We start from the raw sequence: 208,222 nt of genomic DNA, 5'->3' as shown, positions 1-208,222 counted from the left end.
AAGTGAAATGTCTAAAGATATTGACGCTTATTCTGTATTATTTGTAATCCACTGACCCATGATCAGGAATACAGTGCACATTTACGTAATTTGAATATGTCTTAGTCGTATGACTTTTACCTTACAGTTTAAGTTGAAGTGTTTACTGAATTGATAGTCCCAAGTATTAATTATTCAATATTCTTTTCCTGGTGATGCTTTTAACTTTCAGGAATACATGAAGATTTTGAAATTCCTGAAGAAATAGGAGAAATTCCCAGTTTTGGTGCACAGGGTGGGTATATTATTTGACCTGGCTACCACTTTAAAGCTGACTATTGTGCAGATAGAAATAAGATGTGTTTGATTTTAGTTGCATAGGATTTGAAGCCTTTTGTCATTGCTAGTGACTGATTTTTTGTTGTTTTTTTCCTCAAATAAACCAGTCTCTGGAGACAATAAGCAAGGAATGCCCGACTGACTTAAGCAAACGAGAGAAGCGTGGGCGGAGCAAGACTGTGCGGGGTCATAAGTCTTATAGGGTACAGGAAGGCAAAAAAATTAATTGTAATGATAATAACAGTTATATAAAATGTAAATTAAAGGACACAGACAAAATGTGTATTTAGACTTTAGAATGAAACGACCTTTGAAACCAATCCCCCCTTTACCAACGTTTGTAAAAATGTAATTATCGTCTCCCTTTCCTGTATTTCATATCCTAACGATGTTCGGTAACGTTTTTCTCAAAATAGCTCTCCATTGAAATAAAAATCGGTATATTTTTCTACCCCATAAGCAAATATACAAGATGTAATAGTGTAGTTTGATCGTTCGGGTGAATGTAGTCCTGAGAAGGACTGTTGTTGGTAGTGGTGACTGACGTTTCGACAACCTGAGTGTAAGTCATCATCAGAGTCAAGATGATGACTCTGCCCTTGACTCTTATGATGACTTCCGCTCAGGTTGTCGAAACGTCAGTGACCACTACCGACAACAGTCCTTCTCAGGACTACACTCACCCGGACGATCAAACTACATTATTACATGTTACCACCGGGTTCAAACCGTTTACTGTAATATACAAGATGATCGCAAACATATTGATGTGATAAGTATGTAACAAACAGTCGTAGGTATGCTTATGTGTGAGTTTAACACATTTGATTACAATCTGAGAACTGTAAAAATAGAGCTAACCAAGCTGGCGATGAAGTATTCCTTGTTGACGATAAGATCATGCTGTATCGACTGATTGTAAACACCAAAAATTCAAACTTTTACAATTTAGAAGGCCCCGATAGTCCTTTTTCATGAAAGAGTACATCAACAACAACTAACAGTAAAAAGTGAAGTATCCTTGTGATCCGAGGATGTTTGCGACTTTACATGACGGCGGAGTAACCCACAACCTTATCCAGTGACAGATCTGGGGGGGGGGGGTCCGGCAAAGATCCAGAACACCCCCCTACCCCCTACAAAAAAGAAGGCTTGTGCGTTTTCATTTTATTATTACTGCTTGCCTGAAACCAAAATTTTTGCAATGGCAATGACGCATGTCATTACTTGACCAGCAGTTTTTAAAATTAAAGTAACTTGAGATATTACTCGGCTTAATCTGAGATTAAAAAAAAAATCGGAGCCCCTCTCCCCCCTTGAAAATGTTTGAGGTCCCTTTAACCCCATAAGAAGCAAGTAATCTTGTACCCAGATCCTAGCAAGGAACTAAAATGCGGAACCTTTTGGACGTGGAAGGTCTGGGTACGAGACTAAGAAGTGACAGCGTCTCCATACACACAAAATGATCACTTTTTGTAATATAGTTTGGTCAGAACTGGGTAATATTTTATAATAGTTTAGTTAAAATAATAGTAATAGTTTATATATATTATATATCGCTGAGTTGTATCAACATGGTATCGTCTACTCGTAGGTATGACCAGACTAAATACAAAACTTCTATTTTTTCACTCCTCTCTTATTAACAATAGTTCTTTTCAAGGATTCTTTTTTTAACTTATGTATCCCGACAGATTTTTGAATGAACTGTTTTAATGTCTTGATCAGGTGTTGAGTGGTTTCAGAACTATTTGGGCCGCAACTGAATCAGCAAATTTTACCCTTGTCGAGTTTTTCCTGGGAATGTAGATGAGAATAAAAGACAAAAGCCGAAAAGTGAATGAAAGTTATAGAAAAAGAAGTCTCCCGACTACGATATTTGCAGGAGCAGACGACCTTCAAGGAAATTTTAAAGGGCTCGGGGAAAATTATACCTCAGCCATCTCCTTGACAATTGTTGTTTTTAAGGGTTCTTTGTTAATGTCTTCATAACTCAGATGTGTCTTTAAATATTAATAACTCTCTGTTTTACTGGTTACTGTACATTTTTTGTCATGTAAATCTCCTGGCGAGTGGGTCTGTGCCGCCGTTTGTAACCATGATGACGATGACCTTTCGGCCGACTTTTCTTAGTTCTCTTTCTCCTTTCTTCCTCTTTTTGCCAGATGTCTTCGAGGTAGCTACCAAGAGAAAAGAAATATGACGAGGTTCGATTGTCACAGTTCAATGATTCTCCTTCCTCATCCAGCCAATGAACAGCTTTTTTCGGGGTTTTTTCGTACAATGATGAATTACTGACAGCTGAAGTGAGTGACGTCACGGATTGGCGCATTTCACGGCCAATCTGAAGAATCGCTTCCTTAAGGTCACTGAGCGATACACTTTCGCACATTAAGTCTGACAGGTTCTCCCTGGAACCAGTCTTGACAAGATGATCTGCTTCTCCACCATTCCTATCATCGTCACCTCCAATATCATCCATAGAGTCTAGAGAGGCAAGTTTGGCTTCTTCGCTCTGAGACTCTTCTGGTCGGCTCTGCAAGGGAGCCTCGTCTTCAGACTGTTTTCTGTCTCCACGAATAAAGCTTATGATTCCGTTAATTGTTTCCTCTATTAGTTCCAAAGTGTCATCTTTTACTCTGTGATATTTGTCCTTCATATAATCTGCCACGAATGCCCCCAGCTCGGCGTCGGCAAACGTTTCTCCATCATCCATGTTCTTGACCTCGTAGTAAGACTCATTTAGGATCGCAAGAAACATATTTAAGAGAACCATCGCCATGGAAAACAGATATCCGAAGATAAACAACGGAGCAATGAATCTGCTTGTAGATCGTAATTCATCCAAACGCATTTCGCCTCCAAAAAGCAATAGCAACATGGCTCGTAAACAGCTGTAAAATGATCTGTACGCATCGACGTCGGATGAAAATACCAAAAATCCAACTTGAGTGTAAGCTAACAGAATTGTAACGAATACAATCATAAAGGAAAGCACATTGTTGGCTGCCTTCTGCATTGTTCCTAAAACTTGACAAACGTGGCTGTTAAACTTAATCAGCCTTAAGAACTTGATTGTCATTATGAAGATGACGAAAGAAAGTACATACGTTTCCATATCTGACATAAACTCAATCTTGTCAGGGCTTGACGTCTGGAAGGGATTTTCTTGAAGTTTTTTCACGTACTTGCTCGTTTGAGATTCTTTGATGAAGAAGAATACCAATGAGCAGATTGTGCTGGCGATCTGCAAAAGTTCCAACCAGTTCCATACTTGTTTAAAATAAGAGCATTTCTCACGACGCAGTTTTCCAATCTCCGCAAACAAAAAGACGATCAGAATTATCATTAACAGAAGTTGGCAAACTTGAAAGAGCGACCTGGAGTCAGGATTAGACGAGGCATACAGTGATAGAGTCTTAATTGATACCCTGGCACTGGATCCACCTGTCGGGAATCTTTCAAACAGAAGTTTTATAGTAGAAAAGAGTGAGCTGGACGGTTCAAAAATGGTAAATTCAGTGAAAACAGCCATGGTTAGGTCATCAATCCAGTTGTCTTCCTCTAAAACTCTGATAACTTTCAGTGCTGTACGAGAATTATACCCAAGATCCGCAACGTACCCTCCACCGACAAATGTAGCCATTTGGCCCCCAAAGGGTCTTACTTGAAGATCATCAGATTTGAGATACCGCCAAGGCTTAGGACACTGATTTTCGAGTTCGTACTCTGTGTAAAAGGCTGTGGCATTTTTTACAGGGATCCATCCTGGTCTGTTGAATTGGGATACGCTTTCCGTCTCGCTTGTGTAGAAAGGAACGCATCTAACAAACTGACGTGCCAGGGATGGTTCTTTCTTTGCTATGGTGCAATTCTTTTCTGTTGAGAAATACAAAATAATGGAGATTAATGAAATGTAAGTAGATGCAGCAATCAGCCTCAGCTGCATGCAGTGCATAGCAAATAGGATAAAGTCTGCACTCTAGCCAATTGTCTACGCCAGTCGGAGCTTATTCCGGTTTCTATAGCATGAAGTGACTAGAAGCACTGTTACTCCCGCTGGCTGATACGCAAGTTCATCTGGGAATAGTTTGATAACTAAGAAAAAAAAATGAGAAAACTAACCATTGTCCTGCTTACCTGTTTTAATCCTTAACTGTCGCATTCTCGGCATACCGACTAAGTAAGCTGCTCGATTACTGAGGAATCCTTCCTTGTACTCAAAGCTGCGGCTATTATACCAATCGACTTCATACAAGTTTGGCACGAGAAATTTCTTTGACCATTCCCAGAAAGTTGGGGTGTCTTTGACCTAAAAATCACATGCACAAATGTAATTTTAAATGGGAGAATAGAGCAATATTGAAAGACACCTAATCAATGGCTTCACGAAACGGAGATTACCAAAGCGTATTGCATGAGATATTTGCTGGAAAACCCCATATTTTATCTCAATCTTCTTCACAATATCCTGCCAGAAATTGTTGTTGATAATGATTTTAAAAAATCTTACCTTTATGGCAAATGTTTGAAAAAGGTTGTCCATCGACTGAGTAACCATGAATCGTTCAACACCCCTGTTGCCGTAGCACACCACCATCATAAGAAGTATAAATATTCCAAAAAGAGTAAATTCTACAACCTTGCGACCAATTTGAACGAGACTGCCTCTAAACTTTCGAGCCCTCTCAAGTTCTGACTTATTGGGAGTGATGACCTCTCCAGCCGCGTTCCTTTGAACTTCTGCACCCATTATTTTCTCCTGTTCTGGAGGTTTCTTCACCAAAACAGACAGTATGGATGCAACCAATAGAACTTTGAGTGGCTGCATGACTATGGCATCTTGAAAGAAAGACACCATTACTGACACAAGCCATTCATTGGATGTCTCTGCACCCCACATGAGACTGTAGAATACAATAAACGCAGCTGAAGTCAGGGTTGCCATGGTGCAGATAAACCAGGCAACGTAGACAAACCAATGAGGTAAGCATCCTCTGCGTTTTGCACCATCATCTTCGTCATTGCCTGTTTCCTTCGCTTTTAACTGTCTGAAGATGGTTACAACCAGTACGTTAACAGGGATAGCAACTATACTACTTTGGATGCCGATCTTAATCTGTGTAAGACTCACTTTGAGGGGACCGATCTGCACCGCGTCTCCAGGTGGTGTACCGAAATTGTAAAACATGGCATTGGTAACCATGGCAGCAAATAGAATAGAAATACAGCATGCCAGACGCTGAGCCCGAGTGAATGGATTATGTGGTGGTCGAGTGAAAATTGACAACCAGAGATGCTTGTCTCCAAGGCTTGTGGCTGTTCTCGAGTAGAATAAGTTTTTGAAACCTGAAATCTCGTTCTTCCCAGAGACTTTTAACTCAAGATTCAACTTCCCGTCTTCTTTTTCCACCGCAATCCATCTACAAACAAGAAAAAAGGTATATCGAAATATCCATCTGCATGCTGAATCAACGCCTAATATGTGGATTAAAATTCGTTTTCAGCTATATGAGTAGAAGGTCCTATTAGACAGGTCTGAAGAGTTCGTGCTAGTGCAGTTATTATGCACAACACCATTCTCCTCTCATTTAATTTTCCTCTCATTTTAATTTTCCTCTTGAATAGAAGCATGCACCGAGTTAATAAAGTTGTAACCCGTACAGTTTTAACGTACTAATGATTAACACATGCACCCCGAAAAGAGTAACAAATACTCGGTATTGAACGGACCGAGGTTGAAAGGATCTGAGGAGTGATTTACCTGTTCGCCACGAAATGTGCTTTTTCTCCTGTCGACATGTTCACAATGAGCACTTGCGTCAAGAACCAAGACGGATTATCTCCGCTGTTGTCGTGCCAGATACGGATCTTCTCTAGTGAACCAAGTGCCTCTGGTAGACTTAGGGTGAAATTGTTGATGCTGCCTCTAGAGAAGAAGATCTTCTCCGACTGAGAATCAGTCAGGGTGATATCCTCTGTATTTCCATCGCTGCCATGAATAGCCAAACCCACATTTGCGGTAGTTCCATTAGCTCTCCACATACCAGTCTGTATGGATATAAGGTATTTGTTGTCTCCTTGATTCTCGTTGATGCAAACGTTTGCTATCACCTGAAAAGAATAATGAGATCGAATTATAACTCATTAGTTAGGTCGTAATTCTTAACGATATTTTTTTTCTACCTTTAATTAGGCACAAGTTCTTGTATAGAAGGGAAGACTATTTCTCAGGATGAAAACGCCTCATAAGACGTTAACTTGCACAAATAAAGAGCTATAAAGCCATATTTGTTCTTCGCCGCTCATATTAAATTTCTCTGCTACCATTTCGTTAAAATATGCTAAAATTGTGGCAAAATTTACCCTGAGGAACATGTAACTAACATATATGGAACATGTAACTAAAAATATATACCTCGATGGCAATTTTACCGATGAAGATCAAAACACCAGTTGGTTTTCTTACCCTTAACTCATCGCGCTTGTCTTCTCTCCTGGCCAATATAAGACCGATTACATAGAGTCCAAGAAGGGCACAAACTGTGGATAGCACAACAAAGTTGCCTGTCTCAGCCAAGCTGCCAAATGCTGCAAAAACTTTGTCGAAGTCTATGGGGTTTGGTGCAACAAAGAAATCGCCACCAAATGCAGAGAGATGAGTACATAGGCAGTGTAGCTGTTTCGAGTTTGACTTCGGTCCAACCTGTATGGAATAAGATATCCAAACAGAGACACAATGCGTCAGCGAGGAAACAGAACGAAAGTTAAGTAACAGATGACGACTGTGTATGTCATTCATTTTGCCTTTGGGGAAAATCGATATCAGGAATTGGCTACTCGACATTTCACCAAATGTAATCACCATAGTAATCCATAGCACGACTCCATTTGATAAATTTTAAAGATTTGAAATGATTAATAAAAGAACTGCAAATAAAATGATAAATGCATGCAGTCTTGAAGGTGATGCTGACCATCGGTTATCATTACAACAAAACGTACTACATGAGCGCACATGACTGTTATTAACCTAACACCTCCACAGAATGAGTGGGAAAAAGTTATTATACAGTTTTTTCAGACCAACAGCAGTTGTCAGCTTACAAACGCACCTTGCATCCTTCTCCCGTCCATTTCTCTTTCGTTTCTGACCAGTACAGGCAACCGCTTACAGAGATACTCAACGAGTAATTTACATCCGTAGAAGAGTCGTACTTTGGGACTATAATCATAGGTGTCGGGGGAGGTGTGGTAGGAGGGTCTTTGACATCTACGCATGACCTTTTCATGCGTCCATGGATGAGACCACATGATCTTCTTTTTCGCTTAGAAGTGATGTTTGATTGAGCTTCACCATCTCTTTTTATATATCGAATGCCAAGAAAGTGAGGGCCAGTATGACCAGATATTAAACTCGAAAATGTGAAAGTGTAAGGATCCGAGGAACAATTTAGCATGTCCGAAGATTTACCACTGTAGTTAGTACAGGAAGACCAATTTGGGATAGTAGTGTTAAAAACATTACGACGAGGTGTTGGTTTCGTTCTGTAGTTGACGAAGACATCCACCCGTCTCCCTTTCTCAGGCTTTATTTGTATCGTTACTTGCACTTCGTGAGATGAAACCAAAAACCTGTGGTAGCGAAGATTTGACGTTCCATTACTTGGTTTAAAAAACAAGCTTTCGGCTGAGCTGTTGTCTTTATCGGAAGGACCTTCCTGGCTCGCTATTGGAATAAATAGCTCAACTGGTTCCTGAAGCCCTGAGATGTTTAACGCATCACCTCCTTTAGACTTGAGTTTGAAGTCAATAACTGAAGACTTAACCGTTTTTGCGCTCATATCCCATGTGAAGGGGTTATCCTTAAATGCCAACATCTAGTTCAGAGAAAAAACATGTAAAAGTTGCACATTACAAAACTTGCGACACGTGCACGTGTTTCATATCCATGCATCACAAGGTCCAATGCTTCCTGTTGGTTAATCTACAGACCTGATTTGAGTTTGTATCCAGGAAGAAATGATCCAACTTAGTTTAATCTAAGATCGAAAGGAAAAGCCAAGTTTTCGTTGATGAGACTTTTTCTAATTCCTTTTTTTCGGAGAGAACACCCCTAGGCCAATTTTATTTGAGGTTGCAATACGACAGCGCTTCTTTTACGTCTATTATTTTCTGGATCCGAGCAAGGAAATGACCAGCACTAAAAAGAGGTACATGATTTGTTTAAAGTTAATTTTTCCGACAGCCATCTTTGATCTTTCCTTCAGTCAAACTAGATACTGGGACAAACAAGATTGTTCTTTTGTTGATCATCTATGTATCCTGAGATGACTTGTAAGCAGACGTGCGTTACAAATGCAGTGCCGAAAGGTGCATAATAATTCATACCTGTGAATCAACGGCGTCAGGCCCATTGTTACCAAAAAGAGAGTCTGCTGAGGGTAAAGCCACACCGTTGGAGCCCTCGCCAAGCTTCTTGCCTCCCATATCGGAGCTTCTTTGACGATCTAGCACAACTCCCATGGACTTGGTCTTGAACACAGTGGGCTTTTCCCCCACAGCTTTTGTGGAAAGCAGGCTATCTCCCACTTGTGACACCAGATTTAAAGCATTTTGGGCCCTTTGCTTGCTCTGTATCACGAAAAACAAAAAACGTTTTGGTACATTCTGCTATACTACAGTAGGATCAGTGCGTAGTCCTTAAGGCAAAGTACGTGGTCAGAGGAAGATGAAAGATTTACCTTTTCCTTCATTTCATCCGAGTCAACCTGGCCTTTGTCAGAATCTATGTCTTCTTCATCTTCTCCTTCAGCATCATCACTCTCGGCCCCAGCCTCACCAGAGGCTACTCCAAGTACGTTTCCAATTCCACTAAAGAGACTGGTGCCTAAACTCTGTACCAATTCCGTGTCCATCGAACCATTTGACATTTGAGATGAAAGGAAGTCCACGGTGCTACCAAGCAAGTTCAAAGCCTTTTCCTATAAGTAAAATGATATTTCATGTTTCAAAAATTGTCCAGGGCATTAAATGCAAGAAGAAAATGCATGACAGGAATAATTCGCTAAAGGTTGATTCGAAGAAATGTTGGGAAAGTCTTACATGCCAATTAATCTAGCAGCCTACGTCTGGCACCTATCCAAAGCAGGCTGGGGCAGTAGAATGATCTACCTTTTGTACATAGACAGCCTGAATGAGTATAAATATCTCAGAGCAGCTGCATAACAAATTTGTTAGCAAATACATTGCAGTTTTTACCTGAGAATCCCCTGATATTCCATCGTCATTATCTGTGGCCATAGCGAGAACTCCTACCACCATCGTCGCCTGCTCTACACTACCGACTTTGATATTTTCCATTTTGTCGATCAATGAGCTTTTGTACTATAGAACAAGGACTAAAGTAAGTAAAAATGGTACGTATGTAACATTGTTTTGATTGTTTGATTGTTTTGCTGCTATAGAATCATGCAATGGATTACTAGTAAGAAGCATCCTACTCATGTTAGTTTTCCACAATTCAATAAACTTACCGATTGAGCACCATCTGAATCACCAGCTGCAGAAAGCAGGGCAAAAGCCATCTGCATAGCTCTATCAATATCTCCGCTTGCAAATAGGTTATCCAGTTGACCTTGGGACTCCATCATATTTGAATATTTAGGAGGTGTAACCTGAAGGAGAAAGATAAGCAACACCAACAGTTTTTTTTTGAGAAGATTTTCACCAAAATAGTCGGTAATTTGTGAAATGGTGTTTCATCATATATCAGCATAGAAGAACGCAACTATTCGATGCCTCATAGTCTGAATAAGAGAGTGGTTAAATTGCCTCATAAACTAATTTTTAGAGTCCTGGATTTTTCTGTTTCCTTTGAGATGGGGTTCACAGAACCTATTTTGGAGATGTTCGTCGACTGATTTAGTTGAACATGAAGATTGTTTCTGTTTGGTCTTAGAGAAGCTATGACAACCTTTTACGTTGGTAAGTTACCAAAGCGTTTTAATCTGTCATTGACAATCCGTTTGATATTAATACGGGTCAAAAACGAAGGAAAAAATGTAGCAGAATCAATATCAAGTTACTTTTTCCGATCGTGAGGAAAAAGACAGATCCAAGTTTCTAGATGACACCTTTATGATAATGATGCTATAAAATCGTTATTGTGAAATGCAACGAAGGATAATTTACCTGAACAGCTAAATACACAACGGAATAGTCACCGAGTGAATCTAAAATTTCCAACCGTAGGTCAAGGGAATAATTTGTCAGTTTGTCTCCCATTGGTAGCTCCGTTGTCACGTTTGGTTGCCATCCTGTGTGAAAAGCTACAACGCCAAACTGAGTTTTGTAAGCAAATTGATAAGTGAGAGGCAAGTCAGAATCTGTCCAGTTGGCACATTCCACATGAAACTTTGTTGTGATTGCTTCTCCACTCGTAGGATCCACGAAACATCCAGTGTTGTCGCTTTGAGAATATGGTGGGACATTTGTATGAAAAACGTAACTATTTTCTGCGTAATTACCATCGTCCAACCAGGCAACCATGAGTAGTTTGTAAGTTTGGTTGGACAGCAGGGCACTTTTTTGGTAAAGTGCGTCTCCTTTTTCTATAATCAGACTTGGACCTGTCAAGGATGTCAGAGATATGTTTGCCAAGTTTCCCATCGCTCTCCACGATTCATTGGAGCTCTTGTTAGATTTGACGAAAAGAGACCATTGATGGTGTCTGAGAAAGGGACAAGACATCCCCGAGCAATGAGCTTCTAATGCAAATCTCTTCCTAGTGCTGACTTTCTCTTCACAGTTTGCAACACATCTAAGTGAAGATGACAGAAATGTTAGCTGACTCACTTGAGCTGCTGGCATGGAAAGGTTTTTAGGATATCTGTTATTATGAGCTAATCAGATGTGCAGCTCCATATTTAATAAAGGACGGAGCAAAGTTCTTTGAAAAGTGACCTATGTTTAGTTTGAATAAACTTCCATGAACTACCGTACGCTTTTTATATTTCTGGAGAATTTGGCTTTCACTTTTCTAGCTCGCTATTTCTAATCTGCGTTAAACTCCTTAATTTTATTTGCTGCTCCGCTATCTGAATTTACTACTGTTTGAGGGGAATGTTCAGATTTAGTGTTTAATTTTCATGGTCTCATAAAAGGCGCATGCAACACAGACAAGGTAGAGGACATAATCAGATATGCTTGGAATGAGGCCACTCTCACCTGATTGCAAATGATAAGTTTGTGTCCACGAAGATTGTGTGAGATATTAAAACAGATCTCTTTCCTTGCGTTACAAGTACTTGAAAAACATACGCTCGCTTAGCCACCATGAAGTCTGGATTTATTAACACACTTTGTGTGTTTGTAGAATGCGAAATTCCAGGATCATAAGCAAAGCATCCTTTAGCACTCGTGTAGTTGAAAAAACGAGACCCATAACCAGCCACAAAGGTTGCGTTAGACGTAGTTTCGTTGCGCTCTCTACAACTCCATAGATACTCCAAGTTAGGTGCCTCAATACCAAATGAGGTACCCAGTACACCAGTAGTTACTACACTTAGCTCAATAGGACCACCGCCCTTAAAGGCCGTGTTTGGGCCGGAAACAAATGCTCTCAATTGAGGCAGAATTCTTATAAAACCAAACGTGTAAGAGATGGCTCCAATTATTGCTTTCGGTTTTGCAGACACACGAACATAGGTAAATCCCACGGGCAGGTCAGGAGTCACTGTTATGTTAGCTGCATTGTCAACGAGGATGACGAAAGGAGAAAATTGTCCGGTATTTTCATCCACTGTGGAAAGTTCCCATTCGAAGTTTAACTGTGTATACATTGCCATGGTCGAATTTGACTCAGATGACGACAAAATTGCATGAATTCTGTATGAATGGCCTGGAAGTATTTCTTTTGCTCCCTCTAAGGTTGTGCTCAGGTTCAGGGAAATATTTGCAAGAAATTTTGTTTGGTCGGCTGTTATACAAATAGAAAACAAGCTAAACATTAGTATGCGATATGTAAGGAAAACGTCTTTGGACAAAAAGAAAACTGCTAGTCTTGGTTGTGGAGTGGGGTTTGGGTGGTCCAAGTGAAAAGTGGGAACTAAAGTGTACATATGTCTAACAAGTAAGTGACGCCCACACGAACGAACGATTTTTTTTTTATAGTAGCACAAGTACGTTGTGGTTCCACATCCTCTTAATCCAGTTCAAATTTGCATCTGGTGTGCTGTCTTTTGTGTAGGGAGGGAGAAGAGAGAACCTTGGCAAAAACAGTCAGAGTGTGAGAATCGATAACAATAAACTCAACCCACTTGAGACACTAGGGGCTCGTTTCTCGAAGTCCCTGTTATTACTAATCCCGACAGGCTAATTTTTGTCGATTACGCGGTTCCATTCACGATTGGGATATCGATAGCATTAATATTCAAATATCAATGATATCAGGAAATGACTCGACCTTGAATTTTTAAGAATTTGCTACGCTCTATTGAGACAAATCTGGAAGAAGGCAACTCTTTCAATCAGCAACCTAGTACTTTTGCTGGTCAAGTGAGAGAGATTTATATATAATCCTACCTGTGTATTGGAGTTCCACGTAATCGATCTCTTCTTTTAGTTGTGCTATAATATGCGATTGGCCGGCTCGAAGGCATTCGATTTTTACCTCCGCTGTCATCACTGTGCCTTCTCCCTTCCTGGGAGACTCTCGTGGGCTAAAATGAAGAAATCAAGAAGATATGTGACAGTGTTCCCCGAAAAAGGAGGTTAAATGCTGAGTCATTTGGAAGTAAGGAAAAGGGAATTTGACGGGAAAGAACACTAGCTGTCTAGGAATGAAGTAAATGAAAAAAAAAATTCAAAACTGCAGACGCTCAAGCAGGTAACGAAGGCCATTTTTTTCATTGTTCCTAAGTTGTCACAGATGCACAACATTTGCCTTCCATCTCCACTCAGGACGCTGTTGATAAGGGTGATCATAACAGTATGGAGACGCTTGTTATGAATGGTAATGGCTTATTGCTTAGGTCATTGACGAGTTCTCTTAGCCCTTGCACTCTCAAAGGTGACCGGAAAAGTACATTTTCCACGATATCAATGCAACATGATCATGAAGAAGAAATTTTTTGGAACCTTTTTTGGTCACCCTTGGGAGTGCATGGACCAAGAGAGCTCGTTGATGACCCAAGTAAAACATCACATGGAGGATATTTTTGGATTTTAAAAAAATTACAGAAACCAAAATTAGAAACAATGTTTGGCTGATAGAGTGGAGAGACGATTTTTAGATCCCAGCTATATAATATTCGGAAGAGTATCGTACTCGAACTTCGGGAGAGCGGAACCGGCAAACAACTAGGCAGAATCGCAGTGCTGATACAAAGGTTAAAGTTTCTTATTCAAATTCATTTCTTACTCAACGTACCTGAAGTGTAGAGCTTGGACACTTAAAAACCCCGGGGTATGGCTTAGTAGATCCCTCACCTAGTGTGTAGAAAAAGAGAAACAAAACTTGTCGCTACTTTGAAGCCAAAAGACTTTTAGAATATTTATACTACATCTTTGTAGTGAGAACAATTTGGTTCTATGTGCGGACAAGACGACCTTACGGTCGATACATTAATGTCAAAATGCGTCCGGCGCGATTAGTTTTTTTTCCTTTTCCGGTTGCTGGTTGCTGTCCCTTCCTTATTCCTGTACGATAACCGGAAAATAACTGGTTTCTCTTTGAAATATTTCGACTGAATCGCTCAGCCTCCATTAGACTGTTTGGAGTGAGTGCTTACACAATATTAAACCATGTAACAAATCGCTCAGTCCTACAGTGATAACAACTACCTCAAGCAATCAATGAGAATTAATGTTAATGATACGTAATTGGCGCAATGAAAAGGAAAAACAAGTGGCCCAGCCATTGCTGGTTCAGTCCTCCAATTTATAAGCTTTATGTTTTTGCCTCTTTACCTGATCTTCCACATCTCCAAACATTTGAGCCAAATCATTGCCGTCAATTATTCTTGAAGCCAGGGAATCCACTGTATATGGCGTCTTACTCAACATCAACAAGGCCACAAGATAATAATCTGAGATATGAAAATGGAAGCACATTTAAGATAAACTGAAGCATTACTCGTGCACCAAAGAATTTGCAAAACTGATACTGATATGCAAAATGCGATGTGCAATGTGTAAAAAATGATTTGCTGCTTACAATGGATGATATCAGATGCTTACAAGTACATTTAATTTGATTACTTGTGGCAATTGTTTGGGAAATATTAATCTTACTGAACAGTAAGAGGAAAACTGACCTGATTTGCAGCCATACAGCTCCAGTCGAAGGCCGACATTATCTTTGAAACCCATCGGCATCAGCGTGACTCCATTTGCTTTTACTGGAAGGATCATGCGATTTAACCTTATGTTGTTACTGTCGTTGTTTCCAACAAAAAACTGACAATAAAGGGACATAAAGGTCATCAGTATATACCACTTGAGTTAATAGTGCTTTTCGCGCGCGCTAATTGGCTAGTTTGGAAGTAAATAGCGAGTAGTATTCACATTTGAGCAGCCAATGAGATAAAGTCACGCGTCAAGAGTTTAATTTCCAACCATTTTTTGGAATATTGCAAGAAATAAAGTAATTTTTTTGGTATCTGTGTGGTATATACTAATTAACAATTATTGCATTGCCTAAGTATATCTCAACTGGCAATGATATTTTTAATTTTCTGTATCGTATCCTTGCAATCACTGACTGGCATTTTGACAACAGGAGTGGAATTTATGATCAAAATCAAATGAAGAGTTGTTTGTCAGTCGAGTATTACGCTTCTAGTTCGTGCAAACGAATCAGCCATTTTTGCTGTGATGCTGCCGGCTGCAAGGCACAGGACCTGAAACTGGTAATGCTCAGGTTGTCGAAACTTCCATCTTTGTCATCTTAAACAGAATTTTTCAGAACTTCTCTCATACTGACGGTCAGACAACATAATCAGCTCTTATTCCTTGGTTTCAACCATTTTGATTTATTGAGGCAACTATCTTGTTTTTTTCCAGCTTCACTGGTTCGCAACCTTCGTAATTCACCCTAAATAGTTTTCTCTTGTCTGAACAGGGTTGCTTAAATAATTAATCTGGTAGGGGTAAATTTACCCCAGAGGTATTTTGAGACTAAAGCAATATCATGAAAAAGAATCTGGCAGTCCAGTGGTAGTACTATACCTAGCTAAACAGAGATAACAGTCACAACGAATAAAAATATTTGAAGCACACGCAGTTGAAGACAACAAACACCTGAAAACCGCAATTTTTATAACAATGAGAAAATTAAAAACATTCATGGAGGCAGTGTGTGGAAAACAATAAGCCCTCCGGTGAGAGTTTTACCATAGAACTGATACTGTGAATAGTTGAAGCAGAAAACGAACTTAGGAGAATTTTTTATGAAAGCAGAAGAAGAGTTAATACGCTAACCAATTTATCAAAATATAGTAAATCTTTTCAAACCACAACACCAGGTTCTCGAGTCCTACTGCGAGTTTCGAACAAACATTCGTGACATTTAGCGAAATTTATTTCTTTTCTTAGATTTAGAAGCGTTGTTGTTTAAAATCACGGAATTTCATCATAAACGATTGTTTATCTTAACGCCCTATATCGATGGAAATATTCCATTTTCTCTGTTTAATAGAAGTGTGGAACAAACGTACTGACATAAGTTGTTTTGTTGCGGTGGTTTTACAAAGTTGCCGATTACGGTGACAGAATATAAATTTCAAGGTATCTGTAGCAAATAAAAGAAAGCACGTTTGCCAAGTAGAACTGTTTTGGACAATTCAATAAAATCAACAGCCTGGACTTGTCCAGAACTATTTTGAAGTTTTAAGCTTATGCATACTATTAGTGAAACGAAAAAAAATACTTGTCAAAAGAATGGTCACCGATTGAAACAATTTTTTTTTCATAAAATTACTAAATTGGATCAGTTGGATTACTCGGATCAGTTGCTGCAATTTTAGTCTCTAAGTTGGCAAATAATGTGACATACAAAATTAGGAACTGGATACGGTAGTTTTCTTTTTAAATCATAGAACGTACGATCCTAGACTTCGTTCAGAAATCTGTTTCTTATGTTTTGACCTTTTAATGTTTCAAAGTTATTAACTTCATCTCTAATTTTGTGTCAGACTATCCAAGCTTCTAAAAATGGATAGTCTTTAAAGTTTTCCAAACGTCGCTCAACAAAATTTGAATTTTTAAATCGTATCCCTTTTGCAAATAAGACACGATTTAATTTTGAGGAAAAGTGTATCTGCTTCCTCTTACCTGTGTTTCTCCATTGGTATCCTTAAAATTTACATAATCTGAGCCTTGGCTATACAGCAAAATATAGGCAGTAACCCATTCCTTAACTTCTGGATTGCCGTAACCTTGTGTTGCAATCGCTGTAACAACCACAGTATGCCCAAGGTCTACTTTCAACCAACTTTCACCGGCGTTTTCTGGTGCAGAACGATATCCTGTTGTATTGAGCCTCGCTCTGTGAGCACCGAAAGTCGTGAAATCGTTATCAAAAGCTGATGGAGCCGTAAATTGATTATCTTTGATTCTGCCATCGGAGATTCCCAACGGGTGAAGACATCCATCTGCCGATCATAACCAAACACTTGTTATCATACTTTGAAACTCGCCCAAAATGTTTCTCTTTAGATTTCAATACAGAAAATAATCAATTATAACCTGAAACATCGTAGGCTTTCGTTGTTTTCTCCGAACAATGGCTGAGAAGGAAAAGATTTAAAAGACACAAGGTAAATATTTCTAACGCAGGCATCTTTTTTCGTTCGTATGTTAATGACTCGAGGAGTTAAACATGAATAATATAAGTATGAAACATCCACAGACCAGCTGGGACCCAAAATGGAATTGTTGATTTTTCTTGTTTTGACAAGTTTTGAATTGTTTTGTTTGCGATGGTCAATCTAATTTTGACGTCAACACGCAGGATTAATCATGGCGAGCATTCAGAATGATTTTGTTGAATTATTTTTATTGTTTTTTTGGTGTTTGATATTTTCCAGAATGTTCTCAATATTTTTGTCACATATTTTAGCGAGGTCTCGCGCACATTGAGTACCACAATGAGATGAATAAAAAATGGTTTTACTAATTTTAGATTTACTGCTTTGACTACGTTCCACCAAAGTGTAAACGAATCAGTGCCTATTCAAACGACGAAAGAAAAGAAAAACGGCATTTTTAAGTGTAGCGATAAGCTACCTTCACCGATTTTCTTTAGTATCTTTCCATATACAACATGAAAGCGGCATAACTGAGATAGCAGTGTCTCATATTTTTTTGTCTCCTCTTTGTGTTTTAACAACGGAAGACCTGCTGGTATGTCTGTTTAAAAGACAAGCCCTTGTGTAGACATTACATCGAACATCTCTAAGCCAGATAAAGAAAAGAGATCCCTTTTCACCGATTTTCATCAGTATCTTGCCATAAACAAGATTAATATGAAAGCAGCCATATGTGATAGCAATGTCAAAAATTTTCCTCTTCTTTGTGTTTAACAACTGAGGACATTTTGCTATGTCTAGGTAAAACACCTCAAGGAAGGACAAAAAACGTGATCCATTCCAAAAGAAACAAGGTCCGCCACGTGCATATGTGACATGTGACATTTGAACATGGACCTAAACTGGTGAGGTGTAAATGTGGTTGTGGTGATTCTAAGTTGCAAAAACAAATTTAGATCTGATGGTGCAGATTCCTTTAATGTAACCCTTCTGCTGGACAAGTTATTTTTACCTGTGGTGTGATATGGCTTGAAGCAAAGATTTGAAGACAGATGAGCATTGACTGTCTACCAAGCAAATTTGTACAACGATTTCGAGTCCCGCTTTATTAATAAAACATGGCCGGGACAGATTTTAGCGACCACCTTTGTAGGTGTTTATTTGAAAGCAGAAAATGTACTCAGATTCATCTCATGTAGGTGAGGAAGGAAAACGTGTATTACAGGAATCTACAACGGTATTTTGAGAATAAAACTTTCTCTGCAGAACATTACCCTCTTAAAGAAGGCTAAATCATGTGCATGATATAAGCTTTAGATGAAAGACAATGGCGAAACTTCAAAAGAATGGTGATCATGTTCAACCATCACGAGCTCCACAAAAGATCGTTTTAGTTACATCTGTAAAGTATACATCTTTTAATTAACTTAAAATAAAAGTTTTAAGAAAGAAAGTTGTTGAGATGAAACGAGGCACATGATTGACTTCACATCTACGCTGTGCAAACTCATTATTTTTTTTTTCCAATCAGGCCGTTTACCAATCCGGGCCCTCACAGGGAAGCCATTCCTCCATACATAACGGTCCATCATTGCCGCTTTCAAGTCAAGAATGAATTCCTCTTTCTTTGACTTTGCCGCTTATTTCTGATGCGATAACAGTAAAACTCTATGTGGAAACAGTTTGTCACAAAGGATAAAAAACAGGATCGCTTCCTGACTATTTTGAGTTTATTTACTTTCCGATGCTCGTTAAGAGGTAGCTTCTTTTAACAAAGAAGACTTAAAAATTCCTGTTCCACTGATTTTATCGTAATTTAATCTCGCAATAAATAGTCCTCATAATGGATGGGTGACCCACCTTTCCTCTGGTAGCTGTCAAGACTTTCTCACATAGAACAGGCGGATTCGCTACCCAGCTCACTTTTCCCCTCTATTTCACAATAAATGATTATTATGCAACCGAAACGGTAACCCTCATTCTTTTTTAGAGTAAGAGTCACCTTTCAAGCAAGAAATCAGTGATCCTCCGTTGAGTCGCAAAAAAGAAATCAGGCTTCGGCGGAAGTCAATCCCATGTCTCTCAGTTAAACTCGAGCCTCGCTGTTACACCCATACCTCTTAGTTATAGATATGCCTCACAGTTAAACCCATGCCTCTTAGTTAAATATATGCCTCTCGGCTAAACCTATGCCTCTTAGTTAAACCCCTGCCTCTCAGTTACTAGTGTGGCACAACCACCAACCGAGCAAGAGGCCACGCGTTGGGAGCAACTGCTCAAATTTTAGAATAAAACAAACAAAAAAAGGAGACAATGCGGCCATGAATGTAGTTCTTACGATGAACTTTATTCCTTCTTTCTTAAACAAGAATGTCTGACATGATGTATCTTTTAATTATTCACCTATATGAAGAACCAACTAAAAGGCTCTAAACTTGGTGAGGTACATAAAAAGAGGGGAACGCTGGCATTTGGTATCGATGTCACATGTACGAGGCCGTGAGTACCAAGTCTATTTCTAAATAACGGGTTGATGTTTAATCTTCCTCGATTGCCTTCTCGCCTGACATCTTAAAAACGTAGTCCGCGTGTCTCGTGCTCCTCCTCCTTATTTTGTTTCTTGTCTTGGTGTTTCTTGTCGTGTTTCTTCTTTCCCTTGGATGGTTTGTCCTTGCACGGATAAGTGCCGCCACATGAGGACGGCTGCACGATGACCTGCTCCGGATAAGGTGACGGATAAGGCGCAGGGTAAGGTGCCGGATAAGGTGCAGGGAAAGGTGCCGGCATAGGGCACGGCGCCGGGTGCTGGTACTGGTGTAACTGCTCCACCTTGGCAAGGTGGTCCACTCATCAACGCCGTTAAGCAGCTACCATCTGCCCGCGCACAACCGAGGGGTCGCCTTTTGTGTCGTCCAGGCTTGGAATTCAGCACAGGCTTTATTCCTCGAATTGCAACAGCATGTAATCTCTTTTCGGCAACAATAGAATTGAGAACTTCATTTCTTTTCTTTCTTTAGAGGAAGAAGAAACACAAAAAAAAAAAACATTTATTGTAATACAGCCCCTTTTTTTCCGCCGACTTAACCTCTAAAAAGACAATCTGTAGTGAAGACAAACAGAACTAGTAACTCCTACTGAAAACCAGCGCGAATGAAAATGATATTTCCTTGTTGCTTAATTGACTGCCTATCCTTGTCTTAAAAAGTAAAGCACAGACCCTTAAACACTCACAATACGTTATCTTGAAGTGTGGCTTGGATCAAAGATATAATTGCCTCGCCCATGACTAACGGTGAGAGGTACAAATGTGCTCCTCTATGAATTAAGAGTGCTATGAAATTACACCGCAGAAACGATAAGCGAAATACTCCCTACTCCGTCAACAAGGGATTTGGTGGAGGTGGGGCCCTGCAGCATGGGAGTAGGGGTAGCACCTCCCGCTGGTGGCGGTCGTGTGCTCCTGGCGCAGTGAGGAGGGCCGGTGTTTCCTCTGCACTTCCACTCTCCTCTCCTCCTTCCTCTGGTTTAGCTTCTAAAAATGAAAATGATACAACACTTTGTACTTTCTGTTTATCATCTTTCGCTTTCCCCCTTTCTTGGCTCTGTTTTGTATTCCTTGTTACTAAATAGGCTATAATTATACAAACGGCTACTAAGGGAATGGATAATGACTAGTCCTTGATATATTACTGTAAATATATGAAAATTATATATGTCACGTGCGGATAAAGCAATTGGAGATCGATATCAGTATCTCTGGCATTGTCCACTTACCCTCCCCCTAATCCAATAACAGTCTATTGATAACCCATTAGGGTTCCTTTTTGGGTTAGGGGAGGGGGTAGGTGGGAATGGCCCAGATACTGATATTGATCCAAGAAATGATCTTCGCAGTAATGAACCTATACTTAAGCAGTAGTGAAAATAAGGCCTGAACAAATTCAGGCCTGTACGGGATTTGAAAACCCATTATCTTTATTATTCTCTATTCGCGCTTTCTGGATACTAAGATTGTTTATACGCCCCCTCGGTGTTGAAGCGCCTCGTGGCTATTTACCATTTCATTTACCCAACAAGAGCGAATGGAATAATTGTTTTTCATGAAATCACATTAAATCCTGAACGTTTTAGCTATTTTGGATCTTTTGACCCTCCGACAACATTGGTGTGACTCACTTCCATCTTATGTGACTCGGAACTATAATCTGATAACCGGGGCTGAGTGAACCCATCCGGACGCTAGAAATGCGATATTTCTGAGTTACAAATTATACTTACTGTCATTTGTTTAACTTTGATTGTCATCGGTGGTCTACTTACCTCATGTGCAATTTTCCTTGGAGACGCGCTAGATTCCTGGGCAGGAATATGTAATTCCCATTAGAGTTAGGAGTTTATGTATCATTACAATTGTGAAATAACAAGAAAGAAAAAAAAACGTCCCACCTTCTTCAGCGATTTAAGTGTCCTCAAAGTCTTCTTCCTTCACTTCCCGCTCATGCCTTGGAAATATAAGAAGAGACATCAGTCTTTAATCGGTCTTAAGGACAGAGTTGAAGGGAGAGGGCTTCATGTAACTGAACACTTTTATTTTCTGTTCTATCCTTGAGACAGTTCATTTTGTGTGGAGATGGGCGGAAAAGCTGGGCAAGTGGGTAAGGGTAAGCTAACCTTGAAAATTCCGACCGATTTTCTTTCCCTCACATCGTAAATTTGTTCATCCTAGTCCCAATGACTGGCAACCCAGAGAAGTTTTATATTCAGTTAGCTTTCTAAGTTTTAAACATGGCTTGAGTTGGAAGATCATGACCAAAAAAAAATTTGTAATGAAGCTTTGTTACCAGCCACATCACTGTGTTTTTCTACGCGTGGACATAACGGAAAAAAACGAGGTCTGGAAAGTGTTTTCATTTGAATGGGCTTTGAACTATATTCATGCAGACTGGTAGGCAACCGGTTATAAGTATAACAAAGAGAAATAAATCAAAAATGGCCCTATAATTTGTTTTGAGCTCATGCTCAGTTGGTTTGGGCCCATAGTTCGAAATTAAACCGTTATTAATTCTCAAGCGTCCTGTTGAAATGGTGTGTAGGTTGTGTTTTCCGGTGAAATATTTCCGTGAAATCATAAACCGGCGTCTTCTTTAAAGGCTCGTTTTAAGCATCATTTAGCGTTTTCATGCTTGGATCGCAATTCAGATACAGGCAAAAAACACAAAGAAATCAACAGGTATAAAGATCGAGGACATTTTCTCTTGCTTGCATTAGGGTAGTGATCGTCTTCAAAATACCTCTTCTAAAAAATGGTGAATGAAATTCTTGAAAATTAGAGGAGAACGAAAGCTGTCGCAATAATCAAAGTTGAATAGTACACCCATAAGCTTTTATTTGAACATTTCGAGTCAACGCAATTTTTGTTCCAGAGAAATAACGCTTTGCAATTTTGCACATTTACAGAGACGTGGAAACAGATGAAAAATTTCTCAATTTTTTTACTTCATGTTACAATCTACTTTTCTCGGGCTGAGCATAACTACTTTCTTGTGCAGTTTTTTAGTCAAAGCGGTTATACTGTTCAGAAAACCATTTTGAAGATGAACAAAAGAAAAGTAAAAAATAAATCATTTTCTTTTTTCCCTCAAGGTAAGTTAAACCCTTCCCTTCCCCTCTAAACAGTCTAACATTTTCTCTTTTTGCTCTTGAAGAATTATTTCATGGCTAAACTTTCATGAATTTAAGCCAGCTTCTACAGGCCATCAAGATTTATAAGATGATTTAACAAAGGGAAGGATGCTTCTGAACAACAAACTACGTCGAAAATGATTTAATGGAGAAATCACTAAAAATCTTTTTAGAAGGACGCCCCTTGAACGTTTGAAGAATTGCTTTCATGGCTAAAATGTTCACTGATTTAAGCAGCTTCCCTACCGGCCATCGAAGATTTTAATAAGATGGCTTTAACAAAGAGGATTGCTTCTGAACAACAAACTCGTCAAAAGATTACTGAGAAATAACTAAAAATCTTTGTAGAAGGACGCAACAACGGAGATACTTCTGCAATGTGAAAGTTAAATAAGCTAAATCTTTTTAAACTTGGACAGCGATAACTCAGAAGCTGAAGCTCTTAATTTTCAATCGGGTCACAATCCTTACAACTGATTTTAGCCATGATTTTTGAACGTGGTGACCTGAAACGTCGATGTCAACCGGCACACCTCCAAAAGCAATAAATCTAGGGAGAATCTGCTGATCATCTTTTAGTAAAGTAGTTGCTTCATAATTTACGACAGAGTTGTCATTCTCGACGCTCTAGGAACTAGCCGAAGCATGAAAACTTTGCCTTCTCTGGTCGGAGAAAATGAATGACAAAGAAGGCGAAAAATTTTTTAAGGTTCTAATTGGCGAAGAGATTGGAAAATATTTGGCAGAAGAAACGTGTAAACGCTATTCCCAGAAAAAGCATGAGTTTTGCTTTTGAGGAAGTCTTTTGCTCAGGTGAGTCTCCTTGCTTTAAAAGATATATCTATTTCCATCGTCTACCCAGGCCCACGTTGTTAATCTTGAAACACAGTCGATTGAGTGTGCAACCCCCTTTCTTTTCCTACAAACCAATGCGTCAGGCCCATGCTGATTTTGGCTGTAATCATGCAAAAAACTTCAAACAACCTTTATTGATTAATAATTATGATAACTGGTCATTTTTTTGGCCGAGTTTTGTTTTACAAAACATGACCAGAAGAGAAAATATTCGTATGTAGGGTGCGGCAGAAACAAAAACTCTTCTTATTCTTGACTTCGGATTTAACTCGTTAAAAAATTCAACCGAGATCGTCGAGATTCCAAAACCATTCTAACCTACTTCCCTCGTTTACCGACGGCCTTGCATAGCCTAGTAATAAAGGAAAGCAGCCAAAAGAAGGAACGGAAAAATCGAAAACACGTTTTAAGCTCCATAATTGTCCTGTCGTTCTGTGGCCACTACTTGGAAGTCGGTCGCGACTAGCATTTACCTTAGCGCAAAATATATAACACATAAATTAATCATGTCTCGTTACTGGTAGCAGGTCACAATAGAGAACGGCAGTAAATAAATAAGTGACCATGGTCCACAGGTGTATATAAACAAAGCAGGACCGGTGCTTTCCAAGGGCCTTTGTTCGTACTCAAATTGCAAGGGCACGATTTCTCCTTATCAAATTGCAAATTTGTGGATGAAGACGAAAATGATGTTTTATTGAAAGGATAAGCTACTTAAAACTCAATATATTCTGTGGTTAGAAACCTATTTACGGGAGAGCAAAGGAGCTCTGGAAGCAACCGGGGTGTTATTCCGTTTGGCAAGATTTGTAATTTGATCTGTTCATAAGCCTGTCTTTATGGAACCAGTAAACTTAAGCTTATTTCTTAAAAGCAGTAGTCCACACTTTCTATCGGTATACACTTGTGCATATGTTGGCCCTTTTGCCCATGAAAATGAATAACACTCTTAGGATGTTGGGGGGGGAGGAGAACGCTACAAAAGCTTTGAAAGCTCCCGTCTGGGCTCGCGATCTTTAACCAATTCTTATCCATGTTCTTCCCTACCGGAAAGTCATTAACGCTTTGTAAAACTGATAAGAATTGCGGTTAATACGCCATCTCAAACGAGAAGTGTTGCATATGAACTCGTGGAAACACTGACGATTCGTGTGCATGTGTTTGGGTGGGAGATAATCTCGAACCCAGAATCCTACCGTGTAACTGTAACTTTCAACCGCTTGAATGTGGAAGGTCTTGAGTGCCGAGGCTACTGTTTGGGTTGGGGGGAAGGGGTGGTGGACGGGGAAGGCGCATATAAAACTTGACACAGAACTTACGGTAGATGTCTGGGAAAAATGTTAACGACGGGTTGAATATTTCCAATTCTAAAAAAACAATGGTTATGACCATCCAATGGTTCTGAGTGGATTTGTTGCTCCATCTTTCTCGGTATTTCTATCAGTTTTGTTAACGTTATGGGAAGCTAGTTCAGTGTCTTATTTGATGACGTGGAATCAATGGTGGTCATTCTAAGAGGGAACGGCAGGAAGCTCTACATGCTCTCAGTAACCTGTGTCCAAACAACAATGGCCTTCGAATATGTAATAATATCCAGACGGTCGCTAAGCCCAACATACTTCGCCGCAATTCTTCTAGAAACTCTTCTGTTTCCGTAGTGCAAAGGCCTCAATTGGGTAGAACTCTTTGGATTCCACAATCGTAAGCTTCTACAATCGTAAGCATTCTGTCCTGGAGATTGGTGTGAGAGCAAAGCCCATTATTAACAGCGGCAAGTCACATTTCTCCGCCCGCGGGAAGATTTGAGACGAGCCAACGGGGCATTTGCCGGAGATCTGGCCACCAGGACCCTCTCAGACCTCTTGCCAGCGTCGCGTTTTTTTGACAATGCTTCCTACTTTTTCTGGGAAAGGAAACGCTTGTGCCGAAGGGCTCATGACGAGGGTTTTCTCGTAGGCGTCTAGCAGATACATTAAGGTTTTATTTTCAATGCTATGGCTTTTAAGGAATTAAGGTGCATGTCATGTGATCTAGAGATACAACTTTCAGTTCAGCAAGTTGTTGTGACTTTGACCATGTGGTATAATGCTGAGAACTTGAAAAACGACGCCATACTTTCTTTATTTCCAGTTCTCGTCCTTGCAGTGTGAGGAAGGGGCATTCTCCTTTCCTGTCACTATGTATTTTGAAAATTCAGAGTTCTCGACTTTATCTTAAACAGTCACTTAGAAGTTTGACAGCATAAGACCCTCCAGTCTAACCAAGTTCATGGGGGCTACTGTACCCCAAAAGTTTTCTGTTAGAGGGCTACAGTCCCTCTGCCTCCGCCGCCTAATACAATAAGCCCTTTACATTCTTAACATTTCAGTACGCACTTATTTCTCCCAACTGTTCTCTCTATAATTCCTAAGTTTCTGAAAAGGAGAAATTTGTTCAAAAATCCAGAGCGTCTGTGAAGTACCATATGACGTGAAATTTTTTTGGGGGGGGGGGGGCGTAATTTATCTAGCCTATTATATGTACAAACCAATTTCGATAGACGGAAAATTCCAAAAAAAACTTAAACTCGGTTTTTTCGGGTTCTAAAGCGCTCCTAGTTTGTCGTATATAAGGGTGTCCCGTGGACTGGTAAACGAATTAGCGGGGTGATGACGTAGGAAAAACAGATGAAAACTCTCAGTTGACACTTTTCAAATCTCTCACACCTCTTGTCATTTTGTATCAGCCAGCTTAAACATATTTCTTGAAATAATGTGCGATGGCGATGTATACCTTTCCCCCTCAGCATGCTCTACAGAGAGTAGCGATACATCGTACTCAAGTAGTAAAGAGAGAAATGGCAGTTATGCGAGTAGGACTCGGCGCTACGAAGGAGAACGGCGTGCACCAACACGAAGATGGCGACCGAAGACTGACCAAGGACGGTTCTCGACTGCCCGGTGTGTTCAGGTCAAGATTTAGGAAAAAAACGAAAAACCTCTTGTTACTGATTTTTAGTTTGTTTGCGTTTATGTTTTGTTTTTGTGTGGCCCCGAAATCTATAGTTAAAAATACTTTGGTGTGTTTCGTTTCTGTTGCCATAACATTTTATTCCGTCGCATTATTGCGGCGAAGGTTTCCCTTGGTCAGTACTTAGAGTTTCGTTTGCCGTAAGGTAATTCCCTAAAGAAACCAAAAGCTATCTTTTGACGAAAGGAATCAGCTGTATCACGAGGCGCGATGGTATTCGCTGAGAAGTTCATTGGGCAGCTTTCACAGCAACGGTTATCTCCTTTCCTTAAGAGATTGCAAAGGAAGAGGCTATTTTCGTCGAGGTTAGTCAACGGAAAAAATAACGAGGTGAGTTTTTTCACCATCTGATTCAATTTTATCGCATAGAGGGGTTTTAAGGGAGAAAAACGTCTTTAATTGAAGGGTGCAAGCGTTAGGGCCACACGATCCATTTCGCTCAATGGCAAAATAACTGAATCAGTATTGTAAATTGAATATTTAGTATGCATTCGGACTTTCACACAGCACCTAGATTCGCTACCATCTAGTTTCAATAAAAATGTGTTTCTTTATTTATCTCGTTGCAATGGCTATTATCACGATTACATTGCTGCTGTGGCTCACTATTAGTTTCTTGAGGCGTCAGGGGGAAACATGATTGACTCGTGGGAAGGGGATTTTTCGGAAACTGGGTAGGTAGGAGAATACATGGCCCCATTCGAGCTCTTGCTTTTATGCCAGTATCTGCAATGAGGTTTCGGCACTGTTCACCTTGGACAGTGATGGAATGGAACAGCTCAGTGTAAAGGGCTTGCATTTTTAGTTTCTGTTATTAAGATACGATGGAAACTAAAATTAGTTAGGATTTTCATTACCGATAATAAAAGCACAAAATGTAGGCATATGGAAAAACAAGAGAGTATGAGTACATCTCAAAGGTGAAATAAACAACAATAAGGATCTCACCATTCTTCGCTTGCGAAATGTCAGCCGAAAGAACGTTGAACAATCGTGGTGACAGGCGTGTGGGGAAACAGGCCCCAATCAGGCATTCTTTTTTTTTTAGCTGAATTCAATGGTTATGTTCCCCTGATTTGACCTAGTGGTATGTGTTTGTAACAGCCCTCTTAGAAGCCGGTACGCGAGCAATAACGCGGACGAACATTGATGAGTTAAAATTATTCCTGCGATTGTCGACGATCGAAACGCGGTCCATGTTGGCCATACAGCTACATCCTTTGGAAAGTAGTCGTATAGAAATGCCCGGTTGTATGTGTGTTATTCTTGTAGCTAACATGTACTTTGGGCGCTCCGGCCAAGCAATACGTTCGTGCCTTTTCTTCTAGGATTTTTTCTCTTCTCCAACTTGTTGCCGACGTGTCCGTCAAACAGTTTTCTGTCCACAGCGTATGTTACATAATCGTGTTCGGCCGCGCGCTCGATGGGATAATTTTTGGCCGCCAAATCGTTCTTTCAATGCACAAAAATGGTTCAAGGTAGAACTCGATAGTTGCGTTAAGGTCAAAAAAACATTTCATTTTTTTTTTTAACTTTAAATACAGGCTATCAAAACCAAAAAACTAAAAAAAAAAATTCGTGGCAAGTAGGCACTTAAAGTTGTCATTTCCTTTACCTCTGTGATTACCTTAATGCGTGATTCAGGCATGCTACTGTGAGAGATATTAGATGCTTGTCACTCTTAGGGGCCAAAGGTTCAGGTGTAAATTAACCAACTATATCCCTCTCTCGACATAGACTGGGACAACCAAATACCAAAATCAGCAACACTCGAGGACTGTGGATTTTTGCAAACGTGTGCGTTCACCAAGCCTTGGAAAATTTTATTACTGAAGAAAGGGAGACCTGGAAACTTTAAACAAGTTCCCTTTTTTACATAAATATTTACAAATGATTAAACATAATTAGTTTCTCTGGTTCAAGGAGTGTTTTCCTTGAGACAAACGCCGCCCTCGCATAAGCATCATATCAGAACTGGAACGCCGCGAACATACTTCTAGAGGACCTTTCATCTATTACTGTAGCTTGAAAAGCAGAAACTTGTCAAAAACGATTTCTGCATGTTCCTTGCAATTGCTTTCATAATGCAACAGAAGGACAATATTCATTGCTTAAGGCAAATATAGGCAGTCATAGTACGGAGTTTTAAACTGCTCTGCCCATTTTGTAACTAGTTTTGTTCGTAAAATTGCCACAGTCTCTTCGCGTTTAAGAGGAAACCAAATTCTCTAGTAAGTTTCCTTTTGATAGGATATGAACGTGATAATGCCGTTCCAGTAAATAACCTTGCATAAATCCCCATCAGTTTTGTTCAAATTGGTTAGAAAGGTCTGCGTCGAAGTCGAGTTGTAGCCTTAGGCAGTATACCATGCCGACAAAATATACGCTGGAGCAACACGTCCAAAACGTGAAAAAACTATTGACGAACTTTATTCCTTGATACATAGTACCTTGATTAAAATATGACTCTGGCCATACTATAAAACCACTGACATTAAAGAAAATCATAAAAACCGTCCACTAAAAATTCGTGAGCGAAAACAATCTCATCTGAATCAGGATGTTTAAACCGAGGTGGAACCTTTCCTTGGTAATTTTGATTGCATATCAAGAATTGAAGTCTTAAGATCAGACGTTGGACGAAAAGCAGCCTTACTAGCTACTTCGCGATAAAGGGAATTAACTGTTCCTCAAAGAACGAAGAATGCCAGAGGGGATAACAAGTGTAAAAGAAGTAAGCGAAGGCTTATTACAGGGTATCCAAACAGTGACTATTTGAATGTTGTTTTACGAAAGGGGGGCAAATCACTCAATTGACACATCATGCTTGGTCGCTCGTGGTAATTTTTCTCAGTTTGCATCCAATATCCGCAAAAAGGTAATCAGCACCAAAGAAATGAGGACATCGATGGAAAACCGCAAGTTCACAGCCAAGACGAAGCATCTTTGAAGCAGAAAACGTCTCTTTCCCCGTAGTTTAACAGAATTTTCGAGAAAACCGTAGAAAGACTTTGAAGGAGGGTGGAGGGAAGTTGATGTCACCGTGTAAGATCAAGTGGAAAGCTAGCAGACACCGCAATCATTTCTCTAAATGAGCAGATAAAACTCGTCAAAAACTGACGGCCTTTTGAATAGTGGTCATAACTGTCATGATGAACAATCGGATCAGAGACAGAGGTCGATTCTGATCATTGTAACTCAAAGGTCTGTTGACCTCTCTGAGTATTTTTGGCTCACAAACTAGCGAGAAGCACGAACACGTTGTCAACTTTTAAAAAAGATCAATTACCTTCTCAAAAACAAAAGAAAATATTTCTAAGGATCAGTTTGCTAAGGCTTTCACCAAGTGATACTAATCCGATCTCCTTCCAGGTTGTACGCTCTATCAAAATAGTAAACATTCCACGCTGCTGGAGAAAATGTTTCGCCGTTCGATTCCACGCAGAGTCTCTTTCATTTGTCACATCGGCAACAACACCGGTGCACGTAGTTAAGATTCCCACGCGTTTTATGCCCACTGAAACTAGACAAAGCAGCCATTGAATGTCTTTCCTTTCTTTTATGTTTTGAAAGTCTGAATTACGGAACGTAAGCACTCGTCTGGGCTTACGAGGATTTGATAGAAAGCCATCAAAAAAGATACTCAAACGATAAATTTCCTCGAATATGCGTCATTAATTCAAAGAGAGTAAAATGAAACATTAGAGACAATATTACAGGCGATTTCTTCGATGCAAACTTATTTCGAGTGACTATTTATGTTTCTTCCGCGTGAGGGGCAAATCTATATACAAATCTAGTTTAAACAAGCTGAGAAGGAATGATCCGCTAAGCAAAATGCTGAAAGAAGGTTTCTGTCTTTATATGTATTCATTCCTCGAGACATATACCAGCTCATTAGTCATAAGGAATTCTGATCGCTCTCTCTCCTAATTGCAACTCTGTATTTAATTCGCTTGATACGAGTTGACCACGCACTTTTCTGTACACGAGAGAACAAAAAATACGATTAATTTTGGAATTATTTCTGTAACAGTGTTTTCAATGAGAAGGTGATGATAGCATCCTAATTTTTGAAGTCTTGAATGAAGCTACGTTTTTTTTAAGATAGGCCAGAAAGTTCTGCTAGCCAGCAGGCTTTGCCCAGGCATGCTAACCATTTTAATGAACAGCATTGTTCAACAGGAGAGGTTTGTATGACTTGAGGTCCAAAGCCGTTCCAATGCAACAGTTAGTCCCTGACATACCTCTGTATAGCTAGTGAACTCTAATTTAATTTTTATTTATCTACTCTGTTCGTCACTTCCATCATCGCTTGGCTGGTTTTTCCACAATATCGATCAATCAATCCTTTCTAGGATCGGATAAATCAAATCGTCCAATTTCTGGAACAACACCCGCTGAGTTATTTTATTTGCTTTTCCTGACGGCCCTTCGGGTGTCTTTTTGTGGTCATACACTCCTTTCAAAAAATGAACATAAACAAGTTAGAGACCGCGCATGGCGCCTTATTCGCTTATCGTTACTCGCCAACTGAGCGTTTTTCAATAATACGGCTGCCTCTTTCTCTATATTTTCTGTTTTCTGACCGAAACTAAGTTTTTAATACTAGGAATCCCGCATTGAGGCTGCTTGTGTATCAATGGGCGCAATATCAAGATTGTGAGGAGAGAGAAAGAAGTTTTCAATGGGAGTTTACATCTGATTTGCCGCCTAAACACATTAGTGCACCGCCCTTCAGTTACCTATAATCGTTTTAATATTTTTTTTGAAATAAGTTTGCAGAGAGGGATTAAAATGAAAGACATGATTACAACACCACTAATGTGAATAACATTGTTCCACTCCCCCCAGATTTTTAATATCTACGACGTGAGATGTTTGTCTAAACGTATGAGCAGTGAAGCGGAGATGATTATCCACCTGAATTATTCAAGATCGGCGTGTATGTTCTTGCTTGAAAGCATTAGTTTAGTTGAATAGCACTCAAGTATAACAGTTGGGCGAACTGCGTAGGTGGGATGAGTTACACTGTAACCCTGACGGGGAAAGAAAGCCTAACAAGAAGAGAAAGAAGAATCTTAGTGCTGGAGGAAAATCTCCTGGCAGACTGATTATCAAAGAGAAGCCTGAGAGCTGAACCCCTTACAAAAATGGCACGTCTGACAAATAACAGTGAGACAGAACTAGCAAATTTTCTTCGTACTGTTGTTAGCATGGAAAGAGAAAGGCGCTCACGCGAGAGTTTCGTTAGTAATGTGCTCTTCGGCGAGGAAAGAACTCCAGAAAATGGCAGAATGGACGGACAAGCTGAGCCTGAAAACGGCTTCGCTTTGGAGAGGGTATATTACTCCTTTCAAGACGATTCCATGCAAGGATCATGTGATATTTCAGGCATATCAAACATGCCTGAACAAAATACCCTTTCCTTGAGAGAAGATGGGGATAGATCTACCCAAGCGGTGCATATTGGAACGCCCATTCATCCGTTCCTACAACCTCCCCTACAACAAGTGGTAACAGAGTCGAGCCCCTTTCATCGAAGAGCGAAAACTTCCATGGAAGACATCAGTCTAGATCAGCAGAACGCAGTGGAAGAGCTACAAAACTGTACAATTAGTGGAGGAGAAATCCAGAACAATGGCATGCACTATAAAGCACCTTATGTTGGCGACAGCTTTACTGACAAAACCACCACGTTTTTTACAAGACGCTGTGCAAATAATAATTTCACACCGCAACAAATGGTGGGAAAAGGAAACGTTGAATTGTTTACGCCAGAAAGCAGAGCTTTTTTCTCTAGAACAGACGGCCAGTTTGTTTATGAACGTGTTTGTGGGCATAATGAAGATACCGACAATAGCCACTCAATGAGGACAATCGAGAAGGAACCTAATGAAGCATGGATGGCAGATGTTTGTCCTTCCCTTGCCGTGGAAATCATGAAAAATTCTGGAAAGGAATGCAAAGCTTCAAACAACTATTTCAACGACTGTTTTCCTGATTTTTTCAGAAGAAGTCAAGAGACAAATAATTTCACTGCTCAAAAAATGACTGGAAGAGGAAACTCAAAATTCTATAGCCCTAAGGGCAGAACCTGCTCTTCGAGAACAGACGGTCGCCGCTTTGTTTCTAAAAATATTTGCGGGTTCAGTGAAGATACAAACGACAACCTCATGTTGAGGGCAATTGAGAAGATGCCCAGCGAAGTATGCTTTAGAGACGTCTGTCGCACACCTACCTTAGGAGTCGTGCACAAATTGGATGTAGGAGTTGATGCTACACACAACATTCGTGACAAAGGCACCTCGTTTTCGAGGAGAAATCAGAGGAACGTGCATTTTTATGCTCAACAAGTGGTGGATGAAGGAACCGCAAAACTGTGTCTCCCAGAGAGCAGAGCTTACTCGTCTAGAGCAAACAGTTGCTTTTTCTTCGATCATTTTAATGAAATTACCGACAATACCCTCTTGGTGGGAACGGACGAGGAGTTGCCCAGCGAAGCATGGATGAAAGACATTTCTCAAACCACTGCTGTGTTGCGAAAAAACCCACAACCGAAATACTTTGTTCAACCGAACGGAATGGTCTCATCTGAACGTGCCACTCATCCTGATGTTCAAAATGCAAATGCAGATAACTTTAACGAGCAATCGAATCCAAAAGTGGGCTCAGCTAAAAGCAGGAGTTATAATAAGTCAAGACCATCTCAGCTTGCATCTCATTGCCATGGCAATGCTCAGACGACAACCATGTCCAAGAGATCAGCAGAAGAGTATCATGCTTCGAAAAGCAGAGAAATGAATAGAGCACGCACTCACGAAGAACATCCATTAACAAATGGTGAAAAATTTAAAATGTGCGACGAAATGATGCCGCTAAAACGTTGTAAGACCCACATAAACTATGCCACCGTGAAGGCGAGAAACCCAATCCATTCCATCTCAATGAGTGAGCCCCACCTGCCTCAGATCTCCTCTCAAACAAGCCAGACCCAAACTGTAGAGCGTCTAGTGGATATCTCCAACTGGCCCCTCGAGGATGGTCTGGTTCATCAAAATAGGCTGTCTGCTCCCAACCAAAATCTTACCTATGGGCAAACTGGAATCAACAGGAGAAGTCAGCCTCCTGAATGTGAAAGATTACATGAATTAAGCTTTGGAAAGTCACCAAACACTGAACTCTTGATTTGCAAATCAAAAGATAGCCTGGTCCTAAAGGAACTCCTCTGTTCTAAGAAGGTCTTTAGATGCGACATACCAGGTTGCTCTAAATCCTTTCCTAAACGATCTGCTCTAACAGACCACATGAGAATTCACACCGGAGAAAGACCTTTTACGTGCCCATGGAAGACATGTAAAATGAAATTTAGACGAAGTGACGAAAGAAAGCGCCATTTTCGAAAGCACACTGGGGAAAAACCATATCATTGTCCATACTGCGCCCGGTCTTTCTCTCGATCTGATCATCGGAATTCCCACGTGAAAAAGATTCACAATTACAAACTATCCGTATTTTTTACGAGATTAGAAGGGGTTCACAGAAAAGTGATGCCTAGTTTTCAGCATCCATCGCCACTTCATTGATACATTACTCTTTCTTATTTCTACAGCTCGGGAATCTTTTCCCCGAACTTAGTTCATGTTAGTTGTTTTTATGTCACTTTTTTGCTAGTTGGTACTTTGTGATATATTTGTATATATTATTTTTGTATATATTATTTTTGAAAAGTAGGACCTCGTTAAGCTTCACAACAGCTTCTCGTATTTGAAGGAGAATACCCTTTGTTACCTTATCTAAAGCTCCTCATTATTATACCGCAATTTGCTCTATGCGTACACCTGTAGGGAAGGAAAACTACTTGAGAACTGATTCAATTTTTGCGAATTTCGGTTTGAAACAATACACGTTTCTTAACATTTTTACCCATAGGAGTGACTAGCATGTAATATCACCCCTGAGTCAAACATTTATGTCAGGAAAATGAAGGAAGTGATCACTAACTTAAGAAGCCCTCGATGTTTGAACAAATTATTCTTGTCGGCCTCTTAGGAAATGTATAAGGAACAGTAAGAAGAATGTGCATGCTGGTGTCAGCGTCTAAAGAGTTAAGGTCGGATTGTACGTCGAGAAAAATCTTGAAAATAGTTGCTGCTCATTATATGGTGATATTGTATCCGCTGTCTTCGTTAAATTTGAACTGTTTTGCATATTGCGTCTAATGATTATTCAGAGATTAGATCTGCATAGTCTAAGCCAAATAAAAGCGGGTTTTGTAGATCGAAATATTATTGACCTGAAATTGCTAATTTCTGTATGAACTTATTGGTAATTTCGTAAATCATGTTCAAAGTTCTTGCAAGAATAAGTAAAACGGTTGCTTTCGACTCTTTTTAAGACAGACACCACTAGGAAAACTGAGGAAAAAAAGCTTTTTGTTCTTTAGAGGCCATCATCTTAAAGACGCCAGCAAATGTGACACTGATTATAAGGAGACCCTTAAGATGAACTGATATGCAAATGTATATACTTTATGTTCATGTTATCAAGTAGCTATGTTGACAAAATTGAAACAAGCTGAAAAAACAGTGTAAGGGAAGTCAAATAAATATTAGGTTTTCAAACAAGGCTGCGTCTTCGATTGTTTAAGAATATTGCTGTCCTAAATCTCCTCATACAATTACGATTCTACGCATCACAAACTGGTGGGAAAAAGGTGGGAAGCAACTACGGGAACTGGATTGAGTTGCTCGTCCACAAATGTATTTATTGATCATGAGAGAGAGTCGACTTCAAATACAGAACATGAAATTTTTTTTAATCGATAAAAAGAATAACGTGTTGGCAAGTTCTTGCTAACGTAAACATTAGTTACAAGGTCAAGAGGCAACACTGTACCGTACTGAGAATTTTGCACTGCGTTGTAAACCTCAATCCAAAGAGTAACACATCAGTAAAGATAAAAAACGCTTTCTTAACAATAATTTCCAATTTAAGAGATAACTTGCGGTTTTAAGGAGACTACTGTGCCTGGTGATTATTTTGATGGCCTGCTTCACATCCGAAGCGAAGGATGTAATCCTTCTTTGTGTCTGCTCACTGATTTCGTGCATCGCGATTTCACGATTTGCATCGTTAGACGTTCGCTGGTGTTTTCGATTCAACATACCGTCACGTGCGAATCATGTCAAAGGAATCATGCCAGGTGCGTTCACATTAATCCTATTCTTAACCAAATTTCAATTAATAATGTCTCGAGGATGAAAACTACCCTTTCACTACCTAAAAACTTTTGAATTGTTTACAAATGCGACTCCTTTGTTGTGAATGAACAATCGGATCGGAGACTGAGGTCAGTTCTTCACAAAAGAAATAAAAGATTACCTAACCTCAATAAGTATTCTTGCGGCATAGCACGATCTAGAAACACGAACAATTCACCTTTAAGCTAGAGCTTTCTCGTGAACAAAAGGAAAATTTGTAGCCATCAGTATGTAGGGATATCTGAAAAATTCTTCACCAGTGGGAAGGGGGAAGGAATGTCCACTGCTTACGTATTGTTCGCCTTTAGGCCTACAATTTGTATCATTTTTAGAGCTCATAAGCTATCATAGAGCACGTAGAACCAATTTGAACAAGTTCCGTAGATAAATTGCAGATATCAAAGAGGGTTGACTCTAATCCAAAATAGCCTTAAAATTGATCATAAGAAGAGAAGTGTCGGTCGTTATCAAGAAAAACGAATAGTCTTTGGAAGAATACTCCTCCTCGTCGACGATAAACCCCACATTAAAGTTTCATTGTGTGATATGTACTGTGTACATGTGTATAAATTCCCGACATTTCCTCGTTCCCAATCTTCGCTCTTACTGTTATGTTACGTGGATACATAGTCACTTCCTTCCGTAGAGACAGGACAGAATGGTGAGTGTGATAGAGGTGTATTTCACAGTCCGCATACCCATAAAAATTGAAAAAAATTGCATCAGTTGTCGTACAATGACCTTTAAATGCAAGCGTGGTTGAATATCCGAAAAAATTATGGCTGCTTTCGAGCAAATGAGATCACGCCAAGGTAATAGCTAAAATTTAATAGCGACGAAAAGCTTTACGAATTTGAAACCTAAACAGTCAGCCTGATTGCAGCAAATTAAACTCTTCAAGCTCAAAAATCTATGAAAGCCTAGGGTGTAACTTTTATTTAATTTGGATCTTTTTCAGAGTGGGAATTTAAAAGTCTGCGACATCGACCCGGTGGTCAAAGAAAAAGTAGAAAAATTTCGTCTTCGTAAAGAGAAAACCATAGCCGCCATTGTCCGTAAGTTTTTGACTAACATGATCTTTTTGTGGGGAATTCTATGTAAACTAGGATTTGGTTTATTTCTCTTTTGTAAATATAATGTCAAAAATATACTCAGATGTCCGCTGTGTCCGAAAAGTAGGACTGTCGAATGCTGTGGATAGGGAATGTGGAGAAGGAGTGGGGTGACCCAGCTGTAATAGACTAATATTCCGTCTAGGGGGGATGAGGGTTTTGAAAACCTCGTTGTTGCTTCATGCTTTGCTAACCAGGAGAAGCGTCAGTGATGTGGTACACAGGCTTGGGAGAAGACTTTTAAGGGATGCTAGTGCAATGAGGCTGCTCTTCACAAACTTCACCTTTTTTCCTCACTATTTTTCCACAGTACACTTATGTTTTCATCTTGCTCCTAGTGAAAGAACTTGATTGATTTGCATTCCATATCTGGAGAGGATTTCCTTTGCTTATCAATTGTCAATTACTGGGGAATGTTCGTTTAAAGCAAAAAATATTGCAACTATCGCGACAGACCTCACCTTTACCTTGAATGTGAACTAGACTCAGGGACATGTACCACTCAGATTTAAGTAGACAATTTCAACTCCAATCTTGATCCTGGATTTTTGAAAGTTTCAAGAATCTAGTTGTGAGTTTCCAGTTTTGGGTTTTTTGAATCAAGAATCCTGTTTGGATAAACAGAATTTGTCAAGAGAACAAGTTTATTCTTGAAAGAAGAACAGAGAAGCACGGCTTCCCTTATCCATGTTAGACACTTTGAATGGTACAGGTCAATAAATTAAAGGATATCTTTTATTTCCCTAAATTTCCCAGTACTCTTTGTATATATCAGTGTGAAACTCTTAAACCTGTAACTCCCAAGATCTCATTAGTAATTCTTGTTACTGTCTGCCATACAGTTCTTGTGATGTTAGTGTGAAGAAACTGGTATTGGATCAACTTATAATCTGCTAATTGATATTTTTCTTCATTCTCATCACTTGTCTGCCTGATATTGTATTGATATTGTAAGGAGAAATTCTGTCTTGGTCACTCCTGGGAGTTAAAAGGGTTAAGTATTAAATTGTTTGTTTTTTTGCTACTTACTTTTTCTAGTCAAGATTGACCCTGACAAACACCTAGTAGTCATAGATGAGGAACATGAGGTGGGTTCATGTTGTGCTAAATTATAGGTACATGTTAATTATTAAGATAGTTGCAAATATTTATTTAGCACTTAAAATTTGCAGACTTAAGAAATTTTGGGAATCTCATCAGTTGTTTTGAGCATGTCCTGGAAGGGGTTTGATATACCTGTCAATTATCAAGGGTAACACAGTGGTCAACCATTGTGCATGTGCTTTTTTTCTGGCTGTCAGAGCAAGGTTCTCTCACATGAGTAACCAACAAGACAGCTGATGTTTCTTTTGTTTTCCTATGACATTTTGGCTCATGGGGGAGGGGGGGGGAAGGGCAAAATTGATCCCCTCACACACAACCGACATTTAAGTGCTGTGTTTTCAAGCCTTGGGTGAAAGTCTCATGTGGTAATCTACTGACCATGATTTAGAATAAGCAGTTTTGCTGGCATTTGTTTTTGGGAGATTTACAAGACATCTCAAAGCTTGGTACTCTGGTAACTAAGAACAGAGAGGCAAATTTTTACAGAAAGAAATAATTGAGCGTGTCTTGAGGAGTATTTTTTTGAAAATCTTTTCAATTTTTGACTTCAGACCAAAACAATTAAGTTGTTTAATTGTTACAGCATGCTAGATGACTGCCAAAAACAATTTGTCAAAATTATTTCAAGCTTTCATAGTTTGAAGTGTTGATGGAAGGTCAATTTTGAGCATAATTTACTGAGTCATTAATTTGATCAAGAGTAATAGCTTAATGCAGGGGCAGCTTGGAAGGGGTTTTAATGTATTTATGGTGTTTATGGTTATCAGAGTTTAACTGACAAGCAGTTTGGTTTTGCAGGATATATCTATTGATGACTTAAGAGAGGAACTACCAGATCACCAGCCTCGGTATCCTTTTGGGAAATTAAGCGAATTAATTGTACTTTTTAGCAAAAAATAATTGCAGGGAACTACTTATTAAAAGCTTGAAAAGCCTAGAAGCTGTAAAAACTGTTCTAGGAACTTTTTATTTTATCAGTTGTAGAATATACATTGGCGATGGTCCAGTGAAGTTGTGATTGGCAATGAATGGTTGTAACAACTGCCACAAAACTGTTTGAAATTTCCCAGATTTAGCCATACCCAAATTGAAACATTCCACATTGATGTAAGATTGGTGTCTGATTGGAAGAGATTGTCAAACTCATTGTGGATACTTTTGATAAATTATTAATATTTGTCAAAAACATACATATTTTCTTAACAATTTGCAGCTATGTGGTACTTAGTTATGTTTATAAACATGATGATGGAAGGGTTTCTTATCCTTTTTGTTTCATCTTCATTTCTCCCCAAGGTAAGCACAGAGAAGTTTTCAACACCAGCTGCATAGTGTAGCAGCACCAACTATTCAATTCAATCACTTATCCTTTTCCAATTTCTTACTGCAATTTTCCCTTTTGAATAGCAGTTAAGGATTATTCTATTTTGCCAGATGCTTAAGGCCAGTTATTTACATGAGGTCTAACCCAAACTACAGTTTTACTCAATCATTGGGCCTTGGGATTCCTCAACAAGAGGGTTGTTTTACTTAACCCTTTAACTCCCAAGATCTCATCAGCAATTCTCCTTACTGTCTGCCATGTAGTTCTTGTGTTGTTAGTTTGAAGAATTTGGTATTGGATCAACTAATTATCCCATAATTAATGTTTTTCTTTATTCTCATCACTTTTCTGGTTGATATTGTACCGATATTGTAAGGAAAAACTCTGTCTTGGTCACTCATGGGAGTTAAAGGGTTAAATGAATGTCCTTCCACTGTTAGCTTTCGGCCATCTTTACGCTGGTTACAAAAATAAATGTTCAGATCAAAGGTTCAGCTAAACTGAGGATTGTTTAGGGGGGTATTTTTCAAACAAGGGCTAAACTTTATTCATAAAATAATCAGACCTTGAAAAGTTCTTTCAGGTTTTACTTAGGAGCATGTTCTTTGCATACTTCATTTTTTATCAGCCAAGAGTACCAATGATTTATAAAGTAGCTCATTCAGGAGACCAGGAAGGAATCTGATAAAATCTGTAGGGAAATAAATTTCATTTGACCTGCAGAGTGAAAAATAAATTATACCTGTTGTGACTTGCAAATCCTTATGTACAATTAACTTTCTTAGGACTTTCAAATGCACTGAAGTAGTTGATGCAATTGATGTGGTTAATGTGTGTTGTTCGACCAGGAAAGAATAAAAAATAACAGAAAGAACTTTCAAATGTTTCCTAGTGCTGATGGTTGATAGAACTTGATGAGACTTATTTTGATGGTTGAAAAGTGGCTCTATCTGCTTAGAGCACAAAAATGAATTATTTCTGATATGCATGTTTCTGAGGAAACATGTGTTGATTATGCTAAGGGGTGGCACTTAATTTGCTAACGTGTATTTGAATTCTACACCTGGGCCTCCCAGATTGATTGATTGATTCACTTTGCTACAAAGCCACACATTAGGAGTGGGGCCGCTAGCTTGTGAGGATCATGGCTTTACTCGAGTTTCAAGTGGCAGCTCAAATTTAATTTATTCAATTGCAAATTGTGTATGAAATTAGTTGGTTGTTAGTGGTTATGTAGAGCATGCTTTGGAAATACTCCTATCTCTTTACAACAGGTTGTAACCCAAAATTTCATGTGATGTATTCTGGCACAAAGAACAGCCTTACTACAGAACTGAAGCAAACCAAGGTAATTTACTTTAAACAAATTGTAAATTTGTCACAAATAGTTTGAAAATCATCAGAGTAAGTTTTCAAAACTGATGCATCATATGATGCCAGAATTCACCTGGAGTTTTGGTTGGCCTTCCAACATGGGAGTGTTTGGTCCAACTGCTGATTCATTCCACATGGGAAAATGTAGTCTTAAGAAGTTTCCTCTCACTCCATTAATCTCTAAAAGTGATGAGCATCTAATATCTCCCAACAGAATCACCCCTTAACCCAACATTTATGTCACAAGAGTAAGGGAAATGATCTAACTCAAGATGCTCTTGATTGTTAGACAAATTCTCCTTGTAATTGCTGTAAGAAATGTAAAGAGAACAGTATGGAGTACTTTAATACCCATGTGAGGGTGAGTAAAAGAGGTACAGTGTAGTTACACAGGGAGGCTTGATGGTGTGAATATAGAAATACATGTAAATTCCTTTTTTTTCCAGGATTTTGAATTAAGGTCTGTTGAAGAGTTGACTGAGGAATGGCTGAAAGAGAAGCTCCGTTAATCTGCTGTACTTACCACTTGTTCACAGTCATTACAAACAATATTGTAACTTTTTGGGTATATTTTTTTTCATTGACAAATTGAATTGAATGCCTTTGGAGAAAAATTTATTAAATATCATTCATCAAATTTGTCAGTCATTTTGTACTTTCAGTGCCACCTTCCACATAGCTAAATTTGTAGATCTTGAATAATTTGAAATGTAATGCAAAGTTATCTGGTTTTATCAACTGAGTTGATGTTCTAAATTAGCCACTGTTCAGAGAATGTGATGTTTTAACAAGATAAGTGTGTAACTAATATCTTTGTATAATCTGTTCAAGTTGTCCTTCAGCAACGTAATTAAAAGTAACAAAATTGTTCTGATGAGGCCTTAAACTGCTGTTTAAAAAGTAAAATCTGAAATTCAATCTTTCACCGATCAATGGCATCATCAGGGATGATGTAACCTGATGATGCCATTGATCAGCAAAAGCTTGGATTTTAGATTTTACTTTTTAAACAGCAGTGTAAGGCCTCATTAGAACAGTTTTATATTTTTGATAAATTTGTTGTTATGTATCATCTGCCTGCTGGATAATACATTAATTCTTTGAGAGAAGATGTCCCCTAAACCACTTCTGGGAACAAAAGGGTGAAGTTTTCAGCATAACTAACTAAGACAGAGGTTGAGGCATGTTTGACAAGGTGACTTGGGCAAGCTGCTTTTGAAACTTTCACAGCACCTTGCTACACTTAGAATTATAAAAGGGTCAAGATGAACTATAATTATTAAGAAATAAAAAAATTCTGAGGGTTACTTGCTGAGGTTTAGCACCCAGTCCAGAAATATACATACTCCCAGTTTTTTAGTGCTGCAGAAAACATGGGTAGTTTGGGGCCCCAGCCTGTAAGATGGCATGAGGAAAGATAAGATGGCTACCATTGGCTAGGATGATTTATTTACATCTCATGGCTTAATCTCTTCAGGATAGAGTGCACTGATGAAAGAATGCTACAAGACAGTGACCAACAAGTCACCTTACAACCAAGAATTCAATAAACCATTTTCAAGTTTTTAAAACCCACACTTTTAAAATGGGTTAAGTGCAGGGCCTTTCTTCATAAAATCAGTTATGTTTGCATAATTGTCAAATCAAAGCTTTGCACCAACTCTACTTTAAAAACAGAGGCCCTGTGGATTGGGAAAATAGCTTATTAACAAACTGGTGATCAATAAGTAAAGTACACAATAGTAGCCAGTGGAAACTTAAACCCACAATGTCTGAATATAACTGATCAGAACTAGTTTTCTTTAATCTTGTCATCTGTCTGCTAAATGAAACTCCATGAATATCTGAGAGGTATTTTTGTTGACCAGTTTTGGGGGTTCAAGGTTTGATCTGAGTAAAAGAAAGTTTTTTCATACTGAAGATATCTATATATCTCATCTGTATATCATGTGCAACTCTACTACAAAAAAAAAAAACATATCTACCATCCATCATGGACTCAGCAATGGGGTAGTCCCTGACCACCATATTCACATTTTAGAGAAATAAATGTACATGAAGCCCCTCCTCAGATGCTCTTGGACGGAATATTTCTAACTCTGGCTTTTGTGCCTTAGACATGGTAACTAGCTTAACCCAGTAAAAACTGTTACAATGTCAGGATCTTATATATTCCAATGCAAGATGTAGTTCTAAGGTAACATTTCACCAGTCTGTGGAACCTAGTGGCTAGAACAGCTAAAATTTCATGAACTACAAGCCACTGAGTATAACTGCTAACTACATACAGCTTCAATATTTCAGTTTGCAACAGCTAGCACAATGTATGAGAGAAGGTCAAGTTTGAGGTAAAAAATCCTTGCCGCCATCATCCACACCACTAGTTGTCTCAACTGACAGTCCCAGTCAAGAAGAGGAAAAAAATTTTAGTCTACAATGTGGCTTTTGAATGCTCCATCAGGCCAACAAGGCATACATCATCCTGAAAAGAAATGTGAAATTACATTTTTTCAACCTGTAATCCTTTCATAATTTAACGCCTAAATTTTGTGATAAGATTATGAAGGGAAAATAGCATAAAATTAACCCTGACTAAGAAGAATATGACTGAAAATGTCTCGGCTTACTTAATCCTTTAAACTACCATGTGTTACCAAGACTTAATTCTCCTCGCAATATCAATAAAAAATCAGTAAAACAAGTGATGGAAAAAGAAGAATAAAAATAAACCTTGGGGATTATGGGTATTAGCTGATCCAATACCACATTCTCCAAACTAACATCATATTGGTATCACAGAAAGTAATGAGAATTCTTAATGAGATCTTAGGAGTGAAAGGGTTATCAACTTGCTGTTGGGTGTATATCAAAATAACATCCCTATATTTCACGAAGAGAAGTTAAAAAAAATTTTTATAAAGGGTGTGAATTCTATATTTGTCCTTTTTTTTTTTTAATTCTAAATATAACAAAGTATTTGGAATTAACTACTCAAATCAGGATGATGACAAATATTGCAGGCATAAAAAACAGCAAGCAGTCTTGCAAGAGTTCAGTGATTTAGCTTGGTATCCTCCCTGTATAAAGAAGTTATTTCATTTTTTCCACATTCTTTTTGGGATCAAACCCAATTTGCTTCTTAATTACTTTCAAATTCAGTGCAGTTTATTTACCACAACAAGCTACATGTATATGTACATGTATCATTATGATTCAGTCCCTTGTACATACAAGAAATTTATACTGTCACAGTGATATAAGTGATTTGAAACAAATCTTTCTGATCAGCTCATCTCCAATTTCTGAAGTAAGTAGCCACGCAATCAAGGAAATGAATTTGTTCTCCTGGCAGGTGTTAAAATGAAATGATCCATGCAAATGAGGGAGAGTAATATTGTACAAACACTTCTCTTGTTGAATTTTCACTGACTTACCTATAGAGATAAAAGAAGAAAGACAGTAGAAAGAATGCCAGTTTAATCCACCCTTCCTTCTGACAGCGAGACATTTCACTAGCATTCATAACCTCTGTAGGGTCATAGAGGCCTGGAACACTCATAACTGGCCTGTTAGCATATCTAATGTGAAAAAAAAATAATAAGTAGATGAGCATCTAATTTCTCCCTACAATATCTTCCCTGAATTACACATTAAGGTCATGAGAATAAGGAAATGATCATCAGCCCAAGATGCTCTTGATTGTTAAACAAATTCTCCTTGTCAGCATCTTAGTTAATGTATAGAGAACAGTAAAGAGAATATGAAAACTGATGTTAGGGTATAAAGCATTAAACAATTTACACAGAGTAAGAAGTTATATAATGCCACCTGGTATCATCAGTTTGATGCAAGCTTTTAGACAGGACTGGGCCAGGTTGTCATCAGAAAATTTAATAAATAGTAAGGGGGTTGAATTTAATTCATGCTGCATAGTTTAATTTTAATTTAGTTAATTTTCTCCTGGGTTAGGAGGGGGGGCAGGGTTACAGGAGGCATACTCTCTCAGAAAAATTTGAGATTTAAATTCATAGTAACTTTATTTAGCCAGACATTGATGTTAGAATCAGTTCAGAATTATTTCCTTTCTGTCATAGATCAAAATTCAGAAAGTAGCTGGTGCAAAATGGTCTGAATCAAAAAAATTTTATAAATCATGAGTTAAAGGGAGAGATTTGCAAACTTTTCAAGTGTTCTCCTAATATCCCAAGTGAGTTATAGAAAGTGCAGTCGATTGCTTTAATAAAATAAAGTTTGAAAAAAAAAAAAACACACACAGTTTGTCTCAATTTTGTACAGCTTTACAGGTGCAATAAATGATAGGTTTTTGACCAATCAGGGAATTCCAAGTTCTTAAGTACATTATAATCTAAAGTAAACTGTTTCTGAGATTGTATCAATCTGCAGAATGCCTTACCTGTGGATATTATAAACTATAAGAGGAAGATTGAACAAGAAAGCTGTCCACTGACCACCAACAAGAAGAAGAAGACTGACAAACAAGTGGACTCCGTATTCAGGAAGTACAAGCTGTCAAAGGAACAAAAACAGCATGTTGAATTATTGAATTCATTTGATATCAGTGCTTTAATTTCTTATATTTAGATTTCCTGCATCAGAAATTACTTGAAATACACTTTGAAAAGGACACTATCCAGAGGACAACTAAGAATTCGGAATATCATCACCTAGGGATCTCACAACTTATGATTGTGTCATGACTGTCAGGCCAGGACTGGACATGTAAAAGCAATGATTCCACTCCTTACTGGGATAAAAATATTCCAAGCCATTTTTACTTGTTATTTTCCTTCGCTTCTCATCATTTAAACGAATATAACACAAAGGAAAATCAAAGGAAGAAAAATATTGGAACACAGCATGCCCACTGCACTGTAGACAACACTTGACGCCCCTTTGAAATAACGGTAATATATAAGCTTTAAAACCAAAAGCTTATGCTGATATTCTAAGTAAATTCTATCGCCTCATTTATAATAAATTAATTTCCTTAACAGATATCTCAGTTAATCATATAAACAGTGCTGCATATAATTTCCGTAAAGATAACGTTAAGACTACAAAGGAACAAAAGAATCGACGGTGGTGAAATAAAATTCATCATAATAACCTACAAAAATTTTCACTACAAACATTTCAAGACAAATATTGTGTATACCAAGTGCTAGCTAAAGAACTACAAACCAACACCCTTTGCTAGCTATCGATGACTAAGGGCACCAACTACGACCAGCTTCCAAAATGATGTCCACAATATCAGACGAAGTTTCTCCCAATTTTTCCCTGAAATAACACGATTTAAAAGGAGAGCTATCGCACATACAAAACATCGTCAACATACCGGATTTAAATTATTGCAAAGATCCACAGGATTCTTGTAGTCAGTTTTAAGGTCGTCAAACGCTATGATCTGAAATACAATCAAGCAGCAACGACCTTAGTAATCGACATTGTGATCAAAATTCTAGCAAAAATACATACTTACGTTCCAAATTGCGAAAAATATCAAAGCTATGCTGATCAGAATCGCCAAAATAAACGCAAAAACTTCGAAAGACATCTTAGCTAGTGACACTTGGCGCGTTCGCCGGCCAAGGTGAGTAGGCTAGGTCACCAAGCTTGGGTCCCAGTTGACGTGGAAGAGACAGCAGGTGAATGACAGAAAAGTCACGGATCGACGGATTTGACCTTAGTAAGTAACCAGATCGCGTACTTAAGTGTATTATGAAAGGATTACTGGATTTTTAGAGCACGATGGAACAATAGTTTTCCCAGAAGTTCTTTTTTTGAGTTGTCACACAACGCTGGTTGACGATCGTTGTGTGACATCGGTGACAACGCTTGCTAAGGACTATAGACACGTTTGGTTCGATTTCGCACTGGTCTTGGAATTCGAACCTAACTTTCGGCTGTAGATCGTGGTCGGTCTTTGATAGTAGATGTTTGCCTATCAGTTTTGTCCTCTATCTTTAGAATTTGTTTGTGGGGTGACAGGGAGGTAAGATTTCCATCCAGTTGCATACTTCATTATGCATACAGTTCTTGGATGAAGAAAACAGCACCAATTGATGGACTTTGGGAATACGGCTTTGTTTTATAATGGTATGGGGCTGCGCAGAAATCTTACCAGGAGGGACTTGGTCTCTAGGGCTATGTGTCACAAAGGAAAATAAAAGAAGAAGACTAGGATTAAAACAAAAACTGCATTGGGAAATGGGATTTGTGCACTTTCATTCTTCTTGCCATGGGCAAATGTGTAAGAGAGTCTCAATGAATCTTTGATCCCCAGGCATTTAGGATTCCACCCTCTAGTGTTCAACCACAGAGCCACAGACAACTCTGAAGTTGTTTTTAGATCATGCTCACTTAAAAGTAATATAACAAATGATACAATAAATGTTTGGAATTTTTCAAGATGTTCATTTATTCTTTGAGAAAAAACTCAAGTAATATGGGCCAATCCAACACTACCCTGAGAGACCAGGTGTTTAGCCCCTTAACCTTAAGAGTGATCAGCATCAAATTTCTCCTTACAGTAATACTCCTGAGTCATTCATTAGGATCATGAGAATAGAGAAAATGATCACCAATCTAAGAAAATTGAATTGTGAAACCAAGGAAAATTTCAACAGACTAGCAGCCAAGTAAAGGACAAAGAAGGTAATATCTTGACTAGGGAAGATGAGCAGCTTAAGCGGTGGGCACAATACTTCAATGATCTCCTCAATCGTCCTCCCCCGCCAGAACTTCCAATAATACCGGAGGCTTCAGCTGAGCTGAATGTGAACTGCGGGAAGCCATCCAAAATAGAGATTGTGCGCTCTATCAAGATGCTTAAGTCAGGGAAAGCAGCTGGCCCAGATAACATACCTCCAGAGTCCCTGAAAGCTGACCCCGACCTATCAGCAGATATCCTCTATGGCTTGCTTGGAAAGATATGGGAAGAGGAGGAGATGCCCCAGGATTGGAACGAGAGCTACATTGTAAAACTGCCAAAGAAAGGTGACCGCTGGGAGTGCAAGAATTACAGAGGTATATCCTTGATGTCAGCGGCAGGGAAGGTGCTGAACAGAATTATCTTGCTTCGTCTTCAGGGGGCTGTGGATGCTACACTGAGAGATCAGCAGGCTGGCTTCAGGAAGGACCACTCCTGTATCGACCAAATAGCCACACTTAGGATAATCATTGAGCAGTCAATTGAATGGAACACTTCTCTTTACGTTAATTTCATCGACTTTGAAAAGGCTTTTGATAGCCTCGATAGAAGTGTTCTTTGGTGCCTTATGAGACACTATGGCATACCGGGGAAATTCATTCGAATCATGAAAAATTCTTATGATAAGATGACTTGCAGAGTCCTTCATGCTAGTGGATTGTCAGATAGCTTCACGGTCAACACTGGGGTCAAGCAAGGTTGTTTGATGGCACCGTTTTTGTTTCTACTTGCTATCGACTGGATCTTGAAGGAAACAACTAGAGAACAGCGAAATGGGATCCAGTGGAACTTATTGGAGCAACTTGAAGATCTAGAGTTTGCTGATGATATCGCCCTGGTGTCAAGTAACAACCAACAAATGCAGGACAAAACAGCACGGCTAACAGCTAATTCCATCAAGTTAGGCCTGCATCCGAATGTGAGTAAGACCAAGGTTATGAAGGTCAACTGCACCAACAACAGACCAGTTAAAGTGAGGGATACCATCTTGGAGGAAGTAACATCTTTTGTCTACCTAGGCAGTGTAGTCAGCATTGACGGAAGTTCCGATGAAGATATCAAGGTCAGGATAAACAAAGCCAGAGTAGCTTTCAATATGCTGAGGAAAGTGTGGTCCTTCCATGTCATCTCACGGAGAACCAAATTTAGAATTTTTAACACCAACGTCAAAGCAGTCCTCCTCTATGGCTCAGAAACGTGGAGAACAACTAAGCAAACGTCCCAGAAATTGCAGACCTTCGTCAATAAGTGCCTTAGGCGAATTTTAAAAATCAGTTGGACTGATAGGGTAACAAACGAGATGCTGTGGGAATTAGCAGGCGAGGAACCAATCATAACTCAGATCTCAAAGAGAAAGTGGAGATGGATAGGTCACATCCTAAGGAAACCGGCTAACAACATCACCCGGCAGGCACTACGTTGGAACCCCCAGGGCAAGAGAAAGAGGGGTCGTCCCAGGAACTCCTGGAGAAGAGGTGTAGAGTCCCAAATGAGAAACTGGGGCCACACTTGGGCCACTTTAGGAAGATTTGCCCAGGACAGAACCCGATGGAGGACAGAAGTGGTTAATGGCCTATGCTCCAACCAGAGCTAAGGGTGAAACAACAGGATGTAGAGGTTTGATATGAAAAATCACTGAATATCAGGCCCAAAGCGTTGATCTCTGTTAACTTAATTGTTTCTGTGGAAATGTTGCTGAAAAACTTTTGTACCCGGGCATGATATTTAATATTTAATTGCAATTTTTCTTTATGTCTACCACTGGGGACATAAACTTCAAAGTGTTTTAATTTTGAGTTGAATGAGGTCTTTGCCTCTCCAAAGGGTGTTTTTCAATTGTTTTTATTCACAGATCTCTGTACAATAAAACTATTAATGACAAAATTACATTCCTAAGAACACAATCAGCTAAAAAATAGCAGATATCCCATAAACAAAAGTCCTAGAATGGCTACAGACACAGCCATGGATTTTCTGTTTTCTTTGCGTAGATTTCCCAAAGATTTCTCTATGAATAAAATGCAAGAACAAGCATCTGGAGTAAAGTACAAGTTAATAATTATAATGACTAATTGATCAAGGTGTACCAGTAGGTATTAAGAATTTAACTCCCAATATCTGATTGCTAATTCTCCCCTCCAGCTGTCATGCATTTTCATAATTTTCTTATAAATTGGTTGCCTGAATTTGGTGTTAGATCAAGATAACAACTTCTACCAGATAAGTTTGAGTATTCTCATTGCCTATTTACTGGATAAGGTATGGATATTATAGGGAGAAGTTACATGTTGATCACCTCTGGGAGTTAAAGGGTTGAGGAGCGGATTTGAAGAAAGCTGAGTTGGCCATCCCTCTTTATATCAAGAGTTTTTAACCCTCTTTCCCTCAAGGGAGAAATAAGTTGAGTGCATCAACTATAAGAGGGTGAAAGAGTTTGGAAAGTCTTTTATAAACATATTTTAAGCAAATAGTGATATACTGATGACATTAGTATCATAACTTTTTTTTAACTGTTCTTACCATGTTCTTTAAGTTTCTCCTGTATCTGCTCTTGTCTGTCAATTAACCCATCTCTAAATTGTTGAATACATTAAAAATTAAAATTCAGTTATTGTTGCCTTACTTAAGTGGGATGAATATTAATTTTGGTAATAGCCACCTCACTTTACATTTTTGGAATTGTGTTGCAATGGAATAATAAAAGTAATAAAATAAAAATTAATCAATTTTTTTCTGACATAAGATTGAATGAAAATGGCTTGATCTTATGATTTCAGTCAACCAGGCTGGCTTAGTTTTGGAGAATGCAATTAATCTACAAATCTTTCATTGTTGACAAAAATCCTAATACTATCATGTTCATATGAAATGTTGGGCCAGCCTACTCACTGTAAATCTTAAAAGGTGTTCTACTGTTCATCTCAGTAAAAAATCTGAGTCATTCTCTAATATATGAACAGTACCAGTGAAAATCTCAACACCATGAGTGGGATGAAATACTAAATAAATTCAGCGAAATGCCCAAATAAAGTAAGAAATCTTTTTCACTGAAATTATTTTGCCTGCTCTCAGAAGCCCAGCTCTACATAGCATAGAAAAAAAATGGGATTGTCTCTCTTAAAAAGTGAATGCTATAAAATAAACAGTATTAAAAATAAATATAATATCTCTATCTCTATCTACCATTGCATTCAATTATTAAGTACCTTTCACTATCTGACAATTTCTTTAGCCGAAGTCTTCGATCAATCATGTCCAGTTCATCCTCACAGCCTCTTATATCCTTCTCGACTTCCTCAATCTAACAGTAAAGCCAAGTAAATTGACATCATCTAAAATGCACTGAGCGGTTAGAAGTTTCTCGATCGAGGTTTTATTCAAAGAAGTTTCTTAGGCTGGCTTAAGCCACTGCAAATTTTCATGGTAGCGTTTTCACTTTTGGAAAATTTTCGTTTGTCATGCGTACGATTTGGTTTCAAGGAGTTGAGCGGAATCCATGAAAGGGGAATGACTACGGCCGGGGTAAGACTTAAGAAAGTATTCAATGGTTTCATCCTTTCAGTACCTGGTTAACAATTGTAGCCATCTTCAGCGTAGAGCTCTAAGAATTCGCCACGGCATAGAAATAATATCTTTCTAGCTGTATACGAAACGTGTGTAAAAGTAAACACAGCTTTAGCAAGAACAACAAACCACTTAGCTCGAGAACAAAAACAACCAGGCGTAGTAACACGTGTTTGTTGGGCACTGGCACTAGAGTTTTCCACTGACCAGAAATCACTACGTCAATGCTTGGTGTCTGGAAAAACTACAATTCTCCTCTCAGCCATTACAGGGTGTGGTATTAACCTTCAACTCCCAGAAGTAATTAACATGGAACTTCTGCCTATAATATCCATACATTATCTAGCAAACAGATATTGAGAATACTCAAACTTATCAGGTAGAAGTTATCTTAATCTAACATCAAATTCTCACAATGAATTTATGAGGAAATGTGTAGCAGCTAGAAGGGAGAATTAAAAATCAGATTTGGAAGTTTAAGGATTAATGATTTTGACAAATATCAGCTGCTGAATGAAGTTACAATTAAAATGAAAAATTTGCATAAAGTTATAGCAGAGAACAATGAGATAATTGATCATCTGCTTCTTGAAGTTTTACAAACTTTTCCCTCTTTCAATGCCCCCTGTACCCATTTCTCTCCCTGTTTGTATTTTTTTTCCTTTTTCTATTCTCCATGGTCTAAGTGAAAGGATGGTTGACATTAATTAGAGTAATTAGACTAATGATGGGAGGAGCAAATGTCAGTCAATCAATCAAACAATGGGTTGACAATTGAAAAATACAAAAGCACATGAGAAGTTGGAATTTGATCAAAAATGTTTTACACAGGTATTAATGCAAGGAAAACACACACATAACCTAATCTGCATTGAGGTGTCAACAATTAAATGTATTAAATGATGTTATGATATGACATCTGGAATAAATGAGCCAAACCATGCAAATAACTCAAAAAACAATGAAAATATGTTACAGAAAGAATGTCACAAACATTACAAAATTTACATTATAAATGACTTTATTCTGCACTACGTTTAAGTATAACTTCATCGCCCATTTTTATTTACAAAAAAAATTTTGGAGGTAGTGATTCCAGCTGTTTTCTGATTACTTTAGATTGTGAATCACAGAATAAATAGCAATGCCACTGTTCATGACTGACTATAACACTGACATGCATAATATAATATACAAATTCATGTTTACAAGAGTATCTAAAAGATCCATGCTCATTACTTAGCCTGCACAACAGGTAAGCACAGGAAGAGCTTCAGGGGTGAGACACCCGCAAGAGGAGGGGTGCACAAAATCATGTGATTGGCCCATCAAGCTCTCCTCATGCTTGCCTGAGAACAAAAAAAAACCATCTGTTTGGAAGCATAAACAATACTCTGAGTATGCAACTTGATTCATATATTATCTTAATACTAAACCAATAATAGAAAACTATTAATAAGCAGTATCATCAAATTATTGCTTGAGTTGGAGATTGCAGAGGTCTCAAGCAGGGGCCAAGTCTTAAAAGGTGAGTGCATGGGGAAATCCAGATCAGTCATAATGGGGAAGGTTTAATATATAATGTCTCTAGTGGTAGTCTGCATTCTTTCTGAAACTACACATTGTCTGGATTTCAAACAGTCCTTCTTCCAAAACCTATTTTCTCGTAAAAATTGGAAGGTATCAGAGAAAAGAAATCAACAATACCTAGCCTCTAGCACACTGTTTACTTCTGACAACAAGGTCATGTGAATTTTCTAATGCCAATGAGTACATGTAAGTACACACATGAAGCTTTCTCTACATATGAACCTTACGGAAACCTCTTTATGTCCAGTATAAAGCTAGGGGAATTTTTTAAATATATACCTCAAGACTTGCAGTATTTACGTTGTATCTCCTATGTTGATTGTGTCTACATACAACATGAGCTTACTATATACACAGTCTTCTACAATAATACAACCACTACACATACATGTATGATGAGGATGTAGAAATAACTGTAAGTGGACATCAGTGGCTGAAGTTACCAGTCTGCAGCACCAGGTGCTAGATAATCCTTTCTTCCAATGTTTCCAGCTTGTTTGGTTTGCATTGCCTCCAACTTTGGACATTCAGTAATTCTGTGCCCAAGACCACCACAATAAGCACAACCACGTTCTTCACCAAGATCAAGATAGCCTTCATTTTCTGCCTGTAAGGCTGCAAGAACTGGAGGCAGTTTCTGTTTTGCTTCTAGTAACAGATGCTTCAGATCCAACAAGACAGATTCATCACAAGATTTGTTAATGAATGTGGTAGCAACTCCAGTCTTCCCACTTCGGCCTGTACGGCCTATTCTGTGGACATAGTTTTCAATGTCTTCAGGCATGTCATAGTTGATAACATGTTGAATATTGGGGAAGTCAAGGCCTTTGGAAGCCACATCTGTTGCAACCATAACATCTTTCTTTCCTTGTCTAAAACATTTCATTGCATATTCCCTTTCTTCTTGATCTTTGTCACCATGGATAGCAACAGCTTCAACTCCCTTGAGCAGTAAATATTCATGAATATCGTCAACATCTGCTTTCTTCTCTGCAAAAATCAGCACAGGCGGAGGAGTTTTCTGTAAGCACTCTAATAGATAAACCACTTTTGCCTCTTGCTTCACATACTCAACTTCCTGGATAACATCAAGACTTGCTGCCCCAGCTCTTCCGACATTGACAGTCACTGGCTTGACCAGAGCACTTTTGGCAAAGTTCTGAATCTTCTTAGGCATTGTAGCACTGAACAGCAGTGTCTGACGCTGTGATTTGAAGTAAGAGAAGATTGTTCTCACATCTTCTTCAAACCCCATGTCAATCATACGATCAGCTTCATCAAGAACCAAATATCTGCACACATCGAGATTGACCATTTTCTTATCTAGCAAGTCCATCAGACGGCCTGGTGTAGCAACCATCATGTGAACTCCTCTTTTGATGACCTCCATCTGATCCTTAACATTAGTTCCACCTATGCAGAGTGCAGATCGCAAAGTAGGAAGACCGTCCAGTTCCAAGGCTCTTGAAAATTCTGATATAACTTCAAATGTTTGTCGTGCCAATTCTCGGGATGGTACAACTATAAGCCCGTAAGGCCCTTCTTGTCTCTGGAATGGAAGAACTTTCTCCTGCTCCAAACTAAACATGATAATGGGAAGTGTGAACACCAAAGTTTTCCCAGAACCAGTGAATGCTATTCCAATCATGTCTCTCCCAGTAAGAACAGCTGGTATGCCTTGGATCTGTATTGGTGTTGGATGTGTTATGCCCTTCTTCTTCAGTGTGTTCAGGACAGCGCGAGGAAATTTCATCTCCTTGAAAGTCTTGATGGGAGGTGGTATATCTTCGCCTTCCACCAGAATATGCCATTTCTTCCTTATCTTATCAAATTTCTCTGGCGGATATGAGTTAAAGTAACGTGGTGGACGCCATCCGGTCTTGATGGAATCAGTGTACACGATTCCTTTCGCAATTTCCCCAACAGCCATCAAGACTTTCTTCTCAGCAATGCTGTCCAAAATCTTCTCTTCTTCTTTCAGCTGTTTTTCGTAGTCTGTTTCTTTTTCGGCTTCCGCTATCTTCTTAAGCTCGCTGTGCTGATCCAGCAAGCTCACGTTGGCCTTCAAGCCAATGGGCGCTTCTTCTAGTTTTTCTTTTTCCTCCAAAGACGTCGGCGCAACATTTTGTGCAGTCTCCGCTGCTGTACTTAACTCTGTCTTTTTCTTCAAGAATTTCTCTCGCTTTTCAAGCTCAAGCCTTCTCCTCTCCTTTAAAGGAACGTAAGGTACGTAGTCTTCTTCATCTGATAACTCCTCTTCAATCTCATGTCGCCTTTTTCTCTGGTTTTCCATTGCTGAAAGGAAAATTCCGTTCGCAAATGAAATCTCGCTCTTCTTTGAACACTAACAAAGTACGTGAACGACCGAGCCTTTTTCTCTCTTTCAAAGGCACTGGTAGCTAATTATCCGAAATACTTTGTTTTCTATTACACAACATTATTTTTGACCAAAGCTATTTCCACTGAGCAAAAATTGCAGGCTCTCAGTTACGGAACGGAGTCCTTCATTGCTGTTGGGAGATTATTTTTCTCATTAATGCCCAGCTGAATATTTTCAGACCAAGAAAATCGATGAGCAGGAAATAGAGTGATGGAATTATTTTACTGTCATTTTTTTCTATTGTCTGTGTTGGAGTTATGTCAGTTCGGCAGCATTCTCTCTTATCCATCGGAATGTGTTCTTCCGTTTCCGCGAAGTTATGTGGTCTATCACCTTGGAGAGCAAGAAACCATTGATATTGATGGAAAACTTGACGACAAGGCGTGGGCACTTGTCTCGTGGACGGAGGATTTCATTGGTGATTGGAAAATATATGTTTCTTTTTGGTTGATGTTTCCTTCGGTTTGACATAAAATTGATTGCAGGCTGTGGATAATGCTGGACCTTGTGACAAATATTTCATTCTTTGCATGATCGGATCTTTCCACGTTAAATCGTTTGGTACACTGCAGTCCAGAAAAACAAGGCAGAATTGGCGGGTGAACACAATGACTGTATAACGCGTACATAGTTTTAGCCTGGTTAAGAAATGTCGCATTGAAGTCTTGTTGAGAAATCAGTAGATCTTTCACGCGTATAATTATAAATTCAGTCATGTGACAGGCATAAAACTGCTTTAGGTTTTAAGTTTCTGCTCGAGTTTAGTAATTGAGGGAAATGTGTTGATCAATTCGAAGCTTCAACATCCCTCCTCCTGAGCCTTTGAACTTTTGAAGGTTGGTTTGGCCAAAATTATGTTTAAATGCCCTTTACCCAAGTGCCAGATTTGATGGTCAACTCGTTTGTCAAAGGCAAGATCAGTGACCTTGACTTTCTACTTATTGACCAGCAATTGATTTGACTATTCAAGCTCTAAAATCTAGACCTTGTAGACCTTTTCTTCTAAGCCATCTACTGGCAAAAGCAAATTCTTTACCTTTAAACACCTCCTTAACATGTGTACTGTGCTGGAAATACTTTGTACTGCTGGTTTAAATTCCCCACCCCCTGGGCACGGAAACAGCCAAATACCTTTGGATTGCTACTGGAAGAGGGGTTGGATATTGAAGCTTTGAATTGTTTGATGCATAAACACCATTTAACTCCCAGAATAGGGAATTAACTTAAGCCAGAGATGTAGGGAGGAACTTGAGATTAATGCAGTAAACTTGAAATGAGGAATGGTAGAAAACACACTGTAAACATGTATGTTGGGACTGAATACTCTGTTTTTCTTATATTGATATAACAGATATTCAGGGAGCAGATTGGAAAAAACCTCGCTTTAGAACACATGCCAAAATGAGGTGGGATGACAAGTATTTGTACATTGGAGCCTTTCTTCAGGAGACTGATGTTTGGGCAAATCAAACAAAACATGATTCTGTTGGTAAATATCAGACAAAGATAAATCTGGGTAAAATTTTTAATATCGTACCTTAACACCCTACAGGTATACATGATTTGCAGATAAGCTGTACCTTGAGTTTGGCAACTCGTGTTTTGGAAAAAAGTTTTAATTTTGAAAAGAATCAAAAGAAATTGCAAGTGGATTTTTGAGAAAGCTACTGTGTACTTTATGTCATGAATATGTGTGTCAAGTCACTTACATTGAAAATGGAGAATACTTTGGTTCCTTACTTGATAGGTAGTATACTATTCAATCAATAGTTGCAATTATAGTGTTTTTTTTCTCTTTAACCCTTAACTCCTAGAAGCAATTAACAAGTAACTTCTTCCTATATAGTGTCCAAACATTATCTAACAAACAGGTCATGAGTATATTCATACTTATCAGGTCGAAGTTGTTGTCTCAATCTGACATCAAATTATTGTAACTTATTCACATGGAAATGTGTAGCAGCTAGAGGGGAATCAGATCTGGGAGTTAAAGGGTTAAACAGATTGTTAGGTTTGGCTATTAACTGTTGTTATATCCAATACTAGTATGGTCAGCAATGCAATTGATGAAGTGTTTATCTTTTATTGATTTGTAGTGTATCTTGATAATGACTTTGAGGTGAGATTTAGCTTATGAATTCCAAAGTTTTTATTATTAATTTACTTACATATATGATGTATGCTTTGCACTTTTAACCAGACAATAAAGAAACATTGAAAGGAAACATGTTATTATTTACATCAAGCCCTAATGTTCTCTTAAAATTATTTTTCAGGTTTTCATGGACCCTGATGGAGACACTCATTGGTAAGTTTGAAAGGATAACTCTAATTTTTCAGTCCTCCTTTCAACCCTTCACACCCTAAGATCAGTATGCATATTCTTCACACTGTTCTTTATACATTTCCTAAGGTGCTGATAAGGAGAATTTGTTTGCCAATTAGAAGGTTCCTGCCCTGGTTATCATTTCCTTTATTCTCATGACCTTAATGTACGACACAGGAATGATATTGCAGGGTTAAGAATTTTAAAATCACTTTTAATAAAATGTTTTAAGGTTTTCTTGTCAACCAGCATTAATTTTGTGGTTTTCTGTTAGGTACAAAGAATTTGAAATAAATGCCATAAACACAACTTGGGATCTTGAGTTAAACAAGGTATTTTAGCTAGGATCATCGTTACAATAAGTGTTAAATACAGGTAGAAAGGAAACCAATGGTTCAGTTCCAGTATGTATATCAAGATCATATCTTTGGATCACAAATCTTTACATTCTTGTTGCTTGTTTGCAAAATAATGTATTGACATTGTACATGTATGGATGTATTGTGCATTCGTTCCTTTTGAGAGATAAAGGGTTTGCTTCCTGTAGACTGAAATGTTATGTGACTGAAAACAGAATTACGTACTTGATTTATTAAAAAACAGACATGTAACAGTCTTAAGTTAATTTATAAATTTATTTGCAGCCTTATCTCAATGGTGGTACACCAAACAACAGCTGGGAAATGCCAAGTATGAAAAGTGCAATTTATGTGTCAGGACCTGTGGATGATCCTTCAGTTAAAGGTGATTTAACCCATTGAGCCCCACACCTTAGAGCTCAGACCACCCCCTGAAATTCCAGAGAAAATGGCTGCTACAGTGAACACACAGACCACTGCCAAAATAATTTAAGATTTTAATGTCTTCATTTCACTCTACTGAAGGGAAACTGCACGAAGTTGCATATTAAATAATATACTTTCCCCCTGTCAAATTCTATTTTCAACTTGAGCATCAGGCTCTCTCAAAAAAAAATTCTAAAGCTAGAGAACGGATTCAACTTCATGATGTACAGCGAGTCATTAGCAAGGTTGCCTTCAGCTTTGAAAGTATTTATCAGTATGATGACTCTCTTTTGCACTCTTATTCCATCAGAATCATGTAAAAAGCTTTCCCTCAAATACAACACCAAAAGACAGATCGCAAATTTCTCCTCAACAAAAGGAATCCTAAACTTTCTAACGCGGGTCAATTTTGAATTTGCCCGCCATAGCGACATCGCGACACGTCACAAGACGCAGCTATAAAATTACTTTTTGCGAGTCATGAGCAAGAACAAACCAATTTTTACGCCTAAATGAAAAGTTTCACTTTGAACAATGCATATATGTTCTTCGCTTAGGCAAACTTTTGCTCCAAGCGAGTTACAAGGGGGCAAACTTTGCAGAGGAGATCGTTTTGGTCTTCTGCGGTCGGGTCAGCAAGATGTAAATATTTCCCCAGAGTCATGAAGCGGTGCTCTGGGATCGTTTTTTTTAAGCAATCAACTCCAACAAACTCGTCAGAATCCCAGTACATTGCCAGCTGAGGAAGTTCATGGATTCCAATGAGAATGTTTAGCCCGAGATACGCTGAAATTTCCGCTTGAGTAGATGTGAACGATCGATCCCCTTTCGAACGAGCGTACGCAACGGTGTATCGGACGATTTCGTCAATGTAAGCATCGTCGATAAATACATTGAAGAAATCTTTGGCAGTTGCATTTTCTCCGAGATCTCTGGTCGGGCCACGACGAATGGAGAATTCCTCAACATTAATTTGTCGCAATTAGCTAGACCATTGAAGAGCATTTGGTCGGCTTTCTTCTGCGGCAGATTCTTCATCACTACTTTCGTCGCTTCCTTCTTCCTCCTCACTAGTGTATAGCTCAACATCGGAATCGCTTCCCCTTTCTTGCGACCGTAGGTCGAAAAAGTCTTCCATCTCGTCATCCACATTGCGAAGCAAGTTTTGTTCATGCTGTGCTTGACGAGCTTGTCGCTTTTTTCAATTTCTTCGATGATAAAACCAGCGAAGACTTCTTGCTCTTCATCGGATGAAAATTAACTTTCATCAATTCTTCCAGAAGCCATGTCTAAGACCACGACATATTTTTGAAAAATTTATCAAAAATCGCACGGTTAACGTGGAATAGTGAGTTTGGTCTCAAACGAAAGCTTATTTTTTGCATGTCACGTTTCACTGCTTTTCAATACCCAGGGGAGTTTTGTTTCTAAGCTACAGCCAATCAAAACAAGCCATTTCTGACAGGGCGCATGAGGGCGCATTGGAATTTCAGAGGGGTTTTATTTCTGGGCGCATGAGGGCGCATCGGATGTCAATGGGTTAAGAAATGTTATGATGTGTATCAGAGATGCAATTATTAATTGTAATCTACTGTAATCTATTTCTAGCAGTCTTCTTTTTACAGAGCTGCTACTGACCAAATGGCGATATTGGTTTCAGATTTGCATTGATTGGTTGTGAGGGTCATGCAAGTTTTTAGACCAATCACAGAGCCTTATTTAACCTTTTACATCCTATTATCAATAAAGGGCAAAATTACTGAGCGCTGATTGGTTGAGAGAGAGGGCATTTTTTTCTCAATTGAGGGCATTTTTAGTAATCAAGAGAGGGCATGATTACCTGTTAATGATTGGCTAATCCGTTGCATTGCTAATCCGTTGCTTCCCAGATAAAAATAGACTGCGCGTGTGATTTTCCTTCGTATAAATTTTGCCCTTTATTGATAAACAAGTAATCCCATGAGACCTCGTACTATTAAGGATTAATTGCACTTGAGTTTTCAAAATTTTCCAAATTGCCCTCGTCGCTTCGCGACTCGGGCAATTTTGGAAAATTTTGAAAACTCTCGTGCAATTAATCCTTAATAGTACTTGGCCTCATGTGATTACCTATACAAATCAGCATGCCTATTTTTCATACTGTTCTTTGTGCATTTCCAAAGGTGACAAGGAGAAATGATTGGTTTAATCAGGGTAAATAGAGACTACTATTGTAATGGTTATTATTAACAATCAAGAGCTGCATTAGTCAAGTCAAGTCAAGCATAGGGTTCAAAGGGTTGTCTAAGCCTATGCAATCTTGCATTGCTTTACACAATCATTTAAAAATGTCTTATTTCATGCTATCATAACTACTGAACTGATTACATCTGATCTTTTTGTATTTTCATGTCTTGCATTTAAGATAAATTCTGGTCTGTTGAGCTAGCTCTTCCCTTCAATGACCTGGTGGATCACAGTCCTACCGCTTCAGCTCCACCAAGGAATAAAGATCAGTGGAGGATTAACTTTAGCAGGTATTGTGTGGGGGTATTCTCCTGTGTTTTCAGGCAAGATATTTATAATAACTGGCAATTGACACCTTGTGATTTGTCTTACAGGGTTGAATGGCATGTTAGGGATGTCAGAGGACATTATGAAAAGGTTGGTGTTCTCCTTCACTTTATAATGTTGTGATACCCCAAACTAAGACCAACGGTATGTTTGCCAAAGTCCCGTGATCAATTATTGATATTGACTTTACATTAAAAAAAAAGTTTGGTCGGTCATATCACTTCAGAATTATGATTAACAATGGATACACCTTATCAAGAACAATCGAAAAATGTGATGGCGTTTGATTTGCAATTTACTTTTGTCTTTGCGCAGATTCCAAATGTCCCTGAAGATAACTGGGTGTGGTCATCACAAGATGCTATTAACATGCACCTTCCTGAGAGGTTGGTTCACTCATACTTAAAAAAAGAAAGTGTCATAAAAAGATAGAAAAACAAACACACAAACAAAAGTCTTTACAGGATGGGTTTTCTCTAATTTTCGAGACGTTTAGCTCAATATCACAGGCTGTTTTTTTTCCCCTTTGACGAGAAGATCGCCCTGTTTCCTCAACCCGTCGCGGATAGTAGTTTGATCCTATTCTGGTTAATTTGGACGTACAACCAAAGCCAGAGTAATCGCCAATCAGAACATAAAAAAATATCACGGAAGCCATTGAAACTCAAAGTAAATTCAAGCGAGCTGCCCGAAGCGCGGGAAAACGTACATGGCTAAGTCGCGATCGGGCATAGTCTTAAATCGGATTGGTCGAGAAGGGGTGCGAGTTTTCTGCACCAATCACCGAGCGAAGGAAAGCAACAGCAAAAGCAAAGCAATCCCTTATCACTTTTGTCGCTCCCTCTTCACTTTCCATAACCTGCTATTCTGATTTGCATTTAAGTACCTATAACTCTTTTGTTCCTAATTACATTACATTATGGACACTCAAGGAAATTTGCAAAGGGCTGAAATACAAGAGAGTTGCTCGAGGTACAGCTGAGTGAAGTTCAAGCCTCAAGAATAGTTCTCAGGCTTCATGAGCCATGTATATAGGGCAATGGCAATATTTCGTGCGATTTAATTGCAGGATATAGCAATTTTGTATCGAGAATAACCCAGGATTGCACCGGTTTTGCTTTACTTTGCTCTGTAATTTGTCCTGGAAACCGTCGCGCTTCTCTCTTAACCAATCAGATACAAAATTAACGCCAGTCGCGACTTGGTCGCCCGCGTTTTCCCGCGCTTTAGACGGTTGTTTTTACATTGATTTCTTATCGGCACTTCAGGATATTTTGCTTTCTTCTGTTTGGCCAATGTTATTACTTTGATTTTGGTGTTATGACACTCTATCGTAGAGCGCTTGACTGCTGCAGTAGACGCATGCTTGCGCTTTCGAAAAGTTGGTGGGTGTTCAGCTGCTTAGATGGCATTCATGCAGACTCCTTTTCAGAGTTTTTTTCGTTCTAAATTTCAAACAGCCCTAGTTTTTTTTTTTTACCTTTTTCCCTTCATTTGTACTTGTTTTGTTTGATCCACAGGTGGGGCTTCATTCAGTTCAGTACGGACGCTGTAAATAAAAGTGAGTTTGTTCGTACGCCTAACTGGCCAGTTTACTCCGGCTTGGTAATGTTGTACGACGCGGAGAAGGTAAACTTAATTAGTATAATCTTTTTAAATATATTTCCGGTATTCTGTTTTTTAATTGAAAGCTTCACCGTCAAGCGGTCGAAATGGTGAGGAGAGGGAGGGGAGGGAAGGGAGATGATAGCGTGTCCTTGAATAGTAAAAATCCTTTACCTCTGTCTTGTTTACTACTCGGATTGAATCGCTCTTGGCAAATTGTTCTTTCTTGCTGTTAACAAAAATCTCCTATTTTGACTTACTCCGCTTGAAACAAAGAAATTGTTACTCTCGAAGTTTTGTCCTGAAAGAAGAAACAGAACATTTAAGACGCTATATTTTTATCTCCTTTTTTTTTTATCTCTCAGAAATTTATGGCCGTGAATGGTTACTTCACCGCTAACCTAACTCAGCTCGAGATTCCCGCATCTCTGAGAACTGGGCAGTGCCCTTATGAGCCTGCGGTACAAGTTGAGAAGACCTACAACTTTGGGGCAACGGTGAAGCCACTGGATCAGCGGCTTCCTGTTGGACACATTCGTGACGACCGCCTAATTTGGTTTTCTGATGCAAAGCGCCATCTTGAAATCTAAAATTTAAACTGATTCATGTACTGCGTGGTGCTACTGAGTTACAAAAATGGAGCAATCGATGCACGGACTTTCATATTTGAAGAAAGATTTACAAGAGAAATGTTACACTAAATATACAATAAGGTATGGCTATGAGTGATTTTACTGAAAAATGTGAAAAAAAAGAAAAAAGGTCAGGTATAAAAATACTGTACTAAAAAAAACAAAGATCTGAACAATATAGTATAAGCAACAGAACAAATGTTGAAGAGAAATCCGAAATTACAAAATCTTGTAGTTTATTAAAAAAAAAAAAACCTCAACACTCGATAAAGTCATCAAAACTGCAAACTTCAAAGGCGGAATTTCTACGCTCTCATGTGTCAAATTATATGTGAAATTGAAGAAATTCCTGGAAGTCATCAGTAATGTCAGTGGTGTCGATGTTTTTTGCCGCGACTCGCTCGGTGACTGTGAACCCCACGCTTCCATTTGCGGAATTCATGTGGATACAGCTCTAATACGTCATCGATCACGTGAACAACGCCGTTTGTGGCGGGTAGATCCAGGTCAATGATGCGCATGCTATTTACGTAAACTCGTCCGTTCCAGGCATATCGGATCCTGAGCACCCCACGAGCCATGGAAAACACAGAGAATTGGTTGCTAAAGAACGACCAGTAGCTGAATTTGCAGTGAATACCGCAAGTGTACAGTGTTCCATTCACCACGTGATGTTTAAGAACTTCTGTCAGCTCTTCAGGGAAAGCGAGAAGGGTCTCCATTGATCCAGGAGATTTCAGCTCCAGTTTAGCAAAAGCCCAATCGGTTGGTGCAAAGAGAGTCAACGAAGCGGCGGGATTCTGGAGGACTGGTGCGAGCGCGGTTGTGTTTATGGCTTCCGCTAGGGTAACGAAGCGAGAGTCGGAGTTGATAAGCTCGTAAATTGTTTTACTTGGCGGCAACAGGACTTTATTAATAACATGGATAACACCGTTGCAAGCCTCGATGTTAGCTTTAGTCACACATGCGCCATCTACAGAATGCACCTACAAACATCAGAGGCAATTTTAAAAAAATAAGTAAATTATATTGCTATTTTTAATATTTTACTTTCGTCTTTGCTTATTGTTTGCTCTGTAAATCGCTACGCTATGTTCCTGAAAAGCTATCTCACTAAACCACGAGAGACACACTTCTTACCGTACTTAGACCTTCATGTAAAATCACGGTCACTAGAATTACACCAAAGGGAAAAGGGTACGAGAGCAACTCCCCTTGAGCTGATCAACGAATTCCTGTAAACAATAACGTGAAAGTCTCTCGGCCGGAGCTTATCCCGGATTCCTTAGCATGAATCGACCAGGAGCTAGGAGTATTACCACTCCCCCCTGGATGGGATGCTAGTTCATCGCAAGGTAACCCCCCTTAATCCCTCTCAGAAATTCGGGCCGATGAGTTCGAAGGACGATTAGTTTGTACAATCATCCAGGCTCTTGCTTTCAAGCTGACGTTCAGTTTTTGCTCGAATTTTGGATGAATGTTCACTGGGTTGGGCACAGCCCGACCCTTCACAGTTAAGTTAAGTCTGTTGTCAGCTGACAATAGCTGATAATCTTTGCATGAAATTTCTTGCCTCGGTAAGAAGAAAGTAAGAAGACCGACAGAAAACTTTAGAAGACAACATCCGAAGAAAACCTGTTCTGAACAGCATGGCTCATGGAGAGAAAAGAAAGAAATTAAAACAAAAGAAACTGCGAAGTAAAACAATTTCCGTAGCTTTCAAGTGAAACATACCTTTCCATATCTAAATGAATTCAGGCGCAGTTTCTTTCCCTCGCTGACAGTATTCACCATGTTATCCTTACCAAATTCGTAAGTCCACTTTCTCTCGGGAACCAAGTGATAGGTAAGCAACTGTTTAAGTTTCTCGGGATCGTCACGTAACTCTTGCTTGGTTGATTCGGGTAAGGCCTCGAAAGCTTTGTTAGTCGGAGCAAATAATGTAAACGGTCCCTTGTCTTCCCTCAGAGTGTCGGAGAAGCCGGTGGAATTGAGGTACTCCACAAGTGTTGAAAGGTTCAGCACCTTAGTTACCTCCAAGAGGTTCATGGCTGCCAGAGGAAAGAAAAGATATGTTAGAGATATGTTATCCATTTGGAAAAGTCACCAATAAAAATACACGAAAATCAGCTGACAGAATTTGTCTGAAATTGGCTACCTTTGACTGAATCGTTTAAGATGTGTTTGTGAGTTGTGCCCGTAATAAATGAACCCATAAGGATTCCATGACCCTAATATCAATTTTCAGGCAAATCCTCTCGATCTGCCAAAATTATTGAATCGAGTAAATCAACAACGCTTGAAACTGGGGCCAGTCGGGGAAGGGGGGAATGAAGGATGAACGATGGGTGGAGGTGCGGGTTAAATCAATCAGCAGTGGAGGCTCGAAATCCCTGACTATTCTATAATCCCAGTTTTCCATCGAGACACTCACTCTCATGGAACCCGCTCTCGCTAGCTACAGTTGATTAGACGAGAAAGAGACGGACCTCTGACAGTTAAATCCTCGTAGGTCGCAAAGTTGTGAGGCAATAGGGCTGTAAATTCAAAAGTTCGTCACATATCGATTGAGGGCTGAAGACGAATACTAAACTAAAGAAGAAAAAAATCGCACCAGAAACGGGCATGAGAACTTTGCCAATGGCATGTATGACGCCATTACTGCCACTAATGTCCACATCTGTCACAGAAGCGTCATTAACCAGAATCTCCTTCTCCCCCTTTATTCTAACGTCTAAGAAGTGTCCTTCGGCAGTGGTGTATCGCTTGTTGTCCAGTGCAGCTGAGTAGATTGGCTTAGGTAGCATGTGGTACTTAATGAATTTCTGCAAAAAAAGCACTAAGCTCTTAGATTAAAACTGATCACTTCGTGCCGTTTCAGCACCACATGTTGTCTATTTTTTTGTTTGTTGGACGGTTCCAATAACGAGAAGTTAATGCAAACCTCTGTTTACATCTAGAAAATTTAAGCTTTTCTTTTTCAAAATCTTTCTTCGTAATCCGTGTTCAATCTTTCCATTCTTGACCAACGTAAGTTTAGTCTTTCCTCTTTAACACTTGAACTTCAGAGAGTGACTAAAATAAAATTTCTTATAAATCTGTCGTTTTCTCCAAACAATTTTGCCGGATAGGGTATTGAGGTAACTGTTAATCACTTCTGAGGGGAGAAAATTCAAGAGAGGACAACGAACCCCGACACATTCTTCATTGGAAAGAAGAGTCTCCAGTCTCTCGCGGTCCATCACTTCAAAGGCTTTATCAGTCGGTGCAAACAAAGTTATGTTGGTGAAGTTCATCGCGGCATTCTCGATCATCTGTGAGAATATACTGAAGTTTGGATTACTTTTCAAAATGTCTCCAATGTCATCAGATGCTGGACTCAGAACTCGGTCAATAATGTGTATGATACCATTGCTTGCTCCCTCGTTTGCCACAACGATTTCTCCTCCTTGAACAATAATTGTCTATCAAAAAAGGTTTAAAGAAAGGCATGTAATGAAGAGATTACAAAGGGCAATACAAAAGGGGAAAGGAAATAAAACAAAGTAGCAAGGTAGAAGCAGGAAATATAGAGCGAAGGATCTAAAAACTCTAATGCAAAAGATATTGGAGCACACGTTGCAAGATAGCGGGTCTGGTACCCAGCGCACACCATGGCCCAGGCCTTATTTGTTCGTCTACTTCCGCTTGGGTTATCAATCATGTTATGCTGCATGTTAATTATTGGATTAACGTTACTGATTTTGAGTAGAGTAGGTGTGGACTGCTTAGAGTAGCTAAATTTACATCCATTATTTGCTTACGGACAGAAAAAGGACAGAAAAAGGACAGAAAAAGGTAGGAAGTGGGAACGAAGGAACGAAGGAGCGAAGGAGCGAAGGAGCGAAGGAGCGAAGGAGCGAAGGAGCGAAGGAGCGAAGGAGCGAAGGAGCGAAGGAGCGAAGGAGCGAAGGAGCGAAGGAGCGAAGGAGCGAAGGAGGGAAGGAGCGAAGGAGGGAAGGAGAGAAGGAGGGAAGGAGGGAAGGAGGGAAGGAGGGAAGGAGGGAAGGAGGGAAGGAGGGAAGGAGGGAAGGAGGGAAGGAGGGAAGGAGGGAAGGAGGGAAGGAGGGAAGGAGGGAAGGAGGGAAGGAGGGAAGGAGGGAAGGAGGGAAGGAGGGAAGGAGGGAAGGAGCGAAGGAGCGAAGGAGCGAAGGAGCGAGGGAGCGAGGGAGCGAGGGAGCGAGGGAGCGAGGGAGCGAGGGAGCGAGGGAGCGAGGGAGCGAGGGAGCGAGGGAGCGAGGGAGCGAGGGAGCGAGGGAGCGAGGGAGCGAGGGAGCGAGGGAGCGAGGGAACGAGGGAGCGAGGGAGCGAGGGAACGAAGGAACGAAGGAACGTAGGAGCGAAGGAATGATGCAAGTGAACGAAGAAAAGGTAGGGACGGACGAATCAAAGAAAGGGCAAACGAAATTTGACGACGTTTAGATTACCTGCCCTTCGTCCGCCACATTGATTCTCAAGTGTGAGCCGTCAAGTACAGTTATCTCTTGGTTGTCTTTCATTACCTCAGTAACAATCTTACCAGAAGCTATGTGCAACAGCAGCGTTTCACGAAGTATCTCTTTGTTACTTTTCAACTCTTGTAGAGTTTCTGGCTTTAGTGAAGAGAATGCTTGGTTGGAGGGAACAAAAGCTGTATACCGTTCACCAGACCCCTGCAGCTCAGACACGAGACCAGATATCTTCATTAAATTGGCAAATTCACTTAAACTGAGTGATTCAGCCACCTCAACTATGTTCTTGTCTGACGTGTAAAGCTCTGGAAAGAAAATAAAAGAATCTGTGAAGAGAATCTATTGAGAATCTGTAAAATACAGAGCATTGACATGGTAAAGCAAATTTTAACTCAGCATCGAAAAGTAAGGCAAGATTTCAATGCTTTTGCTCCACTTCGCTTTTGGATTGGTCGAGAAGACTTGCGACATCCTTCGGACTAATCAGACGAAAAACTGAAGATATATGTGTCCCACATTTGTGTGACTCAATAATTTTACTTCACTTCGCTTCACTTCCTTTGGACCAATCAAACGGAAATCTAAGGCCAGTTATGTTCAGGTCACTTGCGAGACTCAATGGTTTTACTTTACTTCTTGATTGGTCGAGGAAATTCACACCAACCTTTGGATCAATTATATGGAAAACTGTACCAAGTTGTGTCCTGGTTACTTAATGGTTTTACTGTATTTCACTTCCTAATGTTCTTCTCGAGAAGTTCACTTTGCAGGATTCTGCCTCTGAACTGTACTTACCTTTTGGACATCCGGGACTTTTGTTCACTCTAGCATATCCGGGACAACAACGATACTCTGTCAAAAAATGCTGCTCGGTTCTGTGTGGTGAAAGGGAAAAAAAAAAATAGGCTCGACAGGTTAATATATGATTAGGTTGCTTCCAAAAGCATCAATCTTATCAATCTTAAGCATAATCGCCACAAAATGTGTAAAATGACTCAAAATATAGTAGCACGCAAAATTTAAACACTTCCAACACATTAAGAGATAAAATAGACGGGGTTACAATACCTGCACTGCAATCTGCGTTTTCCGGGTATTTTTCTGCATTTTCGAAATATTCCTACCGGAATTTTATTTGTACATACATTTGGCCTAAAATGGAAAAGAGAAAGACAACATAATAATTTCAGTCGTTAGAAAAGTACGTAATTTTATTAGGTAATTGTCACGTTGGAAATTTTTTCGAATGTTAAATACTTCAAAAAGTAAAATATTTTTAACTCAATGGATTACTTTTTATATGAAGGATTCAACAGGAATTAAGCTTTAGGAGGCGGAAAGTCCACTTCAGAGAAGAAAAATTGTTTCACCATTCTGGGTGACTTTATGACACGTGCCGCCGCGGGACAATTTTAAAAATACGCATAGCTCATAAAGGTTTTTTTTTTTACCTCAACTTTTGGATTTCATAGAAAGCCATCAATCGAAAAAACATTTCAAAAATATTATTTGCAACACTGAGAAAACTGGCCTGCAGAGAACGTTATTTCCGAGGTTTTCATTTTCTCTTGTGACTATCATTATAATTAATGATAACGTCTTTATAATTAACGTCTTTATCCGCAGTTCAAATATATGATTTTCATATATTCTTAACCATTTATTATAATTTTTGCTGAGCGTTTATCGAGCGAGTGCGGACAGGAGCAAAAGGGCTTGTCATACGCCTAAGGAGGAGCACTTCCTTTGGATTCAAAGGAATAACGTCCCAGAGAAAACCGAAGGCGTTTTCCTTCCCCCTCCTCTTTTTAGCACTCTGGGGGTTTCAAGACTGTACTTCCGAGGATTATTCTATTCATTTTACAGCTGTTCTTGTGCATCAGTGCACTGAGAAAAGAGTCACTCGAGAAGCCAAGAGATATTGATACTATGTACACAGATCTTGAGGTGGGAGACACGGTAAGAGGGGAAGGGCAGAGCTACGACGAATGTCACAAGCCGAATCGAACTGAAGTGGAAATATCTGCCATCATTTAGACCGTGATGGTTCTAGATAGCATGGCTCAAATCTACTGGTAGATTTTCAGAGCAAACCCAAAAGGATATCCAAGGGTCAAGAGTTTCATGATGAAAAAGGACAAGAGTGAAAAACGTGACGTTCTGTCGAAATGCGTTGGTGAACACTTACACAGATACCCTATGGTTTCAGGAGAACCTCTTCCGGTGTTGACAAACAAAACAATTAACATTTTCATAAGCTCCGCAAATCTTGAAGTTGCAGCTATGCTATGTATGATACGAAAGGCCATTTTATAAAAGGCTGCATGATTAATGTTTATCTATAGATTTTATTTTCTTTGATTATTGCATGGTAAATTTAAAAGACCTTCAATAAAACGCATTACGCCCACGCAAAAATTTGTCATGGTTTATCGCTGCCGAATTCCACAAATCTTTTGGATATCATCATTATAACAATATCAATCACCATCCGAAGATCCCCTAAGTCAAATCGAAAAAAGATGTTGCATTACTCTTCATAGCTCCAGCGATAAAACTAAAAGTCGTCTCTTGCTCATTTTCTCTGAACGACAACGAGAGGGAGCAAAAAGCATGAAGATTTTTAAACCATTATGTACGATGTATTAAAGGTTGGACAACGGAAATTACTCAGCACGAAAAGGGCGACCTTTGATTCAGCGCTTCAACTGATGAAGAACGAATTTCTTAATATTTCCATTGACGTTAGTCGTCATCAGAGTACAAACTAATACTCTATGATGCTGTTCTCGTCTATCCGAACAACTTTTTCTGTCAACTGCAACATTTTACCTACCCGTCAGCGTTCGGAACGCGTTCTGGTTTTTGCTGCCCAAGCGGAATACCTTCGCTTTGACCGACTTCTTCGAGTTTTTCCCACCAATCTTCCCAGTAATGACGCCATTTGTAGGGGCTCCACCAATTGGAAGATGCGCTCTGCTTAAGAGACAAACTGAGAACGAAAATACACAAGAGAAGCAGCTTCGTCATGTTGTGCTGTGCCGCTCGTGCGACGTTAACGAGACCGTCTGGAGCGTAGGGAATGAACGCATGAAATATAAAATACACTGTCATATCAATCTGTCAATCAAAACGATTCACTGTGGGCACGTTAGGTGTCATTGAGGGAACCAATAAAAATAAAGATAATTTTCATGATGACATGACCATAATAATTCGATTTAGCGCCCGAACCGGATTATTTACTTCAACACGGTTGGGCGCCTAGTCGAAACAGGGACAAGGCACTTATTTATATTTGAGAAACAACAGAATGTGCGAAACAGAGAGCTGATGTATATTTAAAAAAGCGACAATAACAGAAACTTTAAAAGTAATAAATTAACATTGAATGTTCACTTAATAACGGTAGGGAATTTTAAAAATCACTATTCTATGCAACGTCTTTAGCTTCAGCGTGGCTTTCATCACTGACAAAGCTTTCAAGTCCAGCATCTGCTACGTTCGATTCGGTAATTCCATCCAAGGGAACACTCTCGCGTGATTTGCTTACGGCTTGATGTAGTACTACTTTTCCCTGAAGCAGTGAATGTGTGAGTAAGCCTTTAGCTCCTAAAAATGAAATCATCGTTATCGTTTTGTCTAGACTATCCCACGGCGCAAGCATGTTTTTCGCGGAATTTCACCAGCTATCCTTTTATCATATAATAGGGAAGCGGGAGGGGGAGGGGGGGCGGGACTCTATCCAGGCATGAACATAAAAGGAAAATCTTCAAATCAATCTTCTCAGTGCGGGTTCTGAGAGATGTCTCGAGGTTTTTGCGAAAAAAAAGAAACAATACCAGGAGTCACGTATATTTCAGGAGGCAAATCACACCTCACTATAGCTTAAAAGTTATACGAATCACCGTTGCCCCTTTTGTAAAATTCACGAGTCACTTATTAATCATGGACTTTATTACACGTCACGCGTAAACGCTTAGCCACCCTCCTAAATCGATTGGTTATCATAATTTTGTCTGGACTATCCAACAGCGTAATTAATTTCATGGCAGTGCACATGGTCTGATTCACGCATTGTTCTATTTTAGTATATGGAACCCTAATACACAACAACAAGGCTTGATGTATTTCAGACGCTTGAATGTATTTCGTACATCTCTCTGGAATGATTACAGAACCTATCTTTGATGCGAGGAGTTCTAGTTTTACTGTTTCCATTGCATGACACGTGATCAAATCCCACGCTTACCAATCGTCGGGAAAAGGAAACCTTCCCCAAGACGCCTTTTTATCCAGTCAGTGTCAAGTTTTCTTTAATCCGTTCTTAAGTAGATGCCGTCTGACTTTCACTCACTTCACTATGACGAGCTTTGCCCATCGATAAAATTTTGCAAATTAGGCTACGGTGGATCTGAGATCCGCCCGACACAAAAGAACTGAGTTCGCGTCCACAGCACGATCGAGGTGTTGCGGATGAATTGCTTTTTATTGGCGTCCAAATTGCATGGCGAGAGTAACCCAAGTCTTTTAAGTTGACCTTTCTTATCATAATACAAATGTTTTCCAGATAGGCCGCTAGGGACACGCGTTAATGTCAGCGTCAATTGAGTGCATGCATTTTTCAAGGTTAAACCCTCGCGTGGAACTAAAACTCATGTTTACTTTAAAGCATACAATGTAAGCCAAAGAAATTTTACAGTCTAACTCAATAATAGGATTTTTTTTTCCGAAGACAATAAAGGATCGACGCCGACCTGAAGCGTCGGCTTCACTCGCGTAGGGTCAACCATTTTTTCTAGCGCCTCGCGAAACATATAATGCAAATTTGCTGACCCATTCTAATGATACACACAACTCGACAGTCGTTAAGAGTTGAAAAGGATGAATTTATTTCACCAAAACCATGCATTTTTCGATTTTTAAACGCTAACAAAAATGTGGTAGCGGTAACTCCACTCAGGAAGATGACACCACAAACAACAGAAAGCTCTAACTGCGATGAGATCACTCATGGATCACACAGCGCAGCAGAACTCGAGCTGTTTTTCTCTGACAATATTGGCTTGTAAAGAAATACATAATGGAGTTTTTGCACCCATGGCCGGCAACACATAAGGAAGAAATATTCATTAAAGCGTGAAGCGATCATTAAAGGAGTAAAATCTTAGAAGTTTTTTTCCTGCCGGGGTTTCCTGGCGCGCCGCCGCGAACACTGCAAACTACATGTATTAGGCTGCGAGAAAATAAACAAAGACAAGTAGAAAAAGTTCTTTACTCACAAACCTCTTTTACAATCTATGACCGATATTACATCTCGTATCTCAAGTTGATTTTTAGGCAAGGGAAGTTATCACAGTTGGGAGCGGAGATGGAAATGTAAATGCAATGGTGTACGTGACGAGAAGAGGTATTTTATTCGTTAATATTAAATTCCTAAATTCATCATTAATTTTAAATCAAACATCCACAAGAATTGAGGGCAGACACCACCAGACACCACAAAGACAAAAAAAAACATCGACCAAAAAGTTGGTCAATGGAACGTGCACGAACTATATGGGGTTGATTCAGTTCGAATTCGTTGGTCATCGCAACAGAAGAGCTAATTTTTAATTAAAACAAACATGGCTTTTTCATCACGATTTTTCATGGTTAACGTAAAATTTAATCTGTAAAGGAAAGGATATGTACCATCAAGACAAGTAAATTTAATCTTGTTGAGATTCAAACTCAAATTAGTTGTTATAAGATAAAAACACACAGTCTAAAATGAACCAACTCCCCACAAGAGACAGAACCAGATGAAAAAAAAAAAAAAAAAAAAAGAAAGGAATGAAAGGTGAATCGGGGGAAAAAACCGGACGAAAATAAGAAAAAAAAAATGCTGGTTCTTCCTTCGCTGAGATAGGACAGGTAATTAAGGACTGACTATCCAAGAGAATGAGTAAGAAATAACAAATGAACCAAAACATGTTTAGGATTCTGCTTTTGAAATTGCGAAATGGTAAAATAAAAATTTTTAGAAACACATAAACCTGCCAAGAGCCCGTCGCCTTACAGGGAAGGAATATTTGAAGTATGATGTCAGGATTCATTCCATAATTAGTTCATCTTGCTCATGTTAGGTTCTAACAATTAAATAATACACATTATGATTTTAAGCATCTACCATCTAACTATCAGAGAAATAATTCCTTTTCTTGCTTTCAAGGCACAGAAGCTTCTAGTTGTGATTTAAATAATAATGATAAACACACGAAAACTTCCACAGTTCGTGGCAGAAATTGGGCTTGTTTCCCATCTTTATAGACCAGCATATATTCTTCTTCTTTGGATATTTTAAATGCACTTCTCTTCATCCTTACAGGTTACAACTTCATATCAGTTTCCTTCCAGTCCAACAGACTTACTTTCTTTCTTTAGGTTTTCTTACTAATCTTTGTCTTCCACTGTTTTCCTCTCGATTTTCTAAACAGCCCAAAAGACTTTAGAGCTTTGGGCGCGTCACTTAATGATCAATAAATATTTTTATGTTTAAAGAGATTATGAAAATTTGTCTTCAATATTATCGTAATTTTTTTACAACACAAATACAATGATTGTTGAGGGGGAGGGAAGGTTGGAGCTCTGTGAGGGAGGGAGTGGGGTTGATTGTTTACAGGTAAATATAACACTCCTCAATTATTAAAATCCACCCTGCCATGGTGATGTCGGGGATAGGGTGTTATCATTTATTAATAATATTGCCGCGAGCCTTTTGGTTTTGCCGGGAGCCTTTTGATTTTGCCGTGAGCCTTTGGTTTTACCGTGTGCCTTTTGGTTTCGCCGTGAGCCTTGTGGTTTTGCCGTGTGCCATTTGGTGTTACCGTGAACTTTTTGGTTATGATGTGCCTTTTGGTTTCGTCGTGAGCCTTTTGGTTTTGCCGTGAACTTTTTGGTTTTGACGTGCCTTTTGGTTTCGTCGTGAGCCTTTTGGTTTCGTCGTGTGCCTTTTGGTTTTACCGTGAACTTTTTGGTTTTGACGTGCCTTTTGGTTTTGTCGTGAGCCTTTTGGTTTTCTGGGAGCCTTTTGGTTTTGCCGTGAGCCTTTTGGTTTTGCCGTGTGCCTATGTTCGCAAGATGTCTCAATAAAGATGTAAATAAGATGTCTTAATAAATGACATTTTTTGGTGATCTTTTTTAAATTACATATTGACTGTCCAAAAGTTTGCCTGAAGAGCACTCTTTGAAGATATCGGCAGGATTAGTAAGGAAAGATCATAAAATTATTCAGGATCTACTTTAATAATTTTTCCTTTGTTATTTGTAGTTCTAGCTGCTTGCATTTGGAATTTTAAACGGCTCTGCTGCTCAATAGTTATCTTTGACAAAGCGACCACACATAATTTACAGACTCATTCAAGGGTAAAGTGATTCTGAAGCTATTAGTGTAACCAGGAGCCCAATTGGCTCCTGATGTAACCAATCAATTTCCACATGGATTAGGCCACGGTGAACACGACACAAATTAGATACTCTTTATGTGTATTCACCTTCAATTTATAAGAGCACACAAGCCAGTCGCACCTCAGTAGCTCAACTGGGTCAACTGTTGTCTTTCAAGCTTGTGCGAGGCTCGTGATAACACCGTTAATTTGTTTTGCAATTTTCCCCGCTCGAGTTTACCAGATATATTTTTTTTTCAAGATGAAACAATGGTTATTTACACGTGAAATCTCTTAGAAAAGATAAGAAGAAAAATTACCATAAACGACGGATCTTTCGCGCAATGTAAGCCAGTTAAGTAATGTTTGTCGCTTTTGTAAACCTACTGCACCGGGTTTTTCAGGACCCATGAAACTCTGGTCCGAAGCGCTGTCGACAGTAATCAATAAACGTTAAGATTTTTCATAAAAACACAAGAAATGCTAGGACCGCTAATTAAGCTTGTGAAGTACCTGTAGTTTCAAATATTTATCAATAATACTAAAATTTGATTCTCACATTTAGAGACTCGCTCCTTGTTGGTAGACCCTTTGTAGAGTATCAAAGAAAGGTGGGTCCTAATTGGTGTTTATCTCTCCTGAAGAATCCTTTAAACCATCTCCTCGCTACGGCTATGGCTGTTAATTGAAAACAAGCAGAGATGAGTCAATTTCCTTCCATCGAGGCTCGATGTTGTTAAACAAAATGCTTGTTGATTCAAACGTGGGATTGCATGTGATCATTTCAATTTATTTTCGTACACTTACCAACAGGCTTTGAAACTAGGCACAAATAAAAGACTTATGTAAACGAATATTTTGTTGGGTGTACGTCAAATCTCGTAAATGCGTGGTGCCGCTGGTTTCTTTTTAGGTTGAAATATGATATTTCTAAATATATATTTCAGTGTTTCCTTTGACTCGTGTTTTATTTCGCACTCCCACATAATATTAAGTCTTACCGTTGCAAATCAACTGGCTGAGGCTTTATATTCTGGTAAGAATTCTCTTCGAGTTAAATGGGAATACGTGAAAACAGTAGATTATGACCACATCCACTGAAATATTAAATTTCACACTTTCATTGAATCTTTCTGAATAATTTTTGTCAGATAATCCAGATTCAATAACGTTCTAGATGTGAAGATAGAATCAATTTTCAGCAATATTTTGACAGATCTCATAAATGTAAACTTGCGGGAAAGAGTACCAGGAATGCCTTAACTTTACTTGTGTTTTTTTTTTAAGACAGAGCGCAGAAATAGGATGACAGTGAACGAGAAAATGAACTCCAGCCAGTACCCCTATGAAGCGTGTTTAATTCCCGCCCTTGATGAAAAACTCCAACACCAGATCCGAGACATTAGCAACTACGTCGTTCTTCCACTGGATATGATTATGGCTGCCACGTCACTTATTCTAAACACGGTTATCTGCATGACTGTCATAGGCACTAGATCTCTTCGACATCCCTCATTGCTATTATTGTGCAGCTTAGCAGTTACTGATTTGCTATGGGCTCTCGCTACTCTTATTTATTACACGTTTGTTCTACGTGATCCGTATATGTGCCCTGAGAACGGTGAAGAAGTTGTACTTGTTGGTAACTTTTTTTTCCTGGCCACCTTAAGCAACTTAACTACGATTAGCAGAGACCGTTATCTGGCAATAAGCAAGCCACTTTGGTATCGTGCTTACTCGAGCACATCACGCGTCGTCAAAGTTATAATTTTTAACTGGCTTTTAAGCGCGCTGATGCCTGTTCTTCTTTACTGGTTCAAACTTAAGAACATGTCTCTTGTCATCTACTTTGAGGGTGCATTTTATCTGCTATTTACAGTCTTGGTTTTGGCAATTGTTTACAATTATGTCGGTTCCCTACTCGTAAGCAGGAGATATGCTAGAAACATACAGATGTCAATTGGACAAATTGGTACTGTGGTAAACAGAGAAAAGAAAATAACCCGTATGATCTCGGTGATTATTTTGTGTTTTTTCTTCTCCTTCCTACCAGGATTTCTAACTCCTTTATTACTGATTGCTTTGGAGATGCTATCTGAGGGCCTTGTACGTTTTTCAGGTTTGTTGTTTACGCTCAATGGCCTGCTTAATCCATTGATCAACTTTGCCGGTAACAAAGATATTCGAAGAGCAATCCGTGTCAAGTTCATGTGTCGTCGTCAACGTGTTCATCCATCGACTCAAGGTTAACCCTTTAACTCCCAAGATCTCATTCGTAATTCTTTTTATTGTCTGTCATAAAATTCATGTGATGTTAGTTTGGAGAATTTGGAATTGCATCAATCAATAGTCCCCTAATTGATATTTTTCTTTATTCTCATTACTTGTCTGCTTGATATCGTACTGATGTGAAAGGGGAAATTCTGTGTTGGTCACTAGTGGGACTTAAAGGGTTAGAGGATAAGTTATCTTGGGGGGGGGGGGGAGGGGGTGTCGGTGGAACGGACGGAATCAGTCATTGCTAACAGACGGGGGGACTATGATTGACTATTACTGACAACCAATAATGAGGGATCATTAGAATGCTAAAGAGCCCGAGGAGGGATCAGGTAAATTTAATTGTAAGGCAACCAAAATCCACTGACCCTCCCCTCCCACCCATCTCCCATCTTTAAACCGATTAAACAACGACCAGTCCCTCGAATGAGGCTGTCAGACTAGAAACACTTACACTGAAGAGGAACATAATACGGTTGTTAAGCCTTTACACCCTAACATCAGTTTGGATATTCTCTGTACTGTTTTCTATTGTTAGATGTATTTTCTTACACTCTTTATACAGTTGAAATTTTCTTAATTCTTCTCTTTCTTACATACAACTTATTACCTCGGAACTAGCTCAGATCCGTCACAAGAAAAGTGTGGGTCACCGCTTATAAAGGTGACGCTTACTAAGCTGTCAATCTCTAACCTTCGTCATGCTTTTACACTTAACTAACGAATCGCATTAAGCTACGCAGAGCGGAGTTCGCATACTAAGTAGGTACCTTCGAGATGTTTACGTTTTTCAAAATGATTTTCTACCTTAAATTTCTTAGTCTTACGGTCAAGTTCGGGCAAAACAAAAACAATATTGACAATATAAAAATTATAATAAACTTGCTAACAGAATTAAAATCATCGTTGAAGAGATATCCTAAGAGACTCGAAGACTGTTACACAACGACAGAATAAACAGAAAATTTGGAGAAGGAAGGGCGTACCCAAGGTACCGCCTCTAAGAGAGCTACGTGTTATTCATATAAGTTTCCTGATTATAAATTCAGTGCGGAGGATGAAAAGTACTACATGTTTACACCCCAGGTCACCTCTAAGAAAAACAGGTGTCGAATGTGTTAAAATAAGACAACCAAAGGAATAAGAAATGATCAACTGGCTTATTATAATTTTTACTGAATGGCTTATGGTAATTTATTATTTCCATTCATTTTCAACGTTTAAATAAGTCAAAAAACACCTATAATGAAAATTCTTGCTAGATAACAATTTTGTCTTTTAACACTATACATTTCGTAAACCGGCTGGAAACCGCATAGCAAATCACCCGTGTGTGACATGGGTGACAACCCACCGAGTGACATTTGAGGTTTCGCCATGGGAATGTTAGAGGTGTCGTGAAAACAAATATCACGTCTAGGCCTGTCATTAAGTGCTTATTCCGCAAAAGTTACGATCGTGAGGCTAAACCGTACTCTAATAAAGCAGACTGTTCTAACCAATCAGAGGGAGCGTTGTATTGAAACTTCGTGTATCATGCAATTAGCTACCTAAACATAATGATACATAAACCCGGTTTGCAGAAAACGTGATTAAATTTAAAAATAAGATTTGGTTCATCGATCAAATTTGGCCCCTGGCGTGAAGTACATGAAATGGCTTTGTTTGCATACAGAGGCGCATGTTTGTAATTCACGCCATTTTTTGCCAAGCTTAATTGTAATAACTCGAGAGAGTTCTCTTCAGGAAACCATCGGAAAATCTAACTCAAATGGATGGAGAGGAGGGCATCGCTTTTAAAAAGTTGAAGCGTTCCTTTGGTGGTAAAAGGTTCCAAGACAGCTCGTGGTCATGGGTCGTGTGTATTTCAGCGGCTGTGTGTAATGCAATCAACCTTGGCTTTACACTCAGCTTTGGAGTTTTGTTCCCGGAGTTGATGAGGCACTTTAATGCCACAAGAGAAAGGACAGGTATGCTGATCACAAATCTGTTTAAGCAACGGAAATTTATGAGCTAAATGCTGGTTTTGTCGTTCAGTTCTCGTCAGAGGACTGGCTTAGACCTGAGGGCGCACTACGAGACAATCATGTAAATAACCAGTATGAATAAAACGGAAAAGCTTTCGCGGAAGCAACACGAGACCGCTTTCTGTTGTTTTTTCTCATTCTTGTTGGTAACGCATGTAAACCATGTTCAATAAAGCCAAACGCTTTATCACTGAAAACGTTGATTTTTACAAACTGTTTTAGAAGACCTGTGTTATACAATGAGGAGGACTGTTCATTTTTAAAAAAACAACGCATCCATAGCGAATTGTTGTGATCCACTGTTTGTTCATGATTGCAGCCTTTGAAAACTTTTGTTTAAATAACCGGCCTTAAGTTATTTAAGCCTGAAGAGTCTTCCCCCGCAGAGTACTAATGAGGGAGTCTTTCAAATAAACAATAAGCTTGTGGCTTTCTGTTGATTATGTAAAATTAATATCTTCTGTATGAGCTGCGAATCGAAAAGGTAATATGTAAAATAACTCTTGCATCAGTTTAGTAAAGTGATGCTGGAAAACCAGGAATGGAGTGAGCAAATCCATTAAAATGATCCATTGGAAATCATGGAAGCGTAAACGAATGAATTCAGATTTTCTGAACATTATTATGGACGTCCAATTAAGTGACCTTACTTGACCAAGTGGTAAAGTGGCAGATGTTTAGTATGTAAATTGTTGTAATAAAGAAGTTTCCAGTGCTGCACAAAACTCTAAGATCTTTTTAATACGCGACCCACGTGCGTCTTAGCTCATAACGTAGATGAGATGCAGGATTGCGACACTAGACTTGTCTAAAGAGGAACATAATAATACTCTCTTGAAAGGTCAACAACCGTTACAGTATGTTTTTCCCAAAGACATCCAGCTGACTTTGTATTGGTACTTAAAATACCAAAATGAATGGAACTAATATCAATGAATATCATATTTTTGACAGCCTGGGTTGGCTCCATCGGCCTGGCCATGGTTTGGTTTGCCAGTTTGCTGGCTGGATATCTGTGTGATCACTTTGGATGTCGCATCACATGTTTTATGGGAGGACTCCTGTGCATTGCAGGCTTGGTAGCGACTTCCTTCGCTAATAGCCTCACTGTTATGTACTTTACTTACGGTTTGGTGTACGGAATGGGGGCCTGTTTCATTTACAACTCTTACTTCTTGGTTGTTGGAACGTATTTCAAACAAAAACTCTCGTTAGCTGTTGGTATAACGGCATTAGGATCTGGTGCAGGTGTCCTTTACAACGGTCCGTTGCTACAGGCTCTTTTGGACGCGTTTGGATGGAGAAACACATTTAGAGTAATGACGGCAACCTTCGCTCTTGTTTGCATTTTGAGTTTGAATTTCAATCCAAATGTAGAGACAACATCGGAGGTGGATGTGGAATCAGAAACTTTAGACGCGGAACAAAAACTAGGAATTAAGGGAAGAATCACTTTTTACTGCAGCGTGTGGACATTTCCTGTTTACACTTTTGTAGTCATTTCTATAACAGTTGGAAGTTTTGGCATGTTCATTCCAATCATCAATCTGGTTAGTATACAGCTTTTCATAGTATAGCTAATTCTTTTGTCATTTAAAAAGGAAAAAATATTTGATAAATGTGTCGATATGGGCGAAGGTCCATATTCAAGAAAATCTGTATTTTGTATCATGAGTTCAATAGTTGCTTGAGCTTTGCATGGTCTTGTTAATACTTGTGTGCCACAGTAAAGATCAACATGCACGTTTTGTATCAGGTTTTGTGCTAAGCGGAAGGTCTCGGTTGTTAAAACATCAGTTCCTCTGAGCAGGAGTTTAAAACCAAATACACCCCGTCTTCACAGCCTCTAGGCATTTAAGCAAGTATTGCCGCGGGATCCTGGCATTATTTTGTAGGTGAATAGTCAGTCTTTTCCAACCATCAATGTGGACGAGGTGCATATCCACGTCTGCTTACTAAGCGCATGGAACAAGCAAGTGACAACCATTGACTCTATGACCTGCACTCGAAATCAATTTGCAACCTTTTTTAATGTATACAATCCTTTTAAAATTAAGACGTTTACTTTGAAGATCTGTGGAATAATGGGAATTCTCTCTGTCGTCTCCTCTTCTCTCCGTATGCTCCATTGACAAATTTATGAAGCCACAATCTGTATAAATCCTAACTAGGTCAAATATTGTGAGGATCTTGGGATCAAGGCGCAGAGTGCCTCTCGATTGTTCATCTTCATTGGCCTTACCTCATCCCTTGCACGGATTCTGTCAGGAAAACTGTGCGAATATCCAAAGATTAACCCAGTGTTTGTCTATCAGTCGTCCCTGTTTATTGGTGGTGTATCTGCCCTCCTGCTACCTTCTGCAACCGAATACTGGGCCTTAGTTGTATTTAGCTGTGCTTATGGAACAAGCGACGGAATTTTTATATCAACATCGTGTTACATCTTACTTAGTTGTGTGGACAAAAAAAGAAAAACAGCTTCATTCTGTATCGAATGCCTGCTTTACTCGTTTTCAGCAGCGACTGGCGGACCAATTGCTGGTAAGTATTTCTCCGCACAGAAGTTAAATGCTACTTTCCTAAAAGCCATTTCGTTTGAACTTTAGACGCCTGCATGATCATGTACTTGTTATTCAACGCTTTTTTTTTCTACGTAAGAAAGGATTTCTGTCATCTAACGGTGTGAAAACGTAGATCCCTTTCTTTCAAAGCTAGGGAAAAGATGTAATGTAAAGAGAATGATACATGGGTGGTTGTAGACGTGCAATTTTTTCTTTGAGCATTCGACTCGATAGTTCACGAGTGAGTTATCGAGTTGAACAGGAGAAAACAAATTCCATATTTACATGTTACCATATATATTATTTTGTTCATTTTATAAACACAATAGCGCTTTCTGACAAGACAAGTCGTCTTTATCAATGAATGAAAAAAAAACTTATATTTTTTCACGTGTGTTGTTGCGGCTTTTACCGCAGTTTACACGATAAGTGGCTTTCACATGGCAGTAAATGCCCCATACAATTTCTATGCTAGGTAGCTTCGAAAAAAAAATGGTCGTGGTGCAAAATAAAATACAGAAATATAATGAGCGTGCAAAAATTGAAAGTATTCCCAGTTTTTAGGCCACTCGCATTTGAAAAGCCACAGCTTGAGCAGGGATAGGTTTCCATTCGGTAAATATTTTTCATTATTGTTTATTCAGATGACTGTCAAATGTTGTATTTTAGGTGGTAGCAGCCTCCACACTGCAACTGGCTATCATTAAACGACTCGCTCTGCATTTATTGCATTTTTTTGTACTAGAGCCATTTCAATTAAGTAAGGAAAGTAATCGACGACTGCTTTGCTTTTTTTTTTTTGCCACGCTCTGTGATTGATTTGGAAAATTTCGCCATTCCCTCAACCTAAAACCAATCACGACTTGGTCGCCCCAGTGTTCCCGTGTTTTAGGCGGTTTGGTTTCTTTATATTTGAATGCTTACTTTCTCTTATAGGAATTTTTCTCCTTCTGATCGGCCGTTTTGATTCTCTGCTTTTGGATTTTACAAAACTCAATCGAACAGCGCTCTCTAACCTGTGGTATAATTTACAAGTTTAGTGACAGGCTCTTGCAAGAGTCGTTTCTCTAACTCACCAACCTTTCCACCTTCGTTCCGTAACGTTTGATCTGAATGCTTCATACTAATCTTTCTCTCTTTGGTTTTGCGTTGACTTCCACAGGAATGATGGCAGACCAAACAGGGAACTACATAAATTCGTTTTACATGACCGGCGGTGTTGTGATGTTTGCATTTTTGATTCCCTTTGCATTGATTTTCATCAACCGAGAAAAGTCTCGAGTCAGCCCAATAGTGTCAAGAGAAATGAAAGACAAAGAAGCAAAGTGTACTGCTCCAAGAGCCGATGTGGCAGCCAATAATTTCCCTGCTCAGAGCTAATTAAAAAATAATCGCACCCATCTTTTTCAGCAACTTTAACAATGTCTTCAGAGTAAAAGTCTTTCGTCTTTTATAGTGAAACTGAAAAGCCTCATTGCCTTTAAAATCGAAGGCTTGTTATGTAAGGTGAATGGCATATGATTAGTTTGGCTTTAACAAGATTTAATTTTATGGGCAAAAACGCTAATAAGAGGAACGAATGAGCAAAGGAGATCAGATGATTTAACACGAAGCTGTGAAGTACTTTAACTTTCTTTATTTTCATGGGGAACAGCTGTGGAAAATTTCTGTTAAAAGCAACGGAAAGAGTTTTTTTCTACCTAGACTCGACCGTATCCTTCTTGAGTCCGGGCTCTAGAGATTGAAAATTTTTACTTTTGATATATATGCGTTATTGACCAAGTGTGAGGTCAAGATGGCTAGATATTAGCAGAGTTCTTTTTTTTGCGTTTCAATGGACCGGGACCAAGTCGAGGTCCATAGAAGCGCAAAAAAAAGGGAACGATGCTTATATCGAACCATCTTAACCAAACAAACGGCATAATTTAAGAAGAATAAAAAATGACTTGTTTATTTTGAGATACGGGAGAGAAATCGACGCGCGTTCGCAACATAATAAACCTACGAGATTTGTTTAATGTTTTCGTTGTTTTTAATGTCTTCTGCTGCGGTCAAGTTTCCATAATCCCCCCCCTTTATACTTTGTTAGCGACAACTGATCCCCCTATGTTCTCCCTGAAAGCCATGTGATCCCCCAAATTCCTCCATTCCCCCACCCCCTCAAGATAAATGATTGGTCTGGTCCCTTGGATACGATTGCGTAAGTAGTTTTGTTGAATGACGATTTTAGATATGAAAATTCACATATTTGCACTGCGGTGGAGAGATGATACTAAGAGATCCTCGCAGCTAAGAACACTACTGAAACTAGTAGTTGTAAATAGGACCTGAAAAAAATTCAGGCCCGTACGGGATTTAAACCCATGACCTCTGCGATACCGGTGCAGCGCTCTACCAATTGAGCTAACAAGCCAACTGGGAGCTGGTCAATGAATTGGGTACAAATAAACATCCAAGTTAATGACGATTTTAGATATGAAAATTCACATATTTGCACTGCGGTGGAGAGATGATATTAAGAGATCCTCGCAGCTAAGAACACTACTGAAACTAGTAGTTGTAAATAGGACCTGAAAAAAATTCAGGCCCGTACGGGATTTGAACCCATGACCTCTGCGATACCGGTGCAGCGCTCTACCAATTGAGCTAACAAGCCAACAAATAAACATCCAAGTGAATGACGATTTTAGATATGAAAATTCACATATTTGCACTGCGGTGAATTTTCATATCTAAAATCGTCATTCACTTGGATGTTTATTTGTACCCAATTCATTGACCAGCTCCCAGTTGGCTTGTTAGCTCAATTGGTAGAGCGCTGCACCGGTATCGCAGAGGTCATGGGTTTAAATCCCGTACGGGCCTGAATTTTTTTCAGGTCCTATTTACAACTACTAGTTTCAGTAGTGTTCTTAGCTGCGAGGATCTCTTAATATCATAGTTTTGTTGAAGTTACAATGGAAAAATAATCACGTGAGTCGCTTGTACATTTTGTGATCTATATGAAAGAAACAACTCACTGATTCGCTAGTTCATATATTCACGAATCACTCTCGCACCTTTTTTAAAATTCATGCGTCACATATTAATTTTAGACTTTAAACACGTCACATGTAAACGCTTAGCTACCCTCTCTGAATAACTTTTTATCATAATTTTGTCTAGACTATCCAGCGGCTTATGAACACACGAGACGATCTTCGAGTATATGAAACCTGCCTCAAGAGGCCTTTTTATCCGGTCAAGGTCAAGTTTTTGTTAATCCGCCCATAAGTAGATGACATTACAACACGTTTGGCTTGGAATTCTTCATTAAGTAGTCTGTGCTTATGAATAGGCTGGAAAATAGGGTCAGCAAATCAAAACCACCGCAAATATCACCCATGTGTGACCTGGGTGACAACCCATAGGATGACACTTGAGGTTTCGCTATGAAAATATTAAAGGTGTCGTGAAAACAAATATCACGTCTAGGCCAGTCATTAAGTACTTATTCCGCAACAGCTAGAATAGCGAGGTTATACCAGCTGCAGGGACCTCACCAGTCCCTCTCCACCAGAGAGCACGAGTATACTTAAGATGGAGAATACATAAGAATGCCCAAATGTTTCTTCTGTTCTCTAACAAAGCACACTGTCTTAACCAATCAGAGGGAGCGTTATATTAAAACTTCATACATCATGCTATATGCTGCCTAAACATAAGGACATATAAACCCGGTTTGCAGAAAACGTGATCAAATTTAAATATTGGACTTAATACCTTAGTCAAAATTAGCTCCAGGCGTGATGTTGTTGTGAAGTACATGGAATGGCTTTATTTGAATACAGAGGCGCATGCTCGGAGTTCACGCCATTTTTTCGCCCGAGTTAATTTTAGTAACTCGACTGAGTTCTCTTAAGGAGACTTGGGAAAATCTAACTCAAATGGATGGAGAAAAGGGCATTGAAAACGCTTTTAAAAAGCTGAAGCGTTTCTTTAGCGGTAAAAGGTTCCAAGATACACCGTGGTCAAGGGTCGTGTGTATTTCAGCAGCCGTGAGTGATGCAATCAGTCTTAGCTTTACACTCAGCTTCGGAGTTTTGTTCCCGGAGTTGATGAGGCACTTAAATGCTACAAGAGAAAGGACAGATATACTGATGATAAATATTTTTCAGTGACGGAAGGTTATAAACTAAACGCTGATTTTGTCGTTGAATTCTCATCGGAACGCTGGGCCTGAGGGTGCACTATGAGACAACCATGTAACCAACCGACCAGTGGTCCATAATTGACAAAACTTTACAAACACACCCCATAATTTAGTATGTACTTGGCATAGTTAATCAGTTGGGTGGAAACCATTCCCACTTCAACATAGTCCTGATGGCAATGAAACTGGCTCTGTTTGGCCACCTTATGATGTTTTATATGGACTTTATGGATCGCTTAACTACTACAACTAATTCTAGCTTTATGAGTCATGCAAGAAGTAAGGGTAACGGTTAAAAGCGTACCGCTTTAGCCAAGACACAAGTCTCATTCCTTGGAATATTAAAATGAATAAGCCGAATAATTCGTTTGGTTTTTGGCAAGGATTTAACTGCCACAGCAAGTGGAACGACAAAACTGGTGCTCCTATTGGGATAATTGGCTTTCCAGCAAATGACTGTGTGTTTCCAATTCGAAGTCCAGGGTAAGGTTTGGTACGAGGGGAGGTTGGTTTGGCATGGTCGATTCGAATTCATGTGGAAACGAGTTACAAACCACGAAGCACATAGGGGCATTTTGCTACATTTTTGTCCAGTAAAGTCTAAATACGTTGATGTAAATCATTGAAATTCGCCTATGAAAACTGGTCGTAATATAAGTTAACAAGGGGATGGGAAGAAAGAATTAATTTCTTATCCCTTGACTTCCTTCTTCATCAACTGTCTTCGATTATAGATCCATGCAAACTAGATCATCTCTTTTAATTTGTGCCTTTATTTTTCACACTACAGTCAAAAGCTTGAAGTTTAAATATTTGACAAACTTGCCCTACAACCCAGGAAAAGCTACTAACAGTTCCATTATAACTGCTACCCTTAACGTTGTTGGCACGTTTTTTTTAATCAGTCTAACGCACTTTGTGTAGTATCCAGTAGGCTCGGTTGTAGTAGTTGGCATCAGCACCGACAACAGCAGGTGCTTCGAAGCCCGAACTAGCCTTCCACCCCTTTTCTGCTCCACGCTTCCCTTCAATCGGTTGACCGGTTTGAAACACGAGCCTCTTCGTGAAGATGTTTTCAATGAAGTACTTGCCATCACTTAGTGGAGTAATCATCCAGATGGCTCGATTGTAGTAGTTGGCATCAGCTCCGACAACAGCAGGTGCTTTGAAGCCTGAACTAGCCGCCCACCCCTTTTCTGCTCCACGAGGCCCTTTCATGACAGGGCCATCTTGAAACAAGTACCTTTTCGTCTCCAAGTTTTCGATCAAGTATTTGTCACCACCTTGAGGAATGATCTTCCAAAGAGCTCGATTGTAGTAATTTGCATCAGCGCCGACAACAGCTGGTGCTTCGAAGCCTGAACTAGCCTTCCACCCCTTTTCTGCTCCACGAGACCCTTTTATTTTAGGGCCGTCCTGGAACAAGAGGCGCTTTGTTTCGACGTTTACAATGGCATATATTCCCTCGCAAATACCTATGAGTTAAGATTTCAACAACGTCAAATATTACCAGCAAACACATGTATTTTAAGACGCTCTCTCTCTAAGATCCTCATAAAATGTTTCGTTCATCTCACGGATATCCTGGAAACTTGGCATCTGAATTACACTTTATGAGGTTAGCTTCAAAATAAATTTCCTTTGGACTCAAGACTGATTTGTCTGTTTTTTGATTGAGGTCCCGTGGGAGACAAATTGGTCATTCTGTCCTTCAAAATGTCCTTTTTTTTTTTTTTTTACGAAAGTGAAATCTTTCCGCTTCCCTCCAAATTTAATTCAAAGCCTTATCCTACCTCATGATAAAATTTATATGTCCTCTTATTACTAGGATGTTCTGGACGTTCACATCGTACCGTTTTAAGAAGTGAAATTTTGACTTCAAGCACATCCACTTCTACAACTTAATCAAAACTCGAAAACATGGGCAAACAAAAAATCCACGTAATTGAACATCCTTGTTTTATGGTTGGGGCTTCGTTAAGGGCCAGTAGCATTACTTGGGATACACAGAGAACTATAGAGGTCTCGCATTTATTGTTATCTGAACTAACTTTTGAATAGGGCACGCTCTTGCGCCAGTTGCGCTCCTGTCGGTGGCGAGATTTGAGAGGGAAGGAAACTCACTTAGGAGCCTTTTCACTTGAGATTGGGAAACGGGAAGGGCTTTGCTTTCTGCTCATAATGGAAATTTCAGCACGGTTAAAGGAAATGGGAATGCCTTGCAATTAGTTACAGTAAGAACGTTCGCACCTAGAAACAGAGCTAATCAGGTTTCGCTGCAAAATGAGTGTATTCAAATGAAATTTAGTAACGACTTGTCATTCCGTTCTTTTCAAAACAGGCAACAAGCTCCGAAAGCTTTGCGCATCACTTCACAAGCCCCAATTAATGAAGCACTTATCGAAGCTAGGCATGAACTAGTGCATGCAGAATATTATTGATGGGGAGACAGTCCACTGAGAACAACTCACAGCAACATTGTAAAACACGATATTTTGTATTACCTTGAAAAAGTAAAGAAAAAAAAACCTTTGCAATCATCGACAGATTATGACGGACTCACCTCTTTCAGCAATTTCAAGCTTATCAGCTGTATCTGATACCTCGAAATCGAAAACAGGTATTTCTAAAAAACAAGAGAGGATGGGATCACGCTGATTTTCTTGTGGAAAATGAGTATATTTAAAATAAAATTTTAACACTCTATATTATATTGAGCTTTGCCAGAAATGCGAAGGAATAAGACAAGCAAAAATATATTAAAAGGGAAAAAATAGATCGTTTTATTATGTTAAAAGAGCTGCGTGCGCCAAAGATCGCTGGCCCCTCCTTTAACTAAAAGAAGAGGTGCAAAAAAAGGAAGAGGAAACTGATTTAAAAATAGTAGAAGTCTGATTAGCGAAAGTATTGTTGGATGTTGCACATCGTGTTAGACCTGAGGTAGATTCTAATAAAACTGATAAAAACTGAAACACTTACCAATCTTCTCGTGCTCGTTCAGCGCGACTTCGGTGTTCTGATCGGTCTCGAGTGGAAGTGACTTGGCCAGAGCCAAAGTTATCAAAAACAAGACAAGGCTCTTCATTTTCTTCTGAAAAAGAAAGAAACAAAAAAACAACGAATTCAGAAGTTAATATGAATGAAATGATCCTGCAACAAGTTTTGAAGGAATTATTCTGATATTCATATGGGTTGGGCGGTTTTGGGTTCGAGTCCTCGTTCACTTTGTTGAGTTTCCAAGCAAGACAATTTACTCGCAATGCTCGCTCTTACTTTCTGCAAATTATCGATGATTTTGAAAATGCCAGGATTTGTGAGAGAACTGGATTAGCTAGACTCTTTAAACTATCCCTTCAGCGAAAAATTTGTAAGAATCCGGCTTTGAAAAGATCCCTCTCTCAATGTTCAGATTTGTGAGTTAGAATGCTCATGGACAGCGTACGAGGATTAAAAGGAAATAAAACTTCTCAAACGAAAAAAGATTTTTCGATGCGTCTCCGATAATAGCATCTTGCATCAAACACGAAAAGAAGAAAACTTGCAAGCGTTACTTACTCCGTTGGGACGTCGTCGTTCAGTTTCCTCCGTTACTGACTTTGTAGTGACTCTTCGTTATAGGTTAGCTCTCCGCGAAGAACTGAACGAATGCAATGGTTTATCTCCTTTTACGCGGTCAGGATTGTTGAATAATCGAATGTAAAATTGACATCTGTACATAACAAAAAATTGATTAAACCTTAATTTGCAGATGGTCAAACATGTAAGAGGCATCAGTCGCATCTAGGAAACAGGAAATGGTTGTCTGCTTATGTGCTGGAAAACATTACTATTTTTACTCTTGAGGTTTGACAGTTGTCATAGCTAAAAAAGTTAACCCTGGGGAATTCGGAAATTTTCCATTACAAACGAGTATTATGAATTATATAATGAAAGCAGTCTAATTCAAATGAAATGAACGCTTCGATAAACATGCACTGCAATTAAAGCAAAATTGTGTTTACTTATCACGTCCACTGTTTAGTGATTGGTAATAACTTGAGTGTTAACATAACGTTATGAGATACGAAATAATACGAATTATATGAATGATGTGAAATAATTGCTTACTTGTTACAGTTAAACAAAAATATGAAACAATACTTCCCATCAATATCGTGAAAATAAAGAATTTCCGATTTCAGTGATAACTCAAGTATTTGAAATAAAATGCGTGTACTAAAATAGGAAAGGGTTAGTTTGTGCGGTTATTGCTAAATTACTTGATTCAGGACTGCACTTTTGTTTGTCTACCTAGAAATGTAGATACTCCTATTTAGATAATAAGAAAAGGGTATTCAATTTAATAGAGGCCGACTGTTCGAAAGGTCCTAATGTCTTTACAGGGTGCGCACACGACAGCTCAATACTGATAATTTCATAAATATTTGTGAAGCTGGGTTGAAAAAACTTCCCAAATATTCCTGTTTAAATATAAGATTTCTGATTCAGATATTAATGAATATTTAGTCCAGAAAAATACACTTATGCAAGATGTACATTTAATAAAACGTACGAAACAAGCAGGGCCCTCATGGAAACAGGCAGAGTGAAAAAAGTTAAAACTTAACTCTGCACCTCAGATTCTTTTTGTTATTAATATTAAAAGGGGCTATAAAAAACCATCATTGTTTAATACTGCTTAGTTACTAAACAAAGATAAATACTAAGGAGTGTTAATGTCAAATTAACACCATAATTAATTCTCTATAATTAAAGCAAAATTGTGTTTACTATTTAGTGACAGGTAATAATATAATTTGAGTTTTAACTCATCGTTACGAGAAATGAAATAATGCGAATTATATGAATGGTATGAAATAATCATTGCTAACTTATACATGTAACAGAAAAATAAAAATTTTTAAACAGTACTTCCTATCGACATCTTAAAACTAAAGAATCTCAAATTTCAGTGATACTCTATACCTTGACCAGATAACGTTTACAAAGCTAAGTTGCCATAATTAGTCTCCTTTTTCAGCAATGTATGAATGATTAATTATAACAAAAATAATTGGTAAAAATAGTGTTTCTACAAAAACATTTCACAAAATCATGATATTTTATACGCTAACTTACAACTAAGTAAGAGGAAAAACAAAGAAGTGGAAAACTTTGGTAAGTGCAGTAAGTGACAAATTTTGCACACATCTTTAGCTTGAAAAGTGATCAGCTCACACCTTGACAAGTGTTCGGGTGAGGAGTGAGGAATGAGGAGTTCAGATGGCCGGCGAACTATGGAGAGGCTTCCAGGCATCATTGAGACGAGATCATTTTTATGACCCTAAGTAGTTATAAAAAGCGCGTTCTGGCGCATTTTGAAAACAACCTTGATTTCAAGGCAACTCATGAATTTTACCTTGATTTGAAGTCAACCTTAATTTAGAAAAACAGTTTTGACACATTTTGAAAACAACCTTGATTTCAAGGCAACTCATGAATTTTACCTTGATTTGAAGTCAACCTTGATTTAAAAAAACAGTTTTGACACATTTTGAAAACAACCTTGATTTCAAGGCAATTTGAACTTTTCGCAACGTCTCACCCGCGAGTTTTGAAAAGAGTGTGAATAATATCAAAATCTGTCGGACGCGTTCGAAATTTCTCTTCATTTATTTCCTTCAAAAGTTTTTCCGAAGCGTCCGGAATTTTTGTCGTTTATTTTCTACAAAGACTTTTTTTACGCTTGAGAATTTTCTCATTTATTTTCTTCAAAAATTGTCTGACAAGTCCGGAATTTTTCTCATCTATTTTCTACAAAAATTTCGCTGAGGCGTCCGAAATGTTTTCATTTATTTTCTACAAAAATTTTTGTGACCCGTCAGAATTTTCTCATTTATTTTTTTTCAAAGATTCTCCGGGGTGTCCAAAATTGTTATTATTTATTTTCTTCCAAAGTTTTTCCGATGCGTCCGAAATTGTTCTCATTTATTTTCTACAAAGAATTTTCTGACGCATCCGAAATTTTTCTCATTTGTTTTCTACAAAAATTTTTGTGACGCGTTCGAAATTGTTCATTTTTTTTCTTCAAAAATTTTTCTGAAGCTTCTGGAATTTTTCTCATTTATTTCCTACAAAAGCTATCCCGACGAGTCCGAAATTTTTCTCATTTATTTTCTACAAAAATATTTCTCACGCGTCCGAAATTTTTCTCATTTATTTTCTACAAGAGTTATCCTGACGAGTCCGAAATTTCTCTCATTTTCTACAAAATTTATCCTGACGCTTCAGAATTTCCTCATTTATTTTCTACAAAAATATTTCTCACGCGTCCGAAATTTTTCTCGTTTATTTTCTACAAGAGTTATCCTGACGAGTCCGAAATTTTTCTCATTTTCTACAAAATTTATCCTGACGCTTCAGAATTTCCTCATTTATTTTCTACCAAAGTTTTTTCTGACGCGTCCTATTTTTCTCATTAATTTTCTTTCAAAGCTTTCGTGACGCGTCAGAATTTTCTCATTTATTTTCTTCAAAAATTTTTTTGACGCGTCCGGAATTTTTCTTATTTGTTTTCTACAAAAATTTTTCTGACGTCTCAGAAGTTTCTAGGTATTTCAAAGTTATTTTCCTTCTAACTGTTCCGGACGTGTCAGAATGGACAAGAATCGGTTTTTTAAAAATCACGAAATGATCCTGCGCAGATAAAGGAAATGCTCAATAAAAAACCTGAAGATGTTGAGGTTATTTTCTCGAAATTAGTGGCGGCTTACCCAGAACTGACCGTCGCTGACAAGGATTTACCTGATTTGCTTCCAAAGAAAGACAGGAAAAAATTCAAAGAAATAAAGTATTTGCTGACAGCACTAATATACGATTGAATCTTGACAATGAGGATGGATGCATAAAACACTACGTACACTTGATCAAGCTCAAAGGGACACAAGGAGACGTAATGTGTTTTTTCAAACTTGCAAGGATAGATTTTGAAAAGATTGAAAGAAATTTCAGGAAAGAAAAATGCCACAGCTATTGAAGTTGACTGATTTTTTCAAACAGTTTTGTGGCAGTTGTTACAACCATTCATTGCCAATCACAACTTCACTGGACCATCGCCAATGTATATTCTACAACTGATAAAATAAAAAGTTCCTAGAACAGTTTTTACAGCTTCTAGGCTTTTCAAGCTTTTAATAAGTAGTTCCCTGCAATTATTTTTTGCTAAAAAGTACAATTAATTCGCTTAATTTCCCAAAAGGATACCGTGGCTGGTGATCTGGTAGTTCCTCTCTTAAGTCATCAATAGATATATCCTGCAAAACCAAACTGCTTGTCAGTTAAACTCTGATAACCATAAACACCATAAATACATTAAAACGCCCCTTCCAAGCTGCCCCTGCATTAAGCTGTTACTCTTGATCAAATTAATGACTCAGTAAATTATGCTCAAAAAATTGACCTTCCATCAACACTTCAAACTATGAAAGCTTGAAATAATTTTGACAAATTGTTTTTGGCAGTCATCTAGCATGCTGTAACAATTAAACAACTTAATTGTTTTGGTCTGAAGTCAAAAATTGAAAAAATTTTCAAAAAAATACTCCTCAAGACACGCTCAATTATTTCTTTCTGTAAAAATTTGCCTCTCTGTTCTTAGTTACCAGAGTACCAAGCTTTGAGATGTCTTGTAAATCTCCCAAAAACAAATGCCAGCAAAACTGCTTATTCTAAATCATGGTCAGTAGATTACCACATGAGACTTTCACCCAAGGCTTGAAAACACAGCACTTAAATGTCGGTTGTGTGTGAGGGGATCAATTTTGCCCTTCCCCCCCCCTCCCCCATGAGCCAAAATGTCATAGGAAAACAAAAGAAACATCAGCTGTCTTGTTGGTTACTCATGTGAGAGAACCTTGCTCTGACAGCCAGAAAAAAAGCACATGCACAATGGTTGACCACTGTGTTACCCTTGATAATTGACAGGTATATCAAACCCCTTCCAGGACATGCTCAAAACAACTGATGAGATTCCCAAAATTTCTTAAGTCTGCAAATTTTAAGTGCTAAATAAATATTTGCAACTATCTTAATAATTAACATGTACCTATAATTTAGCACAACACGAACCCACCTCATGTTCCTCATCTATGACTACTAGGTGTTTGTCAGGGTCAATCTTGACTAGAAAAAGTAAGTAGCAAAAAAACAAACAATTTAATACTTAACCCTTTTAACTCCCAGGAGTGACCAAGACAGAATTTCTCCTTACAATATCAATACAATATCAGGCAGACAAGTGATGAGAATGAAGAAAAATATCAATTAGCAGATTATAAGTTGAACACCCCCATCGTTAAAGAGAATAATATTCACACTCTCTTCAGAACTCGCGAACGAGACATGTGAAAAACTCAAGTTTTCTTGAAATCAAGGTTATTTTGAAAATGCGTCAGAAATGTTTTTTTTAATCAAGATTGACTTGAAATCAAGGTAAAATTCATGAGTTGCCTTGAAATCAAAATTGTTTTCAAAATGCACCGGAACCCGCTTTTTATGACTACTACTGATAGTATAAATCACTCACCGTAATTAAAGCAAAAATTGTATTTACCTTTTTACACACACTTTATAATTTGATCGTTTAGGCCATCGTTATGAGAAATGAAATAATGCGAATTATATGAATGGTATGAAAGAATCATTGCTCACTTATACATGTAACAGAAAAATAAAAAATTAAACAGTACTTCCTATCGACATCTTAAAAATAAAGAATTTCAAATTTCATTGATACTCCATACCTTAAACAGATAATGTTTGCAAAGCTAAGTTGCCATAATATGTTTTATTTTCAGCAAAGCTGGTTAATTATAACAAAAATATGACAAAAATAATCGGTAAGAACAGTGTTTCTATAAAAATATAACACAAAATCATGATATCTTATACGCTAACTTACAACCAAACTTTTAATTGCAAGTAAAAGGAAAGACAAAGAAGTAAACAACTTTGGTAAGTGAAGTAAGTGACCCATTTTGCACAGATCTTCAGCTTGAAACGTGATCAGCTCACACATTGACGAGTGTTCAGGTGAACAGTAAGGAATTAGGAGTCCAGGTAGGCGGCGAACCATAGAAAGGCTTCAAGACAAAATTGAGACATGATCATTTTGATGACCCTTTAAAACCGTCATGAACCAATATAAAACTGTTTAAAATATGCCGTACACTGTCACTGAAACGTCTAAGAGTCGTCTAAACACGTTTCAAGAAGCAAGAGACTATGCTTATAGACAATCTAATTCTTTCTCCTTTGTCCGTACGGAATCCGCGCGTATACTCGATTCGAGGTATTAAGGCCAAAGAAAACGCCTGTTCTCTATGCAATTCGGAGTTTCATAAATGTTTATTTGACTTTTTCCACGAAGAAAATCTAGATTAAAAGAAACAGTGCAGTACATACAGGGAGCTAGCTTCCCTAATTGCGGGTTGACCTCCCTAATTGCGACAGACTAATTCCATCAAAGTAAAGAGAAAGGCAAATTTTCGAAGAAGGCGTTTTCGCCTTGGTGTTAGCTCGACTTCTTGAGAACAACAAAAATGTTTTTGCAACGGTTTATGGCAACGGTTTATGCACTAGTGTTTACTACAAACCTACAGACTCACATATTTACCTGTTGTATCCATCCTCGCATCCATCACATGTCAAGAATTCCATACCTTTTTCACAGTTTCTCAGACTTCGTCGTTTATGTAGTGACGACTCTGATTTTTCGGAAAGATCGGAGGCAATGTGGCACTTTTTCTATGCGGTTTCTGTCGTTTAAGTGGGCCATCACCGTGCCCAACAAATTGATCGACAGTCAGCACTACAAACGGCTGAATAGGAAAACAGTGACCGCATTCCATTCACTCTCACATTTCACCCTCACAACCACGCAGTTAAATCTATCATTCTTTAAAACTTTACATTACTCCAAAACGATTCAGAGACTGGTGCTATCTTTTCGCAAACTCCACTAATTTAATTCAAACGTGACAAAAACATGGCAACTTTTTGGTCAGAGGTTCATTTCAAACCAATGACCAATTTGGAACTTTCAAATGCGCTCGCTCACGATGCAAACTTGTCCTTTCATTTATAACGTAGAGAAAATGTCGGGACCCAAGAGATCCATTAAGATCACTGATCACTTTATGGGCACCTCCGCCAATGTAATTTACTGCATAACCTGCACTTATTGCAAAAAGTTACACATGGGTGAAACTGGAAGACGACTAGGTGACCGATTCCGAGAACACCTTCACGACGTAGAAATGACAGTGACGCATCCAAAACAGTCGCCAGACATTTTAATCTCCCTAATCATTCTTTACAGCTTAATGCAGTTTTCGGCCTTTCCCTACATCTAGGCAGTTCGGAAAGCCGCAAAACACTTGAACAAAAATTTATCTTCCAAATCGGCACTCTTAATCCCCACAGTATCAACGAGCGCTTTTCATTCAACTAATTTATTCTTGTTTTCTCGTCACAATATTCCCTTCAATAGTGTAGCTCCATTTTCTGCATATAAACCCACACACAACCCACAATTCCTCCAACCGCTCTGACAAAGGGCTAACGCTTGAAACGTTAGCTTTTAAACTCTTTACGGTGACTAATTTACGTTTTCAACTCAGTTGTTAACATTAAATTACATGTTTTCGCCTACTCTGTTATAGTCATGGTGTATCCATGGAACAAAGCAACTGTTCTTTTTCACATTTCGCTATTAGGGCAATCTCGTGAAAGCTAGTCCTTTCATTGTTAAGGATCAATAGCCATAATATTGTCCATTCCGAGGCAATTCCTTTAACAAAGGAACTGTTATCTTTTGCAACACATGGTGGAAGGTCTGAAATCACAACCCCTGCTGAGGTTCGCCCAATGAATAGGTGAACATCAGCAGGGAGCAGTGCTGCACGTAATTTGCCGTGACATTTTTTCACAGCTATCCCGGAAAAGCGGTGTCAAAAAAATAATTTCCGAACCGAGACTAAAAGACCGAAAGATCAATCTGAAATAGAAAAGACTTCGAAAATGCCGTAACTTAGCTCGGACATGACACCTGTGTAAAACTGTTGCATATTATTGCTGATGCTATGATAGTTATCACTCGGTTACCAGGCTTGGATATAAGTTAAAAGAGATGAAACAAATTGCCAGAAAATATCATTGTATATTATTGTTTTGATCGTAAGCGGCTGTTTTGACCGAACGCACAATGTCAAGTGCAGGGTTTGAATAAATTATTTGTGCACTTGATGCTCGCGCTTTGCCTCTGCATAATTATGATAAGCTATCTCGTATTTTTTAATTTATATTATTAATACGTAATCACATGATTTTTCTCGTACAAGTTGGAGTAAATAAGCACTTGTAAAGTTTTTCAAAGACCACGAATTTTGTTAGTCTTCGAAAAAAATTTACTCGTGCTTATTTATTCCAAATTACACTCGAAATCATTTGATTACCAGGACAACCATATGAAAAGCTAATATTCTTAACTGTATCACCCGGATAAATAAATTCTCACAGGGTCGCAGCCTGAAAAAGCCAAGCTTCTCTGCTGTTGCTCTTTCAGGGATGTAAAACGATTGCTCTATATCTTAGTTCCACAGGAAACACCCAGAGAAATAAATTCTCTCAGAGTCGCAGCCTGAAAAAGCCAAGCTTCTCTGCTGTTGCTCTTTCAGGGATGTAAAACGATTGCACTATATCTTAGTTCCACAGGAAACACCCAGAGAAATAAATTCTCTCAGAGTTGCAGCCTGAAAAAGCAAGCTTCTCTGCTGTTTTAGGGATGCCAAACGATTGCACTATTCTAGTTCCCAATGAAACAACATGAATAAACTGTTTACATGAATAAAATCGTGTAAGCAGCATGAATTAAACGAACCAGCTTTGGTGGGAGCGACAGGAGATCATTTCTTTGTTTGTTTTTTCGTTTTTACTCTCTCGTTTTTTATTTTTCGAGTTTCTGAGCCGTGGTAATACAAACCCTTGTTCCAGTAAACCATGTTAAATAGAGCTAAATGCCTTATCACTAAAAGCATAGTTATAGGTAGTCTCCTCTACTAACTATGCTAAAAGCGTTGAATTTTTTCAAACTGTTTAAGAAGACCTGCAGCGTACGATGGAGACGATTGTTTATTTAAAAAAAAAACAACGCATCCATAATGAATTTTTGTGATCCACTGTTTGTCCATAATTGCAGCCTTCGACAGCTTTCCTTTAAATAACCGGCCTTATGAAGAGTCTTCCCCCCGCAGAGTAATAATAATAATAATAATAATTTTATTTATATAGCGCTAAAATCCAATAATTGTCCAAAGCGCTACCTAATTACAAAATAAAATATAAAAAATATAAAATATAAAATATCTACAATGTACAATATAATTCAAATATAGCCTAAGTTATCTACTGTATAAATCAAAAACATCTCAAAACAAAAGGAATCTCATAACCTATATGCTAACTTAAATAAAAAAGTTTTAAGGGATTGCTTAAAAGTTGCCACTGAAGCACATTTCCTAATCTCTAGAGGTAAATCGTTCCACAATTTAGGTCCTGCAATAGAGAAAGCTCTGTCTCCATATGTTTTCAATCTGCTTCTTGGAACCACTAAATATTCTTTACATGAAGAACGCAATGACCTAGAGTATGTTTTAAAATTCAAAAGGTCAGAAATATAAGAAGGTGTAAGGCCATGAAGGGCCTTGTATACCAATAAAAGGACTTTAAAAGTTATTCTAAACTCAACTGGTAACCAGTGAAGATTAATTAAAATAGGAGTTATATGAACATGCCTCGGTGTCAATGTGACAACACGAGCTGCAGCATTCTGAACTGCCTGTAGTCTAGCTAACAGATACTTAGGAAGGCCATGTAATAAGGAATTACAGTGATCAAGTTTCGAACTAATAAATGCATGGACTAAGATTTTACATGTATCTTGGCTTAAGTACTTGCGGATTTTAGCAATATTTCTCAAATGATAGAATGATGATTTACAAATGTTCTTAATGTGCTCCTCAAAACTAAATATGCTATCAAACTGAACCCCTAAATCACGAACAGAGTCACGAGGTGCAATGCACTCAGAACCAACAGTAATGTGACCGATGTCAGGCATGGGATGGAATCTGGAACTGATGACTACAAGGTCCGTTTTGTCCTGGTTTAGTTTAAGATAGTTTCTTATCATCCATTCATCAATGTCCCTCACACAGCATTCCACTCTCAACTTCACTTGTTGGATGTCATTCAAGCTGGTAGATTTAAAGGTAATATATAATTGGGTGTCGTCAGCATATAGATGGTATGATAGTCCATGATCATTTATTATGTCCGCAATAGGTGATGTGTATAACAAATACAACAAAGGGCCCAGAACTGATTCCTGAGGGAAACCACACTTCAATGCACGTTGTGAAGAATGACTATTCCCAACTTTAACAAACAGCTTACGTGAAGACAGGTATGATTTCAGCCACTTAAGCACAGTTCCTTGAAAACCAAAACAAGTAGACAGCCTTGTCACTAAAAGAGTATGGTCCACCGAATCAAACGCCGCCGACAGATCCAAAAGTACCAGTATGACCGACTCATTACGATCTAAAGCACAAAGAATGTCATTTTGAACCCTCAGTAGAACCGTTTCAGTGGAGTGAAATGACTTGTATGCGGATTGAAACGTTTCCGAAAGACCATTAGATGTAATATAGTCTGTAAGCTGGACACATACCGCTTTTTCCACAAGCTTGGACACAAACTTCAAATTAGAAATAGGTCGAAAACTTTCATATTTAGTGAAATCAGCATTATGTTTCTTTAAAGTCGGTGTCATAGCTGCAATCTTCAAGACATCAGGCATAACTCCAGTAGATAAAGATGTATTCACTATGTTAGTCAACACAGGAGTTAGTAAATTGAAACATTCCTTCATTACCACTGCAGGCAGAGGATCAAGTACACAGGATTTATTAATAGATCTCAATGCAAGTCCCTTGATGTCTTCGTAACTGACATTAATAAAGTCTGTAAACACAGAGTTACATTCCACGTAGTTACCAAGAGTCACTTCATTAGCATCATTACCTTGCGCAGAATTCTTCTCTATTAGTGTGGCATGGATACGATCAATCTTGTCAATGAAATAATCAGCGAAAGAATTAGCTAGTGCATCACTACAAGAAGATGGATACCGTGCAGTTGATTGCTTTTGTAGTAGTTTTGATACTGTATTAAACAAAACCCGTTGATCACTTGAGTTTTCAGTAATGATGGTAGTGTAGTAAGAGGATTTCAACGACTTGATCAAATTATTCACAACGCAGCACTGACGATTATACTCTTGTCGATCAGCCTGCAGCCTGGTTCTTCGCCATTTTCTTTCAAGGCGTCGTCGCTTACGCTTCTCTACAGATACCTCATTAGTGTACCACGGAGCAGCAGGCCTAATAGTAACAACTCGGCGCTTGACAGGAGCATGCTTGTCCATTATTGATCTTAATAAGGTGTCATACTGTTGAACTAGATGATCGAGATCGCTGGATGGGTCGATGACGAGAGGGCAGTCAGCAACATCACTAAGAAACGACTCCATGTCAAGAGACCGAAGCTTCCGATAGAAGATAACTTCCTTCCTAAACTGGGGCTTTCTTATGGAGACATCACACATTACCGCCAAATGATCAGAGATGTTAGGATCATAGACTTTGATATTATTGAGCATGTTATCATCAGACTTATTTATAAGTAAGTCAAGAGTATGGCCATTGCGATGAGTCCCAGCACAGACACGTTGTTTAAGGTCAAAAGATTCCAAGATGTCAGTAAAACGTTTGGCATTTACATCATCTTGACAATCCATATGCAAGTTAAAGTCACCAGTAATTAGGACTCGATCAGAAGACTCCACAGTTACAGATTCAAGTAGATGTGAGAATTCCTCAAAAAATCGATTGAAAGAGGAATTATCAGGTGGAAGATAGATGACTAAGATCCTGACACTATATAGGCTCCGAAGACGAACATCCATGATTTCAAATGTATCAGAGTACCGATGAGGGGAGTCTTTCACATAAACAATAAGCTTGTGGCTTTCTGTTGATTATGTAATGTCAACTAAAATTAATATCTGCTGTATGAGCTGCGAATCGAAAAAGGTAATATGTAAAATAACTTTTGCATCAGTTTAGTAAAGTGATGCTGGAAAATCAGGAATGGAGTGAGCAAATCCATTGAAGTGATCCGTTGGAAATCATGGAAGCGTAAATGAATGAATTCAGTGTCCATTTATTCATTTAGTGTCCACTTAAGGGACCTTACTTGACCAAGTGGTAAAGCGGCAGCTGTTTAGTTCGTAGATTGTTGTAATAAAGAGGTTTCCAGTGCTGCACAAAACTCTTAGATCTTATTAGTATGTGACCCACGTGCGTCCTGGCTCATAACGCAGATAAGATGCGGGATTGCGACACTAGACTTGTCTGAAGAGGAACACGATAATGTTCTTTTGAAACGTCAACAACCATTAGTATGTTTTTTTCCTATAGACATCCAGCTGACTTTGTATTAGTACTTAAACTACTGATATGAAAGGAACTAATATCAATGAAAATCGTCTTTTTAACAGCCTGAGTTGGTTTCATCGGCCTGACCATGGTTTGGTTTGCCAGTTTTCTGGCTGGATATCTATGTGATCACTTTGGATATCGAATCACATGTTGTATGGGAGGAATCCTGTGCATTGCAGGTTTGTTAGCGACTTCCTTCGCTAAAAGCCCCGCTGTCATGTACTTTACTTATGGTTTGGTGTACGGAATGGGGGCGTGTTTCATTTACAATTCTTCCTGGTTGTTGGAACGTATTTCAAACAAAAACTCTCGTTGATGGTTGGTATAACCGCATCAGGATCTGGTGCAGCTGTCCTTTACAACGGCCCGTTGGACGCGTTTGGATGGAGAAACACGTTTAGAATAATGACGGCAACCTTCGCTCTTGTTTGCATTTTGAGTTTGAATTTCAATCCAAACGTAGTAGAAGCAACATCGGAGGTGGATGTGGAATCGGAAACTTTAGACGTGGAACAAAAACTAAGAATTAAGGGTCGAATCACTTTTTACTGCAGCATTTGGACATTTCCTGCATACACTATGTGGTCATTTCTATAAAGGTTGGAAGTTTTGGCATGTTCATTCCAATCATCAATCTGTTTAGTATACAGCTTTCATAGTATGGCTAATTCTTTCGTCACTCAAAAAAGGAAAAAATATTTGTTAAATGTGTCGATATGGGCGAAGGTCTATATTCAAGAAAATCTGCATTTTGTATGAGTTCTAGAGAATGTTTGCATGAGAGCTGCACGATCTTGTTAATACTTGTGTGCCACATTAAAGATCAACATGCACGTACTGTATCAGGTTATGTGTTAAGCGGAAGGTCTCGGTGGTTAAAACGTCAGTTACCCTAGTCAGGAGTTTAAAACCAAATAAGACCCGTCTTCACAGCCTCAAGGCATTTAGGCAAACTGCAACTGGTTCTCATTACATGACTCCCTCTGCATTTCTTGTATTTTTTTGTGGTACGAGAGCCATTTCAATTTAGTAAGGAAAGTGATCCAGGAATTTTTTGCCACGCTCAGTGATTGATTTGGAAAACTTAAGCCACTCCCTTAACCTAAATCCACTCACGACTTGTTTTATCTTTGAGTCCTTATTGCCTCTTGAAGGAATTTTTCTCCTTCAGATTGGCCGTTTTGATTCTCTGTTTTTAGTTTTAAAAAAAACTCAATCGAATAGCGCTCTTTAACCTTTTGCATAATTTACAAGTTTAGAGACAGGCTCTTGCAAGAGTCGTTTCTCCAACTCACCAACCTTTCCAGCTTCGTCCCGTAACGTTTGATCTGAATGCTTCATACTAATCTTTCTCTCTTTGGTTTTGCGTTGACTTCCACAGGACTGATGGCAGACCAAACAGGGAATTACATAAATTCGTTTTACATGACCGGCGGTGTTGTGATGTTTGCATTTTTGATTCCTTTTGCATTGATTTTCATCAACCGGGGAAAGTCTCGAGTCACTCCAATGGTGACAAGAGAAATGAAAGACTAGAAAGCAAAGTGTGCTGCTCCAAGAGCCGATGTGGCAGCCTATAACTTCCCTCCTCAGAGCTAATTAAAAAATATTCGCACTATTGGCACCTAAGACATACACGGGCTGTTAAATTTCGACGCACAAATCTTTTCCATCAAATTCAAGAGAGTCTTCAGAGTAAAAGTCTTTCGTCTTTTATCGTTAAACTGAAAAGCCTCGTTGCCTTTGAAATCGAAGGCTTGTTATGTAAGGAGAATAGCATATGGTCAGTTTGCCTTCGACAAGATCTAATTTCATGAACAAAAGCGCTAATAAGAGGAGCGAATGACCAAAAAAGATCAGATGATTTAACACGAAGGTGTGAAGCGCTTAAACTTTCTTTGTATTTGCAAGGGAAAAAGCTGTAGAAATTTTCTGTTAAAAGCAACGGAAAGAGTTTTTTCTACCCAGACTTGAGTGTCTCCTTCTTAAAGGTCGGACTCTAAAGATTTCAATTTTTAGCTCATTCATGCTGAAAGCAATGAACGAGGTATTGTGGTGGAGCAGATGTTGACTGAAGTTGTCTATCGTGGACGGAAGTTGTATTCCGCGGATGGAAGTTGCATTGTGGACCGTAAACGGAAGTAGTCTCACTTCGTACCCCTCCCCACTTAGTAAAAGTCAAAATTAATTTCGATGAAGCTCAGAAACTCACGTGGGAAGATTTAAAATGTTTGTATGGTTTAAAAAAAATAATAACCGCAAATCACATTTCCGAACTTCTAAAGATGGAACTTAAATTGAGAAGCCGAAATGTTCAAATCTAGGAGACCCGAGCGGTTCATTTCAACACACGCTGTGACCACGCAGAAGGGTATCGGAGGCAGCCATATTGTTAAGCCGCGCATTTGCGTTCGTCTTCAGTTGCTATAAAGTAATCATTGCTTTATCATTGCTCTATCATTGCGCTTGTCCTCCTGAGCTTTTCAACATACAGTTCACACATCAATTATAGCGGCCAAGATAGTTTCGCAAAAATTTTTTTGCGAGCCCCAATATTTCGGCCGGACTTGAGGCTCGCTCGAACAAAAACAGCAATACCAATCCGTTCATTACAAAATGCAGACTGTAGGCCAGGTACATAATGCAGACTTGGTAGAAAATGCAGACTGCAGACCGGGTGCAAAATGCAGACTGAGAATTTATACTGTTTTTTATTCTGATACGCGATAACAATCATTATATGTCATCTTACAACTTACCGGGTGTCATGCAGTCGCTTTTCCGCGATCATTTTTCACGATTATTTTCACTATTGTGGAATATCCCTTGTCCATTTCTTGATCACAGTCGTTCTTAATATAGTTTCAAGCCTTCATATAGTATTCTCCTTTTGCGCGCGAGTTGGTTGGTGTGATGCCTGGACAGAATTTACCAAAGTAGATGTAGATGCCGATGTAAACGAGATGCCACCACCGTATATTTACACGCGCAGTATTGCATGTGGTCCATACGTTTTATCTTTTTAACCGAGATGTGTTGATTTTGTTGAGAAAATACGATCTGAGACCAAAACTTTTCCTTCGACTTGATATATCTCAGTGTGTGTATACGTTCAGGGGTGTACACACACTGATTTTCACATATGTGCCTTATATTTTTATTGGCTTACATGAGGAACCGGCCCCACAAACATACACACACCAACGAAAAGGACACTGCCTAATGACCTCTGCCCATCCCACCTCCACCCCACAGAACCCTTTTTCTAATTCCCATCACGACGAATGCACAACTTTTCTTATCACACAACTGCCCAAAAATAAAAGAAAATTTATTCCAAAAGTCTTGAAAGTTCATATAAACCGAATTCAACTGTACCTATATTCAGCGAGTCCAAGAAATCAATGCAAACTTAAGCCATAACATGAATGAGCTGGCTCCAAGTGCCTTTTGATTCACTTTTGATTCACTTTTGATATATAAGTGTATTGACCAAGCGTGAGGTCAAGATGGCTGGATATTGGCAGAGTTCTTTTTTTTTTTTTCTTTTTTGCGTTTTTATGGACTGTGACAAGTCAAAGTTCAGAAAAACGCAAAAAAAGAAACGATGCTAATATTCAGCTGTCTTGACCGAACGAGCAGTATGAGTTTGATATAATAAGAATAAAAAATGACTTGTTTATTTTGAGAAACGGGAAAGAAATCGAAGTGTAGAGAAAGATTTTTGTTCGTCTTGTCACGAACGTGGGACAAAGAAAAAATCCTGAGTCCTCATGAGGAATCGAACCTCAGACCTTCGGATTCCGGGCTCCGACGCTTTAGCCACTGAGCCACAGAGACTCCACGGTGAGCGAGGACAGTCACACGAGAGTCGTTTAATGTTTTCGTTGTTTTAAATGTCTTCTGCTGCAGTAAATTTTCTATATCCCCCCCCCCTCTTTCGACTCTGTCAGCGACAACTGATCCCCACTCCGTCCCCTGGAAACCATGTCATCCCCTAAAATCTCCCAACCCCTTTTCCCTTAAGATAAATAATGACCGGTGTGGTCTCTTAGATACGATTTTGCGTGGGTAGTTTTATTGAAGTTATACTAGAAAAATAATCACATGAGTCGCTCGTACATTTTGTGATCTGTATGCTCACTTGGAATATGCTGAGAGGCCTTTTAAAAATAAAACATTTAAAAAATCACTCTTGCGTAGCTAGGAATCTTACGATACAGTCGCGTTCATGCAGTTTTCAATACTACAAGTAATTGTTGGCGAGCGCGACAGAGATGGAGAAATGTCATCATTCTGTCAGTGACGTAAGGTAAAAAAGTATGTGCAGTTTGCTTCTGTTGTTGTTTTTTATCATGCGAGATATTTACGCTTCTAATGACGTCACATAAAGTCGCACGTGAAAAGAGCCCATTGCCCGTTAGTGTTGCAATAATTTAACCTCTGAAATTTCACTGTGGCAGAAATCAAAGCACTCCGTACCGGTAGCTACGTGTTAGAACATACAATCTATTTTTATCACAAGTTCCAGTTACCAACGCTTTTTAACAAAAATCGGATTTTCAAAAATATTTATCTCAAAGGAGAACAAATTGTACGCTCTTCACCTAACAGCGTGCATCAGATTACTATATACCGAGCCAACGAGGCTCCTAAGACGAGTGGCTGTTACTCTGAAGACTCTGGTCAACAGACTAAAAAAGGTTGGCAACGTTGAAACTAAAAAAAAGTCTTTAAATCTCAAGTAATGATATGATATATTTTTAGTTATTAGGAAAGTCATTGACTGTCACATTTGCTCTAGGAGTAGTGTTTGTTGCTTCCTCGTCACAAACTTCTCTTGACCGGCACTGTTAGACTGACTTGAAGACTTTCTCCTGTTGATGAAAATCAATGCAAAGGGAATAACAAATGCTAACATCAAAACACCACCAGTCATTTTGAACGAACTGATATAGTTTCCTGTTTGATCTGCCATTAAACCTGTGGAGAATAAAGATGCAAAAGATACAAGAGAGACTTTCAGAGAAAGCGTTGCGAGACAAGTTATTCAGTTGTTCCCATGGGCCCTCCTCAGGGGCCTGTTCAGAACTTGTCATTTATTGAACAGGTCATGATATGGAAAAGATACTGGAAATGCAAAGGCAGTCATGAAATTAGAACGATTTCGATAGCGTAAACATTTTCAAACATTTAAACTTCCCGAAGTGTGGTATTTTTAAAGTCAGTGGCTGATAGCTGGAGAAACTGTCATTCTTTGTACAAACATTCTATCTCTTCCTTCTATTTCCTATTTTCCTTTTTCGCATTATGAGCATCTTTTACCGATTGCTGCCATGCAAAGAACCTGTAATGGGCATATGAACTGCTATGCAAAAGCCTTTTCATGCTTTTTCCGCCTAATTTAAGAGAAAGGAATCTAAGGACAGGTACATGAAATGGTCTATAGTTCAGAGGCAATCGGAGGAGAGAACCTCTACAGATCTGAGATCAGAGAAAGTCTTACCAGCGATTGGTCCGCCAGTCGCAACTGAAAATGAATAAAGCAGGCATTCGATACAAAATGCAGCAGTTTTTCTCTTTTCATCCACGCAGCTAAGTAGGATGTAATTGGCTGTTGATATAAAAATTCCATCGCTTGTTCCATATGCACAACTAAATACAACTAAGGCCCAATATTTGGTTGCGTAAGGTAACAGGAGCACAGATACACCACCGATAAACAGCGACAACTGATAAACAAATACTGGGTTAATCGTTGGATTATTGCACAGTTTTCCGGACAGAATTCGTGCAAGTGATGAGGTGAGGCCAATGAAGATAAACAGTCGAGAGGCACTTTGCGCTGTGATCCCAAGATCCTCACAGTACTTGACCTGGGTAAAATTAATACTGGTGTTAAGTAACGATGATGTAGTTTTTCAAAAGTGAATACAGAAAGAAGAGAAGACAAAAGGAGAAATTATTATATTTCTGCGTTCTATTTCGCACCACGACTATTTTTCTCAAAGCTACCTAGCAAAGAAATTCTATGGGGCATTTACTGTTACGTGAGAGCCATTTATCGTGTAAACTGCGGTAGAAGCTGTAACAACACAAGTGAAAAAAATCCGATGATTTTTCACGTGCATTTAACATCACTAATAAGCAGCTGACACGTTACCGAGAGAATCGACTTCTGGAAGGCGAGTTTGCAAGAAGGCCGATTTTGGCCGTGTACCTGAAACGATTGCTTCTGTGGAGGGTAAAAAGTCAAGAACTGATAATTTTGTAAATTGAAAGTTATGCCCATTGTTTCGAGTGCTGTAATGATTCAAAGCATTTTTCATCTTGAGCCTTGCATCGCCTATCTTTTTTCATTCATTAATAAAGACGACTTCTCTTGTAGGTAACATGTAGATAGAAATTTTTCTTCTCGTGTTCAACTCGATAGCTCACTCGTAAGCTATCGAGTCGAACACTCGAAGAGAAATTGCATGTCTACAACCACCCATGTATCATTCTCTATACAGTACATCTTTTCCTTTACTTTGAAAGAAAGGGATCTACGTTTTCACACCGTTAAATGACAGAAATCCTTTTTTTACGCAGAAAAAAACCGTTGAATAACAAGTACATGATCATGCAGGCGTCCTAAGTTCAAACGAAATGGCTTTTAGGAGGGTAGCATTTAACTGCTGTGTGGAGAAATACTTGCCAGCAATTGGTCCGCAAGTCGCTGCTGAAAACGAGTAAAGCAGGCATTCGATACAGAATGAAGCTGTATTTCCTTTTTTGTCCACACAACTAAGTAAGATGTAACACGATGTTGATATAAAAATTCCGTCGCTTGTTCCATAAGCACAGCTAAAGACCAGTATTTGGTTGCAGAAGATAACAGGAGAGCAGATACGCCACCGGCAAACAGTGACGACTGATAAACAAATACTGGGTTAATCTTTGGATTTTCGCACAGTTTTCCTGACAGAATCCGTGCTAGGGATGAGGTAATGCCAATGAAGATCAACAATCGAGAGGCACTCTGCGCCTTGATCCCAAGATCTTCATAATATTTGACCTAGTTAGGATTTATACAGATTGTGGCTTCATAAATTTGTCAATAGAGCATACGGAGAGACGAGGAGACGACAGAGGGAATTCCCATTATTCCACAGATCTTCAAAATAAACGTCCAAATTTAAAAAGGATTGTATTTGAAAAAGTTGTAAACTGACTTGGTGTACGGGTCATAGAGTAAGTAGTTGTAACTCGCCTGTTCCATGCAGTTAGTAAGTAGACACGGATAGCTGCAATGCACCTCGTTCACATTGATGGTTGGAACAGGCTGACTATTCACGTCCGAAATAATACCAAAATCCCGGGGCAATACTTGCTAAATGCCTGGAGGTTGTGAAGACGGGGTTTATTTGGTTTTAAACTTCTGACTAGGCTAACTGATGTTTTAACAACCGAGACCTTCCGCATAACACATAACCTGATACAGCCCGTGCATGTTGATCCTTACTGTCGCACACAATTATTAACATGATCGTGCAGTGCTCATGCAAACATTATCTGGAACTCATACAAAATACAGATTTTCTTGAATGTAGACCTTCGCCCATATCGACACAGTTAACAAATATTTTTTCCCTTTTAAAGTGACGAAAGAATTAGCTATACTATGAAAAGCTGTATACTAACCAGATTGATGATTGGAATGAACATGCCAAAACTTCCAACCGTTATAGAAATGACGACAAAAGTGTAAGCAGGAAATGTCCACGCGCTGCAGTAAAAAGTGATTCGACCCTTAGTTTCTACTTTCATCATTCAAGCACCTTCTGGTTTCTCCATCCTATAACTTGAAAACATATGGCGCAAGATCCTTTTCTGTAGCAGCACCATCATTATGGAATGCTTTGCCAAGTGAAATTAGAAATGCTCAGTCTGTGTCTGTTTTTAAACGTAGATTAAAAACTTTACTCTTTAGAAAAGCCTTTTATAATTAATATTAGCTGTCTTAAGTGTTAATGTTTAAGTTTTTTTTCTTGTAGGCGCCTTTGAACAGTAGGATACTGGCGCGGTATAAATCTTTTATTATTATTATTATTATTATTATTATCCACCTCCGATGTTGTTTCTACTACATTTGTATTGAAATTCAAAATGCAAACAAGAATGAAGGCTGCCGTCATCACTCTAAACGTGTTTCTCCATCCAAACGCGTCCAAAAAAGCCTACAGCAACGGACCGTTGTAAAGGACAGCTGCACCAGATCCTAATGCGGTTATACCAACAGCTAACGAGAGTTTTTGTTTGAAATACGTTCCAACAACCAGAAAGTAAGAGTTGTAAATGAAACACGCTCCCATTCCGTACATCAAACCGTAAGTAAAGTGCGCGACAGCGGGGCTTTTAGCGAAGGAAGTCGCTAACAAACCTGCAATGCACAGGATTCCTCCCATAAAACATGTGATGCGACATCCAGATATCCAGCCAGCAAACTGGCAAACCAAACCATGGCCAGGCCGATGGAGCCAACCCAGGCTGTTAAAAAGACGATTTTCATTGATATTAGTTCCTTTCATTTTAGTAGTTTAAGTACCAATACAGAGTCAGCTGGATATCTATTGGAAAAACAAACTAATGGTTGTTGACATTTCAAGAGAGTATTATTATGTTCCTCTTCAGACAAGTCTAGTGTAGCAATCTCGCATCTCGTCCGCGTTATGAGCCAGGACGCACGTGGGTCACGTATTAAAAAGTTCTTAGAGTTTTTTGCAGCACTGGAAACTTCTTTATTACAACAATTTACATACTAAACATCTGCCACTTTACCACTTGGTCAAGTAAGGTCACTTAAGTGGACACTCCGTAATAAATGTTTAGAAAATCTGAGTTCATTCGTTTATGCTCCCATGATTTCCAATGGATCATTTATTTATTTATTTTTTAATTTTAATTTTAATTTTTTTCTATTTATTAAAACTTACATATGTACTAACACTATACTTACTTCTTACGAGTGACTGCAATATATTTTTCTAGATTAATTACTTCGTGCACAAGCGAGACAAAGTCATCGAATCGGTACGTTATGGTATTTAAAACGTTAACATATAAGAAATATTTACCTAAAATAATGAGATGGTTGAGGAATAAACAGTAGGTGTGACAGCGAATAATTCCGAACATAACCTCCAGTTCTGACAGTAGCAGTTTCGTATTACTAGAGATTGAGTACCACTCCTGGAATCTATTCCAAAAGGAACTTGCGTGCATGCAGTTTATAAACAAATGCCACAGGGTCCGACACTCAGAAGGACAAAAGGGACAGGAGGGCGAAGCAACTTTTTTCATTTTGTGTAACAAGCTATTCGTTGGTAAAATTCGGTGAATGATTTTTCCAACGGATCATTTCAATGGATTTGCTCACTCCATTCCTGGTTTTCCAGCATCACTTTACTAAACTGATGCAAAAGTTATTTTACATACTACTCTCTCAATTCGCAGCTCATACAGCAGCTAATAATTTTACTTGATATTACATAATCAACAGAAAGCCATAAGCTTATTGATAATATGAAAGACTTCCTCATCGGTACTCTGCGGGGGGAAGACTCTTCAGGCTTAAATAACTTAATGCCGGTTATTTAGAGGAAAGCTGTCGAAGGCTGCAATTATGGACAAACAGCGGATCACAAAAAATCTTTATGGATGCGTTGTTTTTTTGAATAAACAATCGTCTCCATCGTACGCTGCAGGTCTTCTTAAACAGTTTGCAAAAATTTAACGATTTTAATGATAAAGCGTTTGGCTTCATTAAACATGGTTTACTGGAACAAGGGTTTGTATTACCACGGCTCCGGTAACTCATAAAATTAAAAACGAGAGAGTGAAAAAAAAACAAAACAAAGAACGGTCTCCTGTCACTCCCACCAAAGCTGTTACGTTTTATTCATGCTGGTTACAAGATTTTATTCATGTGACCAGTTCATTCATGTTGTTTCATTGAGAACTAAAATAGCGCAATCATTTGGCATCCCTGAAACAACAGAGAAGCTCGGCTTTTTCAGGCAGAGACTCTGTGAGAATTTCTCCGGGTGTTTCGTTGGGAACTAGAATAGCGCAATCGTTTGGCATCCCTAAAACAGCAGAGAAGCTTGGCTTTTTCAGGATGCAACTCTGTGAGAACTTATTTCTCCGGGTGTTTCATGTGGAACTAAAATATAGTGCAATCATTTGGCATCCCTGAAATAGTAATAGCAGAGAAGGCTGGTCGTTTTAGGCTGCGACTCTGTGAGAATTTATATCTCCGGGTGTTTCATTGGGAACTAAAATAGTGCAATCGTTTGGCACCCCTGAAACAGTGGAGAAACTTGGCTTTTTTAAACTGCGACTCTGTGAGAATTTATTTATCCGGGTGATAAAGTTAAGAATATTAGCTTTTCATATGGTTGTCTTGGTAATCAGATGATTTCGAGTGCAATTTGGAATAAATAAGCAGGAGTAAATTTTTTTCAAAGACTAACAAAATTCGTGGTCTTTGAAAAAATTTACAAGTGCTTATTTACTCCAAATTGCACGAGAAAAATCATGTGATTACGTATTAATAATATAAATGAAAATTTTGAGATAGCTTATCATAATTATGCAGAGGCAAAGCGCGAGCATCAAGTGCAAAAATAATTTATTCAAACCCTGCACTTGACATTGTGCGTTCGGTCAAAATAACCGCTTACGATCAAAACAATAATATGCAATGATATTTTCACTTCTTTAAGGCGCAAAAAAGTTCAAAGTCCGGCTAAACAGTTCAAGGAATTATTCAGGCTGGTTAGTTACTCCTTTGCACTGAATTAACCCTCTTCTGCATCGAATTACCTGAAAACTGTATTTAATTTAACCAATCAGAGAAATTTTTTCGTGTATCTTATTAGTTTGTAAATTATTTTCCAATCTTTTTTTCACATTTTGTTCTAAGAATTACAGTCGTATCGTTTCAACAGAGCGAATAGAAAATTTAGCTGAAATCAGGTTAAAAGTACTACGAATTTCTGGCAATTTGTTTTCATCTCTTTTGACTTATATCCAAGCCTGGTAGCCGAGTGATAACTATCGTACCATCAGCAATAATATGCAAAACTTTTACACATGTGTCATGTCTGAGCTGAGTTACGGCATTTTCGAAGTCTTTTCTATCTCAGATTGATCTTTCGGTCTTTTAATATCGGTTCGGAAATTATTTTTTTGACACCGCTTTTCCGGGATAGGTATAAAAAATGTCACGGCAAATTACGTGCAGCATTGCTCCCTGTTGGTGTTCACCTATTCATTAGGCGAACATCAGCAAGGGTTGTGATTTCAGACCTTCCACCGTGTGTTGCAAAAGATAACAGTTCCTTCGTTAAAGGAATTGCCTTGGAATGGACAATATTATGACTATCGATCCTTAACAATGAAAGGGCTAGCTTTCACGAGATTGCCCTAATAGCGAAATGTGAAAAAGTACAGTTGCTTTGTTCTATGAATACACCATGACTATAACAGAGTAGGCAAACACATGTAATTTAATGTTAACAACTGAGTTGAAAACGTAAATTAGCCACCGTAAAGAGTTTAAAAGCTAACGTTTTAAGCGTTAGCCTTTCGTCAGAGCGATGGAAAGAATTGTGGGTTGTGTGTGGGTTTATATGCAGAAAATGGAGCTACACTATTGAAGGGAATATGGTGACGAGAAAATAAAAATAAATTTGGTGAATGAAAAGCGCTCGTTGATACCGTGAGGATTAAGAGTGCCGATTTGGAAGATAAATTTTTGTTCAATTGTTTTACGGCTTTCCGAACTGCCAAGATGGAGGGAAAGGCCGAAAACTGCCCTAAGCTGTAAAGAATGATTAGGGAGACTAAAGTGTCTGGCGACTGGTTTAGATGCGTCACTGTCATTTCTTTCTACGTCGTGAACGGTGTTCTCGGAATCGGTCACATAGTCGTCTTCCTGTTTCACCCATGTGTAACTTTTTGCAATAATTGCAGGTTATGCAATAAATAACATTGGTGGAGGTGCACTTAAAGTGATCAGTGATCTTAATGGATCTCTTGGGTCCCGACATTTTCTCTACGTTATAAATGAAAGGACAAGTTTGCATCGTGAGCGAGCACATTTGAAAGTTCCAAATTTGTCAGTAAGCAGGTCGTTTTCAAAGGCGATTGAAAATAATTCTATCTCTAATATGGAGTTCAACTCAATGTTGCACGAGATTAAGCTGTATGAATCACTGAAAAGACAGTTGAAAAATAAAGCAAAAATCTCATCTAAGGTTCATGTTGACGCTATAGGAGAACAGATAAAAGAAGATGATCGAAAAAATAACGAAGTAAGATTGAATTTGAAAGAAAATTAAATGGCTTTTCTCTGTTTATTTCTCGACATAAATTCTAAAGATATGCAAATTCAACAGAATTAAACTTTATGCGCTGGATAGGTATCCAAGGCACAAAAAGTATTAGATAAAAATATCGGGATCACTTCTACAAATAGTCCTGAAAATCTTCAGATTAGTCTTAAAAAAGCGCATTGGTAAATCACTGAAAGCTAACTTGTTATACTTTTCAGTTAACTCAACAAGATTGATCAAAAAATAAGCCTGGGCTTGTGAACAATCAGTCAACTTCCATAGTTGCGACATTTTCTTTCCTGAAATTCCTTTTAATCACTTCAAAACCTATCCCTACAAGTTTGAAAAAAAAACACATTACGTCTCCTTGTGTCCCTTTGAGCTTGATCAAGTCTACTTACAAGTGTTTTCATGCATCCATCTTCATTGTCAAGATTCAATCGTATATTAGTGCAGTCAGCAAATATTTCATTTCATTGAATACTGTCTTTCAGTTTTTCTGCGTCATTTTTGCTGGGTGAGGTTTTCCTGTCTTTCTTGGAAACCAAATCAGGTCAATCATTTTAAGCGACGGTTAGTACTGGGTAAACCGCCACCAATTTCGAGAAAATGACCTCAACATCTTCATGTTTTTTCTTGAACATTTCCTTCATCTGCGCAAGATCGTTTCGTAATTTTTTAAAAAGCGATTCTTGTCCATTCTGACACGTCCGAAACAGTTTGAAGGAAAATAACTTTGAAATAAATAGAAACTTCTGAGCGTCATTTGTAGAAGACAAATATGAAAAATTCCGGACGCGTCTAAAAAACTTTTGAAGAAAATAAATGAGGAAATTCTGACGCGTCAGGAAAACTTTGGAAGAAAATTAATGAGAAAAATTCAGACGCTTCAGAAAAAACTTTTGAGGAAAATTAATGAGAAAAATTCTGACGCGTCAGAATAACTTTTTAAGAAAATAAATGAGAATATTCTGACGAGTCAGAAAAGCTTTAAGAGGGAATAAATGAGAAAAATTTCGGACGCGTCTGAAAACTCTTTGCAGAAAATAAATGAGATAAATTTCGAACGTGTAAGAGAAACTTTGGACAAAGATAAATAAGAAAATTCTGACGCGCCAGAAACATTTTCGTAGAAAATAGATGAGAAAAATTTCGGACGCCTCAGAAAAATTTTTGTAGAAAATAAAGGAGAAAAATTCCGAACTCGTCAGAAAAATTTTTAAAAGAAAATAAATGAGAAAATTCTGACGCCTCAGAAAAATTTTGATAGAAAATAAAATGAGAAAATTCTGACGCCTCAGAAAAATCTTTGTAGAAAATAAATGTCAAAAATCCGGATGCTTCGGAAAAACTTTTGAAGGAAATAAATTAGAAAAATTTCGGACGCGTCCGAAAGATTTTGATAATATTCACACTCTATTCAAAATTCACGAGTGAGACGTTATGAAAAATTCAAATTGCCTTGAAATCAAGGTTGTTTTGAAAATGTGTCAAAACTGTTTTTTTAAATCAAGGTTGACTTCAAATCAAGGTTAATTCATGAGTTGCCTTGAAATCAAGGTTGTTTTCAAAGTGCGCCAGAACGCGCTTTTTATAATTACTTAGGGTCATAAAAATGATCTCGTCTCAATGATGCCTGGGAGCCTCTCTATGGCTCGCCGGCCATCTGAACTCCTCACTCCTCACTCCTCACCTGAACACTCGTCGAGGTGTGAGCTGATCACTTTTCAAGCTAAAGATGTGTGCAAAATTTGTCACTTACTGCACTTACCAAAGTTTTCCACTTCTTTGTATTTCCTTTTACTTGTAATTCAAAGTTTGGTTGTAAGTTAGCGTATAAAATATCATGATTTGTGAAATATTTTTGTAGAAACACTGTTCTTACCGATTATTGCTGAAAACGAGTCTAATTATGGCAACTTAGCTTTGTAAACGTTATCTGGTCAAGGTATAGAGTATCACTGAGATTTGAGATTCTTTATTTTTAAGATGTCGATAGGAAGTACTGTTTGAAAATTTTTATTTTTCTGTTACATGTATAAATAAGCAATGATTATTTCATACCATTCATATAATCCGCATTATTTCATTTCTCGTAACGATGAGTAAACACTCAAATTATATTATTGCCTGTCACTAAATAGTGGGTGTAAAACGATAAACACAATTTTGCTTTAATTGCGGTGAATTTATTATGGTGTTAATTTGACATTAACACCCTCCTTACTGTTTTTTTGTTTAGTAACTAAGCAGTATTAAACAATGATGTTTAGCCCCTTTTAATATTAATAGCAAAAAAAATCTGACGTGCAGAGTTAAGTTTTAACTTTTTGCACTCTGCCTGTTTCCAGAGGGGCCCTGCCTGTTTCGTACGTTTTATTAAATGTACATACTGCATAAGTGTATTTTTCTGGACTAAATATTCATTAATATCTGAAGCAGAAATCATCTTTTTAAACAGGAATATTTAGGAAATTGTTTCAACCCAGCTTTACAAATATTTATGAAATTATCAGTATTGAGCTGTCGTGTGCGCACTTTGTAAATATATTAGAACCTTTCGAAAACAGTCGGCTTCTATTAAATTGAATACCCTTTTCTTATTATCTAAATAGGAGTATCTACATTTCTAGGTAGACAAACGAACGTGCAGTTCTGAATCAAGTAGTAAGTAATTTAGCAATAACTGCACAAACTAATCCTTTCCTATTTTAGTACACGCATTTTATTTCAAATACTTGAGTTATCACTGAAATCGGAAATTCTTTATTTTCACGATATTGATGGAAAGTATTGTTTCATATTTTTGTTTAACTGTAACAAGTAAGCAATTATTTCACATCATTCATAAAATTCGTATTATTTCGTATCTCATAACGTTATGTTAACACTCAAGTTATTACCAATCACTAAACAGTGGACGTGATAAGTAAACACAATTTTGCTTTAATTGCAGTGCATGTTTATCGAAGCGTTCATTTCATTTGAATTAGACTGCTTTCATTGTATAATTTATAATACTTGTATTTAATGAAAAATTTCCGAATTCCCCAGGGTTAACTTTTTTAGCTATGACAACTGTCAAACCTCAAGAGTAAAAATTGTATTGTTTTCCAGCACATAAGCGGACAACCATTTCCTGTTTCCAAGATGCGACTGATCCCTCTTACATGTTTGACCATCTGCAAATTAAGGTTTAATCAATTTTTGTTATGTACAGATGTCAATTTTTACATTCGATTATTCAACAATCTTGACCGCGTAAAAGGAGATAAACCATTGCATTCGTTCAGTTCCTCGCGGAGAGCTAACCTATAACGAAGAGTCACTACAAAGTCAGTAACAGAGGAAACTGAACGACGACGTCCCAACGGAGTAAGTAACGCTTGCAAGTTTTCTTCTTTTCGTGTTTATGCAAGATGCTATTATCGGAGACGCATCGAAAAAATCTTTTTTCGTTTGAGAAGGTTTATTTCCTTTCAATCCTCGTACGCTGTTCATGAGCATTTTAACTCACAAATCTGAATATTGAGAGAGGGATCTTTTCAAAGCCGGATTCTTACAAATTTGTCGCCGAAGAGATAGAGTTTATAGAGTCTAGCTAATCCAGTTCTCTCGCAACTCCTAGCATTTTCAAAATCATCGATAATTTGCAGAAAGTAAGAGCGCGCACTGCGAGAAAATTGTCTCGCTTGGAAACTCAACAAAGTGAACATGGACTTGAACCCAAAACCGCCCAACCCAGAATTGCTCCATAGATTCATATGAATATCAGAATATTTCCTTCAAAACTTATTGCATGCTCATTTCATTCATATTAACTTCTGAATTCGTTGTTTGTTTGTTTGTTTCTTTTTCAAAAGAAAATGAAGAGCCTTGTCTTGTTGTTGATAACTTTGGCTCTGGCCAAGTCACTTCCACTCGAGACCGATCAGAACACCGAAGTCGCGCTGAACGAGGACGAGAAGATTGGTAAGTGTTTCAGTTTTTAACAGTTTTATTAGAATCTACCTCAGGTCTAACACGGTGTGAAACATCCAAAAACAGTTTCACTAATCAGACTTCTACTGTTTTTAAATCAGTTTCCTCCTCCTTTTTTGCACCTCTCCTTTTAGTTAAAGGAGGGGCCAGCGATCTTTGGCGCACGCAGCTCTTTTAACATAGTAAAACGATCTATTTTTTCCCTTTTAATATATTTTTGCTTGTCTTATTCCTTAGCATTTCTGGCAAAGCTCAATATGATATAGAGTGTTAAAATTTTATTTTAAATATACTCATTTTCCACAAGAAAATCAGCGTGATCCCAACCTCTCTTGTTTTTTAGACACACCTGTTTTCGATCCCGAGGTATCAGATAAAGCTGATAAGCTTGAAATTGCTGAAAGAGGTAAGTCCGTCATAATCTGTCGATGATTGCAAAGGTTTTTTTCTTTACTTTTTCAAGGTAATACAAAATATCGTGTTTTCCAATGTTGCTGTGAGTTGTTCTCAGTGGACTGACTCCCCATCAATAATATTCTGCATGCACTAGTTCATGCCTAGCTTCGATAAGCGCTTCATTGATTGGGGCTTGTGAAGTGATGCGCAGAGCTTTCGGAGCTTGTTACCTGTTTTGAAAAGAACGGAATGACAAGTCGTTACTAAATTTCATTTGAATACATTCATTTTGCAGCGAAACCTGATTAGCTCTGTTTCTAGGTGCGAACGTTCTTACTGTAACTAATTGCAAGGCATTCCCATTTCCTTTAACCGTGCTGAAATTTCCATTATGAGCAGAAAGCAAAGCCCTTCCCGTTTCCCAATCTCAAGTGAAAAGGCTCCTAAGTGAGTTTCCTTCCCTCTCAAATTTCGCCACCGACAGGAGCGCAACTGGCGCGAGAGCGTGCCCTATTCAAAACTTAGTTCAGATAACAATAATTGCGAGACCTCTACAGTCCCCTGTGTATCCCAAGTAATGCTAGTGGCCCTTAACGAAGCCCCAACCATAAAACAAGGATGTTCAATTACGTGGATTTTTTGTGTGCCTATGTTTTCGAGTTTTGATTGAGTTGTAGAAGTGGATTTGCTTGAAGTCAAAATTTCACTTCTTAAAACGGTACGATGTGAACGTCAAGAACATCCTAGTAATAAGAGGACATATAAATTTTATCATGTGGTAGGATAAGGCTTTGAATTAAATTTGGAGGGAAGCGGAAAGATTTCACTTTCGTAAAAAAAAAAAAAAAAAGGACATTTTGAAGGACAGAATGACCAATTTGTCTCCCACGGGACCTCAATCAAAAAACAGACAAATCAGTCATGAGTCCAAAGGAGATGTATTTTGAAGCTAACCTCATAAAGTGTAATTCAGATGCCAAGTTTCCAGGATATCCGTGAGATGAACGAAAAATTTTTATGAGGATCTTAGAGAGAGAGCGTCTTAAAATACATGTGTTTGCTGGTAATATTTGACGTTGTTGAAATCTTAACTCTTAGGTATTAGCGAGGGAATATATCTCATTGAAAACGTCGAAACAAAGCGCTTCTTGTTCCAGGACGGCCCTCCCATAAAAGGGCCTCGTGGAGCAGAACATGGGTGGGCAGCTAGTTCAGGCTTCAAAGCACCTGCTGTTGTCGGAGCTGATGCCAACTACTACAATCGAGCTTACTGGAAGATCATTCCTCTAGGTGGTGGCAAATACTTCATCGAAAACCCCGAGACGAAAAGGTACTTGTTTCAAGGTGGCCCTGCCATAAAAGGGCCTCGTGGAGCAGAGCATGGGTGGGCGGCTAGTTCAGGCTTCAAAGCACCTGATGTTGTCGGAGCTGATGCCAACTACTACAATCGAGCCTACTGGATGATTACTCCAGTAAGTAATGGCAGGTACTTCATTGAAAACATCTTCACGAAGAGGCTCCTGTTTCAAACTGGTCCACCGATTAAAGGGAATCGTGGAGCAGAAGGTGGATGGAAGAATGCTAATGGCCTTACTTCACCTGTTGTTGTCGGTGCTGATGCCAACTACTACAACCGAGCCTACTGGATGCTTCACAAAGTGCGTTAGACTGATAAAAAAAAAACGTGCCAACAACGTTAAGGGTAGCAGTTATAATGGAGCTGTTAGTAGCTTTTCCTGGGTTGTAGTGCAAGTTTGTCAAATGTTTAAACTTCAAGCTTTTGATTGTAGTGTGAAAAATAAAAGCACAAATTAAAAGAGATGATCTAGTTTGCATGGATCTATAGTCGAAGACAGCTGATGAAGAAGGAAGTCAAGGGATAAGAAATTAATTTTTTCTTCCCATCCCCTTGTTAACTTATATTACGACCAGTTTTCATAGGCGACTTTCCGTGCAGGTCTTGCATGATGAAATGAGGGTTTTACGGTTAGTGGCCTTTTCAGGCTTTGGAGTGAGCCCATTAAGTTCCATGGTTTTTTAAACAATCAGAAGCAACCACAACTATCGAAGGGCATTTGCCTTTGAAAATTATAATATGTGGTTAGTAGCAAAAATTTCATATCTCACTGAGTAAAATTGAGCTTTGTGTGCATCGACTATTATGCACCGATAGCTTAAAGTTACCCTTCAATTTTTTTCGGTTTAGAATAACCAAAAAACAAAAACATTCCAGATAGGACTATAATTGTACAATGACGATTGTTCCTCGATCTCACCGAATATTTCAGCAGATTTATACCTAAAATCTTTAATTTTTACATAAACCACTTCACGGGTTTCCACTTTGTGGGGTTTTTACCACAAAGGGGTTTATACCACAAAGTCTTGTAACAATGCCTTAATTGCTTAAGTTGCTTTTTAAAACATCGAAATTGGGCTGTTAGTTGCATATTTCGACACTTCAGAGACATTGCTGAAATCAAATTAATCACCGCTATACACTAGAGGCTAATAGGACAGAGTACGGTCTGCCTGTGGTTAGCATCTGTTTTAACGTTAGGTTCACTTTGTATGCTTCTGCTTCCATCACTTGGTCCAAAAGTTTACGATTCGGCAGCTAGTGCCTCGGTGCTGTAACCGTAATGGAAAAGTAATGACGGCTGAACGAAATCGGGACAATTTCGAAAAAGCTTCGGGAACAAGAGAACACTGGAAAGTTTGTGAAGGTAACAAGGGATCAAGAACCTCCTTAGCCACCCTCATCATCAAGTATCGGGGTTGCCGGCTCGGTATCTTCGACAAAAAATACACAACAGACTCTGCGCGGGTGCTATTTCTCAATATTATTTTGTTGATATCAGCACAAACAGAGCAACGCAATCTGTTCTAGGAAACTATTAATTAAAAAGGCATGAAGCACAAGCTACATTTTCTGTAAATAAATATTGGATTACATCCTTTAAAATTTGCAGATTCGGAAAAAAAGACGACGTTAGCCCTTATTGTGATCATTCCGCCTACCGACACAGCCACCTTCCTATGAAGTACCATTTGTTCTCGGCCATGGCTATTGTTAAAATGGGCCGGCTTGATTTCTCATGGTAATGCCCTGTAATGCTTTGTTTTCCCAGTAATCAGCCGTTTTTAGGAGTTATTTAAATACTTAGCCGGTAAAAGCCTTTTCAATGATTTAAATCAACGTATTTAGACTTTACTGGACAAAAATGCAGCAAAATGCCCTTATGTGCTCCGTGGTTTGTAACTCTTTTCCACATGAATTCGAATCGACCATGCCAAACCAACCTCCCCTCGTACCAAACCTTACTCTGGACTTCGAATGGGTCATTTGCTGGAAAGCCAATAATCCCAATAAGAGCACCAGTTTTGTCGTTCCACTTGCTGTGGCAGTTAAATCCTTGCCAAAAACCAAACGAATTATTCGGCTTATTCATTTTAATATTCCAAGGAATGAAACTTGTGTCTTGGCTAAAGCGGTACGCTTTTAACCGTTACCCTTACTTCTTGCATGACTCATAAATTATAACTAATTGTAGTAGATAGGCGATGCATAGAGTCCATATAAAACATCATAAGGTGGCCAAACAGAGCCAGTTTCATTGCCATCAGGACTATGTGAAGGGGGAATGGTTTATGCCCAACTGATGTATTCTAACAACAGACAATTACCTATGCCAGGTACATAATAAATTATTCCATGCGAGTCCTGGGGTGCTTACCATTTAGACGGAAAAAACGGAAATTTCGGTAGGAAAATCAAAATGTTCGCGTATTGAACGCATCGAGAATTAAACGACAAAATCAGCGTTTAGTTTATAACTTTCCGTTGCTGGAAAAGATTTATGATCAGCATACTCAGTCGAGGTACTAGAGCGAAAGAAATTGCGCGAACTGCAAGTACGCGCCTCTGTATTCAAATAAAGCCATTCCATGTACTTTACAACAACATCACGCCAGGGGCTAAATTTGACTAAGAAATTAAGTCCAATCCTTAAATTTGATCACGTTTTCTGCAAACCGGGCTTATATGTCATTATGTTTAGGTAGCTTATAGTATGATGCACGAGGTTTAATATAACATCTTCATGTTTTTTCTTGAACATTTCCTTCATCTGCGCAAGATCGTTTCGTAATTTTTTAAAAAGCGATTCTTGTCCATTCTGACACGTCCGAAACAGTTTGAAGGAAAATAACTTTGAAATAAATAGAAACTTCTGAGGGTCATTTGTAGAAGACAAATATGAAAAATTCCGGACGCGTCGAAAAAAACTTTTGAAGAAAATAAATGAGGAAATTCTGACGCGTCAGGAAAACTTTGGAAGAAAATTAATGAGAAAAATTCAGACGCTTCAGAAAAAACTTTTGTGGAAAATTAATGAGAAAAATTATGACGCGTCAGAATAACTTTTTAAGAAAATAAATGAGAAAAATTCCGGAAACATTTTTTTAGAAAATAGATGAGAAGAATTTCGGACGCCTCAGAAAAATTTTTGTAGAAAAAAAAACGCGAAAAATTCCGAATTCGTCAGAAAAAGTTTTAAAAGAAAATAAATGAGAAAATTCTGACGCCTTAGAAAAATATTTGTAGAAAATAAATGTCAAAAATCCGGATGCTTCGGAAAAACTTTTGAAGGAAATAAATTAGAAAAATTTCGGACGCGTCCGAAAGATTTTGATAATATTCACACTCTATTCAAAATTCACGAGTGAGACGTTATGAAAAATTCAAATTGCCTTGAAATCAAGGTTGTTTTGAAAATGTGTCAAAACTGTTTTTTTAAATCAAGGTTGACTTCAAATCAAGGTTAATTCATGAGTTGCCTTGAAATCAAGGTTGTTTTCAAAGTGTGCCAGAACGCGCTTTTTATAACTACTTAGGGTCATAAAAATGATCTCGTCTCAATGATGCCTGGGAGCCTCTCTATGGCTCGCCGGCCATCTGAACTCCTCACTCCTCACTCCTCACCTGAACACTCGTCGAGGTGTGAGCTGATCACTTTTCAAGGTAAAGATCTGTGCAAAATTTGTCACTTATTGCACTTACCAAAGTTTTCCACTTTTTTGTATTTCCTTTTACTTGTAATTCAAAGTTTGGTTGTAAGTTAGCGTATAAAATATCATGATTTGTGAAATATTTTTGTAGAAACACTGTTCTTACCGATTATTGCTGAAAACGAGTCTAATTATGGCAACTTAGCTTTGTAAACGTTATCTGGTCAAGGTATAGAGTATCACTGAAATTTGAGATTCTTTATTTTTAAGATGTCGATAGGAAGTACTGTTTGAAATTTTTATTTTTCTATTACATGTATAAATAAGCAATGATTTTTTCGTACCATTCATATAATCCACATTATTTCATTTCTCGTAACGATGAATAAACACTCAAATTATATTATTGCCTATCACTAAATAGTGGGTATAAAACGATAAACACAATTTTGCTTTAATTGCGGTGAATTTATTATGGTGTTAATTTGACATTAACACCCTCCTTTGTGTTTATCTTTGTTTAGTAACTAAGCAGTATTAAACAATGATGTTTTTTATAGCCCCTTTTAACATTAATAGCAAAAGAAATCGTGCAGAGTTAAGTTTTAACTTTTTTCACTCTGCCTGTTTCCAGAGGGGCCCTGCCTGTTTCGTACGTTTTATTAAATGTACATACTGCATAAGTGTATTTTTCTGGACTAAATATTCATTAATATCTGAAGCAGAAATCATCTTTTTAAACAGGAATATTTAGGAAATTGTTTCAACCCAGCTTTACAAATATTTATGAAATTATCAGTATTGAGCTGTCGTGTGGGCACTTTGTAAATATATTAGAACCTTTCGAAAACAGTCGCCTCTATTGAATAAATTGAATACCCTTTTCTTATTATCTAAATAGGAGTATCTACATTTCTAGGTAGACAAACGAACGTGCAGTTCTGAATCAAGTAATTTAGCAATAACTGCACAAACTAATCCTTTCCTATTTTAGTATACGCGTTTTATTTCAAATACTTGAGTTATCACTGAAATCGGAAATTCTTTATTTTCACGATATTGATGGGAAGTATTGTTTCATATTTTTGTTTAACTGTAACAAGTAAGCAATTATTTCACATCATTCATAAAATTCGTATTATTTCGTATCTCATAACGTTATGTAAACACTCAAGTTATTACCTCTCACTAATCAGTGGACGTGATAAGTAAACACAATTTTGCTTTAATTGCAGTGCATGTTTATCGAAGCGTTCATTTCATTTGAATTAGACTGCTTTCATTATGTAATACTTGTATTTAATGAAAAATTTCCGAATTTCCAAGGGTTAACTTTTTTAGCTATGACAACTGTCAAACCTCAAGAGTAAAAATAATAATGTTTTTCAGCAAATAAGCAGACAACCATTTCCTGTTTCCAAGATGCGACTGATGCCTCTTACATGTTTGACCATCTGCAAATTAAGGTTTAATCAATTTTTTGTTATGTATAGATGTCAATTTTTACATTCGATTATTCAACAATTTTGACCGCGTAAAAGGAGATAAACTATTGCATTCGTTCAGTTCTTCGCGGAGAGCTAACCTATAACGAAGAGTCACTACAAAGTCAGTAACGGAGGAAACTGAACAACGACGTCCAACGGAGTAAGTAACGCTTGCAAGCTTTCTTCTTTTCGTGTTTGATGCAAGACGCTATTATCGGAGACGCATCGAAGAATCTTTTTTCGTTTGAGAAGGTTTATTTCCTTTCAATCCTCGTACGCTGTTCATGAGCATTCTAACTCACAAATCCGAATATTGGGAAAGGCGTCTTTTCAAAGCCGGATTCTTACAAATTTGTCGCCGAAGAGATAGAGTTTATAGAGCTAATCCAGTTCTCTCGCAACTCCTGGCAGTGAGCATTGCCAGAAAATTGTCTCGCTTGGAAACTCAACAAAGTGAACGAGGACTCGAACCCAAAACCGTCCAACCCAGAATTGCTCCACAGATTCATATGAATATTAGAACAATTCCTTCAAAACTTATTACATGCTCATTTCCTTCATATTAACTTCTGAATTCGTTGTTTGTTTGTTTGTTTGTTTCTTTTTCAAAAGAAAATGAAGGACCTTGTCTTGTTTTTGATAACTTTGGCTCTGGCCAAGTCACTTCCACTCGAGACCGATCAGAACACCGAAGTCGCGCTGAACGAGGACGAGAAGATTGGTAAGTGTTTCAGTTTTTAACAGTTTTATTAGAATCTACCTCAGTTCTAACACGGTGTGAAACATCCAACAACAGTTTAACTAATCAGACTTCTATTATTTTTAAATCAGTTTCCTCCTCCCTTTTTTGCACCTCTCCTTTTAGTTAAAGGAGGGGCCAGCAATCTTTGGCGCATGCAGCTCTTTCAACATAGTAAAACGATTTATTTTTTTCCCTTTTAGTATATTTTTTCTTGTCTTATTCCTTAGCATTTCTGGCAAAGCTCAATATAATATAGAGTGTTGAAATTTTATTTTAAACATACTCATTTTCCACAAGAAAATCAGCGTGATCCCAATCTCTCTTGTTTTTTAGAAACACCTGTTTTCGATCCCGAGGTATCGACTGATTATCCGGGCGGTCAAATTGGCATAAATATATACGATTTTTTTCAATAAAACTTTGTTTGAATATTGTTACTTTTCAGATACAGCTGATAAGCTTGAAATTGCTAAAAGAGGTTCTTGTGAAGAAGGTAAGTCCATCATAATCTGTCGATGATTGCAAAGGTTTTTTTTTCTTTACTTTTTCAAGGTAATACAAAATATCGTGTTGTCCAATGTCACTGTGAATTGTTCTCGGTGGACTGACTCCCCATCAATAATAATTCTGCATGCGCTAGTTTGTGCCTAGCTTCGATAAGCGCTTTAATAATTTGGGCTTTTAAAGTGATACGCAAAGCTTTCGGAGCTCGTGGTCTGTTTTAAAAAGAACGGAATGACAAGTCGTTATTAAATTTCATTTGAATACACTCATTTTGCAGCGAAACCTGATTAGCTCTGTTTCTAGGTGCGAACGTTCTTACTGTAACCAATTGCAAGGCATTCCCATTTCCTTTCACCGTGCTTAGATTTCCATTATGTGTAGAAAGCAAAGCCCTTCCCGTATCCTAATCTCAAGTGAAGGGGCTCCTAAGTGAGTATCCTTCCCTCTCAAATTTCGCCACCGACAGGAGCGCAACTGGCGCGAGAGCGTGCCTTATTCAAAACTTAGTTTAGATAACAATAAATGCGAGACCTCTATAGTTCTCTGTGTATCCCAAGTAATGTTAGTGGCCCTTAACGAAGCCCCAACCATGAAACAAGTGTGTTCAATTACGTGGATTTTTTGTGTGCCCATGTTTTCTATTTTTGATTAAGTTGTAGAAGTGGATGTGCTTGAAGTCAAAATTTCACTTCTTAAAGCGGTATTATGTGAACGTCAAGAACATTGAAGGACAAAATGACCAATTTGTGTCCCACGGGACCTCAATCAAAAAACAGACAAATGGTCATGAATCCAAAGGAAATGTATTTTGAAGCTAACCTCATAGAGTGTAATTCAGATGCCAAGTTTCTAGGATATCCGTGAGATGAACGAAAAATTTTTATGAGGATCTTAGAGAGAGAGCGTCTTAAAATACATGTGTTTGTTGGTAATATTTGACGTTGTTGAAATCTTAACTCTTAGGTATTAGCGAGGGAATATATCTCATTGAAAACGTCGAAACAAAACGCCTCTTGTTCCAGGACGGCCCTCCCATAAAAGGGCCTCGTGGAGCAGAAAAAGGGTGGGCGGCTAGTTCAGGCTTCAAAGCACCTGCTGTTGTCGGAGCTGATGCCAACTACTACAATCGAGCTTACTGGAAGATCATTCCTCGAGGTGGTGGCAAATACTTCATCGAAAACCCCGAGACGAAAAGGTACTTGTTTCAAGGTGGCCCTGCCATAAAAGGGCCTCGTGGAGCAGAGCATGGGTGGGCGGCTGGTTCAGGCTTCAAAGCACCTGATGTTGTCGGAGCTGATGCCAACTACTACAATCGAGCCTACTGGATGATTACTCCAGTAAGTAATGGCAGGTACTTCATTGAAAACATCTTCACGAAGAGGCTCCTGTTTCAAACTGGTCCACCGATTAAAGGGAATCGTGGAGCAGAAGGTGGATGGAAGAATGCTAATGGCCTTACTTCACCTGTTGTTGTCGGTGCTGATGCCAACTACTACAACCGAGCCTACTGGATGCTTCACAAAGTGCGTTAGACTGATAAAAAAAAACGTGCCAACAACGTTAAGGGTAGCAGTTATAATGGAGCTGTTAGTAGCTTTTCCTGGGTTGTAGTGCAAGTTTGTCAAATGTTTAAACTTCAAGCTTTTGATTGTAGTGTGAAAAATAAAAGCACAAATTAAAAGAGATGATCTAGTTTGCATGGATCTATAGTCGAAGACAGCTGATGAAGAAGGAAGTCAAGGGATAAGAAATTAATTTTTTCTTCCCATCCCCTTGTTAACTTATATTACGACCAGTTTTCATAGGCGACTTTCCGTGCAGGTCTTGCATGATGAAATGAGGGTTTTACGGTTAGTGGCCTTTTCAGGCTTTGGAGTGAGCCCATTAAGTTCCATGGTTTTTAAACAATCAGAAGCAACCACAACTATCGAAGGGCATTTGCCTTTGAAAATTATAATATGTGGTTAGTAGCAAAAATTTCATATCTCACTGAGTAAAATTGAGCTTTGTGTGCATCGACTATTATGCACCGATAGCTTAAAGTAACCCTTCAATTTTTTTCGGTTTAGAATAACCAAAAAACAAAAACATTCCAGATAGGACTATAATTGTACAATGACGATTGTTCCTCGATCTCACCGAATATTTCAACAGATTTATACCTAAAATCTTTAATTTTTACATAAACCACTTCACGGGTACAAACCCTTACCATCTCTTTGATCCATAAACAATAAAGGTGAAGTGCGGCGTGAATGGACGTTACTTAAACGGGAAAGATGAAAACTAGGAAACTGAAATTGAACAATTGAAATATGTCTATTGTAAATCGGAAAGGAAATTATTTCGCCAATTCGGAATAAGATTTTATTTTTTCTCTTAATAGAGAATAAGTGATGCCCTCCACTGGTCGAATATACAGTGTTAAATCTTCAATTATAAAGTCTTTCTTTCCTGAAAACAGCAAAAATTTCCCCTTAGCCGATTAGCGATGAAATTCTCCTTGCGATAAGCGAGCACTTTAGGGCGTACAACTGGAAAGCAGCAGTACTTTGCAAAAGTTTACCACCGACAGCAGTCCGTTTTCACTTTCTCAAGTTGATTTCATTATTTGTTTTTGTAGTATAAACGGAGTAAGATCTCCTTGGTACCTCCAATTCAGCCCATTGAAAGGATACACTTATATGTATTTCTCTCCAAAAAATGTATAGAGTATGATTCACTAAATTGTGAGTGATCCAGAATCCGAGCGTGCGAGCAGTTACAAAAATTTTGTGAGCATGAGCAAGTGAGCACCCTTCTAAATTTTGCGAGCAAATCGAGCAAGACCTTAATTTTGCGAGCACTTGGAGATTACAATGGACCATTTGATACCCCTAATCAAGCAGAGCCGTCTTAACTCTCGTATTTCATTTAAGAAAACAGAGGTTTTTAAAAGTGTCTTGTCACATAACTGTTGGAAGCAAACCGGATTCCCATGCAAAAAATCAATTAATTAGAAAAACTCTGTTAATTATCATTAAAATCGGAACGAGCTGTTCCGTTTCCGCTTTATAGGAGAACTCTAATCCTCCTTGAACATTAGCCATCAACACTGGGCTCTGGAGCTATAGAGTTTGTGGGGTTTTTACCGCAAAGGGGTTTATACCACAAAGTCTTGTAATAATGCCTTAATTGCTTAAGTTGCTTTTTAAAATATCGAAATTGGGCTGTTAGTTGCATATTTCGACACCTCAGAGACATAGCTGAAATCAAATTAATCACCGCTATACACTAGAGGCTAATAACACAGAGTACGGTCTGCCTGTGGTCAGCATCTGTTTTAACGTTAGGTTCACTTTGTATGCTTCTGCTTCCATCACTTGGTCCAAAAGTTTACGATTCGGCAGCTAGTGCCTCGGTGTTGTAACCGTAATGGAAAAGTAATGACGGCTGAACGCAATCGGGACAATTTCGAAAAAGCTTCGGGAACAAGAGAACACTGGAAAATTTGTGAAGGTAACAAGGGATCAAGAACCTCCTTAGCCACCCTCATCATCAAGTATCGGGGTTGCCGGCTCGGTATCTTCGACAACAAATACACAACAGACTCTGCGCGGGTGCTATTGCTCAATATTATTTTGTTGATATCCGCACAAACAGAGCAACGCAATTTGTTCCAGGAAACTATTAATTAAAAAGGCATGAAGCACAAGCTACATTTTCTGTAAATAAATATTGGATTACATCCTTTAAAATTTGCAGATTCGGACAAAAAGACGACGTTAGTCCTTATTGTGATCATTCCGCCTACCGACACAGCCACCTACCTATGAAGTACCATTTGTTCTCGGCCATGGCTATTGTTAAAATGGGCCGGCTTTATTTCTCATGGTAATGTCCTGTAATGCTTTGTTTTCCCAGTAATCAGCCGTTTTTAGGAGTTATTTAAATACTTAGCCAGTAAAAGCCTTTTCAATGATTTAAATCAACGTATTTAGACTTTACTGGACAAAAATGTAGCAAAATGCCCTTATGTGCTCCGTGGTTTGTAACTCTTTTCCACATGAATTCGAATCGACCATGCCAAACCAACCTCCCCTCGTACCAAACCTTACTCTGGACTTCGGATGGGTCATTTGCTGGAAAGCCAATAATCCCAATAAGAGCACCAGTTTTGTCGTTCCACTTGCTGTGGCAGTTAAATCCTTGCCAAAAACCAAACGAATTATTCGGCTTATTCATTTTAATATTCCAAGGAATGAAACTTGTGTCTTGGCTAAAGCGGTACGCTTTTAACCGTTATCCTTACTTCTTGCATGACTCATAAATTATAACTAATTGTAGTAGTTAGGCGATCCATAAAGTCCATATAAAACATCATAAGGTGGCCAAACAGAGCCAGTTTCATTGCCATCAGGACTATGTGAAGGGGGAATGGTTTATGCCCAACTGATGTATTCTAACAACAGACAATTACCTATGCCAGGTACATAATAAATTATTCCATGCGAGTCCTGGGGTGCTTACCATTTAGACGGAAAAAACGGAAATTTCGGTAGGAAAATCAAAATGTTCGCGCATTGAACGCATCGAGAATTGAACGACAAAATCAGCGTTTAGTTTATAACTGTCCGTTGCTGGAAAAGATTTATGATCAGCATACTCAGTCGAGGTACTAGAGCGAAAGAAATTGCGCGAACTGCAAGTACGCGCCTCTGTATTCAAATAAAGCCATTCCATGTACTTTACAACAACATCACGCCAGGGGCTAAATTTGGCTAAGAAATTAAGTCCAATCCTTAAATTTGATCACGTTTTCTGCAAACCGGGCTTATATGTCATTATGTTTAGGTAGCTTATAGTATGATGTACGAGGTTTAATATAACACTCCCTGTGATTGGTTAAGACAGTGTGCTTTGTTAGAGAACAGAAGAAACATTAGGGCATTCTTGTCTGTTCTCAATCTTAAGTACACTCGTGCTCTATGGTGGAGAGGGACTGGTGAGGTCCCTGCATCTAGTATAACCTCGCCATTCTAATCGTTGCGGAATAAGTACTTAATGACGTCATATTTGTTTTCACGACACCTTCTTAAAATATTCTCATGGCGAAACCTCAAGTGCCACTCTATGGGTTGTCACCCATGTCACACATGGGTGATTTTCTGTGGTTTTGATTTGCTGACCCTATTTTCCAGCCTATTCATAAGCACAGACTACTCAATGAAGAATTCCAGGCGAAATGTGATGTAATGTCATCTACTTATAGAGTTTTGTTACCGGAGTTGATGAGGCACTTTAATGCCACAAGAGAAAGGACAGATATGTTGATGATAAATCTTTTTCAGTGACGGAAAGTTATGAACTAAACGCTGATTTTGTCGTTCAGTTCTCATCGGAACACTGGCTTAGGCCTGAGGGTGCACTGTGAGACAACCATGTAACCAACTAACCAGTGGTCCATAATTTACAAAACGTTCCAAACATAATGCGCGAACATTTTGATTTTCCTACCGAAATTTCCGTTTTTTCCGTCTAAATGGTAAGCACCCCAGGACTTGTATGAAATAATTTAGTACGTACCTGACATACGTAATTGTCTGTTGTTAGAATATATCAGTTGGGAAGAAACCATTCCCACTTCAACATAGTCCTGATGGCAATGAAACTGGAAGTTTTTTCGAAATTGTCCCGGTCGCTGATCGGCTTCCCCTCCGTCAAAGAAAAAAACAAACAAACAGAACAAAAACTAAAATAGTCTTAGTACCGTAAAATCCCAAGTATTTCCCTAAAGCGTAATGGGCGTAAACATCTTAAATGCAACCTAAAGTACGGTTATGAGCGCTTTCTTTTTCGTCAACGGGTTAAAATTGCAGCTGTCACTCTCGAGAATGAGTATCATTTGAGTACTTTAAAGGACCTTAGTCAACCTCCGCCATTTTCAATGCCATAGAAATTATTGAAATGGTGTGGCAAAGCCAAATCTTATTGAGATGCTTTTGGAAGTGTTTCTTAAGTCTGCTTAATTACAGTGAGCAGTTTCACAGTGATCCCTTTCGTTTCTACACGTTCTACGCAAAATATAATGGCCACATTTTTGGCATGTACACAAAACAAGGGTGCGGCTGATAAGGGTCCTTTGAGTCATGGATGTCTCGTAATTAATCCGAACGCTTTCAGAAAATGAGAGCTTTTTGAGTTAACCTTCAAATCAGAATAAACTAAAAGAATCTTACTGGGCCGTGACTGATCACCTCCCTTTCGTTCGGCCGTCATTACTTTTCCATTACGGTTACAACACCGAGGCACTAACTTCCCAATCGTAAACTTTTGAACCATATAGATGGATAGGTAGATAGATAGATAGATAGATAGATAGATAGATAGATAGATAGATAGATAGATAGTTTATTAAAATCACCCTTGCAGCCCAAGGGCTGAATTACGATAATTTTTACAAATGTAAAACGTAAATTAATTACAACTATAAATTATTTAATGATAAATTAGAAAGTTAATTGATAGGAATTTGACAATAATAAGGCTTATCATTATGTAAATACTAAATTAATTAAGATACAATTAAAATTATTCGAAATCAGATGAAAAAATATATATGTGTTGTACAAGGACGTGCTATCGGCAATGGCTTACAATAAAACTGTCCCTAAAACGATTGGTTTTCAAACGCGGGACTCGGAACTGGCGATTTTTCCGTGTTCGCAACGTACTAAGGTAAGGTGGCGGAATTAGTGAATAAAGCTTGTGATTATTATTATTACTTATCTCTAGAAACATTGAGTTACCAATCGCCTCTCTCGTGTCATACAAGGTAGGTATGTTAAAACTTCTAGAGCCTGTCTATAAGATAAATCATTAGTGCTTATTATGCGTAGTGCTCGCTTCTGCAGGCGTTCTAATTATAACTGATCGGAGAGATATTGCGGTAGAGCGGTATGAAAGACTGGACATGCATACTCTGCAGCTGGGCGTATGCAAGTGATGTAGAAACTTAGAGGGTCATTAGCTGGCACTTTCGCGCGCTTTAATTGCCTAAGAAAGTAGAGACGCGCTGCGACTTTCTTACATATCATTTCTACGTGTACATTCCACTTTAAATCATTAGATATAATAACACCTAGTAATTTAGCGGATGGAACAACCTCAATGTAGTAGGGTAGTATCATCTACATACTTCCAGATGTTTGTATTCGCCACACTCAGGTCATTAATCATTATTAGAAATAACCAGGGGCCGAGTTTAATCCCCTGAGGAACTCCTGCTGGTACAGCACGCCATTCCGATACACAACCACAACTCAATTTCACCTTTTGCCTTCTATTCGTTAGGAAATCCAAGATCCAGCACATGATCGATTCCGGAAAGTCATACGAAGAGAGCTTTTGGGCTAGGACATGATGATCAATTAAGTCAAAAGCTTTGCGAAAGTCAAACAGTACGGCTCTCGTAATAGCACCATTTCGATCAGTCGATTCCAACCAGGAGTGTTACATACTGATAAGCGCATGCGTAGTAGAAGATTTAGGTACGGCTCCAAACTGTTGAGGATCAATCCTCTCCAGCACAGCAGGTTTGACGTAGGTGTCAACCACATAAGCTTCAGACATCTTTGAAAAAATGGGGGTTAGTGAAATAGGGCGTAAGTGCTTATTTACTTCACGGACGGGCTTTTGCTTTGGCACGGGAAATACATAAGCGTGCTTCCATGACGATGGCAAGCGTCCTACATGGTACGAGTAGTTCAAGATGTCAGATACCTGACCAGCTAAAATGTCGGCATGTTCCTTTAACAACCATCCTGGAAGCAGAAGCATACATAGTGAATCTAACATTGAAATAGATGCTAACCACAAGCAAACTGTACTCTGTACTATTAGCCTCTGGACAGTGATTAATTTACGCCGATTCATTTACTTTCTGCAAAGTCTCTGAGGTGTCGAAATATGCAAATAACCCAATTTCGACACTTTGAAAAGCAACTTAAACAATAGCCATTACTACAAGACTTTGTGGTATAAACCCCCCAAACTCTATAGCTTTTTCTCTGGAGCCCAGTGCTGATGTCTCATGTTCAAGCAGGATTAGAGTTGTCCTATTAAGTGGAAACGGAACAGCTCGCCCGGTTTTAATGATTATTAACAGAGTGAGAAATTACCTTTCTAATTAATGGATTTTTTACTTGTGACTCAGGTTTCCTTTTTGTTTTTATTCTAAACCGAAAAGATCGATGGGTAACTTCAAGCTATTGGTGCATGATAGTCGATGCACACAAAGCTAAATTTTACTCAGTGCGATACGAAATTTTTGATACTGAAAATGCCCTTCGATAGTTGTGGTTGCTTCTGATTGTTTCAAAAGCGATGGAATTGAATGGGCTCACTCCAAAGCCTGAAAAGGCCACTAACTTTAAAACTCTCATTTCATCATGCAAGACCTGCACGAAAAGTCGCCTATGAAAACTGGTTTTAATATAAGTTAACAAGGGGATGGGAAGAAAGAATTAATTTCTTATCCCTTGACTTCCTTCTTCATCAACTGTCTTCGATTATAGATCCATGCAAACTAGATCATCTCTTTTAATTTGTGCCTTTATTTTTCATAGTACAGTCAAAAGCTTGACAAACTTGCACTACAACCCAGGAAAAGCTACCGATAGTTCCATTTAGCTGATACCCCTAACGTTCTTGGCACATTTTTTTATCAGTCTAATGCACTTTGTGTAGTAACCAATAGGCTCGGTTGTAGTAGTTGGCATCAGCACCGACAACAGCAGGTGAAGTAAAGCCATAAGCATTCCTCCATCCCCCCTCTGCTCCACGCTTCCCTTTAATCGGTTGACCAGTTTGAAACACGAACCTCTTCGTATGGACGTTTTCAATGAAGTACCTGCCACTACCTAGTGGAGTAATCACCCAGAAGGCTCGATTGTAGTAGTTGGCATCAGCTCCGACAACAGCAGGTGCTTTGAAGCCTATATGAGCCGCCCACCCAGCTTCTGCTCCACGACGCCCTTTTATGGCAGGACCATCTTGAAACAAGTACCTTTTCGTCTCGACGTTTTCAATCAGGTATTTGCCACCACCTTGAGGAATGATCTTCCAGTAAGCTCGATTGTAGTAATTTGCATCAGCGCCGACAACAGCTGGTGCTTTGAAGCCTGTATGAGCCTTCCACCCCTTTTCTGCTCCACGAGGCCCTATTATTTTAGGGCCATCCTGGAACAAGAGGCGCTTTGTTTCGAAGTTTTCAATGAGATATATTCCCTCGCTAATACCTAAGAGTTAAGATTTAAACAAAGTCAAATTTTACCAGAAAACACAATTATTTTAAGAGGCTCTTTCTCTAACATCCTCACAAAATTTTGGGCCATCTCACGGATATCTTGGAACTTTGCATCTGAGTTAGACTCTATGAGGTTAGCTTCAAAATAAATTTCCTTTGGACTCATGACTGATTTGTCTGTTTTTCGATTGAGGTCTTGTGGGGACACAAATTGGTCATTTTCTCCTTCAAAATGTCTTTTTTTTTAAATTTTTTTTATTTTTTACAAAAGTATAATCTTTCCGCAACTCCCCGATTTAATTCAAAGCCTTATCCTACCACATGATAAAATTTAAATTTCCTCTTGTTACTAGGATGTTCTTGACGTTCACATAGTACCGTTTTAAGAAGTGAAAGTTTGACTTAACGCACATCCACTTCTAAAGCTTAATCAAAAATTGAAAACATGGGCACACAAAAATCCACGTAACAAACAAATTAACCGTTACTTTAATTTAATTTAATTGCAGGTCGAAAGAAATAAGACTCCATCTTAATTCATATCAAATTAATTCTTACGGCAAGGTAGTGTAACCACCAGAAATCGTCCTTCAAGGATCAGAATGTTAAAAATATGCAATTACCAGCAACAAGAAGTTTAAACAAAGGAGCTCAATTTTCACCCCGCATTATATAATTTGCAACTGGTCAGTTTCAGGATTGTTTAGGATAGTCGTCGTTATAGCAGAATTTTCCTCCGGGTAATTGAACACCCTTGTTTCATGGTGGGGGTTCGTTAACGGCCACTAGCATTACTTGGGCTACATAGAGAACTATAGAGGTCTCGCATTGATTGTTATCTAAACTTAATTTTGAATAAGGCACGCTCTCGCGCCAGTTGCTTTTCTCTAGCTTCCTGTCAGTAGCGAAATTTGAGAGGGAGGGAAACTCACTTAACAGCCTCTTCATTTGAAAAAGGGAAACGGGACAGACTTTGCTTTCTGTTCATAATGGAAATTTCAGCACGGTTAAAGGAAATGGGAATGCCTTACGCTTGGTTAAAAACGTTCGCACCTAGAAACAGAGCTAATCAGGCCTCGCTGCAAAATGAGTGTACTCAAATGAAATTTAGTAACGACTTGTCATTCCGTTCTATTTAAAACAGGCCACAAGCTCCTAAAGCTTTGCGTATCACTTTACGAGCCCAAATTATTGAAGCGCTTATCGAAGCTAGGCATAAACTAGCGCATGCAGAATTATTATTGATGGGGAGTCAGTCCACCAACAACTCACCGTAACATAGGACAACATGATATTTTGTAATACCTTGAAAAAGTAAAAAGAAAAAAAAACTTTTGCAATCATCGACAGATTATGATGGACTTACAATGATAATAGCCTCTTTCACTGATTTCAATCTTATCAGCAGTATCTGAAAAGTAGCAATATTCAAATAAAGTTTTAGCGAAAAAAAAAATAACAAACAAACAAACAAAGCTGTAACTGAGTCATAAATTAGTAAGAAAAAAAAAAAGAGACAGTACAGTTATCAAATTTAGACGTTTTGGTAATCACTTTCTCTTTTTGGGCATTCACTGGACTATATCCAAGAACAAAACTAGGAATTACTTTAGCGATCACTATTTCTGTTTTTGAGCCGGCCGATCGTATATATTTGACCGCCCGGATAATCAGTCGGTACATCGGGATCGAAAACAGGTTTTTCTAAAAAACAAGAGAGGTTGGGATCACGCTGATTTTCTTGTGGAAAATGAGTATGTTTAAAATAAAATAAGGAATAAGACAAGTAAAAATATACAAAAAAAGGAAAATATAAATCGTTTTATTTTGTTAAAAGAGCTGAATGCGCCAAAGATTGCTGGCCCCTCCTTTCACTAAAAGGAGTGGTGCAAAAAAAGGAGGAGGAAACTGATTTCAAAATGACAGAAGTGTGCTTAGTGAAACTATTGTTGGATGTTGCACGCCGTGTTAGACTTGAGGTAGATTCTAATAAAACTGATAAAAACTGAAGCACTTACCAATCTTCTCGTCCTTGTTTAGCGCGACTTCGGTGTCCTGATCGGTCTCGAGTGGAAGTGACTTGGCCAGAGCCAAAGTTATCGACAACAAGAAAAGGCTCTTCACTTTCCTTTGAAAAAGGAACAAACAAACAAAGAATTCATAAGGGCATATTAATGAAATGAGCACGCAATAAGTTCTGAGTGAAATATTCTGATATTCATATGTATTTATGAAGCAATTCTGGGTTGGGCGGTTTTGGGTCGAGTCCTCGTTGAGGGTCACTTTGTTGAGTTTCCAAGCGAGACAGTTTACTCGCAGTGCTTGCTCTTTATTTCTGCAAATTATCAAGGATTTTGAAAATGTTAGAAGCTGCGTGAGAACTGGATTAGCTAGACTCTATAAGATCTATCTCTTCGGTGACAAATTTGTAAGAATCCGGCCTTGAAAAGATCCCTGTTCCAACATTCAGATTTGTGAGTTAGAATGCTCATGTACGGCGTAGGGGGATTGAAAGGAATAAACATTTCCATACGAAAAAAGGGTTTTCCGATGTGTCTCCGATAATAGCATCTTGCATCAAACACGAAAAGCAAAAAACTTACAAGCGTTACTCACTCCCTTAGGCCTTCGTTGTTCAGTTTCCTCCGCTACTGACTTTGCAGCAACTCTTCGTTATAGGTTAGCTCTCCGCGAAGAACTGAACGAATGCAATGGTCTATCTCGTTTTAAGTGGTTCAGATTTTTGAATAATCCAATGTAAAATTGACATCTGTTCATGAGCAAAAAATTGATTAATTTTTAATTTGCAAATGGTCAAACATGTAAGAGGCATCAGTCGCATCTTAGAAACAGGAAATGGTTGTCTGCTTATGTGCTGGAAAACATTACTATTTTTAAATTATTGTTAACTTTCATAATTTGTTTTCAAAGAAGGGAACCAAAAAATTCGAAAGATTCGTGTTCATTACAAGACGTTTAAAATCACTCTAGGTTGATTAGTAAAACCAATAAGACCAACTCAAACTAGGCAGGCTAGAAGTTACTTTGTTCTTAAACAACGCTTAAAACCCACACTTTAACACAAACGACGTCAAAACACTTCAAAGTGGATGGGACTCTTAGGGTTTGACAGTTGTCACACTCAGGTAAAAAATTTACCCTTGGAAATTAGGAAATTTTTTATTAAATACGAGTATTATGAATTAAATAATGAAAGCAGTCCAATTCAAATGAAATGAACGCTTCGATAAACATACACTGTAATTAAAGCAAAATTGTGTTTACTTATCACGTCCACTGTTTAGTGATTGGTAATAACTTGAGTGTTTACATAACGTCATGAGGTACGAAATAATACGAATTTTATGAATGACGTGAAATAATTGCTTACTCATTACAGTTAAACAAAAATATGAAACAATACTTCCCATCAATATCGTGAAAATAAAGAATTTCCGATTTCAGTGATAACTCGAGTATTTGAAATAAAATGCGTGTACTAAAATAGGAAAGGGTTAGTTTGTGCGGTTATTGCTAAATTACTTGATTCAGGACTGCTCGTTCGTTTGTCTGCCTAGAAATGTAGATACTCCTATATAGATAATAAGAATAGGGTATTCAATTTAATGGAGGCCGACTGTTTTCGAAAGGTCCTGATGTATTTACAGAGGGCGCACACGACAGCTCAATACTGATAATTTCATGAATATTTGTAAAGCTAGGTTGCAAAAATTCCTATATATTTCTGTTTAAAAGGATGATTCCTGATTCAGATATAAATGAATAACTTGTCCAGAAAAATGCACTTCTACAATATGTACATTTAATAAAACGTACGAAGCAAGCAGGGCCCCTCTGGAAATAGGCCGAGTGCGAAAAGTTAAAACTTAACTCTACACGTTAGAGTTTTTTCGCTATTAATATTAAAAGAGGCTATGAAAAACATCATTGTTTAATACCGATTAGTTATTAAACAAGAATAAACAGCAAGGAGGGTGATAATGTCAAATTAAAGTAATGTAATAAAACGGCACCAATTAAAAAATGAAATTGTATCTCACTTACCATAATTAAAGCAAAATTGTGTTATCGTTTTACACCCAATGCTTAGTGAATATTAATTTGAATGTTTGACCATCGTTATGAGAAATGAAATAATTAGAATTACATAAATGGTATGAAATAATATCCTTTTACATGTAACAGAAAAATAAAAATTTTTTAAAAAGTACTTCCTATCGACATCTTAAGGATAAAGGATTTCAAATTTCAGTGATACTCTATACCTTGACCAGATAACGTTTGCAAAGCTAAGTTGCCTTCAAAAACTCATTAATAATTCATAAGCCCATTAACCTATCAAATGGTAGATAATACATCACGTGCAGTGACTTTATATCGATAAACTTCATCCTTATTAGGATGCGGTGTTTTATCAGATATAAAGACACTGCACGTGACTTTCTCGTATGCTAATTTCTAACGTTCACAAAAGCATAATTGTTATGAACTCTCTTGACACACGCTTTTCCAAGAACGTTTTTGAAGCCGTTCAAAAAACTCGCAGCACGTGTTTTATCGGGTCAAAAACCACTCGGCTACGCCTCGTGGTTTTAAACCCGATAAAACACTCCTGCTCGTTTTTTAAACATTACATAATTCAGCGATGAATGAATGGTTAATTATAATAAAAAGAATCGGTAAGAAAAGTGTTTCTACAAAAAAATTACACAAAATCATGATATTTTATACGCTAACTTACAACCAAACTTTTAATTACAAGGAAAAGGAAAAACAAAGAATTGGAAAACTTTGGTAAGTTTTCTTTAGCTTGAAACGTGATCAGCTCACACCTTGACGAGTGTTCAGATGAGGAGTGAGGAATGAAGAGTTCAGGTGGCTGGCGAACCATAGAGAGGCTTCAAGAAAATATTGAAACAAGATCATTTTGATGACCCTAAAACCTGTCAACTTCTGGTCATTCTTTACAAATATGCTGCTTTCGACGATTAAAGCACTGTTACTAACGATTTTTAGCGATTTCGAACGTTTTTGTAGGAATGAAAGTAAAATGACACACTTTACTCGACTTAATATACGGATTTTATAAATCGTAAAAAAAACATTTAAAACCGCCAGAAACCAATTTAAAATTGATTCAAATATGCCGCAAACTGTCGCTGAAACGTCTGAGTCGTCTACAGTCAGCACTACAAACGGCTGAAAAGGAAAACAGTGACCGCATTCCATTCACTCTCACATTTCACCCTCACAACCACGCAGTTAAATCTATCATTCTTAAAAACTTGAAATTACTCCAAAACGATTCATAGACTGGTACAATCTTTTCGCAAACTCCACTAATTTCATTCAAATAGGCGTGACAAAAACGTAGGCAACTTTTTGGTCAGAAGTTCATTTCAAACCAATGACCAACCTGGAACTTTCAAATGCGCTCGCTCACGATGCATTCATAACGTAGAGAAAATGTCGGGACCCAAGAGATCCATTGATCACCTTACGTGCACCTCCGCCAATGTCATTTACTTCATAACTTGCACTTATTGAAAAAAGTTATACATTGGTAAAACAGGAAGACCACCGTGCACACCTTCGCGACGTCGCTAGACACTTTAATCTCTCTAGTCATTCTGAACAGCATATGGCAATTTGCGGCCTTTCCCTACATCTAGCCAGCTCGGAAAGCCGCAAAACACTTCAACAAAATTATTTTCCAATCCCCACGGCATCAACGAGCGCTATTCATTCAACTGATTTATACTTGTTTTCTCATCACCATATTCCCTACAATAGCGTAGCTCCTTTATCTGCACATAAACCCACACACATCCCAAAATTCCTCCAATCGCTCTGACGAAGGGCTAACGGTCAAAAAGTCAACCTTTAAACTCTTTACGGTGGCGAATTTACGTTTTCAACTCAGTTGTTAAAACTAAATTACATGTTTTTGCCTACCCTGATATGGTCATGGTGTATGCATGGAACAGTGCGACAGCACTTTTTTACATTTCGCTATTAGGGCAAACTCTTGAAAGCTTGCCCTTTCGTTGTTAAGGATCGATAGCCATAATATTTTCCATTATGAGGCAATTCCTTTAACGAAGTAACTGTTGAAGAAATGTAAAATGGTTTCCGTGTTTACATAGCCTGATGTAAACACGCGGGAGGTTGGGAGAACACGAGATAAGCGTAGGAAACCACGACGCGAAGCGGAGTGGTTTCCAGCTTATCGAGTAAACACGGAAACCATTTTACATTTCTTTTATAAAATAACTAATGAAAGAGGAACGAAAACCGTGTTTACATACGCTCATGTAAAACGGTTTTATGGCCAATCAGAGCTCGCGTACTATTTGAATTATTATTATCTTTTGCTACACACGGTGGAAGGTCTGAAATCACAACCCCCGCTGATGTTTGCCTAATGAATAGGTGAACATCAGCAGGGAGCAATGCGGCACGTAGATAGTCACAACTTCTATGTCGGTGTTTCGAAACTTTGATTGTTTGTAGCAATACAACTCTACTGAAACTTCAAACTGTATTGTTTTTATTTTTTTCCAAATTCTGCGCTTCCAAATCGGGGGTGCGGCTTATCTACGGATGCGGCTTATACATGCACGTTTACGGTAACTTCCCTGCTCAGAGCTAATTGAAAAATATTCGCACTAAATATCATGGCACCTAAGACATACACAGGCTGTTAAATCTCGACGCACCCATCTTTTCCAACAAATTCAACAGTGTCTTCGGAGTAAAAGTCTTTCGTCTCTTATAGTGAAACTGAAAAGCCTCGTTGCCTTTGAAATCGAAGGCTTATTATGTAAGGTGAATAGCATGTGATTAGCCTGCCTTGAACGAGATCTAATTTTATGAGCAAAAGCGCTAATAGGACGAACGAATGACTAAAAGAGATCAGTTGATTTAACACAAAGCTGTGAAGCGCTTCAACTTTCTTTATTTGCATGGGAAAAAGCTGTGGAAATTTTATGTTAGAAGCAACGGAAAGAGTCTTTTTCTACCCAGACTTGAGTGTGTCCTTCTTAGAACCGGGCTTTAAAGATTGAAATTTCTCACTTTTGATGTATATGCTTTATTGACCACGTCAGCGTGAGCTCAAGATAGTTGGATAGTAGCCGAGTTCTCTTTTTTTTTGCGTTTTAATGGACCAAGACCAAGTGGAGGAACTGTGCTAATATCCAGCAGCACGAGTTTATTATAATAAGAAGCAAGAATAAAGTGTGTTTGCGACACAATAAACCCACGAGAGTCTTTTAAAGTTTTGGTTGTTTTTAACGTCTTCTGGTGCAGTCAAGTTTCCATAATCCACCCCACTTTGTACTTTGTTAGCGACAACTGATCCCCGCTCTGTTCCACTGAAAGCCATGTGATCCCCCAAAATCCTCCTCATCCCCTCCCCCCCAAGATAAGTAATGACTGGTCAGGTCCCTTAGGTACGATTTTGCGTGAGTAGTTTTATTGAAGTTAAATTGGAAAAATAATCACGAGTCGCTTGTACATGTTGTGATCTATATGAAAGAAACAATTCACGGATAGCGTATATTTGAGGAGGGGAACCACGCCTAACGCTTATTCATAAATTCACGAATTACTCTCGCACCTTTTTTTAAATTCACGTGCCACGTGTTAATTTTGGACTTTATTAAACGTCACGTGTAAACACTTATGGACGCGCCGGACAATCTCGGACAATCTTCGGGTAAATGAAACTTCCCCCAAGACGCCTTTTTATACAATCATGGGTCAAGTTTTCGTTAATCCGCCCATAGGTAGATGACACTACAATAAATAAAATTTTTTGTAATTCTTCATTGAGTAATCTGTGCTTATGAATAGACTGGAAAATAGGTTACCAAAAACAAATTAATATTTTCGACTAATACGCGATCAGGTCGTAAACCGGCTTGAAACCACAGCAAATCACCCATGTGGGACATGGGTGATAGCCCACCGAAAGACACTTGAGGTGGGCTGTGGTGTCGTGGAAACAAATATGACGACTAAGTCAGTCATTAAAAGCTTATTTCGCAACAGTTAGGATCGTGAGACTATACTAGCGACATGGGCCTCACCAGTCCCTCCTCACCCTGGAGCACGAATGTACTTAAGATGGAGAATAACAACAGCGCCCTAATGTTTCTTCTGTACTCTAAAGAAGCACGCTGTCTTAAGAGGTATGATACCTTCAAAAAGGGAAATTTTTTACATTATTTGAAACATTTTTATTAGTCCCTCCTGTGATAACACTCACTGAGAGAAATTGTTTGGCACTGTTGTTGACACCATCTGTTACTATAGCAACAGGACCACGCCCACTTAACCCTCATTTCATAGACATCACACCAACAACAATAACTTTATAACAAAAAAATCCCATGGCTCTGAAAAATTCAGGATATCTTATGCATAGATGGATCTGTGCAATGAACCTAAAGTATTTTATACAACATGATTATAACCATGTCAAATAATGAAAAACTTTCATATAAACAAATAATGGGCCCCTTCTGGAAAAAAATTTGCCTGCCATTGAATCATCAATTTACCTTTGTACTTTGTTTTAGGTTTATTGCACAGAAGCACCATTCAAGACTTTCTGTGAAAAATTTCATGAAATTATCTTACATAGTTTTTGAACTGAACATGTTGAGCTACTCGGAGTTCTATCAAAATGCAGTTTGATGGAAAATGCATTTAAAAGTTGTATTTGGGTTTGAAAACCCACTGTTCAATCTCTGAGTAAATACTGGACAACAAATAACATTTTCATGAAAAATTAAACTGTGGCGTTAATACCGAGTGAAATATGCCTTTCCAGCAATAAAAATTTTTAGGTAAAACTTCGAAATTTTTGCCTTTTTTAAGGTATCATACCACCTTATTAACCAATCAGAGGGAGCGTTACATTGAAACTTCGTGTACCATGCGATAAGCTACCTAAACATGATGACAACATAATGACACATTTTTGCAGAAAACGTGATCAAATTCAATGATAGGTGTAATGAAATCAGTACATTAACGGCTAATTATGTACGTATAATTAGTGTTCATTATGTACGTCACTAATGAGATAAAAAAGTCCTGACTAACTGGAATAAACACAAGATCATACACAGTTCAGTCTGATTGATATCTCCGAAACTGGTGCCGAGACCCGGAAATGATTTGATTCGTCAATCAAATGTCGCTCTTGGCGTGATGTTGTTTTGAAGTACATGAGACGGCTTTATTTGCATACGGAGGCGCATGGTTGCAATTCACCCCATTTTTTTCGCTCGACTTAATTTAGTAATCTTAGAGAGTTCTCTTAAGTAAGGAAACCTTAGGAAAATTCGATTCAAATGGGTGAAGAAAACACTTTTAAAAAGCTGAAGCGTATCTTTAGTGGTAAAAGGTTCCAAGACAGCTCGTGGTCATGGGTCGTGTGTATTTCAGCGGCTGTGTGTAATGCAATCAACCTTGGCTTTACACTCAGCTTTGGAGTTTTGTTCCCGGAGTTGATGAGGCACTTCAATGCCACAAGAGAAAGGACAGGTATGCTGATCATAAATCTTTTTCAATAACAGAAAGTTATAAACTAAGCGCTGATTTTGTCGTTCAATTCTAATCAGAACACTGACTTAGGTCTGACGGCGCACTATGAGACAATCATGTAAATAACCATTATGAATAAACGAAACAGCTTTGGAGCGACAGGAGACCGCTTCTTTTTTTTTCTGTCTTGTTTTTTATTTTAAGACTTACTGGAGCCGTGGTAATGCAAACCTTGGTTTTAGTAAACCATGTTCAATAAAGCTAAACGCTTTTTCACTAAAAACGTTGATTTTTGCAAACTGTTTAAGAAGACCTGTAGTATACGATGAAGACGATTGTTCATTTTTAAAAAACAACGCATCCATAATGAATTCTTGTGATCCACTGTTTGTCTATGATTGAGGCCTTCGACAGCTTTCGTTTAAATAATCGGCCTTGAGTTATTTAAGCCTGAAGAGTCTTCTCCCGCAGAGTACTAATGAGGGAGTCTTTCATATAAACAATAAGCTTGGGGCCCTCTGCTGATAAATTAATATCTGCTGCATGAGCTACAGATCGAAAATGTGATATGTAAGAGAACTTTTGCATCAATTTAGTGAAGTGATGCTGGAAAATCAAGAATAGAGTGAGCAAATCCCTTGAAATGATCCATTGGAAATCTTGGAAGCGCAAACAAATGAATTTAGGTTTTCTAAACAATTACTATGAAATGTCTTCTAAAGTGACCTTTCTTAGCCAAGTGTAAAGCCACAAATGTTTAGTATGCAAATGAGAGTAATAAAGAAGTTTCCGGTGTTGCACAAACCTCTAAGATCTCATTAATACGTGACCCACGAGCATCCTGGCTCATAACGCAGATAAGATGCGACACTAGACTTGGGCAGTTTTTGAAAATAAAACCTACCACGCTGAGATGATATATTTTTATCGATGAAATGCAAGTTGGAATTAGTGAAGCACTATAACGCCATGGCTATTTATCCCAGATGGCATGGTTGTTGTTGAATTCTGTCTGAAGAGGAACATAATATCACTCTCTTGAAATGTCAACAACCGTTACAATATGTTTTTCCTAAAAAGATATCCAGCTGACTTTGTATTGGTACTTAAACTACTGAAATGAATGGAACTAATATCAGTGAAAATCATCTTTTTAACAGCCTGGGTTGGCTCCATCGGCCTGGCCATGGTTTGGTTTGCCAGTTTGCCGGCTGGATATTTGTGTGATCACTTTGGATGTCGCATCACATGTTTTATGGGAGGAATCATGTGCATTGCAGGTTTGGTAGCGACTTCGTTCGCCAATAGCCTCACTCTGATGTACTTTACTTACAGCTTGGTGTACGGTTTGGGGGCCTGCTTCATTTTTAACTCTTACTATCTCGCGGTTGGAAAGTATTTCGACAAAAAACTCTCAGTAGCTGTTGGTATAACTGCATTGGGGTCGAGTGTAGGTGTCTTGTACACAGGCCCGTTACTTCAGGCTCTTTTGGACGCATTTGGTTGGAGAAACACGTTTAGAATAATGACGGCAACCTTCGCTCTTGTTTGTATTTTGAGTTTGAATTTCAATCCGTATGTTGTAAAAATGACATCGTTGGTGGATGTAGAATTGGAAACATTGGAATAACAAGTAGGAACTAAGGGTAGAATATCTTTTTACTGCAGCGTGTGGACATATCCTGTTTACACTTTTGTCGTCATTTCTGTATCGGTGGCAAGTTTTGGAATGTTCATTCCTCAATTGAATCTGGTTAGTATATAGCTACGCAGAGTCTTACAAATACTTCTGTTCTGGAAAAGAATTATGAGTAAACAAATCTGAGTAAATAAAAGCCCTGGTTTGGCGGGAAACTATGCTCGGATATTTATCCGCGAAGCTGTTATGTGATTGATACATTTTCAGACGAAATTCAACTGACAACCTTTGAACACTGAGTATTCCCTCTCAAATCTGGATGTTTATGTTGATAATCTGTGTAATTACGAGAATTTCTCCTTTTGTTTTCTCATCTGTTTTCACTGTTGAAAAATTATGTCATCGTTACTTAACACCAGTATTAATTTTACCCAGGTCAAGTACTGTGAGGATCTTGGGATCACAGCGCAAAGTGCCTCTCGACTGTTTATCTTCATTGGCCTCACCTCATCACTTGCACGAATTCTGTCCGGAAAACTGTGCAACAGTCCAACGATTAACCCAGTATTTGTTTATCAGTCGTCGCTGTTTATGGGTGGTGTATCTGTGCTCCTGTTACCTTACGCAACCAAATATTGGGCCTTAGTTGTATTTAGCTGTGCATATGGAACAAGCGATGGAATTTTTATATCAACAGCGAATTACATCCCACTTAGCTGCGTGGATGAAAAGAGAAAAACTGCTGCATTTTGTATCGAATGCCTGCTTTATTCATTTTCAGTTGCGACTGGCGGGCCAATCGCTGGTAAGACTTTCTCTAGACAGATCTGTAGAGGTACTCTCCTCCGATTGCCAAAACCTATCACCTCTGAACTATCGACCATCTCATTTACCTGTATTTGTTATCCAAGGATTTATTTTACCCTAAGAAAGGATATGGATATTTCCTATCTGACGTTGTAAAAAAGTAGATTCCTTTCTCTTAAAGTAGGCGGAAAAAGCATGAAAAGGCTTTTGCATAGCAGTTCATATGCCCTTTTACAGGCTCTTTGCATGACAGCAATCGGTAAAAAAAATGTTCATAATGCAAAATAGGAAATAGAAGGAAGAGATACAATGGTTGTACAAAGAATGACAGCTTCTCCAGCTATCAGCCTCTGACTTTCAAAATATCACACTTTGGGAAGTTTTAATGTTTGAAAATGTTCACGCTCTAAAAAAAGTCCACTTTGTAAATGTTTTCTTGCAAAATTATTTCAAACAACCATGAAATGTCGCAATTCAGTTCACAGTAACCTCAGAAATCGTTCTAATCTCATGACTCCCTTTGCATTTTCAGTATCTTTTCCATGTCATGAACTATTCAATAAATGACAAGTTCTGAACAGGCCCCTGAGGAGGGCCCATCAGCACAACAGAATAACTTGTCTCGCAATGCTTTCTCTGAAAGCCTCTCATGTATCTTTTGCATCTTTTATTTTCCACAGGTTTAATGGCCGATCAAACAGGAAACTATATCAGTTCGTTCAAAATGACCGGTGGTGTTCTGATGTTAGCATTTGTTATTCCCTTTGCATTGATTTTCATCAACAGGAGAAAGTCTTCAAGTCAGTCTAACAGTGCCGGTCAAGAGAAGTTTGAGACGAGGAAGCAACAAACACTACTCCTAGAGCAAATGTGACAGTCAATGACTTTCCTGTTAGCTAAAAATATATCATATCATCACTTGAGATTTAAAGACTTTTTTTTAGTTTCAACGTTGCCAACCTTTTTTAGTCTGTTGACCAGAGTCTTCAGAGTAACAGTCACTCGTCTTAGGAGCCTCTTTGGCTCGGTATATAGTAATCTGATGCACGCTGTTAGGCCCTAACAGTGAAGAGCGTATAATTTGTTCTCCTTTGAGATAAATATTTTTGAAAATCTGATTTTTGTCAAAAAGGCGTTGGTAAGTGGAACTTGTGAAAAAAAGAGATTGTATGTTCTAACACGAAGCTGCCGGTATGGAGTGCTTTTATTTCTGCCACAGTGAAATTTCAGAGGTTAAATTATTGCAACGCCAACGGGCAATGGGCTCTTTTCACTTGCAACTTTATGTGACGTCATTAGAAGCGTAAATATCTCGCATGATAAAAAAAAACAACAACAAAAGCAAACTGCACATGCTTTTTTACCTTACGTCACTGACAGAATGATGAAATTTTTCTACCTCTGTCGCGCTCGCCAGGAATTACTTGTAGTATTGATAATTGCATGAACGCGAGTGTATCTTCAAATTTCTAGCTAGGCAAGAGTGATTTTTAAATTTTTTTATTTTTAGAAAGCCTTTCAGCATATTCCGAGTGAGGATACAGATCACAAAATGTACGAGCGACTCATGTGATTATTTTTCTAGTATAACGTCAATAAAACTACCCACGCAAAAATCGTATCTAAGGGACCACACCAGTCATTATTTATCTTAAGGGGAGAGGGGGTGGAGGATTTTGGGGGATGACATGGATTCCAGGGGGGGGACGGAGGGGGGATAAGTTGTCGCTAATGAAGTGTAAGGAGAGGAGGACTAAAGAAAATTTACTGCAGCAGAAGACATTAAAAACAACGAAAACATCAAACGACCCTCGTGGGTTTATTGTGTTGCAAACCACGCTCACCGTGGAGTCTCTGTGGCTGGATATTAGCATCGTTCCTTTTTGGCGTTTTACTGGTCCATAAAAATGGAGAAAAAAAGGAACTCTGCCAATATCCAGCCATCTTGACCTCACGCTCAGTCAATAACGCATATATGTCAAAAGTGAAAAATTTCAATCTTTAGAGCCCGAGCTTTAAGAAGGATACAGTCAAGTCTGGGTAGAAAAAACTCTTTCCGTTGCTTTTAACAGGAAATTTCTACAGCTTTTTCCCATGCAAATAAAGAAAGTTAAAGCGCTTCACAGTTTCGTGTTAAATCATCTGATTTAAATCTCTTTCGGTCACTCGCTCCTCTTATCAGCGCTTTTGTTCGTGAAATTAGATCTCGTTGAAGGCAAACTGACCATATGCTATTCTCCTTACGTAACAAGCCGATTTCAAAGGCATCGAGGCTTTTCAGTTTAACTGTAAAAGACGAAAGACTTTTACTCTGGAGACAGCCCGAGTATGTCAGCTCTGAGCAGGGAAGTTATTAGCTACCACATCGGCTCTTGGAGCAGTACACTTTATTTTTTGGTCTTTCATTTCTCTTGTCACAATCGGAATGACTCGAGACTTTCTCCGGTTGATGAAAATCAATGCAAAGGGAATCAAGAATGCAAACATCACAATACCGCCGGTCATGTGAAAGGAATCGATGTAGTTTCTTGTTTGGTCTGCGATCAGTCCTGTGGAGATCAACGCAAAACCAAAGACAGAAAGATTAGTACCAAACGTTATGAGACGAAGCTCGAAATGCTGGTGAGTTGGATAAATGACTCTTGCAAGAGTCTGTCACGTACTGAACTAAGTTAACTTGCAAAGAAATTGTAAGGGGCATGTACTTTCATGTGAAAGCCATTTGTCGTATAAAATTGCGGTGTTTTTCAAGGATTTCCAGCCCTGAGAAAATCCGTAAGAATACAGGAGAGAAAACACGATAATTTTTCACGCGTGTTTGACATCACCAATCAACTGCTGACATGTCACGCCTTTCGCGCCTTTTGCGCCACTCTGCCATGTTGACGAATAAATAGCAAAGCCCTCACCATTCTCAATCCAATGTTTTCTCGAATTACTGCCGCTTCTAAAACACTGAAAAACTGAATTCGTATCGCTTACAGACACTGTCGTTCAAAATTGCCTAGAAGGGGAAGAAGGCCAAACTGAAGAGAGGAAAAACCGAAAGTTACGTATTCAGTGGCTTTGGTAAAAGAATTTCTCGCGGCTGAGAACGGAAATCGACTTCTGCCCGCGGAAGATTGCCACAGGCCGATTTTGGCTGTGTACCTGAAAAACTTTTTTTCTGTCGTTGAGGAAAAAGTCAGTTACTGAGAATTTTGTAAATTGAAATTTATGCCCATTGTTTGTTTCTGTAATGATTCAACGCATTTTCCATCTTGAGCCTTTTTGCCAACGCACTTTACGACTCTATTTCTGAGATTGTGGACCTTAATTTTTTCATCCATCAATAAAGACGTCTTTTTTTGTCAGTAAAGGGCTATTTAATGGTATAGTACTCAAAATAATGCATGGTTGCATGTAGATAGGGAATTTCTCTTCTCGTGTTCAACTCGATAACTCACCCCTTTCGCTCCGCTCACTCGTGAGCCATTTAGTGGAACACTCGAAGAAAAATTGCATGTCTACGCGTGTATCATTCTCTAGATCAATACATCTTTTTCCTTACTTTGAAAGGAAGAATCTACGCTTTCGCAATGTTAGATGACGGAAATCCTTTCTTACGCTGAAAAAAGGAGAAAGCGTTGGATGACAAGAACATGAACGTACAGGCGTCTTAAGTTCAAACGAGACGGCTTTTAGGAGAGTAACACTTAACTTCTGTGTTGAGAAATACTTGCCTGCAGCAATTGGTCCGCCAGTCGCCGCTTTTAAAGCAAGCATTCGATACAGAATGAAGCTATTTTTCTTTTTTTTTTTATCCACACAACTAAGCAAGATGTAACATGATGTTGATATAAGAATGCCATCGCTTGTTCCATAAGCACCGCTAAATACAACTAAAGCTCAGTATTTGGTTGTAGAAGGTAACAGGAGGGCAGATACACCATCGATAAACATTGACAACTGATAAACAAACACTGGGTTAATCTTTGGATTTTCGCACAGTTTTCCTGACAGAATCCGTGCAAGAGATGAGATAAGGCCTATGAAGATGAACAATCGAGAGGCACTCTACGCCATGATCCCAAGATCTTCACAATATTTGATCTAGTTAGGATTTATACAGATTCTAGCTTTATAAATTTTTCAATGGCACTTAAGGAGAGAAGAGGAGAGACAGAGGGAATTCCAATAATTCCATAGATCTTCAAAATGAAGGTCCAAATTTGAAAAGGGAATTTTTCATAAGTTGTAAATTGATTTTGTGTGCCGGTCGCAGGGTCAATGGTTATAACTCGCCTGTTCCATGTTTTCATAACTCAGCCTGTTCCACATTGATGAGTAGAACAGGCTGACTATTCACCTCCAAATAAATATTGGAATCCCGAGGTAAAACTTGCCTAATGCCTATAGGCTGTGAAGACGGAGTTAGTTTAGATTTAGACTCCTGGCGAGAGGGACTGATGATTTTGAAATTGAGACCCTCTGCTCAGCACACAACCTGATATGCAAATGACTAATACTGATACTTTTTAATGGCGCACAAGTATTAACAAGACCATGCATAACCCATGCAACCTTTCTCTAAAACTCAAATATGATACAGATTTTCTTGAATATGGACCTTCGCCCGTATCGACACATTTAACAAATATTTATTCCTTTTATAGCTATACTATGAACAGCTGTATACTACCGTCACAGATTGATTATAGGAATGAACATCCAAAACCTCCCAAATGACGACAAAAGAGTAAACAGAAAACGTCCACACGCGGCGGTAAAAAGTGATTCTTCTCTTAATTCCTACTCTTTATTTCACATCTAAAGTTTCTAATTCTACATCCACCTACGATGTTGTCGCTCCTTGAAATTCAAGCTCAAAATGCAAACAAGAGCGAAGGTTGCCGTCATTATTCTTAAGGTGTTTCTCCATCCAAACGCGTCCAAAAGAGCCTGTAGCAACGGGCCGCTGTAAAGGATACCTGCACTAGATCCTAATGGCGTTCTACCAACAGCTAACGAGAGTTTTTGTTTAAAATGTGTTCCAAAAACCATGAAGTAAGAATTGCAAATGAAACACGCCTCCATTCCGTACACTAAACCGTAAGTATTAATTAACAAATTTAGGTCTTTTACAGGTGGCCCAAGCTCGCACAATTAGCCTCCATAAATATACAAATATTTTACGTTGTGCGATGGGCTAAATATAAGGATTTGTATGGAAATAAACGGTTTCGCTCTCAACCTAAGAAACAAGCACTCACTAGGAACAAAATTATCTGGCTATAGCGGTTTGTTTCTTTGTATCGTGTGAGTTTTCTGGTCTGATTTAAAGCAGTTTGATTAGGTTTTATTTCTTCTCTTTTGCCCTGTATAGAGGATTATATAGAGGGCCAAGCAGATGGCGCAAGTTAAGCATGTGTGCATTTATACGGAGGCAAATTGTGCAAGCTTGGGTCAACTTTTGGGTCATCCGAGTCGTCAAAATGTCGAAGGAAAATATTAAAAATCTAGTACACTCTAATTTTACGTGTGCGTAAATCGGTCATACCCGATACTCGTGACGAGTCAAGTTCGAGTCACGAGTTAAGTTAGAGTGAACTTAATTTTTTTCTAGTTTTTGCTTGTATTTTTTTTTATCCGTGTAAAAATGATGATCGAGCCATAAGAGGACCTTTGGTTTTAAGTTGGCTTAGATATTCTGTGTCGTATTCGTGAGGAAGAAGTTGAAAATTAATACGAGTCCAGTCGTGGTTGTCACTGAGAATCTAACTTGTCTAAATGGACAATAACAGCTCTTAAAACGTTTTGTAAGCTTTCCTACAATTCTGTAAGACGGTAACAGCGCTGAAAAACAATTTATAGAGCGGAACTTTAGACGAATTTCAAATAAGCTATTTCCACTGCAGTAAAAGGTGAAAAACCTATTTATAGGCACGGTTTTGATTTCCTGTTTGTTTTGTTTAGCTTTTTTTACAGCTGCAATAATCATGTATCGTCTGTCGATATAATTTCATAAAAGGGAAAAAGTTGAAATTTTTCATGTTTTCGCTTTTCAAGGCCGCTTAAAGCCATCAAAAGGCAACGAGCAAGGTTCGGACTGTCGTTTGCTGTAGTAAATATTATCAAAATGATTTTCGTTATTAAGCTAAGGATCCACGATAATTTCCCTTTGCCTTTGATTTTCTTCAATTTGCTTCGTTAAAATCTCTCAAAATTTTCCAAATTTGTGAAAATTGTCCTGCCGATCATTTAAAAGCCGAAAATATCGGGGTTACAAAGGCCGTTTCCTCGCTATTTACAATTTTGTGTTTTCATCCTCCGTCTCAAATTTGGTCTTGTGAATTTTTTTAATCAACAGGCACTAGGGAGGGCTCAAATATGTTTAACGTTTTATCAAATCCTAAGAAATTCCACCGAGGGAAACGCGATAAATCTTACTCGAAAGATCTCTATTTTCTTTGTCGCAAAACACTACGTAATGGACTAGAAGCTTCGCCAAGATCGGTATCTAAGCATGTGTAGACTTTCGAATCTGTCGCCTTTTGGCAATCTTTCCCACAGTGTATTCTTTTCGGTTGACCTCTTTTTCAGGCGTGAAAGGCCTATGGATATTACGAGTGCAGTAGCTGGAAGCCCCAGATTCCATCACATAAAAGCTTATTGTGTTCAACTGTTTTAACACACCTTTTCTGATAACAATCGTGCGGTCATATCGAGCCACCAAAAAGCTCTTGCTGTGTTCGCACCCAAATCTAGCGCGGTCAAAAAACCCTATGTAACCTCCTCAACTTGATTTGAAAATAAAGCAGTTTGATAACAAATAACTAATTTGGCGTTTTGATGTGTGGCATTACTGAGTATTTCACTCGTTGTTTGTATTTTGACGAGCCCGCAGGGTTGCGGTTAAAAATACTCAGAGATAATACACACCAAAACATCTGTAAAATATATAAATATCTATGTATTTCTTTCTTTTACACCCCAAACTCTTCAACGAGGTTTTGCACACATGTACTCTTACATAAGGAAACTAGAAACTAGAAACCAAAAAGTTCTCCCATAATGTGCACGAGTTTGTAAAAAGCGTGATCATAGATTCTATTTTTGCCCTTAGCGCTCGTGATGATGGTGTGAACTACGTAATGAGGCTTTATTTGTATACAGACGCGCGTGTCGACCGGTTGAAACTAGATCAATATGCGTGTGTTCTGTTAGAACGACTTGGGTGAACTCCACACTATTATGGATAACAGAGAAGAAGGAGGAAACGCTTTCAAAAAGCTCACGCGGTTGTTTGATGGTGAAAGGTTCCAAGATAGCTTATGGTCGTGGGTTGTTTGTTTTGCAGCGGCTGTGTGTAATGGTATTAATCTGGGCTTTACACTCAGCTTTGGAGTTTTGTTTCCAGAGTTGATGAGGCACTTTAATGCCACAAGAGGGAGAACAGGTATGTTGGTGAGAAATCTGTTTTGAAAAGTTATGAGTTAATTAAAAATTGACATCGTTGTTCGGTTCTGATCGTGACTCTGGCGGCTTTACAGGCCTGAGGGCAGACAACGAGATAATTCCATAACACACGAACAAAACAAAAAAACTTTCAGACGTTGGATATAAAACTTGTCTTCACTGATTGAAAGATCTAAGTGTAGCCAAATGTTCCTTTAAAATGTTGAATTTTTTGAACAGTGCCGATGATCGGCCTCAAGCTAATTTCTTCTTCTCCCTGCCACAATGTACTAATAAGGGACTTTTCAGATAAACAGCAAGCTTTTACGGTCTGCTGACTACATAACTCAAATGGCTGTGGTGTGAATTGAGGATTGAACTATATATGCTCGGGAACTTTTTCTTTCGATATTTATAAGTAAAATCTGCGTTGGATATGAAAAAGTTATGTGAAATATACTACGAAGCTGATTTTGGAAAACTCAGCGGAAAAATGGGTATCATAGAACGGTAATCTTCAATGAGATTCTTAAGCGCTACTAATCAGTTGTGCGACGATTCATCAACGGAATTTTAAAGTCACTTCCCGTCCTCGTAGTTAAGGATGTTAACTAGTGATTACTATCGCTGTATGAAATAGCTTGCGCTAATGACTCCGCACGACCCAGGTGAGCTCCAGGAGGCATAATGCGAAGATATTTATAGTAAATTATTCAAATTTGTGAAATGCAAGAAGGCGCTAGAATATCCATAACCCTGCACCCTTTAGGCCGTTTGAAAGAGACTCGATCGGGTCTGAAGAACAGGTGAATTTCGCCTGATTAATTGAGATATCGATGGTAATATGCTTTCCCTGACCACTAAAATGAAAGGAACTGATTTGAAAATCGTCTCTTTCACAGCCTGGGTTGGTTCAATCGGCCTAGCTATGGTATGGTTCGCAAGTTTGCCGGCCGGATACCTGTGCGATCGCTTTGGATGTCGTATAACGTGTTTTTTAGGGGGATTGCTATGCGTGACAGGTCTGGTGGCAACTTCCTTCGCCAATAGCCTCAATCTTATGTATTTTACCTATGGTTTGGTGTACGGCTCGGGAGCGTGCTTCATTTATAACTCCAACTATTTGGTACTTGGAAAATATTTTAATGAAAAACTCTCATTAGCTGTTGGTATAACGGCATTGGGGTCGAGTATAGGTGTTCTTTACACAGGTCCGTTACTACAGATTCTTTTGGACGCGTTTGGTTGGAGAAACACGTTTAGAATAATGACGGCAACCTTCGCTCTTGTTTGCATTTTGAGTTTGAATTTCAATCCAAACGTAGTTGCAACAACAATAGTGACGGAGATAAAAGCAGAAGCGTTGGACATGGAAAAAAAAGTAGGAATTAAGAGAAGAATCTCTTTTTACTGCAGTGTGTGGACGTTTCCTGTTTTCACTTTCGTCGTCATTTCTTTGATGGTGGGATCTTTTGGAATGTATGTTCCTTACATCAATCTGGTTAGAATACAACTGTCTATAGTATAGCTAATACCAATAATCCAGATATTTTCTATTGCTAATACTTTTGACACTAAAAAAAATGAGAAAATATTTTTTATAAGTGTTTTCTAGGCGGAGGTCCCTGTTTAAGAAAAACTGTACCATATGTGAGGTCTCTGGTTTGAGCCTCGTAACGATTGGCTATGCCAAAACGTGAGATAGTCAATTGATTGCAAAGATTCAGAATTCTAGCTGGTTGAGATGCTTCAAACAAAATACGACAGAACTATCAATCCAAAACCGGGAAGATTCCGAAAATCAAATGATTGACGTCACCTTTACAATCTTTGAGAAGAAATGACTAGATATTACTAACGGTTTTTTTTTGTACCAAAATTACCCCATTATTATGGCAGCCGTATCCTCAAAATTGAAAAACAAATAATGCAACCATCCAGTGCTTTAAAGATCTTCAAATTTAGATGTGATAATATGACAAACTCCTGAGTTACCCCATTTTCATGCAGTGTCCTCCATTAGGGATTTTATAACATGGCACATATTTTATCTTTAACCAGGTCAAGTACTGTGAGGATCTTGGTATCACGGCGCAAAGTGCCTCTCGACTGTTCATCTTCATCGGCCTTACCTCATCACTTGCACGGATTCTGTCCGGAAAACTGTGTAACAATCCAAAGATCAACCCAGTATTTGTTTATCAGTCATCGCTGTTTATCGGTGGTGTATGTGTGCTCCTGTTACCTATGGCAACTACATACTGGGCCTTAGTTTTATTTAGCTGTGCTTATGGAATAAGCGATGGAATTTTCATAACCACGCAGTGTTACATCTTGCTTAGCTGTGTGGATAAAGAGAGAGCTACAGCTTCATTTTGTATCCTTAACCTGCTCTATTCATTTTCGGTGGCTACTGGGGGACCAATTGCTGGTGAGATAATCCCTACAAAATGAACAAATTCTGTCACATGGTTAAGAAAGGGGCCTGTCCTTTTCAGAGCTTTTTTGTAAAATGCGTTATCTGCACACTGCAATTTAGATTTTTTCTTTATGTGTTGTTTTTCACAGGTTTGATGGCAGACCAAAGTGGGAACTATATCAATTCGTTTTACATGACCGGCGGGGTTCTGATGTTTGCATTTGTCATTCCTTTCGGAGTGACTTTCACCAAGCTGAGAGGGTCTCGAGTCAGTCCAATAGTGTCAGAAATGAGAGACTTGGAAGCAAGAAACACTGAACCAAACCCTAAAGCCAATCCCAGTGACAGCAAGGACTTCCCTGTTAGCTAATCAATTTGAAAACTAAAGCAAAAAACATATCATGGCATCAAAGATTAACTGTTTTGGTAAACTCAGATGAAAGTCATCGAACGGGTTATCGTTACAGTTTGGAATAATTTGTAACGAAAGCTTTTGTTCGGGTCAGTCATAAACAAGGACCGTAGTTTTAGCGGAACTGGAAAAATCAACCACAATTTCAACTGCAAGGCCTATTTAATTCATACTGTTGCTCTCAAGTGTCCCAAAGAACACTGGGCATAATACGACAACTACGAAAGTTCGCTTGAAAAAGAATCGATACGCTAAATATCTCGAAATTGAAAATAATTAACCGAAAAAAGAGAAACGTTCCGACAATAGAGATCTCTTTCAGAGAATTTCAAAACTCTTGTCACTCGATCAAAATGTAGGAAAAAATTGATCTTCACTTCCTGTGGTTCTGAAGCAGAAGTCGTTGCATATGATATAATCTTATGAAATAAGATTGTACGAACTCCCTGATTGGTCAAAAACTTATTGCTTATTGCACTGGTAAAATCATTGTTACATCACTTTTTATCGGATTACAGGTGTATTAACCGACTTCGATTTTGGGAGAACACTCGAAAGCCCAGAAGCTAATAAGAAGTTTATAAGGAGCCATTGGTACAAAACTTGACACTTATGCATCGATGTTTATTGTCGACTTTTATAACAACTCAAACCTGTGAGTTTTGATGAAATATTTTTTGATTAATTGTAAATGGGAAGAGAGGAAAATAAAGGGGAAAAAACCCAATTATCACAGATCCAGATGACACACTTTCAAATAACGCTATAAATAGTTTTTAAATATTAATTCGTTACTTTTTATGTTGAAATTACTTAAGGAGAGAATTCATGCACTCTTTCCTAAACAAGATTTTTCCTTTTGTCCTTCACGGTCCTTCTTTGCTCTACAGTAAGCATATTTGTTTTTAATAAACTAAAACACGTCGAAGCGTATTTTTGATCTTCTTTCTTTCTAAATGGATTTGCAATAAGGAGAGACAATGCCGCGAAAAAAAATTAATGTAACATAACTTTTCTTTTGGAAGAGCTTCAGCTTTTGGAAGAAAATGAAAATATCGTTTTAAAAAGCAAGACCTCTGGGAAGGATGTTCTTCGGCCTTAACTCTGAACTTGTGATAATCTCTTCTTTAGAATCTGTTTGTTGGGGTGGGCTGCGAAATTCTCTAAGACTGAGGATGGTGAAAAGAATTCATACACCACTTTCTGCGTTGTGGTTGCTGTTGTTGTTTTTGTTGTTGTTCCTACACTGGCGACGAAGGCAAGCAAACTTGCGCGAGAGAACTTTGTACTCTCGCTTGAAATGTTTATTCATGATACCATAGATGCACGGGTTGATAGTGCTACTTAAATAGGCCAAGAATGCGTACATCAGGTAAACCTGTCGTGGCATTGTGCGTTCTCCGCGCGCGGCGTCAGTGCAATGCACGACAAAAATAGGGAGCCAACAAAATACGAAGCCAAACAGAACCGTTACTAAAGTTTTCGTCACTTTGGCCTCTTCCACATTCACACGGAGTTGGCTGGGGTTATTATCCGAAGAAAAAAATGCGATTTGACCTTGAGACTGCGCGGAACACTGTAACGTAGCAGATTGTGATGACTGTTTAGGGTGTTGCGACATAAAAACACTCAATGAAGACTGTGTAAGCGATGTGGCTTTCAAATGTGTACAAACACATCGATTTCCCAGGCTGGAATTCAAATCTGCCTTCTTCAAAGAAAAGCGGTGGTACACAGCCAGCGAGAGCTGAGCACCAAACAACAACAGTATATATAAACGATCTTCTCTTCTTAAACAACAAGGGATACTTTTCTGGTTTTACAACACAGAAAAATCGGTTTACTTATCATTACTTAAGTAGTTTGACCTCTGCTTATGAAATTCAGTATAACTCTTTATTCAATGTCCGAAATTGACAATTATTTAGACGTGAGTAGACAGAGGTGGCATCTCAAAGACAATATTCATCAAAAAACTGATTTGCAGACCGCTGTTCAAGAGTTCTAACTTGCTTGAAATAAGTCTTACAAAAAATATCTTAAAAGACTCACCTGGAAAAAAATCGCCTTCATTAAAGTTAGTAGCACGGTTTCACGAGTCAGAAATCTCCTGAGAATTACCGAAATTGCCCCCTGAAATAAAAGATTTAATCGCCATCTTGACTTTTTTTTTTGGAGAAGTAGAAAAATTTATTACATCTTTCTCTATAAACACCGGCTTGATTATGATTAAAACTGATGAGCCAATGTCATGGCTTTAGGCATCCTATACTCCAAGCATTCTATATCGGTCCGAAGTCCAGCACGGAAACCAGACGCCACTGTGTCTTACAAAGAATTACAGACCTGCTATTAACTTAAACTGTAGCTCTCAGATAATACGCGCGCGTGATTGGTCATTAATCAGTCAGTAATCTCCAGTTCGCGCGCGGTATCCGGTCGTTTCGTACCCACAGTCGTTTGTACCCAAATGCAGTCGACTCGTACCCAAGTTTGAGTCGGTTCGTGGCCAAACTGCTAATTGAGTCATACATTTATTCAACATACCTCACCCGCGAGCGCGTGAAAAGATGTCAATGGGTGGATACGACATGTTAGCAGAGTAAAGCTACTAAGATACAAACAAAATTATGTTGTGTATAATTGTGACCTTAAAAAAAAACTGAATTATCGCTTAGCGCAAGGTAAGTATGATATTTTAAATAGAAAAGTCTATCGTTTTTACCTGTGAATTTTTTTTAACGACAGCGGCTAGTGTAAGTGTGATATTTTTCTCCAATTTTTAACATGGAAAACGTACTTTATTAGTTTGGGTACGAAACAACCTAACTGGGTAGGGAACGACTGGGTACGAGACGACCGTGGGTACGAAACGACCGGTAACCTCCAGCACAGAGGTCAAAGGTCTACGCATGTGCGAACGTTGTGACTGCTAAGAACGCAGCGGCAAAATGAGTGTGCATGCTCGGGAGATATACGCGTTCGGAGAGCGTTTTGTGACTCCAGCGTGACTGAATTTCATTGATTCACGAACAGAACGTTATCATACACTTTTCTTGGACTGTTATTGCTGAGAACCAAGTGGATAATTTAATGGAGCTTGTTCTTGTGGAAAAGTCCATAGAATAAGTAGCATTCTGTAAGTTATAGTAGCTGTTGGTACGAACTTCGTTGCCATGTTACGGATGCACCACTTCAGTCCCTAAATTCACACCTCTTACCGCAACATTTTATTGCTATGTGAAATATGCGACTGTGGAGTCGGCAGAAATTTTCCTAAAAACAGCCTCCTTATCTGTTTTGGTTTAAACGTATCCACGCAAAATTAAAACAAACAATAGGAAATTTAAAAAAGTCGCCATTTTCCCGCAATAGTGTTACAAAAAAAAAAAATAGTGTCGATCCCATTTCTTTGTGCTTGTAAAAATTTACAAGCATGCACACTCATTTTGCCGCTGTCACTGCTGAGAACAAAAGCAAATTCAGCATTGAACATTTTTGTTTTTGCTCGAGGGAGAAGTACTTTAATTGCATACATGATTCGACTGAAAAAAAAAATTGTCAAGACGAGCAAAAAAGTATTGACGAGAACAGTACTGTCTCATTGGCATTGAACGAGTTTTATCGGACATCGATGTAGCATACTATTTATTATTGGCCATATTCTTGAAAATCGCAAGAAATTTACTTCTAAATTTTGATGCTGTGCTGTGTAACAGAAAAACTTATCATTTGAGGAAAGAAGAACAGTAAGGCGTGTCAAAAACTCGAAACACAACAATTCGGCAACCTCTTAGACGGATTGAGGGCCGTAGCTTCTTGGAAGCTTAACCAGAAAAGAACAAACGTTTTTATTATATTTTACGTCTTTCAGAGAAATGCGCTTGCAGCGCGCTTTCTTGACAAGGACTCTGTGCGCAGTTCTTTTCCCAATACTTCCGTTTCATCGAGAGTTTGAATTGCTATGGACACTCTCTCAAAATTGTCTTTCTTCTCTTCTATTTCTGATTCCTCGGGGACGACCTTCGACTTCCCACGGTTTACGCAAATCAAAATCAATGGTATCAAGGCTGCAGTTATTAACACTCCTCCGGTCATGTAGAATGAATAGGTATAGTCCCCTGTCTTGTCAGCCATCAGGGCTGTATAGGAAATAAAGAGCAATTATTGGATGAGATTGAGCATGATATCATGAATTATCGAAACCGAATTCAGTAATTGTTTCATCATAAATTTTTTTAACAATCGCCAAAAGAGGCACTTCTCTCTGAGTTCGCAAAGGTTTGAGAGTACTACACGGACGAAGAGCTTGGAAACTAGGCAGACTTAGAACTCGACATGATAACCCAACACCTGCTGCAGATATTGGATTATCATGTCAACCTCACACGTTATTGTACATGAATGTATGCTCTCGACCAATCAGAGCTTGCATAGTAACTCTAATGTATAATAACAACATTTATAAACAAACTAGTGCATTTACCCACATTAGCTGAGCGTAAAAGATTTTCCTTTTTTCTCCGAAGTAGACGATACTTAAACTAGGAGGAGAACAACGCAGTTCATTTTTCTCCTTTCTAAGATTGAGGAACTGTAACCCTTTAACTCACAGAAGTGATAAATAGGTAATTTCTCATTATGATATCCGTTCATCATCCAGCAAACAGGTAACGAAAATACTCAAAGATATCTGGTAGAAGTTGTTCACTTGCTCTAAACGCAAATTCTCGAAACTAATTTACATGGAAGTGTGTAGCAGCTAGATGGGAGAATTAACAATCAAAACTCGAGAGTTAAGGGTTAAGAAAATAAATCGAAAAAGCTGAAGTACTAACCAAACACAAGGAAACAATGGCTACATTTGTAAGCTAGTGTAAACGAAAAACCAAAAAATTGGCTGTATTTCTCATTCTGGTTGGTTAAGAAATTATCTCAAGACTTTTAAACCCATCTTCTTTGGGTTCATTGATTCACTTACCGGCAACGGGTCCGCCGGCTGCTGCAGTAAAGGCATATAGCAGGTTGTTGATACAGAAAGCTGCAGTCCTTCGTTTTTTGTCCACACAGGTCAATAAAATGAAATTCTGGGTTGTTATGAATACACCTTCACTTAATCCAAAAGTTGCGCTGAAAATTATAATTTGCCAGTATTCCTTTGCCATTGGCAGTATCGATGTGGCAAGAGCAGCGATAACCAAACACGCTTGATAAATGTAAACTGGATTTACTCTTTTATCGTTGCACAATCTCCCTGTTGTGATTCGTCCAACGGCTGAAGCAAGGCCGATGAAGATGGACAGTCGGGAGGCTTTTTGTGGAGATATTCCGACATCTTCGCTAAACTTGACCTAGTTTAAAAACAGAAATGTTGCATTAGCCGAACGACTGGCAAGGCTATCCTTGGAGCATGCATGATGAGAACTCAAAGTAAAGGCAAACAAACCGCCTAAAGCGCGGGAATACGCGGGCGACCATGTCGTGATTAGTTTTAGTGTTGAATCTGATTGGTTGAGGGAGTGACGCAAGCTTTCTGGACCATCACAGAGCGAAGTCAGTGAAGTGAAACCAATGCAATATCGATTACTTTCGACACTTAATTGAAAATTGTTCTAACAATATTCAGAGAGTAAAGCCTTCAATTTGCTTCACTACTGTCTGGTATTGTCGGAAAACAAATGGTTGCACCTGATCCAATAAGTTGCAGGCCTAGGGCTAGTTTTGTCAAAAACCTTTTTCCGGGCTTCACCTGAATTTATTTTACCACAATAGAATATAATTTCATTGAAGAAATGTAAAATGGTTTCCGTGTTTACATAGCCTGATGTAAACACGCGGGAGGTTGGGAGAACACGAGATAAGCGTAGGAAACCACGACGCGAAGCGGAGTGGTTTCCAGCTTATCTCGTGCTCTCCCAACCTCCCAAGTCGCTCTATCTTGTATCAAATCATAATCTTACCAGATTGATGAAGGGAATATACATCGAAAAACTGGCAAGTACGAGTGAAACAACGAACACAGTGTAAGCAGGAAAGACCCACACGCTGCAATAAAAAAAGAGTGCGTTCCTCTTTACTGTTTGAGCTCGATTGTTATCCTTTTCAGGGGTAAATGTTTCTACTACTGTTATGCCTTGTACGTTGGGGTTAAATGTCAAACTCAAGATGCAAACAAGAGCGTATGTCGCCACCATTATTCTGAAAGTGTCCCTCCATCCATATGCGTCCAATAGTGCTTGTAGCAAAGGTCCAGTGCACAGGTAACCCAGACTCGAACCCAGCGAAACAATCCCAGTTGCAATGGATAGCTTCTCCATGAAGTACTTGGCAATTATAAGAAAGCAAGGATTGTAGATGAAGCATGTTCCCAAACCATACACTGCGCTATACGTACAGTACATCCAAGTGAGGTTTGGAACAAATGACGTCGACGCAAGGCCAGCCATGCATAACGTGCCTCCTACGAAACACGTGACCCGACAACCAAAGCGATCACAGAAATAACCGACCAGCGGACTTGCAAGCCAAACCATTCCCACTGCAATTGAGCCGACTAAAGCTGATAAGAATGGAAAGAAGACCATGTTACTGGCATCTGATAAACGAAAAACCATTTTTCATACGCGAATAATAATTAAAAAAAAAAAAGAAACACTCCCAGAATTCTGCGCGGCGCGCTGACATTGAGCGGCGAACTTCGCCACAAAGTAGACGATATAAGAAAGAGTGGATAGGGATTCTCGAATTTCTCATATAAAAAGAGACGAGAGTAGCGGTGGGGCAAAAAAACAGGGAGGTCTGGGTCGGGTCGTTCATTTCGCGTCGAACTTACAATGATCAGGGCTGGTAGAATATCAGCAAGGTTTTGCTGAGTTTGTTCGTTAAGGCCCGGCCATACAACATTTCAGCGTAATATCTTTTAAACAATTCTTTCAACATTGTTGCGCGCAACGTGTTGTACACGCTTGGCTACCCTGTAACAACATGTTGCAAGATGTTGCATGGTGGTGGAACAAGTTTGAAAATGGTAAAATTTTTGTTGAAACACTTTTGAATGTTGCCAGATGTTGCGCACGTTTGGCCAGCTCCTTCACATTACCTCGCAGCACCGCCCATTAAGGTTGCAAGATGTTGCGATGAAATGTTGCGTGGGTTTGATTAGGCCTTTAGTTAATACAATAATATATAATAATATATAATTATATAATAATAATATAATATATAATATATTCAAACGACGCTTTCTTTCACTTCATACACTGAATATGTTTGAATAACATTTGTAATTAATATTGAAAAATAAAAATAATTGTTTTGATTTTAACTAATTGAAGAAATCTTCTATCTACTTATGAATCGTCAACCGTCAAAGACCTCACAGATAACCTTCAAAGCTACTCCCAGTGAGACTCTACTGCAATAGTTTAGGTCATCAAGACACAAGTTTAGCAGCTAAGTTCGGAGATGATACATTGAAATAAATTGAGTTTGAGTGATGCATGGAAAGCGAGGAATTGATCCCGGAACCAATTTTAGGAAATAAAGAATTTCAGACTTAAAAAAAAAAAATTAAATTGTAGTTTATGCGTAAGGATCGACCCGCCGCACTCCTATTTTTGGGAAGTTTGCTCCTATTTCCTTATTGGTTGAATTAAAAGGGCCTACTTTGCTTATTTTGAATACATCTTGGTTCCACGTCGCACAACATCAAATTTAATGTTGGAGTAATGTTTTAAAGACAAATCAGACATCACAAATGGAAAGGTATCTGCGTTCATTGAATCAGTAACACAAAGTTAAGTTCCCACTGAAATTCAGAAATAAAGTGACCTGTTGTTAGTCGAAATTTTGATGAAGTAAAACTTGGCAAGAGGGGTCTGAATATTACAATTTAGATGCCAGTTTGCAAATGGCAATTTGTCGCAAGAAGGCCGTTGATGCCAAAACACCCATTGAGCTGCTACGAAGAGATTTCAACACGGCTTTTCAGTGCTTTTTAGACACTGATTTGTATTTCCAAACAAAACGCAAAAATATGGCGAAATATCATAGATTGATAGAGATTTTTAAGAGCGCCTGGTATTTACTCTTCCGTTGTTCGGCCATTTTATTGTTTCCGACAAAAAAGCGCTTTCAGAAAGGATTAAATTGATTTCGTTTTATCTCAACTTACCTGTTCTTTCCCCCGTCTCTCCAAAGTATTCCATCAGCTCTGGGAAAAGGACCCCAAAGCTTAGCACAAAACCAAGATTCGCACCATTGATAACTGCTGCAGAAATACATACAAACCATGACCATCTACTATCTTGAGAACGTTCTCCAGTAAAAAACCATGATATTTTTTGTAATAACAGCATGATTCGAATCGTAAATTGTTTGACCTGGTTCGAACTTCTAGCTGTTGCACCGGTCTAACAACAACCACAACGTCTAGACTGCACGAGTGCTTAATAAAATAACATGTACGAAGGCAACGAAGAAAATAAAGAATTAACATAATTCCTGTGGGGCTGTTCGAAATTCTTGAAATTTCGCAACCAGAGCATTGTCGTCAAAATGTTCGTAATTATAGGAATAAATTTACTCAAACAAAAGAATATTCAATTGAAACGATTATGCTCGATGTTAACCATGCTGGTAAAGATCGGGTTGAATTGAATCAGCCTTGTGAGACGATTGCATCATTCGCTGCGGTAATCGTAGTACGGTGGACGAACTTGGCGAAACAGTTGCAGCACCTTGCCTATTTCCAACAAGGAGCCTTACCAGATAGCTAGGCTAACGATATAACGATGTTTATAAAATACCCCTGGTACTACGCGCATTGTGACTACATTGTGCTCATAAACCTACTGTATCTTATTATGTAATACGCAATTAAATTATATTCTAAGGATGTAAATTCTCTCTGATCCATCAAATATTGCGCAAGGTGATTCCTCAGTATTGCACCGTCTATTCTGCACTTGGCATAACATTGCCCGTAGCCCCTTGAAAATGAACGTGTCGCATACCGATGGCAGGCTTTTTTTCTATTATTTTTTAATCAATGCACAAGCTCGATATACTCAGGTATAATTGTCTTTTGCTTTTACACAAGCTTGGTAACCAGTAAAGCTCTGCTACATAATTTTGATGAAATTGATCGAGGAACGTTTTTAGTCGATGCCATTTGAAATTGCGAGTTCTTTTAAAAAGTTGTGCATCAAATTATTCCATATGCTTGATGCTTTCCAAATTTCGAGTTTTATTTTCTTCCTGTTTTACTTTAAAAATCTTTGCCTACAGCGTAATCAATCGTGGACAAAGCCGTTACGCAAGGATGCTAATTATCACGGACCTTGGAAACAACAACTCGAAGAGCGTTTTGAGTCGATGATGTTTGAAAATTGGATATTTTTTTCAGAAGTTTTGTTATCATGTATCAAGTTGTTCCATTTACTCGATACTTTCTGAACGGCTATTTTCTTCAGGTTTTAATTCAAAAATCCTTGTTTCAGGCTACTGCAAAATGTACTGTAAAAAAATGGAAAAACGTGAGTAATTACCATATTGCAAAAAGTTCAATTAATATTCACAATCCAGCTGATTTGCTTGTTGTTTCAATAAACGTTTGAATATTTATTTGGTTGTGTTTATTCATTCAATGACCAAAACATGTTTCTTACTAGATGCACTTTCAGAAGATCTCTTTCGATTCAGCAACCAAAGGTGAACTCTTGCTAAGAAACCTAGGATGTGTAAGAGCTTTTGAACAAGCTTAGGCCTATCATTAAATCTCTAAAGTTTAGGCTCTCAGCTAGGCTATTGGTGAATAAATACGGTAGTACCAGTACAATGGAGTGAGATCTCTCTTGCGAGCAAGTTACCTTTCTTGACCTTTTTTTTATGCATATTTTTCGAACATTCAACGAAAGTTTCTCTGCATTACATGCACAATTGAAAAATATACGGCTTCGTTACGTAACATTTCAAAGCGTTAACGTTACGCATGAAGACCACTTCATTAAGAAATGACACCTTACTTCTTTAAAATTTTGATCAACAGTATAATTAACACAAGCTCAATCGACTACCAGAGTTGTACTACCAGAAACAACTTTGTTTATTCCTGAGGGACTGGCTGCTTTGAATAAAAATGTCGGAACCAACTTTTATGTTGCGACGGATGCGTCACAACGGATCCTGAAGAACCGGTTAAACTAGAATTTACTTTTTAGAACAAGTGTTTTCATTTAAGGAAAAACATTGCCGGTATATTGTTACTCAAACGTTGCCTTCTGCAAACAAAATGTTTTAAAATGAACCTCCTTGAATGGATCGTAATATAACCACTCAAACCTAGCACCTTCTTTTTATGGGAAACGTCGTGATGTAGACGCCTTATTGCTCAGTCGCGAGGTCAAGATAATGGTTAAGACAGTCTTAATTGCGTTTACCGTTAGTCCTAAATAAAGTTAACCTTAAAAATATTGTTGTTAGCTTTGTATAACGAAATGAATTAATCGTTAGCCGTAAAGTGGCCAAAACCTTAACCGTTAGCCGTTAAGTCATCATCCGAGCTATTCTTTTGTTCTAAAGAAGATTCTATTCATGAAAAGCGAGACAGAGAATAAAGACTTTCTACAATTGATGTACAGTATTAAAAAGGTTGTGTTACGAAAGCTGTCGCAATTGTGATAAGTCTGCTCTTTATCTTAAGAACCTTTGGGGTTAGTCACTTTATGAGGGGTCACATACGCACTCAAGCATATACACATGCATAGTTTATGCTTTATTAAGCGTCAGTCCCTGACGAGGGCTTCCAGCACCAGCATGAAATACAGAAAAAAACTAGATCACCAAAAAAATCAGAAAAACTATTTGCAATGATACTTCCAAATCTACTTTACATTGCACATTAATAGATTAATTAAACCTTTTTTAAAAACTTTGGAGATACAGTTATTTGTTCTAAATCCTTGTTCTGGCTGTTTCATATTTTTACACCGCGATAATGGATAAAGGTGCACTGACCGGCTGAAACTTTGTAAGGTGAAATATGAAGGCTTTGCTTCGTCTTTCTGTTATGGGTAGTAGACGGCGGTGAACAAAATTGATTTGATAAGTGGCTAAGTGACAAAAGATTAAGACATTTATAACCATGTAACTTACGTCTTTGTTTAACATCTAGCCATCGAAGCGATCTTAAGGTGTCCGTGATCTGTGTGGAGGTTAAGAACCGTGAGTTCCACAGAATCCAGGCTTACTGTCACGGTAATAGGAGTTCTATTCATATTCAGGAACACAGAGAGAACCTTCCTTGTAAGGAGTACTTTCACATGGAGACTAAAAGTTAAGGAAATATCTCTTGACAGCAGTATTTTGTTTTGATCCCTTTCAGAAAAAATAGAAACTAGAAAAAAGAAAAAAGAAAGAAAGAAAAAAAAAAAAAAAAAAAGAGAGAAATCTGGCAAAAGACCTCTGACCAGCGGACTGTAATGATGAAACTTTTAGTTTCTTGGTACTTGTCAGTGTCCCACAGATCACACAGATATTGTTTTTTTGCAGTCAGGATACGAGGCTATGTTGAACGAATAACACTTTGCTTCACCAACACAAAAGAAAGCGCAGACCAGCTGATCTCTTCCATGGAGGATGACAGTTTTTCTACCCACAAGTAATGGAAGAGTTCAACGAAAAATAATTACAATTGGTTAGATAATTGTCTAGGATTATAATATTTTAATTATTTAGTGTGGAGCTGGAGCAGAAGAAATTCTGGGAGCATTTCAAAGGAATCTTCCCTTAGTTTAGATCAAAGACTAAGACATTTTGTAACGGGATATAAACGGAAAACATGCCTCAGCGTGGCGAAAGTTTGATATCTGTTGCAAATGATTCGATTGGCGAAACATGAAATTAGAGTTCCTTACAACAAATGTTTAGGCTGAGAACCCGAAATGCCACTAGATTTTATTAAGCAATGACTTGTTTCCGTTTTCTGTCACATGCCAGCATAATTTATCCACCTTACCCTACCCCACAGATCTCTCGCACTCTTATTTCGCTTGCCAGCTCGAATCTAGCGAACTTCACTGCTCGTGCCCCAGCACTTAAGCAGGAGAGCATACTTCCAAGCTACGGTTTCAGTATAATAAATTATAGAAAATTATGTGTTATCTTAAGGTGGAGAAATGGACGTCGACTTCGTCTCGGTCCATAAAAACGCGAAAAAAGAACCCGGTTAATATCAAGACCTGCGTTGATAATTAAATTATAGTTAAACAGGACTTAACCCCAAGTTTTAAATTTTTTAGGTGGATTTTTTTATTTGATATCACTAAAACATGACAGATGAACAACTTCAAGAAACAATTCGGCAAACGTTACTCTTCACTGGCAAATGGCAAACTTTTCACCACTTGGTAAGAATATCACTCCTATGCAGCCATTTTTTGGTCTCGTCACGAAATGCGCTCTCTTCCCCACCTGGGGGAGAGAGCGCGTTGCGCCACGAGACAAATGTAATGGCTGCAATGAAAACTTAAAAAAAACACGGATGTATTTTTCGTGACAATAAGTCCTAAACAGGTGAGTTTGACTTTATAGAACAGTCGCACTGAATAATGAATATCAATTTAAAAACCCCATTAATAACTGACTCTTTTCTTTCACATCGAGTACAGGTGACAATACCGACATTCATAAACATTTCTCTGACCAAGGCTAGCCATAAACTTGACATCGACTAAAACTGATAAGTGTCCTGTCCACTATAAATTTCCCAGCATGATCAGCCAGGAGATCACAAGTCCAAGATTAACGTGTGAGGATCTTCTACCGAAGCTTTGATCTTCCTAAGGAATGTTACTGCTTCTCTGCCGTCTATCAAACGATGGTCATAAGTGAGGGCTAAGTACATCATGGGACGAATCTCAACCTGAAATACAACCCAAAGGTCAATTCTCCACACTTTCTGCCATGCGTTTCTAATAACTTTCCCTCTAGTGATACCGTAAAGAGAATATCTCCTTGGGTTACTCGTGGGAGTGTAAGGTTTAATCGCATTCTGGGCAGAGTACCCCAAATAAGAGCCTACAACCCACAAGCGGCATACGTGGTACGTCTATAAGTTACCGTTACCACATATCTTTCTCTTCACTTCAAGAGAGAGAGAGAGCTGTAAAACAAATAAATGATATTTTTCTATAATCTTTTTTTCGTATCCAAGTGACCCCCCCTTCCAATTCCTGGGGCGCTCAATAAATAGAAGGATACAGGCTAACTTGTCTTTTTCCTGAGGGTTTATTTGAAAGATAGAGGCTCCTTTTCAATGTGGTGGCCGATAATTTCTAAAGAAACGCTGAACTTCCGTTGGCGAAAAAAGTTAACAGAATGTAAGCTGATAAATCTGATCAGTTTTCATTACAGATTGATTACCAAGCCACTAACCTTTCCATTTATAGCCACCGGTCTGTCAACAATGGCGTGCATGCCCAGGATGGCAGACTGGGGCGGGTTAATAATGGGTGTGCCCATCATGGAACCAAATACTCCGCCATTAGAGATGGTGAATGTTCCTCCGTCCATGTCTTCGATTGCCAGTTCGTTTGCTCGTGCCTGGAGACAAAAAATAAAGGGATGCAGCTATGTTCTTTTGATTCGGACCTCAAGTTTATTGAAAAATAGCATGTCAGAGCCTCTGATTTTCGGAGACGGAATGAACTGCTTCTCAAATGATGGTTTCGTGATTCTTAAACGCATTGTAAAAGCTTTGGCTTGTTAGAAAAATACGATGTCAATAGTGGAGGGGAAACCGGAACTGATTAATACACACGGTTCATTAAAATTAAGTGCGCGAAGAGATGGACACAAGCCTCAAGAAACCGAACAGGTCAGCATTGGTTGAGCGAGCCATTGCTTTCATAATTATGTGCTCACAATACCTGTTTGAGAAAGAAAAAGCATGAAAAGAAGGTAGGATGGAAGGAAGGAAGGAAGGAAGGGGTGATGTACAGGAAGAAACACCGCTCAGGATTCCGTGACTGGTACCGAACGTGGCCTAACGTTCCAGTAGAAAGGGACGTGATAAGTAGGTGCTTCTAAGAATAACACATATATGTACCTTCTCTCCCATTGCATTGATCGCTTTTTCGATGTCGGCGTAGTTCATTTCTTCTACGTTTCTAATTACTGGCACAACAAGTCCCTGTAAGAGAGTAAAATAAAAGCATCGCTGCTTTCAAGTTTCCCAAGTCTCTTCCCCTTCAGTAATTTTGCTTGAATTTCAATCAATCAAATTTGATGAATTAACACATGCAGCCTGCTATAGCGCTTTTGTTTCAAGTTAAACACAATGCAAGGTAAAATAAAACGCCTTTTCCAGAAGTTATACAGACCTTAGGCGTGGCCACTGCAACACTTATGTCCACATAATCTCTGTATACAATCTCGTTGTTTTCAATCACTACAAGAAAAATGAAGAGAAGACCATGATTACCCAGCATGCAAAGTTCTCACTATCCTTCTCATCAGTTAACCCTTTAACTCACAAGATCTCATAACATCTCACAATAGAGATCTCATTAGTAATTCTCCTTACTGTCTGTCATACAATTCTTATGATGTTTGTTTAGAGGAATTGGTATTGGATCAACTAATAATCCTCTTATTGTTACTTTTCTTTGTTCTTGTCACTTGTCTGCTTGATATTGTATTGACAATTATCAAGGAAAAATTCTGTCTTGGTCACTCATTGGAGTTAAGGGGTTAAACTGTTCCAGTAATAATTTCTAAGTGAAAATATCAGTAAAAATTGCTTACAGAGCTGTCAGAATCCTAGTCCAATTCTGGCTCATGCTATACTTCCTTCTATCAAAAATTGGATCATTGGATAATGCAATTCAAGAGTTTTCATTGGCTTAGCTATCATGGGTTATGAGCCACTAAACCATCTGCACGCATAAAGACAGGTTAAACTGGAAGTGTTTTTGTACATTGTAACATGCTGTTAGTTCTTATAAAATAAGGTAAAGTTAGGAAAATGTATATACCCTTGTTGGATATAAGAGGATAAATATCCAACACAGCCCTATGGGCCTCCTTGGCTGTCTATCATCTCATATTCAATGTGCACTCGTGAGATTACTGTTTACAATACACGATAAACTGAATAAACAAGAAGGTAGACAGGAGAATCAGATAACCAACTGACCAGCATTCACTGTTGGCTCACTCTGCAAGGCATGAGCGGATGCTTTGATAAAGGCAGACATGAATCCCAGTTTGACACCATGCTTCTTAAAAAATGCATCTTTGTGCTTTTTCCGCATCTCAGAGACATGACTGGAGGGAAGGAAAGAACAAACAAGTAAAAGAATGAAAACAAATATGATGCATTGTTTCTAAACTACATGAAAAGTGAAAAGTTATTAATGACAACACTGTAAGTCAAAGATGGGAATATAATTAGCCTGTTAAGTTGCTGTTTAGTGATATTGCAGTACGGGGGAAAAAAGATAAAGACCAATTATCAATTGATGACATTTATTTGGTACTGCAGCAGCCATAGAAAATATGCCTACCAACCTCATATCGACTTCATTAAATGTTGTTAACATGGCATAAGTGTTCTGTGAATCTTTCAGTCTCTGAGCAATCCTCTGACGCATTCTTGTCATCCTTGCCTACATGCAAACAAATTTGTGAAAAACTCTGTTTAATTACTCTATAAGCACTCCTATTCCCCTCTCCTTCAACATTCCCTTGAGATACAAGCTTCAAATCCAAAAAAGTCTTAAAACCCTTTACACCCTAACATCAGTATGCATATTAAGTAATTTGTTAAGACAATCAAAAGCTTCTTTAATAAGTGATCATTTCCCTTATTCTTGTGACCTTATTGCTTAATTCAGGGTGATATTGCAAGGATAAATAAAATGCTAATCACTCTTAGGGGTTTAATGGTTAAATCTGACGACCAGGCACTGAAAGGGATGTGTTGGGGTTTCGCTTTCTCATAAAGTTCAAATTTTTGGTACCAAAAGAAAAAAAAAAAAAAAAATAGGATACTAGCTTATAAGGAGGCACCCAATACAAGTTCAAAGTTTAACTATGATACCTTATGTTGAGAGCGGGCTCCTTTGGGTAGAATGTCAGCTGGAAGAGCATCTGTTGGCTGTGGGGGAGAGGCAGGGGTAGGGGGGCCAGGTTTGATTTCTGCTATTGGTTGGGTTGGTACTGCAGGAGCTGAAATTGCAAAATAACAATAAAATTGCAGTTTGACAATTAGTCTATAACCTACTCTTTACTGGAAGCATTCAGCCACAGAGCTCTCAGATGAACAAAAGCAATTTGTTTTCAGTGTGCGGTTAGCCAAGAAGAAATCAAACATTTTAGTCAGAAGGTTACCCTGGGTGATACAACAAGCTGCCTAATATTTAACTTTATGTGGTTGCACACCTAATCTTTCAATTTCAACATTATTCATTGAGGAAATAAGCCTCTCATCTGATCGAACCCTGCTCACTGACATGAGATGTCCTTTTGAACTTTCAACTTGCTAGATCTACCTAGCAATAATTATTTCCCTTTTACAGCAGTTGCTACACATTTCTTGCCAATTGTTCTCAAGAATGGAGTGTCATATCAAGACTTTACCCAATACTTGATTACTTGGTCTACTCTCTTTACCTGCTGGTAAGCTAGAAAATGTATTACAATTTTGATGAGTTATATAGTCACTTCTTTCAAAGGAAGCCGACAGTGTTTGTACCTGGGGGAGGAGTGGTAGGGATCTTAAAAGCTGGTGCAGATGGTTCCTCCCTTGGAATCTCCTTTGCTGGTGCTGGACTCTCAGCCGCAGCCTTACTTTCTGTTGTTGTCTCCTTTGGAGGGGCATCCCCTGGAAATAGATTTCAAGTAAATTTACTTGTAAAAAAGTTAACTCCAAAACAGTGTGGTTAATCATGACATTCTGATGCTACTAATACTCTTGGTCTTGGAGGACAACATCTCCTCTAAAAAAATGGGCTAGCCAACATGTTTAGGTTCTCAAGCAAATTGACTACAAACAGCACTCATACAATGGATTGTAAGATGAGGACATTTAAGAGTAGAACTTATACCTGTAAGAGCAAGTTTAAACAGCTGTTGACCTTTCTCCACTTTATCACCATCATTGACAAAGAACTCTGCAATTGTTCCAGCTGAAGGGGCACTTACTGGTATACTGGTCTTAAATCAGAGGGAAAATGTGATTTAACATTACAATTTAAACTTGAAACTCACTCCAAGAGGTCTGGTGATGTCTAGTCAGCCGAGCAGTGGTTGGTAAAGTGTTCTATTGGAAAACCCTGCCCTCTTTAACATAAATCACATGCCAGTGAAAAATGTTACATTTGTTTGATTGTTTATTCACTATTGTATGTTTTTGAAGGTACAGTAGGTTCATTGCTTGCTAATTACTGGCATGCTTGTTTGGCTGATTTATGTGTTACACTCTACAACTACAAGAATATTATTGCATATTTACATTATAATCATATTTCCACATTACTTTACCTTGTCTGTTTCAATTTCTCCAACAACCTCATCTTCAGCAACAGTATCTCCAACAGCTGTCAAAAAAGAGATCCATGAAATACTCATTCTTTTTATATCCATTTTGAAATCACCAAATGAATGATCCTTGCAATCTGATTGGCTTTAAGCAGTGCCATGTAATCACAAATCGCACCTCACTTTCTATGACATACCTTTATCCCATCTGACATCTCCCTCCGTAACTGACTCGGCAAATGGTGGTGTATTCACTATTATGTAGTTCTCAGAGTCTGTAAGAATTTAACCAAACAAAAGAATAAAAACAATTCAACATCCTGCCTGATAATTCTATGGAGCCAACTACTTATACATCCTGAGTACCAAAGTAACTAGTAGAATAACACCATTTTCTACAAATGAAACAAAAACTTTTAGTACAAGACTAAGGAATAGTGCTCACTAACATAATGACCCCCACAAGTGACTGGAATCTAAATTCTCCTTACAATATCACTGCTGAATCACACACACTGAGGCCACAAGAATAAAGGAATGATCACCATCTAAAAAAGCTATTCATTGTTAAAAAAATTCTCCTAGTCAGCACCTAAGGAAATATATGGAGAACAGTATGGAAAAATATGCATGCAGATGTTAGGTACAATTATTGCTAAATAGGGTACAACTCGTTCAAGAGGCTGAAATCTTAAATCATTGTAACATTTTTCAAGAAATTTTACCTTCCTGTGCACATATACATAAGAACAGTTTTCTAACAACACTTACAAAGGTTTGAGGATGAATGAAAGTATTTATTTTCCTTCCAACCAAGTAGCCTGTAGATATAAGATATAGAGATAAAAAAATCTTAAGGAATAAATTGGCCATGACCAACATTTGCCTATTCTTTTGGCAGCTAATGCAGGGGCATTAAAATAAGTTGACTTATGACCTTGTTCCAAAAATAGGAACAAAAAGAGAGCAGCACTTTCTTCAAGACAAAGCCATATGCGGAAATGGGGGCGACAAGTATGATATTTTCCAAAAGGCCAAAGGAAAACAAATCTCCAATTTGACAGATAAAAGCACAATATTGATGGAATTCTTACAGATCAAAATTTGTGTCGGTTGTGAGCATCAAAGCCCAGTCCCTCTCAGCAGAAGTAGGAGTGGACTTTGATTATGTACAATAGTGTATTACCACTAAATACCTCTACAATATTTTACACGCTAAAATACTAAGATCTGAAGTGACAGCCTTTTCACTCGAGGCAGTTTCCTTGTAATAACAAAGTTATATCTAATACACGGATTATCAAGCCTCGGTTTATCCTAATTTAGAGAGTGCATGCACGCGAAATAAGTCAAACTTAGGGTTCATAGTTAGTAAAATTATTCTACACTCACGTTCGCTGACTATTTCCACCCAAGATTCCTGCGGCTTGAATCTTAGTCGCTAAAGATACAAGGTTAAGTCATTTAAAGACAAGAACAACACACAAGAAACACGAAAATTTTCAATCAATTTAAGGCACCACACCACCGACCTGTATTTTGTAGCCTACTTGCACTTTGCCGAAATCCGCATTGAATAAACTGTCGCTTTGGAGATAAAAGATAAACTTTAGGAAGGTGATATGATCTTTACCTGGTAATCTAAATTTACACTTACAGAAATGTTTGTGGTATAACTTCTATAAAGCCGTATGCGATGAAATAACCGGCTGATGTTGCGGCAGCCTACGGAAGCCATATTGGATTAGGCCATAGGCATCAGCGTGAGATCTGGGTAAGAATAGCCTCTCTTTCATGACAGCCGAGAAACTAGCCTCTTTTTCATGAACATAGGGGTTAACTGCGGTGCTGCGTCGTTGAAAAGTAATAAAAACCAAAAATTTTGATTTCATCAGCTGAGTTGATAATGTAAATTGGCCACCGTAGAGAGTTTCTTAATCCAATTTACATTATAAATTAAGATGATCAGACAAAATTATCATTTTCACGAAGGTGATCGAGGAGTCTAATTTACGCGTAAAGAAAAGACAACTAGTAATGATTTTGACTCTTTGACACCAGAAATGGGCTTAGGATGGACGCAGATTGTATTCCGGTACTATGAATCTTCAGATATGCTGCTTTTGCCTGCCGTGTTGTATATTGTAGAATATTTTTCTGCCCGCCCTCTCTATCCTACGCATATTGTATAAAATGTAAGTTTTATCGTAGCTGTCATGATATCTTTGTAATGAATACATTTTTTTCTCATTTCATGAGGAAATTCAATATATTTAGGGAGCATACTTTTTACATGTGATTGTCGACTTTACAGTTGCTATAGTAACCTCTCTCTTTGTGAGACCTGACGAACCGACAATATGACATTATCCAAATATGGCAATTGTTTTGTTAGAACCCAGTCCCCTCAATGTTGACTTCGATGACGTCAGTTCACAATATGAAGGAAAGTGTGTAGTGAGTGATTAGCTTTGTGTTGCTGTCCAGGTTTGCTGTCGTTTGTTCGCTACTTCCACCTAGAAATTTGTTCAAAACTGGCTATCCTCGTGGTCTTCAGCTACCCTGGCCTCGTCTGACGACGAACAGCAAGGTGGACTGTCTCCACCACCGCAAAAAAGGGCGCGCCTTTCAGTGGACCTCGAGTCCGATATGCACAAATCGAAACGGACTTCTAGTGGAAGTGATGGCGAAACAAGTACCTCTAATGGTGAATGTATAGCCAATGGAGACAGCAAAGGCCATCTTAAAAGGAAAATTGTTCCTAGAAGCGACGAAGATGTCGTACGGCTAATAGTCCAGCATTTGCAAGGCTTGGGCTTGAAGTGAGTCGCGTTAGAAATATGGAATCGTAGAAGACGCAATTTCATTGGCACCTAACTTCGTTGTTGGTTTCCTGTTGCGTGGCGTATACGATTGATGTTTATTTTATTTTATCCCCCAGCAAATCAGTCGATGTCCTTATGCAGGAATCGGGCTGTAGACTAGAGCACCCATCAGCGGCTATGTTCCGTGAGAGTGTAATGGCCGGTGATTGGGAAAGGGTTAGTTCAGATCGCTGTGTTTGGCTTTCAATTATGAATCCTTTCTTCGCTCTAAGCTGTCTTTGTGGACAATGCTTCGTTCAGATGTCTTTGTGGGAGGTTCAATCTTTCTTACCGGATTTTTTCTCTGTTTGTAAGGCGGACGCAATCTTGAAAGAGCTCAGGCCCTTAGTTGAGAACAAAGAAGACATCTCGGTTAGTATTTATTATGCTTGGTTTTGGCTAAGTTATCCGACAGGTCCAAAGGCCCTATTCAATATCCGTGGCGTTCATTTGTTTTAATTCCTGCAGTCATTACATGAAATTTAATTCATGTTCTCGAGTTAATCTTGTTCTCCTCATTTTTCCTGTATTAGAGGCAGGATTTGGAGTTAAGATTTTGAACTGGTGTAATTTGTTTTGCCTTTAAATATTGCATCTTTTTTTTAATGTGTGCGTTATGTACTCTTTCAAAGAAAATGAGGTTTTGCCTGTTGGAGCAGAAGTTCTTAGAATTCCTCGAAGAAGAGAACCGTATAGAGGCCGTGTATTGTTTAAGAACAGAACTAACTCCTCTAAAATGTAACAGAGAGAGGGTTCATCAGCTAAGTGGGTAAGTGTTTTATTTCGCTACAAAGCCACGAAATAAATTTACATATATGGCTTCCCTCTGGTTTTTTATGGCTTACCATGTTAGATATCAAGCTATTTGAATAAAGTTATTTGAATGAAGCATTTGCCAGCACCTTGTTTACCTTCAAATGGTAATCAGACAGGCAAAATACAAAGGGCATAGTTGGTGATGATATTTACATGAAGACTTCCAGGATGCCTGAGTTTGTAGTTTTAAATGTAACTTTAACATATGGTTCCTTGTTAATTTTCTATTCTTTATTTTAATATTTAATTTCCCAATCAGTGGGTTTCTCAAAAGTGACCTGGTGTAGAAAAAAATTCTTGAAAACTTGTTATTTCTTCTCAAGTTGCTGTCTTTTGATTTTGTGGGAAATAACATCTCGATCCAATAATTTTGTAATCTACAGCCATTCATCATCTTTGGAAGCAAATATTGTATAAATCACTTGTTTAGTCTCATAACGACTTAATCAAAGTACATCAACTTTCATTTTGGTCAAATTAATGCTGTTTGTGTTATTTTAGCATTTATCTAATCTCTAACCTTGATATATTAGAAAGTCACTGTGTAGGATGCATGATTGAATTAGTACAACAATAATTCATAAAGTTTTCTTCTAATATTTTTTGGGTGCTCTGACAAATTTTGTTCTGCGAAAGGAAATTATATTTATTCTTATTGATTTCTGTGGGTGAAAGAGGAAATTATGTGGTCTTTTAATCAGAAAGGCAAGAGTTATTTGTTCAACTATCCTGTTGATGTAATAGAAAATTGTAAGAGCTGTTGTTGAAGCAATACAAGAAAAAAGGCTCTCTGAATTCCATTTAACTTGATCTTGTCAAATTCTGCTTGGATTTTCCAAGTAAGCACAACACTTAAGGAGGGTAATTTTATCACTGGTTTTATTAGACATAACTTGAGCCTTTTTCCTTGATATTCCTATCTGGATTTTCATATACTTTTAGAGTTGTACATGTAAGCAGATATACATATAGTGCAGTGGTGATGTCATAATTAAGCTTCAAAAGAAATTTCAGTTGGAAACATATTTTGATCCATTTGGATTAGTTTCCTTCTTGATCTTAAGAATAAGATACTCTTTAAACCATGGCTGTAGTTTGAACTCGTTTGCTCTGAGACTTATTTTTAACCTCAAGAGGTCTGCTTGATATCTTATACCTATAATCTTCTACTATTAAACAGAACTACTGTCATTTAGTCATTGACACCAACTTTGCATTATTCAAAGTGATTTGAGGGAAATAAGCATCACTCTTAGAACTGTAAAAACCTTACATGTACTTTGAAACACTATACCTGTTAAGTTTGTAATCTCTATAGTTCTATTAGTTGTGCATTTGGGACAGTTTGATGACCTAAAAAGTCCCTAAAAGTCCTGAATTTACAGCTAGAAATGATTTCTTTTAGATTAATAATGTATACAACAAAGGAGGAACTTCATAAAAAAGCTGAATGGAATGGAAAAGGATACCTCTCAAGACACAAGCTGATGGATAGGCTTCAATGTAAGTTGATCCTCTATGAATTCAAGCTGAACAGCTTTAGCCACATTTCTTAAAATTCTTTTGTCGCAATGGTCAGAAATAATCAATTTTTCCTTCATGGTCAAACTAATGTATGTTGTATCTGGTTGCCGAGCACCTCCAAGAATTTTTTTCTTTTTTTATTTGCAATGTTGACTTTCATCGTCATTTTCAAGGCTCCAATTTTATATCTCTTTGTTTGATTTTTGTGATTTTAGAAATCTTATTGAAAAAGTAACATATGCGTGTGGTTTATTTTTAGACTTGCCCTTTTCGAATATTGTAAATTACAGTATAACTACAAAATATGTCATTACTGACAGCACCATGAAGAAAAATTGCACGTTTTTGATGCATTATACATATACAAATTTCTAAAAATCTTCTGATTTATACCTTGTGGTTCAAAATTTTTTGTTATTCAAGAATTTTCAAACTACTTTTATCTTTGTCTTTGATGATTTATAAAAATGAAAAATAATACTGGTTTGAAAAATTCAAAGGAAGGAAACATTTGGACCATGTTGTATAAATGGTACAAAAATATGACTTTATTTAGTAAAAGTGTGGTTTTAAGAAAAAATTCTGAGCTACAGAGATTTCCTTGATGTTTAAAGCAAGGATCAGTGTTGTCTGAAGCAATCTCCATACTGATATTGAATATCAGTATGTGAGGCAAATGTTAAGCTAGGATAGGAAAGAAGGATTGAACAGTTGATGTACAGTACATGTAGGTGTAGCATTAAGTGAAAAAAAAACAAATTTCTGCTTAAGGAGTTAAATGCCAGAAAGCCTTTATGTGTAGCAGGGTTTTCAATAATATTTGCAGTTATAGTTGGTCTACTGCAGCTTTTAATACTTCTTACTGCTGTCTGCTTTTTTCACACTGTGTTTACTGATAGTGTTATGTGTTATTTTTATCTTCAGCATTTTTACCAGCATCTGTGATGCTTCCACCACATAGACTTAGAACATTATTAAATCAAGCAGTTGAACTGCAAAAAGAAAAATGTCCATATCATAATACAAAACTTGAACTTGGACTGCATTCATTTTCTCTGCTGAGTGATCATCTATGTTCAAGGTATGGCTGAAAGGTGTAGGTCTCAAATGAAGTACATGATTACTTAATTACAATGAATGCTCAGATAAGCCTTCCTTGTCAATACGTTGCTCCTTGTTGATAAGTTGCCCCTTCCCTCCCTATTGAGGAGTTCAAATTTGTTATAAATGACACCCTCTTACTTCATGAAAAAACTCTACCCTGAGTGTGGTTAAACATAGTAAGAAATATTCCCATTCTATTCCCTGAATCTAAGTCGTAATTTAGAAGAATGTTGGCCTTTGTTGAAGTTTAATAGGCCCTCTTTCTGATAAGCCCCACCTGGTTGATTTCCCTGTCCAGATTGTCAAGTTTTTAATCTACCCCTTTAGAGACTGGCAATGCATAAAAAGCTGAAGTCACTTAAAATTGATACTGTTTGCTTTTGGCACATCCGCGCTAATTATAAATGGTAAATTGTTTGATAAGCTAAATTTTGCACAGATTTTGACTGGTTCTTAGTAATGATCTATTGGAGGACAGATGCACAGAGGAGCTCAATATTAACAACCTTTTGCTTACTATTATATAAAACAAATAGACTCCATGTTGCTGTGGATCTGTACAGTAATATTTAATGAAGACACACTCAGCTGTACCTTATGTGCCACTTATAGTTTTGATCAGTTACTAAACAGATGCAGGGGAACATGACATCTATTTGTTAATCTGATGCTTGGTGGGCTACCCTTTTCAGTTTTTCCATTCCCAAGACAAAACTCAAGACTTGAAACTTACATTTTAAGAATACAAGGAAACTTTTATTTTATTTTTCTGGTATCATTCTCTCTCCACCAGTGAGAAAGAGATTGATGAGCTCCTTAAATATGCTAGCTACAGTTTTGGTGGAAGAGATCATTCTTTGCTTTTAGAGTACTGTTTACACCATTTATCTTTTTTGCATAATTAAAAATTTCATGTATTCACCAAAGTGAAGGATAAGGAGACTGATTTAGTATAGACCACTCAGAAACCAAAAATAAGTGTATTCCTAGCAATATACTGAAAAATGGTAAGAAATTAAACTCTTGACATGCAATTTTGTTTCTTTGGCCGCCAGTAGGTGAATAGTATTTGCTATTCACCTCCTAACGAGCCAATCAGGGGAAGCTAAAAAGCACCATTCCCTTGTGTTGTATACACCTGTTAAATAAATGTTATTTGAAACTGCTTGAATGGTAAACTACATTTTATAGACAAACAAGCCAATGGTATCCTTTACATTCTACTTGAAACTGTTAAATTCAAAGCACATTTACATGCACATTGAATATAGTGAAAAGAGTTGTTTTCGTGTGTTCTCATGCATCTTGAATCTGGTTCTTATAAAGTCTCACAATGTTTTTTGTTTATTGTAACTTTCTCAGTTTTCATTGCTTAATATCCTTTCCTTCATAGGAATGTCCTCCCATGTGAAACAAAATACATATTAACAGAACACAGTGACGAGGTAATTTGGCTATATTTTTTAGTACAGTTTCATGAACCCAAAATTTTTTAGTGGAAGCATAGTCTATGTATCTGGAGAAATTGTGCAATTGTAAAGAATACAGTGAGAGAAGCGTAACATTACTTCATACATGTATCTTCTAGCTGGACTTCTACATGTGTAAAAGACACCCTTGAGTTTCTTTTTCAATAGAGAATGACACATGGGTGCACTAACTCTTTTAGTATTAAACTAGGTATCTCATTAATAGGCATAGTGAACAAGTGAAATATAACCTACAAAGAGAAATTTCATATCTGCAAGCAAGCTTGAATAATTTTGTCTATTATGTAACTATCACAGGCCTTTAGTTTACTGATGAGAAAATGAACTTTAACTTGGATCAGGAATGGTGGATGCTTTGCCATTCATTCAAAGGGGAGTGATGTGTCAGCAGCTGATTGGTGACCTCAAGCACAAAAAAAAATTAATGTAATTTTACATGCATGCAGTTATAGCTTTTCTTGGGGCTAAAAATTCTTGGAAAACAACAGTTATTACTATAAACCATTTTACATTATGATGAAGAAATAAAGAGCATTTGGAAATATAAATTGGTGGAAAGTTGATTTTCAAATTTTTAATATTAAAACTGTCTTGTCACTACAGGTTTGGTTTCTTAAGTTTTCTCATGATGGAACAAAACTTGCTTCTGGATCAAAAGATGGCACTGTCATTATCTGGGATGTATCGGTAAAGAGACAAGCTCTCCTTAGATTCTTGCCTACTGTTTATTATCAGCAAAATTATGTTGGTTTGGAACGTGTTGCAATCGATCAAAATTTCTAGTGATGCCTGTAATATATCTCATATGTTTATAGTTTAAGCTATAATGTTCTAAGTTAACTCTGAATTATTTATAATATTGAGGGAGAGAAGGAGAAGAAACAAACAATTAATTAGCCTTTAAGTTATGGTTTTTAAAAATTTTTTTTCAACTTAGTGTTCAATTTTAACATTAGTATTCATATTGTTTTTTAAATTGTTAGATGTTATTACTTACATATTAGTCAATACTCTTTGATGGTTATAACATCATATATCTCTTTTTCTGTTGTTCAGAATGGCGAACCCACAAATCTTAGAGCATTTGAAGGTCCTTCATTTGGAGTTGGAGAATTGGCATGGAGTCCTGATGATACTTATATCATTGCTTGTGGTCCAGATGACTGCTCTGAACTATGGATCTGGAATACAGAGGTAAGCTTTGGTCACCCACAGTTTCAGTTGTGAGGCTGGTGGCATTGGTTAACAGACTAACAATTAATTTATCTTTGTGGGCAAATGTTTTATTTGCAAAAAATTGATGTGCTTGCTACTTGATAAGAATGTGCTAAGGAAAAGGGGTAGGAACTGGCTAGAATAGTGAATTTAAGAAGAAGTTGGCCAAAGGCAAAAGTTTAGGTATTTCTTTTTCTCAATTTTGCAATGTTCCGAAATAATGGAAGGAAGATAATGAGCAGACTTGAGGAAGATGAAAAGCAGGGTATAGGAAGTGAGAACTTCTCAACCACTCTACCTTCTCATGCTCTCCATTTCTTCTACTTCTTCTTTTCATTTGTATGATTGACAGTGTCACCACAATGGCACCACACCAACTCTTTGACGAGATCATTTCAAAGCTAATTTTGCTTTTCTTAACCTTGTACGGAGAAGTGTTTAAAGAAGGTGAATCTTTATGTGAATGGTACATGTTAATTAAGAGACAGGTTGTATGTGTAGTTTGTGGTTTGGCTTAAGAAATTCTAAATTTAGGGTTATTTCTTCAAAGGTATTAACAAATATATTTGCATAAAATAATTTTGAAACGTGTGATAAGATTTGTTCGTGATTTGCGACTGACTCTGTCAGACAGGAGAACTGAAATGTCGAATGACCCAAGCTGCAGATGATAGTCTAACTTGCTGTAGCTGGAACCCTGATGGAAGGAAATTTTATGCAGGTGGCAAAAGAGGACAGTTTTATCAATGTGTAAGTCGTTTGCCCTTCTGTATGGCAACTTGCAACTTAGTGTCAAAGCAATCTTGGTTGAAACTGCTATAGTTGTTGGAGTTTCAATCTTGAGCTTTGACTTTCTTCAAGCAGGGGTTGATAATTTCCTTGCTTACAGAAAGATACGGCTGTCCAATGGACAGATTTCAGGATCGTAAGCTCCAGGCCATGGCCTGGCTGGGCGGGGGTTACTGTGTTTAGTTCACTGGAAAAACATTCACTCTACTCAAAATGTTTTTCTTTCCCCTCGGAGAAATAACTTAAATGCCATTCAGGTAATCTGGATTGGATGAGCATGGATTGGATGGAGTCACAGAACAGATCGTTACTTCCTGCAGTTGAAACTGTGACAGATTTACTGCTTCATTGCAAGACTGTCTTGTACCTGTTCATAGTAGAAGAGCTATTTCAAACATACATTATCTAAAATTTTGTCCTCGTCAAAGGGACACATCTTAAAAAATGAACAACAGGGACTAATCCCAATTTTCAATGTTATTTGGCTTATTGGTGTTTGTATGGGCAAACAAATAGGACTTTTAGATAGGGTAAAAAGCAAGAAGATGAAGAAATTTCCTCCTCTTTCTTGTAGGACCTTGATGGAAACGTGTTGGAATCTTGGGAAGGTGTTCGAGTTATGGGATTGCACTGTCTAAATGATGGAAAAATAGTTCTTGCCTCCGATACCCACAACAGAATTAGAACTTACAATTTTGAAAATTTAAACGAGGATAACTTGTAAGTACTTGTGAAGTTCTGTGGTGGGTGACGAAGTTATCCCGCGGGGCAAAGTAAAATAAAAGCAAGATAATTTGTTTTTATCAACTGAGTGGATCAACTGATAATGTAAATCGGACACCGCAAAGAGTTTCAAAGCTGACGTTTCGAGCGTTAGCGCATCGTCAGAGCGAATCATTTTTGAAAGCAAGTGCCAAAAGTAAAGCCTGAGAAAGAATGAGGGCTTCGTTTCTCCTTCAAAGGGAACAAGGTTTCCAAGAAAATTCTCCTTGCGCACAACGTGGCCCGGGCTTTCAAGCACAGTTTGTGATATTGCCCAAGCGGTTTCTGGGAGGCTTATTAACGTTTGACTTTTATTTGGGGTTGGCATCTACTTTCTCCAATCGCTTCATTTGCCTGTGACCTTTGAGGATCAATTTGGCAGTTATGCCTGTATCATACACAGGATAAATTTAGTTATTTCTTGTTTCTATGTAATTAAAAATGTATGAAGAAAGTTATCAGTACCAAATGTGAGCACCACTTCACCAAACAGTGATTATGATAGACAGTCGAAGGTGTGTTCACACTTTAACCATTCAATTGACAGTCACTGTGTGTTAATTTCATCAAAATGGTAGTTATCAAAGATATTGTGACTATGCTACTTTTTTTTTCCTTTGTGTCGATTTTTTGTTTGTTTGTTTATATTCTCAGAGTACAAGAAGATCGTCCAATTATGTCATTTTCGGTATCTGATGATGATCGACGGGCACTTTTAAACGTAGCTTCACAGGTATGGATATCCGCTGTGTGCCTTCTTCAGGGAAAAATTTTATGGTTCGGGTGTTTTGAAAATTTACCTTAAATTTTATGTTGTGTTTCACCATCCTTGCAGGGACTTCATTTATGGGATATTAGAGATCGAGTTCTAGTCAGAAAATACCAAGGTGTGAGGCAAGCCAGGTTCACTATATACTCGTGTTTCGGTGGTGCGAATCAAGATTTTCTCGCCAGTGGCAGTGAAGGTGAGGCTGACTGTAAGTGATGGTGATCAGTTAATTGCTAGCTAGGAATCAATGTCAAAATTTACAATAAACATGCATTACGAGATGTAGTTGTAGGTACACTGCATAAAGGTAACCGGGTAATTTTCAGTGAGTGTCAGAAGGGATATGGATGGCCTTTGCTGAATGTCATTTTAAAAAATTGTGTGTCTAGATTAGAAAACCCTTGGCTATCTGAGGAATAAAAGTGTGTAATCGGACTGAGTGACCCACGAAGCTTGATTTTACCCTGTAGCGTTTCGTCGTCTTCGATGTAAATGGCCAGAACAAATTTGCGAATAGACTTTCGTCTCTATCAAGAAAAATAACACGATGATCTCAAACAGCTTAAGAGTCGGTGTTATAGGTCTACCCATTACATTTTGATTACTTGGTTTTCCTGCGATTGCAGCTGATGAGGCAAAGTTTCCAAGAGGTCTTAGTGCTTTTCACTAACTCCTTGAAGTTTATGTTGGCGTTTAGCATTCAAAAATACTACGACCTATCGTAAACTTAGTCCTGACTCTTACATAATCATTTTAACCTATGAGACATTGCCGCAAATATCCAGTAACAAATATCGTATGCTTGTCACAGATCACAAGGTGTACATTTGGCATTTCAAACGTGAAAAACCAGTTGCAGTACTTAGTGGACACACGCGAACAGTAAATTGTGTCAGTTGGAACCCCAGGGATATCTATATGTTGGCTTCAGCCAGTGACGACGGAACCGTACGGTTATGGGGGCCCATCACTAGGAATTCCAAATCTGGTAAGTGAAGTAAAATCTGTAAAATGCGTCTTTATGATTTTTACCTTGACGGTGTGGCTATATTTTTCTTTCTTGGTAGTTATAAAAACACCACTGAATTATTGTAAATACAAATTTACTAATCTAGATATCTAAACTCTTTTGGCACCTTGCTATGTTGTAGCTGCACATAACCAATATCATGTCATTTCTTTTCTTTTCCCTTTCATTTTCTAGGCAGTGGAAGCACGGCTGTGTAACACAATAGGAAACTTTTGTATAAATTTTGACGCGGTATGCTTGCTGTGGTGTTGAATTTGTATTATACTCTCTTATTACTCTCTCATCCAAACCATTGAGCTCATCGGCATTTTGTGCTATCCTTCTGAAGACTTGAGACAGTTTACTTGATTCCTAAGAAAGCAGTGATAAGAGTGGACTTCATTCTTTGCTTGAACTCGTTTTCTCGCTAAATTGCAAGTAAATCTTGTTATTTTAAAATGTGTGACAGATTGCAAATCATTTTCTTTTAATCGTGGTCGTAGAACAGACGAAATCTTCTTTCCTCTTCTTTGGGTGTGCACCAATGAGAAATTTGTTATAATGACGCTTAAAGAACTCGAGAGGACCTTCAGTTAACAAACGGGGACTATGATCAAGATCCTATTTATTTTTGTTGTCTTAACTTTATTTATGTTTTTCATTTGACCGATTCGTCAGTCGCATGTAACTTCAGGAACTTGATGCCGGACATTCTCACATATGTTATGTTGTTGTTATTGTTGTTGTTTTTCTCTCTCTTTCTCCTTCTTAACTGAAAACTTATCTCAAAGCTTCAGTAAAGAAATGAAATGAATTCCCCGAGATCGTCAAACTGTTTCCGTGTGTTGTCCGCGTGAAATGTCGATGAGCTTGAGTATTTTCTTCTAGGGAAATATTTTCACTTTTTATCCATACTCATGCTTTCTAAGCTTTTCTCCTAATTTTCTCGCTTGTTACTGTCCATTTTTTATGCCTTTGATTAGTGCAAACAAATTATATATAATAGGAGTATTTAATTTATGCGGCAATAGCAATAAAATAACGGTTTTGAAACGATTTTGACGACGTGGTTTTTGGGATTGTGTGTAGACTACGAGCAGACCCTCCGTTTCGGCTAAGTTCGTTGGGCGAGTTAAAAAATATTAGTAAAACACACACAAGAAACTGGTGATAGCCGCCTCGCGGAACTCTGAGTCTGCGCGTTATTCTCAAAGTTCTGTGCGGCCCGTTAACCACCTGCTATTTTTTTACTCTCGCGCGACGGCTTTCCTGGAGGAGAGGGACTGCACGTAGTTCAGCTAATTTGAAGGTACAAGGTACCCTGGTTTCTCTTGCAATAGGAAGCTCCTTGATCGATTGTCACAAGTAATCATAACCAAAACCGTCATAAATGAAGAGCGTCCTCAAACGCGGGAAAATAATGAGGATGATTCGTTTGCGAACGCTTTAGTTTTGCATCAGATTAACCAGTAATCTGTTTCAATCACGAAACTTCCAGGAGTTGAAAGCTTGCTCGAAATATGATTGTGTACGAATGAAATGCACGATGTGTATGCATATATGTGCTGCTGGTGTAAGCGATAGAGGTAGACTTGTCCATCCTGCAGTACTTAAGCTCGGTGCTCATAAGAAGGAGAGTCTGCATCGCTGGGAATCACAAATCATGTTGCAGTTGTGGTAAAAAGGTTAGTTATCAAGGGTTCGCCAATTCTTCTCACACATAAAACTAAGACTCCTTCCTCGATGGCACGGTAACTTTGTTATCACGAGTGCGAGCATCTACTATGCGTACTTTTACCATCTGGTTTTCTTGAAACTCTAAAGCAGTTTCGATGATCTGAGTTACGAATGCCAAGTAGAGGTAGCGTGAAGTAGCTGTTCAAAGTTGAGAAGTTGGGTTCCCCGTGAAGCCTTGTAATTTCAAGCTCCTTCGTTTCTAGGGTCTCTCCTTGGTTTCACGTTTTAAACGTCTACTTTTGGTGGCGTATTTAGCCTGTTTCAGATGTTCAGTTTGTCGAACGGAGCGAAAAGGCAAAAAGTGTGTTTATAGCAGAGGAGTGCAAAAGCGATGGAGGCTTGGGTCGAGTCGTGTTCATTGCACACCCCAACACAAGTCTTCCCTGTTTTTTCGCTCATCCGTAACTTAATTTTCTTTCACGCTTCGTTTTACTAACTGAGCGCCTGGAAAAGGCTCTGGCGTCTTTCATTTTCCCTTTATTTCATTGATCATTTTCCTACTCTGCTGCAGTGGTTGTAAGGTGGGATAATTCGTGTGTCATACACAACAATAATCCAGTTAGTAGCGGAAAAACTCCATTAAGGTTCACTTTCTAAGGTAAAGGAAATTCTCAACATGGTTTTGGTCGGAGCAGCTGTTCTGCCTCATGGAACAATGATATTTGATGGTGATCCTCACTCGGAAAGCGTTGCATGCCGTAAAAGGAATTCCACAATGCCTACAGGGCTCATCAAACAGTGCTCTGCATTGTACTCTTCTTGTGAGCGGGCAGCTGACTTGTTGGCTAAGATGAACCCTGATGTCGTTATTCTTGTTACCCCACATGGGTTATCCCTGTCATCTGGCTCGCTTGGTATCTACTTGGCCTCTGTTGCGCAAGGAAATGCTCTGTGGAATGACGAGTGGCGAGAAGTCGAGCTGAATGTTCCGTTAGATTCTCAACTCGCTGCTCAGCTTCTAGAGTTTGTTCAGCAGAGAGGGATTAAAGCAGATGGTGTCATAACGTTTTCTATGATGGAGGCACCGATAAGGTGGGCTGAGGTTGTGCCTCTATGGTTTATTAACAGTAAGACTGACTCGGATAAGGTGAAGTACGTGATTGTGGCTACTGCGAGAAATACTGAAGGACTGGATGTAATTGGGAAGGCTTTCCACGAATTTGTTTCAGGTCTTGAGCAGCGGGTAGCTTTAGTAATGAGCGGAGATCTAGCTCACACGCATGAGACAACTTGCAATATTCCACTGTATTTGCCAGGTATTTATATACTAATCATTTCATGATTATGTGTTCTTTTTGTCATACACCCCGATGACCTTGTTCGAGAGTATGATATTGCGTGACAGACAGAACTCTCCAACAGCATAGCTAAGGGTTCCAGCGCAAGGTTGCATTTGATCCCCTTTTTGTCACGGAAAGGTGATAAAATAAAACGACATACTGCGATAAAGTAACAAGATGCTTGCACAAGACCCCACACAATCTGTTTGTGCCACCGTTACTTTGAATTTTTCAGTCAATGTAGTCGTGATTAGATTCCCTGCATGCCAAGAAGTATGTATTGAGACATGTTCCTTTACATTTTTATCAAACAATACAATTGATACAATTCAGTCAAAATGGTAGCCTGAGAGAAGACCCTCAGAACTAGCACTTCAGCACAAGCATTTCTGTGCCTACAGGAAAATATGAGGCCTTGAGATACTCTAGCCAGCAAGATGTTTTTAAGGGTGCTACCATTAGTGCCAGACATCTGTAAAACCTCTCCCAACTCATCTCCTATCTTCCTGTAGGTGGAGAAATTTTCATCCTGCAGCACTAATGAGGGTCTGCTTGCTTGATGCCCGGAGGTGAATGAACCAATCAGAACACTAATATCAATATCCTGAGTTGAAAATTTGACAATTAAGGATAGACCCATCTTCTACTAAGCATTGTTAAATCCATAATCCCATGTAAAATTCATTTTGTTTTGATACCTAAAAGTTCTTGTGGTAATGGTTCCATAATGAAAATCCTTCTTCTCCTTTGATGGTGAAATATATTTTCATGAGGAAAATAACTAGCACAAGCTAACATTAATAACTGACTATTATTTGTACCTGAAATTTGCAAATGGGAATTGATTGAGTTGCCTTGTTTTAACCCTTTAACTCCTGTGAGTGACCAAGACAGAATTTCTCCTTTCTTCTTACTACATCTATGCAATATCATTCAGACAAGTGATGAGAATAAAGAAAAATATCAGTTGTGGGATTACTAATTGATCCAATACCAAATTCTCCAAACTAACATAATGAGAATCATTTGGCAGACAGTAAGAAGAATTACTAATGAGATCTTGGGAGGTAAAGGGTTATTAACCCTTTAACTCCCATGAGTGACTAAGACTGAATTTCTCCTTACAATTTTGAAACAACATTAAAGCAGACTAGTATTGAGAATAAAGGAAAATATCAATTACTAGGTAATTATCAATTGATCCAATACCAAATTCTCCAAACAACATTATGAGAATTGTATGGCAGATAGTAAGGAGAATTGCTAATGAGATCTTGGGAGTGAAAGGGTTAACAGTATAATGTTCTATAATTGTTTTTGAAAATTTCTTCCTTAGACCCTAGATCCAACTTGAAACCATCAGAAATTGCAGTGGAATTCGACAGGATGTGGGAGATGTGGGCTAGAGGCATACCATATGGTGATGATGTGCTAAAAGATACAGGTAGAGATGAGAGATGAATGATGACACTCATTGATACAGAGCTAACATCCATAAGCAGCAGTCAGTAGAACTATTTGCAGCCCTCAGTGGCTCTGATTGTAACTTTATGGCTATTGTTTTCCTACAGTAAAGAGCATAGAATTGAAGTCCAACATTCCAGCCCTGTTGAATGAGAAGAGTATTCTGGGTGGGGATTTGACAGCAGGTTAACCAGTATGAAGACTGCACTTTAGGAACATAGTATTAGTACATATTTGTACCAAAATTTATACCTGGAGACCTTTTTATGTTTGAAATGCATGGGATTTCTATCTTAAGAGTGTCAAGAGGAACATTTCAAGACAAGAGGGAGGTGGGTGGTGGGGTACTTGGGTCATTTTTTGGGGGTATGTGCTGCTGGCCTCTCAGAACCCCTACCTGTGTAGATCTTCTCATTTTTAAATCCTCACTTACCAGAATTTTTGTAGGTTCTTTTCTTATGGATAACGCTAAACGCGGAATGAATCTTTAATTGGCGGTGAAAACAGTAGGTTTCGTTCACGTTTCTTCGCAAGATAACGATTTATCCGTTGGATACCGTTATTCAGCTTTTGAACAACTAGGTCCAGACCTTTGTGGGCAATACTGACTAAAGAAAAACTTTCATTTTGAATGTATATTGTTCTTCATAACTTGGTCAAAACATTTCATCTCAGGTCACGTGGATGAGGTTCGCTCTTGGATGGCCAGACAATGTTCACCGTGGCTGGACAGAATTCTTGAAGACAACCCAATAGCAAAGGCTTGTGGCAGGAGAAGCATTCCAATTCTCCAAAGTATTTTAGAAAAGGAAAGTGAAGAGGGTGCTAATGTCACATCGCACTTCTTAGGCCGCTGGGCTCCTACATATTATGGAATGATGACCGTTGTTTTCAAAATAAATAAGTAACATTTACCGTGGGCAGGAGCACTTTACTCCTGCTCTGAGTGAATAATCTCTTTGTTGTTAGAGCCTAGTTCCTCGAATAAGCTGTTGACGTTATCACATCGCCCAGAATGCTATTGTCTTTCGCGACATGTACCTGCAGTGCCCATTTAATCAGCGGGCGGCATAATAATTTGCATATCTTGAACTAGTTGGTTGTGATTGGTCAGCAGATAAAGCTTTGAGAATACATGATTCCCTTGACAGATTTCAGCTGCTGTCAATCAAACGGTTGGATGCGTAAAGTAAATCTCAAGGTGACATAAAGTGAACAATAGCCACGCTCTTAACTAAGCATTAAGCAAATTCTTTTGCAGCGAATTCTTATATAGACTGACAGACTCACGTTGTTCAAAATGTTATCGGAATTATAGAAATTAGTATCATGAAAATAGGAAATAGAAAAATCAGGAAAGTAGTTTCTTGAAGAATAGGCGGTTTAAAAAGCGTAACTTGCGATCAGGCGGTTTTCGAGTGCGAAAGGCTTGCGGTTGTGGACTGAAAACAAAAAAAACGCCTGATCGAAGGTTATAAAAAACGCTGCGCTGAGGAGGTGTGGGCACCTATGAAATTTTCTTTTTACAATATTTGTCAGTTGTTGCGTACGACATGTTAGTTGAGTCAAACAAGTAAAATACAAGCACATATGTACCCATATGTATCTGGTGCAAACAGTCTTTGCGTCTGTCTTACGACTCCTACGCCCCGCATTTTTGGTGCCAGGCCTTACATTTGGAGGTCGCGTGTCAAAAATGAACGCCACGTAAACAAAACTTCTTTGACGCATGTAATACTGCTATTTAACCCTTTCACTCCTAAGATCTCATTGGTTATCCTCCTTACTGTCTGCTATACAATTCATATGAGTTTAGTTTAGAGTATTTGGTACTGGATCAACTGATAATCCCATAATTAATATTTTTCTTTATTCTCATTACTTACCTGCGTGATATTGTATTGATATTGTATGGAGAAATTCTGTCTTGGTCACTTGTGGGAGTGAAAGGGTTAACATAGGAAACCTTACTTTAAACTTTGCTTAATGTGGAGAACATACCTTTTTTACAAATAAGCTTTTTAAAATGTCAGTGGATAATGGTCTTTTTTCCTGATCTTCATTTTCACAGCTATATAAGTAAAAAGGACGTTCAGTTTTGGTTCCTGAACGGGTTTGAACGCATACATTACTATAACTACGAAATAATGACTCCCCACGAGGAATTGAACCTCAGAAATTCAGTTGCCCTAGCATCGACAAGACGAAAAAAACCTCTCCTCCACTTCCGAGTTAAAAATTTACCATCTCTCTTATTGTGATAGTTACTAAGCACATGATTGCGTGTGTTTTTTTTTATTCATATTTTATAAATTAAAAAACTTAAAAACTGCGATTCTCCAGTGAAAAATAAGTTGCATTAATTTGTCTTTCTGTATAATTTATATCTGGTTATAAGAAAATAAAGATTCCATTTTCAAACACTTGACCCATCATTTAACCCTATAACTCTAACAAATGATTAATATGGAACTTCTCCCTATATAATAATATAAGGTAGAACTTGTGTTCCGCGTGAAAACCAAGACGGCCCATTACCGAAGAATACTCGCAATCGTATAACCGATTTTTCTTCGATCTGAAATTAACTTTACAAGACAGTCTACTTAACTAAATCAACTAGTGGTAAACAAAACAATCAAAGAGCGAAGCGGGAGTAATTGATATAAACGTTGCCACCAACCGCGTTTTCCCGCGCTTTAGTTTTTATTTTGAGCTCTCATTGGCTCTTCAAGATATTTTCCTTTCTCCTGATTGGCTGTTGTAATTACTTTGATTATGGTTCAACGACACTCAGTGGAAAAGCGCTCTACTCTGTTAGTATAGTTGGAATAGAATACTTTGTTAAAAATTATAAGGACTTTCCATGGCCCACATAAACGATACAGGCCTGTTAGACGCGGCGCGCACCATAGACGTCCTTTTTGCATTCAACGACTCTACTGACTCTTTAGGATAAACTGTTCTGGGAATATCACCATTTGTAGATTTGTAGTTTGGTGGAGAAACACATATATCCTTGTCCATCAATTCTTCAAGATGTTCCACGGGATCTCCGCCGTTATTTTGCGGCTCGAAACACGAAATGAGAAAAGGGATGGGAGAGCTGACAACCCCAACACCTCCCGCCACGAGAAATGCAGCTATGTAGTTTCCAAATCTGTCTGCCATAAGACCTAAATTTGGGATAAATAAAAGTTCTGATTAACAATACGCCTATTCATTCACAGACATGAACCTAAACTGTTTTTGTAAAAGTAAAGTAATAGATCGTAGCTTCCAGATTGAAACATCACTCAGCTCCTCAGAGAAAGTTCGCAATGTCCGGTTAATGGGACTCGAAATTTACTGTTCGGTAGCCCTTGGGCTTAAACTTTCAATTCTTAGGGCTGATTAACATGCCACCTCTCCCCAAAACTTCACCACATCATACATAAAATAGGTAATGAGAATGTGGTCAGAGCGCTAGCCTCCCACCGCTGTGAACTAGGTTCGATTTCAAAACTTGGCGTTAACTGTGGAGTGGAGTTCCATGTTGGAAACCGACCTTACGACGTTTTCTCAGATTTTTCCGGTTTAACTTTTACCGAAAAAAAAAATCCCTCAAAATTCCATTTCCCTTTAGTGGAAGCGCCACTACTAAAACTTAATTTATTATTTTTCTATTTTATTTTGATTTTACGACCCTAACAGTTTGAGGGTGCCACTAATCTTGATTCAAAACCAAATGGTCTGAACTAATTAATTCGCGAGGAAATTTATGCGGGTTAGAAAGGAGAGAAAAAATGAGGTTAAGACCTAGAGAGTTTGAACGGTGGAAAGAAAAGGAGAGTTCTTGACACCTTACCAGCTAAAGGCGGGCCGCAGAAGATTAGGGCCCCACCTGCCATCATGCAAAATCCAAGGCAAAGTGCTCTTTCTGACTCCTTTACAGACTTGAACAGCTCGATAACGAATGTTGACACTACCAGTCCGTCCCCTAGGCTGAATATTATGACTACTGCAGCCAGTGGGGTGTAAGTCTTTGGCACTGTTAGAAGCATGATCGAGGCGCTACTCAATAACACGCTTGCCTGGTAGAGGAGGCGTGAGTTGACATATTTGAGGTCGCAAAGGCAGCCAGCGCACAAACGACCAATGGCGGCAAATATTCCAATAATAGTGAAAAGTGTGGAACTCTTATCTGCTGGAATGCCAAGATCGTCGCAGTGTTTTATCTAAGAACATAATGAAAGAAATAAATTAATAAGAAATCTATACTGCAGCATGTCACACATTCCATATATTTTTGCGTCTCGCAAATGGAACGATTGAAGCGTTTGCCCTCTGGACTCGGCGAGTAAGCTTCTTAACTTGTACGTTTTGTTTACCCATTAAGTATAGGCCTTAATTTAATTTGTTGAAAAAAGCGAAACTTAAATTAAAATGCAATAATTATTGCATTGCATTTGTAAGCTATTGATTTTCTAAAAATTTGTTTTTGGGTATCTAAATGAGATCACGTAGCAACCTTCTGAGAGTGCTAAAATTAGCGAACACATCTGCAAGTTCTTGTTAAATCTGACTTTGTTAACACCTCCGTGATGGTTAACATCCTAAGCCCTCATCAGAGAGGAAACATTCTCTATTGATTGAAGTCCCTCTGACGTCATCATGACGTACAGGAGTTGAAAGTCATGTGATAATACTCTAGGGAACTGTTTCTTTCTTATTAACGGGTATATGCTAGGCTAAACTTTCATGCTGCGTAATATGATGTAAAATCCATGCACGATAGCTAATGCAAATTAATACCGCAACTCACCAAGTGTACGTAAGGAATCATCCGAACAAAGTTGAAAAGTGTACTCATAACCAGTAAAACCAAAAATTTGGGGTTCTTACAAACAGCTATATTCCAACCAAACTTCTTTGAATTTTTCTCGCCTTGGGTCGACGAAGCTGTGGATCTGGAGCTATCGTGTTTCAGAAAGCAGCCCGTCAAGGACGAGAGAGCCAAAATACCCGCGAACATGAGAAAAGTCTTCCTCCAGTTGGACATGGCAGCCATCACCTGTAAAACGGGACCACATATCATAGTTCCCAGACCTTGACCGGCTGTCACAATTCCAAGAGCCACGGATCTTCTCTTATTAAAGTAGTGGGTCATAATCAATGGCGAGGAAAGGTAAATGAATGACGTACCAAAGCCGAAGAGTATACAAAAGGCTACATATAAAACAATGATGTTCGGAGCCAGAGAGCCCAAGCCGAGACCGACAGCACAGGACAGGCAACCTATGATCCTGGCCACACGACATCCAAAACGGTTAACGACGACGCCAATTACAGGCCCAAAGAATAGAAATATTGCCATAATGATAGAGCTCACCCATGCTGCAAGAATAGTGAGAAAAATAAGATATAAAAATAATAATGATGACCATGATGTAATGTTTAAAAAACGAGCAGGAGTGTTTTATCGGGTTTAAAACCACGAGGCGTAGCCGAGTGGTTTTTGACCCGATAAAACACGTGCTGCGAGTTTTTTGAACGGCTTCAAAAACATTCTTGGAAAAGCGTGTGTCAAGAGAGTTCATAACAATTATGCTTTTGTTCATTTGTTGTGTCAGTTTCTGTGTTGATAATTAATTAATATTCATAAGTCACGTGCAGTGTCTTTATATCTGATAAAACGCCGCATACTAATAAGGATGAGGTTTATCGATATAAAGTCACTGCACGTGATGTATTATCTACCATTTGATAGGTTAATGGGCTTATGAATTATTAATGAGTTTTTGAAAATAATGATAATGATACACAATATCAATAATAATCATAATAATAGTAATAATAACATTGATAATGACAATGACAATAATATAGATAATAATGATAACGATAGTAATGATAAAAATGATAGCAAAGATGACAACAACAATGATCAATGATCACGGTCAAGTAGTTGCACACTTCAGTTAAAGTTACACGGTAGGATCTTGGTGCAAGATTAACGATACCCAGGACTTTGAGGTTAAATTCAAATTCCAAGATGACGGCATTCTCGTGTGAAAATGAGGCTGTAAAGTGTATATTTTTTTTAAAAATACTGTTATTCAGTATTTGATATGTGCATAAGTGTTCTCTTTCTCTTAATTCTCTTAGTTTGTCCTACATAGTATGAGAAGAAAAAACCGCAAGTACGTCAGTGGTTAAGGGTTTTGAGGACCAGTGACGTAATATACTGTTCTGTGCATTTGTCTTACACGATTAAAACCCACCTCTGGCCTGTAAAAACGACTTGGATGCTACATAAACTATTCGTCAACACTTTTCACCAGATTACTGCTTAATGCTAGCCGAAGTATTCATCACTTCTCCTTTATTCCCGAGGGTGGGAAAGGGTTTATAAGCGACGAGTGATTAAGCCCAACATTAGTACGTGACGCGTGAATGTTACAGAAAGGCAACTGAAGGTTAACAGGGATTTGAAGTTTTTTCTTTATAATTAGTGACGCGTGAAATCCTGTTTAAAGTACACGTGTGTGCAAATTTTTCTAAAATTCGTGCGCAAAACGGGATCAGGACCCTTACTTTGCTACCCTTCCTTGAGCCGGAAATGGTGGATCACTTGGGTAAAAACTCAATCCCTTCCCTCTTTGATTTTATTCGAAAATCAATGCGTGGCGTTACGTTGCGGACAAGAACAAGGGAGCAAAAATACACTGATTCTAAATTATACAACGAAAAGCAAGCTGGAATTTTTGATGTAGTGATTCTTAGACCGTTTCCCCCTTTCATTCATTGCTTTGCACGGATTTCATCGATTACATCTTTTTCCCACTGTGTTAATTACTTCTTGCTGTTGCATTCCTTCTCTTCCTCAGTCAAACTGGAAAGGTACGTCACAAGCATAGAATCGCATCCAAATCGATACCCGCAGGATATCAGCTTGAAAGGAACGACTTGAATGGATTCGAACGAACTAACAAAATATGTCTTTTACATAATTATACAATTTCCTGTTCCGATCGTCTAAACAGGAACACTTTTTCTCTTTTCTGGGAGGAACGATTTTTCAAGCAATCCAGTAAGATCGGGACCTTGAACGCTGTTTATATTCATTAACGCTCCGTTTCCACAGCTTAATTATTATCATATGTAACGCGGGGAAACTGAAATTCGTTCAAAATACACATCGGTATAGTTCACAGAAATAACAAGCAGATCACTCCGATTTAAACAAAACTAACCTGTTCTTTCGCGACTTTCGTTGAAAGAATCCATGAAGACAGGAAGGAAAACACCGAGAGCGAAGATAAATCCAACCGTTAAGACCATACAAAATGTCGTACTAATACAAACAAACCACGACCAGAGGCTATCTTGCTTGAAAGAAAAAATTTGACCACGACAAGGAACCATGTCAACAGCTAACAAGACGGCAGAGGTATTTTATAAATCCTGCATTTTATCTGGTTCATCGCTAATGCTCATTTCAATCAGGGAAATCGATCGCAACGGGAGTTAAACAATTTATTTTCGTTTCCTGTCACGCTATGAATAAAAAAGCCGCGTCGTTGCGCCTTCAGGGAAAAGTTCCAGCGGCCTTTCACCTTTCAGCTGATCTAATGTCACATGCTCTTTAGTAGTCACGCAGACAGTCACGCACAGTTTGCAATGCCAGTTTGGATAATCAAATGATGAAGTATTCACTCGCAGAGAAAATTTAGGAGTTCAGCTTCAATATATTACACCGAATGATATTTTTCTTTGATAAAAATTGCCCAAATCGGCTTCGGCGCAAGCAAGATAGTGGCTGGTCTTCTGCTATGTATGTTTGCGCCTTTGTCTGGCAAGCGGTGAACATTGGCCTTATTTTAAACTTTGGAGTCCTTTTTCCAGTCATCATGGAACGCTTTAACTCATGAAGACAAGATACATGTAATACACAGTTACAAGGTAGGATCTGGGTACGAGATTACCGGGGCATAAGACGTAATAGCCGGTGTTTTAACCTCCAGGGCTTTTCTTTTTAATTTCTGGTGTTCTGGACAAATGTTTGCAATCTTTCGTTATCATCGTCTTTCATCACCCCGTTACCAGCTTTATCTTGCTTTTTTGAGACAGATTTTTATTTGGTCGGAAACAACATGATTTATGCATAAATTTTTACGCTTAATATATGTAACCTAAGTTTCGAATTAAATCATGTGTATTTTTGTATTTCTAACCACAGTGTTTTCTTGAATAAAATCTCTATCGAGTGCCCCCCCTCTGATTAAGCACCCACCCCACCCCCCCAAGGCCATGATGTCAAATAGGTGCCCTTCGTGAACAAGCACCCTCTGCCCCTTCTTCCTCAGTTCCTTAAAAAGTAGGGATTCAATGAAAACTTGTTCCTATTGCCACTTTACTAACAACTTTTTCAACTTTAACTACAGCAGAATCAGTACAGGAGAATATTTTCTTTCCCATTCCAGTTGTTTCTATCTCCACGTGCTTGCCTACTCCCTCTATGTGCATATAAATTTTCGTCCTATTGCTGCACTTTCTTAATATGTGCCCCTTGATTAAGCACCATCCTTCCAATAAGTACCCTTGCTTTAACCAAAATGGTACAGAAGCACCTGGGTGCTTATTGGTGGAAATATGGTATGTTGTTGTCACATTTGAATTACATGACACCGTCAAGACCATTTTCAGATCTTTTATTTACCTTCATTGACACTGACAATTAGTTCCTTGAGGTCTTTATCTGAAACACAGCTGTTTTTTCATTGAATAAGACCTCACATTTTGAAGAACAGTGGTTGATCCTGGAGATTCTTATTTTTGCACAACAATTTGTCAGGAGTACATTCTTGAGTTCTCACATGTCTAAATTCACTCTCTCCTATTGTAACTTTGGAAGGTAATGTCCAGGGTGTGAAGGGGTGCTGACTGAACATAGTATATAATAAAAATTTGAGATACTGGTATATTAAAGTTAGTATAAATTAAAAATAAGGGAGTCTTGTGCCATCTTTAAAGAGCAATGAAATTGAAAAAAAGAGAGAAGGAAAAAAGAGATGGGATTCTAGGTAACCAGCAGAAACTAGAATTTACTTCAGTGTCAAGCTCTGTAATTTTTTTGTTTGGCACCTGCTGATCACATTTGGATGAATGAGATCAGAATTAGTCATACAAGCTTCTTCACACTCTGTTGCATCAAGGTCTTACAAAACAAATGCATATTTTGAAAAATCTTCACCATAGACAATTCTTGAACAATTGTATTTGGGATATATTGTGTGAGGAGGAAGGGCAAGGTAGTAAGAGAATTTATCTATCACCACTGACGATGGCTTGGGTTTGACTTCTAAATCTGGCATCAAAAAGTGTTGAGTTTGCCATTGATTTTCATCCTCGCCCCAAGGATTTTTCTGATGGAAACTCCAGTGAGACTTTGAGGCAGTGGATCCAAAGCCACCTATCAAAGCTTGAACTGCTTCTGACAAAATCAAGTTTGTGTTTTGTTTATTTAACTACAGGTAATTGCAATAACTTTTTAAAAGTACTAATCACTCTCAAATGTAGTGACTGAGGTGTTGAAATCCTTTTAGCCTTGTGACTGCATACTGTGTCTACATCACTCTTTTAACCCTTTACTTCCCAGAAGTGATTAAAACGTAATTTCTCCTTATAATATCTATACATTATCGAGCAAGCAGGTAATGAGAATATTCAAACTAATCAGGTAGAGGATGCTTTCTTGATCTATCACCAAATTCTCTTAACTAATTTACAAGGGAATGAGTTGAAGCTAGAAGAGAGAATTAATAATCAGATCTTGGGGGGTATGGTCCATAGTTTTTATAGGGCCATAGTTTGATCTCTTGACTCCATTGCAGACTAAGCCAGTGTAGAAATTTGGGATGTGGTACCTTTTTCTATCCATCACTAGTGTACCTGACTCCTCTTTCTGTAAACCCTTTCACCCTCAGAGATCTCATTAGTTATCCTCCTTACTGTCCGTCTATAATGTTTCTTTGGAGAATTTGATATTGGATCAACTAAAAATCCCCTACTTGATATTTTTTCTTTATTCTCATCACTTGTCTGCCTGCTATTGTATTGATATTGTAAGGAGAAATTCTCTCTTAATCACTCATGGGAGTTAGAGGGTTAAAGAACAAAACTGCCTACATTTTGTGATTAACCTTAACCTTATTTTCCTTTTCAGCTTGGATAGTTTCCTTAGCATACTTTCCATTACTTTTTTCCAGTCCTGTGGCTGGTCGTCTCCTGGATAAATTTAGCTACCGCTTTGTCACCATGCTTGGGGTGCTGTCTTCAACAGTTGGACTTGTTTTAGCATCAAGTGCCTTCGTCTACTATTTGACTTACAGCTTGTTTGTTGGGTTCGGTATCTGCTGTCTTAGTGTGTCAGGTTACTTGGTTGTTGCAAAATATTTCCATGAAAGGAGGCCTTTTGCCACAAGGATACTAATGTCTTCCGGTGGACTGGGTCTGCGCTGGCACCGCTTACTCAAGTTTTGCTACTTGTAGACAGTTTTGGTTTAGAAAACACTCTAAGATTCCTTGGTGGAACTGTATTTGTGATCGGAATTGCAGCGCTTGCGTAAGATCCTAGTGTACGAGAAAAGGAATCAAATAAGGCAACAGCCCAACTGCAGGAAGAGAAATCGTGCCGTTTTCATTGTCTTCGCTTTGGCAATTTTTTCGGATCGCTTTGGGGAGTCCTTAGCTCAAACTCATGTAGTAAGTATTGAGGCCGTTTTTCTTCTTTTTTTTGAGTAATAAACAGATAATAACCGCAGGGGGCACTTACCAAGCTATTGATGATTTGATCAACTCGCTGAGGGTTATATACTTGCGCGGACCATTGCTATTTCGGATCAATGTCGGTATCTGAGCAACTGCGCACTCACCCCTCCCCTGGCCCAACAACAGTCAACTGATTACAAGTTAGGGCTAAAGTTAGGTTAGGGGAGGGGCGGGTGCGCAGTTGTTCAGAACCTGACATTGATCCCATACTTCTAGTACTTCATGGCTCAAACAGGCATGACCAAATGAATCTAAATTTTTGGAAGGACGTCACCATGTCTGGGGACGAGATCATTAGGTTAGGAGGCGACTTGACTAGGAGCCACATTGAAGAATGGGGCGAGTCATAAGATATCGAGTTCACCACAAAACTTGTGGGAATACGTTTTTACTCTTTGAATGTGTGAAAATTTGCGAGTGGTGGTGGGGAATCTGTGATTAGATCGCTTTCAAGATCTTGAATGCTTCAGATTATCAAAGGTATTTCAGAAAAGGATCGTTTGAAAACTTTCCTTGGAACAACGATCATTTTCAGAATTTTTTGTTTGAATGTAGACTCTCTCGAACCTCCGTAGGCGATTTACGTTCGCAGATTAGTTCCACCGAGTAAAGTAAAGGATCGTAAATTCGTTAAGTGGTATCCTTGGGTATCACACGCCGACATTTTTTCTTTCAGGTGAAGTATGCAGAAGAGCAAGGGCTTTCAGCTTGCAAATCCTCAGGGTAGCTGATGTTCTATGGTTTAGCCTCGTGTATTGCAAGACTGTTAGCAGGTCCTGTATGTAATCTAACGCGAATCAACCCTCGCTATGTCTTTCAAGTGGGCAGCCTTATTGCCGCGGTATCTGTTGTTCTTCTTCCTTTGCCAAATAGTCAAACTCGTTTCATTTTATGCAGTGTCTTTTTGGATTGGAAATGGTTTAATATAAACTGCAATGAATGTTTTACTTTTAACTTGCGTGGAAGCATAGAGGAGAGCCTCAGCCTTTGGCCTGGCGAACTTTTTGAGTTCTTTTTCCGTTCCTTCTCCACCTCTTTTGATTGGTAAGTTTGATCAAGTATTTGCTTAACAAATGTCTATCACTATGCTTGTAATGGATTTTTCACATTTCCAACACAATTTTGCCCCAGTTCAACACACACCTTCCCAAAATCGAAGGTTTCGGCTGAAGAGTTACAATCATTTGCTGTGACTTCAGTTTCTCTTGAGGGTTAAACCTGTTTTACCTTATATATTTTTATTACATGTGTTACTTGATTTGTTGGGTGAATCTCACGCTTAGGGAGTGAATTCGACTATTATTCTCACTGGTAAATTGTCTAAACGTCAGCCACGGTCGCTTACAACAATCCCATTATCCTCTTCTCCCGCTTGCACGATCACACACTATAGTGCGGGAATGTTAAAAGAAAATTTTGACCTTTAACTTTTTTACGACTAACGGTTAAAATTTGTCGATAGAGAGTTCTAGATCCGCGTTTGGTTAACGTCTAGGAGCCACGTCACCAGAGTTTGCAGTTTGACATTCACGTTTGAACTTCGGGCGAGGCAGTTTGAGGAAGTTGAACTCCTTGACGCTTTTTTTCTTCCTGTTGGAAAGTTCTCACGTATGTCTTATAAATATGTGTGAAGTGAAATCTTTTCTTTACAACCAATCTGTTTGAGATTCTAGGAAACTAATCTTTACGCCACATTTTGTGCTTGAAATGAAGGACCTCCATCCTTTAGTAATTAAAGATGGCGGTGCAATGATGATTTTTTTTCAGGTGAAAGCCGACGACGATCTAAAAAGCTTTAAGTCTCGAAACTTCTAACTTCTAACCACAAGCCCTGACCACGGTTTGACGTTTGCGGTGAACATACCTAACGTGGTTCTAAAATTCTCTGATATAGTGCTTCTGCACGAGCGTCTCTTCAAGAGGTCTAACACTCACTGCTAGATCCCCGGCAAACCTCTCCCCGACTCATCTCAAATCTCCCCATGTGTGGAGGAACGCGTGTCCCGCAGCACCAATGATGAGAGCCTGTTCACGAGCTAAATATATTTATTTGAGTTTATTAATCACGAAGGGATTATCTTCGATTTGTAGATGTTTATTCAATTTTATTCAAAAATGCATAAACAACATCGGACTCTACAGGGACGACGGACTCGTCATTTTCAAGAACACCACAGGATCTCAAGCATTTCAAAGAAACTTAAAATCATTTGACTACCTCGATATCACACTCAACTTGACGAAAGGACTCTTCCAACCATACAGAAAACCGAACGACGAGCCGCTTTACATCAACACAAAATCTAACCACCCACCCACTGTCATCACACAAATACCCGCAGCCATCAATCGCAGAATATCAGCCTCATCATCCAACAAAGAAACACCATCTGGTTTAACCCCCCATGCAGCGAAAATGTCCAAACCAACGTCGCTAAAACCTTCCTCAACCTAATCAAGAAACACTTCCCACCAAACCACAATCTCCACCCTGTCTTTAAAAAGAACAACGTGAAAGTAAGCTACAGCTGCATGCCGAACATGAGCAGTATCATTGACAACCATAAGAAAACATTTTTCAATCAAACATGTAGTGTTTGCCAAAGCAACCTTTTTTCCGAGTTGGTCTTATCGTCTGGCACACCAATTAAAGCATTCCGATATCACTTTGATTGAAAAATGTCAAAACAGATCAAGGATATCAGTTTTCTTACCATGGCGTCCAAGGCACACACAAAATCCAACTTCTCACGTACTGCTGCAATGTTCAAAGAGCCGTTGAAGTTGAACTCTCATTGAAAAATTAGCGTGAGTCAGAAAAACTGTCTTTTGTTATTCTCTTGAAAAAGGTGTGAAACATGGAATAATAGATATGCTAACAGTAAGTGTGAAACGCGTGAAAGCTTTAATTATTTTCACTTCAGTGGAATCTCGATTGTTCGGGTCCTCCATTTGTCGTAACTCTTGATAACTCTTTTTTTATGCTCGCTTGAGTCAAGTTCAAGCTTGGCTTAAACTTGACTTGCTCTAATAGACAAACATTTATCGGTCCTCTAGGTGTGGCGGATTTCCTTTACGACCTGATCACTAGATACGGAAATTGTGATGTCTGACCAGGACTGAGAATTCGTTAACAGGGTTAACGAGGAGCTGTTTCAGTTGTGTGGCACGGACCACAGGATCAGTTCGGCGTACCACCCGCAGTCCAATGGTCTTGATGATAGATTAAATCAGACGCTAACAAGAGCCCTTGTGAAGTTCGTGAACGACAACCAAGATGACTGGGATGCGCACATCAAGTCCATTCTATTCGCCTATCGAACCAGTAAAAATGACTCCACCAAATTCACACCATTCGAGTTGATGTTTGGCCGTGCATCCGTGCTACCCATCGAGATGGAAATCAGGTCAAAGCCCAGCAGCACCAACTCATTCTCTGACATAGACGGAGAAGCACCCTCTCCTTTTAATGAGAAAGTCCGTGTCATGATGAAGGCTCAGGCAATGCAGAACATTGACAAAGCACAAGAGCGGCAAAAGAAGTCGCACGACGTAAAGCACCAGCCACTAAGATTTAAGGAGGGCGACACCGTGTTGCTGAGGAACTTAGAGGTAAGAAAAGGAGGCAAACTGGAGCGGGCATGGTCAGGTCCCTATACCATCAGAAGGTGTTACCAAAGGGTTTCTAGAAGCTCCTAAACGAAGGTGGTATTGAGCTGAAAACATCATTTAAGACTGAAGGTCTACTATCATCCTGTACAGTCACACCCAAACACGAACACTTCTGCAGAGATGCCTTTCAAATCTGGTACCGACAAAGAGGACGAAGACACTTCGCCAGAACTTACCAAGTCTGTTAAAGTTAATCTCCTCGAAAAGGATCGTAATACCATCCTAAGCAACGGTTGCCTTGGCGACAACGTTATCAATGAATCACAAAACATTTTAAAAGAAGCAATTTCCGAACATTGGTGGCTGGCACGATACGCTGCTGTGCCAAACATCCTTTACTGTTGTTTCTGAAGAATCTGTTCAAATTCACCACACTGGAAAAAATCATTGGGTTTGTTCAACGTCGATCAGTGAACATTTGCGGGTTTACGACAGTTCGTCCAGGAAGAAGCTTACGTCATCGATGGAAATACAGCTGGCTGAATGTTACCAAACCTTGGTCACGGACAGGACCCTTGTTGTGGAACTGCCGTTTGCACAAATACAACAGGAAGAGGTGGGCTGTGGCTTGTTTGCCATCGCCAATGCATACGAACTGGCAGCTGGAAATGACCCGTCGGATATTTCTTTTGACTAAGGGAAAATGCGCAAGTTCAATGTTTGGAGAAGGGTCGGTTGAACCTTTTCCACGACAGTCGATCACTGCTAGATTCAATGAGAGAAAAACTTATGACCTCAATTTATTTTGTTATTGTTCAATGCCCAAGTGTTCGGACTACATGGTACAGTGCGAGTTGTGCGAGGAATGGTTGTACATGAGCTGCGAGGGACTTAAGACTGTCCCGGAGGGCGAGTGGCTCTGCACTGTCTGCAGACCGCCAGACTCTAAACGTCTTCGTAATTGTTAAGGTGTTATTTCGGATCCCTCGACAGTTAATAATCGTTAAAATTTGAAAATAAGATTGAGTTCGATATAATAGTCTCCACTTTTGTTAAGACGTGGACACTTAAGTTGATTTGTATTTGAAAATAAGCTAAGAGTTCCAATAGTTCAGAGTAGAAACATTTTTACTTATCATAGGCTTTACGAACGACTCACAGTAAGAGCAATTTATTCAAAAACTGTTTTATGTTATTTAATTAGAAAATCAGACCGGGTCATTTTTGTGACTGGACACAGTAGTCTCTACTATTGTGATGACGTTTCATACCAATGTTGATTCGCATCAGATTTAGAGTAACAATTTGAATAGTTCGAATGCAATAGTTTGTTCATGTTTAATTCTTGTGTAAACTGTACGACTCGCTGTATTAACAGCGACAGAATTGGAACGAAATGGCTGTTTTTCTTTATTTTAGTTGAGGTATGTTGTGTTGTCATTGAAAAGAACATCGACAAAAAGCTTGCAAATAGAATTAGTTACCAAATATGATACAAACGATGCTTAATAAGAAAGTTTGATAGGGGGGTCCATATCCGCTAGCGGATTTGGACCGGGGATCCAAATCCGCGGGGGGTCCAAATCCGCTGTGACACCGGCAAACAGTGATAGAATCCAGTCTCGTTGCTATTTAAATTAACGCTTTCATGAACTACAGCTAATAAATGCAGTATCGGCAGGAAAAAAAAATTGGAGAAACTTATCGAATTGGCTCTGCTTTACGGCAAGGCGAGGTGAAGACTCTTCAACACAGCGACTAC

At 38.5% G+C, this 208,222-nt stretch overlaps 19 protein-coding genes, 1 long non-coding RNA gene and 5 pseudogenes across 24 annotated transcripts; 12 read left to right on the top strand and 13 right to left on the bottom strand.

Annotated features, from left to right (window-relative positions):
- Positions 1 to 1,882: 1,882 nt before the first annotated feature.
- LOC131784842 (polycystin-1-like protein 2) lies at positions 1,883 to 11,049 on the bottom strand. Its single transcript, XM_059101669.2, has 11 exons — positions 10,513 to 11,049; positions 9,855 to 9,995; positions 9,580 to 9,705; positions 9,063 to 9,302; positions 8,710 to 8,952; positions 7,434 to 8,198; positions 6,788 to 7,024; positions 6,083 to 6,432; positions 4,832 to 5,741; positions 4,459 to 4,630; positions 1,883 to 4,197 (listed from the first exon to the last, which is right to left on the bottom strand). The coding sequence occupies exons 1-11, from the start codon at positions 10,987 to 10,989 to the stop codon at positions 2,354 to 2,356; spliced, it is 5,505 nt and encodes a 1,834-aa protein (XP_058957652.2). The 5' UTR covers positions 10,990 to 11,049; the 3' UTR covers positions 1,883 to 2,353.
- Positions 11,050 to 35,844: 24,795 nt separating this feature from the next.
- On the top strand, positions 35,845 to 41,489 carry LOC131784794 (glia maturation factor beta). Of its 2 annotated transcripts, none has more exons than XM_059101621.2 (7): positions 35,845 to 35,880; positions 36,897 to 36,993; positions 38,089 to 38,138; positions 38,953 to 39,002; positions 39,368 to 39,450; positions 40,753 to 40,826; positions 41,299 to 41,489. In XM_059101621.2, exons 1-7 carry the CDS (start codon positions 35,860 to 35,862, stop codon positions 41,359 to 41,361), a joined length of 438 nt encoding a protein of 145 aa, XP_058957604.1. In that variant the 5' UTR covers positions 35,845 to 35,859; the 3' UTR covers positions 41,362 to 41,489. The 2 variants fall into 2 exon arrangements, with proteins under 2 accessions (XP_058957604.1, XP_058957606.1); XM_059101623.2 differs by lacking the exon at positions 35,845 to 35,880 and adding an exon at positions 36,541 to 36,599.
- A 790-nt stretch (positions 41,490 to 42,279) lies between these two features.
- LOC131784793 (protein cornichon homolog 1) lies at positions 42,280 to 46,496 on the bottom strand. Its single transcript, XM_059101620.2, has 5 exons — positions 46,356 to 46,496; positions 46,212 to 46,280; positions 45,267 to 45,379; positions 44,287 to 44,430; positions 42,280 to 43,334 (listed from the first exon to the last, which is right to left on the bottom strand). Exons 1-5 carry the CDS (start codon positions 46,428 to 46,430, stop codon positions 43,310 to 43,312), a joined length of 426 nt encoding a protein of 141 aa, XP_058957603.2. The 5' UTR covers positions 46,431 to 46,496; the 3' UTR covers positions 42,280 to 43,309.
- A 2,701-nt stretch (positions 46,497 to 49,197) lies between these two features.
- Positions 49,198 to 51,310, bottom strand: LOC131784864 (coiled-coil domain-containing protein 167-like). Its single transcript, XM_059101694.2, has 4 exons — positions 51,151 to 51,310; positions 50,792 to 50,886; positions 50,106 to 50,158; positions 49,198 to 49,593 (listed from the first exon to the last, which is right to left on the bottom strand). The coding sequence occupies exons 1-4, from the start codon at positions 51,169 to 51,171 to the stop codon at positions 49,490 to 49,492; spliced, it is 273 nt and encodes a 90-aa protein (XP_058957677.1). The 5' UTR covers positions 51,172 to 51,310; the 3' UTR covers positions 49,198 to 49,489.
- A 611-nt stretch (positions 51,311 to 51,921) lies between these two features.
- LOC131784802 (probable ATP-dependent RNA helicase DDX41) lies at positions 51,922 to 55,076 on the bottom strand. Its single transcript, XM_059101631.2, has one exon. It carries the CDS (start codon positions 55,030 to 55,032, stop codon positions 53,179 to 53,181), a length of 1,854 nt encoding a protein of 617 aa, XP_058957614.2. The 5' UTR covers positions 55,033 to 55,076; the 3' UTR covers positions 51,922 to 53,178.
- A 149-nt stretch (positions 55,077 to 55,225) lies between these two features.
- On the top strand, positions 55,226 to 64,069 carry LOC131784785 (uncharacterized). The gene is made up of 11 exons (XM_059101612.2): positions 55,226 to 55,537; positions 56,471 to 56,608; positions 57,216 to 57,238; positions 57,396 to 57,427; positions 57,720 to 57,777; positions 58,090 to 58,189; positions 60,635 to 60,746; positions 60,831 to 60,873; positions 61,099 to 61,169; positions 62,304 to 62,412; positions 62,754 to 64,069. Exons 1-11 carry the CDS (start codon positions 55,330 to 55,332, stop codon positions 62,976 to 62,978), a joined length of 1,119 nt encoding a protein of 372 aa, XP_058957595.2. The 5' UTR covers positions 55,226 to 55,329; the 3' UTR covers positions 62,979 to 64,069.
- Positions 58,208 to 59,967, bottom strand: LOC131788571 (piggyBac transposable element-derived protein 5-like; annotated as a pseudogene).
- Positions 63,389 to 70,596, bottom strand: LOC131784784 (transforming growth factor-beta-induced protein ig-h3-like). The gene is made up of 8 exons (XM_059101611.2): positions 70,347 to 70,596; positions 68,579 to 68,662; positions 68,306 to 68,385; positions 67,487 to 67,815; positions 66,212 to 66,484; positions 65,635 to 65,845; positions 64,755 to 65,071; positions 63,389 to 64,006 (listed from the first exon to the last, which is right to left on the bottom strand). The coding sequence occupies exons 1-8, from the start codon at positions 70,538 to 70,540 to the stop codon at positions 63,389 to 63,391; spliced, it is 2,106 nt and encodes a 701-aa protein (XP_058957594.2). The 5' UTR covers positions 70,541 to 70,596.
- Positions 70,597 to 76,242: 5,646 nt separating this feature from the next.
- Positions 76,243 to 77,187, top strand: LOC131784841 (adrenocorticotropic hormone receptor-like). Its single transcript, XM_059101668.1, has one exon. It carries the CDS (start codon positions 76,243 to 76,245, stop codon positions 77,185 to 77,187), a length of 945 nt encoding a protein of 314 aa, XP_058957651.1.
- A 1,730-nt stretch (positions 77,188 to 78,917) lies between these two features.
- Positions 78,918 to 83,797, top strand: LOC131784854 (monocarboxylate transporter 10). The gene is made up of 4 exons (XM_059101684.2): positions 78,918 to 79,184; positions 80,196 to 80,791; positions 81,413 to 81,782; positions 82,965 to 83,797. The coding sequence occupies exons 1-4, from the start codon at positions 78,986 to 78,988 to the stop codon at positions 83,180 to 83,182; spliced, it is 1,383 nt and encodes a 460-aa protein (XP_058957667.2). The 5' UTR covers positions 78,918 to 78,985; the 3' UTR covers positions 83,183 to 83,797.
- A 2,952-nt stretch (positions 83,798 to 86,749) lies between these two features.
- On the bottom strand, positions 86,750 to 89,708 carry LOC131784848 (uncharacterized). 2 transcript variants are annotated; one of them, XM_059101675.2, is made up of 4 exons: positions 89,550 to 89,708; positions 88,974 to 89,085; positions 88,558 to 88,620; positions 86,750 to 87,469 (listed from the first exon to the last, which is right to left on the bottom strand). In XM_059101675.2, exons 2-4 carry the CDS (start codon positions 89,077 to 89,079, stop codon positions 86,901 to 86,903), a joined length of 738 nt encoding a protein of 245 aa, XP_058957658.2. In that variant the 5' UTR covers positions 89,080 to 89,085; positions 89,550 to 89,708; the 3' UTR covers positions 86,750 to 86,900. The 2 variants fall into 2 exon arrangements, with proteins under 2 accessions (XP_058957658.2, XP_058957659.2); XM_059101676.2 differs by having other exon boundaries at positions 88,974 to 89,082.
- Positions 89,709 to 101,225: 11,517 nt separating this feature from the next.
- On the top strand, positions 101,226 to 102,252 carry LOC131784840 (monocarboxylate transporter 8-like; annotated as a pseudogene).
- A 4,130-nt stretch (positions 102,253 to 106,382) lies between these two features.
- On the bottom strand, positions 106,383 to 110,144 carry LOC131784838 (monocarboxylate transporter 10-like; annotated as a pseudogene).
- Positions 110,145 to 117,190: 7,046 nt separating this feature from the next.
- On the top strand, positions 117,191 to 120,169 carry LOC131784806 (uncharacterized). The gene is made up of 4 exons (XM_059101638.2): positions 117,191 to 117,348; positions 117,837 to 117,945; positions 118,298 to 118,360; positions 119,449 to 120,169. The coding sequence occupies exons 2-4, from the start codon at positions 117,840 to 117,842 to the stop codon at positions 120,015 to 120,017; spliced, it is 738 nt and encodes a 245-aa protein (XP_058957621.2). The 5' UTR covers positions 117,191 to 117,348; positions 117,837 to 117,839; the 3' UTR covers positions 120,018 to 120,169.
- Positions 120,170 to 124,857: 4,688 nt separating this feature from the next.
- LOC131784807 (uncharacterized) lies at positions 124,858 to 127,651 on the top strand. The gene is made up of 4 exons (XM_066170028.1): positions 124,858 to 125,007; positions 125,460 to 125,568; positions 126,035 to 126,082; positions 127,057 to 127,651. Exons 2-4 carry the CDS (start codon positions 125,463 to 125,465, stop codon positions 127,623 to 127,625), a joined length of 723 nt encoding a protein of 240 aa, XP_066026125.1. The 5' UTR covers positions 124,858 to 125,007; positions 125,460 to 125,462; the 3' UTR covers positions 127,626 to 127,651.
- Positions 127,652 to 134,669: 7,018 nt separating this feature from the next.
- Positions 134,670 to 141,029, bottom strand: LOC131784837 (uncharacterized). The gene is made up of 5 exons (XM_066170246.1): positions 140,991 to 141,029; positions 137,996 to 138,027; positions 137,398 to 137,507; positions 136,746 to 136,790; positions 134,670 to 135,371 (listed from the first exon to the last, which is right to left on the bottom strand). The coding sequence occupies exons 1-5, from the start codon at positions 141,027 to 141,029 to the stop codon at positions 134,803 to 134,805; spliced, it is 795 nt and encodes a 264-aa protein (XP_066026343.1). The 3' UTR covers positions 134,670 to 134,802.
- A 3,685-nt stretch (positions 141,030 to 144,714) lies between these two features.
- LOC131784836 (monocarboxylate transporter 10-like) lies at positions 144,715 to 148,464 on the top strand (annotated as a pseudogene).
- A 1,271-nt stretch (positions 148,465 to 149,735) lies between these two features.
- Positions 149,736 to 154,106, bottom strand: LOC131784835 (monocarboxylate transporter 10-like; annotated as a pseudogene).
- A 420-nt stretch (positions 154,107 to 154,526) lies between these two features.
- On the top strand, positions 154,527 to 158,593 carry LOC131784790 (monocarboxylate transporter 8-like). Its single transcript, XM_059101618.2, has 4 exons — positions 154,527 to 154,842; positions 155,744 to 156,342; positions 156,903 to 157,272; positions 157,410 to 158,593. The coding sequence occupies exons 1-4, from the start codon at positions 154,638 to 154,640 to the stop codon at positions 157,628 to 157,630; spliced, it is 1,395 nt and encodes a 464-aa protein (XP_058957601.2). The 5' UTR covers positions 154,527 to 154,637; the 3' UTR covers positions 157,631 to 158,593.
- A 2,563-nt stretch (positions 158,594 to 161,156) lies between these two features.
- Positions 161,157 to 166,537, bottom strand: LOC131784788 (monocarboxylate transporter 4). Its single transcript, XM_059101616.2, has 4 exons — positions 165,846 to 166,537; positions 163,633 to 164,231; positions 162,654 to 163,023; positions 161,157 to 161,814 (listed from the first exon to the last, which is right to left on the bottom strand). The coding sequence occupies exons 1-4, from the start codon at positions 166,027 to 166,029 to the stop codon at positions 161,543 to 161,545; spliced, it is 1,425 nt and encodes a 474-aa protein (XP_058957599.2). The 5' UTR covers positions 166,030 to 166,537; the 3' UTR covers positions 161,157 to 161,542.
- A 3,123-nt stretch (positions 166,538 to 169,660) lies between these two features.
- Positions 169,661 to 176,979, bottom strand: LOC131784789 (dihydrolipoyllysine-residue succinyltransferase component of 2-oxoglutarate dehydrogenase complex, mitochondrial-like). The gene is made up of 15 exons (XM_059101617.2): positions 176,871 to 176,979; positions 176,746 to 176,800; positions 176,606 to 176,654; positions 175,985 to 176,034; positions 175,411 to 175,488; positions 175,217 to 175,272; positions 174,781 to 174,889; positions 174,429 to 174,557; positions 173,775 to 173,902; positions 173,243 to 173,340; positions 172,869 to 172,999; positions 172,054 to 172,121; positions 171,780 to 171,863; positions 171,107 to 171,274; positions 169,661 to 170,594 (listed from the first exon to the last, which is right to left on the bottom strand). The coding sequence occupies exons 1-15, from the start codon at positions 176,949 to 176,951 to the stop codon at positions 170,460 to 170,462; spliced, it is 1,419 nt and encodes a 472-aa protein (XP_058957600.2). The 5' UTR covers positions 176,952 to 176,979; the 3' UTR covers positions 169,661 to 170,459.
- A 666-nt stretch (positions 176,980 to 177,645) lies between these two features.
- Positions 177,646 to 188,611, top strand: LOC131784786 (WD repeat-containing protein 26-like). The gene is made up of 15 exons (XM_059101613.2): positions 177,646 to 178,035; positions 178,155 to 178,254; positions 178,393 to 178,449; positions 178,710 to 178,846; positions 180,299 to 180,396; positions 181,342 to 181,498; positions 182,915 to 182,966; positions 183,615 to 183,698; positions 184,068 to 184,205; positions 184,857 to 184,976; positions 185,590 to 185,735; positions 186,432 to 186,510; positions 186,613 to 186,742; positions 187,358 to 187,534; positions 187,751 to 188,611. The coding sequence occupies exons 1-15, from the start codon at positions 177,863 to 177,865 to the stop codon at positions 187,771 to 187,773; spliced, it is 1,671 nt and encodes a 556-aa protein (XP_058957596.1). The 5' UTR covers positions 177,646 to 177,862; the 3' UTR covers positions 187,774 to 188,611.
- Positions 188,612 to 189,865: 1,254 nt separating this feature from the next.
- On the top strand, positions 189,866 to 193,494 carry LOC131784792 (uncharacterized). The gene is made up of 3 exons (XM_059101619.2): positions 189,866 to 190,548; positions 191,909 to 192,016; positions 192,712 to 193,494. Exons 1-3 carry the CDS (start codon positions 189,909 to 189,911, stop codon positions 192,942 to 192,944), a joined length of 981 nt encoding a protein of 326 aa, XP_058957602.2. The 5' UTR covers positions 189,866 to 189,908; the 3' UTR covers positions 192,945 to 193,494.
- Positions 193,495 to 194,355: 861 nt separating this feature from the next.
- LOC131784787 (monocarboxylate transporter 13) lies at positions 194,356 to 199,568 on the bottom strand. Of its 2 annotated transcripts, none has more exons than XM_059101615.2 (4): positions 198,875 to 199,048; positions 196,841 to 197,412; positions 195,884 to 196,253; positions 194,356 to 195,212 (listed from the first exon to the last, which is right to left on the bottom strand). In XM_059101615.2, the coding sequence occupies exons 2-4, from the start codon at positions 197,390 to 197,392 to the stop codon at positions 194,881 to 194,883; spliced, it is 1,254 nt and encodes a 417-aa protein (XP_058957598.2). In that variant the 5' UTR covers positions 197,393 to 197,412; positions 198,875 to 199,048; the 3' UTR covers positions 194,356 to 194,880. The 2 variants fall into 2 exon arrangements, with proteins under 2 accessions (XP_058957598.2, XP_058957597.2); XM_059101614.2 differs by lacking the exon at positions 198,875 to 199,048 and adding an exon at positions 199,272 to 199,568 and having other exon boundaries at positions 194,363 to 195,212.
- Positions 198,308 to 207,982, top strand: LOC136282249 (uncharacterized). Of its 2 annotated transcripts, XR_010718161.1 has the most exons (5): positions 198,308 to 198,494; positions 199,299 to 199,980; positions 202,244 to 202,782; positions 203,525 to 204,456; positions 204,616 to 207,982. It is a non-coding gene; the product is annotated as an uncharacterized lncRNA (long non-coding RNA). The 2 variants fall into 2 exon arrangements; XR_010718160.1 differs by having other exon boundaries at positions 203,525 to 207,982.
- The last annotated feature ends 240 nt before the right edge of the window (positions 207,983 to 208,222 follow it).

This window comes from Pocillopora verrucosa, chromosome 7 (assembly GCF_036669915.1).
Source record: "Pocillopora verrucosa isolate sample1 chromosome 7, ASM3666991v2, whole genome shotgun sequence".
Lineage (NCBI taxonomy): Eukaryota > Metazoa > Cnidaria > Anthozoa > Scleractinia > Pocilloporidae > Pocillopora > Pocillopora verrucosa.
This window is presented reverse-complemented; position numbering and strand designations above follow the sequence as displayed.

Bases quoted from the DNA above. Each gene is read 5' to 3' on its own strand.
- LOC131784792 (XM_059101619.2), top strand. From the start codon at position 189,909: ATGGTTTTGGTCGGAGCAGCTGTTCTGCCTCATGGAACAATGATATTT. The intron at 190,549-191,908 runs GTATTTATATAC...TTTCTTCCTTAG, and splicing joins TATTCCACTGTATTTGCCAG to ACCCTAGATCCAACTTGAAA. The intron at 192,017-192,711 runs GTAGAGATGAGA...ATTTCATCTCAG, and splicing joins TGATGTGCTAAAAGATACAG to GTCACGTGGATGAGGTTCGC.
- LOC131784784 (XM_059101611.2), bottom strand. From the start codon at position 70,540: ATGACGAAGCTGCTTCTCTTGTGTATTTTCGTTCTCAGTTTGTCTCTT. The intron at 68,386-68,578 runs GTATTGTAACCC...TTCACCACACAG, and splicing joins AAACGCAGATTGCAGTGCAG to AACCGAGCAGCATTTTTTGA. The intron at 64,007-64,754 runs GTATGTTTCACT...TGATGTTTGTAG, and splicing joins ATTCATTTAGATATGGAAAG to GTGCATTCTGTAGATGGCGC.
- LOC131784854 (XM_059101684.2), top strand. From the start codon at position 78,986: ATGGATGGAGAGGAGGGCATCGCTTTTAAAAAGTTGAAGCGTTCCTTT. The intron at 79,185-80,195 runs GTATGCTGATCA...TATTTTTGACAG, and splicing joins TGCCACAAGAGAAAGGACAG to CCTGGGTTGGCTCCATCGGC. The intron at 81,783-82,964 runs GTAAGTATTTCT...TGACTTCCACAG, and splicing joins GACTGGCGGACCAATTGCTG to GAATGATGGCAGACCAAACA.
- LOC131784848 (XM_059101675.2), bottom strand. From the start codon at position 89,079: ATGAAGAGCCTTGTCTTGTTTTTGATAACTTTGGCTCTGGCCAAGTCA. The intron at 88,621-88,973 runs GTAAGTGTTTCA...CTTGTTTTTTAG, and splicing joins GAACGAGCACGAGAAGATTG to AAATACCTGTTTTCGATTTC. The intron at 87,470-88,557 runs GTGAGTCCGTCA...CTTAACTCATAG, and splicing joins GCTTGAAATTGCTGAAAGAG to GTATTTGCGAGGGAATATAT.
- LOC131784794 (XM_059101621.2), top strand. From the start codon at position 35,860: ATGTCAAAGGAATCATGCCAG. The intron at 38,139-38,952 runs GTGGGTTCATGT...TTGGTTTTGCAG, and splicing joins TCATAGATGAGGAACATGAG to GATATATCTATTGATGACTT. The intron at 39,003-39,367 runs GTATCCTTTTGG...AACAATTTGCAG, and splicing joins CTACCAGATCACCAGCCTCG to CTATGTGGTACTTAGTTATG.
- LOC131784785 (XM_059101612.2), top strand. From the start codon at position 55,330: ATGGAATTATTTTACTGTCATTTTTTTCTATTGTCTGTGTTGGAGTTA. The intron at 55,538-56,470 runs GTGATTGGAAAA...TTGATATAACAG, and splicing joins GTGGACGGAGGATTTCATTG to ATATTCAGGGAGCAGATTGG. The intron at 62,413-62,753 runs GTAAACTTAATT...TTTATCTCTCAG, and splicing joins TGTTGTACGACGCGGAGAAG to AAATTTATGGCCGTGAATGG.
- LOC131784788 (XM_059101616.2), bottom strand. From the start codon at position 166,029: ATGCTGTTATTACAAAAAATATCATGGTTTTTTACTGGAGAACGTTCT. The intron at 163,024-163,632 runs GTAAGATTATGA...TTTTTAAACTAG, and splicing joins ATATTCCCTTCATCAATCTG to GTCAAGTTTAGCGAAGATGT. The intron at 161,815-162,653 runs GTAAGTGAATCA...TTTCCTATACAG, and splicing joins AGCCGGCGGACCCGTTGCCG to CCCTGATGGCTGACAAGACA.
- LOC131784806 (XM_059101638.2), top strand. From the start codon at position 117,840: ATGAAGAGCCTTGTCTTGTTGTTGATAACTTTGGCTCTGGCCAAGTCA. The intron at 117,946-118,297 runs GTAAGTGTTTCA...CTTGTTTTTTAG, and splicing joins GAACGAGGACGAGAAGATTG to ACACACCTGTTTTCGATCCC. The intron at 118,361-119,448 runs GTAAGTCCGTCA...CTTAACTCTTAG, and splicing joins GCTTGAAATTGCTGAAAGAG to GTATTAGCGAGGGAATATAT.
- LOC131784842 (XM_059101669.2), bottom strand. From the start codon at position 10,989: ATGGGAAACTTGGCAAACATATCTCTGACATCCTTGACAGGTCCAAGT. The intron at 8,953-9,062 runs GTAAATCTTTCA...TTCGTGATACAG, and splicing joins CGGATGAAATGAAGGAAAAG to AGCAAGCAAAGGGCCCAAAA. The intron at 4,631-4,831 runs GTAAGATTTTTT...TGTGATTTTTAG, and splicing joins TTCAAACATTTGCCATAAAG to GTCAAAGACACCCCAACTTT.
- LOC131784802 (XM_059101631.2), bottom strand. From the start codon at position 55,032: ATGGAAAACCAGAGAAAAAGGCGACATGAGATTGAAGAGGAGTTATCA.
- LOC131784837 (XM_066170246.1), bottom strand. From the start codon at position 141,029: ATGACTAGAGAGATTAAAGTGTCTAGCGACGTCGCGAAG. The intron at 138,028-140,990 runs GTGTGCACGGTG...CAAAGTCAGTAG, and splicing joins TGTCTAGCGACGTCGCGAAG to CGGAGGAAACTGAACAACGA. The intron at 136,791-137,397 runs GTAAGTGCTTCA...GCTACTTTTCAG, and splicing joins AAACAAGGACGAGAAGATTG to ATACTGCTGATAAGATTGAA.
- LOC131784864 (XM_059101694.2), bottom strand. From the start codon at position 51,171: ATGGCTACAATTGTTAACCAG. The intron at 50,887-51,150 runs GTACTGAAAGGA...CTTTACTGTTAG, and splicing joins TGGCTACAATTGTTAACCAG to ATTGAGGAAGTCGAGAAGGA. The intron at 49,594-50,105 runs GTAAGAACAGTT...TTTTATTCATAG, and splicing joins GGAGAAACTTAAAGAACATG to AGAAATCTTTGGGAAATCTA.
- LOC131784789 (XM_059101617.2), bottom strand. From the start codon at position 176,951: ATGGCTTCCGTAGGCTGCCGCAACATCAGCCGGTTATTTCATCGCATA. The intron at 176,801-176,870 runs GTAAGTGTAAAT...TTATCTCCAAAG, and splicing joins GTTATACCACAAACATTTCT to CGACAGTTTATTCAATGCGG. The intron at 174,890-175,216 runs GTAAAGTAATGT...CTCTGATTTAAG, and splicing joins GAGAAATTGAAACAGACAAG to ACCAGTATACCAGTAAGTGC.
- LOC131784793 (XM_059101620.2), bottom strand. From the start codon at position 46,430: ATGTCTTTCGAAGTTTTTGCGTTTATTTTGGCGATTCTGATCAGCATA. The intron at 45,380-46,211 runs GTATGTTGACGA...TTCCTTTGACAG, and splicing joins TTTGCAATAATTTAAATCCG to CTTGTACTTCCTGAATACGG. The intron at 43,335-44,286 runs GTAAGTCAGTGA...ATTTCTTTTCAG, and splicing joins TTCTTCTTTTATCTCTATAG to GATGATGTATGCCTTGTTGG.
- LOC131784786 (XM_059101613.2), top strand. From the start codon at position 177,863: ATGCACAAATCGAAACGGACTTCTAGTGGAAGTGATGGCGAAACAAGT. The intron at 180,397-181,341 runs GTAAGTTGATCC...TTTTATCTTCAG, and splicing joins GCTGATGGATAGGCTTCAAT to CATTTTTACCAGCATCTGTG. The intron at 182,967-183,614 runs GTAATTTGGCTA...TTGTCACTACAG, and splicing joins TAACAGAACACAGTGACGAG to GTTTGGTTTCTTAAGTTTTC.
- LOC131784841 (XM_059101668.1), top strand. From the start codon at position 76,243: ATGACAGTGAACGAGAAAATGAACTCCAGCCAGTACCCCTATGAAGCG.
- LOC131784807 (XM_066170028.1), top strand. From the start codon at position 125,463: ATGAAGGACCTTGTCTTGTTTTTGATAACTTTGGCTCTGGCCAAGTCA. The intron at 125,569-126,034 runs GTAAGTGTTTCA...GTTACTTTTCAG, and splicing joins GAACGAGGACGAGAAGATTG to ATACAGCTGATAAGCTTGAA. The intron at 126,083-127,056 runs GTAAGTCCATCA...CTTAACTCTTAG, and splicing joins AAGAGGTTCTTGTGAAGAAG to GTATTAGCGAGGGAATATAT.
- LOC131784787 (XM_059101614.2), bottom strand. From the start codon at position 199,443: ATGGTTCCTTGTCGTGGTCAAATTTTTTCTTTCAAGCAAGATAGCCTC. The intron at 197,413-199,271 runs GTTAGTTTTGTT...CTATTCTTGCAG, and splicing joins CGAAAGTCGCGAAAGAACAG to CATGGGTGAGCTCTATCATT. The intron at 195,213-195,883 runs GTAAGGTGTCAA...TCCCAAATTTAG, and splicing joins CTGCGGCCCGCCTTTAGCTG to GTCTTATGGCAGACAGATTT.
- LOC131784790 (XM_059101618.2), top strand. From the start codon at position 154,638: ATGGATAACAGAGAAGAAGGAGGAAACGCTTTCAAAAAGCTCACGCGG. The intron at 154,843-155,743 runs GTATGTTGGTGA...TCTCTTTCACAG, and splicing joins TGCCACAAGAGGGAGAACAG to CCTGGGTTGGTTCAATCGGC. The intron at 156,343-156,902 runs GTTAGAATACAA...ATCTTTAACCAG, and splicing joins ATGTTCCTTACATCAATCTG to GTCAAGTACTGTGAGGATCT.